Below are 278304 nucleotides of genomic sequence, written 5' to 3'. Positions count from 1 at the left end.
CAGAAGAGAAATGGTTTCTATTGACATAAACCCTGTGTGCAATTGTCTCGCCATCCCGCCCCACTGTGTTCTGTCATTTAATGTTGAGCCAGTTGTTGCTTTTTTTAATCCTCGAAGACTCTATGATGCTTATTTCCTGCTATTCCCTGGACTTCCTTGTTAGTTTTGTTTTGAAAAAGGCTTTGTTTCTGGACATAACACTTGAAATTTTGCATGAGGACCAGAGCCATTGGGAAGAATGGGGAAGACCACCACAGGAAGAGTTGGCCGAATAGGTGCAGTTCTAGCCTACATCTCTTTTGTAGAACTGTACAAGGCCACAGTTGTGTGTTGATGAGACTCAAACTCGGGGCCTGGCGCTCCAGGCAAGGGTGCTACCACTGAACAACACACCCAACCTCCAGCTGATTTTGATACACTCACTATTCTAAGAGCTTTAGGGGCTGGGGAAAGATGGGTTAGTGTCAGAAACGTACTTTGTACAACAAGCCTGACCACCTGGACTTGGAGCCCCAGAACTCATACAAAAAGCTACTGGCCATAGAAGCCGGATGCACTAGCCCAAGCTCTGTGACCCCAGTTTGTCTACAAGAAGGTGGGAGACAGAGATGGGAGTGTCTCCAGAAACCCACAGGCCAGCTAGCCTGGCATATGTGTGCAGTGCCTAAGGGAGCCTGTCTTAAGCAAAGCACATAAGGTAAGACCTGGCAAAGTTGTCTTGTGACCCCCCCACATGAACACATGCGGGCACACACATGCATGCACATTAAGAATACTATTAAATTATTCCATTGCCACCCAGTGTGTGGTCAGCACTAAATTTAGCTATCATAGGAAAAGAAGCACTATACTTTAGCATTGAATACAATATGAGTTTTCATTTATATCAAAGATTTCTTATATTTAAAATACTTTTTTTTCCTGGGAGTCACGGTGTGCCCTTGCTATTGTAACTAACAGTCCAGAGGCAGGAGGATCACAAGTTCAAGGTCAGAGTAACTGCATAGTAAGATCCTGTCAAAAAATAAATCACACACACACACACACACACACCGTGGTGGATATTTGCCTTCCCGTGTGGTATTTCCAACTGCTAAGAGAGCTGAAGCAGGGAGATTGCATGAATTTAAATGTGTGGCATAGCAAAATGTGGTCTCAAAATCGTTTCTTTTTTTTTTCTTTTAAGTCACAAAATGGTTGCAGCTACGAAAAAAAAATTAATTCACAAAGCATAAATATGATCATAGGAATAGAATTTGTTTTTCTGTTTAGTTTTTATTTACCCAGGGAATTTCAATTTGGTGACAACAGCTTGGCTTCTCTGCTAATTCATGATTGATGGGCAGTAATTGCTGTGTAGAATGGTGCTGTGTAGAATGGTGCTGTGTAGAATGTAGAATGGTGCTGTGTAGAATGGTGCTGTGTAGAATGTAGAATGATGCTGTGTAGAATGATGCTGTGTAGAATGATGCTGTGTAGAATGATGCTGTGTAGAATGGTGCTGTGTAGAATGTAGAATGGTGCTGTGTAGAATGATGCTGTGTAGAATGGTGCTGTGTAGAATGATGCTGTGTAGAATGATGCTGTGTAGAATGGTGCTGTGTAGAATGTAGAATGATGCTGTGTAGAATGGTGCTGTGTAGAATGATGCTGTGTAGAATGTAGAATGATGCTGTGTAGAATGATGCTGTGTAGAATGGTGCTGTGTAGAATGATGCTGTGTAGAATGATGCTGTGTAGAATGGTGCTGTGTAGAATGATGCTGTGTAGAATGATGCTGTGTAGAATGGTGCTGTGTAGAATGATGCTGTGTAGAACGGTGCTGTGTAGAATGATGCTGTGTAGAATGATGCTGTGTAGAATGGTGCTGTGTAGAATGATGCTGTGTAGAATGATGCTGTGTAGAATGGTGCTGTGTAGAATGGTGCTGTGTAGAATGTAGAATGATGCTGTGTAGAATGATGCTGTGTAGAATGATGCTGTGTAGAATGATGCTGTGTAGAATGGTGCTGTGTAGAATGGTGCTGTGTAGAATGATGCTGTGTAGAATGATGCTGTGTAGAATGATGCTGTGTAGAATGATGCTGTGTAGAATGATGCTGTGTAGAATGATGCTGTGTAGAATGATGCTGTGTAGAATGATGCTGTGTAGAATGATGCTGTGTAGAATGATGCTGTGTAGAATGATGCTGTGTAGAATGGTGCTGTGTAGAATGGTGCTGTGTAGAATGATGCTGTGTAGAATGATGCTGTGTAGAATGGTGCTGTGTAGAATGTAGAATGATGCTGTGTAGAATGGTGCTGTGTAGAATGATGCTGTGTAGAATGATGCTGTGTAGAATGATGCTGTGTAGAATGATGCTGTGTAGAATGATGCTGTGTAGAATGGTGCTGTGTAGAATGATGCTGTGTAGAATGTAGAATGATGCTGTGTAGAATGATGCTGTGTAGAATGATGCTGTGTAGAATGATGCTGTGTAGAATGGTGCTGTGTAGAATGATGCTGTGTAGAATGGTGCTGTGTAGAATGATGCTGTGTAGAATGATGCTGTGTAGAATGATGCTGTGTAGAATGATGCTGTGTAGAATGGTGCTGTGTAGAATGATGCTGTGTAGAATGATGCTGTGTAGAATGATGCTGTGTAGAATGGTGCTGTGTAGAATGATGCTGTGTAGAATGGTGCTGTGTAGAATGTAGAATGATGCTGTGTAGAATGATGCTGTGTAGAATGATGCTGTGTAGAATGGTGCTGTGTAGAATGGTGCTGTGTAGAATGGTGCTGTGTAGAATGGTGCTGTGTAGAATGATGCTGTGTAGAATGTAGAATGGTGCTGTGTAGAATGATGCTGTGTAGAATGATGCTGTGTAGAATGGTGCTGTGTAGAATGATGCTGTGTAGAATGATGCTGTGTAGAATGGTGCTGTGTAGAATGGTGCTGTGTAGAATGGTGCTGTGTAGAATGGTGCTGTGTAGAATGATGCTGTGTAGAATGTAGAATGGTGCTGTGTAGAATGATGCTGTGTAGAATGATGCTGTGTAGAATGGTGCTGTGTAGAATGGTGCTGTGTAGAATGTAGAATGATGCTGTGTAGAATGATGCTGTGTAGAATGATGCTGTGTAGAATGATGCTGTGTAGAATGATGCTGTGTAGAATGATGCTGTGTAGAATGATGCTGTGTAGAATGATGCTGTGTAGAATGATGCTGTGTAGAATGATGCTGTGTAGAATGGTGCTGTGTAGAATGATGCTGTGTAGAATGATGCTGTGTAGAATGGTGCTGTGTAGAATGGTGCTGTGTAGAATGTAGAATGATGCTGTGTAGAATGATGCTGTGTAGAATGGTGCTGTGTAGAATGATGCTGTGTAGAATGATGCTGTGTAGAATGGTGCTGTGTAGAATGATGCTGTGTAGAATGATGCTGTGTAGAATGATGCTGTGTAGAATGGTGCTGTGTAGAATGGTGCTGTGTAGAATGTAGAATGATGCTGTGTAGAATGGTGCTGTGTAGAATGTAGAATGATGCTGTGTAGAATGATGCTGTGTAGAATGATGCTGTGTAGAATGGTGCTGTGTAGAATGGTGCTGTGTAGAATGGTGCTGTGTAGAATGTAGAATGATGCTGTGTAGAATGGTGCTGTGTAGAATGATGCTGTGTAGAATGTAGAATGATGCTGTGTAGAATGATGCTGTGTAGAATGATGCTGTGTAGAATGATGCTGTGTAGAATGTAGAATGATGCTGTGTAGAATGATGCTGTGTAGAATGATGCTGTGTAGAATGGTGCTGTGTAGAATGTAGAATGATGCTGTGTAGAATGATGCTGTGTAGAATGATGCTGTGTAGAATGATGCTGTGTAGAATGGTGCTGTGTAGAATGTAGAATGATGCTGTGTAGAATGATGCTGTGTAGAATGGTGCTGTGTAGAATGATGCTGTGTAGAATGATGCTGTGTAGAATGGTGCTGTGTAGAATGTAGAATGATGCTGTGTAGAATGATGCTGTGTAGAATGGTGCTGTGTAGAATGATGCTGTGTAGAATGATGCTGTGTAGAATGATGCTGTGTAGAATGATGCTGTGTAGAATGATGCTGTGTAGAATGATGCTGTGTAGAATGATGCTGTGTAGAATGATGCTGTGTAGAATGATGCTGTGTAGAATGATGCTGTGTAGAATGGTGCTGTGTAGAATGGTGCTGTGTAGAATGTAGAATGATGCTGTGTAGAATGATGCTGTGTAGAATGATGCTGTGTAGAATGTAGAATGATGCTGTGTAGAATGATGCTGTGTAGAATGGTGCTGTGTAGAATGTAGAATGATGCTGTGTAGAATGATGCTGTGTAGAATGATGCTGTGTAGAATGATGCTGTGTAGAATGTAGAATGATGCTGTGTAGAATGATGCTGTGTAGAATGGTGCTGTGTAGAATGGTGCTGTGTAGAATGATGCTGTGTAGAATGGTGCTGTGTAGAATGATGCTGTGTAGAATGGTGCTGTGTAGAATGATGCTGTGTAGAATGATGCTGTGTAGAATGATGCTGTGTAGAATGATGCTGTGTAGAATGGTGCTGTGTAGAATGATGCTGTGTAGAATGATGCTGTGTAGAATGATGCTGTGTAGAATGATGCTGTGTAGAATGATGCTGTGTAGAATGGTGCTGTGTAGAATGGTGCTGTGTAGAATGATGCTGTGTAGAATGATGCTGTGTAGAATGATGCTGTGTAGAATGATGCTGTGTAGAATGATGCTGTGTAGAATGGTGCTGTGTAGAATGATGCTGTGTAGAATGATGCTGTGTAGAATGATGCTGTGTAGAATGGTGCTGTGTAGAATGGTGCTGTGTAGAATGATGCTGTGTAGAATGATGCTGTGTAGAATGGTGCTGTGTAGAATGATGCTGTGTAGAATGGTGCTGTGTAGAATGATGCTGTGTAGAATGGTGCTGTGTAGAATGGTGCTGTGTAGAATGGTGCTGTGTAGAATGGTGCTGTGTAGAATGATGCTGTGTAGAATGATGCTGTGTAGAATGATGCTGTGTAGAATGGTGCTGTGTAGAATGATGCTGTGTAGAATGGTGCTGTGTAGAATGGTGCTGTGTAGAATGATGCTGTGTAGAATGATGCTGTGTAGAATGATGCTGTGTAGAATGGTGCTGTGTAGAATGATGCTGTGTAGAATGTAGAATGATGCTGTGTAGAATGGTGCTGTGTAGAATGGTGCTGTGTAGAATGATGCTGTGTAGAATGATGCTGTGTAGAATGATGCTGTGTAGAATGGTGCTGTGTAGAATGATGCTGTGTAGAATGTAGAATGATGCTGTGTAGAATGGTGCTGTGTAGAATGGTGCTGTGTAGAATGATGCTGTGTAGAATGATGCTGTGTAGAATGATGCTGTGTAGAATGGTGCTGTGTAGAATGGTGCTGTGTAGAATGGTGCTGTGTAGAATGATGCTGTGTAGAATGATGCTGTGTAGAATGATGCTGTGTAGAATGGTGCTGTGTAGAATGGTGCTGTGTAGAATGATGCTGTGTAGAATGGTGCTGTGTAGAATGTAGAATGATGCTGTGTAGAATGATGCTGTGTAGAATGATGCTGTGTAGAATGGTGCTGTGTAGAATGGTGCTGTGTAGAATGATGCTGTGTAGAATGGTGCTGTGTAGAATGATGCTGTGTAGAATGGTGCTGTGTAGAATGTAGAATGATGCTGTGTAGAATGGTGCTGTGTAGAATGATGCTGTGTAGAATGATGCTGTGTAGAATGATGCTGTGTAGAATGGTGCTGTGTAGAATGGTGCTGTGTAGAATGATGCTGTGTAGAATGGTGCTGTGTAGAATGATGCTGTGTAGAATGGTGCTGTGTAGAATGTAGAATGATGCTGTGTAGAATGGTGCTGTGTAGAATGGTGCTGTGTAGAGTGGTGCTGTGTAGAATGATGCTGTGTAGAATGATGCTGTGTAGAATGGTGCTGTGTAGAATGGTGCTGTGTAGAATGGTGCTGTGTAGAATGGTGCTGTGTAGAATGTAGAATGGTGCTGTGTAGAATGATGCTGTGTAGAATGTAGAATGGTGCTGTGTAGAATGATGCTGTGTAGAATGATGCTGTGTAGAATGGTGCTGTGTAGAATGATGCTGTGTAGAATGATGCTGTGTAGAATGATGCTGTGTAGAATGATGCTGTGTAGAATGTAGAATGGTGCTGTGTAGAATGGTGCTGTGTAGAATGATGCTGTGTAGAATGGTGCTGTGGCTAAAGGCAGGGACTCTGAAATTAGAAGGCTTAAGCTCAAAACTTGACTCTGGCAGCACAAGGGTAGTGGTATGCCTGTAACCCTAGAAACTCTGGAGGTTGAGACTAGAGATCAAGCTAGCCTGGGCTAGATAGTAAAACCTTGCCTAACAACAAGCAAGCAAGCAAGAAAAAGGAGGGAGGAGGGAATGAAGGAGAGAGGACCAAGAAAAAGAAAAGACTGTTTGGTGTAAAAGGTTTTTCCAGCCATGGTGGCTGGCACAGCACTCAGGCAGAGGCAGTCTGTGAGTTCTAGGCCAGCCTGTTCTACATAGTGAGTTTCAAGACAGCCAGAACTACATAAAAAGACCCTGTCTTATAAAAACAAAACAAAGAAGTCTCATATAAATATATACTATTATCACAAAAAATATGAGACAGAGGAAGAAGAATCAGAAGTTCAAGGCAAACTGCAGGTATAGGAGACCTTGTCTCACACAAGCAAAAATCAGTTATACAAAAACAGCAACAAAATGATGCTGAAGAGTCCATTTGCATATAGATTCTCCAAACACTAATTCTGTGGTTTCCTTTTGGGATATTTTTTAATATAATTTTTTGTTACTTGAGTACTTGATATATGTACACAATGTATTTTGATCATATTCCCTCACTTTTTTGCCCTTCAACGCCTCCTGTCCCTGAGTGTGAACAACCGATCTACCAATGGGCATATCTCCAAAGAAAAACTACCCTCCCTCCCCAGCAGCCACCAACTATTAATAACTTCCCAGCTAGAAGCAGGGTCTTATGAGTACCTCTTCTACCCATGCTGGAATTTGACTGGCTTGATCTTATACAGGTCTTGTGGAGATAAGTACAGCGGCTGTGTGTCCAGAAGGACAATGGCCAAGTCATGTCCAGATATGACCAAGGTTAAGAGCAACCCAAATCTGTGGATATAATTAGAAATATTTAGAAGGTGATTTGACAAGCTAACCATTAAGCAAAGCAATAGTTTATAATAGTAATAATCCCCACTAAGGCCTGTAAACTTCTCAGCCAAGATTAACCGTACCAGGCATGAACTCCCTCCTGTAGAACAGGCCTCAGATCCAATTAAAAAATCGCTTCAATAGCCCCATAACAGTCATGCCACTATTGCACCAGTGGGCACATCTTGTCTGGCAAGTACGTGTTGTAGCAATTGGTCCAGCAATTGGTAAGAACACTGCTGTCTTACTCTGTGGTCTACACAGCGCCTTTCAGTGCTATGGACGCTAGCCTGTGGGGAGGAAGTCTCCCAACCAATCCCAGATTGAATTCTCTACGTCCTGCAACCAAAGTGCAGGGTGTCTTCAGCAAAAAGATCATACTATCTAGTTATGGTGGGCAATTAAGAGCAATGGCAGAGCTTGGTGAGTTGGCCCAGCAGGTAAAGGCACTTGCTACCAAGTTTAATCTGAGTTCAATGCCTGGGACACACATGGAAAGAGAGACAACACCCTCAAATTGTCCTCTGACCTCTACATGTGCCCTATGACATGTTCACACACACAATAAATAAATGATCAAGAGGATATCTTTAAAAAAAACAGCTCCTGGTAAAGAAAGTTAAGAGGGGGAAAAGAAGCAATAACAGTTGTCTGTTGTTTAGGGAGTTTCAAAAAGACTTCAAGACCAATAATTTACAGGGAAGAGTGTCAACACCCAGCACTGAGATTTTCCCTTATTAGCCCATGCCTTGAGAGAAGCATTGTCCACCCATGCAGGGTATTGTGTTCAAACTCCTATTTTTTATTTATATTTTGGACAGGGTTTCACTATGTAGCCTTGGCTGTCCTGGAATTCACTATGTAGGTCAGGCTGGACTCAAACTCACAGAGAGTTGGACCTGTGCCTCCCCAGAGCTGAGATTAAAGGCAAGCAAACCACTCCTAGCTTCATTATATTTCCTCTTCTCCCCCCACTCTCTTGCCTCCATCACCCCTTTAACTTTTAGATTCCAGTTTTCCCCTCCCTCCCCACTTCTTTCATATCGTGTGTATTTTACTACCCCTTACCCCCATTAAGGCCTGCTCCTCTCCCCTCTCTCATAGGCTGTCTGGCTTCCCGTCTTTCTCTGGTTTTGAGACATGGCCTCTTCTCTTAGCCCAGGCTGACCTCAAACTCAGCTCTCCTCAGCCTCTGCCTCCTAAGCACTGTGATTGCAGTCCTGCTACCACAGCTCTTTTGTTTGATTGTTTGTTGGCTCTGGTTGGCCTGGGAGTCTCCGTTCTCCTGCTTCCTCGGTCTCCCAGGTGCTGGGATTTGCAGCTGGGTGCTGCCGTGTCCACCCCTATTGATCCCTAAGATCCTATTTGGATCAATGAGATATTCTGTGAGGTTAGACTTAGGCCACATCCCTGATCTTGCAATGTTTACTACTCTCCTGTTTCCAGAATGAAAGGAGAGCTTTGAGAATTCAGAATGAAAGGCAGAGAATAGACTAGGAAGGGACTGGTTAGCTAAGTGCCAAAAAATACCTCTCACAGTTCATTCTGCGAATGAGTAGATGCATCACAGTTCCACGGTTAAAAGCGTTCCTAGCATCATCTCTACCTGAGCTGAAGGTGACTGGGAGTTTTAGACAAGAGTTAGAGGTGTGCATCGTCCCGAGTGCGGTGTAGAGTGCTCAACTATTATGTGCAAGACCCTGGATATGATCACAGAGGAGGTGCCGAGGGGCAGGGGGAAGAGAAGAAAGAGAATGAGATGAAAGGTAAAGAGGATGGGGAGGCAGGCATGGTGCACAGTGGCCCAGAGCAGCCTTAGCCGAAAGACGTGCTGCTCAGCACGCTTGCCATCCTCATCCCAGCCTTACCACCTGGCAAAAGCAGGAACTGCTGAGCTGTTGGGACCATTTGGAGTCCTGGCCTCCAGCTGCTCTTCCCTGCTAGAGATCTTTACTTTCCTTCTGATTTGAGTTACTGAAAGCTGTGTCAAAGTTGTTTACCAGCTCTGCTTCACGAGCACGTGTTGCCTTGGCCTTGAGGATCAGAGGATAAGGTTTTCACCTGTTTGCCCACCTGACTGTTGGGTATATAAGCCTCCAGTGTGCTATTGAATAAAGGGCTTCTTATCAGTGACTTAGAGGTCCGTGTTTCTGTCTGTCTGTTTCTGTGTGAGTCTTTGTGTCTTTCAACCTCCAGCCCCTTGCCCGAAGCTCGCGAACTGTATGGTAGCACATAGAGTGCAGATAGGCATTGTGCGCTGCACTGAGCCAGCTTCCCTGACCTCTCACCTCTTGGGTCTACGTTTCCAAGCTCTTGTCATAGTTACGGTTTTCATAGGAGCTCCCGTGTCCTCCTTTTCTCTACATCTAGTGGGCGGACAGTGCTGTCAATGCAAATCACAGCTCTCACTCCGAGAGGAAGCCAGTGATGAGTGACTGTGGCCCAGCAACATAGCTTCAGGTTGCCCCAAATAACATGTTTAATGTGGAAGTGGTTTCATGAAATCTTCATAGTTACAGAACACAGAAAATCATAGTTCAAGGTACTTTAGAAGTATGTTGACAGAAACATCATGTAGGCAGGCTGTAGGAAAGTGGAAAAGTCTCTGCTTTAGGTTTCAGATGATGTTCTTAGCTGGAGGGGGGCAATGACACATGGGAAAGGGGTAGGACACAAAACTGTAGTCAGCTAAGTTAGTACGTTCCAAAGGTTTTGCCTGATACACGGAGATGTAAGCCAGGGTACTGGGGAGCTGGCCCGGCATTATAATCATGAAGTTCTAATCGATTAGCCTTGCAAACTCTTTAATGTAGGAGTGACTATTTTCTGGGACTTAATTGCTATGTGGGACACTGTTACTGTAGGTTCAGGTGATTTCTCTGCTGGATTTTGCTACTACTTTACCTCCTCCTGCCCTGCCCCCACCCAGGTCCTTAGCTTTAGCCCCCACCAGTTCACTAAACACAAACTCTCTGTGGCTCAGTGTGTAAGGATACTTGTTGCCAAGTCTTAAGACCGAGTTCAATATCCAGGACTCAGATGATAAAAGAAGACAACCAATTCCCAAAAGTCGTCCTCTGACCTTCACACGCACACACACACACACAAATATAAAACCATTAAACCCTGCAGTGGTGGCATATACCTTTACTCTCAGCATTGGGGAGGCAGAGGCAGGTGGATCTCTGAGTTTGAAGCCAACCTGGTCTACAGAGTGAATCCCAGGACAGCCAGGGCTACACAGAGAAACCCTGTCTCAAAAAAAAAAAAATTAAATAAACTTTCTCAGGCTTAGGCTATACTATTCCTCCCCTTTGTTACATAAAAAGTCTAAAATTTCATGGTCCATTTCAAAGTTTTTTAGACTCCTTGGGTTATATCTCATACACCAAGTGCTGCATGCACCTGTAATCCCAGTACCAAGGAGGGAGAGGCAGGAAAATAGGAGTTTAAGGTCATCCTCTGCTATAGCATGATTCAGGACCAGCATGGACTCTAACAGAGGAGAGCCCACTTGCAACTTCTACTTCTTCATTCCTGGTCCTGGTTCTACCCTCCAGCTGCACAGAGCAAATCTTGGTCTTTCTTCTACACGACAGTCCTTGAAAGACTGGGACACTGTCTCCAATCTCCCAATCTTTTTCATTGCCTACATGCATATGCTAGCATGTTTAGCTGTTTATGATATGTTTTGTGTGTGTTACTTCTTTAAAAAAATAACATTTTCTTTTTCACTCTCGTTTATGCATGAGTGTGTGTTTGTGTGTGGGGGGGTGTTTGTGTGTGTCTGTGGGTGTGTTTGTGTGGGTGTGTGTGCATGAATATGGGTGCCCTCGGATGCCGGAAGAGAGCATGATGCCTCGAAGCTGGAATTACAGGCAGGTGTGAGCCACCAGAGGTGGGTGCTGGGAAATGAACTCCTGTCCCGTGGAAGAGTAGTTTGCAGTCTTACCTGCTGAGCCGTCTCCCCAGCCCTCTGCTTATATTCATCCACCGGTTCTGAAAACATTTGTGTGGACAAATGGAAAGGGAGAAACGGTGTTATCATAAGTACAATATTTCTCCAAAGCTGTCTTCGCATGCAGTCCTTGCAACTTTAACTTTGCTTCCTCTGCATGGTTGTATTGAATCTTTAATGGCCTACAGAATGCCAAACACAGTCTGCTTCTAGATCAATACTTTATAAAAGTTGTTTTGACAATAACGAGGGGGAAGCAGAGAAGGAAGGAGATGAAGAATTCTATCTGGCTGGGAGAGAATCAGTCATTCTCTTTGAAGGTGGAAAGATGGAGTGAGTGACCTCCTGTTGTTCCGTTAAGCCCCAAGAGTCTATCATTCAATATTTCTCTGATTAAAAAACCTTATAAATTATTAAGAGACTGTTTCAAACAATTGGCAAAGTGCTACACAGATGTTACCAGTAGCAATGTCTATTCATTTTAAATTAATAAATTAGTACTTGCTTCCCTCTCAATGGTAATAATGAAAGAGCTGACTAACCGATCCATTTTACATGTAACCTATCATCAAGTGCAGTGTAATGGGCTCAGGCCTGGACTGGAATTTATGTGAGGTGGAGTTGTTTCAGTAACCCTTTGTTGCATAACCAACCATCTGTTAAAAGATGGCTTAAAACAACAATGAATCCTTGAGAATGGTACCCACATCTATAACCCCAGAACTTGGGAGGTAGAGATAGGAGGATCAGGAGTTCAAGGCCATCCCCAGCACAATAGTGAGTTCAAAGCCAGCCTGAACTAAGCCATGCAAATTTGCTTTAAAAATAAACACTAACTTAGTACTTTGTTTTTTCCTGTGGATTGACTAGACAGTTCTGGTATCTAAATTTGGTTATTTCTGCACAATTTTGCTGAAGGGTCAGCTGAGCAGAAAGGGACATGGGGGCCCCATTCATGTATCTGGCAAACAAGGCTGTAGTAATGAGGAGAAAGCCGCGTTCCAGTCGCCTGGCTCCCGGCAGCTCTGCTAGCTTAACCCCCGAAATAACCACACAGAGATCTGTATTAATTAAATTGCTGCCTGGCCCATTAGCTCTAGCCTCTTATTGGCTAACTCTCACTTCTTGATTCAACCCATTTCTAATGATCTGTATGTCACCACGAGGCCGTGGCTTGCCGGGAAAGATTCAGCATGTCTGACCTGGCAGCTGGCTCCATGGCGGCTCTCTGACCCTGCTTTCTTCCTCCCAGAATTCTGTTCTGTCTACTCCACCCACCTAAGGGCTGCCCTATTAAAAGGCCAAGGCAGCTTCTTTATTCAACCAATGAAATCAACACAAATGCAGAAGGACCTCCTACACCAAAGGCTACTATCAGTTAGTTGGACAGTCTGAGCTCTCTTCTCTAAGACTTCTTGCTATGATCTGAATCATGGCCCCCTCTCTATTCAGATATTGAAGTCCTGACCTCTCAGGATCCCACACTGGCTTAGAAGTCACTATATAGCCTAGAATTGACACCAGCACTCTTGCCTTAGTCTTCCTGGTGCCTGAGGCTCTGTCCTGCAGAGCTTTGTGCTGGAAATCTGATTGCAGTGACTTGGTAACAAAGAGATGACTAATACTGAAGAAATGATAGATACACATACAGAAAAGGTGGGAGTGGGTGGGCTGAGCTGCTGTGATGGATAACACCTGGAAACTCAGAACATTTATTCTGCACAGCATGAGAAGAGAGGTTAGCTAGTCTCAGTAGGAGATCACTGTAGGGGAGTGGTCTCAGGTTGTGGACATCTGGGATGAGGAAGCTGCAGTTGCTGATTTTTGCACATACTGGTCCGTTGTACTTGGACCAGAGGAAGGCTTTGCTAGCCCCCTGAGCCTCACTGGGGGAACCTGCACCGTATTGGAGTCCCTGACATGGTTGTGCACATGTCAACAATACACGTTCACTCATTCACTCAGGATTTTATCTATCCCCGTAGCTGGGATTAGACATGTGCCCATTGGGCCACTTTATTATGTCCTGATAAATCCAGCAAATCTGAGTGTCTCTTGTCATCAATAGCATTATTTGTAAAATCAAGATGTAGCCATCCCATTTCACATTGGTACCCAAGATGCAGAATTCATAGAGATCTCAAAAACAAACAAACACACTAACCCTTGTCTGGAGAGATGGCCCAGTGATTAAGAATACTGGCCGCTTTTCTAGAGGACCCAAGTGATGTGAGATTCCCCTCTGTTTGCTGTGAATACCATTGGCTAATAAAGAAACTAGCTTGGCCTGATAAGACAGAGTAGAGCTAGGCGGGGGAAACTAAACTGAATGCTGGGAGAAAGAAGGTGGAGTTGAAGAGAATCAAGTAACCCCACCGGAGACCAACACGCCCCATGGAACTTTGCCCAGCAAGCTACAGCCACATGGCAATACACAGATTAATAGAGGTGGGTTAGTTTAGGATATGAGTTAGCCAGAAATATGCTTAAGTGATTGGCCGAACAGTAATTCAAATAATATAGTTTCTGAGTGATTATTTTGGGAGTCTGGGTGGCTGGGAAATGAACAAGTGGTCTCATACAATACCCAAATTTGGTTCCCAGCACTGATCTGGTGACTCCCAATTGTCCATATATCCCATATCATTTATGGGATCTAACATCTCCTGACATCCAAGGATGACACACATATACATACATACAGGCAAAGCATATATATACATTATATATATACATATATATACATAACATAAAAATTAATAAATCCTTTAAAAATAGAGGCTGAAGGCAGCACTATTTTTTGTGTCAGTTGAACCCAACATAAATGATGTCCCTTCTGTCATGGCTGCCTGCAACCCTCTCCTTCCCCCTGTTGTCTCAGGTTGAAGTTTCTACCTCAGTTAGCAGTCTCTTGTTGTTGCATTACTGTGAGGCATGTAGTTTTTTCAATTAATTAATTTGCTTTTTATTTCATTTTACATTCCAACCACAGTTCTCCCTCCTCCCGCCCCCCACCTACCCCTTATCCATTCCTCCCAAAGGGTAAGGGCTCTGATGGGGAGTCAATAAAGTGTGGCACAGTAAGTTGGGCCAAGCCCTTCCCTGCTGCACTAAGGCTGAGCACGGTATCCCACCATAGGGAATGGGCTCCAACAAGCTGGCTCATGCACCAGGGATGGATCTTGGTCCTACTGCCAGGAACCCCTCAGACAGTCCAAGATTTCACCACTGTCTTCCACATATGGAGATCCTAGTTCAGTCCCATGGAGGTTCCACAGCTGTCAGTCTAGAGTTCATAATTTTCCGTGAGCTTAGTGCAGCTGTCTCTGTAGACTTCTCTCCATCATGATCTTGACCTCCCTTGCTTATAGCCCTCCTCCCTTTCTTCGACTGGATCCCTGGAGCTTAGCCTGGTGCTCGGTTGTGGATCTCTGCATCTGGTTCCAGCAGTTATTGGATGAAGGCTCCCTTGGTCCGCTCTGTGCAGTGGCTGTCTGTTGAGACATGTAATTTAAGGACAACTTTTAACAAACCGCCTTTGACTTTGCCTGGAGATTAACCATTGCATTTGTATGAGTATATTGCTAGCTTAATTTTTAATGTTGTGGCCATCCGTATTATGCTAATGACAGAAGAACCCATACAGGTTAAAACGTGAATAACCAAAACAGAGTGTACTGCACAACTTGTAGTAAAAAATTTGGCATCGGAGGGCAAAAACAGTGACAACAAGAATGACTTTCAACTTGGGCATGGTAGCTAAAGCAGGAGAATCACCACAGTTAGAGGCCAAATAGTTTGAGCTGTAGATGAAGATTCTTGTCTTAAAAAAAAAAGCAGCAACAACAAGAAAAAGAACTCTGTAAACTTGGTCAAAAGCCCCAGGGTTCAGGAAGTCATAGGCCCTAGGGAGACTCTACTGTTGTTTTGCCAAATGGAATGCTGTCAAACTGCCTTCTAAGTATTTATGCTTATTACCCATAGATCAGTGCTGTTCTTAACTCAGCAGTTAGTGCAGAGACTCATAGCTAGTCAAAGTACTGAAATAAATGACTACAAATACCCACTTTAACAGACGTCTGTATCAGCTCTCCCTCCCACCACCAGCTTCAAGGCACAAGGACTGTCACAAAAAAGGTGGGAGGACCAAGAGCCAGAGGGGGACCGGAGTGCTGTGAAATGCTGTCTTCTCTACATGAGGTGGCCGTTGTACTCTTTGCAATTATTGTTACCAGCACAAGACCAAGGCAGCAAGCTCAGTGTTCCAGCCAGTGGGTGGCACTAATGAGACTCAGTAGGCTACAAATAAAAGAGGGGAGAGGTGTTGGGGGAGGTGTCAAAGGAGAATGGAGGGGAAGTTGGAGGTAGATATGATCAAGATACAATGTATACATCTATGAAATTAGCAAAGAATCAATAAATAAAAGAGTAAAAGTAAAGTCAGGCGTTGGTGGTGCAAGCCTTTAATCCCAGCACTTGGGAGGCAGAGACAGGAAGATCTCTCTGAGTTCAAGGCCAGCCTGGTCTACAGAGCAAATTCCAGAACATCCAGGGAGGTTATACAGGAAAAAACCCTGTCTCGAAAAACAAAACAAAAGATTAAAAATAGATTGAATCTCAAAAGTTCAAGATGAAAAAAGCAAGCCCTTCTGCTCAGTTCAGTCTCTCTTTTGGACAAGGAGAATCTCAGGTACTGGGATGACTGGCAGGAGCGACCACACCCAGTTTTATGCAGTGCTAGTGATGGAACCCAGGACTTCATGCCTTCAAAGCAAACCCTCTACCAGCTACATCTGCAGCCCCAAATTAAATATTCTCATCTGTTCCATGCCCCCAGTGCCCAGAGTGAAATAGCTGCTGCTCCATTACTGTGGGGCATGCCGTGTGAAGGGGCACACATTTATGTGTATCACCACGTTCATTCCCTGGTTAGTCGGTAACACTGAGCAAAATTAGGGCTCCCACTTGAGAAGTTTTCTTAGCTAACGAAAAGGGAAATGTTAGCCAGGTGTGGTGGTATAGACCTTTAATCCCAGTGGTAGGGAGGAAGAGACAGATAGATCTCTTTGAGTTTGAGGCCAGCCTGTTCTACACAGTGAGTTATAGGCCAGCCAAGGTTATTACATAGACATCTTGTCTTTAAAAAGAAATTTTAAAAAAGGGAATTTCTGACAGATGGATTGGTCTCTTACCGTACAGAGCTGAAACTAACAAATCCTACTGACAACCATGCTTTCCATGGTCTGCCACACAGCGCCTTTAATCACAGGAACAACAACAAAATGTTCTTCCTGGCTTCCGAAGACCTTAGGCTAGAAAAAGAAAAAGGTTAAAATAGTTTTCATGATTCGGGTGAACAGTTTAATGAAGAGGAAGAACATATAAAATAAGATTATATTTTGCCCCAAACCAAAACAGACTTTACCTGCATATTCAACAGACAGTGTGAATACAAATGCTAGCAAATTCCGTTGTCTGTAAACTGCTTTGTGGGGACAAAGGAAGTTAGGTTATGACACAGTCTTGTATAGCCCAGGCTGACCGGAAAACTCCTTAGGAGTCAAACAGACCTTGAACTCTTCATCCTCCCGCCTCCATCCCCAGTGCTAGGGTTATCAGAATGCATCATTACACCCAGCTTCTGTAAACTTCTTACCCCCAAATGAAGGCTTCCTACGTGCTTTGTGCCTTGTACTGTACGTCTCCCACATAACACTGTGTGATTTTTGAGACAGGGTTTTGCTCTGCAGCCCTTGGCTGGCCTTGAACTTGACTATAGACTTACCCCCCAGGGATGGGTTTACACATCTGTGCTTTCAGGTCCCGCTCAACAGTGTTCTTTAAAAAATTGTCACTGGGCAGGCAGAGACAGGCAGATCTCTGTAAGTTCGAGGCCAGCCTGGTCTACAGAGCAAGTTCCAGGATTGGGGAAACCCTGTCTTGGAAAAGAATAAAAGTTTAAAATTAATCCAATGTGTAGAGAGCACTTTAGAAGAGAACTTAATTTTATAAAATATAATTTCTAAAAATGTGTATCATAATCCTAATTAAAGCCCATTTAGTATCAAATACCTGTTTTCATATTTATGCTAAATTATGACATTATATAACTGCATTCTATTTTGATGTTCCAAAATGTCATTGTGGCGTTGGCCATTCAGCAATACCCTTTCTTAGGCTCTTTGTTCAGGTGCTGTGTCAGGGACTCAGGTTACAGCAATAAAAAGGCAGAGTTGTTATCTCTTCCAGGAAACTGTAGTCTTGGGAAGATAGCAGCTGAAAAAAACCAAAACAAAACAAAACAAAAAAAAAAACCCTGATAATTACACTAGACTGAACTAAATGCTGAGGCAGGGGAAATGACCTAGGAGCAAAGAAATAGGGCAGGAAGGCTTCCCCCAGCAGGCGACCCAGAGGACAAGGAGGAGTTAGTTTGGGAAGCTGGGGTGGGGGAAGGGAGGAAGGCAGCATCCTTTCAGCCCAAGGCCAACCAGAGAGAGCATAGCATCAGAAGGGAAGTTTTCCGTTACAGTTTTAGCATCACCAAGTGTTTGTGTTTGCTGTGCACAGCAGAAGTGGTGCAAATGAAATGGCAAGGCATAAAACATTAAATTTCAGCACAAGCAAAACAGCACAAGGATGGTCACGTTTGTTGCAGATTCAGATTTTCAGCTTTGTTGTTGCTTTGATACAAGGTTGTTGCAAGGAGAGGGCCCGCTTGTTCGTCCTGGCCACCGGGCTAGCTAAGCCCCTAAATAACCACACAGAAACTGTATTAATTAAATCACTGCTTGGCCCATTAGCTCTAACTTCTTATTGGCTAATTCTTACATCTTAATTTAATCCATTTCTATTAATCTGTATATCACTACGTGGCAGTGGCTTACCAGGTAAAATTCCCAGCATCTGTTTCTGTTGGATCCATGGCATCTTTCCCTGACTCTGCTTTCTTCCTCCCAGCATTCCCAATTAATTTTCCTTGCCTACCTAATTCTGCCCAATCAACAGGCCCAAAGCAGTTTCTTTATTAACCAATGAAAGCAACACAAAGACAGAGGGACCTCCTACACCACAAGGTCCCATTGAGTAGTTCAAGGGAAGATTCCTCTGCCTCAGCCTCCTCCCCAGTGTTGGGCTGGCTTTGTTTTGAGACAGGGTCTCACTATGTATCCCTGGCTAGCATGGACTCAAGGATCTGCCTGCCTCTTAGTGCCAGGAACAAAGGAATGTGATACTACACCTGTCTTGCTTTTTAGTGGTTAACCTACTAAGGCAGTGGTTCTCAACCTTCCGAATAATAATAATGATTATTATTAATTGTTTTTGGTTTTTTGAGACAGGGTTTCTCTGTAGTATTGGAGCCTGGAACTCACTCTGTAAACCAGAGATCTGCCTGTTTCTGCCTCCAAAGTTCTGGGATTAAAGGTGTGCACCACTACTACCCAACTCACAAAATTTGTTTTGTTGTTACTTCATAACTGTAACTTTGCTACTGTCATGAATCACTGTAAATATCTGTGTTTTACAATGGTCTTTGGTGACCCCTGTGAAAGGGTTGTTTGGCTCCCAAAGGAGTTGCAACCCACAAGTTGAGAACTGCTGTGCTAGGGCCTGGCACATGCTAAGCCAGCACCCTACCATGGAGCTATATCCTTAGTCCTCCTTTTTTCCATCTCCTTTAATTTGAAATAGGGTCTCCCCAATTGCTCTGTCTGGTCTTGAGCTGGCTCTGTAGCCCAAGCAGGGTTTGAACCTATGATCTTCCTTTCTCAGCTGCTCAGTACAGGGATTATAGGCCTGTACCACCAGGCTCAGATTTTGATCATGTTTTAAGCAACCCTGCTCAATGCATTTCAACTCTTTTTTTTTTTTAATTTTAAGAAGTGAAAAAAATTGGCTCTTGAGCACTTTCTCATTCATGTGAGTCACTGGTGCCTTGCATAACACCTCTGATCTTTATTATAGCTTTGCTTGCTTTTTATTTTTATTTTTTGTTTTTAAAATAATTTTATTTATTTATTTATGATGTTTTACATACCAATCCCAGATAACCTTCCCTACTCTCCTCTTGCTCCTCCTGTTGCCCCCCCCCACCTCCCTATTCACTCCTCAGAGAGGGTAATGCCTCCCCTGAGAAGTCAACTAAGTCTGTCCCATCACCTCCTCGAGGCAAGACTAAGCTTGATCCCCACCCTCTCCTGCCTAGACTGAGCATGGTATCTCTCCACAGAGAATGAGCTCCACACAGCCAGTTCATGCATTAGTTAGATCCTGGCCCCAATGTCAGTGGCCCCATATACTGCCCAAGTCACATCATAGTCACCTGTATTTAGGGAGCCTACTTTGGTCCTGTGCAGGTTCCCCAGTTGTCAGTTCAGGGTCAGGCAGCTCCCACTAACTCGGGTCTTCTGTTTTTGTGGAATTCCCCATCATGGTCTTGACTCTTATGTTTATATTATCGCTTCTCCCTCACGTCAATTGTATTCCCAGAGCTCAGCCCAGTGGTTGTTGTGGATCTCTGCATCTGCTTCCATCTGTTTCTGGAAGAGAGTTCTAGCTTCTCTTGGATTGTGGACTGTAGACTGGTTATCCTTTGCTTTATGTCTCGTATCCACTTACGAGTGAGTACATACTATATTTGTCTTTCTGGGTCTGGGTTACCTTACTCAGGATGTTTTTTTCTAGTTCCATTCATTTGCCTGCAAATTTCAAGATTTTTTTTTCTGCTGTGTAGTACTCCATTGTGTCAGTGCACCACATTTTCTTTATCCATTCTTCAATTGAGGGGCATCTAGGTTGTTTTCAGGTTCTGACTTTTACAAATAATGTTGGTATGAACATAGTTGGGCACATGTCTTTGTGGTGTGAGTGTGCATCCTTTGGGTATATACCCAAAAGTGGTATTGCTGAGTCTTGAGGTAGATTGATTTCTAATCTTCTGAGAAATCACCATACTGTTGATTGTTGTTCTTTTGAGTTATGTGAAGAATTGTGCTGGAAATTGCATTGAATCTGTAGACTGCTTTTTGGTAAGATTGCCGTTTTTACTATGTTAATTCTACCTACCCAAGAGCATGAGAGACTTCTCCATTTTCTGGTGTCTTCTTCAGTTTTGTTCTTCAAAGACTAAAAGTTCTGGTCATACTGTCTTTCACTTGTTTGGTTAGAGTTACCCAAGTTATTTTTGTTGTTTGTGCCTATTGTGAAGGGTGATGTTTCTCTGATTTCTTTCTCAGCCTGTTTATCATCTGTGTAAAGGAGGGATACTGATTTTTTAGTTAATCTTGTATCCTGCTACATTACTGAAGGTGTTTATGAGTTGTAGAAGTTCCTTGGTAGAGTTTTCGAGGTCACTTATATAAACTATCATATCAGTAGCAAATAGTAAGAGTTTGATTTCTTCTTTTCTGATTTGTATCCACTTGATCTCCTTTTGTTGCCTTATTGCTCTAGCTAAGACTTCGAGTACTACATTGAATAAATATGGAGAGAGTAAACAGCCTTGTCTTATTCCTGATCTTAGCGGAATTGCTTTGAGTTTCTCTCCATTTAATTTGATGTTGGCTGTTAGCTTGCTGTATATTGCATCTAATGAGATGATCATGTGTTTTTTTTTCTTTCAGTTTGTCTATATTGTGGAATACATTGACAAATTTTCATATGTTGAACCATTCCTGCATCTCTGGGATGAAGCCGACTTGATCATAGTGGATGATGTTTCTGATATGTTCTTGGATTTGGTTTGCCAGTATTTTATTGAATATTTTTGCATCAATGTTCATGAGGGCAATTAGTCTGTAATTCTCTTTCTTTGTTGCATCTTTGTGTGGTTTGGGTATCTGAGTAACTGTAGCTTTGTAAAAAAAAAAAGTTTGGCAATGCTCCTTCTGTTTCTATTGTGTGGAACAATTTGAGGAGTATTGGTAATAGCTCTACTTTGAAATTTTTGTAGAATTCTACGCTGAAACCCTCTGGTCCTGAGCTTTTTTTTTGGTTGGGAGGCTTTGGTGACTATCTCTATTTCCTTATGGGTTTGAAATCTATTTAATTTGTTTATCTTGTCTTGATTTAATTTTGGTATGTGGTACTTATCCAGAAAATTTTCCTCCTCCTTTAAATTTTCCAGTTTTGCAGAGTACAGATTTTTGAAGTATAATCTGATGATTCTCTGGATTTCCTCAGTGTCTGTTGTTATGTCCCCTTTTCATTTCTGATTTTGTTTGTTTTTATTGCACTATATATTTTTATTTGCTCCCCTTCCTTCCTCCCCTCGTCCCTTCTGCCCTCTACTGTGGCCCCCATGCTCAAGAGCACTTATCTTTTTCTCCCTCCTATTAGATCCATGTATGTCTTTCTTAGGGTCCTCTTTGTTTTCTAGGTTCTCTGTGGTTGTGGACTGTAGGCTGGTTTTTCTTTGCTTTATGTCTAAAAGCCACTTATGAGTGAGTACATATTATATTCATCTTTCTGGGTCTGGGTTAGCTCACTTAGGATGGTTTTTTTTTCTAGTTCCATTCATTTGCCTGCAAATTTCAAGGTCTTGTTTTTTTTTCTGCTGTGTAGTACTCCATTGTGTAAACGCACCACATTTTCTTTATCCATTATTCAATTGAGGAACATCTAGGTTGTTTCCAGGTTCTGGCTATTATGAATAATGCTGCTATGAACATAGTTGAACACATGTCCTTGCGGTATGATTGAGCATCCTTTGGGTATATACCCAAAAGTGGTATTGCTGAGTCTTGAGGTAGATTGATTTCTAATCTTCTGAGAAATCACTATACTGATTTCCACAGCAGCTATACTGGCTGCTCACCAGCAATGGAGAAACATTCTCCTTACTTCACATACTCTCCAGCATAAGCTGTCATCAGTGTTTATGATCTTAGTCATTTTGACAGGTGTAAAATAGAATCTTAGAGTTGTTTTGATTTGCATTTCTCTGATGGCTAAGGATGTTGAGCATTTCTTTAGGTTTCTCAGCCATTTGAGATTCATCTGTTAAAAGTTCTTGTTTAGGTCTGTACCCCATTTTTTATTGGATTATCTGTTCTTTTGATGTCAAGCTTCTTTTATATTTTGGAGACCAGTCCTCTGTACAATGTGGGGTTGGTGAAGATCTTTTCCCATTCTGTAGGCTGTCGTTTTGTCTTGCTGACCATATCCTTTGCTTTACAAAAGCTTCTCAGTTTCAGGAGGTCCCATTTATTAATTGTTGTTCTCAGTGTCTGTGTTACTGGGGTTATATTGAGGAAGTGGTCTCCTGTGCCAGTGTATTCAAATGTACTTCCCACTTTCTGTTTTGTGAGGTTCATTGTGGTTGGCTTTATGTTGAGGCCTTTGATCCATTTGGACTTGAGTTTTGTGCATGGTGATAGATATGGATCTATTAGCATTCTTCTACATGTTGATATCCAGTTATGCCAGCACCATTTGTTGAATATGCTTTCTTTTTTCCATTTTTTATTTTTAGCTTCTTTGTCAAAAATCAGGTGTTTGTAGGTGTGTGGTTTGATATCTGGGTCTTGATTTGATTCCATTGGTCCTCCTGTCTGTTTTTGTGTCGATACCAGGTTGTTTTCATTAGTAACTCCACAGAAGAGCTTGAAGTCAGGGATTGTGATGCCACCAGAAGTTCCTTTTTGTACAGGATTGCTTTGGCTATCCTGGGTTTTTGTTTTTCCACATAAAGTTGAGTGTTGTTCTTTTGAGTTGTGTGAAGAATTGTGCTGGAAATTGCATTGAATCTGTAGACTGCTTTTTGGTAAGATTGCCGTTTTTACTATGTTAATTCTACCTACCCAAGAGCATGAGAGACTTCTCCATTTTCTGGTGTCTTCTCCAATTTCTTTCTTCAGAGACTTAAAGTTCTTGTCATACAGGCCTTTCACTTGTTTGGTTATAGTTACCCAAGTTATTTTATGCTGTTTGCGGCTGTGAAGGGTGATGTTTCTCTGATTTCTTTCTCAGCCTGTTTATCATCTGTGTACAGGAGGGATACTGATTTGTTTGAGTTAATCTTGTATCCTGCTACATTACTGAAGGTGTTTATGAGTTGTAGGAGTTCCCTGGTAGAATTTTGGGGGTCACTTAGGTATACTATCATATCATCAGCAAATAGTGAGAGTTTGACTTTTTCCTTTCCAATTTTATCCCCTTGATCTCCTTTTTGTTGTCCTATTGTTCTAGCTAGAACCTCAAGTACTATATTGAATAGATATGGAGAGAGTGGACAGCCTTCTTTTGTTCCTGATTTCAGTGGGATCACTTTCAGTTTTTCTCCATTTAGATTGATGTTGACTGATAGCTTTCTGTATATTGTTTTTATTATGTTTAGGTATGTTTCTTGTATCCCTAATCTCTCCAAGACTTTTATTATGAAGGGGTGTTGAATTTTGTCAAAGGCTTTTTCAGCATCTAATGAGATGATCATGTGGGGTTTTTTTTGTTTTTGTTTTTTTTTTTTTTGAGACAGGGTTTCTCTGTGGTTTTGGAGCCTGTCCTGGAACTAGCTCTTGTAGACCAGGCTGGTCTCGAACTCACAGAGATCCGCCTGCCTCTGCCTCCCGAGTGCTGGGATTAAAGGCGTGCGCCACCACTGCCCGGCTTGTGGGTTTTTTTTTTCTTTCAGTTTGTCTATATGGTGGAATACATTGACAGATTTTCATATGTTGAACCACTCCTGCATCTCTGGGATGAAGCCGACTTGATCATGGTGGATGATGTTTCTGATGTGTTCTTGGATTTGGTTTGCCAATATTTTTGCATCAATGTTCATGAGGGGGATTGGTCTGTAATTCTTTTCCTTAGTAGTGTCTTTGTGTGGTTTGGGTATCGGGATAACTCTAGCCTCATAAAGAGAGTTTGGCAATGTTCCTTTTGTTTCTTTTGTGTGGAACACTTTGAGGAGTATTGGTATTAGTTCTTCTTTGAAAATCTTGTAGAATTCTGTGCTGAAACCGTCTGGTCCTGAGCTCTTTTGGTTGGGAGACCTTTGATAACTGTTTCTGTTTCCTTGGTGCTTACAGGTCTATTAAATTTGCTTATCTGGTCTTGATTTAATTTTGGTAAGTGATATTTATCCAGAAAAGTTTCCTGTTCCTTTAAAATTTCTAGTTTTGTGGAATACATGTTTTTGAAGTTTAATGTCATGATTCTCTGGGTTTCCTCGGGGTCTGTTGTTCTGTCCCCTTTTCATTTCTGATTTTGTTTTGTTTGCTTGTGGTTTTTGTTGTTGTTGTTGTTGAGGCAAGTTTCTCTGTAGTTTTGGAACCTATCCTGGAACTTACTTGGTAGAGATTTCCTCTTGATGGATTTTTCCTGTGATGAATATGAAATGCCCTTCTTTATCTCATTTGATTGATTTTAGTTTGAAATCTATTATATTAGATATTAGGATAGATACACCAGCTTCTTTCTTAGGTCCATTTGATTGGAAATTTTTCCCCATCCCTTTACTCTGAGGTAATGTCTGTTTTTGAGATTGAGTTGTGTTTCTTGTATGCAGCAGAAGGATGAATTCTGACTTTGTATCCAATATGTTAGACTGTTTCTTTTTATAAACGAAATTGAGCTCGTTTATGTTAAGGGATATCAATGACCAATGATTTCTAGTTCCTGTTATTTTTGTTTTTGTTGTTGATGGTGGCCTTGTATGCATTTCCCTTCTTTGGGATTTGCTGCTGTGAGATCATCTATTACCTGTATTTTTGTGGTTGGAGCTGACGTTCTTGGGTTGGAGTTTCCCTTCTAGTACTTTGTGTAGAGCTAGATGTTAAGATAGGTATTGTTTAAATACGGTTTTGTCAGGGATTATCTTGTTTTCTCCATCTATAATGATTGAAAGTTTTGCTGGGTATAGTAGTCTGGGCTAGCATCTGCAGTTTCTTAGTGTCTGCGGCACATCTGCCCAGGCCCTTCTGGCTTTCACTGATTCCATTGAGAAGTCGGGTGTAATTCTGATGGGTTTGCCTTTATATGTTACTTGGCCTTTTTTTCTTTGCAGCTCTTAATATTCTTCTTTATTCTATATGCTTAGTGTTTTGATTATTATGTCGCGAGGGAACTTTTTATTTTTTATTTGGTTCAGTCTATATTTAGTGTTCTGTAAGCTTCTTGTATGTTCATAGGCATGTTCTTCTTTAGGTTGGGAAAGTTTTCTCCTATGATTTTGTTGAATATATTTTCTTTGCCTTTGAGTTGGACTTCTTTTCCTTTTCCTTCTTCTATCCCTATTATTCTTATGCTTGGTCTTGTCATCATATTCCAGATTTCCTGGATATTTTGTGCTGTGGATTTGTTGGATTTAACATTTCCTTTGACCAGTGAACCTATTTCCTCTATCTTATCTTCAATGCCTGAGATTCTCTCTTCCATCTCTGTATTCTGTTGTTTATGCTTGCATTTGTGGTTCCTGATCGTTTACCCAAATTTTCCATTTGCAGAATTCCCTTGGTTTGCATTTTCTTTATTGTCTCTATTTCAGTTTTCAAGTTTTGAATCATTTCCTTCACCTGTTTGATTGCTTTTATTTTTATTTTTTATTTTTTTTGGTTTTCCTTAAGGGATTTGTTGATTTCTTCCAATTTTTGTTTGTCTTTTCCTCCACTTCTTTAAGGAACTTTCTCATTTTCTCTTTAAGGGCCTCACTCATCTTCATAAAGTTATTTTTAAGGTTGTTTTCTTCTACTTCATCTGTGTTGGGGTATTCAGTTCTTGGTGTTGTAGAACTCATTTCCGGTGGTGCCGTATTGTTCTTTATGTTGTTGAGTGTATTCTTACCTTATCGTCTACCCATCTCTTCCTCCAATTGGTATAGGCAGAGCCTATGCTTCAGGGAGTCCCTCTTCCTACAGTTGCTGTAGTTGGGGGCCATGGTTCCGTTGAACACTCTTTCAGGTGCAGGCAGAGCCTCCAGTAATCACTTCTTAAAGTGCCAGCGGTCCCAAGGCTCAGATGGTGGCTCTTCAAGGTGCAGATGGTGTCACAGCTCTGATGGTGGCTCCTTCAGGTGAGGTGGGACTGAGTTTCATGGTTGCTGCAGCTGCGGGATATCTGGTATCAAGAGTGGCAGTGGATGCTGGCTGGAGCACAGGTGCTCTTTCCCAGAGGAACTTCTTCCAATAGTTTCTGAAAACTGTCATTGTCGTCGCTCCCCGGAAGTCACTCAGGCCTCTCGAGAAAGATTTATCTGTTCCAAGGTTCATGACTTCAGAACTTCATGACTCTCCACCAAACCTCAGACTGCCTTTTTTGTTCATTTGTTTGTTTTTTGAGACAGGGCTTCTCTGTAGCCTTGGAGCTTATCCTGGAACTAGCTCTTGTAGCCCAGACTGGCCTTGAACTCAGAGATCCACTTGCCTCTGCCTCTCAAGTACTGGGATTAAAGGAGTGCACCATCATGCCCAGCATAGCTTTTTTGAATAAACTTTCCTTGCTACTTTGCAAAGAAAAATAGTGCAGTGGCTATTCATATCAAACACACACACACACACACACAAATGATTGTGCAACTATTGACATTCTGTGCTTTGTGTATCTATGCATACTTTCTTTCTTCCAAAACAGCTCAAAGTAGTCCTCTTCTACACTGACCAATGACCTAGCCACACCTAAGAAAAACAACATCCGGCCAGATGTGGCAGTGAGCCCCTGTAGTCCCAGACCCGGAGTCTGAGGCAAGAGGGTTGTGTGAGCCTGTAAATATCTAAGCCTGGGTAACAAAGCAAGACCCTGCCATGAGACAAAGAAAAAGAAGGAAAAAGGAGAAGGTGCAGGAGAGAAATTAAAGAAAATAAGTAGCAACTTGGTCACATTAATCAGAATTCTGTCAACACTCAGATTTCCCCAAGCGTCCTTCATGGCCGTTCTCCTCGCCCGTTGTATTTTAATTGCTTCTACACTCTCTGTAATGCACCTCTGCTGTGCCTAGAAAATGAGCATAATCTCTTTAGGCATGTTTCTTCTCCTTCAGATGAACATAGATTAACATCATCCTAGTTGGGTTTATGGACTGGGATCAGTGACTTCTGATTTGTGGTTGGCTCTGTGAGAAAACCATTTGGAAAAGCCCTTCGGGATAGACCGCCCAGCACAGCACCAGCTGGCACCTCTAGGGGGCTCCCTTAGACAGAGAAATCTGTGGGAGTAGCTACCAAGATCTTTCCAGGGTAATAGAGATTGAGAAGGTACTCTTTTCTTTTTCTTTTCCCCCATTGTGAATTTATTTGCTCCTAAAAATTTAAATACCACAAGATTTACTTCACTGAAAAATTTTGAAAACCAGAAAATTTATTTTCTATCTTAACTACTCACATTCTAAGTAAACTGCGTAACTATTCCTTTCAAGCTATTGTAGTTCATCTCAGCCTGGAGGCTGCCCCCTCTTCTTTTCTTTGTTTTTCTGAAGTTTATTATTATTATTATTTATGTGTATGTATGTGAGCCTGTATTAGCTTATGTGAACCATTTACAGTGCAGGAACCAGCAGAGGGCAGAGACAATGTCAGATATCATGCAACTGGAGTTACTGGCTATTGCTGCATGCGGGCAGGTCAGTATTGAGAACAGAACTCTGGCCCTAAGCAAGAATAATTAGCAGTTTTAACCACTGAACCATCTCTCCAGCCCCAGACCTTTGGCTTCAAAAGCACATGGGAATACTTGAGATTCCCTGGTGCTTTTTGGGGGGGAGGGGGTGTCAAATCAAAACATAAAAGTATAGTGAAGTCATCCATGTGCATTCAAACAGCACACAGTCCTTTTATATTACTGGTGACAGATTTGGAAGGGACACGTATGCGTATGCGTGCACACAAAGCAAGAACAGAAATACGTTCAGGAACCCATATGATCACACATAGATTATTCAATATCGTTGCTATGTGGTCTAATCTAAGAGAAGCTTTCTCTCCTGCTTCAGGGCATTCCCAACAGGAAAGAATAGTGTAATACTCAGGCATGGCCAGGTGGTGGTGCCACACACCTTTAATTCCAGCTCTCAGGCGTTAGAGGCAGGCAGGTCTCTGAGTTCAAGGTTTGCAGAGTGAGTTCCAGGACAGCCAGGCCTAAACAGAGAAGCCCTTGAACAATAAAAACAAAAAGAAACAAGGACTCAGGCCTAAAGCATCCCTGTCACGATCCTTCCTATTTTAGGATGCTCAGAAGCAAGGACTCAGGCCTAAAGCGTCCCTGTCACGATCCTTCCTGTTTTTTATTTATTTATTTATTTATTTTTAAAGATTTTATTTATTTATTGTGTATACAACATTCTTCCTCCCTGTATGCCTACAGGCCAGAAGAGGGCGCCAGATCTCATTACAGATGGTTGTGAGCCACCATGTGGTTGCTGGGAATTGAACTCGGGTCCTCTGGAAGAACAGTCAATGCTCTTAACCACTGAGCCATCTCTCCAGCCCGATCTTTCCTGTTTTAGGATGCTCAGAAGGATTCCATTTGAGATACCCAGACACTGCAGGTTCATTGGTAGGCACACTTCTTGCTTTATGACCGATACTCCTTATTTCTCCTCTTTCAGGCTGGAGATATCTTGTTTAGGGAACATCTCAGTCTTGCCTGCCTTTCTCCTTGCTCAGACCATACAGTCAAGACCATTTCTGTCTGGAGGAAATGACACCTCTGGTCTCCCATTAGATACTTTTGCTTCTGTCCTGGGCCTTCTGTAAATGGGAAGGGACCTGGGTACTAAAGTTTAAGGTCAAGTTGTAAAGGTCCTTTACTAACATTTCTGACCGTGAGCTCACTGAATTTGCAGAGGGATTTTTTCATAGGACATCCAAAAGAACTTTGCGGTCACAATTGGGGTAAACGTTTATATGACTGAAGCCTCCAAAACAAACTCAAATAAGACAAGAAAATGTACTTAGTCCTAGCCTAGCATGGTGGTACATGCCTTTAACCCAACATTGGGGAGGCAGAGGAAGGCAGAAGGTCTCTTGTCTGTTTGGAACCAGCCTGATCTATATAGTGAGTTCCAGGCCAGCCAGGGCTACACACTAAGACTCTGTCTCAAAGAACAAAAAGCTTAGTTCTGGAAAAGAATGAGGCCCCAAACTAAAATAAATCTGACCTCAAGAAGACTCATTTTTCTATCGTCAACATAGGTTAAACAATCTAGTTTGGGGATTTGTTTGTTTGTTTTCTGTTTTGGAGGCAGAATCATGCTATGTAGCTTGGGTTGTTCTCGAACTCACTGCCCCCCTTTCTGTGTCTTAGATGGGGTGTCTATGGCTGTGATAAAACACTGAGACCAAAAGTAACTTAGGAAGGAATGATTTTTCTCATCTCACAACTTTCAGGGCACTCAGCATCACCGAGGGAAGTCAGAGCAGAAATCTGGAAGCAGGAACTGAAGCAGAAGATATAGAGGAACACTCCTTACTCATTTCCTCAAGGCTTGTTCAGCCTGATTTCTTACACAACTCAGAACCACCTGTTCAGGGTTGGTGCCGGTAGCCCACAGGGAGCGGAGTCCTCCCACATCAATCATTAATCAAGAAAACGACCTACAGAACTTGTCCCTGTGTCAACTGTATGGAGCATTTTTTTCTCATTTAAGATTCCAGCTTTCCAGAGACATCTAGGTTTGTGTTAAATTGACAAAATGAGCCAGCATAGTCTGCTTCCCAAGTGCTGGGACTATAGGCATTGCCATTATGCCTAGCCTTATGGTCCCTCTTTAAAGAATCTTTTTATTGCTGGGCATGGTGGCTCATACCTTTAAGCCCCGCACTTGGTAGACAGAGGCAAGTGGATCTCTGTGAGTTCAAGGTCAGCCAGGACTACCAAGTGAAATACTATCTAAAAAAAAAAAGGCCTGGCAGTGGTGGCACAAGTCTTAATCCTAACACTCGGGAGGCAGAGGCAGACAAATCTCTGAGTTCAAGACCAGTCTGGTCTACACAGAAAAACCCTGTCTCAAAAAAACAAAACAAAAAAATAAATATTTTTTGTTGTTTGTCATTTTTCCTTTATTGTACTTAGATAAGTCGAGAGTAGAGAAGTAACATGGGATAGTTCTAAATGGGAAGCCTCAAAAAATGGGAAGGGAATAAGGGTAATGGGGGAATAAAAATTACCAAAATACCTTATATAAATATATGACATTATGGAGGAGTAATAAATAAATACTTTAAGCCGGACGGTGGTGGCGCACGCCTTTAATCCCAGCACTCGGGAGGCAGAGGCAGGCGGATCTCTGGGAGTTCGAGGCCAGCCTGGTCTACAAGAGCTAGTTCCAGGACAGGAACCAAAAGCTACAGAGAAACCCTGTCTCGAAAAATCAAAAAAAAAATAAATACTTTAAAAGAGAATTTATATGGAGGTGTTTACAAGTGGTTCAGGGATGAAAAGACATCCTTAATGGATAGAGGTTGCCAAAGAGAAACTCTGATGAATGGGGCTTTGGGAATCGGTTTCTATGGGGTGTAAGATAGTTTGCTGTGTTGGGTGGTTTCCCTCATGATTGTATCAGTTAAAACAATAATCATCATTTGCTAGGTGTTGGTCACTGTGCTTCAGAATCTCTGCTAAACTCTTTGTGCACATCTTATAAAAGCCTAATAATAAAGCACTATGCTGTTAGTATCATCCCAATTTTCAGACAGGAAAATCCAAGGCATCCAAGAAGGAAATAATACTAACTGGCTAAGCAGTAAGTGTAAGCAAACAATTTCCAAAACAAAAAACATGTGAGTAATAACAGAAACAGCTGGCTGCCTGGATAGTCACCCAAGTTCCTCTGCATCCATCCTCGGTCTACAGGCCACCCATGTTCAACAGATCTTTCTGTGAAGTAGGACATTCTGAAGGGCTGTCCCTCCTTGTCTTGACGTTTAGCAGTCTCTCTCTTTTGTGTCCTGCTTGTCCAATTAGAACAGCGTACTGTCAGCAGTCAAGGCAAGGGAATTTACTTGCCCAGCGATTTACTTTTGCCACAAAGAATATAAACTCCATGTGGAGTTTCTTTGATGCCCAGCATCTTCTCTAGTGCCTCCAGGAGAAGACATGTCTTTTTGTCATAAAAAAAGAAGAACCTAGGTTATTTAAACATCTTAAATGCCATATTCTGTAAATCTCTGAAGTGTTTGAAGATGACCTGTATATCTAAAATATATCTTTGTTTGACCTTGAAAACATACCTAATGTGACTACAAGTTCAATTATAGTAGATGACTAATTACTAGCCTGCATTTCGTTATTGCCCAAAGAGTTGATAATAATTTTCAAGGACTAGAGATTTGCATTACATTGTTAAATGAGCTGTATAGATACAATACTTTGAATGATATTAGAAATGTATATACAGTATGTTTTAACAAAATTAATCTCAAATTTGTATCAATATACAAAATGTGTATAGAGTATACCAAAGTTCAATTCAATGTAAAACATTTAAAACTAGTAACTGCTTTTTAAAAGCAGATTCAATAATCTACCTTTTTATCTTATCATAGCTATATCCTACCTTTTTTTCAGAGTAGATTTAATAATCTACCCTTTTATTCTATCATATCTTATATCACCTTTTGTATTTTCAAAACAAGAACTTTGAATCTAATTTTTTTATTCAACTTTTTTCCTGACTATTACCAATAGTAACTTGTTACCAATCTCCCTAAATAATGACAAATATACATAATCCATTTTGTGGAATGTGAGCATAGTTTACTAGGCTATTTCCTGCTGACTGGGTGATGTGGGAAGTCCTTCTATATATGTGTTGCTCTTATTGGCTAATGAATAAAGAATCTGGCTTGGCCTGTGATAGGGTAGAGTAGAGCTAGGTGTGGAAAACTAAACTGAATGCTGGGAGAAAGAAGATGGAGTCAAAGAGATGCCGTGTAGCCACCACTGGGAACAGATGAGCCAGAATGTTGCCAGTAAGCTACAGCCACGAGGTGATACACAGATTAATAGAAATGGGTTAAATTAAGATGTAAAATCTAGCCAATAATAAGCTAGAGCTAATAGACCAAGCATTGATTTAATTAATACAGTTTCTGTGTGGTTATTTTGAGTCTGGGCAGCTGGGAACAAACAAGTGGCCTCCAACAACAATTGGGGGCACTGATATTCTTATGGGGACCCAAAGAAAATTTAAGATTATGGTCAAATCCTTACTGGAGTATTCTGTGAGGCTGGATCATCTCAGCCAGCAGTCTTGAAGCTGTTCTGGATGTAGAGCTCAGAGGAAACTGCAACAGAGGTTCTCTAAAATGTTGGATCATCTGGGCCATCTGTTCCCAGTAGAGATTTTTTCAGGGGGTCTTCCTCAATCAAACCTATTTTTTTTAAAACCAAGAATGAATGCATAGACTTTAATTTCCTGTGGAAACAAAAGCAAAACCTATTCTCCAAAGTAACATATCTTTTGACTTAAATTTTGAAATCAAGGCATTTTTAAATATATAAATTTGCCCAGAGACTGACAAGGGGTTTTGTGTTTTTCTTTTCCATTTGAATCTGTGTCTGGAGTGTAGGAACACTGGTTATTAAACTCGAAACAGTGTAATCACTAGTTTAAGGTTAATTAAAGGGATCATTTATAGAGAAAAGAAGCAGAGCAAATTTTATTCTTTATGTGGAAAAAAACAGTATGATGTTTGTTTGTTTTTGTTTTTGTTTTTTCAGACAGGGTTTCTCTGTAGCTTTGGTGCCTATCCTGGAACTAGCTCTTATAGACAAGGCTGGCCTCGAACTCAGAGATCCGCCTGCCTCTGCTTCCTGAGTGCTGGGATTAAAAGTGTGTGCCACCACCACCCAACAACAGTATGAATTTTAAACTCAGTGAGTTTTCCTCAAATTTGTTCTTTTGTTCTTTCTATTGAGCACATTGGCTCACCCCATATTTTGTTCTGTAGGAAACAATCCATGCATCTGTTTAGAGCTTCAGTGTGACTAATATTTACAGCTTTACTTCAGAACCCTCAGCTCCTGCAGATGCCTGTTATTACTTTCTGTATTTTCATGCCCCCGAAGGCACCTAGTAGATGCCATGCAGCAAATTCAGTCATAAGGCTTCTTTTTTTTTTTTTTTTGATTTTTCGAGACAGGGTTTCTCTGTAGCTTTTGGTTCCTGTCCTGGAACTAGCTCTTGTAGACCAGGCTGGCCTCGAACTCCCAGAGATCCGCCTGCCTCTGCCTCCCGAGTGCTGGGATTAAAGGCGTGCGCCACCACCGCCCGGCAGTCATAAGGCTTCTTAACTCAGCTTACGTTGAGTTCCAGAAAGGAATGAAAACAGTTCTTGAAGACTGGTGAGGTGGCTCAGTGGGTAAAGGCTTGCTGACGAGTTGCATGACTTGAGTTCAATCCCAGGACCCACGTAATGGAATGAGAGAACTGAGGTTCACTCTTTGTCTTCTGACCTCCACATGTATCATAGCACACACACATACACACAGAGCGAGAGCGAGAGCGAGAGAGAGAGCGAGAGAGAGAGAGAGAGCGAGAGAGAGAGAGAGAGAGAGAGAGAGAGAGAGAGAGAGAGTAGATGTAATTAAAAGAATCACCTGGAACTGGCTGCTTTTCCAGAGGACCTAGGTTTGATTCCCACCACCCACATGGAAACTCCCAACCACCTCTAACTCTAGTCCCGAGGGGATCTGAAGCCCTCTTCTGGCCTCCGAGGGCACTGCAGCACTTCACTTCATGCACAGACTTACTTGCAAACAACAGCAACAACACACACACACATAAAATAAAGGGGAAAATGCTGGGGGGTGGTGGTGCACACCTTTAATCCCAGTATTCGAGAGGCAGAGGCAGATGAACCCCTGAGTTTAAAGCCAGTCTGATCTACAAAGTGAGTTAAGGACAGCAAGGGCCACAGAAACCCTGTCTTGAAAAGGAGAGGTGGGGTTTTCCCCCAGTAATCCGGCAGCTGAAGCGAGGCAAAGGATCTGATGTGGGGATCTGTCCACCTGGAAGCCAGGGCTGGATGGCTGTGGCTCTGGCCTCTTCTCTTTGTACTCCTGAAACAGAGTTTGCTTTTTCTTTCCGTCCGTCATTAGTGTCCAATGTTCACTACATGAGGCGTAATGAGTGGTTTAATCATCTAACAAGGTATGGGTTTGCATTAAGTCATCTCTTTGATTCTAGGGTTCATTTGCCATCATGGGAACATCCATGATTCATCCCGACGATTTTGACTCTAATACTGACACCAAAGGGTGTTTTATGATTTTATGAACAGTTTCTTTCCTAACTTCAACTATAAGGAGGTAATGAGACTTTAATTACGAGATCTCATTCTCTGAATTAGGAAGTGTTTCTCCGGGGCAAAGTGTGTGCTCAGCATGAGTAAAGCTGGGGGGTGGGGGATGTTACTCTGGAGCTCATAGTGGCCTGGAAGGTATTCCCCATGTAGATCAAGCTGGTCTTGAATTTGCAGTTTTCCTGCCTCACCTCCTGAGCAGGGGTTATAGGTATGTACCACTATCCCTCAGGGGTAAGAGGGTAGAACGAGAGCAAGAGCAATTCTTTTTTTTTTTTTTTTTTTTTGGACAGGGATCCTCTGTGTTGCTTTGGAGACTGTCCTGGAACTCGCTCTGTAGGCTGGTCTCAGATTTACAGATATTCACTTACCTTTGCCTCTGGAGTGTTAGGATTAAAGATGTGTACTGGCTGTTGGCGCAGGTTTCTGTCCTGCCCAGTGCCACAGCCGTTCAAGCCCAAAGAAACACACAGAGGCCTACATTAGTTATAAGGTGGTTTGGCCTATTAGCTCAGGCTTCTTATTAACTCTTACATCTTAACCCATAATTCTTGTCTGTGTTAGCTATGTGGCTTGGTACCTTTTATCAGTGAGGCATTTTTCATCTTGCATCCTTTGCATTTGGGTTATGACTACAGACTGAGCCTTTCCTTTTCCCAGAATTCTCCTATTCTGGTTGCCCCAACTATACTTCCTGCCTGGCTACTGAGCAATCAGCATTTTATTAAACCAATACAAATGACAGATTTTTTCAGGGTACAAGACCATTGTCCCACAGCAGCCTAGCTCTCCCTTTCTCTTGTTCCCGTACTCCACACCTTGAGTTTGGATCCCCATTCCTGTTCCGTGAGTTTTTCCCTTACAATAAAGAATAATCTTGGAATCTTTTGGAATTGGCTTGGGATTATTTGACTCGCAATCCCCCTCCCCCCCCACTCCCATCCCCGCTTTCCGCATTCAGGCTTCAGTTCCAGGCAAGCCTGAGCTACATAGCCAGATGCAATATCCAAAAGTTCTTGAAAAGAGACAATCACACTGAGCGTGGTTGTGGGGTATTCACCAGAGAAGATTGCCTAAACATGGGTTTAAGCCAATAGAAAGTCTTTATTAGCCAGCCAGCAACTACACTGGTTGTTCACGATCCCAGTGTAGCCATAAGCCTTTCTCAGGATGAGCTTTTAAGAACAAAAATCACATTCTGGGTTGACATACTTCAGTTTAATGAGAACAATTTGCCAGCCAGTCAAGCCTTAGAGGGGAGCTCCAAGCCAATTAGAGACTCTTTCTCAACAAACAAAGGAGATCACACACGTACATGCATACACACACACACACACACACACACGCTACACTGTGTAACCTTACAGGAAACTCCTGATTAAGAGTCAAGAGTCTTGATATTGAGTCCAGTTTGTTTTATTAACTACTTGAATGTCGTTGGGTAAACCTACTTGTTTTCAGTTTCCTCATCCCTCAGATCCAACAATCCCAAGAACCAACTGGCCTGGCAGAGGCTGATTCTTGCAAGCACCATTGCCTCCTGGTGCCTCCAGCAGTCTTGCTTTGAACTCCAAAACCTGCCTTGGAATCTTTAATCTTTATTAAAAGATAATTTTGCCATATCAACCAGGCATTTAGCAAAATGACCTCTTCCATTGCACAATTGCACAATCAAACTGAGAGAAGACAGTGCTGCTGACATACCCTGTGTCATGCACACCATAAAAAATTAGGAGTAGGCTGGATTTTAATTAGGATCACTAGGTTTCCTCAGACTCTCTGGAGGCAAGGCTTCCAGAACTGTCCTGACTGTGTGTGTAGCCTCTCATCCCTCTCTCCTCACCTCCTCCTCCTTCCTTACATTGCCTTTGCCCTAACCTTATTTATTTATTTATTATGTATACAGTGTTCTGTCTGTGTGTATGCCTGCAGGCCAGAAGAGGGCACCAGACCCCATTACAGATGGTTGTGAGCCACCATGTGGTTGCTGGGAATTGAACTCAGGACCTTTGGAAGAGCAGGCAATGCCCTTAACCACTGAGCCATCTCTCCAGCCCTGCCCTAACCTTAAGTGGCTCCACTTTCTCAACACTTCACAGTGCCCCACACCCACTCTTCCTAAAACACACTGTCTACCTTTCTCTTCCCTCTTTTGATCAGTGCCTGAGATGCTGTGATGGTGTACGCCTGTAGTCCAAGTACTGCTGAGGTCCAGGCAGGAGGAGCAGGAGTTCAAGGTCATACTTGGATACAAATGGAGTTTGAGTCTCAGAACAGACAGTGTTGTATGCTGTCTGTATGCACACGTACACACATACACAAAACAGCTTTCATCTCAAAAGTAGTAAGAGTTTTTCTAGAGCCAAATATAACTGATCATGCCTGGGAACACAAATTTAGGTTACCTCAAGTCCCATGTTCCAAGACAGTCACAGTCTAATGAAGTCTTTATAGTGACAGAAGAGAGAGAGTCATTTTAAACATATACCTGTTACATGTCTTTCTTTCTTTGGGCAGGGTGGGCACACGCCAAGGCACCCCTGTAGAGGAGGGAGTTGGGAGTTTTCTCTCCTCCCACCATGTGGGCTGTGAGCATTGATTGAATTAGATTGACAGACTTGGAGCAAACACTTTTCTCAGTTGAGCCTTCTCGCTGGCCCCAAGATACTTTAAAAAGTAGAGTGGTGAAGAAAAGAAGAAGAAAGGGAGGAAGAGGAGACACTGGCGGACGCTGTGGGTAGGCAGGTGACAGCAGAGCAGGGAAAGCTCCGCTGTAGACTTCAGATTTTAGCTTTGGATGGAGTAGGATTCTGCTCTTACATCTTGAGATTAGGGTGGCATGGCAGACATGAACGAACCAGGCTGGGAAAGTTTCGAGGCCTGCAGAGTGCCCTAGAGACCCAGCTGGGCCAGATCCTGAGGTTTTGTCTGAGCCTCTTATACCCCTGTGGATGCCCACTCCCCAAGCTGCTGCGAGTGAGTGGTTGCAGCTTGCTTGCTTTTCTTTTCTGTTTTGTTTTTATTTTGAATCTCTTGCTGCATGGACTGGGACTTAAACTCTTGATATTTTTAATTAACTTTTTGTTATTGTTTTCAAGATTCATTTTTATTTTTTTAGTGTGGGTGAGTGTCTGCATGTGTGTCTATGCACCATGAGCGTACTTGGAGCCCCCTGGAGGCTAGACTAAAGGTATCACATTCCCTTGGACTGAAGTTATAGACAATTGTGAGCTGGCCTTCCTTGGGTGCTGGGACTTGAAGCCAGGTCCTCTGGAAGAGCAGTCAGTGTGCTCTTAACTGCTGAGCCTTTGTATTTGTTTCTTGAGTGTTTTGTTTTACTATGTGCTTTGGTCGTCTCCACTCCCTCTCCTCCAACTCTTGCCAAATCTACCCCCATTCTCTACCCACCCAAACTTGTGTCTTCCTTCCCCATTAAGAACAATTCGTGTTGCCCAAATATTTGTAGATGTGTGGTCTTCCACTGGAGCGTGGTCAACTTATCAGAGGCCAGACTCTTAGAAAAACCTCTTTCTCCCTCTCCCAGTAGCTAACAATTGACAATACCTCCTTAACCAGGGTGGGACTGTGTGCCGGACACCCCTATTCATGCTGGGATTTGCTTTGACTACTGTAGGGACTACAGTAGTACTTTGACTACAGTAGTGTTACAGGGATACCCTGACTTACCAGGAAGCCAAGATATACTTAGAGCCACAATAGTACAACTCTGGAGGGGTAGAGTCACAAAAGGACAGCTCTGGAAGCTGGAGCCTCAATAGGACAGCTCAGCCCTGGAGGACAGGTGTCCTGATTATTGGGAAGCCAGGCTACCGGAAGCTGGCGTGTGGTGGGGGATGGTCTCTCAGCAGGATATAGGGATCCTGCTCTTCTGGATAGCCGCTACAGCTGAGTTCTGCTCTGTTCCCTTAAGGAAACACCCTAGCAGAGTTATCTGCTTCTTCTCCGGCCCAAGATGTTTCTTCTTTTGCTAACACTATTGTTACTTTTTCCTGCCTGGCCTGGCTCAGGCCCCTGCTAAGAAGCTTTGTAGCAAGGTTCTTCGGTTCTACTCAGCCTTGCTGAGGCCTCCTAGGGAGCATCTCAGCAAGATTTTCAGTTCAGTCCCCTAAGGGACGTCCTAACCAGATTCTCCTAGTCTGTGCCAGGGAATGAAAGTTGCCACCCAAGATTCTTTTGAGAAAGAGATTTATTTGGGAAAGAGGAGTCCAGGAGAGTGGCTGCCTCTGCCAGGGAGGGATTAATGGCAGCTCTTATCTGAAGGGGTGGAGAGGCTTATATAGGGCTTCTTAGGGGCGGAGTTTTCCCAGGGAGAAGGGGCATTGGTTAGTTTTTCCCTGCTCAGGGATTTGTCAGTTTAGCTGGTGGGGCAGAAATTGCTCTGACTTCATGGCCAAATTGTGTTTCTTTCACTGGTCCTCTTTAGCTTTTTTACTCTAAGTTTAGGAACAGGGCATGCTTCTTTTTGTTTGTTTGCTTGTTTTGTTTTTATGTTTGTTTGTTTGAGACAGGATTTCTCTTGTGTGAGAGCATGTTTCTTTCACTGGCTCTGATTTTAGGGACAAAGTGTGTTTCTTTGACACTAGTTTCAGAGTCAGGGCACATGTCTTTAGTCCTGGGTTCAGGGTTAAAGATGTTTCTCTTCCTGGCTCAGGCCTCAGGTACAGGGTGTTTCTTTCACTGGCTCTGGGTTCAGAGTCAGGGCGTTCGGTGCTTGGTTGGTTTCCTGCTCCAGTTGTCCCTATACCCTTGGGGCTCACACATGCTTCCTGCATGCGGTCACAGTCACTGGGCGTTCACATGTGCAGCTGCTCGTCTGAGTCCGGAAAACATCTCCCTATAGTCACCCACCACTCCGGCTCTTAAACTCTTCCTGCCCTTCCAAAACGATCCCTAAGCCTTGGAGGTCGGGTGTGTGTAGACTAGATGCTCCCTTTAGGGCTGAGCGCTCTGCAGTCTGGGTCTCTGTGTTAATCACCACCTATGGCAACTAGAAGCTTCTCAGAAAAGAATAGAGAGATGCCCCCAGGACAGCCGGGACTACACAGTGAAATGCTCATCTCAAAATAAAACAAAAGACACAAGCACATACAGGGGGAAATGTTAGAGGCACTTTAATTATCAAGATAAGAGAATCAACTTAAATTAAAAGAATTTGAGGGAGTCAGCCATTGCTTGGCTAGCTCAGTCGGTAGAGCATGGACTTCTTAATCCCAGGGTCATGGGTTCGAGTCCCACGTTGGGCACCAAGTGTTGAAATAACCAGGTTAGCTAAGGACAAAACAATTATATTTAGGCCGGGCGGTGGTGGCGCATGCCTTTAATCCCAGCACTCGGGAGTCAGAGAGAGAGAACTCTGAGTTTGAGGCCAGCCTGGTCTACAAGAGTGAGTTCCAGGACAGGCTCCAAAGCTACAGAGAAACCCTGTCTCAAAAAACCAAAAAAATAAAAAATAAAATAAAAAAATTTGAGGGGCTGGAGGATGTAGCTCAGCAGTAGAGTGCTTGTCTGACATCTGTAAGTCTTTAACTCAGTTTCCAGTGCTCAAGGGTAGAGAGATACAGGGTTTCTGCTGTTCAGTAGACACGTGAGGGTTCAAACCCGATGATCATCAGAGAAATGGATACTAAAACTGCAGCAAGAGTCAGGAGGTACCTCAGTAGGTAAAGGCACCCACTGCCAGCCCACACTGCCTGAGGTGGACTCTGGGACCCATATGGTGGAGGAGGAGTACCAACTCCTAGAAGCTGCCCTTTGTCCTCAGCGTCCACACTCTGTGGTATGTACACACACACACACACACACACACACACACACACACACACACACACATTTTCTCCTTCTTTATTTTTCAGTTATAGATGTCTTGCCTGTTTATGTCTGCTCACCACATGCACATAGTACCCAGAGGTCGGAAGAGAGCATTGAATCCCCTGGGATTGAAATTGTGAGCTGCCACGTGGATGCTGGGAATCAAACTGGGGTCCTCTATAAGAGCAGCCAGATTTTTAACCGAACCATCTCTTCAGCTGTAAAATGTAATGAAAAAATGCAAATTTCAACAAGAACAAAGCAATTATTTTTGAGACAGTGCCTCACATATCCCTAGCTGGCCTAAAATGCACTGTGTAGAACAGCTTGGCCTTGAACTCACATAGATCCATTTGCTTCCAGATCATCTTGTTTTTTACCTTCTAAATTCTGGGATAAAAGCATGTACTATCAGTTCCAGCTATAAAATAAATATATTTTTGAAGTCTCACAACTGGTGAAACAGGCCTGTAATCTCAGAATTAAGGAGGCTGAGGCAGGAAGCTTGTCCCAGGTTCCAGGACAGCCTGGGCTAAAGTAAAAACCTGTGCTATGGAAAATCCCTTTATACACTGTGAAAATTTGTTGCTGTGATTGACTGGCTTAATCAACAAGCTGCTCTGGAACACTTTTGTAGGCCAGGCTGGTCTTGTACTTGCAGTGATCTCCTGCCTCTGCCTCTGGAGTAACGAGATTACAGGTGCATGCTGTCCCATTTGGAGATGTATTGGTTTCCCAGAACAAAACAGGAGATTTGGAGCAGTTTTCTGAAGGAGCCCAGTTTACAGGGGCTTGTATCATAAGAAAAATTCCTGTCAACTCTCTAAGAAAACCTGCTCACTCACTCTCTCCCTGTGTCCCTCCCTTCCTTCCCCTCCCTCCCTTTTCCCTTCGCTCACCCTCTCTCTCTCTTCCCTTCTTTCCCTTGCTCCTTCTTTCCCTTTCCTTCCCCCCTTTCCTTTCTTCCCTCCCATTCTCCTTACTTATCTGAAACAGAGCTTTGCTATGTAGCCCAAGATGTCCTCAAACTCAAGATCCTTCTGCCCCAGCCTTCCAAATGCTGGGGTTCCAGCTGTTTCTACTTTTTTTTTTTTAGCTCTTCTCTATCTATAACTCCATTCCCTTCTGCTCAGCTCAGTGGGCTACTCATTCTATTTCATAGAACGAGATGCTGATTGTAAAATTGCAAACAAAAGAAAGCCATCTATACTTTTAAACTTGTAATGTTATCTTTAACACAAGAACAGAACCACAGCACCATTGCTAATATTATTGTTAAGGAGTGGAGAACATGGCTGACTTATGTTTGTGTTCAAGACAGCCGATCCAACCCAGCCCATTCACACAAAGTCTCTTTTAGCTTCCATCTCTTTTCCTGATTGAAGCTTTTTTTTTTTTTTGGCACTTCCTACATCCCTGTCTTCGATTTGCCCATGACTATTGCAGTCTTATCAGTGAAGGTCCTGCATCCCCAGATGCCACCTAAAACTTCTAGCTGTTAAGATTTAGATATGATGTGTTCCAAGGAATGTGTTGAGAAATGATTGGATCATGAGGACATCAGATTCATCGGTGGGTTATCCACGAATGGCTTTAAGGAGATGGGGACTCACCAGTGGAAGTCAATCACTACACATGTACCTTTGAAAAGTGCATTGTCCTATTGCCCTGAGATCTTTCCCATATCTCTGTACCCTGCCACCAGCGGGTGAGCAGCTCTGCTATAATGTGCTGCTTGCCCCCACCCCTGCAAGGTGCCCCCCACAGGCTCAGAAACAACGGAGCCAGCATGGACTGGCGTCTCTGAATAAATCCTAGCATCCTCTACGCTGTTTCCTTGGGCGTTTTGTAACAGCTACAGAGGTGACCACCACACAGTCAGTGTAAGTCAGGACAGATGACCACCCTAGCTGCGCTCCAAGCCAACAATGCTACTCTCTGAACTCTCACCATTTCTTGGGTACTTGGCATGTTTTGTTCAACATGGTAGCCGTTGGCATATAAGAAATATTTCAAGATTAGCTTATATATGGCTTAAGGGCAGAATGGTGTCTTTCATCATCTCTTATTTCAGACAATGTTAAACCAGTGTCAGGGACATAAAAGTCACCCAAGAGGTGTCATGAAAGAGCTCATTTGAGGAAAAATTAACTCTCACCTGTTGCAGTTTGTCAGCCGAGAAATTTCTACGCTAAATCACACAACCGACAGCCAGGAAGTGCACACATGCCTCTATTTCTACTTCTGCACTCCTCTGTTCTTGTGACTTCTGTTTACCTTTTTAAAATCTAATCTCTCACTCCTCCACTGTGTTTCTTAAACCATAGCTGATGCAAGAATGTTCAGAAGGTAAGAGAAAGGGTACAGCACATTTTCCCAGAGATAAGTGGTTACTTAGAGATTAGTTTTTAGCAGGGGTGAGTGGGATGTGTAACCTTTAGCTCATTTAATGTACTTTGACAGATATTCTTTTCAATTGAAACAATGTGGCAGAGCACCCAAAAGTTCTAGAACATACGTGCACATATATATACAGGCAAGGTTCTCAAAAGAGAAACTTGGCATGTTGAGATGTTTCACTGTGTAGCCCTGGCTGTTCTGGAACTCACTCTATTGACCAGGCTGGCCTCAAAAATTCACAGAGATCCGCCTGCCTCTCCCTCCTAGGTGCTGAAATTAAAGGCATGCACCACCACTATTCCACTGGCATGTTTAAAATTTCATAACTATAAACTGGGCGATGGTGATCTACCCTTTAATCCCAGCACTCAGGAGGTGGAGGCAGGCGGATCTCTGTGAGTTCGAGGCCAACCTGGTATACAAAGTAAGTTCCAGGACAGGTTCCAAAGCTACAGAGAAACCCTATCTCAAAAAAAAAATTAATAACTATCTGATATTTTAACTGATTTAGGAAATGGGTAACATTGGGCAAATGGTTGATTGTTCTACAAGGGGGTGAGAGAAGAAATGCTATTATTTATTTGTTTGTTTTAGTTAGTAAATGTTTAAGGCCAGGGGTGGTGGTGCACATATCTAATTCCAGTTTTCAGGAGGCAGAGGCAGGCTGAGACTTTCAGGGAAACCAGAGCTACACAGTGAGACCGACCCTGTCTCAAAAGAAGTTTAATATGAAATGTACGTGCCTCAACTTTATATTATAGTAAAAGCAGGTCCTAGGGGAGGGTGCAGATATAGACACCTTGCTGCACTGCCTCTTAACATGATATGGTACCAATATTATTCTGTTGTCTAGTAGCTATCTCTACATATTTACTTTTATCTCAAGGTTCATAAAGGGATCATATCCCTAAAGTATTCCTCGGACATGTCTGCCATTCCTTCATTCACAGGATGTGATAGCTTCCTATCCATACGTTCTTCAGCTAATGAGGATAGGCCTTGATCCTTGAAGCTAGGAACCGACAGGCAGCCTGGCTTTCCCACTCATCCAGGCTTGGAAACTTCCTCAAATCTTGAGAAAAAGCTTCCAAAGGTGTCTGCCATCAAGAAAAAAAAGTAGGGCCTGGAGAGATGGCTCAGTGGCTAAGATGGTGTTTCTATGTGACTAGGTTGTATTGCCTGCATGTACGCCTACATTACTTTCAGGCCTGGTGCCCATGGAGGCTAGAGGAGGGTGTTTGATCTCCTAGGACCTGAGTTCTAGACAGCTGTGAGTTGCCATGTAAGTGCTGGGTGTGAGACCAGGGTCCTTTGGGACAGCAATGGCACTTTTGATCACTGAGTCATCTCTCCAGCCCCACATCTTTTGTTCTTCCAAAGGACCCGGGTTACCCCAATAACCTATTAGGAAATCTTAGTTTAAAAAAATTTAAGGAGGGTGGTTTTGCTCTGTCTCCCAGGCTTGTCATGAATTCTCTACGTAGTCTGTGGTGGCTTTAAACTTTAGAAATTCTCTTGCCTCAACCTGATTAGTTCTGGGATAACATGTATGGACCACCATGCCAATCAAGCTTTATTCAAATTTATTATTATTTTTTTAATTTCTGTGTGTGTGTGTGTGTGTGCGCGCACGCGTGTGTGTTCACCTACGTGTGCATGTGTGGAAGCCAGAGGCTGATGTTGGTGCTGAGAATTATTCAAGCTCAGGTCCTCTTGTTTGTATATAGCAAGTACTTTACCCGCTGACCCCTCATCTCTCCAGCCCTCAGATTTATTTTTCTTTACCCTTTTTTCTCTTTTTCTTTCTTTTTGTTGTTTGTTTGTTTTCTGAGACAGGGTTTCTCTGTGTAACCATTCTGGCTGTCCTGGAACTCACAGAGATCCGCCTGCCTCTGCCTCTCAAAAGCTGGGATTAAAGGCGTGGCCACCATTACCCGGCTCACTCTCAGCTTTCTTTTTTTTTTTTTTTTTTTTTTTTTTTTTTTTGGTTTTTCGAGACAGGGTTTCTCTGTGGTTTTGGAGCCTGTCCTGGAACACTCTCAGCTTTCTAACAGATGGTTATCATTATACTGTTAATCAGAATTGCCACTTGGATTTTTGTTGGAAATTTTCTTCTTTTAAAATATTTATTATTTTATATATATGACTGTTTTACCTGCATGTATGTCTGTGCAGTGTCCAAAGATCCAAAGAGACCAGAAGACCACATCCCCTGAAACTAGAGTTACGGATGGATGGTTGTGAGTCACGGTGTGGGTAGCAGGGTTTTTACCCAGGTCCTCTGAAAGAGCAGCCAGTGCTCTTAACCTCTGAGCCATCTCCTCTGCCCCTTTGTTGGTAATGTCAAGGACTCCAGGGGAACTGAAAAATAGACTGTAGGTTCCACTGAACAGACGGCCTAACAGGATACTGCAAAGTAGCTTTAGAGACTGGCGTTGGCCTATGCGTATGAAGTTTAATGTCTCCCCACTTTCCACCCCAAGACACGTGTGTCATCATCACACATTGGCCAGTCTCATCCGGAGTCAGTGCCTCTCTCACCCAGTGCTTCATTGTGTCAGAGTACATGGTTATTGGTACTGGAGATTGGGTAACTGTTCTCTGTGGCATATGCAGCGTGTGTCCCGAGGACAAGACACTTGAGTTTCAACAGCTATCACTCTTATCTGTTGCATTTCGTAATACACCACATCTAGAAAACTAGAAGTTTGAGCCTCGGTCTCATGAAGCCAGACTGAGCTCGAACTCTCCAAGCAGCTGGAGTTGACTTTGAACTCCTGGTTTTTTTCCTGCCTCTACCTCCCGATCCTGGATTACACCAAACTCAGAGAACTTTCTGAAGTGTACTTCCTACTTCTTACTTGTGTGGTTTAGTAACATTCAAAATCTGTTTATTGAACGCCTGTCATTACCATGGTAGATAGAGCATGCAGCTCTTACAGGAGGGAGGGTACAGGTCATGTGTGCCAGAGTTTATTCTCTTCTTTCGCCCTTTTCTTGTTTACGTCATGCTACAGACCCCAGGCTAACTGGTCCTTGGACTTCCAGGTGGCTCTGTCTCCACTCCCATCTTGGAGGTAGTGGTGGTGGGGGTAAAGAATAAAGATACATACTGATGAATCATGGTTTTTATTTTGTTTTGAGACAGGGTCTCATTATGTTGCTCGGCTGTTGAAACTTATGCAGTAGACCAGGCTGGTCTTGAACTCACAGAGATCCGCCTACCTCTGCTTCTCTAGTGATGGGATTAAAGGTGTGTGGTATCATCACCCAGCTAATATGTGGTTCTTTTTTTTTTAAGGTTTGTATTTTATGTATGTATTTTATGCTTAGCCTGTATGTATGTCTGTGTGAGAATACAAAATGCTCTGGAACTGGAGTTACAGTTGTGAACTACCCTGTGGGTACTGGGAATTGAACCTGGGTCCTCTAGAAGAGCAGTCAGGCAGTCAGTGCTTTTAACCGCTGAGCCATCTCTCCAGCCCCTAATATGTAGTTCTTAAAAACAGCCCTTTTCTTGATTAGCATGGCCCAAAGGTTCATCCATGTTGGAGCATGTGATAGCATTTGATTCTTTTTCTTCCTGAATAATATCCCGCTGTATAAACATGACACATCTTGCTTATGTGCCCATCAGCTGGTCGACATGTTGAGTCTTTCCAACTTCTTGCTGTCATGCAAGACACAGTTCTGGACATTCTTATACTGGTCTTTCTGTGGCCTTGTTCCAGTTCCCTTGGGTGTAGAGCTGGCGAGTCTCATAGTAACACATATGTGTTCCACGAGTGTATAAGCTGCCTGTGTAGGCTAGGAGAAGGCACAGGCTCCCTGCCGCTGGAGTTTTAGATGGTTGTGACCTGCCACCAGGGAGCCATCTCCCCAGTCCGCACCATTTGTTTTCTAATCTGGACTTAATTCCTAACTAGCGCCAGGCTCCTTCAGCCTGAAGTCCTTCTTTTGTTATTTCTTGCAAGGTAACTTTGTCAGCCACAAATCATCTCAGTTGTGGATGATCTGGGAATGCCTGTACATTTGAGTTTTTCTGACTATCAAGTTCTTGGCTCATGTGCGTGCTCCTCTCGCTCCTGCCACTTGACTATGCCATCTGAGAGCTTTCGGGCCCTGTTGTTTCTGATGATGTTAGCTGCAACCTTTTCATGGCTCCCACAAGGTTGCTACTTTCAGGATTTTCTGTCTTAAGTATTCAGCTTATCCTGCTCAGTGTCTGTTGAAGATCTTGACCATTTGGGTTTATGTTCATAATCAGATCTGGATATTATCAGCAATTTCTTTTTTAATTTTTCACCTTGTTTCTTTTCATTACTTATCTTCCAGGACTCTCAATATATGTATGTTTGGGCGTTTTAATGGAAGGGACTTGCTTCCCTCTTTTACTCCAATGAAGATTTTTTAATTCTATGAGGAAAACAGATTCTCTTAATAGATGGATAAAAGCTTGTTGGAAAAAAAAACCCTCAAATCTATTAAGGTATAAGGACAGGGAAAATATCAGCAGAAATGATACCATTCTGAGATGACCACCTTTAACACTGTAGCCTTCATCTTTGTGCGCACTTTATGCATCTTATATATCTAATATACTTATTTTAGTGGATATTTACATATCCAAATGTTAAAATTTTGTTCACTGAATTTTTTCTTTTTTCATTTTCCCGTGTGTGTTATGCTGTGTGGGCACATGTGATTGTGATTAACACAGTGTGTGTGCATGTAGAGGTCAGAGGTTAATGTCAGGAACCATCCTCTGAACCTTGGTTAAATAGGTAGGGTCTCCTCCTGTAATCCCAGCACTTGGGAGGCAGAGACAGGCGGATCTCTGTGAGTTCGAGGCCAGCCTGGTCTACCAAGGGAGTTCCAGGACAGGCTCCAAAGCTACAGAGAAACCCTGTCTCGAAAAACAAAACAAAACAAAACAAAAAAAAAAAAAAAAAAAAAAGTTAAATAGGTAGGGTCTCTCACTCAAACCCAGACCCAGAGTCTCTGGACGTCTCTAGTCTGGCTTGCTCTGGGATCCCGTTATCCCTGTCTCCTGAGGCTGAAATTACAGGGGAAGGGTGCCGGTCCAGTCTGCTTTCTGTGGGTGCTGAGACTCTGGTAATGCTCAATCAGAGACATTTCCTCAGCCTCAAGAATTTTTCTTGGCTTTTTTGTTTTGTGAACAGGCTTTCTCTGTTTAGCCCTGCTGTACTGGAACTGGCTCTGTAGGCCAGGCTATCCTCATACTCAGAGATTCCTCTTTCCTCTGCCTCCTGAGTGGCGGGATTAAAGCCATGGGTCGCTTTGCTTGACTTATTTGATTATTTTTTAAATAATATTTATTTATTTATGTATTTACTTACTTACTTAGACACAGGGTTTCTCTGTGTAACAACCTTGTCTGTCCTGGAACTCACTATGTAGACCAGGCTGGCTTCAGACTCACAGAAACCCACCTGTCTCTGCCTCCCGAGTTCTGGAATTCCAGGAGTGCGCCATGTGTGCCCGTGTGTGAATATGTGTAGCTCGAGTTCTAATAGGTCTTAATACTAAAAGCCCAGAGTCAGATATAGGGTAAATACTGAGAGATTACAGAGACGAAGGAACAGAATCACAGCTACCTTACCACTCAACTTCCCAGCTGAAAAGAGAGTAATCTCCTCTCTCCTTCCACTTTATCACTTCCTCTCTCTGCTCAGCCATATCATTTCCTGTTTGTACAGACCTCCAGACCTCTATGGTTAGCTAGTGCCTAACTCTACCCTCTGATATGATCTACAGACAAGGTATCACCACAGGTATGTGCACAGGAGTGCAGGCATCCACAGAGGTCAGAGGGCATTGGATCCCCAAGAGCTGGAATTTCAGATGATATGAGCCACTTAACACCAGTACTGGGAAATAAACTCTGGAGTTCTGAAGGGCAGTACCTATGCTTCACAATGGAAGCATCTCCATGTAACATGAGGGCCTGCTTGTTGGGGTTTCTGTCCTGCCCAGTCCTTGTTCTGCCCAGTTCCCACAGTCATCTGAGTTTCTGTCCTCCCACCAGGTCCCACAGCCGTTTAGCCCCAAAGAAAATCACACAGAGTGTCTACATAAGTTATAAACTGATTGGCCCATTAGCTCAGGCTTCTTATTAACTCTTATAACTTATATTAGCCCATTATTCTAGTATATGTTAACCACATGACTCTGTACATTTTTTGGCAAGGCAGGTCACATCCTGCTTCTTCGGTGTAGACAAAACTAAGGAAAAAGCTTCCTTCTTCCCAAAATACTCCTGTTCTCATTGCTCTGCCTCTACTTCCTGTTTGGTTGTCCCGCCTATACTTCCTGCCTGGCTACTGGCCAATCAGCACTTATTTTAAACATAATTGACAGAATACAGAATTGTCCCGCACCATCTCCGCAGCCCCAAGCATAAGCATAGATTTAGGTTTGTAGGAAAGCTAAGCAGAATTCAGAGGTGTCCCATAGTTTCCTTCCCCCTCATGTATACAGCCTCCTCCCCATCAAAATCCCCCTCAAGAGTGGTACATTGCTTCAAATAATGAACTGTCCCATCATTGTCACCTAATGTGTTATTCACCTTAACTTCCCTTAGTGCTGGTATCTTAAGGACATTTTTTGTTTTGTGACCTATAGCTAATGCTTTACGTGGCAAACTTAAAATTGTTGGCCCTAGCAAGTCTTTCTTAGTCCAGAAGACATCTTTCCAGCTCTTTGGAGAAAGGGATTGAGGGAAGCCACCTTAGAGATGGCATCAGAGAGGACGAACTGGGTTTGCCGTGTGGCAGCTCTGTCATTTGTCCATGGGGTAGTCAGAAGGCCACACTCACCCTTGCGGAAGGTTCAGGAACTCTTGATATTTTCCTCATGCACGTAGATCTCTTCAACTTCCATTATGTCTATAAAGATGCCTACAGTATACTTTGCTATCTAAATTCAAGAACATTCATAGAGTTAAGGTGGTTGAGATTGATGATTCTTTGTGTGTGTGTGTGGGGGGGAGCATGTTTCTCTGTGTAACAGCCCTCTTGTCCTGAAACTCGCTCTGTAGACAAGGCTAGCTTTGAACTCAGAGATTCGCCTGCCTTTCCCTTCTGAGTGCTGGGATTAAAAGCCTGGCTAGATATTGATGATTCTCTGCCTTGTTTATTAAGGCATCTCTTAGGAGAAAACAAGTAACACACAGCTGCCAACGTGACTGAATCACCAGAGAAGGAAGGGAGGAAGTCACGTTTGACCTGTACTCCAGGCCCTAACGCCTTCAGTTGGCGGCATTAATTCTTTAAAAAGATTTATTTTTATTTTAAAAGCGAAATAATTTAATGACTTGATTTTTACTTTTATTCATTTCTTTGTTGATAGGGTCTCACTCTGTATCCCAGGCTAAGCTGAAATGAACTCTGTTGTCCACTTTGGACTTCTAGCTCAGCCTCCACAGTGTTGGCATTAGGGGTGTGAGCCGCCACACCCAGTTCACTAATTCATCCAATATATTTAGTGTGTGACACATAGGTATTGTGTTAGGTGCTTTCAGAAAACATAAATAAGATAGAACTGCAGCCCTCCAGGAGTTTTCAGAGACAATGGAGTGGATGTCTACATTCTGGTGTACTTGGCTGTCTCATTTTGCTTATTTGGAGATTGGTTCTCACTCTAGTCCAGGCTGGTCTGGAACTCATTGGGAAGTCCAGTCTGGCCTCAGATTTATGGCAGTCCTCCTGCTTCACGCTTCTGGGTGCTGGGATTAAAGGTGTGTGCCATCACACCTGAACCTTGCCCCACTTTTAATCAGTCTCTTTTCTGTATGCCTCAGAACCAGTGGTGACAGGCCGAGGATGCGATAGCCATCGACTTTTCATTTTGTATCATTTAGGGAGATGTGCTCCTCTGAAGAACTAAGATCTTTAATTTTTTGTTGCTGTTATTTTATTTTGTCTGGCTGGCAAGGAATTCTCTATAAACATCGGGATAGCCTTGAACCACCTGCCTCTACCTCCTGAGCACTGGGATTGAAGGCATGCATCAAATTGCCCTGTTAATGTTCACATCCTATTTCTTTTTTTGGCTTTTCTGTAAAACTTAGCACACTCTGGCAAAAGGACTCAGAGTCTCGGTGTAAGCCACAGCTCTCTTCCTTCACATCATCGCTGGGTGGTGGCGGCGCATGCCTTTAATCCCAGCACTCGGGAGGCAGAGACAGGCGGATCTTCGTGAGTTTGAGGCCAACCTGGTCTACAAGAGCTAGTTCCAGGAGAGGCTCCAAAGCTACAGAGAAACCCCATCTCGAAAAACAAAAAGAAAAAGAAAATTTAGTTGCATCTCTAATTAAAATGTCAACTAACTTTTATATTTGTGGTTTTTTAAAAATATTGTTGTTTGAGACAGTGTTCCTCTGTGTAGCTTTAGTGCCTGTCCTTGAACTCGTTCTGTAGACCAGGCTGGTCTCAAACTCACAGAGATCCACCTGCCTCTGCCTCCCAAGTGTTGGGATTAAAGGCATGTGCCACCACCACCCAGCTATTTGTACTTTTTTTTTCTTTTTCTTTTCTTTTCTTTTCTTTTTTTCTGGTGCTGGGGATTGAACCAAAATCCCAACCTCTGTACTTTTTTTTGTACTTGATTTTATTGTCTGTCTGCAAGTACGCCTTGTTGATATAAGCAGAGGAAACATGAAGGCTATTTTGATTTTCTCTTGTTCAGTTCCTTCAGGTCTTAGCAGGAGTGGGGTAATGTAGCTGAAACATTAACCCGAGTAAAGCTTATCCTTGCGCCTCTCCAGGATGTTTATTCTTACCTCTGCCAGCATTAATTCCCACCACCCTGCTTTCTAACTCAAATTCTGAATTAGCTCCCACAAACCCAAATACTATTTTATCCTGTTCTTTTAAACATCTTTCAAATACCAACTCCCCTTTTCTTAGAGGCAGGGTCTCACAGAGCACAGGCTAGTCTCAAAGTTGCGATGTTGCAGGGATAGCTTTGAATTTCTGATCTTCTACGTCTGTCTCAGTGCTGGGACGCTGCACGCACATTGTCACGACTGGGTGATTGATGCGGTGCTGGGGATCAAACCCAGGGCTCTTCGTACACCCAGCCATCAGGCTACTGACTGAGCTGCATCCCCAGCCCTTTCCCCATTCTTCTCTCACCCCATTCTTTCTATCCCACTTGGCTATTGCCTAAACTGGCTCTTCATCATCTTACCTGTATTACACATCACCCTCCTAATTAATCTGCCCACCTCCAGCTGCATCTCTGTCCAGTAAGGTCTTCTAAATCACGAGGCCCTCCTACTTAGCATCTGTCACTGGCTCCCCACTGTCTCTGAGAGTCTGAATCAGAATGTCTCAGACACACTGGCTCTTGGTGCTCCTCAATTAACTATGCTCCCCATAGTTAAGGATAGCCTGCTACCCCCGTTTTCATGGATCTGGCTCCTTTTTGTCTTAAGGGCTTGGATCTTGTTCTCCTTTTATTTTGAAAATTCCTTTCTTTCCCTGACTACTATCCTGCTACTTAGAAAGGTGGCCTCGGAATGCCTCCTTTCCAATTTTCCCTCCCATCTACTCCAGTCCACCTGATCCTACTACATCAGGAAGAACAGTGGCAGGGACATTGGCTGCCAAGGTCTCTGCGGAAGGCTTTGAAAACACAAACTTATTAAATATAATGACCCTATTAGGTAGGCACTGCCTTAAATTTCTTTTTATTGTAACATCTGTCCCACTGTTCTCAATGGCTTAGTTAGCTATGTTATCAATAGACAATCTCAATTAACTTCATGTCCCTAGCAACTGGCTACTTTCTGTAAATCCTTTTTGGAATGTGACGAAATTAGCAACATTTAACTTAGCCTTGTTCTCAGGATTAGGTGATGTGAGATTTTACAAGCCAGTTTTGGGAGACAGACACCTGGATCCCGGTCAGAGGCTTTGGAGTTTCTCTAGTCACCTTTGCACTAGATGATATCGCCACCCTCCTAGTTACTCAAGGAAATGACCTGTAGTTACCTCATGCCTACCTTTCTTCACATCTGCACCCCAGGGAAGTACTCTGAACTCTTTCATCTTTTATCCACAGCAACCACCCCAATCCAGAGAACTACCGTCTACACCACTTACTTACCCAAGAACTTTTTTGTTACTTTGTTTTTTCTGTTCCATCTCTGCTAGTTTTCTGAGATCATTCTCTATAAAAATGGGTACAAAATGTAAAAACCCTAGATGAAAACAAGAAACACACACAAATGAATAAAGAAGGCAGCAACGAAACCAGGCTGGGCATGGTGGCACAGGCTTTCAATAGCAGCTGAGGCAGATAGATTACTGAGAGGACAGCCAGGGCTATATTGTGAGAGCATGGCTCAACTCCTCACCTCCCTCCCCGCAAAAACCCAAACCTTCTTTCCTTTGCACTTATGAATAAGACCAAACCACAGGATTGGGCCTTTGCTCAATGTTTCAACCCCAGTGCCATCCCCCCCTCCAAGTGTGCTTCAACCTCCTGCTCCTCAAACAGGCAAAGTTGTTGGCTGGCATGACTAATTCTTCTTCCTTATTTAAGTCTTAATTCAGATCACCTCAGAAAAGTCACCCTTGCCTTTGCTTTGACAAAAGTTAAGTGTGGCCAGGCGGTGGTGGCGCATGCCTTTAATCCCAGCACTCGGGAGGCAGAGGCAGGCGGATCTCTGGGAGTTTGAGGCCAGCCTGGTCTACAAGAGCTAGTTCCGGGACGGGCACCAAAGCTACAGAGAAACCCTGTTTCGAAAAACAAAACAAAAAACAAAAAAACAAAAGTTAAGTGTGGTTACCAGGCGGTGGTGGCACATGCCTTTAATCTCAGCACTTGGGAGGCAGAGGCAGGCAGATCTCTGTGAGTTTGAGACCAGCCTGTTCTAGAAGAGCTAATTCCAGGACAGCTAGGACTGTTACATAGAGAAACCCTATCTCCAAGAAAGAAATAAAAAGAAGAGAAAAGTTGCAAAAAAAAAGTAGTTGATTAAATAATTGAATGTAGTTTATGTGCGCAAATTCTCTGTATTTTTAATGAAAACTCAGGAAACCTTTCCAATTATTTATGACATTATTTCACTTCTTTCCCTGACCACTCTGTATTTTAAGAAAATATTTATTTTATGTCTATTTGGTATAAAGCTATCAAATTCATTGGAACTGGAGTTATAGTTGTGAGCTGCCGTGTGGGTGCTAGGAATTGAACCCCAGGTCCTCTGGGAGAGCAGCCAGTGCTCTTAATCATGAAGTCATCTCTCCGCCCCAACTATCCTAACATTTAGTACTACCTGCAATTGTCTTATTATTTTTCTTCTCCCCTAGAAACACACACTTGAAATTGCAACAGCTGCATCAAAGGACCACAGTCTGTCCGCCTTTCTCTCCCTCTCTCTCTCTCTTTGTTTTTTTTTTGAGACAGGGTTTCTCTATGTAGCCTTGGCTATCCTGGAACTCACTCTGTTAGATCAGGCTGGCTACTTCTACTTTTTTTTTTTGAGACTGGGTTTCTTTACAGAGTGCTGGCTGTACTGGAACTCACTATGCAGACACCAGGCTGGCCTCCAACTCTCAGAGATCTGCCAGCCTCTGCATTCTAGATGCTGGGATCCAAAGGTGTGCACCACCACACCCAGAAGCATGTTACACAGCTCAGTTTTTTAAAAAAAATGAAATAACTGGAACACTGAAAAGGCAAGTATCTTCTCTGGTGTGTAAAATAGTCCCAACAGAAGTGAACTCATGAGTTCCTAATGTCCTAACTAGTGGGACAGGAGGACTCACAGGCAGCCTAGCCCTTCCAAATGCTATCAGCCAACTGTTGACAAAAGCATTAATCACGGTTGTCCCAGAGGAGCCCAGCTCTAAGGTGAGCAGAGCTGTCTGCTCTGGGCCAGCAGGGGAGCTCCTTGCTGGAAAGGTCCACAGAGCAGGCAATTCTTGTAAGGGTCAGACATCTTTTGTTCAGGGCATCTGACCCGGAGAGGAATGGTCAATAGGACTGAGTACTGACTGGACTGACTGATTAGTGAAGCCAGTTTATCTGACATTGTTTCACAGGCCAACAGGGACTCTTCAGTCTGTTTCTTTTAGCTTTGTTTTTCACCTGCCTTTATCCTAAATTCACCCACATCTTTGCTTTTGAGAAGTCCAAGGCATAAACTGCTTTATTTCTGTCCTACATCTATCCGTATCATTTTTTTTTTGTTATTTAGCCTCAAGGATGTTTTTTAAATTACGTGATTGTCTCATTACTTCAAGTGACTCATTTCTGTCTTTTGTAGTTTGTGTGTTACTGAAGGACAGACTCAGTCGAGTATAATTTAGACCACAAAGCGACTTATGAAATAGGATTCCGGCCACTGTTTCTTCTTCCTTAGCGGTCAGTTTCAAGAGCCCCGTTAGCGCAGGCAGCCCTCGTCCCATGCAGGCTGCCTTTTCGGACTCAGGAAGTTGAGTCGGTCCCCTCGCAGCCACACTGGAGGAGGGTTGCAAAAGAGCCCCAGACCAGGTGGCTGGAGAAGCGCCGCGGGTACCCAAGCGCCGGGGAGGGGGCGTGGCAGTGGGCGTTGCCCGGCACCGCAGGACCACCAATGGCCTCCAGGAGCTCGGGGCGATGCGCGTGACGCAGCCGCAGGCTGGGAGGTTGGGGCGGAGAACGGGGTGGGTGCCGGCTCTTTATCTTCCTCCGCAGCCCGGCTGGCGGCGTTGCGGACCCGCGTAGGGACGTCGTTCCGCAGCGACCCTCCCGCGGCTGACCTACCGCCCCGACCGCCGCAGCTGCCCTCGAGCCGCAGGTAACCCCAAGCTTCCGCTCCCCTCCTCCTTTGCTGTCCAGGTCCACCCTGAGCCCAAGAGGAAGGGGACTTCGGTGGCGGCGACGTTCCGGCTCTGCGGGCCTGGCCTGGGCCGGACTGTCCCGCCGCGACGCTGCCTGTCGCCGGGGGGAGGGCGGGAAAGTTACCCGTAGCCATCCGGATGACCGGCAGCCTTTTCAACATTAGTGATGGTTTCGATGTCTCCCGAATCATGTGGTGTCTCGCAAGCCAGTCAGTAATAAAGAAAGTTGAGAATTAGAAGTCATCGCATTCTTTGAAAAGCGACACCAAAAAATGAGCTCAGGAAGTCAGTTTTTTTCCTGATGTGGGCAGGGGAGATGTGTGTGAAGGGAAAGATGGCACTACCAGACATCAGACTGTGGGCCGGGGCGCCAAAACCTTTAGTCAAGCTCGTGTTCTGTTTTTAAGTAGCACGAGGGAGTTGTTAAGTTTGTCTTTGATCTTAAGTGTTAATAGGCATGTTGCTTAAGCGATGTATAAATTTAGGGATTATTTGTGAGAAATTACTATAAGCTCCCTGCTCTGCATTTTCTATAAAAGTTGTTGGTCACTGTAATATTTAAGTAGTTGCTACTCTTGCCCTTCAAACTACTTGTCTTCTTCGTTAATGCAGAATCCAACTTGAATGTTTTTTTCTCTTGTTTGCTTTCAAGTGGGAAATATAAATGATTTGTTAAAAGCCAGCTCAGGCTGTGGGAGTGGGGATTGCAAAGAGCTCTGATACTGGGAAGGATAAGCAGGGGCAGCGTAAACGTGGAGAAGCGCACGGCTTAGTGTGTCACGTGCTTGGAACTGGTCAGGGGTTTCACGTTCCCTTAGGACCCAGCCAAGGTGCTGAGTACCTGAGCTCCTGCCGCCTTCAAGCCTGGTGGGTTTTCCAGGCTCCAGCTTCCTTTCTTGTCCCAGGAAAGCTTCTTCTTATCTCTTGGAGCATTTCCCCCACCCCTTCTGCTCTTTTTTCCCTCTTTCTCCTTCTCCCACCACTAAACATTCCTCAAACCAAAGATCACTTCGCTGTGAGAGCCACTCATCAGTAGAAGCCTGCTAGCATTCTTTAAGTCTCCCTACCAGCGGTTAGTTAATCATGTTTGTAAGGAGACGCTTTGTTTTCTAGTGGATTTCATAAGGCTAGGCTATCTCTGTCTTCTCAGGGTAGGGTCTGCTCTGGTCGTGAATAGAACTAGAGTTGGAGGGCCAGAGAAGGAACCTTGAGAAAACATTAACCAGGGACAGTGACTCTTTCTTTCTTTTCTTTTTTTAATTTTTAATTTTTTTAAAAATTTTTTACTTATTTATTTTTTGTTGAAAAAATTTCCGCCTCCTCCCCGCTTCTCATTTCCCTCCCCCCTCCCACTCATTTCCCCCTCCCTCTCAAGCAGTGACTCTTTCTTATGGAAGTTCCAATTGTCAGTTGGGAGGCTTAAGTTTTTTATTTGTTTGTTTGCTTTGTTTTTTGTTTTCGAGACAGGGTTTCTCTGTAGCCACGGAGCTTGTCCTGGAACAGGCTGGCCTTGAACTCAAAGATTTGCCTGCCTCCGCCTGCCTGGTTTAAGGTCCCCCCCCCCCCACATTGGATAACTAGTTATATGTAATCATTTGTAAGTAAAACTCAGATGAGCCGGGCGGTGGTGATGCAGGCTGAGAAACCCTGTCTCGAGAAACCAAAATAACTAAACAAACTCAGATGTAAATAAAATTTGCCCAAGTTCTCCCGTTCTGTCTGGTTAATTGACCCAGCTCTGATAGTTACATGAAAAAGTTGTAGGGTAGGGCAAACCGTTTTTGAAGGGAAGAAGATGAAGACATTATGCTTTGGATTGTTAATTTCCCCCTTCCTTTTCTCCCTGTTTTCCTCCCTCCCTTCTTTCTATTGATAGGATCTTCTGTAGCCCAGGCTGGCCCTATTGCCCAGGCTGGCCTGATGCTGTGTAGGTGAGAATGATCTTAAACTCCTGGGTTCTCCTGCTTAAGTCTCCCAAATGCTAGGATTTTAGGTGTGTACCATTGTATCCGGGGTTGGATTATAAACTCTATCCTTAATGGTTTCTCTCTTCCCCTGGGTGATGGAGGAGTTATTCACCTGTAAGAGGTACCTAGTATTTATTTGTGATGCAGTTTTATAGGTTCTTTTGAAAGAGAACTGGAGGCAAGCTAAAGTTGGCATTTCTTTGGGCCATGAATCATTTGTTTCTCTAATTCCTTTTATTTACTTTCCTGTTGCAGGGCATTGCATAACTTCCTGTGCAGATTGGTTTCTTACTCTCTTGTCTAATCAGTGTGTTACATTTTATTGCTAGTGTGCAGCTGTGCGCACATATACGTACATACCCCTGTAGTGAGTACGGAGGCCAGAGGGCTACTTGCTGTAGTTAGTTTTCTTTTACCTTTATGTGGCTTCCAGGGATTCAGTTTGGGTTGCCAGGCAGCACACAGGCATTTTTATCCACTCAGCTATCCTGCTAGCCGCACTGGTCAACTTTGTCACCTAAAAGGAAGATAGTTCCACCACCCAAATACATCTTTGCAATGGGGTAGAAATGTTTGTGGTGACTCAGGCCTAGTACTTTGGGGCAGAGAGGCAGGCAGATTGGAGTTTGGTTAGCCAGGGCTACGTAGTGAGACCGTCTCTCAAAAACAAATAAATAAATAAACAAAACCCCAAACATGCAGAACACACCAACGATGAATAAGGAATGTAAATGTTGAGTGAACTGGTGGTACCCCTCCTTTGGCACCCAGCACCGTGGATGGTGCTTGTTTTCCTTCGCTGCTGGACCTTGTGAGAACCGTCCTATGTTCTGTTTTCAGTTCCTCAACACATTTTGTAACCTACTCCCATACATTTGCCTTAGTGGAACCAACTGTATACGTAGTTAGTAAAAAATTACTCACTGTTAGCACATCTCCACATTGTGAAATAGCAGTCACAAGTTCCACCCTCTTTTTTAAATAACCTTTAATATAGATATGTATTATACATACTTTTTTTCTCCTTCCTTCCTTCCTTCCTTCCTTCCTTCCTTCCTTCCTTCCTTCTTTATTTTTTTGGTTTTTCGAGACAGGGTTTTTCTGTGTAGCTTTGGGGCCTGTCCTGGAACTAGCTCTTGACCAGGCTGGCCTTGAACTCACAGAGATCCGCCCGCCTCTGCCTCCTGGGGATTAAAGGCACGCACCACCACCACCCGATTATGTGTATTATATATGTGTGTGTTTGTGTGTAAAACAAAACAAAACCTTGCTAAAAAAAAAGTCACATACCACCCTTCCTTTTGTGTTTGTACTCTACTTGAATTTACCCTGATCTTGACCCCAGAGAATCCCTCTGAATCCTCCCATCCCCCACCCTGACCCCACCCCCGACAGCATTCTTTGTTCCTTGTTCTCCTTTAATCTCTTTGCATTTTGTCTTTTTGTTGTTAACTTTTTAAATGTTTCATAATACTTAACCATCTATAAGATTGTTAGTATTTACTGCTTAGCATGTTAGATAAGAGCTATGTAAATAGAAGCCTGTATAGTTCCTAGGTGACCTGCCTGGGACGTGTCCTGAACTTGTGCTTAGCCTTAGCTGTTGGTGTGCACTGATGTGTCCCAGATCCCTGTCTTCAGTGCTGACTTGTGTGTTCAGCTGGCCTTTATAAAAGACCTTGGCTGGCCTACAGGCCCGTAATGTTATCTATTCTCTCTTTGCATAATACATAATGGCATAATTGCATAATGCCATTCCTAGCCTTTCTGAATTAGCATACTCACTTGGGGTCTGTGACCAGCCACCTTCTACCCATAGCCAGCCACACCTCAAAGACTTCTCTAGTCATTTGTAGGCTTATCTGATCTTTCTTATCTCTTCCTTCATTTATTTTACCAATAAACACGGGTCATGTGAGTCTTCAGGCCCCAGGGCTTTGTCTGTGAGCTCATTGTTGGCACTGCTGCTGAACCTGCTTTTCTTTAAAACATCCTTCTCTTTGGTTCTGAGTTTGTCTTCCTCAAGGTAAATAACAAATCCTTCTTTGAGAACATCTTTTTGCTTTTTGTGTTGGGGACTGAATGGAGGGCCTCCCATGTGCTAGACAGATGAACTACTGCCTTTGAAGTTCACTCTGAGATCCCAACCTTCCTTTTTAACAAGTGTGATTTGAGAGGGAGAAGAAAAGGGAAAACAGACTAGAAAGGGGTGCGTACTCAAAATCAGAGCACTCTGGAGGCAGAGGCAGAAGGATCTCTGCAAATTCTAGGCCAGCCAGGTCTATACAGTGAGATACGCCACTTCCCCGCCTTCCCCTCTCATCCCCACATATTTTGTGCATATAAAGCATAAGCATTAAAACAATAGCTGTTTCTTTTTTTTCTAGCATTGATAAGCATTGCACTGGGATACTTTCTTATGTTTTGAGGAATAAACTTTAATCTGGCATTTGGTTTTAATAATTTTTTATATGTATGGGTGTTTTGCCTATAGAGGCCAGAAGAAGGCATCAGATCCTCTGGAACTGAAGTTACAGATGGTTGTGAGCTACCGTGAGGGTGTTGGAAATTGAACCTTAAGTCTCAGCAAGAGTAGTAAGTGCTCCTAACTACTGAGGCGTCTGTCTCTCCAGCCTCGACACTTATTTTTCAATTTGTTTATTTTACTTTTTTTTTTTGGGGGGGGAATTGGAGGTTGAGACAGGGATTCTCTGTACCTTTGGAGCCTGTCCTGGCACTTGCTTAGTAAACCAGGCTGGCCTCAAAGTCACAGAGATCTGCTTGCCTCCCAAGTGTTGGGATTAAAAGTGTGTACCACTACTTCCCAGCTATTATTTTACTGTCCTTTATTTTTAATGTGTGTGTGTGTCTATGTGTGTGTGTATGAAATCTCCTCAAGTTCTTAAAAACATTGTACATATGTGTATGCATATCTTTCTTTGTGTGAGTATGCACACATGTGTAGGCAGGCTCCTTTGAAGGCCAGAAGGAAATGTTGCAGGAGTTTGGGAGCTGCCCACTCATTGTGGGTGCTGGGAACTGAACTTGGGTCTTCTGCAAGACCAGCAAGTGCTTTTAGCCATTGAGTCATTGCCCCAGCCCTAAGAGGTCTTGTTTTTATTTTAGTTTGTATTTTTAGACAGGGTCTCACTTTATAGCCCCGCCTGGCCTGGAACTCACTATGGAGGATTGGCAGAGGTTTGTCCCAAGTGCTGGGGTTAAAGGGATGCGTCACCACACCTGGCCTGCGTGTCTGTTTTGAGGCCCACATCGCCTTTTGTAAAACTCCTCTTTGCTATGCCAGTGCCTTTTTTATTTCTGATTTCTGCTTCCTTCAAAGAATCCTCAGCATTCACCCCCACTTACCACTGCTCTGATTATTTCTGTGGGATAATTTGATGCTCGGTGGTTTCCTCTCAGATTTCACATAGATGACTTTTAAATCTTTGTCATTAGCCCAGACCAAAGGGCTTCTAAGTTTCTCTTTTGCACATGTGCATGTGTGTATTTTTAGATTTAGATTTATTTATTCTGTTTTATGTGTGAGTGATTTGCCTGCATGAATGTGTGTGCATCATATGAGTTCTTCATGCCCACGAGTCAGAAGAGGACATTGGATCCCTGGAGCCAAAATTAGGGCCGTCGTGAGCCATCTTGTGGGTGCTCCACAGGAGTAGTCAGCCCTCTCGGCTGCCAAGCCATCTCCTCAGCCCCATACCTGGCTTTTGATATGAGTGCTAGGGATCTGAACTTGCTCAAGGAAGCACTTTACCCACAGGCTCCCAACCCTCAGTTTTATGTCTTTGATACATTTTGGGCTTAAATTTTGCCTAGATTGTGAGATGAGGGCCTGTCTTGAGTCGATTTCTCTTCACTTTGTCAGTCATCACTGAGAAAGGCGTGTGACCCCGTTACAGCATAGCAAGTGGCTGTGACTGACTCAGCTCTTTGCTCTACAGCTTTGGTTCATTTACCAGGGCGTAGGAGAGAGATGCTTGTTGGTTCCTGACCGCTTAGCCCCGAAATAGTCACACAAAAACTTTATTAATTAAAGCACTGCTTGGCCCATTAGCTCTAGCTTCTTATTGGCTAACTCTTACATATTAATTTAGCTCATTTCTATTAATCTGTGTATGGCCACGTGGCTGTGGCTTACCAGCTAAAGTTCTGGCTAAAGTTCTGGCGTCTGTCTCCGGCGGGGGCTACATGGCGCTCTCTGACTCCTCCCTTCTTTCTCCCAGCATTCAGTTTAGGTTTCTCTGCCTTCCTCTATTCTACCCTATCAGGCCAAACCAGTTTTCTTTATTCATTTATGGTAATCACAGCATTCAGAGGGGAATCCCACATCACCAGGGAAAAGACAAGTTTTCTGCTAACAGGATTCTCCTGTCATCGAGTGTCAGCACAGAGTGTAGTAATATGAGCGGTGGCGGGGCTGCGTCCCCAACACCCCAGCCGCCTGCTCGGCTAGCTTATGCCCCGAAATAATTACGCAGACACTGTATTCTTTTAATCACTGCTTGGCCCTTAGCTCTAGCCCTTACTGGCTAATTCTGATATCCCAATCAACCCATCTCTAACAATCTGTGAGCACCGGTCTTACCGGGAAGATTCTAGTTCAGAGCTTCATCGCGTGTGTCTGCCCAGGAGCCTGGAGCATGGCGTCTCTCCTGAGGCGTCTGCTCCCGAGAGGAGAGCTGTCGGGGGTCTGACCTCACTTCCTCTTCCTCCCAGCGTTCTGTTCTGTTTACTCCTCCCACCTATCTCCTAACCAATGAGAGCCAAGCAGTTTCTTTTAATTTAACCAATGACCTTCCTCCATCACAGAGGAGAGCTCGTGTTTGTTTGTTTTTCTTTTATTTGTGTTTATGCATGTGTTGTTATATGCAGTGTGTGTACTGGTGCCGCCAGAGATAGGTTGTCTGGTCTCCTGGAGCTGTAGTTGCAGGTGGTTGTGAGCTATCTGACAGGGGTTCTGGGAACCAAACAAAATGTGTCTCCTGGAAGAGCAATAGGAACCTTGACCTCTGAGACTTCTCTCTAGCCCTTCAAAGCTCTGTCAGTGACATCCTTTCTCTTGAAACCGTTATTTGACTACTAATCTAGCCTCTCTTTGAACTCTAGATGCTTGCATTTATTACTACTGACTTGGTAACCATACCCTAACTTCTGGTATCGTGTGTGACTGTTCCTAAGAGATGTAAAATGAACATCTGCTTCCAAACTGGACTAGCACCAGCAGCCTGAGGAATGACTCAATCGAGTTTGTCTAGAAGGTACACAGAATTTACTAGGGACTGTGGAAGGAGCTGTGGATAGCTAAAGATAGATGTGTCTCCCCTCCTCCATCCCCAGCCCCTGTTGGAAAGTCCGCAGCAGAGTTGGTGCAAACCTGGCTTGAGAGCAGAGCCCAGAGGTGACTGCAGGTTCACACACCATAGCTCTCAGACAACCGTGGTGTACGGCACTGGAGGTGACTGCAGACTCAGCCCTGTATAAAGCACAGACCAGTGTACTGTGGGAGTCACTTGTATGCGTGCTTCATCATAGCCCTTCTGCTGTCTGGGAAGACACTTCAGCCTTGGGGAGAGTGGCTTACAGAACTGTCACATGGTGGCTTGTGGAAGATGGGGTTCCCCTGGCCAGGAATCAGAGGACTCTCCTTATTACCTACCGTTGTCATCATCTGATGTTACTTTTGTTTTTGTTTTGAAGCAGGGTCTCTCTATATGACTATTCCGAAACTCAGATAGACCCGACTGCCCTCAAATTCACAAAGCTCCCCTGCTGATGTTAAAGGCTTAAGCCATCACGCCCGGCTCTCTTGCTGTTCTTAAGTTTTCACTGTTCAGCCAGTGCTTTGCTCAGCTGAATTGTTCATTGGGAATGGGGGCTTTGTCTAAAAAAGGCCTTTGAAACTAGCCAACCTGTGAGAGTGGCTAATTTCTGTCACTTTGTTGCAATATCTTATATTCAAAAAGTATTAAAGCTGATTAAAATAAAATCAGAGACAGACAACATATCATTTTTTACCTCTCTTAGGCATAGTAATCATATGAAATTCAACTAGCCAGATAATTTAGTTCAAAGCTTTTAATTTTTAAATGAAATTAAATCTTTTTGTGATACCATGGTTCGAATTCATGGTGTCACTCTTGTATGCTAGGCAAGTGCTGTACCCCTGAGCTTCATTCCCCACCTTTTCCAGATTTTTTTTTATTGATTTTTATTGAGCTCTACATTTTTCTCTGCTCCTGCCTCTCCCCTCTTCTTCAACCCTCCCCCAAGGTCCCCATGCTCCCAATTTACTCAGGAGATCTTGTCTTTTTCTACTTTCTACTTCCCATGTAGATTAGATCTATGTAAGTCTCTCTTAGTATCCTCATGGTTGTCTAAGTTCTCTGGGATTGTGGTTTGTAGGCTGGCTTTCTTTGCTTTTTGTTTCCCTTTTCTGATTTTTAACCAACACATGCACACCCATGATGTGCAGTGGTGTTGTGCTGTGTACTGATCTGTCAGGACAGGGGCTTGTCCACGAATCACTCCTTCACATGGGGAGCATTCAGCGTCTTTATTCCTGGTCCTTCTTTCCTAGGCAGCTCGATGGTGGGAGAAGAAAAGATGTCACTAAGAAACCGGCTGCTAAAATCTGGTGAAAATCCCGAGCAAGATGAAGCCCAGAGAAATCTCTTGGAAACCCGGAGAAATGGTGAGGTTTTTAATGTTTCTGAGGTAAATTAATGAACCAGAAAACAAGCTCACTGTTCCAGGGCATTTCTTGCAATTTTTTACTACAAATGTGTACTGGTGGTTTTATAGATCTGATAGTAAGTTCATATTAATTTAGTGATAACTGGAGAGGTGGTTCTGAACTCTAGTTCCAGGGACTCTGCTGCCCTTGTTTGGCTTCTGAGAGCCTTGTACACACAGGGCACACGACATACATGCAGACAAAATATCCTGGGTTTCCATTGCTGTGAGAAAACACCATGACCAAAAGGCAAGTTGGGGAGGAAGAAGTTTATTTGCTTATACTTCAGCATTGCTGTTCACCACTGAAGGAAGTCAGGGCTGGAACTCAAACAGGGCAGGATCCTGGAGGGCGGGCTCTGATGCAGAGGCCATGGAGGAGTGCTGCTTACTGCCTTGTTTTCCTTGGCTTGCTTAGCCTGTTTCTTATAGAACCCAGGACCAGCAGACCAGGGATGGCACCGCCCACCATGGGCTGGGCCCTCCCCAATTGATCACTAAATGAGAAAATACCTTATAGCTGGATCTCATGGAGGCATTTCCGCATCTGAGGCTCTTTCCTCTGATGACTCTAGCTTGTGTCAAGTTGACACACAAAACCATCCAGTACACATCTGTACACATAAAATAAAAGTAAATACATAAAAATTAATTCAACAAACATTTCTACTGTGTTTTAGATATAATTCATTTATTCAGCCAGCCTAGCCTACCAGTAATTATGGAAATGTCTTGATGGATCTTTGGTTATAGTAGTGATCAATACATGTTCAATACATGTGTTCTTATTTATGGAGCTTTGAGTTAAGTGAATGGTAGAACCCTCAAAATCATGAATAGTTGGGGGTGTAATTCACTGAGACCCTGGGTTTGTTCCCAGTACAACAACAACAACAATAAAACCCAAAAAGACAAAACAAACAAAACCCCCACATAACTGAATTACTATAAATAAGTATAATCTCAAAGTTGCTAATTTTTGTTTTGTTTTGGTTTGTTTTTCAAGACAGGGCTTCTCTGTACCTTTGGAGCCTGTCTTGGAACTCACAGAGGCCACCTGTCTCCGCCTCCGGCGTCCTAGGATTAAAGGCGTGCGCCACCACCGTCCAGTGACTAGTTATTCTTACAATAGAATGAACAAAGATCGAGTAAGGAGCAGGGTCTGAACTGAGGTCTAAAACCTAGGAGAGAGGGCGATTAGGGCATTTATTTGCTTAGTGCTTGGAGAGTACAATGCAGCTCTTGTCGAGGTCGAGGCGTGTGGTTAAGAATGGTAGCTGCAGCCGGGCGCAGGAACCAAAAGCTACGGAGAAACCCTGTCTCGAAAAAATCCAAAAAAAAAAGAATGGTAGCTGCAGAGAAGCCGCCCTCGTGATGTCATCTACCATCGGGTTGTTTATTTTTTGCAGTGACATTTGTTTAGTTTTGCTTTTGCAGGGATTTGAAACTCGAGACAGGTTTGGTTAACAAATAGGAGAGGGACTTCTGGAGAACAGGTTGTCTTTGGCATCCTCAGACTTCTTTTCATAAAGAGGCTCTCTCTCTATTTAGCCTTTTGTACTTTAATTGCAAGTATCGGCAGCCAGATCGCACCAGGACTGTGAATGAGGCTGTTTAGTTGGTGTAATGAGGTTTATTGACAGACCCAGCTATTTATTGCCTACATATTGCACTTGGTCGAGTCCTGGTGTGCTGCAAAGAGTGAAGCAGTCTTCTTCCCTCGTATTCATGGTTGTAGTCTGGGTGCTCTCCTCCGCCTGGATTCCCACCAATTAGGTTTCCATTTATTTTTTTCTAATGCTAATACTTCTTAGAGACAGAAAAGGTATGACTGAAACTGTCTGTCAGCATCATCACACACTATTATTTATTCTCTTTATATTTTGTTTTTTAAAAGCTGTTTTGTTTTGTCAAAGGGCTTTTCTAGGTAGTCTTGCTCCATCTCCCAAGTGCGGGGTTTAGAGACATTCGGCACCCTGCCCAGTTCTCGTGCAGGGCTTCCTGCTTGCTCGGCAAACATTCTCTTGAGCTAGATCCACAGCCATGAGTTGGAACCATTCTAGGTTTTAATACAGCTGTTGCAGAATTATGTTGTTTCGCTTAAATTAAGATGTGTGGCACCCTCCTTAGTGAAGGTAGTGCTGATGGAGAAGAAAGCGTTTCTTCACGTTAATGTTTGCGGAATGCAGATGAGTAAACTGTGACCTTTGAATTGCGATGGCTTGAAGGCCTTTCAGTGTGGTCAAATAGCCAGGCCAACCAGGGAGCTTGCTGCTTCACCTCACATGCATTGAGTTAAATTTAATTTTAATAGGATTCTTCGTGGTTCATATACAGGTTAAGATTTGAGGTACCACTTTTATTCATTTATTAGTTTTTCTTGAGACAGGGTCTCATGTAGGCCAAGCTGGGTTGTAACTTGTTATGTATTTGAAGTTGGCCTTGAACTTCTGCTCCTCCTGCTTCTACCTCCCAAGTGTTGGGATCGTGGGTGTGCACCATCATCTTGAGACACAGCTTTTAGTGTGCCACATTTCATCTGGGGTGTGAATGAGAATCTTCCTTGAATGAAGAAATGATCCAATACAGTAGCTTGAGCTCTGTGTCAGAATCTCCTACTGGGGCCCCAGGTGTGAAGTGTGAAAGAACTCGCTAGATGGTTCCCCGAGGTGTGGCGTGTGTGAGCCTGCGAGATGGTACCGATTGGGCTTTGCAGTCAGATACCACTGCTGTGAAGAACGGTGATGTCCTGACTTCATTAAACTTTACCACAGGCGTAGTGGCACTGCCTTTAATCCTAGCACTCAAGAGGCAGAAGCAGGTAGATTTCTGTGAAGCCATAGTGACCCCAAAGATAATAATGTCTTAAACAATAATGTTGGGGGACTGAGAAGGCTTAGTGTTTAAAAGTGCTCTCTGCTCTTGCATAAGACCTGTATTTAGTCCCAGCTCCATCCTAACCCCAGTTCTAGGGAATCTGACTCTTCTGACTTCCTCAGGCACATCTCAGTGCACAGACACACACATGCACAGTGCACATACACATGACACAGTGCACAGACATACATGTTCATAGAGCACAGATAAAACATTCATATACATAAAATAAATCTAAAATAAATAAAAAAATACTTGTATGTGTATGAGGCAGAGGCAGGGAAGCTAGCCAAGATTATACAGTGAGACCAGGTCTCAGCAAATACTCGGAGTAGAGAGGGTTGTAAAGGGAGAGGGTTGTACAGACCTAAGGTGGTGTGGGCTTCTCAAGAGTGTCTTATATCCTTATCTGTGATCTCGGTGGCCAGGGAGGTCCTTCAGAGAGTTTCTCAGGCACTTTTCCCTCCTCTTTTCCAGTAAATGAGATCACAGGGTTTCCTGAGGTGCCTTGGGTAGATTATCTGATAAGTAAACCACTGGTCATAAAGGCTGCTCAGGGAGTTCAGACCTGCTTTACCATGGAGAAGTTTACATTCTTTTTCTTGAGCTGCCGGAGAATTGCACATTTACATCTATGAAAGGATCTTCTGTTCCTCTTTGAGCAGCCTTTCGTGGGTTTTCAAGGCACAGTTTGTCTGTAGCTCTGGCTGTCCTGGAATTTTGTGCAGAGCTATAGATCTGCCTGCCTCTGTCTTCCAAGCACTGGGATTAAAGTCGTGTGTGACCACCCTGACTGAACATTCTTATTGGAACTGTCTCTTCAAGGGACATATTCTGTCAGCAACCTTTACAGATAATTTTAATTGTGCTGAAAGTTTTATTTTTAAGGTTTATTTTATTTTTATTTATTTGTGTGTGTGTGTGTGTGGGTATATGCATGTGTGAGTGCAATTGCCAACAGAGGTAGAGGCAGGAGAACCGAGAGTTCAAGCCTGATTTCATCTATGTAGCAAGTTTGAGGCTAGCCTCAAATAACCGAGGCTTTGTCTCAGAAAAGCAAAAGCAAACAAACAAACAAAAAACCAAAATCAAAAACCTGCAAAAAACAAAACCATAGACACAAAACCCATATGGACATGGTGATGGCTTTGAAATGACTCTTAATTTCATCTCTTCATGGCAAGGATGAAGGTGGTCTAAGAAAATGATTAGTAGAATGTTTTTGAAAAAAAAAATCACTCACCCAGGCGGCCCAGGTTCGACTCCTGGTGTGGGAACCAAAAAAAAAAAAATATCGGAAGGTTAAAAAATGTTTATGTACTGTGTATGAGCATTTTGCTTGCATGTATGAATGTGAACCACATGCGTGCTTGGTACCAGCAGAGGACAGAAGAGGTCATTGGATCTTCTAGAATTGGAGTTACAGATGGTTGTGAATCACCATGTAGGTGCTGGGAATTGAACCTGGGTCCTCTACAGAGTACTCTTAACCACTGAGCCAACTCTCCAGCAATAACGAGAAACTTAAAATCAGTCTGGGCTTCAGTTGGCAACAGAAACTTGCTAGTTAGTGCCTCTGCATTAGGTAATTCTGGACTTGCTGCAAGCAGACAAACCTGTAAAACAACTGTCACCGTGCAGCCCTCCATGGTCACCAGCAGGAGCACACTTGCTCAAGCTTAAGATTTTTGTGTATTCCTGGGCCACTGGGAGTGTTAGAAGACATGGTTTTAACTAGGCTTAGTTGTCTACTGATCACGTGACAATGTACAAGATGTCTATTTCTTTGAGTCAGCTTATCTATTTTGAACATAAAAATTGGTACAAACTTCTGCTTTTCTCCCTGTGTTTTAAAGGTTAAATTATTTATGTATGATAATTCTTTACAGGTTGTCAGTGGAGTAATTGATTAGGTGTGTGAGTAGATCTTGACAGTGTTAGCAGTGATTAGACCAAGGTAATTAGCATACCTGTCGCCTCATAATTAGACTCTGTATAAGCTCAGATGTATCCAATTGTAAGATAAAGATTTAGCGATCCAGAGGTCACAGTGACTGCATAGAAAAGGGCAGTGAGAAAGTGAAGGTTAGCCGTCTTTGCAGGACAGGCTATAGCGACAGTAAAATTGTACAAGATGGTTGGCTAAGAAGGTTGAATGGGTTGTTGGGAAGAGCTGATGGTTATTTTAAAGTAGTTCATCTTAAAGTCAGGATTTTATTAGTGTGATTTTGTTTTTTGTTACTCTAAACCAAATATACTTTTATATGACTTCCATTTTAACTTTGCTTTTGTATTTCAAGACAGGATTTCTCTGTGAGACAGTCCTCCAACTCACAGAGATCCGCCTGCCTCCCGAGTGCTGGGCTTAACCGCGAGCGCTACCATCACCTGGCTCCCTTTTCATTTTTAAAATTACTTTTCAAATTAACACACCAAGAGATGGTTTTCATTTCTTTTTTTTAATTATTTGTTATGTGTGTGTGATGTGTGAGTGTGGGTGCACACGTGCCATAGCAGGGGTGGAGGGCAGAGGACGGCTTGTGGGAGCTGGAGCTTTCTTACTGAAAGCAGATGGTTGCGCTGTCTTCCAGCGCTCTGGCTTTGAGACAGCATCTTACCCTAGACCCCAGGCTGGCCTTGAACTCTATCTAGGTGAACTTCCTTCCTGCTTCAGCCCCCCTCACCCCCAGTGGTGACAGCACAGCGTATGGCCTTTGCATGGGGTCAGGAGACAACTCTGGGAGTCGGTGCTCTCATTCTACGATGTGGGTCCTGGGCATCAAAACCTTCACCAGCTGAGGCACCTTATCATCCCCCAGCTCAGGTTTGTTGTTTTGTTTTCCGAGACAGGGTTTCTCTGGGTAGCCCTGGGTGTCCTAGAACTCATTCTGTAGACCAGGCTGACCTTGAACTCAGATTCACCTGCCACCACCTCTGGGTCCCCCCAGTGTGGATTTAACAATGTGTTTCCTATTAAGATGGCACTGGGCCCCAGCTCTCTGAGCCTGGAGTTGTTCTTCTTAGCTGCCAGAGCAGTCAGTCTCAGCAAGGCCGGTAGATGGGTTGAGAGCTGGCCCAGGCCTGCGGGTAGGCTGCAAGTTTCTTTTCACCAGGCTTCCTGGTTTACCTTCTGGATGAGGTGTGGCCAGCACCCAGCCACACTTCCTGTGTCTCTCTCTGCATTTGCCAGCTGTCTGCCACACATGAAGGATTTCTGAAACTCTTCCTTTTTAGAATAGAGTCTGTTTTTTTAAAAAGGTGTATTTATTCATGTACTGTGGGTATGAGTGCTCTGTCTTCATGCACACCAGAAGGAGGAGTCAGATCCCATTGTAGATGGTTGTGAGATGGCTGGGAATTGAACTCAGGACCTCTGGAAGAGCAGTCAAGTGCTCTTACCTGCTGAGCCCTCTCTCCAGCCCGGCCTGTTTTCTATCTTTTTGATACTTCACTACTGTGTCATAGAAGCAGATTCCAGCCTGCCCACTTAACTACAAGTTTTATTTTGTAACCTTTTTGTATGTTTGTTTTTGTTTTTTGAGACAGGGTTCTCTGAGGCCTGCCTCCCAAGTGCTGGGACTAAAGACTTGTGTCACCACTGCCTGGCCTTTAGTTTGTAACTTTTAATAAGCCTTATTAAACAAGTGTGCTGTCACCACCTATAATCCTAGAATCTGTGAGCTGTATGCAGGCAGATTTCGAGTTTAAGGCTAGCCTGGGCTATGTAAGATACTGTTTGAAAACAAATCAAAGTTTTACTTAGCTGGGCACTATGGCTTGTGTCAGTAGTGCAGACTGAGGCAGGAGGATTACTGTGAGTTTGAGGCCAGCCTGGGCTATGTAGTTAGTGAGTATCACCTTAGTCAGCACTGATTTACCATGCAACTGGTAACCTAGAAAACAAGTATATAATATCTGCCTTTTGGCAAAAAACATTAAATACAATATTGTAAAGTGATGAGATTTTGGCATTTAATCCATGTAACATGAGGGTCTGCTTGTTGGGGTTTCTGTTCTGCTTAGTTCCCACAACCATTAGGCCCCAAAGAAAAATCACAGAGTTCTACATTAGGTATAAACTGATTGGCCCATTAGCTCAGGCTTCTTATTAACTCTTATAACTTATATTAGCCCATTATTCTCGTACATGTTAGCCACATGGCTCAATACCTTTTTCAGCAGGGCCTGTCACATCCTGCTTCTGCGGTGGTCTGGGTAGGACTGGGAGGAATGGGCTTCCTTCTTCCCAGAATTCTCCTATTCTCCTTGCCCTACCTCTACTTACTGTCTAGTTGTCCCACTTATACTTCTTGCCTGGCTACTGGCCAATCACTGCTTATTTAAAACATAATTGACAGAATACAGAATTGTCCCGCACCGATCCAGGTTAAGTTCCCAGAAATCCAACAAGTCTTTATGTTATTTTCTTCTTTCTGGAAAAATCTTAGCATATACTTACCATGATTTTTCTTTATCATTTGAGACTCTATCTATCTATACATATATGTGTATATACATAAAATACCCACTAATAATATACATATAATAAAAATATACAATGTATACACATAAAGTATGTATATATTAAATATCTGATTTATTTTATTTGCATTGCTCAGAGGGTTCAAACTCAGGGCCTTAGCCCAAGCATTCTGCCACTGAACTATATACTTCCAGCTCCTTAGCTCAAATATTGACTCTGTTACAGTTCCTTATACACACACACACACACACACACACACTGTCCCGTGTTCCTGTAGGCCTTCTTACACACACATACACACACACACACACACACACACACACACACACACACACACACACACACAGCACCCCGTGATCCTGTAGGCCTGAGTATTATCTTCTGTTTGTGTACTTGCTCTAAGAGTCCGAAGGAAGAGTTTCGTGTGTACAAAGCAAGTTTGGAACTAATAAACGACGCAACAGCACGGTTGTCCTAGTTCTGACATGAGATGGAAGCACAGGACTGTTCAGGGAGCAGGTCTGTGAAGATCAGCAGGAAAGGTGTGGCTTAGGTTTTCAAACCACATTAAAGTAAGAGTTTTGATACCTCAAGGAATAGGATGTAAATTAAATTTTTTTTTAATGGTGTGTAAGTGTGTAACCTCAAGGTCAGGAAACTTTCAGGAGTCAGTTCTTTCCTTCTAGCACTTTGGTCCTTGAATTGAACTCTGGTCCTCAGGCTTGGTGGCAGGCAGGCACTTTACTTGTGATCTGTCTCACTGACCAAAAGAATTTTTACTAGACAGGTGCAACAACCAATTTAGCATAGCCTATGAATAGTCTTTAGATGGATCTGTTAAACGTAGTAGGTTTATCAGTGTTAGCTAACATTTATTCATGAAGAATAAATATTGCAAGTCTAATTTTTTCATTCTTCTTTGTCTTTTATTTTTGAGACAGTCTCATTGTATTTAAGACTGCCCTGGGTCTTGCACCTTTAATCCCAGTACCCAGGAGGCAGAGGCAGGTGGCAGAACTCTGAGTTCGAGGCCCACACAGTCTGCATAGGGAGTTTCAGGCCAGTCAGCAGTACACAGTGAAACATTGTCTAAATAAGTAAATTATTTTTATGACAGTGCTAATGTCTTTAGTTTCTCCAACCCCACCCTCGTCCCCTGCCTCTCCTTCCCTCCCCCTTCTCTCTTGGTTCTGTTATCTGGAATGTCTTAGGGTTGGCAACCAGGAGCTTCTCCTTCGTTCTTGAACTCTTTCTGCTGGAACTGTTGAAGACCTTGGCTGGTTCTGTGACCTTCCAGGGAGAAATTATAGTTATCTGTTGGCAGTCTGGGGACACATCTTGAGTTTGCTTTCAAATAAACACACTTTAAGGTTTTTGAGATAACAAAAGTTTAGGTTGTGAAATCCACTGAAGTGTTGCAAGTTTTCTGGGAGACTGTTCTGTCTTTGAAGTAGAGACAGACACCTTTCCTTTATGTCCAGAACCCTGCAGATGTGACCGTCCCACGGGTGTGACCGTATGGGTCCTTAGCTGTAACAGGCCTCGGTCTTGCCATTCTGTAAGGCACCAGACCCTGGGTGCTCTGTGAAAGGACCACAGTCTGTGTGGCAGCCAAGAATCCATGTGCCTGTCATGTATTCCTTAGCGTTCTAGTTTCATTTTATCTTTTGTTCCTGTGGTTTTGGAACAGCTTTGCAATGAATCCTTTTAAGATTTTTTTAAGAATTTTTAATTGTATTTATGTATGAACACGTGTGCACATGTGAGTGCAGATGCCCTGGAGAAAGGGACAGGCAGCTGTGAGCAGCCTGACAGGCTGGGAACTAGTGTGAGTCCTTTGCAAGCACTCTTAACCCCAGAGCCTTGAAGCCTCCAGTCCCAGTCTTAAAAACAAGTTTTTCATCCTTAACACTTTACTCAGTGTCTTCATAGTCCCTAGTGAAGATCTGTTCTGGAACCTGACTTGTGAACCCGTACCTGTGTCTGTAAGCATCTTAGCTGCTCGTGCGTCTTTCCAATGGGTACTGTCGTGTCGTGCACTGGAGTGTGTGCATTCTTCTTTATATTTGATTACTTTCAACCTCATGGTTTATTGCTGTTTGAGAGTCAACTTAAAATTCTGTTTTAAACATTCAGTTATTTTTATTTCTCTTAGGTCACATTACCATGAAACAGTTGATAGCGAAGAAGAGGCAGTTGGCAGCAGAAGCGGAGGTAGGTATCTTTTTTTTTTTTCAGAAGCAGAAATTGGGGCTTTAGGTAAAGGTAACAGTTTAAATATTCCTCATTTATTTTTTAGGTTTTATGTGTCTGTGGTCCTCACACTCTACTCCTTATTTTATTTTGTTTCTGTTATCGTGCTTGCGCGCACACATGCTGGGCACATATAGATGGATGTCAGATGTCTTGCCAGAGTCGGTTCTCTCAGTTCCCGTGTGGGTTCCCGGGATTGAACTCAGGTTGTCAGACTCGGCAGCGAGCATTTTACCAGCGGAACCGTCTCTCTGGCCCAGCCCCATTTCTGGTTTATTTTTTATCTTTGGAGACTCCTGTCTAATCCAGGCTGGTTTGGAACTATAGCTCCCCCTGCCTGCGTTTCCCGAGTGCTGGGATCACAAGTGCCTGCCACATCTTTCTACTTGTTGAAGACCTGTCTGCCTTTCTTATAAGGAAGTGAGATCTGTCACTCTCGTTGCTCATAAGAATGCACGTGGCCCTTCTCTCTGCTCGCTGCGAAGGCTGGTTAGGTGTGCCTGGGAGCGCTTTGTGAAGAGTCCTGGCATAGTTCCTACTACGTCTGCTTCTGTTAGGTGTTCTGTCGGGGATGGTGAAAAATCTAGTGTGGAGCCATTTTAAATGTGGATGGACTGTCCTATGAACCATATAGACTAGGCAGTGCCTTTAAATTTTCTAATAATATATAATTTAAATTTGACCCTGTTAAAATTTCCCCTTTCCCAGTGAGGTTACGATCAAAGTTCATTGACAAAATTGAAGATATGCTCAGTATCCAATGCCTGTTTTAGTTTTTAAGTTCCCTTTCATCTGATTTGTTTGAAATGCCGCACTTTCTTGGGTCTAGGATGGATGCTGCTGCTACTGGAAATATCAGGACAAGAATTTATTTGTTTCACATTCGTATTCTTCACACACACCCCCTAAGTGCGCTGTGATGTCCACTAAGCTGCTTTATAAAGTGGTGTTCAAAAAGTTGTTAAAGTACATCTTGTTTGTTCTATGTTTGTTGTGGGATGTATGGGGGTGTTACACACGCGTGGGGAGGTCAGAGGAGAGTTGTGACATCGGTTCCCTCCTCCCATCGTGTGGGTCCCAGGGACTGAAGTCAGGTTTTCAGGTGTGACAGCAGGAGCTGCATCTTTCTGGCTCAGACAGTGTCTTTTCTAACTAGTACTTCATTGCTCCAATATAAGGCCCTATTTAAAGACTTATTAGCCCAGGTGGGTGGCACATACATGCCTATAATCTATAATCCCAGCAACTGAGAGGCTGAGACAGGAGGATTGCTATGACTTCAAGGCCAGCCTGGGCTACATAGCAGACCTTGTCTCAAAAATGTGGAACTGGAGGGATAGGTCAGTGCTTAAGAGTGATTGTTCTTGCAGAGAGCCCAAGTTTGGTTTCCAGCACTTATATCAGGCAGCCTACAGCCACCACTATCTCCCAGCTCTAGGGAATCTGATTCCCTCTGCTGGTCTCCACAGGCACTGGCACATACATGATGCACATATGTACATGTTTGTACACACATACTTAAAACATAAAAATAAGTCTTTGAAAAGACCACCAGGTGCCATATTTCAACTGCGTAGACTTGAGGATGATTGATAAGTTGGCTGCATGGCTAAGTGGGCCCAATACAAGTTAGTGTCATAGGCTGGACCCTTAGATTTCCATAAGAGAGAAGAAAAGGTTGAAGTGGTAGGAACCTTTTCACACGGCTTCCTAAGTCCCCAGGGGAAAGATTGTGAAAGGGAGCATAGAGTGAGGGAGCAAGGGGGAGGGCAGGAAGAGCACAGAATCGGAAAGTTTCACAGATCCAAGGTAACTTTCTGGGCTTGGTTTTGTTAGTTTGGAACAAGCTCTTGTTATGTAGCCTGAGCTGGGCTTGAAATCAAAACAGTCCCCCTGCCTCAACCTCAGAGTGCTGAAATTCCTAGTCTGAGCTACCGTACCTGGCTTATAGCTTTAAAAAAATAGTGCTGCATTATCTGCTTTATTTATAGTGAATAAATTAAATTCTAGGACCTGTGAGATGCCGTAAGGAATAAGGGCTCTTGTCGCCCCAGCTGACAACCTGAATTCAGTCCTGGAACCCACTTGGTGGAAGGTGGGAGTTGACTCCCTCAGTTGTTCCCTGGCCTCCACGTTGTGCTGTGGTATTTGTATGCCCATCAGTAAATAAATAAGTATCGGTAAATAAAATAAAAACAGTATCAGTAAATAAATAAGTGTCAGATTCCCTGGTTTGGTCATTTGAAATCAGGATGAAGTAATGAATGAAATAAAAAAAAGAAGTAGCTGAGAGGAGGGTGGGCATTAATTTAACCCACAGTATTAATTATATGTATGGGACAAGCCTTGTTATGTGATCTACTTCCCTCTGTTAGGGGCACACCCCAGTCTTAACCCTGGTTTGAAGGTAGATATCCTATTGTGTCTCAGGTCTCTGATGGTTACTTATGCCCTGCTGGGGACAATGGAAGGGAACGTGTAGTGGGAAAGTCGGGCTTACATTGTATTCCTTCCTGTTTCTTACCCTCGGTGGGGAATTCTTTTCTACCTGTGTGCTTCACCCTTATGCCTTCACCCATCAAAATAATACACCACGGTCCTCAAATTCTAGCTCGTTCTGCTGACCACAGTTTTCCTACCCCCTTGCTTTGAATATGTCCTCCTCATCTTGTACTCCTAAGTTTTTAGTCTATGATTGATTGGTTGATTAATTAATGATTGATTGATTGATTGAGGTACTAGGAGGTAAACCTAGGTCCTACACATGCTAGGCAATCCCTCTCCTAACCCTGAGCATCATCGCTAGACCCATTTATTTGTTTGTTTAACAGAGATTTTTTTTTTGTTTGTTTGTTTTTCGAGACAGGGTTTCTCTGTGGCTTTGGAGCCTGTCCTGGAACTAGCTCTGTAGACCAGGCTGGTCTCGAACTCACAAGATATCTGCCTGCCTCTGCCTCCCGAGTGCTGGGATTAAAGGCGTGCGCCACCAGCTCCCGGCTAACAGAGATCTTGTTTAGAGACCTTGAACCCAACTCTGTGGCCCAGGCCTCAGCTGGCAACCTTCTGCCTCCTGTTTGTGATTACAGGTCTGTAGCAGGGTTCCCTACATTTATGTGTAGTGCTTTGTTCTAAATGAATCATTACAGCTAACTGATAAACTTGTGATTTGATTCAAATGCCCTTGAATTGGCAGTTGTTGACTGGGACGTAGTAGCTTACTTGGTAGAGTGCCTTCTAACACACACGGAGCCCTGGGTTTGATCCTCACACTTCTGCCCAAACTGTCCATTTTTTCTTTGTTCCTCTAGGCTTCCAGTCACTTTTTACTTGGCAATGCAGGCCTGGCTGTGTTCTTTGAAATCTCCTCTCTCGTTTTACTTAAATGCATAGATGTACAACTCTAGTCTGCCTTGGAGACTTTTGGGAAAGTCAGGTCATTGGTCTTTTTATTTTATCATTTGAAAAAAACTAGAAAGCTTCTACCCTTGAATGTTCAGCCTTTCAGGTAACGATGAAAGAGGGTCCACACGGACCAGAGCGGAAGATGTGTTGGGTTTAGTGTAGACGAACGGGGCTGGGCTGCTTCACCTGCTTGCGCGGCTCTGCCCTCGCACTGGCTTCTCTCCCTGTTGTACAGGGTGATGACAGCGTCTTAGTTAGACACCTTGGAGTCCTGCGTCAGGTGGTGTCCATGGTAAGGACCGCCCCAGTTTCAGAGGTGTTAAAGACCTCTGCTGAGGTGCTCTATTTTATTTTATTAGTTTGTGGGGGTTTGGGAATTATTTATTTATTTATTTATTTTGTGACAAGATTTAACCTTATAGCCCAGATTGGCTTTAAACGTGACAGTCCTCCTGCCTTGGCTTCCCAAGTGCTGGGACTGTAGGCACAGATCACTGTACCGCACTTACTGCTGTAGTCTATTTCGTGGTTAATGAAACCAAAACCTCAGAACAGTCAAAGGATAGTGACCCTGCTTGAGGAACACTTTCCATATGTTCTGTTTAATATCCCTGAAATCGGAATAGATATCCCCTCTTCTCCCTTCCTGTCACTCCCCCCATCCCTCCCCTCTGGAAGCTGTCTCATGTTACCCCGGCCGGACTCAAACCCACTGTGAGGTTGAGGATTGTGTTGAACTCTGATCTTCGTGTCACCATCTCTCAGTCGCTTGTATTCATGGCCAAGTCCGGAGAGGAAATGTTTTGATCTTAGTAGCACACAAAAATCAGCTTTAATCTAAATTAAAGACTTTCAAAACTGAGAAGCGATCTGGGATGATAGCATACACTGTGACGTGGAGGTAGGAGGGCGAGGAACCAAGCTTGAGGCCTGGGCATTTGAGACGCCACCCCAAAACAGTGCAAACAGCAGAGCGACCCCTTGAGAGAAGACGCTCTGACTTGTCTTCTGGTTGTATAGCTTACCTTTACTAGGAAAGTGCCCACAGTTTAAGATCTCACCCTATTGTTACATTGCCACACCACTCGGCTTTATGAGCAGGAGGAATCTGCTTTCTCCACACTTTTCTCTCATCATAGGGATGGTATAGGCTCATTGCAGAGAACCCCTAAGAGAAACATAAAGAAGTAATATCTATCAACTAAATGCCTGCCACCAGGAAATAACATTTCTGCTTATTTCCCTCCTGACAGTTTTTCCTTTCCCTGTCATGCACACAATTCCATGTAGATGGATTGTGCAGAGTTTGCATCTATCTATATAGGGAGGATATGCCTTTATATGCTCATATATGCTCATTGCTGTGCGTGTTAGTTTGCATATTGTCCTTAATATTTTGTGCTTGTGTATCATATGTGTATTATATGTGATCTTAAAGTGTTTTCATTACAGTTCTTTGTGTGGATGTCGTATTTGTTAACTATGAGGAATATATTTTTACTACTTTTCTAATCTTCCAGAATTTTCACAAAGACCAATGAAATGAAAGAGTTGATGGAGACCATGAGAGTAAAATCTGCTACCCTTTGGTAACTGGGTGTGGCAGCACACACCTGTAATCACTAGGCTGAAACATTTCAAGTTCTAGGCTACCACGTAGGGTTTCTGCTGCTGTGAAGAGATGCCATGGCCGTGGCAACTCTGATAAATGAAAGCATTTAACTGGGGCTGGCTTATAGCTCAGAGGCTTATTGTCATCGTGACCGGAAGCATGGTGTGCAGGCAGAAGTGGTGCTGGCACAGGAGCGAGAGTTCTACATCCGGATCAGCAGGCAGCAGGAAAAGAGAATGCAACCGGGCCTGGCTTGAGCTTCTGAAACCTCAAAGTTCACCCCCAGTGACACACTTTCTTCAACAAAGCCACACCTCCTAATAGTGCCATTTCCTGGGAGCCTATGGGGGCCATTTTTATTCAAATCACCACAGGTACATAGTAAAACTCTGTCTTTAATAATACTAAACAAACTAACAAAACATTTGAAAGATAAAGATGAATAGGTTGCTGGGCAGTGGTGGCACATACCTTTAATCCCAGCACTCGGGAGGCAGAGGCAAGTGGATGGCTCATTCTGTGAGGTTGAGGCCAGCCTCGTCTACAGAGTGAGTTCCAGGACAGGCTCCAAAGCTACAGAGATACTCTGTCTCAAAAGAACAAAAAAAGGACTAGTTATTTAAGTGGAAGATTAAGGTGGATAAATATGTTTCAGCTTAGTTTGGGCTGATTAAAACGAGATTAAGAATATTATGTAGACTAAATTTTGTGACAGCCCAGTGCTAATTTCGTACAGGGTCTCTATCTCAGGTAGGCCTTAAACTCACTTTGTAGCTAAGGATGACCTTGAATTTCTGAACTCTTGCCTGCACCTTGTAATGCTGGGAAGCCAGGCTTACAAAATCATGTCTGGTTTATGCTGTGCTGAGATGAGACCCCAGGCCTCCTGAGTTCCTGAACGTTAGGTAAGCGTTCTACCATCAGATCTGCATCCCCAGCTGCTCCCTGCCCCGTTTCAGGTTTTGAGGCAGAAGCTCAAACTGTTAGCTTAGGCTGGTCTCAAACTGGAAGGAAGCAAACTTCCTGCTGTGTTTTCCCAAGTACTAGGATTACTGCTCTGTGCCTCCATGTCCTGCTTGCAACACTTCGCGTAAATCTTTGCTTTCAAACAAAATGCTTTTGACTTAGCCTGACTAGGGCTTTCCTTCTTATTAGGTTACCCACCATTAGGGTACATGCTTACATTGACTTTTTATTTTTATTTTTTTAAATGTTTTTTTTGAGCTATATAGACTTTATTTTTTTAGACAGGGTGTCTATGTAGCTTTGGCTGTCTTGGAACTCTTTATGTAGACCAGGCTGGCCTCAGACTCACAGGGGTCCACCTGCCTCTGCCTCCCATACACATTTCTATTTTATGATTTTTTTTTTCCCCTCCCTAAAATTTTGTTGGTTTTTGTTTTGTTTTGTTGATGGTACCAATTATATATACAGAAAATAGTTCAGGTAATGTTTGGTAGAAAGCAATATAGTAATAATGAAATCTGAGGTTGTGTGGACGATATTTTCCCAACCAGCAGCTGACAAGTTCTGGGATTTGCACATACCACTTTACCCACCTCTTTTACTAACCCCTCCCGACTCCAGGCTGGAGCACAGGACCTTGCTCCAGCTAAGCAAGCATCTTATCACTGAGCTACGGCCCTAGCCCTTCAGTTGAGTTTTTTAAGCTTAGGTTTCCCATGTGTAAAATAAATATTATAATGTTCATTTGTTTTCAAGCCTGGAGATAATGTATAAAAGCTCCCAGAGATAGGTCATACGTACTCATCTAATGAACAGTAGTCACGTGGTTTTCAAGCCCCTTTCCTTCATAGCTTCTAGGGGAAAAGTCAGTGAGGTGTTTGGTTTTGTGTTTTAATAACCACTTTCTACATCCTTTATAACAAAGACTGAATTAATCCACCATGGCATGTGTAGGTTTGGTACTGGTTGGTTCCACAGTTGTTTGAAAATTGCAAAGACACTTTTATGAGTGCCGGATGCATGATGTATAAATAGAGGTGGTATTTGTCAAGACAGGGTGGCCCATGCCTGTAAGCTCAGTACTTGGGAGGCTGAGGCAGATCACCTCCAGTTTGATGTCAGTCTGGGCAAAAGATCAAAAAAACCAACCAACCGACCAAGATACTGAAAGTCATTGGGGAAGGCAAATGGAAAAAGAGAGAACTTTAGAAAAGGAGTTAGGTACAATGAAGGAAAAGGACAAGGAGCATCTTTCCAGGGCAGACCCTGGAGTCAGGAGTCAGGGGCACATTTGACCCAGATTCCTGCCCTGCCTGGGGATGCCTGCTTTGTCTAGAAGGGTTGGGTTTCTGATCGTGCTACAACCTCTGTGCCACAACCTGGGCCGAAAGGTTCCCTGGGCCGAGCCAGGCACTGAGTCAGAGCCACCAAACAATTCTTAGACTCCTAGGGGCCTTGTGGAGTCAGCATAATCCTTCTTAAAGCCATCTTTGAGGAAATTGTGAGTCCTGTGTCCTGTGGCGTTTGAGATGCTAAAAAACTGCCCTGATTGGTTTGCGCTGGGGCTGCTTCTCCCAGCCTGCTTGGAAGTTTTTCAGCCTTTGGAAGAATTATTTGATTCATCCACAGATGACTCTGTTTTCTCATTTCAGAACTCAGTCCGATGTAGCTTCAGCCTGGAGGCTTTCTATAGAAGCTGCTTTCTGAGGTGTGGCTGTGAGCGCGTTTGTAAATCTGTGCCTAAAATGTCTGTCCATTCCACCCGGGTACCTCTCTCGTTCCTGAGCGTGTGTGCTTTTATTATGTAGGTTCCCAACCACAGGATCTTTGTTCCCCATTCTTGGACTCTTCCGGGTGATCTAATTCAGCTGCTTGCTTAAAATAGAAGGTTCATATGAGCCCCAAAACACAGTGCATTTGTTTGCTGGGTTTCTGTTCGTTTGCCTTTCGTTGTTTGGAACAGCGTCTTATTCTGTAGCTCTGCGTGGCCTGGGTACATACAGAATGGCTAGCAATCCTCCTGCCACAGCCCCGAGTGCTGGGGTGGTTACTAGATTACCTAGACACCTTGCTTTTCTAGTCATTGTCCTCTCCCTCAGCATCTGTCCACCCCTTGAGGGCCACTGGCTGAGGGAAGTTAGTACGCACAGAGGCGAGTTTGAGAGGTCAAGTCAGTAGAAAAGCCCCAGCTAATGCCATGTCCCTTCAGTTACTCAGACTTCATTCGGACTAACTGTGCTCACATTTTGAATTCTAAATAACAGTTTTGTGTGCTAGGAGAACGTGAAAGGCAGGAGCAGCCGCTCCATTAGCTGTCCTCTCACAGAGGGAGTGGCGGTAGAGTCACCAGTGTCATCTCTGAGGATTTCTGAAGGGAGTTTAAGAAGCTTCCTGGTCTCCACAAAGGCAGTGTTCTTGAGTCCACTGGCAGCAGCTTCTGTTGACTATTTTTTGTTAATTTTTCTTATTATTTTTATTGAGCTATATATTTTTCTCCATTTCCTTTCCTTCCTCCCCTCTCTGACTTTTAATTCCTCAGAGAAAGACAGACATTAGAATATGAGCATTAGGCAGCGAATTATAATACAGTATATAAAGTGCTACATTTAAATGATTGTCTTGGGCTGGGCGGTGTGGCGCACTCTATTAAGTGCTCGGGAGGCAGAGGCAGGCGGATCTCTGAGTTTGAGGCCAGTCTGGCCTATAAGAGCTAGTTTCAGGACAGGTTCTAAAGCTATAGAGAAACCCTGTCTCGAAAAACCAATACATACATACGTACATACATACATAAATAAGAAGAAAAAGAAGAAAAGATTGTCTTGGATTCCTGAAGTGCCCACGTACAAATTTGAGTTCAGGGGGAATGAAAGGCAGGCGTTAATCCTGTTGGAATGCTCTGCACCCCTTCTGGGGAGTCAGAAAACTTGACGCTTTCTGCTTTACACCGGTTGTCACACCAATGCCTGTCCTCTCATGCTGCCCTGTTGTCCTTTCTCTGTGACACTGTTTCTCCTCGTTGTTAGACAAAAGCAAGGGCTCTGCATTCATCTGGCAAGCAGTGCATAAGGAGTAAGAGCTATGTCATACTGGGTGTGCCGGCACCTGCCTGGGATCTGTACTCGGCAGGTGAGAGCAGGAGGGTTGGTTGCCTTGAGTTAGGGGCTGTTCTGGGCTACAGCATGATTCTGTCTTAAACAAGAAAAAAAAGACTCATCAATTTTTGTTATTTTATAATGCATGTGTGTGTGTGTATGTGTGTGTGTGTGTGTGTGTGTGTGTGTAACACTCACGTGCCACGGTGCACATCTGAAGGTCAGGGCAGTTAGTGCTCTTTCTCTAGTCAAGGGAAACTCTCTAGCAACTGAACTTGGGTTGCCAGGCTCACACTGCGACAGTTTTCCAGCTGAACGGTCATGGTGCCTGCCCGCCTCTGCCCGCCCCTGCCCATTTCTGCCCACCTCTGCCCGCCTCTGCCCTAACTCAAGTTTAGCTGTAGCTGAAGGAAGGAAGACTTGACTAAGCAGTTTTTACTGACATTTGTATAACTTCTTTAACAACCCCTCCCCTATGCTTTTATTGTCTTACACTTGATACGTGGGTGTGTTGCCCTGGTGTCAGCGTGCGAAGAGTGCTGAAAGGGGTGGCTTGGAAGCCTTTCCCTTGTCTCAAGAACCTGGGCTTCTCTTCAGTGCTGAGTGAAATTGAGATTTGACTCCAAGCACAGGGAGGCCGTGGCCTTACACACATGGCTTGTCCCCTGCACCCTTCTGACTGTCCCTGACCTTAGCGCTTAGCACTTTCTGCTTCAACAATGAAAAACTCCATTCTAGAACTTACCAAGGGCATTGCACTGCTCACTCCACAAGGACAGGGTGCTGGGTTCGTGTGTTTATTATTGCCTCCCTAGTTAGTGCCTCAGAGTGCCCCAAATTTGTCCTAGTCCTGGGTGGGATCAAAAGATCCTGCCCCTGCCCTCTCAGTATATTTCTCCATTGGAAAAAAAAATTACTTTACTTTTTAAAATTTATTTTAGGGCCAGGTGTGGTGGCACATGACTTTAACCCAGAGCTTGAGGCAGAGCCGTACGTAGCATCTGTGAGAGTGTGGTGGCATATTCCCACTACCCTGCTGCCCTTTGTGCAATTGCGTGCATAGGCATGTCTAGGCTTTTGTTTTACTTGCTCACTCCTATTTGTTTCTTTATTATTATTTTGAAACAGGGTCTCACTAGAATATCCCAGGCTGTTCTAGAACTCTGTGTAGCTCAGCCTCATCTCAAAATTATACCATTCCTTTTGTGTCAATGTATTGTAACCTGAAAAAATGACATTTATATTCATAATATATAAATATTTTCAAAAACTGCAAGTATTTATCTTAAAATATTAAGGACAGGGCTGGAGAGATAGCTTAGAGGTTAAGAGCACTGACTGCTCTTCCAGAGGTCCTGAGTCCAATTCCCAGCAACCACATGGTGGCTCACAACCATCTGTAATGAGATCTGGTGCCCTCTTCTGGCCTGCAAGTATACATGCAAGCAGAACACTGTATGTAATAAATAAATCTTAAAAAAAATATTAAGGACATCTAGAGGCCCAAATAACAATTGTGTATAATTTTTATTTGTGTATATTTTAAAACAGAGACACCTCCTGCCTCTGCCTCCTGTGTGTCTGGATTACATGTGTGCACCATTTCACATGGTTCTACATATTTATTTTCATAAGATTTTGTATGTATAGATGTGTATATATAACATGCACACACACTCTTAACTTTTATGAATATGTATGGCAGTATTTAGCTATACAACACATACATATTCATGATGTTCTTTCTTGTTTTTATTTTTTGGTTTTTCAAGACAGGGTTTCTTTGTGTAGGCTTGGCTGTCCAGGAACTAGCTCTGTAGACCAGACTAGCCTTGAACTCACAGAGGGCTGCTTGCTTCTGCCTCCTGAGTGTTGGGATCAAAGGCATGTGCCACCATGACTTTATTCATGTTTTATGGTTAGCTAAATACATAGTTATGGAAATAGGAATAAATATTAAATAAACATAGCTATGATACAAAATGACATGCATTAAAATGTAAATTGTGAGGGTTGGAGAGATGGCTCAGTGGTTAAGAGCATTGTTGATCTTGCAGAGGACTGGGATTTGGTTCCTAGCACCAATATGGTAGCTTACAACCATCCATAACTCCAGCTCCTGGGGATCTGATGCCCTCTTCTGACCTCTGCAGACACTAGGCGTGTGCACGGTATTTATATACACATGCAGGCAAAACACATACAAGAAGATAAATGTTTTTAAAAAATGGTTTAGAATATTCGTTATGGGAACTTAGGGGCAAAGGGATTCATTTAGGAAAAAAGACTGCGGTAATTACATAATATAGACATAATGTATTGATTTTTGTTTTCTAAATAAAACTATTAAAAGAATGTTCTCATTTTTATCTGCTTGGTGTATGTGTTTGGGGGCAGGGTCTTAGTCCAGGTGGCCTCACACTTGCTCTGCCTCTGCCTCCCATTTCTCCCATTGTGCCCCTCTGATGTTAGTGTCCTTCCTAGATGCTCGTTTACCAGGTGGTCCTTCAGTATCCTTGGGGACGTAGGCATATCGCCAGGCATGGTGGCACGTGATGATCCCAGCACTTTGGAGGTGAGGGCTTGGAAGATCAAGGTTGTTTGTCTACATAGCAACTTTGAGGGAGGAAAAGAGAGTAGAAAGGCGACAGGTATATATTTTCTTTTTGGGGGGGGCGGGGTTTAAGGCAGGGTTTCTCTGTAGCTTTGGAGCCTGTCCTGGAACTAGTTCTTGTAGACCAGGCTGGCCTCAAGCTCACAGAGATCCTCCTGCCTCTGCCTCCTGAGTGCTGGGATTAAAGGCGTGCGCCACCACCGCCCAGCAGGTATATATTTTCAACAGGCTATATGTTATTACTGTGTTTTCATACATGTCTGAAACGACAAATCAACGATAGAAATTATTTCTTCTGCTTTGACTCCTGTGAGCTCACTTGTTTAGTATGGCTTTCCGTCGACCCACACTTTAAGGGATCCCCTCAGAGAAACGTCAGTGACCCACAAGCAAACGCTGACATTTTTATTTATTTGTTTAAAACTTTAGGAACTGAAGCCACTGTTTCTGAAGGAAGTTGGTTGTCACTTTGATGATTTTGTGACCAATCTTATTGAAAAGTCTGCATCTCTGGACAATGGTGGGTGTGCTCTTACAACCTTCTCCATTCTTGAAGAAATGAAAAACAACCACAGAGCCAAGTGAGTATGTGTGTTGTTGTTGTCTCCCAGAGTAGACATCTACTCCAGCCAGCTCCGTGGTCAGAATGTGGAGTGCAGTGGAAATGCCCCGGGTCACACCTTGTCCCCACTTTTTCTTTTATATTTTTTATCTTTTGAGTCAGCTTCTCACTATGTTGCCTTGGCTGGCCTGGATCCCTATGTGGATCAGGTTGGCCTCGAACTCACAGAGAGTTGCCTGCCTCTCTCTGCCTTCTGAGTGCTGGGGTTAAAGGTTTTTTTTTTCCCCTTCTTAATATAGGGTACCATTTATTTTATTTTATTTATTATCACAGCTTATTTTATTTATTTATTTATTTATTTTGGTTTTTTGAGACAAGGTTTCTCTGTGTAACTGCCCTGGCTGTCCTGGAACTCGCTTTGTAGACCAGGCTGGCCTTGATTGAATTCACAGATTATCTGTCTCTGCCCCCGAGTGCTGGGGTTAAGGGTGTGTGTCACCACTGCCTGGTTAACTTAATTTTTTTTTACATTCATCTATTTTGTTTGTTTGTATGTATGTGTGTATGTTTGTATATATGTATGTGTGTGGGGGGGCATGCAGTCCACAGTGGACATGTAGAGGTCAGAGGACAGTTTTTGATTGGCAGTTCTCTCCTTCCACCCTGTGGATCCCAGATTGAATTAAGGTTGTCAGGTTCGGTGACGAATGTCTTTACCTGCTGAGCTGTAGCACTGACCCAGTATGGGTTTTATAATGTGGATACAAAACCTTAAACCAAGCCCCTCGTGGTGAGGTAGATGCCACAGCTATCCGCATGTTACAGATTAGTGCAGCTATGTGAGATTCCACATCAGGGATCTACCCTGGAGTCTGCTCCAGAGTCCTTGATGTAACCACATCCTTCCCATGCCTGTTGTGTACTATTTGGTGTGTACTCGTAGGGAAGTACCGTGCAGTTAGTATGTGTTTAGAGGGAAGGCATCAACGGCTACTGTGTGCTACTTTGCCCTTGTGGGCTCCCTGCTAGTCTCTCCCGGAGAATGGTTGTGAGTGTAATAGCCAACGGCAGTGCCCTAATAAGATGGTATGTGAGGCACTAAATGTGTTTTATCTCCCAAAAGCAGCTGATATGATGAGGAAGCTAGCTGTTGGGGTTGTTGTAAGGTCTTTGACACTGAGAAGTGTCCCATAAACATCAGGTCAAGAGATGCTGCCAAGCCTGAATTCAATCCTTGGTTTAACCTGGTGAAAGGAGAGAACTGACTCCCTGCAAGTTGTCCTCTGGTCTCTGTACACATGTGTGGTCTACCCTGCCCCAAATAAGACACTAACTAAAATGTTAAAAGTAAACAAGCATCAGGCAGTGTGGAGGACACATCAATAGCAGTGTACCCCAATTAAGACATTAACTAAAATGTTCAAAGTAAACAAGCATCAGGCAGTGTGGAGGACGTCAATAGCAGTGTGCAGTGTGGAGGACGTCAATAGCAGTGTGCAGTGTGGAGGACATCAATAGCAGTGTGGAGGACGTCAATAGCAGTGTGCAGTGTGGAGGACATCAATAGCAGTGTGGAGGACGTCAATAGCAGTGTGCAGTGTGGAGGACATCAATAGCAGTGTGGAGGACGTCAATAGCAGTGTGGAGGACATCAATAGCAGTGTGCAGTGTGGAGGACATCAATAGCAGTGTGCAGTGTGGAGGACATCAATAGCAGTGTGGAGGACGTCAATAGCAGTGTGCAGTGTGGAGGACATCAATAGCAGTGTGCAGTGTGGAGGACATCAATAGCAGTGTGCAGTGTGGAGGACATCAATAGCAGTGTGGAGGACGTCAATAGCAGTGTGCAGTGTGGAGGACATCAATAGCAGTGTGCAGTGTGGAGGACATCAATAGCAGTGTGCAGTGTGGAGGACATCAATAGCAGTGTGCAGTGTGGAGGACATCAATAGCAGTGTGCAGTGTGGAGGACATCAATAGCAGTGTGGAGGACGTCAATAGCAGTGTGCAGTGTGGAGGACATCAATAGCAGTGTGCAGTGTGGAGGACATCAATAGCAGTGTGCAGTGTGGAGGACATCAATAGCAGTGTGGAGGACGTCAATAGCAGTGTGCAGTGTGGAGGACATCAATAGCAGTGTGCAGTGTGGAGGACATCAATAGCAGTGTGCAGTGTGGAGGACATCAATAGCAGTGTGGAGGACATCAATAGCAGTGTGCAGTGTGGAGGACATCAATAGCAGTGTGGAGGACATCAATAGCAGTGTGCAGTGTGGAGGACATCAATAGCAGTGTGGAGGACGTCAATAGCAGTGTGCAGTGTGGAGGACATCAATAGCAGTGTGCAGTGTGGAGGACATCAATAGCAGTGTGGAGGACATCAATAGCAGTGTGGAGGACATCAATAGCAGTGTGGAGGACATCAATAGCAGTGTGCAGTGTGGAGGACATCAATAGCAGTGTGGAGGACGTCAATAGCAGTGTGCAGTGTGGAGGACATCAATAGCAGTGTGCAGTGTGGAGGACATCAATAGCAGTGTGGAGGACGTCAATAGCAGTGTGGAGGACATCAATAGCAGTGTGCAGTGTGGAGGACATCAATAGCAGTGTGCAGTGTGGAGGACATCAACAGCAGTGTGCAGTGTGGAGGACATCAATAGCAGTGTGCAGTGTGGAGGACGTCAATAGCAGTGTGCAGTGTGGAGGACATCAATAGCAGTGTGGAGGACATCAATAGCAGTGTGCAGTGTGGAGGACATCAATAGCAGTGTGGAGGACGTCAATAGCAGTGTGGAGGACATCAATAGCAGTGTGCAGTGTGGAGGACATCAATAGCAGTGTGCAGTGTGGAGGACATCAATAGCAGTGTGGAGGACGTCAATAGCAGTGTGGAGGACATCAATAGCAGTGTGCAGTGTGGAGGACATCAATAGCAGTGTGCAGTGTGGAGGACATCAATAGCAGTGTGGAGGACATCAATAGCAGTGTGCAGTGTGGAGGACATCAATAGCAGTGTGCAGTGTGGAGGACATCAACAGCAGTGTGCAGTGTGGAGGACATCAATAGCAGTGTGCAGTGTGGAGGACATCAATAGCAGTGTGCAGTGTGGAGGACATCAATAGCAGTGTGCAGTGTGGAGGACATCAATAGCAGTGTGGAGGACATCAATAGCAGTGTGCAGTGTGGAGGACATCAATAGCAGTGTGCAGTGTGGAGGACATCAATAGCAGTGTGCAGTGTGGAGGACATCAATAGCAGTGTGCAGTGTGGAGGACATCAATAGCAGTGTGGAGGACATCAATAGCAGTGTGCAGTGTGGAGGACATCAATAGCAGTGTGGAGGACGTCAATAGCAGTGTGGAGGACATCAATAGCAGTGTGCAGTGTGGAGGACATCAATAGCAGTGTGCAGTGTGGAGGACATCAACAGCAGTGTGCAGTGTGGAGGACATCAATAGCAGTGTGCAGTGTGGAGGACATCAATAGCAGTGTGCAGTGTGGAGGACATCAATAGCAGTGTGCAGTGTGGAGGACATCAATAGCAGTGTGCAGTGTGGAGGACATCAATAGCAGTGTGGAGGACATCAATAGCAGTGTGCAGTGTGGAGGACATCAATAGCAGTGTGCAGTGTGGTGGTACATCACCTCCGGGTCTTTCAGGATGGGTGGTTCAGGGTCTGCCTTACCATGGGCTAGAAATGGAATCTCTGGTGCTTCAGTTAGACATCTGGCATAGCTCCTACTTAAATAAGTATACATGCACCCACTCCACAGCACTGCCAGGAGTAGTGAGATAATGTGCATAAAACCCTCAACATAAGCTGGGTGGTGGTGACGCACGCCTTTAATCCCAGCACTTGGGAGGCAGAGGCAGGCGGATCTCTGGGAGTTCGAGGCCAGCCTGGTCTACAAGAGCTAGTTCCGGGACAGGCACCAAAGCTACAGAGAAACCCTGTTTCGAAAAACAACAACAACAACAAAAAAACCCTCAACATAGTACTCGATTGGATGGGGAAAGGCAGGCAAGGAATGCTAGCCAGTACACTTGCTGGTAAGCACACTCTTGCTCCTGCGATTAAGCTTCTTATTGTTCTTCTACTATCTATGTTTTAATTTTTTTTCTTTTCCAGAGATCTAAGAGCACCTCCAGAACAAGGGAAGATCTTTATTTCAAGGCGGTCTCTGTTAGAGTGAGTTATTTTTGCTTTTGTTAATTATTAGTTTGATTTAGGAAGGAAAAACAGTCTTGATTTATAGACTTTCTGGTCTGTCTGTCTTTCTATCTAGTTTGTTTCAAGACCATATAAGTCATGAACGTTGATGTTTTTATGTTCCTTCTCGCCTATCTTCTAGTTCTCTTTCTGGCTTCTTTGGAAACGTTAGATATAAAAGCAGCTAACTATCTTTTGAGAGATTCTTTGAAATTGTGTTACACAGAATTGTTTATCAAGAGAGTTAGCAGAAGAGAATTTGGAGAGAATTTTGGATTTGCTGCTGTCTTAGGGTTTCTATTGCTGTGAAGAGACACCATGACCACAGCAACTCTTACAAGGTAAACACTTAGTTGGAGTGGCTTACAGTTTCAGAGTCCATTATCATCATGGCGCAGCATGGCAGTGTGCAGGCAGACAGTGCTGGAGAAGTAGCCTTGTTCTGCATCTTGACATGCAGGCAACAGGAAATGAACTGAGACACTCATTGTGGCTTGAGCATATATGAGACCTCACAACCCTCTGCCTCAGAGACACTGCCTCCAACAAGGCCACGCCCACTCCAATAAAACCACACCTCCTAATAGTGTCACTCCCATTGAGGGCCATTTTCTTTCAAACTACCACAACTGCTTTCTTAATGTGTGTGTGTGTTTTCCTTTGATTATTGATAGTTTTCTTTTTAAAAACCCATGATAATCTAGTCTCTTTAAAATTTCATGCAATGAATGCATTGTACTGTCTTAATTCATGAACCAAAGCAAAAGGTGCACTTTGGATGGGAGATGGCTGTTTCTTCTTTCCTGTTATTAGTCACTGATAAGTCCCCTACTTATTCACGTATTCATTGGGATATTGATGAAGTTTACCAGCATTAGGAGAGAGCATTTGGTTGGTGAAAATTACGTCAGGTGCTGTGATGTGCCTTCTTTTAAATATGAACCTTGTTTATGAAAACATACTTTATAAGCCAAATTGGGGTGTGGTTCCTAACCTTGATATGAAGGACAGAGTTTTCTAATATTCTGTTCATGTTGTCCTTTAAAGCAATTGGGCCGTGTTCTTTTTAAAATTTATAATCTGAGAAAAATGCAAGCTTTCCACAAAGAAGCAAGAGTCACTATTTAAACATTTTAACATAAGAGTTGCATTATTTAAAATTAATAAAATGAAGGGGGCTATAGTTCAGTGATAGAGTACTTACCTAGGCATGCATGAAACCCAGAGTTTAGGCCTCATTAATGAGAAGGGAGGAAAGGGAAAAACAAGGGAGAAGTGTTATCAGTATACTTGAATTTAGTGGGTGGTGGTAGTGCATGACAGGCGGATCTCTGTGAGTTCGAGGCCAGCCTGGTCTACAAGAGCTAGTTCCAGGACAGGCTCCAAAGCTAGAGTGAAACCCTGCCTTGAAAAACCATAAATAAACAAAGAGATAAATAAATAAATAAATTAGACTTGAACTTAAAAAATAGAAATGTGACCAAAGAAATGGCTTAGCTGGGCTTTTGTTAGAATTTGAAGAGCCATTATGCAGAGGCTTAAGAATATTTTAGATCCTTCAAAGTCATTTAGAAGCCGCACATACTTCCCATACAGAGCCAGTTGGATAGAGAAGATGCTGACTGAGGAAGAGTCACCCAGAGGGTTTTTCTGCTAAAAGGCAAACAGCCAGTCTGAAGGACTGCAGGCCAGCAAAAAGTAAACAGCGCTGGTTAAGGTTTAAGTTGGTGGGCGGTAGGTAGCTGGCTGCCATCGTCACAAAGGAACACAGATTTTGTAAAGTTTTAAAGCTGGCCTCTTGGCTCCAGAGACTTGGAATAGAGCCTGTGTCCCTCCTTTCTGGCTGCCCGCGTTTGCCCACACAGAAAACAGCTCCCGGTGGGTTTCCTAGACGGAGACTGCTGCTCTGGGGTAGCCATGCTGTGTTCCGTGAATCAGTATCCTATTTTGGAAAGAAAGTTTAAGAACCCGCTTTTTTTATCTTGATTGTATCACTTAATTTCTGTATATTTCAGGTTTATACTGTGCTCTTTTGAGTTTTTAAAGTGATTTCTCAAAGAGTAGATTGAACATCTTGTAAACTGCTTTAAAAAGTATCATTGTTGTGCGGTACTTTAAAATTAAATATAGATGATTAACTCATGATTTGCTTGACCTACATTTGCAGTGAACTGTTTGAAGTGGACCACATCAGAACGATCTACCACATGTTCATTGCTCTCCTCATCCTCTTCATCCTCAGCACGCTCGTGGTAGATTACATTGATGAAGGAAGGTAAGAAGGCAGGCGGGTGTCTGGCCAGCGGATGTGTGAAATGACTATTCTCATTTGCTTAAAATAATTCCAGGACAGCTGCATTAGTGATGAGTTTCTTCTCCTAAAACTAGAAGAAAAAGTTCGGTCACTCATCAATGTCATCATCAATTTTTTTTTCCTGAGGAAGTAGTCCAGCTAGACTCAGGTGTGCTATATGGCTGAAGGTGACCTTGAACTCTTGATCTTCCTCTCCCCCAACCCTCCAAGTGCTTGGAAGACAAGTCTATACTGCTGCTCCTGGTCAACCATGCTGTGATTCTCAACAGCCGAACTATACTCACGGCTCTTAAAATGCTTGCTTGCTCTCTTGTTCTCTCTCTCTCTCCTCTCTCTCTCTCTCTCTCCTCTCTCTCTCTCTCTCTCTCTCTCTCTCTCTCTCTCTCTCTCTCTCTCTCTCCTCTCTCTCCTCTCTCTCTCTCTCTCTCTCTCTCTCTCTCTCTCTCTCTCTCTCTCTCTCTCTCTCTCTCATGCATGGTTACAAAAGGCCATTTTTGTGCAAGTACATAGTGTTCCTTGATCTTACTTTCCCCATATGGTAGCTGCCCACCTCTTAGTCCCCTTTGTTTCCCAGTTTGCTTCTACTTTCCTATCATCTGCACATACACGATCTTTAGTGCCTAAAGTCTAGAACCCACAAATGATAGAAAACATGTAATATAAATAACTTTTTCTGAGGTTGACATAATTCCCTTAATAAGATTATGTCCAGTTGCACTTGTTTTCCTACAAATGATAAAACTTCATTCTTTAGATTGAAAAAAATTTCATTGTGTATACATACCACGTTTCCTTACGTGTCCTCCATTGATGGACACTTAGTTTGGTCAGTAACCTAGCTGTTGTGAGCAGAGCTGTAATAAAGACACGTGACATGTTGATACCCGTGACCTTGGTATGTGAATGTTGCAGTATTTATAAAAGTTGAAAGCTATGGGTGTATATGTGTGTGAGAGAGAGCATTTTAAGTTCTGTACGTTCATTGCGTATCAATCATTCACTCCTTTTTACTTTTCTCCCTCCACAGGCTGGTACTTGAGTTCAATCTCCTGGCCTACGCCTTTGGCAAACTGCCTACTGTTATTTGGACTTGGTGGTCCATGTTCCTGTCTACACTCTCAATCCCCTATTTCCTGTTCCAACATTGGGCCCATGGCTACAGCAAGAGTTCTCATCCACTGATCTATTCCCTTGTCCACGGCTTTTTCTTCTTAGTCTTTCAGCTCGGAATCCTAGGTTTTATCCCAACATATGTTGTGCTAGCGTATACACTGCCTCCAGCCTCCCGGTTCATTGTTATACTTGAGCAGGTAAGGATTTGAGTGGCACTCGGAATGAAGCTATGCCTACTTAACTAAGAACAACAATGATCCAGTACTGGTGCTCTTATTAACTGATGCAAGCACTGGATATGTGTTTATATGTATCTAATACCATTATCTGTGGAATTGAAGGGATTTTGAGTCAGGGGCTCTTGTATATCCAATTAACTTCTAATTTTCCTGCCATCTGCTCCCAAATCCTGGGATTGCAGGTATGCCGCCAATTCTTTAGAATTGAAGTGTTTACCTGGGTCATATCATTTTAAAGAATTTGTTCTACTTCAGTTATCTGGAGCTGAAATAAGTTATATGGAACTATTTTTGAAAAAAGTTTTGAAATATTTTTTTGTAAAAGTTTTTGGATGAAGTGCTGAACTCATCATGCCCTCATGTAGCTACTCTTGTTGAAATGAGACATACATTTTAATTTGTTTGTCCTACACTCCGGGGGTTTCTGTCTTGTGTTGACCAATGGAAAGGAACATTGTTTGAGCTTTTCCTTTGCAGTGCCAGGAGAGAGTCAGGCGGGACCTCCACCACTGAGCTACACTCAGCCCTTGAACAGACTTTTTCTTTGTGGTTTTTTCATGACAGGGTTTCTTTGTGAAACAGTCCTGGCTGTTCTGGAACTCACTCTGTAGACCAGGCTGGCCTTGAACTCACAGAAACCCATCTGCCTCTGCCTCTTCAAGTGCTATGTTTAAAGGCATGTGCCACCACTGCCCAGCCCTTGAACAGATTTTTAACTTCTCAATATTATATTTTTTAATAAACAAGACTTCTGTTAGATACAAAATAATTGAAGAGATTATATATCTTTCTCTGCAAGGTTTTTTTTTTTTTTCCCCTTTATAAAGGCTAACGAGTTGGTATGTGCAAATTTAAGTTTTGTGTGAATGTTACCCAGTGCAGTTTTGGACAGTGTTGGGATTGACTGCCCCTCTCCTTTGGCAGATCCGTTTGGTAATGAAGGCCCACTCGTTCGTCAGAGAGAATGTGCCGAGAGTACTCAATGCAGCCAAGGAGAAATCAAGTATGTAACTCTTCACCTAAAAGGACTATTGATGGGATATTTCATCTTTTTGCATGCTGGAATGACATTGTATTCTGTAGAGAGTATATTTTATTCTGTGCATGGGATCCATATTGATTTGGAAGACTCATTAGTTCCTGTTTTGTTCCTGTTTTGTTTTGTCCCTTTATCTACAATGCAAAAAATGTATCTTTAGACTCCTGTAAATGGAATGTTCATAGCCTCACTCCACCTGTGTCTGCTTACTTTGCAAATTGTGGCTTCCCTCTGTTTTTATCGTAGTCACAGTAATGGCTTAAAGAGATTGGCAGTACCGGGTTATAGCATGAATAACAAGTCATTTAATAGACCAGGAAGAAAAACAGGAGCCAGGAGGTCATGCTGTTCTTCTCAGTTCTTCTTCTCTTATTCCTTCTTGTTTTCTTCCTCCTCCTCTTGCTCCTGCTCCTCCTAACCCCCCACCCCACCTCCAACAGGGTTTCTCTGTGCAGTCCTGGCTGGCCTTAACTTACAGATGTTCATCTGCCTCTGACTCCCAAATGTGAGTGCTGGGATTAAAGGCGTGCACCACCACTGCCTGGCCAGCCCTGTTCTTGCTTTCTTTTTCGGTTCTTCTAGTTTGCTGGGAGAAGTCAAAGATCTTGTAATCCTTTTTTAGGCACAGTTCCAGTACCCACAGTCAACCAGTACCTGTACTTCCTGTTTGCTCCTACACTTATTTACCGTGACAGCTATCCGAGGTAACCTTGGGGGAGATGTGCGGGAGCCCAGGGGTGCTCCAAGTGAGGGGACAGCTTTGGAGGAGGGCAGTTCATACAGGGCTATAGAGAGTACTGAATGCCTTCAGTGGTCATTCTAGCGGCTGGTTCTAATTCTTGATAGAATTATGTAATTTTGTTATGGTTTTGGTGTTAAGTTTTTGGTGGTGGGGAGTTGGAGATCAAATTCAAGGCTTTGTGGCCTGCTAAGCTCACACTGTCCTGCTAAGCTATTCCATTATTCCATAAATGATTCTGTGTAGAAAAACATCGTTAGGTTATTTACATTGTAGATAAAGGACAGAATATAAATAGTTCATTGCTTATTACAGAGAACCTGGTTTTCTTCTTTTCAGGACTCCTACTGTAAGATGGGGTTACGTTGCTATGCAGTTTTTACAGGTAACTTTTTAAGGACTGCTTAACATGATGATTGGTACATTTTATTTTTTATGATTTTTATTTATTAAAAATGGGCCTTTTAAAAAAGTATATGCTTTATTTTATGGTCATTGTTGTTTTGTCTACATGTATATCTGTGTGAGGGTGTCAGAAATCCTGACACTGGAGTTACAGACAAGTGTGAGCTGCCATGTGGGTGCTGGGGATTGAACCTGGGTCCTGGAAGAGCAGCCAGTGCTTTTAACTGCTGAGCTATCTGTTCAGTCCCATAAATCTTTTTGAGATGGGATTTCTCTATTATGTAGCTCTGACTGTCCTGGAACACTCTGTATAGACTAGGCTGACCTCGAATTCACAGAGGTCTCCCGGCTTTTGCCTCCCAAGTGCTGGATTAAAGGCGTGGTCATTATGGCTGGCCCTTTTTTAAAAAAAATAAAATAAAATAAATAAAAATAAAAAATCTATTTAAAATGTTGAGCCAGGGGTGGTGACTCATGCATTTGACCTTAACACTTGGAGGAGGAGTTTTGAATTCTGTAATCAACCAGGACTTGACTATAGTGAAGTGTCTCCAAAACCTAAAGGTGGCAAAGTATGTCATAAGCAATTCAGGAATGTGCTCTGTTAAGGCTAAACCTTTCAAGCTACCCCAATGCAGGCAATGTGTGTACTTTGCCCATTAAAGGAGAGTATTTAAATTAAGGTAATTTTGTTTGGTTATTTTAGTAAGAACCTAGATAGATTTCCTTTTCCCTTTTCTGGGTAGTGTTGTATGCATGGGTGTTTGCTTTGAACCCCCCATTTCTTCCTCACTCATTTTGAGAACCATAAATCCCAGAAACTACCATTTTAAATTCTATTTAAGCCAAATACTCAGTTGTAAAATGAGTTATTTTATTGCAGACTTCATAAACAGGTTCTTCATAGTCTTCTAAAAATGCGATTTGGGTCAGGTGTGGTAACATGTGTCTATAAACTCAGTACTCAGGATGCTGAGGCAGAAGGATTGTTGAGTTTGAATCCAGCTTGAGCTACATAGCAAGATGTGATCTAAAAAGAAGTAATTTAGTAAATTATTAGGAAAAGTCATGGTGGAAATGAGGTTGAGTATCTCTCTGAAGGAGTGGGGCCATCCTCTATATACTGGGGTTTAAGGAAATATGTGTAAGCATTAGTTGTATGTGTATTTCCTTTGGAGGAAGACATGTCCTCCTTCTTTTTATGAAGCCGTCATTGTTTTCTTTGTGTGTTCCAGGTTTTTGGCTGCCTGTTTTATGTATACTACATCTTTGAGAGACTCTGCGCCCCATTGTTCCGGAATATTAAACAGGAGCCCTTCAGCGCTCGTGTTCTGGTCCTGTGTGTATTTAACTCCATCTTGCCAGGTAACCTGGGTGCTCTTTAATTTGTCCATCCATATATATAGTCAGGAAGACAGCAGGAAGCTGCCCTCTAGGTACCTTCAGTTCCCTGCTTTTTCCTGTGAACTTAGCTCCAATAAACCCTCCCACCACTTCTTCATCTGCTCCAGAAGTGAAAAGCCCTCCTGGTTTCACTTCTCACTTCAGTCTGCTTCCTCCAGCAGTGTTATGTCCACATTTATGTGTTTCCTCTTCTCTTTGGTTCTCTATAATCTCTACTCTCACCTGGCCACCAAATACCCAAACCTAAAGTTGCCAGTAACCTCTTGATAGGTGGTTTAGCTGTTTTCCAGACTGACCTCTAGGAGACACAGGTTGCACTGGCCACATTTTGAAGTCTCAGTTGGCTACTTTCTTATCTTTCTTCTTTTCATCATGCCTTGTCTCTTAGTTTCATTCGCTCCATGTGCTTTTTTCTGGTAACATGCAGGTTCCCACTGTGCCAGTGCTGAGGACTCAGCTGTAGACACACAAACTCTGTACTTCAGGGAGCTTGCGCTTCAGAGCTTCTTTGACTTAGCCTGGTCTCTGCTTACTACTGATGTCACCATCTCCCTTTCCTGTTTTTTAGATGTCCCTAGACAAGGATACGCACACACACACACACACACACACACACACACACACACACACACACAAACTTACCTCACTTGACTGCAAACTCCTTGAGATTAAGGATCATATTTTAAGATTATTTATGTATTTTTATTTTTTGCATGTTAGTGTTTGCCTGAATGTATGATTACCGTGTGCTTGCAGTAGCTTTGGAGACCAGAAGAGGGTATCGAATTCCCTGAGACTGGAGTCGCAGACGGTAGTGAGCTACCACGTGGGTGCAGGAACCTCTGGAAGAGCAGTCTCTGCTCTTAACCACTGAGATCTTTCCAGCCCCAAGGATCATATTTTACAGCCACTTTTAGTTTATCCTGTCTTGTCCAGCAAACACTGTATGAATCTTTTTTGAATGAAATAGGTGGGCATGCAATGAGTATTTCCCAGTACAGTGTGAAAGTACCATGTACATAGAACAGTCTGGGGGCTTTGTTTCTCGTGTTAGAGATGACTTTCAGCATTGGGCACTGGAAATATGCTGGAGAATAAAAAAAAAATACTGTCTGAAGAAAAGTGATGGGAAGGATTTTTGACAGAAGGACAGATAGAAAGACCTGGGATATCTTGGAATGTCAGAAGTCCTGTCATAGGTGGTGTTTGCACCCAGGGAGAGTTAAAAGGTCTTGGGTACCAAGTTCAGCTATATGTCCAGGCATTTCTTTAAAACAGGCTGGAATCACCTATTTTCTGTCAAAATAACATAGAAATAAATTATCATTTTTAAAAAGTAAAACAACAGAACCCCTAGCTTTCCAAAGTGTACTACTATATCACCTCTGGAGTGAGTGACCTGGATACCAGCAGGCTTTGTGGCAGCATCCCAGGTAAAAATACACTGTGTGTTGTTCATGGTGGCTGGCTGTAAGCGGTTCAGAAGACTTCAGATTGTCGCTCTTGTTTTCAGGGGTGCTGATGCTGTTCCTTACGTTTTTTGCCTTTTTGCACTGCTGGCTCAATGCCTTTGCTGAGATGTTACGCTTTGGTGACAGGATGTTTTATAAGGTATTATATACTTGCTCTCATCTTCTCATGTTATGTTTTCTCTCTAATATCTGTATTTAAAACAGGATTCCTCTGTGTAGCTGTGACTGTCCTGGAAGTCACTGTGTAGACCAGGCTGACCTTGAACTCATAGAGATTTGTCTGCCTCTGCCTCCTGAGTATTGGGATTAATGGCATGCACCACCATTCTTGGCATTTCTAATCAATTAGAAAAAGAAATTATTGGGATTGGGGGGTCAGGGCACACATGAACCACGAATGCATGTGTGTTTGGGGGATCGGGGCACACATGAACCACGAATGCATGTGTGTTTGGGGGGTCAGGGCACACATGAACCACGAATGCATGTGTGTTTGGGGGGTCAGGGCACACATGAACCACGAATGCATGTGTGTTTGGGGGGGTCAGGGCACACATGAACCACGAATGCATGTGTGTTTGGGTCGTGCTGTCAGGCTTGGCCTCCTGAGCTAGCCTGCCTGCTGTCACGTTCCATTTATTTCCATATTGCTAAGTCTTGAGCTTTGTTGACAGTATTACCAGCTTTTTGACACAAATTTCATGAGATAATTTTGTTCTCCTAGTCTCCCCAATGTTAAGTCTGAAATTCTGATACATGTATAGTTAGAGTAACCTACTGACACCTGTTCCCTTTGGATAGCAAGTGATTGCTGTTACATACTCATCAACTCAGCACTCAGGAGGCTGAAGCAGGAGGATTACCATGAATCCCAGGCCAGCCTGGGCTATAGTAGAGTAAAAGCTTGTCTTGGCCTTTCTTCTTCCCACCCCCACAAAGAACATATGGCCTCTGTTGGCTCCTGTGAGTATTGGTGATTGCGGTAGGAACTGTTTACCAGAGGGCGTTATGCCAGCTCCTCACTGGGCCTTTTAAATGGCTGCTGGGTTTTATGAAGTGGCCTCAGCAGGTTAGCCCATTTAAAACTGCTGAGTGGTTCCCAAGGGAAATAAATGGCTTCCTTCATTTCCAAAGATGTTATTTCTGCTTCAAATGGTATTCTTAGACTTCTAAAGCTGGCCATGTCACGTTTTATTGTTCTGACTTCATCTCCACCACTCCTTTCTCAAAGACAATAAATGTGGATGGCAGATTTTGGATGTCTGATTCTATTAATGTCTTACCTTCAAATTGGGAGCAAGAAATACAAAGGGACATTAGAAACCACCACCTCACTCCCTTCATAATTAAATGTTTCCTGGTCCCAGTCAGCCTGTTCACATGCGTGCTCAGTTCTCTTATGTTTAACAAGGTAGAGAGGAAGTTTACTGATGGCTGCGGAGGCAAACATTAGATATAAATGGTTGTGTGTTATGTATTCCATCATAACATACTTGATAATGAGACAAAATGCCCTCAGAGTCTTAAGCCATGTTTAGCTTTAACATACATTAGTATTGACTACTAACTGCTCAAATGCCTTTTGAGATTCTAGCATCAGTGTGTGGGCTTACACTTTTATCATAATGACGACCTTCAGGCAATACTCTTTGGAAATGGCCAGGGCATTAACTGTGTGTGTGACTTTATACCTTTCCTTTTCTCTCAGGACTGGTGGAACTCTACGTCATACTCCAACTACTACAGGACCTGGAATGTGGTGGTCCACGACTGGCTCTACTACTATGCATACAAGGACCTGCTCTGGGTAAACAGCAAGACCTAGTTGATTTTATGTAAGAAATGGGGATTCTGAGGGGCCTGGAGAGATGGCTCAGTGGTTGCTGTGAGTGCTTGCTGCTCTTGCAGGGAACAGAACCCACATTGGGCAACTTAAAACCACATGCAACTGCAGTTCCAGGGGATTGGATAACTTCCTCTGGCCTCTGCATGTATCTGCATGCATGTGGCCTATGCATATACACATAAAAATACAAGAAGTTAATCTTTATGAAAAAGTCCAGCATGGTGGCACACACCTCCCAGCACTTGGGAGACAGAAGCAGGTAGATCTCTGAGTTCAAGGCCAGGCTGGTCTGTTGACTGAGTTTTCTGTCCCACCTGGTCCTGTAGCCTTTCAGTCTCAAAGAAACACACAGAAGTCTACATTAATTATAAACTGATTGGCCTATTAGCTCAGGCTTCTTATTAACTCTTGTAACTTACATTAGCCCCTAATTCTTGTCTGTTAGCCACATGGCTTGGTACCTTTTATCAGGGAGGTGTTCTCATCTTTCTTCCTCTGTGATGACAGCATACTGAACCTTTCCTCTTCCCAGAATTCTCCTATTCTGGTCACCCTGCCTATACTTCCTGCCTGGCTACTGGCCAATCAGCATTTTATTAAAAACAATACAAGACCATTGCCCCGCAGCACTGGTCTACATCCTAAGGGCTACACAGTAAGACCCTCTCTCAAAACAAAGTGGAAAAGCTAGCCAAGCAAGCATGAAAGAATTGTGTTTAAATAGTGTTGCACAACTGGGAAATGATGTGTTTAATCGCCACTGAAGAAGGTGTTATAATTTCTTTTCCATTTTCTTAAAGTTTCCACAAAGAAAAACCTGTGTTCTGTGAATGTTACTGAGCATGGAAACGGTTATGTATATCACTAGGACAACATCATGCTTTTCTCTGAACTTCACTACCTGGCTACAGAGTTACAATTCTTAGAAATCTGTGTAGGAAGCCTGGAGGTAGTAGTGCATGCCTTTAATCCCAGCACTCCAGAGGTAGAGGCAGGCCGCAGGCGGATCTCTGTGAGTTCAAGGCCAGCCTGGTCTACTAGAGCTAGTTCCAGGACAGGCTCCAAAGCCAAAGAGAAACCCTGTCTCAAAAAACCAGAAAGAAAAGAAAAAGAAAAAAAAAAAAAGAAATCTGTGTAGGAACAGAAGTGATCCACCTACCAAGGACCTTTAGGAATCTCATTGTCCACAAATAATCTTCTAGCTAACCCCCCTCCCTCACCCCCAATGGCATTCTCTTACTCTTCACCTGCGCCCCCCTTCTCCCTTTGTAGACCAGCAGATATCCCCTCTCCTCAGCCCACCACACCCACTTTCACTTGGATTTGTTTGTTAAAAGTAGAGAGCTACTGTGAATTTTTATCGACTATTATATAAGCTGTGTTTTGGAGCATAATGTACTCAGTAACTAAGTATAGCTTGTACTTCTCGTTAACACTGGTGACTGAAGCAGTTCTCATTGTTAAGCAAGAGTGTGTCATCTGCCTCAGAGACTGCCGGCTAAGGAAACAGGCATGTGTCAGACTGAGTTCTCTCACTCATGTTGGGCTGAGGCAAGTCTTTTTTTTTTTTTTAAATCTTCGTTCTGGAAGGGGTGCTTGCCCAGTGTTTTATACGGCGTCCCTCTGACAGATGAAATTTGAACCTGGTATGGTCACGTGAGCACTTGGAAGGTGGAGGCAAAATGATCAAGAGTTCAAGACTAGCCTGCAGTACACGAACCTGGCTCAACAGTGTTTCTCGAGCTTTTCAGAATAGCATCACAACCTGGAGACCAGGCCCTCAACTCATGAGCCTTTAGGCAACACTTCATATCCAAACTAGAACATTGAGCATGTTTTTGTAATTATTTTTAATAGATTTGGATTAACCTAAGGTATAGGCTTAGAAAGTCAAATATAACTAAGTAGGTGCCTTTAGTGCGTGGTAATCATCTCTTATCGTTCATGCTTACTGTTTATTTTTGAAGTTACTAACTCTTGGATATTTTCTTTGTACCTTAGTTTTTCTCGAAGAGGTTCAAGTCTGCCGCCATGTTGGCTGTCTTCGCCTTGTCTGCGGTCGTGCATGAATACGCCCTTGCTGTCTGCTTGAGCTATTTCTACCCAGTGCTCTTTGTCCTCTTCATGTTCTTTGGAAGTGAGTGATGTGGCCTGCTCTGGGTACTGGCTGCTGCACTAACAGAGACAGCGAAACGGGAAGGAAACTATGACGTCACTTTAGAGAAGCTAGGTGGTCATACCATTTCAAGGCAGCCTGTTAGCCAGGGTCAGAACACTGATGGAGTAATTCAGTGCAGTTGTGTCTGCAGGTGTTTACACACTGGAGGGAGGGTGTGAAATAGGTGGCCTCTTGAGGACCAATCACAAACACTGTCACTGTGCACCTCCTGAAAACAGTTTCATGTTTGAGTGTCTGGAGAGGAATCCATAAGATTCCTGGCATGAGGCCAGCATTGGTGGTACACACCTTTAATCCCAGCACTTGGGAGGCAGAGACAAGCAGATCTTTGTGAGTTTGAGGCCAACTTGATCTACAGAACAAGATCCAGAACAGGCTCTAAAGCTATAGAGAAACTCTGTCTCAAAAAAAAAAAAAAAAAAAAACCCAAAAAACTCCATGAAATGTATTTTTCATGTGTTTTTAGTTGAGCATCATTTACTTGTAGAGTAAGTGAACAGGATGAAAGAAAGATGCCTATGAATGATTGGTACTCACTGCTGGCAGTCAGCCGCAGGTCTGTATCTGAGCCCTAATCCCTGGTGGACTGTTTTGATAACCGTATTTTCTCTTTCTAACTTCAGTGGCTTTTAATTTCATTGTCAACGACAGCCGGAAAAGGCCGATCTGGAACATTATGGTATGGGCTTCTCTTTTCCTGGGCCATGGAGTCATTCTGTGCTTCTATTCTCAAGAATGGTATGCCCGCCAGCACTGTCCTCTGAAGAATGTGAGTTGCTTGTCCAGCTTGGGTGTCACCCCTGATGTAAGGGGGATGGGGCTGAGGAGTGGTATTAGTTACTCCTGATGTAAGGGGGTGTGGTATTAGTCACCCCTGATGTAAGGGGGTGGTATTAGTTATCCCCTGATGTAAGGGGGTGGTATCAGTTATCCCCTGATGTAAGGGGGTGGTATTAGTTACCCCTGATGTAAGGGGATGGTATTAGTTATCCCCTGATGTAAGGGGGTGGTATTAGTTATCTCCTGATGTAAGGGGGTGGTATTAGTTACCCCTGATGTAAGGGGGTGGTATTAGTTATCCCCTGATGTAAGGGGGTGGTATTAGTTATCCCCTGATGTAAGGGGGTGGTATTAGTTACCCCTGATGTAAGGGGGTGGTATTAGTTATCCCCTGATGTAAGGGGGTGGTATTAGTTATCTCCTGATGTAAGGGGGTGGTATTAGTTACCCCTGATGTAAGGGGGTGTTATTAGTTATCCCCTGATGCAAGGGGGGGTGGTATTAGTTATCCCCTGATGTAAGGGGGGGTGGTATTAGTTATCCCCTGATGTAAGGGGGTGGTATTAGTTACCCTTGATGTAAGGGGGGGTGGTATTAGTTACTCTTGATGTAAGGGGGTGGTATTAGTTACCCCTGATGTAAGGGGGTGGTATTAGTTATCCCCTGATGTAAAGGGCACTTAATACAAAGGGTGTGTGGTAGTGGAGAGCATGAGGCTGAGTCGAAAGGAGGGAGGCAGAACATGAGCATCCATTACCTCCCAGTCTGACTGTTCCCTTGAACAGCTCATTCCTTTGCCTTTCCTCATTTAGCTCCCCGGTTCTTAATTTTCTTCTTTCTTTACCTCGCTGTGATTTTGTATCTCCAGACTTTTCCCAAGGACACATGCATCCTTCATCTGAAACAGGGATATTTTTTTATCTCTGTCCCTCCAAAAGTTATAAGCTCTTCTAAAGAATGTCAGACAACACTGATGTCTGGGACTGGATTTCCTTTGATTTTACCAATCTCTTCATTCTTTCCCCTGTGGTTAGTTCAGGTTTTGTTTTTTAGCCTATAGGTGACTAACTCCATTTGCACGTGGCTGAGATTCCCTCTTGATATGTCTTTCCTGGGTATTTCTCCCAGGAACCGTAACTGAGCACAGATACCCACACGGAGTTAAGAGTCTTCCGTGCACCTCTGTGTACGCTGTCTTCTGTCACACAGCCCTATTCCTCCTCCTCACTTCCTGTCCAGGCCTTTGCCCTGTCATGCTGTTCTTTATACTTTACTCTCAGGTCCCACAGGTCAGATTTTATTCCTCTGCTGAGATTCAGTTTGGATGCTGTACTTGCCATGGAAACTGTGAACTCTTGTTCCATCTTCCCTGTTTGGAACTTGTAAAGTACTTGATATTATTGAAGTGGATCACTAATTTAAGACCCCATGTTTTAGTCATATGCTCATGCTTTATTATCCTAATCCTACCTCTAGTTATAGATTTTAAACTGAATTTTGCTAAAATAAGGTATCAGGATGTTAAGAGACACGGTGCCTCCTTACCATATGATCCATGGTCTATGGAGTGGAGTGGACTCTTTACAGAAATTCTCAGTTGAATTAATTGGCGCCATTGATAGAAAACATCTCAACATCTTTTGAAACAGGGAGTTTCTCAACCCTTAAAGGGCAGTGAAGTGCGGGGGCAGTTTAAAGAGGTCAATGTGTAGCATCCAGCTGTTACCTGCCCCAGACCTCGTTCACATGAACTGTGGTCATACGTGGACCATTCTTCTGTTGCTTCTCCCATCTTAGCCCACATTTCTGGATTATGTCCGGCCGCGTTCCTGGACTTGTCGGTACGTGTTTTAGAAGCCTGGACTCTGCCTCCGTTCTTGCCAACGAGGAATGGATATTCTTCCTGATCCCCGGCCAGTCGTCGTCAGCGGTCACTGCATATGTCTTTCCACGTTGTTTGGACCGCTCCAGCCTCTCCTGATGACTGACCTGAAACTGGCCTTGAGTCACTTCGTGGTTTTTTTTGGTTTGTTTCCTTTTGGGGAGAAGGAGGACCAATAGCTGAGGTCATGTGGGGTTATGTCAGCTCAGGCTTTGGTAGTTTTATCTGTTTATTTCCTTGATTCTGTCCAACCAGAGACTAAACACATCTTGGCCATGAATTAGCCAAAAACACTTAGGAAGAAATCATTTCAGTGCCTCTGGCTTTGAAGGTTTTTTTTCTATCATGCACACTTTTAGGAGATCAGCTAGTTAACTGTGCAATTGGGAAGAAATAAATGTTATTTCTAATAGAAAGAGAGAAAATACCTATTTCCCAAAGATAATCTTGTAATGCTTTCTGCTCACATCTTTTGTTGCTTTTGGCTTTGCTTTGTCTCTGTGCTGGGAATAGAATCCAGGGCCTTGCCCAGGGCAGCACACTGAGCCACACCCCAGTCCCCATGTTGTATTTTTCTGAAAGTTCTGGTCTACTCTTTTTTTTTTTCTGTATAAACTTTGATTTTGTTTTTGAAAAAATTAGCAGTCTTTCACCTTCAATGCTGGTACAAATTTAAGGGTCCAAAGTATGAAGGGAAAATATATTTCCTTTCAAAACTTGAGAAGTCATTTTAAAACAGATTCAATGAGCTGGCCATGTGTTTTATTTATGCTTTCAGAAGTTCTGTAGGAGATTTTATTGATGTTGTTTTTTTTCTTTCTTTCTTTTTAGAGGTAAGGTCTTGCTATATAGCCCAGGTTAGTCTTGAACTTGCTATGTAGCCCAGGCTGGTCTTGAACTTACTCTGTAGCCTAGCTGACCTTGAATCCCTGTCCTCCTGCTCCCAAGTGCTAGGATCGAAGAAGATACCACCACACCTGAAGATTTTTCTTTTAACTGTTAAGTTGTTTAGAAGTATTCTTTTGGTACAGTTGCTTTCTTGTCTAATAACTAGGAACTTTCCTTGTTGTATAGACTAGTGAGTCCATAATGGAAGTATTAATCTCTCTATTAATACTAAATGTCTACTAAGGATCCAGAAGCTGGCTTCTGAAGCATCTGTCCCATCATTATACTTTAACAGTATATTTTTAGATTAAATAAATTGCTGTATGATCATTTGTAAGGACATGTACTCGTTATGTGACATTTCCACGTTCTGCAGTGCCCATTCCCGGTGTGGCGGAAGGACCCACTGTGCTTGTGTGCATGGGTATTGTGTGTGAGGACTGCACATTGGAAGGCGTGTCACAGAACTGCAGTTCAGTCTCCTGCCCAAAGAAATGAGCCTTATAAGGTGCTAGCACATGGATTGTTCATGGCACAGCCATTTGAGTCTTTGCTGGTATCCTGGCAACTCTCTGTACAGTTTTATGAAGTGTTTTCAGAGTGGTTTTAAAAATCATTTTGAGTCTCACAAAAAGATAATGGAGAGTTCCTTGATGATCACTCTTGATGTGGGCCACGTGTATGTCTCCTGCTTCTGCACCTGCTGTGTTCAGAGGCTGGCTCTGAATTCAGCTCTACCTTCAGCAGACTCAGTTTCTTTCTGTTCCCAAACGAGTGGTCAGTATTGTCCCAGAGTCATTACCCCCTGAATCATACGCTGTGAATGGAGCCTACTAAGTTCTGCCTGTGTCTTAAAGAGTGAAGTGAGCCAGTCACTCTCTCAATTTTTCTTTTTTCTTTTGTTTTGTTTTGTGTTTTGAGATAGGGTTTTTCTGTGTAACAGCTCTTGCTGTCCTGGAACTCACTCTGTAGACCAGGCTGGAATTGAACTCGCAGAGATCCACCTGCCTCTGTCTCCCAAGTGTTGGGATTAAAGGTGTGCACCACTACTGGATAAACTAAGTCTCTTCTATGTGTAATTGCATTTTGAATGTAATGAAAGAACAGAAATGGTCTGAAAGTTGCTCATAAACTAGTCTTCTGCAGCAGGGGGATGGGATTTCAGGGTGCCCCATTCTGGGAAGTGCTGTGTGCGCATTTTCAGAAAAGCGTGTTACTCTGTAGCAGTATTGAAGTTTGCAATTGTTGGACCAGTCAGGGTTGCTCTTCCCCCTCACCCACTCTTTTTGAGACAAGGTCTTTTTCTGCAGCCCAAGCTGTGATGGACCTCATATGCCCCTGCCTCAGCCTCCTCAGGTGCCGGAGTTTACAAGCATGTGCTGCCCCACCCAACAAGGCCTTTCCTTAGGGATGTGTTTCCTACCAAGATTTTAGGTGATCAGCATGTGTGTAGGACTGCAAACCACTTAGAACTGTAAGATTGTCTTAGACTTCAAAAGTCCAGACCCCTTGAGGAGGCGGGTGCTCTGAAAGAAGATTGGCTTGGCAGCCATGTGGCCACTTTGTTGGTTGCCTTAGCAGTACCCTTGTCTTCAGATTACTGTATGAACCCTTTAAAAAGAAAATAAAACCCAGATTTCTTGCTAATGGTGTGTTCCAAGCAGGTTCCTTTATTGTGCCAATGGGTGGAAACTGTTCTCAGTTCAGAATGAGACTGTCTACAAAATAAGGGATGTATTTATTTCCTCGAAGCTTGAATTAAATGACCATTAAGTGACCATACAAGAGAACCACTTTATGAGCAATTTTGACTTTGCATTTAGATGTCTGTTTTCGTCTTTTCCTACCTCTGTATTGGATGTTTTTATTCTCAATCCTAGATAGAGGGGGAGGGTTTAGGTTTTTTTTTTTTTAGGTGGTGGATTAATATATTAAAATTGCCTGGATAATGTTATTTGCCTCATGTTAAAATTTAAGTAAAACATCATGACCTTGCTTTTTGTTGTTTTGTTTTGCACATGGTTTCTCTACATAGCTATCCTGGAACTCAGGTATCTGCCTTCCCAGTGGTGGGATTAAAGGTGTGTGCTACCACACCTGGTTGGGGCTGCTCTTGTCAGTAGCTGCAATATTTGGCAGTGGAAAAAAATGTATGACTGTTTCTGTTATTTTTGGGGTAAAAGTTGGTGATGTTGTCAGGTTAAGAAAGTACAATGTAAGCTGGACAGTGGTGGCGCACGCCTTTAATCCCAGCACTCGGGAGGCAGAGGCAGGCGGATCTCTGTGAGTTTGAGGCCAGCCTGGTCTACAAGAGCTAGTTCCAGGACAGGCTCCAAAGCATATAACTGGGTGGTGTTAGTGCAGGCCTTTGATCGCAGTACTTCAGACACAGATGTATCTCTGAGTTTGAGTCCAGCCTGGTCTACAAAGTGAGTTCCAGGACAGCCAGAGCTGTTAGACAAAGAAATCCTGCTTGAAAAGCCAAAAAAAAAAAAAAAAAAAGTACAACCTAGAAATAATCTGTATTTGCAAACAGATTGTTATAAAACTAATTCATTTAGGATACATAACTTGTTTTGAAACTCTAAAATTATTGCCTAAAAATGAACTATTACAGGCTTCCTGGGCAAGTCATATATACTTGAAAATCACTCACTTGGTCTATATAACCTTAAAAGATGGTGTTTATTTATTTGTTGCCAAGAGAGCTCATTAAAAAAAAAGATCTGTTTTGCAAAGTATAAGAAATTTTGAGGCAAGTCCAATTTCATGTTTGTGGGAGGGGGTAAAGCTAAAGAGCAGTTCTCAACCTGTGGGTCATGACCGCTGGGTGGCAGAACAGCTCTTTCCCAGGGTCACCTACGACCATTGGAAAGCACAGATACTTAGGTTATGCTTCGTAACAGTAGCAAAATTACAGTTATGAAGTAGCAACAAAATAATTTATTGTTTTTTGTTTCGAGACAGGGTTTCTCTGTGTAGCCTTGACTGTCCTGGAACTTACTTTGTAGACCAAGTTAGCCTTGAACTCATAGAGATCCACCTGCCTCTGCCTCCTGAGTGCTGGGTTTAAAAGCATGAACCACCATGCAATGAGATTTTATGGTTGGGGTCACCACAACATGGTGAACTGTTTTAAAGGGTCACAGCATTAGAAAGGCTGAGAACCACTGAGCTGCAGTCATGTGGCTGTGGTAACAAAACTGATAGTGATGGTTTGAACCTGTGTGACATAGTTTTCAGACATTAGTTAGAGGTATCCCTGCTTGGAGGAATTCCCATTCATGAGTTCTTTCTCACCTTTCCTTAATAAACGTTATGTTTGCTCAAAAAAGAAAAGAAAAACTCAGCTCTAGAGAGGTAGGAGAAGAGGATCGGAATTCCAGGTTATTCCAGGCTACACAACCAGCTGAAGTTGAAGACCAGTGATCCTGTCTCAAGCCCCATCACACAAACAGACACAATGCATCTACTTAGGGTTGTTCCGTTGGTAGGGTGGTTTTCTCCTGTCCCAGATTGAGAGCCAGTCGGGAGGTGACTGAAGCATGGACTGTGGGTTCAGAGACCCAGGCACAGCAAAGTGACCCGGGACAGAGCTGTCTTCCTCCTCTGTATGATGGGAAAGATGGCTAGCTCATAGGATCGCTGCAGAGCGCCAGCCCCGGCAGGAAACTTGCCTTATAATCTTCGTGTGTGTGTGTGTGTGTGTGTGTGTGTGTGTGTGTGTGTGTGTGTGTGTGTGAGAGAGAGAGAGAGAGAGAGAGAGAGAGAGAGAGAGAGAGAGAGAGAGAGAGAGAGATTAAAGATAGCTTCTGGTTACATTATTTGCTTTTTTCTTTGAATTTTGATTACCTCTTCCTGCAGATCTTCAATGACTGGCATAATGAATTTGTTTAAAATGTATTGTTCACATTTCTCTGAAAATTCCTTAAATTTTGTGTTCATATCCAAAATGGCAAAATACTGCATATGTGAAGAATGTGGTAAATAAATATATTTAGAGAGACCCTTCGGTGTGTAGTATTTGCATGTGTAGAGAACCTGATTCCTTCTGCACTCTGGGAACCCTTGCATGCACATAACCTAAAAGAAGTAAAAGTAAATCTATAAAACCAAACATAAACTGGGCAGTGGTGGCGCATGCCTTTAATCCCAGCACTCGGGAGGCAGAGTCAGGCTGATCTCTGTAAGGTCAAGCCCAGCATGGCCTCCAGAGCTAGTTCCAGGACAGGCTCTAAAGATGCACAGAGAAACCCTGTCTCGAAAAGCAACAAAAAAACCTTTATGACATTCTTAGACTGGTAGCCATGATGCTTTAGAGCCTCCTCAGCACCACGGGTAGAAAAGGGTAAACTAGCAGGCCTGGGCCGTCACTCAGACAGAAGCAGGAGAATATTATCTTAAGGTGTGTTACTTCTGTGCCGGCTTGGTAATATTTGTCTACTGATGCAAAGGTGTTTGATTAAATAACATTCACCTGTGGTCAAATGGTGGGGAGGAGTCGGGTGGAGAGGGATTTTTAAGGAGGACGGAGCAGCATGAGGTTTTCTGGAGAGTACTGGGAGGCGAGGTGAGCTGCTGCTCTTCAGTCTCTCAAGAGCAGGACTCAACCTTTGAATCCTGAGTTCTTTAGAGGGACAGAGATTTAGATAAACTCCCTTTGTAGCTTTGAAAGAGTTGGTGCCCGAGGAAACAATTCCCTCAGGCTGCAGCGGCTCTCAGGACTAACCTCCCGCTGAGAGCTGAGAGCGGTGGAGTTGCAGTTGCTGACTGGACAGCTGCAGATTAAAAGGCAGGTGGTTCTCTGTGAGTTCAAGGACAGCCTGATTTTACAGAGTGAGTTCCAGGATAGGCTCCAAAGCTACACAGAGAAACCCTATCTCGGAAAACAGAAGAAAAAAAAGGAAAAAGAAAAGAAAAAAGGCAGCAACAGTTTAAAAAGAGGACAACAAATGGTTGCAGGTTCAAGACTAGCTTAGTTTACTATGAGTTCTAAGTTAGCCAGGGTAATTTAGCGAGAACTTTTGTCTCAAAAGGAGGTGAGGAGCCTGGCAGTGGTGGCGCACGCCTTTAATCCCAGCACTTGGGAAGGGAGGCAGGTGGATCTCTGTGAGTTTGAGGCCAGCCTGGTCTGCAAGAGCTAGTTGACAGCTCGAGCTGTTACCCAGAGAGACCCCTGTAAACAGCTAGCAAACATTATACCCTAGCTCTGTAGTCCAAATAGCTCCCATGCACTCATCATCTCATGTTTCAAGTGCCCTTCATCCTAGTTGCTGGCAGCTTTCTATGCCAACCGTAGCCGAAGGAGCAAAAAACTGGGCAGGGCTTTCTTACCTAGACTAAGGGAGGGAGCGATGTTATAGGTCACAGATAAATAAACGGGGCCTGATTTGCATTTTCAGTGGCATTGATTCTAGCGTTCTCTCTACTGTGGTCATTCCTTTTGGGGAGGTGAATAGAGCTGGGGGTTGAGACAGTTTCTGCAGCCCAGATCTCAGCCTCACAAGTGCTGAGATTCCTGAACTGTCAAACTGGACCTGGCGGCACTGGCTCTTGCCAGCCTCCACAGCAGTCTGTTCTTCACCGACTGCCCATCCTGTCCCTGCTGTTGCAGCACGAGTGTGCTCATCCAGAGAACGCTGACTGTTGGAGCGCGTCAGGATCAGCAGTTGACATCCGAATATTCTCCCAGCGAAGCCCCTATGGGAGCACCAGGCACACAGTCACTCTACTCACTCTCTACGGCCCAACTGTCCCCACCTATTTCTGTAGTGCGAGGGAGTGGGATGGGAGAAGTCGCTTCAGAAATTTAAGTGTGCATGGCTATCCATTGCCATGCAGAGAGGCAAGAAAGAAACACCATGGGGTGGGAGGAGGTGGGGGAACCAAGTTGTGGAAGTTTAGGGTCCATTTGAACTCAACCAAGTTTGCGCATCTAGTTTGTAAATTTACCGAGAGAAAGCTCTCGTGGGATCCATATTCAAGGTCGGCACGGCTGCTCACTGTTGCTTCTGGTAGGAGCCCGAGTGAGTAAGGTAATTATTCTAAGTTTTTAGGATGGGCACTGAAGCTAAGCTATCTCTCCCTGTAGGCGCATCAGGTGAGAGCGGAGTAATGATAAAGGACTAGAGTTAGAACTGGAGGTGGAGCTAAGTGCTGGAGCTCTTAGCACGCACAAGGCTCTGGCTTTGTTCCTGAGCTTTGTCACGCACACTCATACACATGCACGGACTTCACTACAGCCAACATCTAGACGATATGAGACGTTTCAATTTTAGAGCCCCAAGCTACCAATTCCCTTGAGAAGTGTTTAGTTAAGCCGTAATTAAATTTCCTAGATACTAAAAAGTATCACTTCTGGAAAGTTCCAAATTAATCCATGTGTGGCGGTGCATGCCTGTGACCCTAGTACTCCAGGTGGAGGCAGGAGGGTTTTCAACCCCGCCTATGCAGCCAACTCCTTTCATTAAAAAAAAAAAAGGGTGCTAATTTAAATCTCCATGTTTTAATAAAACTACATTAGATACAGATGCTAGTCCACTTTCCACTCACGGACTCCTGCAGGGAGATTTGCAGGCTAATATCTGAGCACCCAAGATGAATATGAAATCCCTGTCAACATGCTATAAAAATGAACTGGTAGGGCCTGGCGTAGTGGCGCACGCCTTTAATCCCAACAATTGGAAGGCAGAGGCAGGAGGATCTCTTTGAGTTTGAAGCCACCGGGGATATTTGTAAAAAATACGCAAAACAATAAAGCCGGTTACAAGGACGGAAACCACACCCACTACAGCCTTCTAAGGACAGGGCCACAGGGCAGTCTAAGGGAGCTCGGAGGCCAGCTGGGCCTGCGCTTGCGCAGTCCACAGCCGGAAGCGCGGCCACTAGAGACTGTCCCATTCCGAGACAGCAACCAGATTAAGTATTTGTTTTCCTTATTGTTACGACGCACGACTAAGATCACACAGAAACAGCTAGATAGTGTAGCGATTGTTCGATTTGTCTTTTCTTTTGACGGCGCCGCCGGAGGCAGCCCGGACCACAGGTTGCTAGGACACGGGGTCCTGCGTTGCCATGACGACGCAGAGCGTTCCAGGAAAGAGCCTACCGACCGAGGCCTGGCGGGAAACACAATTTGTGGGTACAGCTGCGGATGTCAGTGTCCACAGGTCTCTGCTGAAGGGACCGTGGGAGCCCTGCCTCACTCGAGCCCGTGGAGCTGGGCCGCGCTGGCCCGCTCGCCTGCCGTCTGTAGGGCAGCGGACCCTGACTTTTCGGGGCTAGGCCTTGACTCTGACCCATCCATACCCCTCTCTGTCACGTCGGGTCGTCGGAGAGAACAAAGAAGGGAAATCATGCTAGATGAATTCCGAATTCCAATCTGAGCATAAACCCGCAAGGGGTCTCTTTGTTCATTTTCCTTGTTTTGCCTACAGAACCACGGGGAGCCTAAAGTTCCCAGCACGATTTTGATTTGTTTCTGAACTAATTTTCTGGAAAAATAGTTTATTATGTCTCTCCAAAAAGCATCCGGAACTTCGCTGAACTCCCCGTCAACATCTGAGGTCAAACAGTCAAAACTTTCTCTAGTCAAGGAGGAGACCAAAGGTAAACTTGAGCGATGCTGTGGACAGAGCCATCATGGCTACTGGCAGAATTCGCAATCCATTCTCCCCTTCTCGTCAGACAACCTGGCTGTTACCAAATCAGAATTCTCTTTCATCTTCGTTTAAATACTAACAGCTGTCTGAAACAACGCCTGTTTGGCTCCTTGCTCTCTGACTTTAAGGGAACAATGTGGATAAGATAAACACAGCTTAATACTGTATGGCTATTTGTATAAGATTCAAGACTTTTTCTGAGAATTCTTAAAATTTTCATCCTTGATGCGGGGCTTTGTGGCTGATGCCTTTAATCCCAGCTCTGGGGAGGCAGAGGAAGGTGAATCTCTGTGAATTTGAGGCCAGCCTGCCCTACCGAGTGAGTTCCACAACAGTTAAGAGTTCCATAGTGAGATGAGACTTTATATGGTAAATGTGGACTTGTACTAGGATCCGGATCAAGTACAGACATCATTCATCCCTACTCTGAGACTGAAATTTCCACCAGTCTTCCTGTCACTTAGGGGGTTTTGTTTGCTTTGTTATTTATATTTAGCTACAGTTCCATCAAGCCTTTTACTATTTAGGAGGTACAGATGATTCAAGCCAGGGACTTAAATACACTAAGCAAGGACTCTGCCCTGAGCTGGCTCCCTATTCACTTTCTACGAACGGGAGTCTCGCTCAACTGTCCAGGCTGGCTGTATGCTCGCTCTGTAGCCCAGTCATCTTATTTGTGTCTCTCTTCATGGTCGCATACGCTGCTTCCTCTCCTTCTCCACCTTTCTGTGCACTGGATGCTCTTCTGCGCTTTAAGGAGTCTCTGTTGCGTGCCTGCCCGCTGGAAGCGCTCCTCCTGTTAGGAACACACATGGTAAGGCAGGTGGGGGAGCACCAACTCCCCAGGACACTCCACTTGAGAGTTTTTCTTTCCTCTTTCTTAGGACTTCCTGAGCTAAAGGAGAGAAAAGTCATGCTGGACCATCTCAAACCCCTTCCTCCTTCCCTTCCGAATGAATTCATCCCCGAGGAAGTCCTACTCTCTCTGAACTATGCAGCCAATGCTGGTCCATGTCCTGAAAACTTATTGCCTTCTAAGAAACTTAAAGCCCCAAAGGTGCGTATACACATGCCTAGAATGTTTGGGGTCATTATCTTTTTTTAAAAATTCACTTTATTAAGTGTTTGGTGAGCATACGTTATATATTTCAGATGCTCTTTTAAAATTCAGATTTATTTATTTTTAATTATTAGTTCATGTACGAGTAGGAGTAGTTGGTTCTCTCTTTCCACCATGGGTTCTGGGGAGAAACACAGGTCATCAGATTGCCAGCTCTTTCAGCTGCTGAGACGTCTTGCCAACTAGAAAATTTAGATCTTGCTGAACATGGTGGCTGGCACTGACAAATCCAACATCAGAGGCTGAAGCAGGAGGATTATCATGAGTTCCAGGTGAGACTGGGCTACCCAAATGAGATCCTGTCTCAAGAAACAAAACTAAAAGAACCAAACCAGAAACAACCAAAGTAAAAAAGCTTCAGAACTTTTGAGCAAATGTTTCCATTGTTTGATTATTTCTCTTAACCTACTTTATGTAAATTTACCAAGCATATTATTGATGCTCTCTTAATATTCTAATTTGCCTTTCGACATGTTCTTGAATCAAGAGTTCCGCTCCTCAGTAAAGCATCCAAATGCCCTTGATGTAGAGTTAAATTGGTAACGTTTCTTTGACTAGAGTGCCCTCTGCTGGACGTTTGTGTTTTTTCCCCCACAGGGTGCTCTTCCGCGCATTGTAGACCGTGTCTGGCAGCACCCTGTTCGAAGGAATAAATTAAAATATCTGATTGATCATCCTGTTTCCCTAACCGGAGCTGGAAGGTAAAGAAGGAAGAGAGTGGGATATATTAAGATAGATAGAATTATTTTTTCATTTGAATGGGAGTCTGGGGAGGGGGCGGAATGGATTGTGAAACTGCAGTATCGTTGGTAAGTGATAATTCTGAAAGGATATATGTATGGTTATTATCAGTACAGTAGCTATGAATTCTGGCCATACATTTTGTATTTATGTATTGTATGTAAGTGTGCATATTTGCCATGTCCCACGTGTAAGATCAGAGGACAGTTTGTAGGAATCGGTTCTCTCCTTCCACATCCGGGTCCTGCAGGTTAAACTCAGGCCGTCAGTTTTGGTATCAAGATCCGTTATCCACTGAGACTTCTTCCATGTCTGGTTCTTTCTTTTCTTTTTTCTTTTTGGCTTGCATTTGTGTATTTCTTCCTGCATTCACACTTAAACATCGAGTTGTGGTTTGAGATGCTCTGATCACCGTCCTCTCGTGTCTGCTTTTCTGTACTCCTAAATGCACCTAAAACTGAGCAACTCTATCCATCCCTTTTCACCCATGAGAAAAGTAATTTCAATAAGATCAAATATCCTACACACTTACGTGCGGATAAACTGCTGTATGATCATGGCATGTAAGCAAGGCATGCAGAGAGATTTTGATAAATGGAAAATACTTTCAGATGAATAAGGCACAATCTTCATGGAACACAATTTGACAGAGTATTTCTGGGAATGATATAAAACAATAAATGCTAGTCATATCTGCGTGTGGTGGTAAACTGGCACTTCCGAGCAGAAGTTCTTAAACTGTGGCCATCAAGTAGCAGCACCTCCAAATCTCACTGTCACCCCAGAACCCACGAATACAGATCTCAGTACCCCTATCCTCACTGTCACCCCAGAACTTGTGAATACAGATCTCAGCACCCCCATCCTCACTGTTACCCCATGAATACAGATCTCAGCACCCCCATCCTCACTGTCACCCCAGAACCCATGAATACAGATCTCAGTACCCCCATCCTCACTGTTACCCCAGAACCCATGAATACAGATCTCAGTACCCCCATCCTCACTGTCACCCCAGAACCCATGAATGCAGATCTCAGCACCCTCATCCTCACTGTCGTCCTAGAACCCAACCCCCATTCTCACTGTAACCTCAGAACCCATGAATACAGATCTCAGTACCCCCATTCTCACTGTAACCTCAGAACCCATGAATACAGATCTCAGCACCCCATCCTCACTGTCACCCCAGAACCCATGAATACAGATCTCAGTACCCCCATCCTCACTGTTACCCCAGAACCCATGAATGCAGATCTCAGCACCCCCATCCTCACTGTAACCCCAGAACTTGTGAATAGACCTCAGCAGCAGGAAACCTCAGAGGAAGGTTAGAGACAGGGAAATTACACAGATGTGAGCCCAGCCTAAGCATGGACCTGAAAGTATAAAAGGACGGTGACTGAGTGGGTCAGGAGATGGACCAGACAAGAACGGAAGCACAGAAGGACACAAGTCAAGAGATGTATGGGTGACTCAGTTGATGCCCATCAAGGAAACAGTCCCAGTCTCGTGACCTCCAGGAAGGAATCCTGTCAATAACCAGAAGGGGATTGTCTGAGGTCTCCCTTGCTGTGATAAAACACCCCAACCAAAAGCAACTCAGAGAGGAAAGGATTATTTCATCTTACAGCTCTCGGGTCACACTCCATCACTGAGGGAAGGCAGGGCAGGAACCTGGAGACAGGAGCGCAAGTAGAAGCCATGGTTGAATACTTGCTCCCTATGGCTTGTTCAGTTTGCTTGTCTTTTCTTATTTGTGTGTGTGTGTGTGTTGAGACAGGGTTTCTTTGGCTATCTTGGAACTCACTCTGTAGACCAGACCAGGCTGGCCTCGAACACGCAGAGATCTGCCTGCCTCTGCCTTCCCTCAATCATTATTCAAGAAGAAGCCCTGCTGGCAATCTGATGGAGCGCTTCCTCCATTGATGTTTCTCTTCCCAGATAACGCTGGCTTGTGTCAAGTTAATGAAAGCCAACAAAAGCCAGCCAGCACAGTTGTAGGCATGGCTCTCGCAGGCATCCACACCACACTTTCGTCAGCGTCCTGATTTGGTGCTGTGGCACCTGCACTGGACCTCCATGCGTGGACAATGGTGTGCTCAACTGCTAGGGACAAGGAGTAATTTTTCCAGCAGTGCCAAGTATTCAGAGCACAGCAATAAAATGCCAATGACAAAGTGTTTAGTTCTAAGAATCTTTTCTGATGGCCTCATCAGTCAGTGTTCAGCGCACAAAATAAGCCTTGGAATTTTAAGCAGGAAATGACTGAATGCAGACAATTGACTGCTATGAAAATGGTTGAGATCAGCAGGATGGCTCAGCAGGTAAAAGCACTTGCCCTGCAGCCCGGTAACCTGAGCCCATTCCCATGGGTTAAAGGAGACAACTGACTCCCCAAAATGGTCCTCCAACTGCCATGTGAGTGCTGTGGCATCTGTGTCTACACTTACACACCGACATCACACACGCTGACATCACCTCCCTACATCACCCCCCACATCGCACATCCTTGTCACATATTCCTGTGTCACACACACCTACACTACACACTACATCACACACCCCACATCACACACCCACACCACATACACGTCACACCCCCACACAACGCACCGCACATCACAAACACCCACATCACAGTCCCACATCATACACCTATATCGATAACATATCCACATCAAACATCCCCATCACACATCCATCACACACATTCCCACATCACAGTCCCACATCATACGCCTATATCACATATATCCACATCATACATCCCATCACACACCTATTACATACACTCCCACATCACATGTCCCTCCTCACAACATTCCACATCACCCCCACATCACACACACCCATGTCACACAGAGTCACATTACACAAACCCACATCCCCACCAATGATAAAGACATAAAATATTTTTTGAGATATGGTCTTATTGTATAGCCCTGGTTAACCTGGAACTTGGTATGTACACCAGGCTGGCCTTGAATTCATAGAGATCTGCCTGCTCTGCCTCCCAAGTGCCGGGATTAAAGGTGTGCCCACCACATCTAAGTAAGAATATAGTAGATGTAGAATTGTGCATAATTGTGTGACTATATAAAAAGGTAAGGAGGACATGAAACTTGGTGCTTTTATGAATATAGTGCCCACTGCTCCTTGACATGAATATGACATTCACGTGACCAGCTTCACAGAGACATCATACATACTTTCTGCTAGCAAAGGAAAACATTTTTTTTAATTAAGTTTCAATATGACTCTCTCTTTCTCTCTCTCTCTCTCTCTCTCTCTCTCTCTCTCTCTCTCTGTGTGTGTGTGTGTGTGTGTGTGTGTGTGTGTGTGTGTGTGTGTGTGTGTGTGTGTATGTGTGTATGACAGGGTCTCCCTGACTCTGTAGCTTTGGCTGGCCTAGAACTATGTAGCTCGGGCTGGCCTCTAGCAAAGATCCACCTGTCTGTTCTCTGAGAGCTGAGAGTAAAGCCTTTGCTACCACACCGGGCTCATTAGGATGTTTTCATGTGTATGTGCCATTAGATTTGTTCTAATTTGTCCCCTTCTATAGTGCCTTCCTCCATGCTTTGGGTGTTTTTCTGTCAAATCATTTTTTAAATGTGTGCAGTAGTATTTACTATTTTTCTGTTATGACCCCTGCACATGACATATTTTCAATGCAAATGACCCAGGTCACTACTATGACGTCATTTGCTTATTCTTTAATTATTTCACTTACTTATTTATTCCGTGTGTGTGCTCATACCATAGTCTGCATGTGAGGAGCAGAGGACAACTTCCCTGCATCAGATTTCCCCTGCGCTGTGAATTCTGGCACTCAAACTTGGCTTGTTTAGTAATTGCTCTTACCACTGAGTAATTTTGCTTTTCCTCGCTGATTTTTTAAAATATTTATTTATAATGTATACAATATTCTGTTTGTGTGTATGCCTGAAGGCCAGAAGAGGGCACCAGACCTCATTACAGATGGTCGTGAGCCACCATGTGGTTGCTGGGAATTGAACTCAGGAGCTTTGGAAGAGCAGCCAGTGCTCTTAACCTCTAAGCCATTTCTCAGCCCCAACCCTAGCTGATTTTTAAATTGTATTTTATTATACTTTATTAGTATTATATTGTGTGTTGGTGTGAGTGTGTACATGTGTGTGAAAGCTCACTTGTGGTTAAAGGACAATTTTTTTCCCCAGTTGATTCTCCTCTTCTACCTTTATTTGGGTTCCACTGGTAAAATTCATGACTTCAGGCTTGTGTGGCAAGTGTCTTTACCCCCAGAACCATCTTGCTAGCTCCCCAGAATCTCTTTTTGAGAGACCTTCTAACAGAGGAGGAAGGCACCTACTCGGAGGAAAATGAGAGTATTTGCACTTTGATGAAAAGGGAATGGAGAGAGACCTGGTCAGTAAAATGAACCAGCATCTTCTGCAGCAGCAACATGGAGAAGAGAGAATGGGCAGCGGGCACAAATCAGGCCAAAGTCTCCTTTAAAGATGATGGCAGGATGGAGACATGAAAATATTATACATTAAGTAACGACGCCTTAGGGAGCTGAGTCTGAGAGAAGTACACAGGACGTACCCTAGAGACCTGGGGTGCACATCAAGTAATAACAAGTTGGAGCAGAGATGTGCTGTTGGCAAGAAGTAAGGGGACTGCCCGCTCTAATGACATGAGGGCGGCTGCGGAATTACCGATGTTAGCAGCGGATTGGATATTGAGGGCAAAGGGCGGGAAGGGACTGGGTACTGATGCGATTTTGATGGCAGCCTCAGCACACAGAGGAAGGTGAAGCAGGCTGCAGGTTCGATGGCTTCGAAGGACACATTCTGTGGAGCATCTCTAGAGGAGCAGGAGGGCTCAGAACCAGGGGTGTCGCAAACACAAGGAGCAGTCACACCAGTGGGAAAAACTGCTAAGAGATTAACTTAATAAGGGGAAGTCTGCACTAGATTTCTGGGTCATGGTTTCAGAAGGGAGGGGACATCTCTTCTGCCAGGTAATATCAGGGAGTCTGATATTTATCAGAAAGACAGAGATGATATATTCTATCTAGATAAATCATGAGGACATAATAGCAATGCATGGTCAAGGAAGAAGTTTTAGGAGGGAAAAGTCTGTCTTCATCAGCTTGCACAAACTAGAGGCACCTGGGAAGATGGACTGTCAGTTGAGGAACTGCCTCTGTCAATTGGCCTGTGGGCTTGTCTGTGGGCGTTTTTCTTGGTGAGGGATCCTCGCGCTAGAAGCCTTGCCATCCCTGGGCAGTTGCTGCTGGGTTGTATAAGAAGGCAGGCCTAGAAAGCCACGCACACAGAGCCAGTCAGCACAGCTCTCCCTTTCCTGTGGTCCAGAACCTGTAAGCCAGACAAGCCTTTTCCTAGCCCAGGTTGGTTTGAGTCAGTATTTATCACAGCAGCACAAAGCAAACCAGGCCAGGGAGTGTCTTAGTGGGGCAGTGGAAGTTCCCTACACAGTTATCGCTGGTGGGATGAGACTGGGGGCTGTGGACCAAGATGGAGTCCTGCGCACACGTGGCAGGAATAACTATGGGAAAAAACTGATTCATCCGTGGTTGGAGGGGAGGAAAGAGTTGATGATGGGATCGAGAAGTTTGGTGAAGAGGAAGAATGTGGGCAGACTCTTCTTACACGGGTGGGCTGTGCTGGTCCAGGGGCCAGCAGGTTCATCCTTCAACCTTGGACGCTGGCCATGGAGGGGCCTCCATCCAATAAGCTGGTGCTGGATGCTAAACCTAAGGTCACCATCCAGGTGAGCGAACCCCACCTCTAGAAGCTGTGGACACTGTGGGAGTGTCCTACCCAAGCCAGGGCCTTTCTGCCTGCCTGGGTTGCTTCCTCCCCTCTGCTCCAGAGGCCATGGCCGCTGCCATTGTGATTTGAGCTGTTCTGCCCAGAGAACCCGGCCAAGGACTGCTCTATGTTAATTAGACAACCTCTATGGAAGCTTACAGGTTTCCAGACGCAACTGGGCCTGGCTGTGGGTTCTGACGTCTGTGATCTCTGAAGTGTCCATGACAGTGACGCTGAAAGTGGCTGCCGGGAAAGGCGAGGAGCGGGTCCTGTGTAGAGAGGGGGCTGCAGTTTCAGTTTCTCCAGTGGTGCAGGGCGTGGCTGCCATCACTGGAATCGGGAGAACTGTTTGCTCGGTAAACTCTCATCATCCTAAAGTAATGGATGGACTTGTCTTCTGAAACAGAGCTGCGTGGGGATCACAGGGATGCCTTCAATGGAAATCACACTTCCTTTCCCCACGTTTTTAAATAATTCTAAATAATAAAATCCAGATAAGCAGGGGAAGAAGGAGGTAGTGAGAGCAGTTTTGCTGACCAAAGTTCTATTTTACCCTCTAGTAGAAAGTGTGTAGCTGTATACACCCTTAGAAAAAGCCAATTCTAAAATGTATTTTCTTACTTTCAAGGGATATTTCTTTTCTGTATGATGTTAAATATGTAAAAGGCGAGGCCAAGGAGAAGAAACTTTGTCCCCCAAATTTAAACAAATCACTGCAGCCACAGGACAGTGCCATGGTGCCTCACAGTGTGAGTACTGGAGGGAGGATTTCCTCTCTCCGCTTGTTCATTTCTTCTCTAAAGCAGCCTCAGGTATAACAACAGCCTTCGGGGCTCCATCGGCACCCCAGTAACCCAGTTATTTCTATAAAACTGCATTTACTGGGAAAAGAGCAAAGACATTCTAGGCCATTTCCCAAGCCACAGCTAATGTTCTAATGCGTAAAGAGAAGTACGAAATCAGGGAAGAGTAGTTTCTCCACTGGAAACTTCACACCTAGAGTTGTAGATGATGGATGACCTCCTCCTCCTCCTGTTCCCCTCCTCCCCTCCTCCTATTCTCACCTCCCCCCTCCTGTTCTCCTCTTTCCCTCCTCCTCCCATTCTGCTCCTTCCTTCTTGCTTCTCTTTCTCCTCCTCCACGTTCTTTTCTTTTGAGATAGGGTCCCTCTATGTAGCCCTGGCTATGTAAACCAGGCTAGTCTCCAGTTCTGCCTCCCCAGTGCTAAGGGCATCCCTCATGTTCTTCCAGTGTGGGTCAGGCCACTTCTTAATCTTCCTATCCCTTTCATCATCCCCTGGCCATAGTGTTACGTTTCCTGGCTCTCTTCTCTTCAAACTGTGCATTCTGCATCTCTCTCTGCCACACTTGATCTTTTTCATCATAGACCTGCATGAGAATAATTACTAATAACCACATGACAGAGTCAAGTAGGCTGTCATGAAATCTCCTCCATCAAAGAAATTAGTCCATTACTTTTAAATTTAACCTCTTAGAACAAGAACAGTCTTTGCCAAAATATCACAAAAGTTCTCACAATATCACAGTTGCTGATATTGTTTCCACTCTGACGCCTCTTGATCTGATACTCCACAGTCCTCATAGCTCTTGGTATTGTGGTCTTCCAAGACCTCCTGGGATGGCCCATAAACTCCCCTTACAATGTTCAACTGGTTTGCTAATCTGATGTCTCCTACATTCCTCCAAAACAACATGGTCAAGTTTTATAGTAATAGCCCACTTCCTGGTTCTAGCTTCTGTCTTAGTAACTTTTTATTGCTCTGACAAAAATGCCATAGTGAAGGCAACCTATTAAAGAAAGTGTTCACTGGGCTTATGGTTTCGAGGGTTAGAGTCCCTGATGGTGGAGCAGAGGCATGGTGGCAGGAACAGCTGAGAGCTCACATTCTGATTCAAGAGCAGGAGGCAGAGAGAGGCCACATTGGCATAAGTCTTTTGAAACCTCAGAGCTGACCCCAGTGATATTCTTTCTCCAATTAGGGATGTACTTCCAAGTCCTTCCCAGTTAGTTCCACCAACTGGGAACGCCTGAGCCTTGTAAGGGATATCTCATTCAAACCACAGCAGCAAGAAAAACAAATTGCTAAAGGATTTATGAATATAGTTGTCCCTCTATACTTGAAGGTTATCCGTTCACCTATGCCACCAACCTCAAGTTCAAAATGCTTAGAAAACATTGTATCTGCGCTAAAAAAGTATAAATGCATTCTTGTCATTATTCTATAAAAAATTAGCATGGCAACAATTTACTTGTATTAGGTATTACAGTAACCCAGAGTCAACACAGCATAAATAAATGTATGTAGCTTCTATGAAAACACCAATTTGTTTTATGTAATGGACTTGAATATCTAGACCAGTGGTTCTCTACATCTGGGTTGCAACTCCTTTGACAAATCTCTATCTCCAAAAATATTATGATTTATAACACTAGCAAAATGGCAGTTATGAAATAGCAATGAAAATAATTTCATGCTTGGGTCATCATACATAAGGAACTGTATTGAAGAGTTGCAGTATTAGGAAAGTTGAGAATCACTGATCTAAATTTTGGTATCTTGAAGGATTCTAAAATTAGTCCTTCTCAAATACCAAGTAATGAGGCTGGGCGGTGGTAGCTCACGCCTCTAATCCCAGCAAGTGGGAGGCAGAGGCAGTCAGATCTCTGTGAGTTTGAGGCCAGCCTGGTCTACAGAGTGAGTTCCAAGACAGTCAGGACTGTTTCACAGAGAAACCCTGTCTTGAAACCCCCACCCCAAAAACCCCTGAGTAATGATTGTACCAAAAGAAAAATCTGTCCTCACATTCATGCTTAATTTTACAATATATGTCCAGCTTTTTCTTATGTTAATATAGTCATCCTTTTTCTTTATAAGCAGAAGACATTAGCAGACACTCTGATTCCTGAAGAATTTCATATCGTGTCAAATACAGGAGTTTCGGGTTTGGAGTGTTATGACGAGTGAGTACCGTGATGTTTTGTTTCGTATCTGACCTGCACTGTCTTCTCCTTTCCACACTTAAAGGAACCTAAGAAGAGCACACTCATTTTCCTAGTGTGGTGAGGAAACATTTGGGCGAGCTGCCTTGGCAGAATGTGAGAACGATTAAAACAAATACAAAACAAACAAAAACCTAGAGATGGCTCAAAGAGTTTTGGCCTCTCCCTCCCTCCTTCCTTTCCTCTCTCCCTCCCCCTTCTTCCCTTCCATCCTTCCTTCCTTCCTTCTGCCTTTTTTGTTTTTCTTCCTTTCTGTTTCTATCTCCTCCTCCTCTTCTTCCTGCTCCTGTTTGCTTTTAGAGCAGAGTAAACATAGATTTGTTAAGGTAAAACAAAAAAGAACTCCTGATAGGGGGACTCCAAGGGAGGAATACAAGAATTTTGGGTTTTCATGATTAAATAGTTCTATAGCTTTTCTTGTCATTTAATCTTAATATTTTAAAAAGTACAACTTTTGGAGCTGGAGAGATGGCTCAGCAGTTAAGAGCACTGACTGCTCTTCCAAAGAACCCGGGCTCAGTTCTCAGCACCCACGTGGCAGCTCACAACTGTCTGAAACTCCAAGATCTGACACCCTCACACAGACACACATGCAGGCAGACACCAATGCATATAAAATAAAATAAAAAAATTATTTTTGAAAATATGTAACAAATGTGAAATGGAGAAATGACTCACCACTCAAGATCCTTTGCTGCTCTTGGAAAACTCAGGTTTGAGCATCACATAGCAGCTCACAACTGCCTGTAACTCTACCTCCAGGGGATCTGACTCCCTCACAAAATACCAAAGCACATAAATAAAAATAAATAAATCATTAAAAAAATAAAAAATTAAATCTTTAACAAAATGGAACTTGGAGTTGTGTGTAGTAGTGAGTACCTATAATCCCAGCTCTTGGAAGCTGATGTAGGCAGATTGCAAATTCAAGGCCAGCTTGGGCTGTATAGAAAGACCCTTTCTCAAAACTCAAACCAACCAAACAGATAAAGCAGAACTTTCTTTCATATTATTCTTCTCCCATCTCTGACAGGGTTTTTCTGTATAGCAGAACTTCCTTCCAAATTCTTCTTCTTCTTCTTCTTCCTCTTCCTCTTCCTCTTTCCTCCTCCTCCTCCTCCTCTTCTTCTTCCTTTTTTTTTTTCAGAGATAGGGTTTCTCTGTGTAGTCCTACCTAGCTGTCCTGAAACTCACTTTGTAGACCAGGCTGGCCTCGAACTCACAGAGATCCTTCTGCCTCTGCCTCCCAAGTGCTGGGATTAAAGGTGTGCGCCACCACCACCACTGGTATTCCAAATTCTTAGCTGCGGAAGGGGTTGGAACAGTGACCACACAGACAGTGGAAGGTCCTCCTCTATGCCCATCTCTAGGGCGTGGTTCTGGACTGCACACGAGTCATTGCGCCACTTGCTGATTCCTATGTACGCATTTGAAAACGAGTTTTTTTTTTTTAATTTCTAAAATAACAGTTCACTATTGCAAAGTTGTTTTTCTTTTCTTTCTCCTTTTTTGGTACTGGAGTTGAACCTAGGACTTTGTTCCTGTGAGCAAGGGCTCTACTATCGAGCTACATCCCAAGCTCACCTGGCCATCTTTGAAAATGCCAAAAGGCACTTTTGTTGTAACTGTTGATTGCATTTGTGTGTGTGCTGGGGGGGGGGTGACACAGAGAAGAGAATAGCTCTTGGCAGCCAGTTCTCCCCTTCCACCATGTGGGTCCCAGGCACCGAACTCAGATTGTTGGGCTTGGTGGCACATGCCTTTACCTGTTGAGCCATCTCAAAGGCCTTAAAAATAGTCTCGTGTGGTTCAGGTAGGTCTCGAACTCTCTGTGAGGAGATGAGTTTATCCTATCTTCCTGCCTCTGCCTCCCAAGTGTTGAAAATACTGGCATGTCTTTTTTTTTCTTTTTTGTTTTGTTTTCTTTTTTTTTTAACGAATCAAGGAAATTTTTGTATTTCGATATATCAGGGAATGGAATTGAATATTCTTTTTTTTTTTTTTTTTGGTTTTTCGAGACAGGGTTTCTCTGTGGTTTTGGAGCCTGTCCTGGAACTAGCTCTTGTAGACCAGGCTGGTCTCGAATTCACAGAGATCCGCCTGCCTCTGCCTCCCAAGTGCTGGGATTAAAGGCGTGCGCCACCACCGCCTGGCCTGAATATTCTTTACTAACAATGTTCCACATACGACCAGTGTCATTATATCTCTGTGTGGATTTTTATGGATGATCTCGTATGCACACAAGGGACCTTTTTAAAATCACATCGAAGCTTTTAAATTCTATTCAGGTCTTTGGTTTGTCCTGTTGTAATTTCTTCCATTTCCACTCCTCGGACAACTTCCCAACAATTTCTCCAGAGAACACGGTTTAGTGGACAATGGCTCTTAGCAACCAAGGTGCCGGGTCTGTGGTGTGCTAACTGATGAACAGGCCAGATACTGTCTGCCCTCTTCTCCCGTCCTCCCTTCCCCTCCCCTCCTCTCCTCCTCCCTTCCCCTCCCTTCTCCTCCTCCCTTCCCCTCCCTTCTCCTCCCCTCCCCTTCCCTCCTCTCCTCTCTCTGTCCCAGGGCCTGTGTGCCACCACTGACTAGAATGTTTTCTTCAGCCCCGAATGTTTTCTTGAAGTAGCGTTTTCTCCTCTGTTGCAGCAAATACACCACCCTGCTGACAGACAGTGAGAACAGGCTGCTGCTCTTCCCATCCATGTGAGTACAGGGGGCTTTCTAAAGTGTCTCTCGGAACAAGTAACCACATGCATGTCTTCCTTTCCTTGGTATGTTATTAGACAAAAACATTCAAGTCATAGAGAGAGCCAAGGTAATAATTGCCTGTAAGAACATAATTCATTAGCTGTATTCCTGTGGCCATTGCATATTCAGATAGTAAGAATAGCATGGCACACACACAGTAATGTGTGCTTATGTTCTGTACACCAAGCACTGGCATCTCTGCTGCCTTTCTCTCTTGCACTTGAAGCCTAGTGTTTATGGCCCCTCCTTTTTTTCTGTGTTTCTGTCACATATAGTAACATATGGTGATATAGCACCTTTGGGGGTTAGAATTATTTTTCTTTTAAGAAAAAAAATTACAGTATTTTCATTGTTTTAAACCATGTTACTGGTAAATCACTAAATAAGTTCATCTGGGCTTACTCCTTTAAATTGCCTTTAGTATTCAGTATCTCATATATTTCCTGAGACATTTTGCTTTCCTCCGAGGATGGCCTGATGAGACGCTCTTCTCTAAGTGTGTCCTTTGCTATTTAGGAAACCCAATAGAAGAGTAGAAGTCATCCGGCTGGGTGATGTGATGGACACCATGCTGGAGCGGGCTGGAGTAGAAAGTGAGGAGTATGCAGGGCCAACCAAGGTAACTGCCGGTCATAATAGCCCTGTAGTTACCAGTGTGTGTGTGGGAGGCAGTGCTTGGTTTGGAATCTGATTAGCCATTTATTGGTGGGTGGTCCTGGGCAAATCATCTCATGTGCTTGTACCTCAATTTCCTAATCTATTGATTAGAAGTAATGATAGTACCTGCCTCATGGGGTTGATTGTGAGTGAGACAGAATGGCATGTTTAAGTGCTGAGAAAGGGCCTGGCTTAGAGTGAACAGCACACCAGCAACTGTTAGTATAGTTATGTGTTGTTTAATTGTGGGGATGTGTTCTGAGAGAGGCGTCATTAGGTGGTGTCGCTGTGCAAACATGTTTGTAGGGATTTACATAAACCTAGACCCACAAGCCTAACGGGGATAGACGCTATAACCCAACAGCAGTTGTGGCACAATGGTAAGGATCTTTGTATCAAGACAGAGAAGGTCAATAAAAATATCAGGTCATGGGGATTTTTCAGTTCCACCCTAACCTTATAGAACCTTAGTTATGACTGAAGTATTGTTATTTGGCATGTTACTATATTTCTGAAGACTCTGTGGAAGACTCTTATTATACTTGTTTTTATTTTTTTCCCTCTTTTTAAAAATATTTATTTATTTATTTATTATGTATACAGTATTCTCAGTATTCTGTCTGCATGTATGCCTGCAGGCCAGAAGAGGGTACTGGATCTCATTACAGATGGTTGTGAGCCACCATGTGGTTACTGGGAATTGAACTCAGGACCTTTGGAAGAGCAGGTAGTACTCTTAACCACTGACTGAGTCATCTCTCCAGCCCCGTATTTTATTTTATTTTTTTGAGACGGTTTCTCTGTAGTCTTGGAGCCTGTCCTGGATCTAGCTCTTGTAGACCAGGCTGGCCTCAAACTCACAGAGATCTGCCTGTCTCTGCCTCCTGAGTGCTGGGATTAAAGGCATGCACCACCAACGCCCAGCTCTTAGTTTTGTTTAATGGAATATTATGCATATATATGGAGTACGATGTGATAGTTCTTATACAGTGTGTAGCGATAGATAAGCACTGATTATCTGGTTTACCTCTGGCAGATGCACCAACTCCTACATGTGTTGAAAAAGGAACAGACCATTTACAACACAGTATTTCATGAACTAATCCGACAAGTCAGCGTGGATTGTATAGACAGAGGAGAGCTACTATCCAGAATCAGGTTAGAAATGTTAACGGAATGTTTCAGGTTCCCCATTTCAAAAATCTGAATTATAAATATTAGTGCATATTAATTATACAGGCTAATAGGAGCCATTGTACTACTGCCATAATGCATCTTTTTGAACGTGTTGAGGTGTGCTTGAGAAAGCTACAAAAATATCTCTATGAACTAACAGTAAAATCTTCATCTTGGCTAAGATCCAAAAGTCCAAGCTTTTGTTTTCTCACTATCCATTCCTAAACAAGTGGTGTTTGTTGAGTGCTTATTCTGTGTCAAGTACTGAGATGCTTGATAGGGCAGGGGAAAGAGTAAATTGATTATTAATTATTGGAAGTCTTATGTAGCTCAGACTGGCCTCGAACTTGTTATATAGCCTTATAGGTATGAATCACCATGCCTGTATGTGGTGAGATTTAAATGAGAATGCAGGGCTGGTGAGTGAAGACAGGGCCAGTGGGTAGAAGTGTTTGCCATGCATGCCTGATGACCTGAAATCCACAGCGGAAGGAGAGATCCAGCTTCGGAACATTGCCCCATGACCTCCACAAGTGCCATGTTGTCGGCACACCTGTGAGTGCACACAGCCCTATCTCAGAGTCACAATGACTCGATTAAAATTGAAATAGAAATAGGTGCTCTGTATACGTAATCATCAATGGTAAAAAGGTGATAAATACTATTGTTACTATGATTATCCTTCTTAGTACTTTGGTTCTTTCCAAAAAATTGAAAGAATACATTGGCCAAACAATATATCTGTATTTCATTCTCTGTGGAGCCAGGAAAGATGTAAGAGCTTCCTGAACATCTCTTTCTTTCTTTCTTTCTTTCTTTCTTTCTTTCTTTCTTTCTTTCTTTCTCTTTTTTTAATTCAGCATCTCACTATGTAGTCCTGGCAGGCTGTGTATTTGCTCTGTAGACCAGGCTGGCCTTGAACTCACAAAGATCTACCTTCTGGTGCCTTGGAGGGATTAAAGGCATGCACTGTCATACCAGTCTATCAGTTTCTTTTTAAAAAATTATCTTTTTACTATTTATTTATTTATTTATTTACTGCATCAACAATGGGGAATGTTCCCCTTCCTCTATAGCCTCTCAAACATAAGCTACCATTGCTGTTTTTGATCTTAGCCATTCTGATCGGTGTTAGATGGTATCTCAGAGTCATTTTGATTTGCATTTTCTGATCTTAGTCTTAGACCTTAGATGTTGAGCATTTCCTTAAGTGTCTTTTGGCCATTTGAGATTCTTCTGTTGAGAGTTCTCTGTTTAGATCTGTACCCTATTTTTTAATTGGATTATTTGGTAGTTTGATGTCTAGTTTTTTGACTTCTTTATATAATTTGGAGATCAGCTCTCTGTCAGATGTAGGGTTGGTGAAGATTTTCCCATTCTGTATGCTGTCATTTTGTCTTGTTGACTGTTGTCCTTTGCTTTACAGAAGCTTCTTAGTTTTAGAAGGTCCCATTGATTAATTGTTGCTCTCAGTGTCTGTGCTATTGGTGTTATATTTAGGAAGTGGTCTCCTGTGCCAAGGATACTCCCCATTCAAGGATACTCCCCACTTTTCTATAAGGTTCAGTAAAAATTATTATTATTTTGTGTTTGTATATTGTGTGTATGAGGGCACAAGAGGCCCTTCCCTGCTGAGCCACACCTCCAGTACGCATTTCCTCTTCCTGCTGTCTGACAGGTTTGAGGAGGTAGAAGCAAAATCATTAGAGCCTGGTTAGGATCAGGAAAGGAGTAAATAGAATACTGTGAGGAGTGTCAAATGGGAGAAACAACAGAACAGCAGCCCATGGGATCAAGCTCAGAATAAAGCCAAGGGCGATGAGATAAAAGAAGTACAGGACTAAGAGCAAAAGAAACAACTGTTTTGGGTGAAAGCATCTGAATAGTTTTTAAATAGTTGGTATCTTTTTACATTTAGTCAGTTTAAGGAAAGTGTCACCTATGAATTCAAGTATATGAAAATCTCACTGTATTCAAGGCACCCTGGTTATTAATATATAGATTATGACATTGTTCCTCTCTCAAGAGTTTATAATTTAGAAGAACTAAAACACATTCTATTTTTGTTTATATCGCAGATATTATTTATGTTCCTAGTAGCCATGTCTCCTGTTCTGTCTCATCATATTGACTTACTGTGTCTGCTGTGGGACAGGAGCTTGGGTTCCTTTTTTCTTTCTGTCCTTTTTCCCACATACAGTTCGTGTCTGCCTATTGGTCATTTATTCTCTTAACAGTACTTTCTTGCTTGCATTCCTCTTCCTTTCTCTCTTCTTTTCCTTTGTTTCTCCTGCAGAGAGAAATATGTGCAAATGCTTGACCAAATTGCTCGGCAGATGATTGATTTCTACAAAGACTTGGTAACTCAGCGGATGATGGACCAGCGCATCTTAGAAGAACTGTATAACTTCAAGAATGTGATTGAGGAGTTGACCAGGTAAAAACCTTAATGCTCCTCAACACAAAACAAAAGGCAGAGTCCTGTCTTTACCCATAGTAAAAGAGAATCATGGAGTGATGTGGAATTCCCTTCTGTATGCTGTGAATTCCATTGGTTAATAAAGATGTTTTGGGCCTGTGATAGGGCAGAATAGAGCTAGGCAGGGAAAACTAAATGGAATGCTGGAAGAAAGAAGGCAGAGTCAGGAGACCCCATGTAGCTGCCATAGGGGAAAGATGCGAGCTGTAAGGTAGAACCTTGCTGGTAGGCCACAAGCCTAGTGGTAAAATATAAATTAATGGAAATGGGTTAATTCTAGATGGAAGAGCTAGCTAGCAATATGCTTAAGTGATTGGCCAAGCAGTGATTTAAATAATATAGTTTCTGTCTGATTATTTCAGGAGTCTGGGCAGCCGAGAAATGAACAAGCAGCCCGAGAACAATGGAGAGGAGTGGTTAGAGGCAAAGGCTATTGTGCCTTCAGTGATTAACATGAAAACCAGGAGAGCTGGGTCCTAGGAGAGAGGCAGAAGGCTGGCTTACTCTTTTAAACTGAAAACTAAAATTCTGCCTGTATTTGATAGAGAAGAACCTGTTCCACATTATAGATACTTATTTTAATCATGTTTCCGGAACATATCCAGGATTGTAGATGTTAGTGTTCAAATCTCAAAGAAAATAAATATACTATAGTGTTGGCAGAGGGCACCAATTTGTTATTGAAGACTGTTGGTTCATTCCTGGCTGCTTAGACCTGAAACAATCATACAGAAACTATATTAATTAAAACACCACTTGGCCAATCACTTAAGCAGGTTGCTAGCTAGCTCTTATATTTTAAATTAACCCATTTCTATTATTTTATATTTTACCATGAGGCTTGTGGTTTACTGGCAAAGGTTCTGGCTGGTGCTTTGTGTCTGTCTCCTCCAGGGGCTACATGGCGTGTCTCTGATTCTGCCTACTCTTTCTATATATCTCTTTCAGCCTGGCTTTACTCTGTTAAGCCATTGGCCGAAAGCAGCTTCTTCATTAACCATTGGCAATAAAACATATTCACAGCATATGTCACCTCCCAAATCACCATAGCAATATGGTTTGGGGCTAACCTTGTATCAAGATGACCAATGGCAAGGATGAAGAGCACAGGCAAGGCAGACCAGAGTGGGTACAGCATCTGCTCCTGCTGTGTTCTAGAAGATGCACCTGTCACATGGTTTGCTTTTCCTGTCAGTCCACGTCCATTGCCAGACCTGACGAGAGTCCACCCAGGATGTACGCTGGAGGTTTCACCTTGGTTTGAGGGTAGAAAATGAAAGGAGGGGATGCACAGAGATTATATGCAAGTCTGGTTTCTAGGGTCGAAACTTTTTTGGAAGTTTTTGAGTTTGAAATTTTTTTCCTCCCCCTTCCCCCTTCAGGGAACTTTGTCTGGTTCGGGCCCATGACAACAAATTAACAAAGGAGGCAGAGAAGGCCCAGAAGGATTTGGCAGAAGCTATTTTGGAAGCAGAAAAAAATGCAAAGTGAGTTGCCAAAGCTTATAGTACTTGATAATGGAAAGAGATGTTTAATCATCTGACTTTCCTGGGACTGCACTGGGCCATATGTAAAATCCAGGCTGCACCATCGCCTGCTTCCTAGGGTGATTATGCAGGCTAAAGGTGACAGTTAACAGAGCCCTTCAGGTGCCATCCCTGGCTCGGTGTCAGTTAATGAAGCCCTATGGGCACATGTCATGTTTGTATCCTGCCTCTGGCTGCTCTGGAGGAGCCACATCTGTGTCTGTTCCCTGAAACACAGTGAAAGCAATGGTGTGGCAATGCAATATTCTGAACCTATTGTTTGCATTTGAAGAGACTGGAGCTCCTGCTGGACTTCACAGTCAGACTTCACTTAAGACTTAAGGCTGACAGCCCACTGTGTGCTCAGCGGTTAGCTTAACCTGCCTTTAAGAGAACATTATAACAATGAACTTCATGGGTTTTTGTTTTTTGTTGTTGTTGTTGTTTTGAGACAGGGTTTCTCTGTGTAGCTTTGGAGAGGTCCATCTGCCTCCATCTCCCAAGTACTGGGATTAAAGGCGTGCACCACCACCACCTGGCTCCAAGTAGTAAACTTTACAATTTAAGCTACTGCATAGTTACCATCTTAAATTATGTACTCTTTCATCCCCTGGCCCAGAACAATGCATGTGTGCTATAATGTTGCCTGGAAACAGCAAATACAAACATTGAAAGCAATCTTGTAAAACGAATGTCCATTATGGATATTAACTGATAAACAACAGTGTTCGTAGTACTGTTTGTTGTCGGGGTCACCCGGGTCAGCTGGAGTCAGAAACTTAATCCCTTGTAAAACTGTTAAAGATGTCTGTAAAATGTCCCTTTCCTTCCCATATGATGCTTTCTGTGCTGTTGAAAGCCTTTTGTTAGGGACACACACAGACACACAACAGACAAATAATACACACACACATACAGAGAGAGAGGGGGGGGGAGAAGAGAGACCCTTTGGGCAGGCACAGATTCAGGCTCATAGCACAGACAGAGAATGAAGAAACTGGTGACATGAAGTAGAGCTTTAAATCTTGATTTGCTCTTGGTTAAATGAAAACAAGGGGACATGTTTTATTTCTTTCCTTCATATGATGCTGATACATTATTGGTGATTCAGTTAATCACTAATGCATTCAATCAATGTAATTAATATTAATAAATTAAGTCTAAAGACAGCAGTGTGAATGTTCTTCTCATTCTTTCTTGTAAAACTTTCAACTCTTTAAATTTAAAAAAAGTGTGTGATATGGTGCATATGTATGTCTGTGATCACCTGGTATGCATCATGGAAGCCAGGGGCCGTGTACCTTCTTCCTCTATTGCTCTCCACCTTAAACACATTTTATTTTATCTGTGTGGTATTTTGTCTGCACATGTCATGTACCATGTTTGTGCTGTGTCTCTGGGGCCCAGCAGAAGGTGTCAGATACCCTAGAAGTGGAGTTACAGATGGTTGTGAGTGACTGTTTGGGCAGTGGGAACCAAATACAGGTCCTCTGCGAGAACAGCAAGAGTTCTTAGTGCCCGAGTCATCTTTCAGCCCCCATTTTTGCTCTTTTATAAATTAGGGTATTCATTATTTTTACAAAATTGTCGTCTGTCAAGCAGAAAGGAAACACATCATGTGCCCCAGGAATTTTCCTGTGTGTGCCCATCTAGTGACTTTCCTCTCAATTATTTTGAGCACATGGAAGAAGACTTAAAGTGGCAGTTCCTGACTCATGCCAAGAATACAATTCTGTGTCACTGCACTTTAAGTCTGTTAGCAAAGTTAACATTAATGAGGAAAATGCCATTTGCCCGTCTTAGTTAATGTCCTATTGCTGTGAAGAGACACCATGACCACAGCAGCTCTTATAAAGGAAAACATTTAATTGGGGCTGGCTTATGGTTCAGAGGTTAGTTCATTAGCATGGTAGGGAGCATGATGGCACACAGGCAGACGTGGTGCTGGAGAGGGAGCTGAGAGTTCTGCATCCACATTGGCAGGCAGAGGAAGAGAGAGACTGGGCCTATCATGAGCATCTGAAACCTCAAAGCCTATTCCCAGTGACACACTTACCCCAACAAAACCATACCTACAACAAGGCCATTCCATGCCACTGCCTGGTGATTAATCATTCAAATCTGTGAGTGTATCAGGGCCATTCAAAGGACCACAGTCACTTTGTGATTTCTGTGTTTATTCTTTTCATCACATTTATCATGTGTGTGTATGTGCACATGCACGTCCAGGCACACACCTGTGAAGGTGAGAGGACAGCTCACAAGGTCAGTTTTTGCCCTCCACCATGTTTAAGCCAGGGTCTCTCTTGTTTCTGCCACTGTGCTTGTATACTCCAGGTAACTATTGAACAAACTTCTGGTCAGTTTTCCCGTCTCTGCCTCCAGGCTCACTTTAGGAGTGCTGGGATTAGGTACATGCTACAGCATCTGACTTTTTATGTTGTTTCTGGGGATCTGAACTCAGGGAAGCATCGAACTTGCAAGGCAAGTGCTCCTACCCACCGAGCCACCTCTTGGGGCTTATTCTAACTTGCTCATTAGATACAATGGTATTTAGAAGGTCCATTGGGTGTATTATTTTTGTCATGACTACCATAATATTTGAAAATAAAATGTGAACTTTTTTATTTGACTCTAAAAGGTATTATCAATCTACCCAACAAGTATGCCTATTACCTTATGAAGAGGCTTGAAGGAACAGGTTGCTTATTTTCATATCAGAGATTTGTTAAATATCTAATAGATATTTCTTAACTTTCTTTCAGAATAGTAGAAGATTACCATGACTTATATACATTACAGAGAGGGAGGATGGAGAATGACATCAAAATGCTGATGTCAGAAAGAGACATTTGGAGCTCAGCCACATACGAATTGGCGCTAAAGGTTTGTTCATCTGGACTTACAACTCTGATATTGACTTACAATGCTCTGATATTGACTAACATTTTATTTGACAGTTTTCAATAATACATACAAAAGGGACAAGAAGAAAGAAGATATTTATTGATCAAATCATAGGTTTTGCGGGCACTGATGGAAAGTTTCTTTCCTCTGTTGAGTAACTGAAATTGAAATTTATGCCCTGGCAATGCTGAAGCACGCATGGGCAGCCTGTATATGGCAGTTCTGTTGAACTTGCTCATACTGGATTTCATGGTCTAAGTTGATAAGGACGACTGACGAGGTCTCTTTCTCAAGAGGGCACCGAAGCCATCATGTGGTTGCTGGGAATTGAACTCAGGACCTTTGGAAGAGCAGGCAGTGCTCTTAACCACTGAGCCATCTCTTTAGCCCTCTGCTAGGTAATTAGCTGTTGTGTAATTCAGGGCTGTTTTTTTCTTTAACTGGAACCTATAAACTATGACTATAAATTTTTTTTTGGTTTGGGCATATATTAACACTTTTAACTTTGATGTATGCTAATTTTTAGATATAATATACACTAATCCCTAGAGAAGGTAGTATGGCTAATGTGTACTAATTCTAATGTCTGTAAAAGGTAGCTCTTAGTTGTTCATCTCATGTAACCACATTAGGGTCCTTGGCTATCATGTCATGTGGGTTATTTTACCTTGGCAAATGAATGAGGGAACCCGTAGAACATGGTGGTAATGGTTTACAGTGAGAGCAAATCCCACAGGAGTCTACATTTTAAAGACCCATATATGCTGGCTCCCTGTTCTGACCCTAGGTAGATAATAACATTGAGTTCTGACCCATAGAAAATTTAAAAATCTGACCCAGCTGGATTGGTTCAAAATTCCACTGGTGGCAGGCCACCAGGCTTTCCTTGCAGACAGCTTGCATGACAAAGCTGTGCCAAAGTACTCATTAGTACCATGTAGTGGCTTGTCAGTTGCTTGGAGAACATACAGAAGGAATTCTATCAAAATGTTCAGGTATCCTAAACCTAGAGAGAAAGCTTACATACTGGGCAGTGGAATCAAAACTTTCTTACTTGGAAAAAAATAAGTCCAAGAAAGGATTACATTTTAAAATGTAAAAATCATGATATTACAAATGTACTAGAATCAATTATGAGTATAAATGAATATTTTATGATACATAGGGAGTTCCAGGACAGCCATGGATACATAGTTAGATCTGTCTCAAAAAACAAAAACAAATGAACAAACAAGCAGAAAAACTAGGCTTTGTAAAATCTGTATGTGTATGAGGGGTGTAAATGTGGACAAAGCCTGAAAAACTAGAAAGAAGAATAAAAGAGGGTAAACTAGGTGCTGAGGGAGGATGGGGGAAGGTAAAAGGACGTGTGGGATATGAAGGAGGAAAAAACTGGGTGTGGTGTTCTTTAATCCCAACACTTGGGAGGCAGAGGCAGGTGGATCTCTGAGTTCAAGGCCAACCTGCTAGGGAGTGAGTTCCAGCACAGGCCAAACTGTACGGAGAAACTCTGTCTCTAAAAACAAAACAAAAAACAAAAACAACAGAGAAAAACAGAGGAAAAGAGACTGGGGTGATAGGGAGGAGTGGGGTCAGAGGCTATGGATGGGGAGTAGGGAGATGAGGGGGAAGGAGAATCACAAACGCCTTGGTGCCAGACCCATAATACCACTTTTGGGCATATATCCAAAGGATGCTCAATTGTGCCACAAGGTCATGTGCTCAACTATGTTCATAGCAGCATTGTTTGTCATAGCCAGAACCTGGAAACAACCTAAATGTTCCTCAACCAAAGAATGGATAAGGAAAATGTGGTACATTTATACAATGGAGTACTACACAACAGAAAAAAATGACATCTTGAATTTTGCAGGCAAATGGATGGAGCTAGAAAACATCATTTTGAGTGAGGTAACCCAGACACGGAAAGACAATTATCACATGTACTCATTCATAGGTGTTTTTTAAACATGAAGCAAAGAAAACCAGCCTACAAACCACAATCCCAGAGAACTTAGACAACAATGAGGACACTAAGAGAGACTTACATAGACCTAATCTACATGGGAAGTAGAAAAAGACAAGATCTCCTGAGTAAATTGGGAGCATGGGGACCTTGGGGGAGGATTGAAGGGGGGAGGGAAGGGAGGGGAGCAGAGAAAAATGTAGAGCTCAATAAAAATAAATAAAAAACAAAACAAAAGTCTTGGTGCCGACATTCAACTTCCCGAGGCCTTTCCTCCTGCAAACTGCACATTTAAATTTCTTTTTCTCTTACTTGCTCATTTCGTCATAGACCTGCATAAGAGCAATTACTAATAACCACACGACAGAGTCAGTATTAGGCTGTCTTAAAATCTCCTCTATCAAATTATTTACTTCATTACTTTTAAATTTAGCCTCAGGCAGATTCTTTGGACAAGGGCAGAAAGAAGCCATAGTCTTTGCCAAAACATCACAAGAATATTCTCTACCCCAGTTCTAATATTGTTTCCCTTTAAAACCCCTGGAGCCGTGCCTCTAGTCCACATTTATCTCAGCACTACTGTCTTCCAAACTCCTACTACAATGGCCTAGTAAGCTCTGCTTATAGCATTCAACCTCTTTTCTAGTCAAAAGTTTCAAAGTTTTCCACATTCCTCTAAAAAGAATCACGCTGTCAGGTCTGTCATAGCAGTAATACACCTCCTGGTACCAACTTCTGACTTAGTTGCTTTTCTATTGCTATGACAAAACACCATGGCCACGCCAGCTTATGAAAGAAAGTGTTAGTTGTGTTTATGATTTTAGAGGGTGAGAGTCCATGATGGTGGAACAAAGGCATGGTGACAGGAACAGCTGAGAGCTCACATCCTGATCCAAAACAAGGAGGCAGAGAGAGGGTGGTGTGGGGCAATGGTCTGTGTTCTGTCAATTATATTTTAAATAAATGCTGATTGGCCAGTAACCAGGCAGGAAGTATAGGAAGGACAACCAGACAGGAAGTAGAGGTGGGTCAATGAGAACAGGAGAATTCTGGGAAGAAGGAAGTCCTAGTCTGTAGTCCCGACCCAGCCACAGTGCAAGCAAGATGTAACTGCCCTGCCAAATAAGGTACTGAGCCACGTGCCTAACATAGATAAGAATAATGGGCTAATAAGTTATAAGAGTTAATAAAAAGTCTGAGCTACTAGGCCAATCAATTTATAGCTAATGTAGACCTCCGTGTGATTTCTTTGGGAACCAGGCAGAACAGAAACCTCAGTCAACAAGAGGGTACACAGGGAATTGTGTCATTCTTTTGAAACTTCAAAATTTGCCCCCAATGACATACCTCCTTCAACAAGGCCACATCTCCGAATCCTTCACAAACAGTTCTGCCAATTGGGGACCAACTGCTCAAACATGAGACTGTAGGGCCATTCTCATTCAAACCACCACATCTGTCACACACAGGACGATGTCATATGTAGCAGCGACACTTTGACTTCCTCCTGTTGTTCCTTTCCCTTCTGTTACTGCTCTAGCTAAGGCTTCAACCACTGTACTGAATAAGGGTGATGACATTGAGCACTTTTGCCTTATTCCTGAATTTATGTTAAAATTGTGTGTGTGTGTGTAAACGGGACATTAATGGTAGATTCCAACGAAATACAAAGGATTAGGAAATACTTTGGATACTTTAAAAACTACAAAACATCTGGACACTGTGTGGGCTAGGGATGTAGCTCAGTTGGTAGAGTTCCTGCCTAGCACTCATGAGGTCCTGAATTTGATCCCCAGGACCCCATAAGCTGGGTATAGTGGTACAAGGATCAGGAGTTCAATGTCATCCTCAGCTACAAAGAGAGTTTGAGGCCAGCCTGGACTCCATGAGACCTTAAAAAACAAAGCAAATGAACTGGAAAAATAAATTCCTAAATATATACGATTTACCAAAAGTTAAATTAAGAATAAGATTAAAGCAGTACCAAAAGGATCTCTGTGGCCAAGTGTGATGGTACACTTCTCTAATCTCAGCACTCACTCAGGAGACAGAGGCAGGTGGATTTCTGAGAGTTTGAGGCCAACCTTGCATAGCAAGTTCTAAGTCAGCCAGGACAACATAGTGAGACCCTATCTCAAAAAAAAAAAAAAAAAACCAACCAAAAAAAAAAACAAACAAAAAAACCCCACAAAGATAAGCCCAAGAAAGGATGGATTCACTGCCAAGCTCCCAAACATTTAAGGAACAACTAACACCAACATTCTTCAAACTATTCTAATAATATGAAGGGAATGACACATCCCCAGACTCTCTCTACACTGCCCCTGTTACCCCAGGACAAAGGCTGGGTATGGACACAACAATAGAAAAACTTTAGACCAATTTTCTTGAAAACATAGACACATAAACTTTTATTAAAATTATATTCAAGAATAAAAAAACATAGACACGTAAATTTATATTAAAATTATATTCAAGAATACACTAGGATCAAAATCATGACTAAGTTGATTTCGTCCACAGTGATTCAAGATTGGTTTAAGATATACAAATCATATATATATATATCCTATAAATAGACAAAAATCACAGTTGTCTGATTAGATACAGAAAAGGCATTTAAAAAACTTCGACATCCCTTCATGATAAAAGTTATCAAGAGACTGAAATAAAAGGAACATATCTCAACATGATAATAGCTATATTCAACAAACCATATCAATCTTTATAAATGGGGAAAACAGAAATTATTTCCTTTAAAATCAGAAAAGAGGGTCTGGGACAATGGCTCAGTCAGCATAGTGCCTGTCATGCAAGCATAAGGACGAGGTCAGTTCCCAGAGTCCATGTGAAACATCCAGGGGTAGACACGTCTGTAAGCCCAGCCCAGGGTGGTGGCCGAGACAGACAGCATGCTAACCAGGTTCAGTGAGAGACCTGCATCAAAAGATAAGCTGCAGGGGCTAGTGAGATCGCTAACTGGGTGAAAGTACTTGGCACGTAAACCCAATGACCTGATTCAGCCCCTAGAGCCCACATAAAGGTGGAGAGGAGAACTCGTCATTCTCAGATCTGCTCGTGTGCACCATGACATGCATCCCCACTATCTTACACACTAACAATAATGTAAATGCATTTTGTAGAATGACCGAGGAAGATACCCAGGGTAGCCTATTTTTTAGGCACTAGGTCTCAAAATGGCACCCAGTTCCTGTCTCCCAACTCACAGAGAGAGACAGAATGAAATTCTTGTCCTCTACTGATCTGTCTGCCAGAAAAATCCCTGCCTCACCAAAACCTGCAGCAGTTTTTGAGGTTTGTGAAGACTGTGGGCTTGTCCTGTGGGTGGACCTGCTGGTCTGCACCAGGGCTACTGGCTTCACCTCTTGGCCGAGTTTTCTGTTTGGGTTGGGATGCAGGGAGAGCTGTGTTCAGATTGGCTCCTTTGCTTTCTTTTTAATTTTTATTCAGTGTGTGTGTGTGTGTGTGTGTGTGTGTGTGTGTGTGAGAGAGAGAGAGAGAGAGAGAGAGAGAGAGAGAGAGACAGAGAGACAGAGAGAGAGAGAGAGAGAGAGAGAGAGAGAGAGAGGAAGAAGAGGAGGAGGAGGAGGAGGAGGAGGAGGAGGAGGAGGAGGAGGAGGAGGAGGAGGAGGAGGAGGAGGATATAGCATATACATGCTGCTTTGCTTAAGTGGAGGTCAGAAGACAACTTTGGGCTTTGGTCCTCACCTTCCACTTTGTTTGAGAGAGGGTCTCTGTCTTTGTCTCACTCTTTCTCTCTCGCTCTGCCACTGTAAACACTAGGCTAGCTGGCCCGAGAGCTTCCAGAGACTTTCCTGTATCCAGCTCCCATCTTGCTGTAGATGTACGGGGCACACAGAAGTGCACACTGCTGCCTTTACCTGGGTTCTGGGTATTTGCACCCAGGTCCTCAGGTTTTATCTGTTGGGTCATCTCTCTAGGCAGCTTGGCTTCCTTTGTGGTCTTTCATCATTGTCTTTGTGAAATCCTGAAGCTGTCCTTTCTGTGAGGATTAATCTGTCTTTTCTTTATCTGGAGGGCAGTTTATGGTCTTCCGTCTTACCCGGAAGTCCTGAACTCTAATGTACTTCCAGTTCAGTAGTCCTTAGAAATGTGTAAATTTGTGATTCAGATTATTAAAGTAAGAAATTTTGATTGAAGTAATGACTGAATAAAAATCAACATGTGAAAACATTATAAGTAAATTACAGTGTTTAAAAATGTTTTAGATTCCTGATCATAGTACATCTTTTATAGGTAATTGAAAGAAATAGAGTCATACTGGCTAAAAAACTCTACCTCAATGAAAAAGGCTGGAATAAATATGCCAAGCATTTCATTATAATGCTGTCAACTAAGGTAAATCCTGTTACATAAGTCACGGGTAAAATGACTGTAAGTGTTATGTTTTGACGCCATAGGCTTTGCTTTGCCAAACCTGTAGATTCTTAAGTACAGTTCTATAGTTATGCTTTGTTGTGGGTAGAATGAAAATATAAGGGAAGGAATAAAGACTCTCAATTGCATTGTCTTCCATTGTAATCAAAGCAACACATCTAAGGCTAATGACACTCCAGAGTTTCATAGAGTTATTATTATTCGTGCTTAGAAGATAAAAGAAAAATAAGAGGTGGTGGTTGGTTGTGGTGGTGCATGCCTGGAACCTCAGAACTCGGAGTGTGGCAGGCTTGCTTTTGGGCCACCAACCAGCTCCTGAACATGACACAGAGACTTATTAATTATGAAAGCTCAGCCTTAACTTAGGCTTGTTCCACCAGCTCTTATAACTTAAATTAACCTGTTTCTCTTTATCTATGTTTTGCCTTGGGGCTTTTTTTTCAACCTTTCTTTCATTGTGTATTTCCTATTCTGTGTCTGTCTGTCCCTCTTTATCTCCCTTGTTCTCTTCTCCTGAATCTTCTCCTAGATTCCCTCTCCTACTTGTTCTCTCTGCCTGGCAGCCCCACCTATCACTCTGTTGCCTCCTATTGGACCTTATTAGACCTTAGGAAGGCAAGATGAAACAGCAACACATGTTTACATCATTAAACAAATGCAGCATAAACAAATGTAACACATCTTTACATAGTTAAAGTAATATTCCACAACACAGGAGGCTGAAACAGGAGGGCCATAAATGTGAGGTCAGCCTGGGCTACAAAGAGAGGAGGAAGAAGAGGAAAAGGGGGAGGAAGGAGACATTATTGATACATTCTTAGACAATTTTATGAGAAAATGTATTGATCACTGTGGTGGTTTGAAAGAAAATGACCCCCAAAAGCAATGGCATTATTAGGAGGTTTGGCCTTGTTGGAGGAAGTGTGTCACTGTTGGGGCAGGCTTTGAGGTTTCCTATGCTCAGGATACCAACCAATGAGTCAGTCAACTTCCTGTTGCTTGCAAGATGCAGCACTCTCAGCTCTAGAACCATGTCTTCCTGCATGTTCACCACCATGATGATAATGGGCTGTAAGCGAGATACCCCAATTAAATGTTTTGTTTATAAGAGCTGCTGTGGTCATGGTGTCTCTTCACAGCAATAAAAACCATAACTAAGACAATCCCCAAGAGAGAAAATAAACTAGCATTAGTGCGTTTTCATCAAGTCAAAGCATTTACACCAGTCATTAAGCTCCTCCCTTTTGAGCATAGCAAACATAGGTTTATTAGGGAAATGTGAGAAAGAACTACGGAGAGTAGGGGCTGCAAGGGAGGAACACCTTCCAGTCAAAATACTTATTTTTAAATTTATGTACATGTGTGTGTGCTTGTATGAGTTTATGTGTACCATGTGTGTGCAGTTGCCCTCAGGCCACAAGAGGGTATCAGCTTCCCTGGAACTGAAGTTATGAGTCACCAGATATGGGTGCTGGGAATAGAACCCCAGGCCAGCTCTCTGAAGATTAGTAAGCATTCTTAACAACCAAGCCATTTCTCCAGTTCCTGTCATCTAACTGTTAAAATAGTCCTCTGAGGTATATATTAGTGTCTTTATTTTATGGATAATAAAAATGAGCTTTAGACTAAATAATGCCACTTTCTAGAATTCACATTCAGTTCTGCCTGTTTTTCCCGTTTCTGTCCTTGCCAGTAAGTTATTTTGCCCCTGCAAAAACCCTGTGGGAAAACTAGGTTCTTGTTGCAAAGGGAAAATTCTTGTTACTAATAATATGTCCCACAGAAAACCCATTGCCATGGTGTTTCTGACAGTGTTCAAAAAGAGAACTATCTGGGCTGGAGAGATGGCTCAGTGGTTAAGAGCATTGCCTGCTCTTTCAAAGATCCTGAGTTCAATTCCTGGCAACCACATGTTGGCTCACAACCATCTGTAATGAGGTCTGGTGCCCTCTTCTGGCTTGCAGGCATACACACAGGCAAAATATTGTACACATAATAAGTAAATAAATATTTTTTTAAAAAAAGAGAACTATCTTTCCAACTACTTGACCCACTTCCTGTGAGTTCTTCTAGTGATTCAATGGTATATGTCAATCAATGTTTGTTATATGAATAAATGAACACCTTGATTCTGTGTATTTTAGGACACTGCAGACCTTGCAGTGCTGCAGAAGTTGACAGAAAAATGGAAAAGGTTAGTGAACAGATTTAAGCATGAGGTGGAACACACGGAGGAATCCACAAAGGAAAAATCCCAAACTGTGAAAGCTGGGATTCTCCAATGGCAGCAGTTCTTCAGTGCTAACATGTGGGTGTACAAGAATCTTGCTTTTTTGATTTTATTACATTATGTCTGGTAATGCAGCCAGCCCCATCATTAATTCCTCTAGCACCGAGTTTGCAGGGAGGTAAGAACATCTCTTCCTGGGCCTTGAACGCAGGTGCTTTCCAGTGCTGAACACATGTGCAGCCCTCCTGATCGCCCTTGGAGCATCTGGGAGTGAGTTTCTAGAAAGGTGCCCAAGAAGACTTGTGCTATACCATGAGTGCATTGACACAGAGGCACATTTTAAGTACCATTTCTATTTCAAATTTAATGTAGTGGTTTCAGTTTTTCAAAGCCCTTGAAGACTTCCCAATTAGTGGAGGTGAAAATTCTGAAAACCGACGTTGATACACCACGAGTGGCTTCGTGCAGCTCACTTGGCAGCGAGGGGAGCCCAGGTGTCTGCTCCCTTGTGCTAGCTCTCACCTGTAAGCCCTCATGAGGTGGAGGTAAAGATCATGGGTTCAAGGCCAGCCTGCTACATAGTGAGCCCCTGTTTTTATAAATATTCTTCAAGCCGTCACTTGCAGATCTTCATTGCTAAGTATACCTACTTTTCTGATTTCTAATTTAAAAACTGAACCTTTGGCTTTTCCTCATTTCTGACTCTTTTTCCATTACTAGCCAAGAGCTCCAGGATGCTTTTCCTGACACTGGCCTCTGGCGCTGTCTTTCTGCACACTGTTCTGCCCTCCCCTGTTTCTAGATCCGCTTGACAACCTCCAAGTCAGCTCCAATGACATTTTCCTCTTCTCCGTCTTCCTCCTGCCAGCACCTGTTGGGATTTTCAGCTCGCTTGCCTGTAATAAAATGGTCTTCAAGTTCCAAAAAGGGTTATTTTTTTGTTTAAAAAATCAAACAAATCAATAAAATATAAAAGAATAAAGATAAAACAGCTTTTTCCTTGTACATGTCAGAGAAATGAAAGGGCCCTTCTGGTAAGAAGTTGGGACTCCTGACCTGATGTTCTCATAATTGTTCATCTGTCAAGCTTCCTGTCCAGTAACTTATTGTTTGGCAGGAATTCTTAGGATGCCCTGGTCTCGGGTTCTCAAGATGAGAGCTTGCTCTTTAAAGAGATGCCCTGAAGGCTTTAAGCCCCATAACTTGACTAGTTAGAATCAGAGTTTATTATTTCTAATTGTTAATTTGAAGAGGACTTCCCAGAAAAGAAGGGCTGGGCCTGGAGGCTGTCCTGAAAGGTGGTGGAGTTAACAGGTAATGTTGCTGTTCACGTGTGGACTTCTGGGTTCCTTTGTGTGTGTCTTGTTCTGAGACCTCTCTCTTGTTCTTCTTCCAGTGGAAAAGAGATTGTAACCTCTGATAAGGGGAACCCTTTCGCTTCAATCCTTATCGACTTCAAGGAGTTTTATAGGGTAAGACTTCCTCAAAATAGTCTGCCATTCTACTGGCTGGTGGCAAGTGTGATGGCTCGCACCTGCAGCTGAGCCACATTTTATCCTTTAGAAAGGCACGTCAAGGTTTATGAATGACACTCACACACAAAGAAAAAACCAACCTAGCTAGGCTGTGCGGTGAGAGAGGCTGAGTCGCAGTTGAATTCCTCCCAGTGTAAGTATCATTTCTGCTCTCCTCATATTGAGCTTTCGTGTAAAGGACAAGCTGCACTTTTAAAATTAATTACATTTTTATCAGTCATGGGAAAATATATATAACATAAATACCGTTTTAGCCACTGAAGTGTATAGGTTAATGCCATGGAGTGCATGCGCACTGCTACATGGTCGAACTTTCCAACGAAATTGCTACTCATGAAACAATAAATCCAGGGCTTGCTTTCCCTCAGCCCCTGACAAGCATTATTCTACTCTCTGTGAATTGACGGTTCTAGTATTGATCTCTCTGTGAATGCCTTATTTCCCTCAGTATTGCCATCAAGGTTCAGACATGTTTCAGAATCAACTCCTTTTTAAGGTCAGGCTGTATTTTACTGTGTATGTGCCATACATGTTACATTTTACACATTATTAGAATGTTTTTTCTAAAAAGTTTTAAGTTTGAAAAATAAATTGTACTAAGTCACCATTATGAGGCCAGAGATATGGCTCAGTGGTGTGGCTCAGTCCTATCCCACTGAGCCAAATGTGCAGGCTCGACTACTATTATGCTATTGTGCTATAGTAGTGGGACAAAGAAAAATGTATAATGTCATTGAGTTAAGAGGGAATATTAAATTCATGACCTAATGAAATCTCATACAAAGCTCAAGAATTGATTTTTGTGTATGCTTTTGAGACTAGGTTTCCAATAACCCATTCTGATCCTGAGCTCATGATGTAGCCGAGACCAGACTGGAGTTCCTTCCCACCCCCTTGCCTCTCAGGGCTGGGACTACAGGTGTGCACTGACCACTGTGCCCAGTCACTTCCTCTTCTTCTGGAATGACTTGATCATAATAATCTTCAGACCAAGGATGTTTGCCTTTCTACATAGAGTGTATTTACTTTAGTGATTTCTCTTTTTTGGTAGTTTTGACACATATGGATAAAATTAAAAAATACTTAATTAGAGATAATAATTCTTATTTAGTTTATTAAGTACTTGTCAGGCTGAAAATGCAATTCATACATTATTGTATTCTTTCTGACAGCTCATGATAGAGGTTTTATGATTCCCATCTCACACTTTCCCAAATCAAAGCTTAGGAAGATAATTAACTGAGTTTTCTGTCGGTAGCAAATGGCAGAATAAGAATTTGAGCCTGAGTATCTTTAACCCCAGAATCTTACAAGAAGAAATGTGCAGACAATGACAATAGCAGATGACTTCTCAGAATCTTTAAGAATCACGGGGATGGAGGCCGGGCGCAGACTTGGAATAATAGTGTGCTCTTCTCCCCTCTGCTTCCCTTCCTAGCTGATGAGTGACGAGAAAGAAAAATTTTCAGGGGATTCTCTGTTGGCCAAATACGACTCTCTCAAGGTCATCAGGCGCTTACAGGAGAACTGGACAGACATTGGGTTTGCGATATTTAGTCGCCATAAGAACATGGATGGGGTGTTTCCCCCAGAGCATGAGTACATGGAGGAAATGATAAAAAACATTAGCATGCTCTACAAAGAGTACGAAATAAGAATAAATGGTGACAACGGTAAGCAAACAAGCAAAATGGGATTTCTTGGCATCGTAAAGAATCTTAACAGTAATTACAGTGTTGAATATCATTAAAACCCAAAGAGTTCATTAGAAATGAATATCTTAGAAAAAGACAAGATCTCCTGAGTAAATTGGGGGCGTGGGGATTATGGGAGAGAGTAGAAGGGGATGGGGTAAGAAGGGAAGGGAGCAGAGAAAAATAAAGCCCAATAAAAACAATTAATAAAAACAAAAAAATAAATCTTTAAAATATATACAAAAATTAAAATCTAAGAAATAAGTACAAACCATCCCAGTTTTAAAAATCAAGCAGAAAGGGCACTGAGAAATAGCTCAGATGTTAAGAGCACTGACTGTTCTTCCAGAGGTCCTGAGTTCAATTCCCAGTAATCTATCTATCTATCTATCTATCTATCTATCTATCTATCTATCTACCTATCTACCTATCTACCTATCATATCTACCTATCTATCTTCCTTCTTGTAACTAGTGCCTGTTAGATGGCATGCTCTCAAGAAATATGATTAACTTTTAACCCTTAATTAAGCTAAAAGTAGTAGATGAAAGGTGTTGTGGAATATTTGTTTAACTATGTAAAGTTATGTTACATTAGTTTATGTTGTAGAATATTACTTTAACTATGTAAAGATGTATTGCTGTTTCACCTAACCTGCCTAAGGCACCTGATTGGTCTAATAAAAAGCTGAATGGCCAATAACTAGACAGTAGAGGGATAGGTATAGTTGGTAGGGAGAGATAATAAGTAGGAGGAAGAATCTAGGCTCAGCAGAGAACAAGGGAGAAAGAGAGGGAGACTCCTGGGGCCAGTCTGGCAGCTGCCAGCCACCCAGACACCAAGGAAGCAGGAAAGTAGGACATATAGAATGAAAGAAAGGGAAAAAGCCCAAGGCAAAACAGAGACGAAGATAAACAGGTTAAATTAAGTTATAAGAGCCAGTGGGACAAGCATAATATAGAGCTGGGCATTCATAACTAATAGTAAGTTTGAATCATGATTTGGGGGCTGGCAGTCCGAGAAAGCCTGCTACAGAAAGAAACTCCAAAAGTAGGGTATATCCACACTCGTTGGAATAGATATTTTATAGAAGGTGGTGATGAATCTTTTCCCTCAAGAGAATGTAGAGGCTGAGGAGAGAGCTCAGCATGGAAAGTGCTTGCTGCATTGCAGGAACATCTGAGTTCACATCCCCAGTACCTGTGTTAAAAAGCTGGTGATGCGTGCTTTTAATCCCGGTGCCAGGCACTGGCTCTTACCTCTACCTCAGTCCGAAATGGTGATCCTGCCTCCAGGAATCTCGAATGAGACTGAGCTGAGAGCTGTCTCCTCCCATCTTATATTCCTCTCTAATTCTGGGATTAAAGGCGTGCACCACCACTGCCCGGCCTCTATAGCTAACTAGTGTGGCTACTGGGATTAAAGGTGTGTGCCACTACTGCCTGGCTTATATGGCTGGCCAGTGTGGCTGTTTCACACTCTGATCTTCAGGCAAGCTTTATTCATTAAAATATAAATGAAATATCACTACAGGGTTTTCTCTTCATGTTTTAAAAATGAAATGAGACAGAGAAGGTATTTTTCTGTGACCTCACTGTGAAATAGTCAACTGTGTTAACAGTGGGATCCAGGCTCTATCCTTCAGGCCTTTAGAGTATAGTGGTTGCCATGACTAGAAACTGTGGATTTCATGAAGACCCAGTCAAAGACCAAGAAATACCTGCAGACCCACATCTACTCCCCTGTCATTGACTGTCTCGGGAAGAAGCTGCTCATCATCACTCCTCTCTTCAGAGAGTGACAGAAAACTGTAGCTGGTATTTCTGGATTTAATGCATTTGGTTTTCCACAGAGAAAGCAAGGAAATTAGAACACAAGCTCACCAAAGAAGCACCCACTGGGTACAGAGGCACTTACTGCAGCGTTTACTTGCTGTTTAGTTAGAAATCTATGGGTTCTAGTAGGCTGGAGCATGGCAAACAGGGCTCTCGTCAGCCTTGCCCTTCTCCCCCATCCCTTCAGCCTTGATAAAAAAAAAAAAACACTGGGCCACATTCCTAAAGCTAGCCACCAAGGTTTATTCCCTTATTTGATTACGTCCTCCTCCCGAAGCTGACTACCAAGATCCAGCTGTCAAACTATTGAAGTCCAGCAATCAAAAGCTCCCTTTCAGCTGCCCTGATTAACACGCCCAATCAAAACAAACCAACTCATCCTAACAGTGTTTCGCATTTAACCTTTATAAACTGTCATTTGCCCATGGGCCACATCTCTCTTCTCTTCTCTTCTTGTCTCCCCCAGGGACAAATACCCTTCCCCTCCCCCATGTTCCCTTTCCCCTCTCCCTGGTCCTCTGTCTCCTGTCTTTGTCTCTTATTCCCTGTCCTCACTCCCTCTGGGGCAACCACATATCCTCTGTGCTGAGAACTTGGTTTTGGAATCTTTTGTGCCAATTCCGGTTCTTTCAGGGATGAGTCTTTCAAGGGCATCTGTCCTTGCCTAGATTTTTATAATCTAGTATTGAAACAGTGATATTACAAACAATTTGTTAATGTTTCCTTCCCTCACTTTTCTAGGTATCTCCAAAGTTCTTCCAAACGTGATTGTTTCTCTGGACATGTGTTTTTTCAAGTTAGAAAACCTCCTAGAAGTTTCTGCTATGCCTCCTGAAGAGTGGGCTGAAATTGATGAGAAAATCAATGAAATAAAGTTTCAGTTGGACACACTGTTAAACATTATTGGTACCGTTCCACAGTACCTGGACACGGATTCTGGCGTGTAAGTTCCCAGGCTCTTCTTTTTGGGGTGGATGTGTCTAAAGCTCTAATCTAATAATTCAATAGTCTCAGTGTATTTATAGATTTTAAAACCTTATTTTTTATTTTTCTAAAAAAGAAGCTTTGTATGTTATGGTGAAATAAGATTTCTGTTACTGCCATTGTAAAACTTTAAGACAATCCTAAAGCCATTTTTGACAATTCTGAATTCTCTCAGGCTCTGTGCCATAGTGCTTCCCCTCCTCCCCTGGGAACCAAGGACCTAACAGCTACACTCGCACGTACTCAGTTCCTGAACAATTACCCATATACGTATGTTTTGGTTCGGTCCCCTGGGAAACGGGGTCAAAATGACCTCTTACCTCATCTGATCTGGCAACAGCTCTCCAGTCAATTATTGATAATAGCCTTTTCAAATAAGCCAATCAGAATAGTCAAAGAACAACCCCCCTTGCTTCTGTGGCCCCTTTAAAAGTAAACTGTATGCGCTATTCGAGGTCTCTCGGCTTCCCGAATGCTGAGGGACCCTGTCATGACAGAATTAATAAAATCCTCATGCTTTTGCATCGGCTGTGGTGTGTGAGATGGTCTCTGGGGTTGACTCCTTCTTGGTGTTTGGACGCTAGAGTCCAACACCATGAAATACAGGTGGCTGGGCTCTTTCTTCAGAAAAGAGACTTATTTTTACTTACGGTTTCACAAATTGAAAGTCTAAATAGCATGGTGCTGGCTCTGTCAAGGGCTCATGACAAATGACATCATGGCGGGAATGCAGGTAGGAGGGAGGGAATCACATGGCAAGTCAGAGGGATCTAGTTCATTCTTTTCCAACAATTCCTTCTTGTAGGAACTACCCAGAATCTCATGGAGTACCCCGGTGACCTAATTACCAGTTAGTAGGCCATACCCTTAAAAGTTTCATGACCACACAAAAAGCCTAGCTTTCAAAAACATGAACCCCTGGAAGAAAAAAAAAACACAGTCAAACTATATAACCCACCTAGCCTATACCCCTTCCCCCTCCTATGGCCCTAATCCGCCACTAATATGCTTTCTTTCTGCTTTTCCCATTATAAACAGTTCATATGAAAGGAAGGCTGTCTGCAAAATAATCACTGTTAAATGTAGGCCCATATCAAAATGCACTTTAGGAGGAGGCATTAATAGTATTATGTGGCATTGATTAGCATTAGTTACATTTGGGAAGGAAAAAAGAAAGAAAGAAAAGGAACTCCCCTCAGGGTAAGACCAGTAGCTAGTATTGGAGAGAGAAAAAAAAGGGAGAGAAAGGAAACTTGGAGGAGTTGAGGAGGGCCATGAGGCCATGTTGGATGAGAATTGGTTGACTAGAGAGATAAGGGAGTACAATGAGGTAAGGATATTCCCAGCTCTAGGAAGTCTGAGAAACAGGGATACCACAGACTGGGCAGCTGGTGTTCTCTGGGAGAGGGCAATAAAAAAGAATAATAAAGGGTGTCTTCTTAATCAGTCTCCTGCTGCTGTGAAGAGACTGACCCCAACAACTCTTATAAAAGGAAGCATTTAATTGGGGCTGGCTTGCCGTTTCAGAGGTTTAGTCCATTGTCAGTTTGGCTTGGTGCTGGAGCATTTGAGAGCTACATATAGATCTGCAGGCAGGGATAGAGACATCAGGCTTGTCATGGGCCTTTGAAACCTCAGCTCCCTCCTCCAGTGACACACTTCCTCCAACAAGGCCACACCTCCTAATCCTTTCACTCTCTGGTGACTAAGAGTTCAGATAAATGAGCCTGTGGGACCCATTCTTATGCAAACCGCAAACCACAAACCACGTGGGGGTGGGCAGGAAGGGCCCAGCTCAAGAACAGTGGAAGGCGGAGTTGGCTAGCTTTACTGATACTGGGTATAACTAAAGAGGGGGTGACTGTGATGGAGCGGAGAGAGTTGGGTGGGAGTAGACACTATAAAGGCAGTCTGGCCTTTTGGAGGTCTGCTGGGCTCACTTTCCTGTCTGAGCCTCTTGGTCTTCCTTCCCAGGCCCCCGGAAGCCTGCCATACCTCTGAACACTTCTCACCTGAGCTCTTCCTTCGGGAGATAAGATTATTGTGTAGTCTGGTCAGTGAGTGGCTTCTCAGATGTCCTGAAGGACACCTCTGGGATGTCTTTTAGGACCTGTTGCAAGTGCCCTGTGCGACCATTCTGTCCTCAGACTCCTGTGTTGAAGTTGCCCTGCAGGATCGACTCTGGCCAAGTTCCCACCTTGCCGATTACCAACTCAAAGAAAGACCTTTCTTTACCTAGTAGTGTCTGTTGCGTTTCCAGAGAGGGCAGTTCACAGAGGGTCCCAGGCTTCTTCAGGTGTCCTGTGTGCAACCTCTCTCTGAAGTCTCTCTCCTCTGTTCTCCAGAGTACCCATGGCTGGCAGCGCTTGCAGAGTTTCTGAGCTGATATTGAACCATCTCTCCCTCGTCTGGGTTAGCACTGCTCACTGACAGCCAGTCCCTCCAGGACAGATTCTCGTATTTCTCTCCTGCTTTGTAAAGTTCTCGACTTCATCTTGCTCTTAAATCTAGCAATGCGCAGACATGGGCTACTCCGTCTAGTAACGACCACATACCTTTTTCCGGTGTGCTTCCTGCACGGTCTGGCGACCCCCGGCCTGCATAGCTGAATCTCAAAGTCTCCACTATTCTTTAAGAAATGATTTGATTTTAACTTTATATGTATGGGTGTTTTGCCCTCATGTGTGTCTGTGTACTTGGTACCTACAGAGGTCAGAAAAGTGGATCAGCCCCCAGGAACTGGAGTTGCAGATGGTTGTGAGCCATCATGTGGGTTCTGGGAATTGAACCTGGGTCCCCTGGGAGAGCAGCAAGTAACAGTGGAGCCATCTCTCCAGCCCCAGGTTCTATTGTCTTTTAATGTTACTGTATGGAGAACTAGCTTTTGATACAGTGATCACTTAGGGACACATTCAAACCACATCTGAGCTACAGCCATATCCCAATTCTTTGTTTCCAAGTCAACACTGTGCCCCTCCTCTCATTTCTGAATGCGGTCATTGGACCTCACCTCAGCTTTTCTTGGCAATTCTAGATAAATACTTATTGTGTTGGTTAATTTTCTGTCAGGTGACACAAACTGGAGTCTTTTTGAAAGAGGGACCCTCAATTGAGAAAATGCCTCCATAAGATTGGCCTGTAGCAAGTCTGCATAATGCATTTTCTTGATTAATGATTGACATGGCCCAAGGAAACAAGCCAGTGGCCTCTGCTTCAGTTTCTGCCTCCAGAGCTGAAATAAACTTTTCTCCCCAAGTTGCTTTTGGTCATGATGTTTTATTACAGCAATAGAAAGCTTTAACTTTTCAAAGAACTTCCTTTCATTTTAATTGATTTTCTCCAAAGTCTTTCTGTGCTCTAGGGTATTGATTTTTATTACAATTATGATTTCCTTCATCCTACTTTTTATTTTATTATTTTTAGTGCTTCACCACTTCCTCCATCCATAGTGTGGCACACATTGACCACTCATTCTGTCTGTCACTTAGGGAACCCTCTCAGCCCTTCCCATGGTCTTAAGGTGAACCATTAGGTCATGGAATTGAGACCCTTGTTTAATATTTGAAGCTATCAATCCCCATCTAAGGATGTCTGAGTTACACTATGGTCTCCTTACTTGCATTAACCTCTAAAAAGTACCTGATGATTAATCTTGAGTTAATATTTGCTGACCCATTTTCATTTAAATTTCACATGTTTGAGTTTCCCAGTCCCTTCCATTTGTTGACTGTAACTTCATTCAGTTACGTGACTTTGGCTTTTGAATGAATTGAGGTTTGCTTTGTGAAGCAGTGTCTTCATCCTGGAGACTTCTGGCATTTTCACTTTGATGTCTCTGTTAACGAATCTCTGTGATTATTCTGCTTGGAAATTGTTGAACTTTCTGCTAATTATTATTTTTCCATAAACTTATGTCGTTTTCAGCGTTGTTTTTTGAAATTTTTTTCTTTCTTATCATTTCTGGAAGTTTTCAATAGTTTAGTTTTTCAAAGTTAACTTATTGTTTTCATTGGGGAGTAGGCTGTGCTGACTCTGCACAGTCATGCCAGAAGCCAATCGCTGAGAGGATTTTTAAAGTTAATTAGCATTGCACAAGAAGGTCCTCCTAGCGCAGGAGTGAACAGCATGTGTGTTTACAGTGGAGACAGAATTGTGCAGGTAGACTGTACAATGTCCCTAGGGCATCATGCTAGTTGACATCTGTCTAGTAGTTAGGATGGCTATCTCAACCTAACCAACCTATCAGGAGCTCAAGGCTTTGAGTCACTTTTGCCTAAGTTCTTAAATCTTCTCGATACTCACACTTACCATGTCCCTCTTTCATCTTACTGACGGTGACTTGTATATTCGACTCACGTTTTTTGTGTTTATTTTGCCTGTTTTTTTTCCCTACAGGACACTCCAAGGACATATATTTGACATGATTCAACAATGGCTTTTGAAGATAAACAATGAAATCACCAATGGTAACATTGAACTTCTTCGACATGTATGTATTTGTATGACTTTGCAGGGTTCGATTGTGCTTTGGTTGGGGGATTTTCTTTAAGGAAAAACAGGGCCCCGCTGAAGTAGACAGTTGGAAGTGCAAACTGGAAGCTTATATAATAATTATTCAAATTATTCAATGGAGAATTTAAAAAATTATCAGAGTGGGCATCCCATGGTAGGACTCAATATTTGTCTTGTGACACAAGGAAGAACATTCTAGCACTGTTAGACTCTCATGACATTGCTATAGCAACCCTCGTCAAAAAGTGCTCCATTTACTGTTAGGAGTTTAGATCCATGGAGTCATGTATTTATTTCCTTTGTATTCTAGAATTCACCCTTTGTCATAGGAGCACTTGGAAATGCCCTTATGTGCTCCTTTGTTAACACTGAAATATTGTCGTGTAGTTAGTCCACAGAGGAGATGGGAGAGACTGGCAATGCCTTCGGGGAGTGGGGGAGTTTGTCTTTCTGTCCATCAGCTGTGCTTTCTATTCCGTTTCCCCACCGCCAGTTTTGGCTGTTGTCCCTTTGCCCCTGTGTTCCATTTGCTCTGTGCTATTTGCCTGTCTGCATCATTTGTCTGTAAACTTTTTCTTTTCTTTTATCTCCTTTCTTCCTTCCTTCCTTCCTTCCTTCCTTCCTTCCTTCCTTCCTTCCTTCCTTCCTTCCTTCTTTTCTTCTTTCTTACCCATGTATGTGGTGTGTGCCTGTCTGTATTGTGTATGCATGTTTGCAAGTATCTATATGAGCATTTGTGTAGAGGTCACAGGTGGTTGGTCAATGTCTTCCTTAGTCTCTGTTTGCTGAGGAGCACTCTCTCACAGAACCAGGGCCTCAAGGATTTGGTCACTAACTCAGCTAGTCTAACTAGCCAGCTTGCCCTGGGGATCCTGTTTCTTCTGAGCACTGGGGCACAGCAGGTCTCTGTGCCTACCCAGGTTCTACCAGGATTTCTTCTGAGCACTGGGGCACAGCAGGTCTCTGTGCCTACCCAGGTTCTACCAGGATTTTGAACTCTGGTCTTCAGACTTGTGCAGCAAGTGCTTTATTCTGTAATTCTCTTAGCAAGAAAAATTGAAGAAAAAGTTATTTCTAACTTGTTACTAATTTGCACATTTGAACTATTAAAATGCTTTCTGTTATAAAACATATACAAAAGTCAAAAGAGATTTTTTAAAAACTCAATATTTTAAAATAATATTGAAATGGTTCAAAACACTGATGAAATCAGGGGTTTCTCCAGCCCTGCTTCTTAAGCGTTTGTAACTGCAGGTGGAGTTCACCATAAAGCCTCTGGGGGTCGCTCCAGAGTTTAGCTTACTTTGATGCCTTTTGGCAGACACCACAGCTCACAGGCACAGATCTGAAGTGATGCTCATCATTAGCTGTATTTGTTACATGATGGCGCTCATTTCTGAGTCTGTGGATTATGCAGTGGATTCCTTTCCACCTGCCACCATGTCCATTTGTTCTTCATGCAAACAGTAGCCAGAGTAGGCTTTCTGCAGTTTATGAACGCTTCTCAGTTCGTTGAATCATTTTCTATTTGTAAGACTCTATAACAGATTAGAAAGTCACTTTCAGGCTGTTGTGTAAAGAAGTAACTCAGAGGGGTGTGGTAGTCCCAGCACTTGGAAAGCTCAGACAGGAAGATGATCATCATGAGTTCAAAACCAACCTGTGCTACACAGTGGGTTCCAGGAAAGCCTGGGCTACAAAATAAGACCTTGTCTTCACACACACACACACACACACACACACACACACACACACACGCATGCACACACACACGTGCACACACACACACACACACACGTGCACACGCACACACACACACACGTTCCAGGAAAGCCTGGGCTACAAAGTAAGACCTTCTCTTAATACACACACATAACACATACATGTAAATAAGTAAGGCTGATCTATTGCTCTATGATCCTTTCCACCAACCAATTCACACTGAGATGGAGCTGCTAACAGCTGTGGATTAACAAAATAACTTCTCTTTAGCATATTTCATTTACTTGTTATTACACTACACTACACACACACACACACACACACACAATTTTGTTTTTCCGTGCTGGGAACTAAACCGAGAACTTGCATGTGCACCAAGCTCTCACTTATATTCTGAAGGGGCAAATTAAGTATTATTTAAAAAATGAGGTAATTAACTATTATTATTTTTGAATTGGGGTCTTGTTACATAGCACAGGCTGGCCTTTAGTTCTTTGTGTAGCCCAGACTTGCCTCTAGCTCCTGATCCTACTTCTATAGTCTTCAGACTGTTACCATTTCAGGCCTGTCCCACCCCATCCTGCTTCCTTCCTTCTCTCCCTTCCTCATTCCCTCCCTCCCTTCCTTTTACTTTTAAACATCAGCTAAGTCCCCAAGTAGCTGCTTGCCCTTGAAGAGACAAGTGTACCTGGAACAAGTTGGTTCTGTAGTTGGACTTTTTTTTTCACTTTGGGGGTCTGCCACCCAGTTCCCAAATAAATGCAGAGGCTTATTCTTATTTATGAATGTCAAGCCTTAGCTGGGCTTGTTTCTAACAATATTTTCTAACTTAAATTATCTGGTTTCTCGTTAACTACATTTTGCCTCTACACTTTTTACCTTTCTTCATTTTTTTTCTTCCCTTCATACTCCATGGTTGGTAGTGTGGCTGGGTGACTGGCCCCTGGCATCTCCCTCTCCTTCTCCTTTCCTCCCTCCCCTTTCCTCTTTCAGAGCCTGGATTTCAACTCCTATTTATTTTCTCTGCCTGCCAACCCTGTCTATCACTCTCCTGTCCTGCTATTGGCCATTCAACTCTTTATTACACCAATCAGGTGTCTTAGACAGGCAAATTAACACAGCTTCACAGAGTTAAGTAAATGCAATGCACTTTACATCATTAAACAAATAGTCCACAGGATACACAAATGTAACACATCTTAAACTAATATTCCACAACATGATTCATAAAAGAGAAACACTCTTCAGTGACCTCTGCCTTTAGAGCTCTGAATCAGTATTACAGCCAATCTGTTTCAGTATAACAATGATAATATTCATTTTCTATTTGTTAAAAATCATGGAAATAAATGATAATCTTTTGATTTTCTATCTTAATTTTAAATTCACTATGATTACTTGCATGACCTTGATTCTGCCATTTAATGTCTATCATATAACTTGGAAATGAAGATAATAGTATCTATTTATGTTGATTTCCAAGGAAGGTTCAAGATAGATTGATGTTTTAGGTAAGCAAAAATGAATTATTTCCATGGCAGTATAACCCAGGCGATTGGCATGTGACAGAACTGTTAGAAATGGTGGGAGCAGATGGAATGGGTAAGAGAGGGAGCAGTCTCTTAACTCTTCCTCAGGCGAGATCAGCCCTTGTCCTGATGCATTGTGTGCGAAATACACATTAACCAACACTGCTTTAGGTCATTCACAACCTTTTCCCTCTTATTGAGAGGAAGGCATCATGTTTTATGTACTTAATTTTTTTTTTTTTTGAGACAAGGTTTCTCAGAGTATCTCCGGCTGTCCTAGAACTCACTCTCTACACCAGGCTGACCTCAAACTCACAGGAATCTGCTTGCCTCTGTCTCTATAAGTGATGTATTTGCTTTTTATCCATTCAACAAGCATGGAGTACCTACTTACTCCCTGCTAAAGACTTTAAGGTATTAAGGGATAAACACAATGGTTTATGCCTGAAAGAGACATCCAGGTCAACTGAGAAGATAGAAGTATAAGTGAATAATAGTAGAGATATTTAGAAAGTACTATAGCATCTTGGGAAAGGGGACAACCTAAAGTCAGTGGAAACTAAAATCTTAGGAGCTGGGGAGATGGCTCAGTGGCAAAGAGAGCTTGCATCTTTTGCAGAGGATCAGAGTTGAATTCCCAGCACCTATATTGGTCAGCTCATAATGGCCTATAACTCCAAATGGGGGGGGGGCGTGTCCAAAGATGGCTTCTGGCCTCCAAGGGAACCTCACACCTTTGTGCACACGCATGTATATACACACATGCACACACACAAATAAAAATAAAATAAATCTTTAAAAAAGAAAGTAGAGTCCAGATAGATGCTATGTAAGCCCAGAGAAAACTGGGAACTTGGTAAACAGAGCAAGAAGCAGGTATCTGAGGAGTATGTTACCTTGGCTGTGTACCTTAGAAAGTTCCTTGTTTCCTATTTTTGAGACTCAGCCTCCACCAGGACTATGTGATACAGAGGTTCTCAGACTTTGTTCATAATGCACTTTGTGTAAACAGAGAATCTGCTTTGTTTTCCTGGCTGCCCAGATCCAAATAATCACAAAGAAACTATATTAATTACAACACTACTTGGCTTATTAGCTCAGGCTTCTTATTAACTAATTCTTGCATCTTAAATTAACCCATTTCTATTAATCTGTGTGTCAGCACGAGGTTGTGGCTTACTGGTAAGCATCTGGTGTCTGTCTCCTTTGGAGGCTACATAGCATCTCTCTGACTCTGCCTATTCTCTCTCTACATCTCTAGCAGCCCGGCTTTATTCTGCTCTAACATAGGCCAAAGCAGCTTTATTCATTAACCCATAAAAGCAATACATACAGAAGGACATCCCACATCATCTCCCCTTTCTGTCTAAATAAAAGGAAGGTTTTAACTTTAACATAACAAAACAAGTATCAAACAAGAATTACAGTTACAATATTTCTTTGTGAGTCTAAAGTTTCATGTCTAATTTATCTTTTATAACAACTAAGGAAAACTATAACTATCAGTCTTCAACTCTTCAAAAACTCCAGAAGGATATAATACTACCTAAGTAAATGGGAAGTGCATTGTGAGCAACTTCCAAAACTCTGGAATTGACAGAGACATTTTGCTGCTTAGACATTCACCCAAAGTTCTTCTGTAATATTAGGGCATCCATATTCGGCCTACAGGCCCATAGTGTCCAACAGACTTTTCCATGAAACAGGAAATTTGAAGGTTGTTTTTTTGTTTTTGTTTTTGTTTTTTTTTTTTGCCTGTTTCTTTATTCTGTGTCCTGCAGAATGTCTTGCAGTTTCTTCTGTGAAGCAGGAACTATGAAGGAATCCCATCTTTTGGAAAGATCAGCAGTCACTTTTCTGTGGGTCCTGTGTGTCCAGTTCATATAGCATACCATAAAGTAGTCCAGGCAAGAACAGTTTCTTGCCCAAATGGCTAGCCTTGTCACATTGAAGGCAAATTCCATAAGGAGTTTATTCAATGCCTGTCAACCTCTCTGAAGTAATTGGTGCTTCCAGAAGCAGACATGTCTCACTGTCAAGAAAAGTCAAAGTTCTTAAAATATTTTAAGTCCCATATATTGTAGGTCTTTGAAGTGTTGAAGATTATCTACCTAACTGAAATATATCTTTGTATATTTAGAAAACCTAACTAACATCATTACAAGTTTGATTATTACAGATGACTATCTATTAATCTGAATTTCTTAACTATACATTACATTTTAAATGAGCTGCACAAACACAATACCTTAAATAAGAGCAGAAATACATATACACAGCAAGCCGACAGCTAACATCAAATTAAATGGAGAGAAACTCAAAGCCATCCCACTAAACTCAGGAACACGACAGGCTGTCCACTCTCACCATACCTCTTCAATATAGTGCTTGAAGTTCTAGCAATAGCAATAAGACAACATAAGGGGATCAAGGGGATTCGAACTGGAAAGGAAGAAGTGAAACTTTCGTTATTTGCAGATGATATAATAGTGTACATAAGCGACCCCCAAAACTCCACCAAAGAACTTTTACAGCTGATAAACACCTTTAGTAATGTGGCAGGATACAAGATCAACTCCAAAAAATCAGTCGCCCTCTTATACACAAAGGATATGGAAGCAGAGAGGGAAATCAGAGAAGCTTCACCTTTCACGATAGCCACAAACAACATAAAATATCTTGGGGTAACTCTAACCAAGGAAGTGAAAGATCTATTTGACAAGAACTTTAAGGCATTGAAGAAAGAAATTGAGTATAGAAAATGGAAGGACCTCCCTTGCTCTTGGATTGGGAGGATCAACATAGTAAAAATGGCAATTCTACCAAAGGCAATTTATAGATTCAATGCAATCCCCATCAAGGTCCCATCAAAATTCTTCACAGATCTTGAGAGGACAATAATCAACTTTATATGGAAAAACAAAAAACCCAGGATAGCCAAAACAATCCTATACAATAAAGGATTGTCTGGAGGCATTACCATCCCTGACTTCAAACTCTATTACAGAGCTACAGTGATGAAAACAGTGTGGTACTGGCATAAAAACAGAGAAGTCGACCAATGGAATTGTATAGAAGACCCAAATTTTAACCCACAAACCTATGAACACCTCATTTTTGATAAAGGAGCCAAAAGTATACAATGGAAGAAAGAAAGCATCTTCAACAAATGGTGCTGGCATAACTGGATGTCAACCTGTAGAAGAATGAAAATAGACCCATATCTATCACCATGCACAAAACTCAAGTCCAATGGATTAAAGACCTCACTATCAGTCAGAACACATTGAACCTAATAGAAGAGAAAGTAGGAAGTACCCTACAACAGATGGGCACAGGAGATCGCTTCCTATGTGTAACCCCAACAGCACAGACATTAAGGGCAACATTGAATAAATGGGACCTACTAAAACTGAGAAGCTTCTGTAAAGCAAAGGACACTGTCACCAAGACAAAAAGGCAACCTACTGACTGGGAGAAGATCTTCACCAACCCCGCAACAGACAAAGGTCTGATCTCCAATATATATAGAGAACTCAGGAAACTAGACTTTAAAATGCTAATCAACCCAATTAAAAAATGGGGCACTGAACTGAACAGAGAATTCTCAGCAGAGGAAGTTCAAATGGCCAAAAGACACTTAAGGTCATGCTTAACCTCCTTAGTGATCAGGGAAATGCAAATCAAAACAACTTTGAGATATCATCTTACACCTGTCAGAATGGCTAAAATCAAAAACACCAATGATAGCCTTTGCTGGAGAGGCTGTGGAGGAAGGGGTACCCTCATCCATTGCTGGTGGGAATGCAATCTTGTGCAACCACTTTGGAAATCAGTGTTTCGGTTTCTCAGGAAATTCGGGATCAACCTACCCCTGGACCCAGCAATACCACTCCTGGAAATATACCCAAGAGATGCCCTATCATATGACAAGAGCATTTGTTTAACCATGTTCATAGCAGTATTATTTGTAATAGCCAGAACCTGGAAACAACCTAGATGCCCTTCAATGGAAGAATGGATGAAGAAAGTGTGGAATATCTACACATTAGAGTACTATGCTGCGGTAAAAAAAAATGACTTCTCGAATTTTGCATGCAAATGGATGGAAATAGAAAACACTATTCTGAGTGAGGTAACCCAGACCCAAAAAGATGAATATGGGATGTACTCACTCATAATTGGTTTCTAGCCATAAATAAGGGTCACGGAGTCTACAATTGGTGATCCTAAAGAAGCTAAGTAAGAATGTGAACCAAAGGAAAAACATATAGTTACCCTCTTGGCTATGGGAAGTAGACAAAATTGCCGGGGAGAAAATTGGGATCTTGGGGGTGGGGTGGGATGGGGGTAAGGGGAAATGGGGAGAGAAAAGGGAGAAGGGGAGGATGGAGGGAACTTGGGGAAAAAGGAGGATTGGGATAAAGGAAGGTTGGATAGGGGAGCACAATTCTTAGTTAAGGGAGCCATCTTAGGGTTGGCAAGAGACTTGAACCTAGAGTGGCTCCCAGGAGCCCAAGCCGAGGTCCCCAGTTAGTTCCTTGGGCAGCTGAGGATAGGGAACCTGAAATGACCCTAGCCTATAGCAATACTGACGAATATCTTGCATATCATCATAGAACCTTCATCTGGTGATGGATGGAGATAGAGACAGAGACCCACACTGGAGCACTGGACTGAGCTCCCAAGGTCCCAATGAGGAGCAGAAGGAGGGAGAACATGAGCAAAGAAGTTGGGACCATGAGGGGTGCACCCACCCACTGAGACAGTGGAGCTGATCTATTGGGAGCTCACCAAGGCCAGCTGGACTGTGACTGAAAAAGCATGGGTTAAAATTGGACTCTCTGAACATGGCGAACAATGAGGGCTGATGAGAAGCCAAGGACAATGGCACAGGGTTTTGATCCTACACAATGTGCTGGCTTTGTGGGAGCCTAGCCAGGTTGGATGTTCACCTTCCTAGATATGGACAGAGGGGGGAGGACCTAGGACTTACCACAGGGCAGGGAACCCTGACTGCTCTTTGGACTGGAGAGGGAGGGGGAGAGGAGTGGGGGGAGGGGGAGAAGGGTAGGAGGAGGGGGAGGGAAGTGGGAGGCTGGGAGGAGGTGGAAACTTGTTTTTTTTTTCTCTTCCTTTTCTCAATAAAAAAAAAGAAAAAAACAAAACAAAAAAAGAAATACATATACAAAATGTAACAAAATCAACCTTAAATTTATATCAATAGGAAAAGAACCATACCAATGCAAAATATTCATCTCTATATCATACCCCCCTTTAAATGAAAACAAACATTTATAGTTAATCATTTTGGGAATTTTGGCATATTTTTTCTCCAAACTATTTCCTGCTGTTTGTTGGGAAAAATTATTTTTAGGGTTCACAGAGACCTTTTGGGGGAACTTGTTACATCAAACCACCTTAGCCTGGAAGGAATCCACAGGTTCCCATCCTCTGTGGAAACAAAAGCAGAATCTCTTTTCCAAAGCAATATATCCTTAGACTCAAATTTTGAAGTCAAGATACCTTTAAGATATGTATGTTGGTTTAGCTTAGCAGCCTGTACAATGAAATATTCTCTGTACTTAGCTCATTCATAGTCAAAAAATTTCAAAGAAAATACAATAATATATATATAATTCAGACTCTCTGTGTATATTCTATCTTTATGTGCCTTATTTTTAACTCTATTACTTTTTAATATTTAATTATCTTACCCCTTTAATCTATGGCTTTCTGTACTCTTCTCTTTCATAAGCCCATGTACATTTATACAACACTGTGACCCATTTAGAGGTCTTTTTCCATCTGAATCTGTCTTTATTGCATATCTATAATCATTTTTTGACCAGGAGCACTTTTTTTAAAAAAAAAATGTTAAATAGGCATGGCTAGGACCAACTCTGGGTCCTGCCTGTTGGCTCTATCCTGTCCACCATGGTAGAGGTATGTTCACTTCTGCAAGGCATTCTTACAGCACCAGCTCCAGATCCAGAGATGCAGCAGGTCTATATCACTATTAAGCAACTAGTAGCTTGCAGCTCACAAACCCCATTTAAGAGCAGGGCCTCCTGAAAGAGCCAGAATTTGTGCTCCATCATGAACCATGAAGCTGTTTCTTAAAGAAGTCATACAGTTTTTGCGCTAATGTTGAGTCAGGAAGCCTTCTCTTAAAGCAGCCATGCCTCTGTTTACTATCAGCAAACAGAGTCTATCTGAAAAAAATGACTACCAAGAAACTGCAATTGACTCCCATTTTCTTTCTTTCTTTTGTTTCTTTGATTTTTTTTGTTTGTTTGTTTGTTTTTGCTTTTGAGACAGGGTTTCTCTGTGTAGCTTTAGTACCTGTCCTGAAACTAGCTCTTGTAGGCCAGGCTGGCCTCAAACTCACAGAGATCTATCTGCCTCTGCCTCCTGAGTGCTGGGATTAAAGGCATGTGCCACCACTGTCTGGCTCTGTCTCTCTCTCTCTTTTTTCTTAAGCTTTTTTAGGTCTTATGTGGATCCATTCCCCAGATGGTGGGGCCTTGTAAGTGGAGATGGCTCATTTGTTTCTCAGCTGCCCAGACCCAAATAATCACTCAGAAACTCTATTAATTACAACACTGCTTGGCCTATTAGCTCAGGATTCTTATTAACTAACTCTTATATCTTAAATTAACCCATTTCTATTAATCTGTGTTTAGGCACAAGGCTGTGGCTTTCTGGTAAGGATCTGGTGTCTGTCTCCTTTGGCAGCTACATGGCATCTCTCTGACTCTGCCTACTCTCTCTCTTTATCTCTTTCAGCCAGGCTATATTCTGCCTTGTCATAGGCCACAGCAGCTTTATTCATAACCAATGAAAGCAACACATGTAGAAGGACATCACACATCATCTTTACAACTCAGTATTGCCAAATTCGGAAGCCAAAAGAAACACCTGACAATTAAGAATACTAAGTAGGTAGATTTACACACTTTTTTAAACACTTGCTGTCCTAACAAGTAATATTTTAGAAAAAATAGTATGCATATTTCGTAAGCAAAATACCTTTCATTTTAAACGATTCATTCTAGCTGGGTGGTAGTAGTGCATGCCTTTAATCCCAGCACTTGGAAAGCAGAGGCAGGTTAATGTCTGTGAGTTCAAGGTCATCCTGTTCTATATCGAGAGTTCCAAGATGACCAGGGCTACATAGTGAAACCCTGTCTCAACCCCCACAAAAGGTTTATTTTGTTTTATATCTCTGTCTCTCTCTATCTCTCTGCATAGGTTTGTGGATGCTGGTAGAGTCATAGGAGATTGTCAGTCACCTGACATGGGTGCTAGGAACTGAATTTAGATTCTCTGTGTGAACAGCACATACTCTTAACTGTTGTGCCATCTTCCTTGTCCCCTTTGTTTTTGTTTGATTAAAATGATTCCCTAACATGATGCATGTGCTTGACCCAGAGGGGGCATCACTGCTGGGGGCTCTGCGATCTCCACAGCTAACAAAGTAAAGATCTGCAGGAAGCAAGAAGACAGTCGGGTTCAATAAAGCTAAGTAGCCAGTATTGGTTCAAACCTCAGGAATCTAATCCTGACTGATTTGTTTTAGGCATATTTCAACACAGCACAAGCTGATGAAAACTTTTCTGGTGATAATTAACTTGGTCCTGTGTACCAATAAAATATACATAAATCTCTTTAAAGAACAAAGTAAGCTAAATAAAAGTTGGATGTGACTATCAAAACTCTTTGTAAAGTGTTGTGGCACCCTCCATAAAGATAGGTTCTATAGATGGACTGAAATAAACAAGCTTATGATGAGGGTCTGGGAAAGGGTCCAGTGTGGTATCTGGTCACACAAATAGTGCAAAGATCATCAGGCTAGAATGCATGTCTGTTCCCAGCTTTCTGGGTGGATAGCAGGTCTTGAATTCCTCCCATTTCAGGAACAGCCCTGTGTACTAACATTCTTGGTTCCCCTAGTGCTTATGTGTGAGCACAAGGACCTCTGACTTTCCACACAACCATCAACAACAAACTTTGAAAAGAAACAATGATATCAAAAGTGATATATGTGTCTGATGAGGAAAATGGGCTGCCAAGTTCATGCTACATATAGCAGATATTCCAACCACTATTTCCATCCATTATACATCCTGTGGGTTGCCGAGTTCATGCTACATATAGCAGACATCCTGAGCATTAGTCCCATCCATTAAAGATCCTGTGGGGGTCCTTGTGAGGTATTTGTAGCGCACTAGAGTGCTTTGGGCACTTTGGCAACTTGAACTTTAGTGACAACATCCTTGGCCAAGCAGAAGAAGCAAAAACCAATTTAACACAAGATGTTGTCTGAGGTTTTTCTGTCCTGCCTAGTTCCTGCAATCCTTAAGTCCCAAAGAAATCACACAGAAGTCTATATTAGATATAAACTGGCCCACTAGCTCAGGCTTCTTATTACTCTTACAACTTATATTAGCCCATTATACTTGTCTTTGTTAGCCATGTGGCTTGGTACCTTTGTCAGTGAGGAAGTCACATCTTGCTTGTTCTGTGGCTGGATCAGGACAGCTGACCAAGCTTGCCTCTTTCCAAGAATTCTCCTGTTCTCATTCCCCTCCTCTACTTCCTGTCTGGTTGTCCCACCTATACTACCTGACTGGTTACTGACCAATCGGCATTTTATTAAAATACAATTGACAGGCTACAGACCATTGTCCCACACCACTTCCTCTTTTTTTTTTTAAAAAAAACTCTGAATCTAATATCCTTTGTTTGGCTTTTCTCCTGACCATTAGCCATAACAACTTGTAACCAACATTCTAAACAAAGGAAAATATCCATAGTCCATTTTTGGGAAATGTGGGCATAGTTTTCTAGGCTACTTCCTACTGGTTGGGGCACTGATAATCTTATGGGGACCTAAAAAAATTTAGAATTATGATTAAGTCTTGACCGGATTATCCTGTGAGGCTTGATAATCTCAGGCAGCATCTCGAATCTGTTCTGGATGTAGAACTCAGACATCTGGGCCATCTGTTCCTACTGGAGATTTCTCAGGTGGTCTTCCTTGCTCAAACTTGATTTTTTTTAACTCAGAATAAATCCATAGCTTCTCATTTTCTGTGGAAACACAAGCAAAACCTCTTTTCCAAATTAACATATCTTTTTTAAAATATTTATTTATTTATTATGTATATAGTATTCTGTTTGTATGCTTGCTGACCAGAAGATCTCGTTACAGATGGCTGTGAGTCACCATGTGGTTGCTGGGTATTGAACTCAGGACCTCTAAAGAGCAGTCCGTGCTCTTAACCTCTGAGCCATCTCTCCAGCTCCCAGTAACATATCTTTTGACTTCAATTTTGAAGTCAAGGTATTCTTAAAATACCTATCTTGGATTAATTAAGCAGCATTTATAAGCAAATATCTTTTAACAGCTGTTGCTCCTTCCTCAGCATTCAAACATTTCAAAGACAGCATAACATATAGTATCCAGACTTTCCGTGTATTTTTTATATTTACGTGGCTTTATTTTAACCTCTATTTCTTTTATTTTTTACTTTTACTTTTTGAGACAGGTTCTCTGTGTATCTTTGGCTATCCTGGAACTCCCTCTATAGACCAGGCTGTCCTTGAACTCAGAGATTCACCTACCTCTGCCTCCCAAGTGCTGGGATTAAAGGTGTATGCCACCATACCTTGAATTCACAGAGGTCTGTCTACCTCTGCCTCCCAAGTGTTGGGATTAAAGGTGTATGCCACCACACCCAACTACTCTCTTGTTTTCTTTTTTCTTTTAAGGACTTTATCCTTTTTTTAAAAAAAAAGCCTATATATACTTTTAAACATACTGTAAACCATTTAGAGGTTTTCTTTGTCTTTGAATCTATCTTTACTATATCTCTCTCTTTTTCTGACCATGTGAGTCTTTAATTTGCTAAGAAATACAGAGAGGATTAAAACCATGGCTTTGACGGCTGGATCCAGCCCAATCCTTAGCTTTCTGAGATTCTAGCTTCATGGCAGAGGTACTGGCTGGAGCCATGTTTATTGCACAACTCTATGGTGTTTCAAGTTCCCTGCCAGCAAACAAGCTGCAGCAGTGTGCTTATAAAACACACTCAAATGCTCTGTAGCTGAACCTTTTGCCTGAAAGAGTCAGAGTTTGCCCTGGCAAGACAGCCAAGAAAGCAGGCATTTTAAAATGGCACAGCTTTTTTGTGCTACAGCTGAAAACCAAAAAACATTCAGTCAGCTTTTCATCAAAATCATTTAAGTGTTTTGTGGCAGAACCTCTTAAAAGAGCTACAAGGCTTTGCAGCTAAAGCTGAGTCAGAAAGCATCTCTTAAATGGGACACATTTGCCTCTAGGAAACAAAGCCCACTTAAAAAATGCTGCTATTAAGAAGCCACGTTTAACTCTATTCTTTTCTGTCTAAAATTACTTCCCAAGCTTTCTCAGGCTTTATGTGGATGCAGTTGCCCCATGTTGGGTGACATTTGTTGTCTGAGTTTTTTGTTTTGTTTTTCCCCTGTCTTTCCCAGTTCCTGCAATCATTAAGTCTCAAAGAAACCACACAGAGGTCTACATTAGTTATAAACTGATTGGCCCACTAGCTCAGGCTTCTTATTACACTTACAACTTATATTAGCCCATTATACTTGTCTTTGTTAGCCATGTGGCTTGGTACCTTTTTTGGCGAGGTAGTCACATCTTGCTTGTTCTGTGGATGGATCAGGACAGCTGACCAAGCTTGCCTCTTCCAAGAATTCTCCTGTTCTCATTTCCCTCCTCTACTTCCTGTCTGGTTGTCCCACCTATACTACCTGCCTGACTACTGATCATTAAAATACAATTGACAGGCTACAGACCATTGTCCCACAGCAACAAGATAGTGAAAAAATAAGATTACAGTAGCTAAGTAATTATGATTTGCTGAAAAGTGGACATAGGTAAGACCATTCTTCATTTTTTGTCTTCTTTTCATGTGTATGTGAGTGTATATGTGTGTTTCATGCATATGTGTGTTCAGGTGAATGTGAGTATATGTGTGAAGTCCTGAGATTGATGCCAAATATCTTCCTCAGTGACTCTTCTACCTTATTATTGAGGCAAGGTCTCTCAACAAAATTTAGAGCAGATCTATATGGCTAGTCTTGCTAGCCCACTTGCTCTGGGGAATCCCCTGTCTCTGTTTTCCAGATATGGGGTTACAGGCTTGGAGGCATGCCCATCCAGCATTTATTTGAAGTGCTGTAAAGGCTGAGTCATCTTCCCTAGCCCTTCTTGTTTATTAACTTTAATGTTTAAATTAAATGTGATGTAGCTTTTGTGTTTTAAAATGGCTATTTGGATTGTAATTATTTTAACAGATGGATGAATTGCATATAGCTATGATCCAGTGGATGGTAAATTTGCTGACCGTAATGCTTCCTGACTTTTCTGACCAAGACACTCTCCCAAAGCTGGAGGAAGAGGACCTAGAGACCAAAGAGGAACATGAAGTAGGAGTTGCAGAATTGGAGTTAAATGCAGTTTCACTGGCCAAGCGTTTGGCACGCTACTCCGCCTACTTATACAGGTGACACCTGCTGTTTTCTGCATTGCTGTCTACTTGAAGGTTAATGCATGGCAGGTAAACAAACAGTGCAGGAACAAGAGGTGGATGTTAAGGCCTTGAAGGAAATACTAGACTGAGGCAGGAGGGTTGTGAGTCAAGGCTAGGCTGGCTATGTAATGAAATCCTGTCTCAGAAAAAGAAGGAAATTCTAGTCCAGGTTTCCATCTTGCTTCAACACTGTGCCCAGTGGCAGTGAAGGATTCTTTTGGAAACAGTACTGGAAAAGGGAGGATAGGAAGTGTGCTATGCAGACCCAAGTGTCAGTTTTTAAAAGGGACTGGCTTACATGCATAAATGAGACATATCTTTCACCTTATGTCCTGGGAAACATTTAAGACGCTTGTAGTCTTGGGGCTTGGAAGATGCCTTAGTGGGCAAAGTGCTTGCCATGTAAGCATGAGAACCTGGGGCCTATCACCAGCACCCACATAAAAGACAAGCATTATCTGTCCATAGTGCTGGGCCTGGGAGAAGGGGAGATAGACAGATTCCCGAAACCTGCTGGTCAGTCTAGTCTAGCAAAACAGTAAGCTCCAAGTTTAGCAAGACTCTCTCTTCCTCTCTGTTCCCCCTCTTTCCCTCCCCCTTCACACACACACACACACACACACACACACACACACACACACACCATATATATAGAGAAAACAGAATAAAACAAGATATTTCCAATTCCATGAAAAATTGAATACATAACTTTTGTGTTTCACTAAATACTAATCAATTATCTTTTATAAAACTGAAAAGCAAAAACAAACAAAATGGCAAAAACCTGAGCTGGGTGTGACGGCTCATGCCTTTAATCCCAGTACTTAGGAGGCAGAGCCAGGCAGATCTTTGGTCTAATAGTGAGCTCTAGGACAGCTAGGGCTGTTGGACCCTGAAGTCCAATCACCGAGGAGGAGTTGCCCCAAGAGACCACTCTTACACCACAGTTGAAGTAAGTGCATGAGGATTTTTATTTACTGCCGTGACAGGGCCCTTCAGCCTTGAGAGGAGAAGGACCCTGAATAGCTGTAACAGGCTATTTTTATAGAAATAGAAGGGGAAATAAAGGGGGTCCGGGAACCTGGGGATTATTTTTCAACTATTATGATTGGCTTATTCAAAGGGCTACTGAACTGAGCCAGGGTGGGAGAGTGGTTGCCAGATCAGGCGGGGTAAGGGGAAACATCTGTGGGTCATTGTGACCCTATTTCAGGGACTGAGTCAACACATCAGGAACTGAGTCAACATCTAAGGGTTATCTTGCCCCAATTCCAATAACTGAGTTCTATCTGGAGAACATCCACAAGGACACAGGAAGATGGAATACCCCAACATTCCAGTACATGCATGTGTAGTTGTTAGGTTTCCAGGGGAGGGGGAAGCACTAAGTCTGAGAGGCCTCAGGAATGGCCTTAGAGTTGTTCAGGGCTACATGGAGAGACCTTGTCTCACAAAATCAAAGACCAAACCATTCAACCAAACAACAACAACAAAAAAAAACAAAGACAACAACAACAAAATGTGGATTTAGTGGTGCACACCTTTAATCCCAGCATTTACGACACAGAAGCAGGAGAATCAAGAGTCCAAGGCCAGCCTAATTATATAGTTAAGTCTAAGATTAGTTTGGGCTACCTGAGGTACTGTTTAAAAAAAAAGATTTAGAAGATTCAAATCAAGTAAAGATGGGACATGAAAATCATAACCTGTGGATTAAATTGAGAGCTGCCTGTGTTTACTTGTAGTTTTGGAAGTAACTCATACAATTGGAGCACTGTCAAATTGAATCTGTTCTTTATTTCAATTCAAGTCACAAATGTTCAAAGGTGAGGCATGAAGGGCAGGAAGGTGATAAAGGGGAGAAATTTAGCATTTGTCCTGGTGAAGCAGTACTGTATTACTACATGAAGCTATCATGGTTGGCAGTGTCAGGATTGTAAGCACTGAAAAGACCAGTGATGAGTCAGCCATGCTGGGAATGTTCGTCAGTATCTCATTACTGTAATGGAATACCTGAGATAATTAATTTATAAAGAGGAAGGTTTTATCTTGGTCTACAGTTTGAAATGCCCCAGTCCGTGACTTCTTGGCCCCAATGCTTTGGGCCTGAGGCCAGACAGCACATCATTGTCACTGCAGGAGTCCATGAGAGAACAGCTTCCTCATCTCATAGCAAGGAAGCAAAAGGGGAAAAGAAAGGGCTAACACAGTCCACTCCAGGGCACACTTCCAATGGACCCACCTCCTGCAGCTTCACTTCCTCCCCATAGTGCCATCTTGGAAGGAGGAGACCAAGTCCAAATGATTGGAGTGAGCTTACATGAGCTCACTCTCTTTGCTATTCTCCATCTCTGTCTCTCTCCAGTTCCTGCATAAGCATGGTGAGAGCGATGGTTCTGACTAAAGCTGCTCACTTACAGAAGAATCCTGCTAAGGACCTTCAGGAGCTGGATAAGATGAGGGTAAGGGTTTTTATCTTGCTCCTTTTAGAAAAAGATTTATTTATCATATATATAGTGTTCTTCATGCATGCATGTCTGCATTCCAGAAGAGGGTGCCAGGGTCATCATGTAGTTGCTGGGAATTGAACTCAGGACCAAGGATGTGATCTTCAAAGACAGAAACCCCACTTCTCCAACCACGTCCCACCTTCTGTTAGTCCATTCTTCAAAAATTCTCAATGGACTAACCTATCCATGAGGTTGGTACCCTCTTGTATACCTCTCAATGGACTACCAGGTGTGGGCCAAACAGTCAACTTAGGAGCCGTTTAAGGGGATGTGTCCTACCCAAACAACACAAGTATTTTACTGTATGGATATAATATATATATAGTATCTATTATCTCTTGATGGACACCTGAATTATTTCCAACTTTTGATTATTATAGGTAAAACTTCAATGTACTGTCTTTGAACAGACACTGGCTTTCTTCTCTTGGAATAGAATTTGTATGTTTCTAAGGTGACCAAGTCATTTTATACTACTGCCATTTGTTTCACATCCTCACTGACAGTTGATATAGTCCATGTTTTACTTATGTATTTTATGTATATGGGTGTTTTATCTGCATGTACATATGCATACCAGAAGAGGGCATTGGATCCAATGGGACTACAGTTACAGATGCTATATGATATGCATGTCTGTATATGTGTTCTCATGTGTGTGGACACATGTGTTTGTGTGTGTAGAGTCCAGAAGTGGACATCTGGTGTCTTTCTTGAGCACTCTTCCACTTATTAAGACAGATTCTTTCATTGAACCTAGACCTCACTGATTCAATAAATATTTGATTGATACCAATATATACACAATACTTAAAAAACTTTGGTATACGGTATGGAGAGGTGGCTCAGAGGTTAAGGTCGCTGGTTGCTCTTCCAGAGGTCCTAAGTTCGATTCCCAGCACAACCACATGGTGGCTCACAACCACTTGTAATGAGATATGGTGCCCTCTTCTGGCATACAGACAGAATACTGTGCATATGATAATTAAATCTTAAAAAAAATAAAATAAAAATAAAAAAAGTTTGGTGTAGAACTAAAATCCATCAATGTGTTTGCTATTTCAATTTGTTGTGTGACTGGCTTTTCCTAAGGAGACACAACACAAACATGTCTACTAACTCCAGATAGGGAGCCCATGGCAGACCAAAGTAACGATTGTACCAGTGTCTAATGTGGTGAATCAGTGAGTTATATTGGGATTACTTATAGGAATACAAATGAGAGGTTACTTACAGGAAAAAAAACACTCAGAGACAGCTGTATCACCAAAGCCCACTCCAGCATGGGTGACAGCACACAAGCTGGGAACCTGGGGCACACTGTACAACTCACAGACAGGTCAACAGGCTGGAGAGTGTCCCTTCAGCTGTGTCAGCTGATGGGAGCCCTTCTCAGGCAGCTCATTTGGTCTCTGCTACTGGGTTTGTCTGATAGTAACCCTCAACAGTCTTTACTACTTGTATCCTCTTGGGGAAGGAGGGAGGCCTAATGAATCTGGTCGGTTTCAGGGACTTCCTGAAGCTATTTTGAGTTGTTTATTTCAAATGTTAAGAGGGCTTCCCTGCAAGATGGATCATTTCAATCTCAGAAGTAACTCTCACCCAACACTACTGTTATTAGCAAACAATCATGTTGATATGATCAATTGCATAAAACTTATTAGGACAGATCATTTAAATGTTAGTAAACCCAGGAATCCTTCTGCATACTTTATCCTTTTCCAACCCAAATCACAAACCCTGTTAGTGAGAGATAATGTGATGGAGGCCTGTGTTTGTAGTAAGATCCTCTGTGCAAGTCTTTGAATTAACTGAACAAAAAGGAACTGCAGTTAGAGGAATTGTGCTTCGCAGGTCAGTGGGAGTCAAGGAGTGAACTAGTATAGTTCATTTTCTCCCCACAGTAATTACGCTGTGTCTCTTCCCAGAGAGAATGCTACGACTGGATCAGCACCTGTTCGCACCTCCTGTCTGACATCAAAGGCAGGAAAATACGATTACTGACATACGAGGAAGCAGAGCAGCTGCTTGGGGAAGAGGTATTTACCACATGATGGCATTAGTTCGTTGGTAAGGAAAGGGGTGGAACAGTCATTAGTAAGGTCATACTCAGGTTCTTCCTGCATCTCAGAGGGTAAGCTGCAGCATCTTTCTGCAATTGCTGTTCTGCATCCTCAGTGTAGGCTTCACCAGAAGAGCATTTGCTTGTGATCGGGAGCATCAGCAGCTCTTCTCCCTTCTGAGGAAGAGACTCCTCTATGTAGACAGCATTTAAAATACATTTAAGATTTGTTTTTATGTCCCCCTCTGTTCCGTGTGTGTGTGTGTGTGTGTGTGTGGTGCACCTATGGAGCCTGGACGAGGGCTTTGGATCTGCTGGAACTGGAGTTGTATACAGGTGTGCGCTGCCTGGTATGGATGCTGAAAACTGAACCTGGTTCTCTGCATGAGCAGTAAGCCCTCTTAGCTGTTGAGCCATTTTTTGTTTTGTTTTGCTTTTATTTTCGTTTTTAAAGGACAGGGTCTGTCTATATAGCTCTTGCTGTCCTTAAAGTCAGTATGTGGTCCAGCCTGGCCTGAAAGTCACAGATCTGCCAGTCTTGTGCACTGTCATGCCCAGCTTGAATCTACATCTTAAGGGAAGATGACTTTCAGATGGGAATTCTTAAATCTTCCTCCGACCATCTGCTTCTATGCTCACCCTCCTTGCAGCCACCAGGGTTACGTCTTCTTCTGAGTGTTTAGTCTATGGAATATCCTCTCTCCTTTGTATCTTCAACATCTTCCCAGCAGTTCCATCTGCCAATCTGAAAATATTTTATAAATGCGACCATTCCTTCCGTATTATAAAGTATATCCTTTGATTCTTGCCTCATTTCTCTCTCTCCTTCAATCATAATCACTTTTTGTAATGGTGCTGATCTCTGCCAGGACCTAACGAATGCTGTGCAACCTGTGAGCCGCATCCTGGCCCATGGTGGGTTCTGTTAAAATTCTAAATCTGCTGTGAGTCACTGGGGGCTTTATTGCCTGTTCTAGAACCTTCAGTCCCCATTTAACCCGGTTTCCCTTCAGCATTTGTCTCGTAACTGTTCATTCCTTTGATGAACTTTCCTTACAAGATAGACGTTCCTGGGTTTTATCCTTGTGTTAGTTTCGACTTCTGCCTGTATGTGATGCGTTGAGACTCTGGCCTTAGGATGTGCTCACTCCCCTTTCTACATGGTATTGTATTCATCCAGTTTCTTGTGTGTGTTTGAGATGGGCTCACTTGTAGCACAGATTGGTTTGAACTGTTTGAGATAGGTTGGCCTTTGCCTTGAACTTGTGACAATCTTCCTTCATTGGCTCATAAATGCTGAGATTACAGGTGTGAGCCATCAGATCTGGCTAATCCTGTGGTTTTTAACTACCCCCTGCTCACCAATGATCCCAGATCAATGCAAATAATTATTTAACGGCAATCGCATAGTCTTCCAGTCTCTGACTAAAGAGCATTTACCTTCAATTAGTTCTGAAGAAGCTTCTGTTGCTATGACAGCCATACCTCACAAGTATGATCTGATAGCATACATATTAATGTCCCTGGGTCTGAGAAGGAAGGAGACATTTCTATGTAAACATTTGTAGGACTTTCAGTATTACCTTGAAAAATGCATCTTCAACAAAACCTTTTCTGTGTTGCCCACATCTTGTTCAAAATTATTTAAAGTGTATTTCTGGATTTTCTATTATTTTTCTTTGATCTATCTATTCATGAATTATTACCACAAAATTCTACTTTCTAAGATTTATTTCATTTCCAAAATTGTGTGTGTGTGTGTGTGTGCGTGTGTGTGTGTGTGTGTGTGTGTGTGTGTATGTGTGTGTGTGTGTGTGTGTGTGTGTGTGTGTGTGTGTGTGAGTGCAGGAGCCAGTGGAGTCTAAAAGAGGCGTTGGTTCCCTGGAGCTGGGGTTGCGGGCAGTTGTGAGCATGGGTGGTGCAAACCGGTTCTCAGAGAGAGCAGTAGTGTTTCGTCTGAAGATCTCCTGAATAAACTGGGAGCATAGGGGCCTTGGGAGGGTTGAAGTGGGGAGGGGAGAGGCAGGGAGGGGAGCAGGGGAAAATGTAGAGCTCAATAAATATTGATAAAAAAAGAAATAGCGTTTGGTGTTAACTTCTGAGTCATCTTTCCAGCCCTACACCACAGTGTTCTATTACATATGTTTTAGTATCCAATAGGACGAAGCCTTCTTCACTTATTTTTTCAGCATTTCTCTATAATCTAGCTCTAGAAAAAACGATATTTAAAAAACTAGGATAGTGTTAAATTTATATATTAACTCAGAAAGGCAACTTTATAATGTTGAATTGTCCTTTCCAAGAACATGGGGTATAATGTGTACCTTTATGCTTGTAAATGTTAATAATTTTCTCATCTTGCATATAAGTTTATATCTGAATGTTTTATTTTGCTATTTTATATATTATAAACTTTTTATTTTAGTCTTATATATGGTGTGAATTTACTAAATTATATCAGCTTCTCATCAGTTGGTCCTTTTTGTTATCTATATATTAATAATGTTATCTACAAAAATAGTTTTATATTTTTCTATCAATTTTGATAATTTCTAAAGGCATTTTAATGGTTAAATTGTGTTGAATTCTTCTTATTCAATGTTAAATAATAGAGATAGCTAGCAGCCTTTTTTTGAAGATGAGTTTTTTTTGTGTGTATACATATGTTATGTACATGTGTATATGTATATATGTGTGTATAGTCATGCAGGAAGCTTTGAAAGCCAGAGGAGGGCAATGGAGCCTCTGGAGCTGGAGTTACAGACAACAGTGAGCTGCCTGATCGGGTCCTGGGAACTGAATTTGAGTCCTCTAGAACAGCAGCAAGTGTTCTAAACCCCTGAGCTTTCTCTCCAGCCCCGTTGTTCTTGTTTCTGATTTTAGCAGGAATGCTTTTAATGATTTGCCGTTAAAAACTATGTTGGAGGGTGGGTCTGGTGGTTCTTGCTTTTAATACCAGGACTCAGGAGCCAAGTGAATCTCTCTAAGTTCTACAGTGAGTCCTGAGCCAGTCAGAACTGTATTGTGAGATATTGTCTCAAAAACAAAACAAAACAAAACAAAAGTTAGAAATACACACACACACACACACACACAGGAAAATGGAAACACCAGTAAAAATTAAAAGCAGTAGACTGACCCACCATTTAATATCTTTATTGTTCCCTCAGAAATTTCAGCCCTTCTGTATGGAGATATTTCTTCTTCTGTTTTAACCTTTAAAATTCTTTTTTAAAGAAAAAAAACTGAGGATCTATCTACTGGTGGCAAACCAAGTTTTTGCTTGTCTGAAATATCTTTGTTTCAACTTCATTCTTCAAATTTTTATCTGTGCATACAATCAACTCTATAACGGCTTTCTTTTCCCTCCATGAGACTGTCACAAAGCTAATGATGGAGAATGCAGCTGCCAGTTTGAAGATAACCCATCTTTATACTCTGGCTACTTTTAAGACCTTCTTTTTGCCTTTGGCATTCTGCACCCTCACTCTGATGTATGGTTCACTTACATGAGTTTTTGTCGGGATTTGAATAGGCCCCTTTAAGGCATGGGACACCATTACCCCTTTTCTCTTGGGGTTTTCCTGGTGGCCCTCAGACTTCTCAGGCTACTTTGGGATCCTTCTTCTTCTCTACAGTTTTATGTAACTAGTTTCTGTCTTAAGTTCTTGCACTGCTCCACAAGTTTATGTGGAAATGTGATTTATTTTTCTTGCTTTAACTACATGCACACAACTATTAAATATTTAGTCCAAATTGTTCTCTCTAGACTCCAGATCCATAGATTTCCACTTGGCTCTCTCAGTAGTGCCTTGAATGCACACAGCCGTCAAGGATCCTGTTTCACTTCCCAAACCTGCCTCCTCAGCCTTGTCCATTACCTCCGTGAATGGCACTACCATGTTAGTGGCATGAGCCATTAGCCACACACCACTGAAGATATGCCTTTCCCCTAACCGTTTGCTTCCTCATTCAGTGTCTCCTGGATCACCCTTCTCTCTATGGCTACAGACTCTGTATTCATTCTCTCCTTGGATTTTTCTCTTTTCCTTTTTTCTGATCTATTTTGATATTTTGAGAATGATTGTTTTAAAATGAAAATAGGATTAATAATTTTTGCCATCTTGTGGATGTTTTGTCATCTTTCTGATATAATGAAGTCTCCTGACATGACAGTTAAGTCCTGGATTACAGTTGTGTGTCTTTGGTCCATTTGTCTCAAAGGTTCTGTCTTATGAAACCACTTTTCTTCTTGGAGCTAATAGTGCACACTTAAGTGCTTCTGTGCCTTCCTCTATCCCCTTTTCATACTACAAGGAAAAGCTGCCTCCTCCTTAACCAGCCTTCTACCCCCCTGTCCTCTACATGGTGTAGATTGGATGACCTGTTCCATGCTTTATCCATGAGACTGTACTGTCTGCAAAATGGTAAGCTTTGTGAGGACAGGAATCATTCTTACCACCATTTGTGTTTTTTTTTTTATTTTAAAAGATTTTACTTTTTATCTTATTATGTGTAGGTTTGTGCACATGAGTGCAGGTACCTGGAGGACCAGCAGATCTCCCTGGAGCTGTAGCTCCTTCTGGTGATGAACTACCTGACATGGTGCCAGGAGTAGTATGTGTTGCCAGCCACTGAGCCATCTCTTTACCCCCTCCACTCCTTTGTGTTCTTATTGATAGCAGAATACTCAATTGTGGGATCAGTGCTCATTTACTATGAAACTGCTAATATATATCTATATCTATATCTATCTGAATTACAATTATAATACTGTTACATTGCACAGGAAGCTACAAAAATTTATCTTGACCCAGACAAACCTTTTATTGGTGATGATGATGATGATGAAATTGAGATTAAGGAGCCTAAAATTCAAGAAAAGGAGGAAGAAGTAGAAGTAACAAAACAGGTAAGATTATTTGCTGGGCATAGTAATGGGTGCCTATAATTTCAGCTGCCTGGGAAGCTGATACAGGAGATCACTTGAGCCTAGGAGTTCAAGACCTGGCAACACAGTGAGACCTTGTCTCAAAACAAAACAAAGTCAAACAGACAAGCGGCCAGGAAGCCAAGCGGAAATGATGTATGATTCTTCAGCATGGTTCCCCCCCCCCCTTTATCAGACACAGAAGGTGGAAGCGGGTTTCCTGGAGTGATCGAGTTAACCTCCCTCCTTCCCCATCCAGATGCAGCCACACCTCCAGTGATACTGATCCTGGTGACTTTCTTTTTCCTAAATCCCAGTGTTCCCATTAGCTTCATTCATTGCCTCTCACTGGTATTCAAGCCGCCCACCTCACTCCCTGCTGCTTTTATCTCCCTGCATCGCTAGGTCTCCCTTTGCCTCTGCTTCAGCTTCCCTGCTGCCCTTTCCTTCTTCCCCATCTCTAACTCTTCTCATTGCTCGGACTCTTTCTACTCCTGCTGAGAAATCTGTGGCAGTAAAAACCCAGCTGGACATTTACAGTAGTGATAATACAATGACATTACTAGTAACTGAGTGTAGATTATGAGTTCTAAGTTGTGCATGTTGCCCAGGATAACAACTTAGGGTATACATTGTCTCATTTTACAGACAGGAAACTTAAGTTCTGAAATGTTGACAAATTTACCTAAAATCATATAGTTTCTCATGGCAGAATCAGCACTCCAACACAGACGATTGTGGCAGAAGAGCCCTCACCAATGCCTGGACTGATCGCTACTGTCTCTGATTTAGAGCCCGTGCTTGCCTGATGGGCTCCACATACCTTGGTGTATGCCTCTGCACATGGTTTAAGTGTTGTCATAGGGCCTTGTAAGATGGTGGTCAACCTGAGCTCGATCCCCAGAACCCACATAAAGGTGGAGGGAAAGGACTGACTCCGTGAAGTTGTTCTTCCTTCACGCATGCATGCTCCCATACATGAATAATAATAAGCAAAGATTTTAGAAAAAATGTTGCTTTGACCCTGAACTCTATTGTAGGTCTTTAGTCACAATAAAGCAAAACTACAGAACAAAATTATGTATAGCGCCCAGCCCTCTGTCTTCAAGCATTTTCTGTTTCATTTTTTGACAAAGTGCTTGGTATATGAAAGACCATATGATTTTCCTTTTCCATTTATTTACAGAGAATATTAAAGTTATCACCATCTGTGAATTTACTTCAGGCCCTTTCTTCTCTATTTCATAAGTATTGGTTCAATTGTCAAATATATGTTTTTCTGTGATCAGGGCCCCTTTGTGTGAACATACAGCCCTTCGAATACATCTTTATGCTAACAGTCATGATATACCATGACTGTTCATCTTATTATCTGCCTTTGCCTTTCCTGCTGTGCTAAGTTTCTGTGTTAGTCAGGGGTTCTATATCAGGGGTTCTATAGGAACAGAGCTTATAAAATGTGTGTGTGTGTTTATATATATGCTTTTTTATAAAGATGGAAAAATAGGAGTCATATATATTCTATGGTTAAGAGTTAGGATTAGGGATATATCCTATTTTTCCATCTTGACTTTATAAAAAAAAAACCTTATCATTCTCTTCTCTGTGTCTCCATAGAAAGTTCATTCTAGGGCATGGTAGACTTGGGTCAGCCCTTAATGGGCTTCTATTTCGCTGCAGAACACATTACTCAGGAGTCTATGGTGGGCTCATCCCATCAGCCTCCTGAAATTTGCTGCTACACTTTATGTGTATGCTCATATATATATGAGACTTATTAGAATGCCTGATTGTCTGTGTTCCAACAATGGCCATCTACCAGTGGGAGATCCAAGAGTTCAGTAGTAGTCCAGCCATGTCTCAACTGGTCTTCAGTATTCCCTGGAATCCTGAAGAAGGAGGCTCTAATACTGGCCAAGGAATGGACTTGCTAGCAAGAGCAAGAACAAACAGGCAAAGAGAGAAACGTGCTTCTTCCATGTCCTTTATATAGGCTACCTGAGAAGGTGTGGCCCAGATTAGAGCAGGCTCTGAAGGCTTGAGAATAGGAGAGCAGGTTGTGGCCTTTTCGTGTTCCATGTGGTGGTGTGAGTGAGGGAAGGATACCTACCCTCCTCCCCTCGCCACCTGTAGTAGGTGGGGAACCTGACCCAGCCCCTCACCAGCTGCTGAGCTCAGGAGAACAGGCCCTGCACCTTGCCTAGATAGCATGGTAGAGATAACCCTGTAGATAGGGTGTGGGTGAGCCAGCCCTGAGGGGTGAGAGGGGTGTAGCTGGTACCTCCTCCCCTTCACCCCAGCCACCTCCAGTTGGCCAAGGAGCTGACCCTCCCTTTTATTAGCTACAACACTTGTCTGGGCAGCACAGTAGAGTTGACCCTGTTTATGGGGGGCAGGGGTGTGGGGTGCTGCGGGTGAACTGCCCCCGAACATGAGCATGAGATATCTGGTCCGGCCGCTCATCTGCCATATGGCGGCATGGACAGAGGAGAGATGCCCTGCTCTCTGCCCCTCTGTGCCTGAGGCAGGTGGGAGAGCTGCTCCTGCCGGTCACCAGCTGCAGCTCTTGGGAGAACAGGCCCTGTATCTACCTGGGCAGCACAGCCCCTATTGCCAGGGTACCAGTGAACCATCTGGAGAACGTACATGAGTGCAGGAGATCTGGCCCTGCCCTCATCTGCCATGTGGTGGTATGAGAAAGGGAGAGATGCCTCACCAGACCCTGCCTCCTGTGGTGGGTAGGAGAGATGGCCGAGCGGTCATAAGAGTGGGAGAACTGCCCCGCCCCCTCACCACCTGCAGCACTCAAGAGGCCCAGTGAGGATCCATCAATACTGTAGCAAAAACCACAGGCCTTGAACCAGACCAATGACTCTTTGCAATGAACATTTGCAAGTAAAGATGTATAAATAAAAGGGTTTACTGTGTGACTCAGTATCACACTACAGCTTCTGTCATGAGATTTTTCCCTTTTTTTTTCTTTTCTTTTTTCTTCTTTTCTCTTAAATTTTATTCTATTTTGGGAGTGTGTTTCAAGGGCAGAGGGCAGATATGAAGGGACAGGGAAATGAATGGGATCGAGATGCATGATATAAAAGACACAAAAAAATAAATAAAAAACGTTAAAAAAAAACCCTGGGTCTTCCTAATTCAAATGATTTAACCAACAAAATCCCATCACAGATGTATTGGGTATTAGCTGATTCCAGATGGGGTCAAGTTGACAACCAAGAATAGCCGTCACAGTTCTCAAGGGCTGGATGCAGCTCTTTGTTTTGATCATAACCATGTTCTCCTGTCCCCACCCCCATCCCCACTTTGCCTATGTCTGGAGCAGGCCTTCAAACATTGTCTATGCGATGGAGACAAATGGAACCCTAAGGTTGAGACAGGTCTCTGGGTGACACATGTCAGCTGGCTAACAAGTCCTTGGTTTTCCCATGCTCTAGGAACCTTCAGTTTCTACAGAAAATGAACAAACCATCCGATACATTGGGAGAGATGAAAATATTCATTGCAAACCTCTGTTTGAAGAGGATATATTTTCATCCTGGGTATGTAACTAAAACTCAGCTAGGAAATCTTAAAAGCTTTCTCAAAATCTTTGAAAACATTATGGGTCTAACTTTTAGTGCCTTTATTTCCTCTCAGGTGGCTCCGGCTTAGTATATTTTGCAGAGTTTTTTTTTTCTTCTTCTAGCACAAGCTTTAGAAGACTCTTATTTTTCCATATTGACTTTACAAAAACAAAACAAAACAACAACAACAAAAAAAAAACAACCCCACTCATTCCCTTCTCTGTGTCTCCATAGAAAACTCATTCTAGGACCGCGGTAGACTGAGGTCAGCTCTTGATGGGCTCCTATGGCACTGCAGAACACATTGCTTTTGGAGTCTATGGGGGGATCATCCCATCAGTCTCCTGAAATTTGCTGCTACACTTTATGTACATGTCCATGTGTGTATTTTTCTGGGTTGGGAGAGAGGAATCAACGTATGTTATCAAATTTCTCAACCCTCAAATCAGGAGTCTTTCAGTTGTTAGGAGGTGTGAGTCATACGCCTAGGTGGCTGTACCCGGGACCGAGGAGCTATGTCAGCCTGGTGGAGGATGGTACTGAGAGCATGTAGGTGGAGGTCAGGCCTAGAGTAGAGGGGATTCACAGTGAGTTTATCCAAGGACCTTTTAGGCAATAAACCCCACCAATGGTGAAAGAACTCAGAGAAGTCGTTGTAGGGCACAGTCGGGGCAAGGAGTACATGGGGGATTATAAGCACATTTTCCTGAGTGGAGTCCTGTAAGAAGTTTTTGAAATAATTCTTGGCATCTGTTATCACCACTGAGGCAGATTTAAGAAGTGGCAGCACAAACAGAACACAGAGATATAAGGCAAGTTCTTTAAAAAGAAAATGCAGAACCGCCAGTCCCAGGCAAAGCTGTTCTTCCTTGAACTTGTTTCCCTGAAGTAAAAACCCTGCTGTTCCATCCAGAGGAGATGTTGGGATCCAGCTTTGGAGATGGGCAGGAAGCAGAGGGGAGCTAGAAGTCTGTAGCTTGTGGGCATAGCAGAAAACCAGTTAGAATGGACCTCACGGCTCTGGGATGCTACCTGTCTCAGTCAGCTTTCATCCCTGTGACACAATGTCTGAGAAGGCCAACTGAAAGGAAGAAAGATTTGATTGGCTCCTGGGTTCAGCCCATTGTCACTCAGCTTCAATGTGCCAGTGCTGTGGTGGTGTGACACACACACACACACACACACACACACACACACACACACAGAGAGAGAGAGAGAGAGAGAGAGAGAGAGAGAGAGAGAGAGAGAGAGAGAGAGAGATCGAGCGCGCAGGTGGGAGAGAGGAAAGAAAAGGAGGATGGGGAAGAGAAAAAGATGCTTAAGTATACCCTGTAAGGCAGGCCACCAGTGAGCCTGGCCCCTAAATCTCCATCTGTCCTATACTTCATCACCTGGGAATGAGGCCTTTAGTGTATGCCCTTTGAGGGGACGTTTCAGACCCACTGAGCAGCACTACCTGATTCTCCTCCCTGGGAAAGGTTACTCTTGCTTCCAGGGATGGCTCAGTTCCATCAATTCCGAGAGTCTTTAGCAGCATCCGGGCCCCTCACCGTGTCACAATCATTCCAGCATCTCATTACAGAGCAATCAGCTCAGACTCTGAGGTTGCAATTATGGGGAAGAGATGGACGCTTTAAATTCAGCAGGCACTACCAGACAGCTACACTGTCTTAATGCATGTGCTCAGCTGTAGGAATAGGGCTGCCTGGAGCACAGCGACTCTAGCCAGCAAGCAGCACACTAGAAGCAGGCTGCCAAATGGTCATCTTAAATTCTTGGGTCCCGACTGCCCATAGAGCTACAAGCATATCATGAGTTTTGCTGGATCGTATGAGTACCCTTAGAAAGGCAAATTGGAGACAGACTTGGGCTCAGCAATATTCTCAACCCAAGATTAGAATTCTCCCCTTGTCCATTATTTGGGCTCAAGGACTGGTATAAATTTTCATATTGTAATACTATATACCCTAGGAATAAATATTAAGAGCAGTGAGTTGCAGGGTGGTGGTGGTACACACTTTTAATCCTAGCACTTGGGAGGTAGAGGTAGGCAGATCTCTGTGAGTTCAAGGCCAGCCTGGTCTACACTGGGGTTCCAGGACAGCTAGGGCTTCACTGAGAAATCCTGTCTCCAAAAACAGACAAACAAAAAAACAAAACAAAACAAAACAAAAGAAAAGAGAGAGACTAATTTGTAGATTTATAACAATGATAGGAAAGGGCCCTTAAAGTACCTGGCTCCAGAAAGGTATGTCCTAAACAGACAGGGCACAAAGTCTGGCAGGGAGTTGGGTGCAGGAAGCTGCATCCACAGGAGGCAGGTCTGGACCCGTACCTTTTCAGAGGCCCTTCAGTCCTAAAGTTCAGTCCAAATCCCCTTTGGAAAGCTGGGAAGAGTGAGCCCAAATGCTGAAGGTAGAAGGTCTCAGACAGAGACCAGCCTAAAGGTACAGTGTACGGGCACAGGCAAGAAGAGTCCAATGCACCTTTATGAGCCATGCGTCCATGTTTATCTCTGTCATACACTCGGGTGGAAGAGCAAAAGGAAGCACGGATACGATGTGCTCCAGGCAGTGGCCTGCTTTGCTGCTTCTAAATCAGTATTCAAACCCTAAGCCTACATATTCTCTGCCCAGCACTATTTATACTTTTAAACAATTATGTCATCCCTAAGGAATGACAATGATATATGTGAAGTGAAATTATTAGCAGCAAATTATTAATAACTGTGAGTTACTTTCTTTAATTTGATTCATTAGAGAAACATGTTTACTTAAAGCATTTCCACATTTCCTTTTATTACTGTTTCTCCTACCTTTTTCTACACTAATGTCTATCACATCTGCATGCAGTATGAATAATTTAGAATTTGCTGTGCTATTTGGTTGCAGACAATGTCTGGTCTTTTGGATGTTATGCTTATGAATAATCATCTACTAGATAAATATGAGCAATAGAAAAGAATATTCTAGATAGTTCTTGAAAACAGACTATTAACTATTGGGACTCTCAGTTCAGTCACTCAGATATTTTCTTTGTCAGCGAGAACCAACTAGCAAAGGTGTATTGGAGCCGAAGTACCTTGAAGTAATGACTGTAATTGAGCACATGCAGGAGAAGCTTATGTAAGTATGAGGTACCATGACGGTAAGAGGATGAAGACTGTAGGCCAGGAGCTTGGCTGACAATCCACATGTCCTAGCTTTCCTTTGTCCTGCTGGTTTTGGTCGGATGAGCAACTGAAAATCTTTGTCTAGAGGCAGTGAACTCCGCCGCTGTGGAAAGAACGCCCCTTCTTTTTTTTTTTAATTTATTTATTTATTAAGGATTTCTGCCTCCTCCCTGCCACCGCCCCCCCTCCCCCTCCCCCGATCAAGTCCTCCTCCCTCATCTGCTCGAAGAGCAATCAGGGTTCCCTGACCTGTGGGAAGTCCAAGGACCGCCCACCTCTATCCAGGTCTAGTAAGGTGAGCATCCAAACTGCCTAGGCTCCCCTAAGCCAGTACGTGCAGTAGGATCAAAAACCCACTGCCATTGTTCTTGAGTTCTCAGTATTCCTCATTGTCCGCTATGTTCAGCTAGTCCGGATTTATCCCATGCTTTTTCAGACCCAGGCCAGCTGGCCTTGGTGAGTTCTCGATAGAACATCCCCATTGTCTCAGTGTGTGGGTGCACCCCTCGCGGTCCTGAGTTCCTTGCTCGTGCTCCCTCTCCTTCTGCTCCTGATTTGGACCTTGAGATTTCTGTCCGGTGCTCCAATGTAGGTCTCTGTCTTTGTATCCTTTCATCGCCTGATGAAGGTTAATATTCAGGAGGATGCTTATGTATTTGTCTTTGGATTCACCTTCTTATTTAGCTTCTCTAGGAACATGAATTATAAGCTCAATGTCCTTTATTTATGGCTAGAAACCAAATATGAGTGAGTACATCCCATGTTCCTCTTTTTGGGTCTGGCTTACCTCACTCAGGATAGTGTTTTCTATTTCCATCCATTTGTATGCAAAATTCAAGAAGTCCTTGTTTTTTACTGCTGAGTAATACTCTAATATGTATATATTCCATACTTTCTTCATCCATTCTTCCATTGAAGGGCATCTAGGTTGTTTCCAGGTTCTGGCTATTACAAACAATGCTGCTATGAACATAGTTGAGCATATACTTTTGTTGTATGATAAGGCCTCTCTTGGGTATATTCCCAAGAGTGGTATTGCTGGATCCAGGGGTAGGTTGATCCTGAATTTCCTGAGAAACCTCCACATTGCTTTCCAGAGTGGTTGCACAAGTTTGCATTCCCACCAGCAATGGGTGAGTGTACCCCTTTCTCCACAACCTCTCCAGCAAAGGCTATCATTGGTGTTTTTTATTTTAGCCATTCTGACAGGTGTAAAATGGTATCTTAAAGTTGTCTTGATTTGCATTTCCCTGATCGCTAAGGAAGTTGAGCATGACCTTAAGTGTCTTTTGGCCATTTGAACTTCTTCTGTTGAGAATTCTCTGTTCAGCTCAGTGCCCCATTTTATAATTGGGTCGATTAGCCTTTTACGGTCTAGTTTCTTGAGTTCTTTATATATTTTGGAGATCAGACCTTTGTCTGTTGCGGGATTGGTGAAGATCTTCTCCCAGTCAGTGGGTTGCCTTTTTGTCTTAGTGACAGTGTCCTTTGCTTTACAGAAGCTTCTCAGTCTCAGGAGGTCCCATTTATTCAATGATGCCCTTAGTGTCTGTGCTGCTGGGGTTATACGTAGGAAGTGGTCTCCTGTGCCCATGTGCTGTAGAGTACTTCCCTCTTTCTCTTCTATCAGGTTAGAAAGCCCCTTAAGCCACCATGAGGATGGGAGCTGGTGCGGAGATTTGCAATGTGTACATTTGTCAGGAAAGGAACAAGTAGTGATCCAAGTCGGTGGATTTTTAGGAGAAGACTTAAGGAAAAGAATGGAAGTGGGAGAAAGCATTGTGCTTGAGAAAGAAGGTTATACCACCCAGGGTTGGAAGGACAACAGCTAACATGGCTGATGATTGTGTGCTTGTGTCTATGTCTGTGTGGGTTCAGGGACTGAACTCAGGTAGTCAGGCTTGGCAGCAGTACTTTTACTCACTGAGCCCTCTCCCCAGTCCTAAATGTACTCTTGTAAGTATAAAGCACAATGTCAAACTGGTTTTCTTGATTGTAAATTCTATTTTTAGAGGTGTTAGAAAAGAGGGGACATTATCGGGTTTTGCTGAGTTCTATCAATAATGTGAAACTAAAATGAACTACTGATGAAGATTCTCTGGCTATTAATGGGGAATTCAAATATAGCAAAGTCAGATCTCACTAAGAAATGAGAACTACATTGTATTTTTTTTTGACAGGGTTTCTCTGGATAACAGCCCTGGCTGGTCCAGGAATTTGCTTTGTAGACCAGGGTGCTCTTGAGATCCACTGAGATCCATCTGCCTCTGCCTTCCAAGTGCTAGGATTAAAGGCATGTGTCACCACCATCCAGTGCTATGTTGTATTCTTAAGTGACAGTGTAACTTTAGCTGTCACCTGGGGTAACCCTAGGCCCTTGATTCTCCATTCACCACCAATGTCCCCGTTTCTCTTGATTTCATCTTCTCCCACGGCAGTTTTCACACGAGTTTCTGTGTAAAGGAAGGATATATTTTCACCCTTCTCCGTTCTGTTGTGTTTCCCTGGACTTCGTCCTCATCAGACAGATTGACAGCAGAGCCAGAGAGGCAGAGGAGAAGTTTGACGAGGTGAATGAGAAGCTTCATCACACTCTCTTAAAAAACAGAGATCTGGAGAATCAATTAGAAGAAATGGCCAAGAAAGTTAGAAAGGACTCACGTGTAAGAATAGAAAGCCACAAGGAGAGAGAAGAGGAGGAGGAGGAAGAGGAAGAGGAATCTGAACAAAAAGAGGGGAGCCAAGAAGGAGAGGAACACAGACAAGGGAAAAAATCCCCAAAGCATGCAAAGAAAGGTGAGACGGCCTTCTGCATTTTCTGAAGAAGACTTGACTGCACCACAGCATTCTAGAAGAGCATGAGCTCTCTCTATTTATTCATTTATCATGGGAAAGTTCCACACACACAAACACAATACACGTGTGTGCATCCCACCATGTGTGCATGTGCACACAACATACACACAAACACAATACACGTGTGTGCATCCCACCATGTGTGCATGTGCACACGACATACACACAAACACAATACACGTGTGTGCATCCCACCATGTGTGCATGTGCACACGACATACACACAAACACAATACACGTGTGTGCATCCCACCATGTGGGCATGTGCACACAACATACACACAAAATACTAAAGTTTTAAAAAATAAATGGAGCGTGACAGAGGGTGACACCTGGTATCAGCCTTTGGCTTCCACACATGCACAGGTGAGTGCTCCCTACGCATGTACCCACAAACATTGTACACCACTCACACATGCATGCTTGCACACTACACATATACATATACTGCACAAACATGTATATACCACTCACATACAAAGAAATAGCAATAGAGTTTTATAAATATACTTATGAGAAAACATCTGTAAAATCTGACCATTCCTTTAAAGCTTGCATTTGCTTCTAATAATTTCATTCTGAAGAAATTATTTGGACATTGTGGTGTGTACCTGTGTCCCAGATACTCAGGAGGCTGAGGCTAGAACATTGCTTTGATCTCATGAATTTGACACCAGTCTGGGCAAAAGCAAGACACCATCTTAAAAATAAGTAACTATGACAGGCAAGATGGCTCAGTGTCTAAAACCACTTAGGCACAATACTAATGACTCAATTTCAGTCCCTAGAACTCATGATAAGCTAGAGAGAGAGAGAGAGAGAGAGAGAGAGAGAGAGAGAGAGAGAGAGACACAGAGAGAGAAGACTGTACAAAACTGTCTTCTCACTCCCACAAGTACACCATAGCACGTACCCCCCCCCCCCCAGTACAGCCTGCAAACAAAGGCGGAGATGACACCCAACCTCTCCAGCTGAATCCTTAAGACAGCCTCTGTCACCTTCCCTTTAATGGCCATTCTAGGGAGAGCAGGTTCGATGACCAGAGGCCTCCTTGTCCCCATCCCCAAGGTACATCTCATATGGTGTGTGGGGGAGGCTGGAGAGCAAGGGCAGGAGACGGCAGAGGGATGTGGGAGTGAACAGAGGAGAATACAAAACTCACTCTGTTTGAATGTTCCCTTCTTCGCTACTTGCCTGTAGAATCCTTTATCCCAGGACCTAGAAATCAAGGAGTTAGCTGGCAACACATAAATATTAGGAAACTTTCTGAATCTCAATAACCAGTTTAGGGTGACTAGTTGGATTGGACTTACCCAGGTCAAATTGAATTAAAAACCAGCTTTTAGAGTTAAGAGCCTTTAGTGCATATAAGACACCAGTCACTAACAATATTCTGGTTTTGTCTTTTTAGAAGCACAGTCCAAGGACTATCCCTCTAGGCCTGGAAGCCGAACTAAACCTAAGTCCAAACCCAAATAGCTTCCTTAAGAGCCTAGGAGTCACAGTGACCATGCCCCTGAGCATGCGGAGATACTGCTGAGCTGTGGAGTTGGCAACACAGCTCACACGAACAGACTCCCTAGCAACAGCCATTAGAAAAGCCATGCTATCCAAGCCAAGAAGCCATAAGGATTCATATGTGAGTTTACTTGCCAGATTAAAAACAGTCTATGCAAAAGTGTGCAGGCCTCTTCAGTTGCTTTCCCGAGAGTTCTGTGAAAAGTGTTCGTCTCTATGAAGAAAATGCTGCAGCAACTCAGCTCAGGTGGAAGGAAGCAGGAAGTGTTTGACTCAGCAGAGAGGGTCCTGCTCAGCCACTTAGATTGCAGCCACAGAATTGAGTTTCCTGATTTCAGGCACCCTATGATCTCTCTGGTCCTAACAATCCTCTAGCTAGGTGGGGGGAGAGGCTCTTAATCCTGTTTCTCAGAAAATGAGACTGAGCCTCAGGAAGGTTATCAGCCTTCCTGATTCCACAGATCTGGATGGTGTCAGAATCCGTGCCTGACTGCCCAGCCATGGCTTCCATGGCTTCCATGGCTTCCATGGCTTTCTGTGTTGCTGGAGGCTCCCCAGAGTCTCTGTGTTCTTTCTTTGACAACCTCATCCATTTGTACTTTCTATGTCCCCGAGTCTATACAGGCACGGAAGATGGTCTTTCCTGTTAACGCACACTGTGAATGACAAATGGATACTGAGGCTGTCGCTCTGTGGGGCTCCTTACTACACGGCCTCTGGCCTGCTTGGGTTTGTGTATCTCTCGGGCTTGGTCATCGCTGGGAAGATGTCTGTATTGTTTTGTTCCATATGACTGCTGTCCCTTTGTCTTTCTCTCCTAGACTTTCAGACTTTTGTCTGATTGTTCATCCTCAGAAACCCACTGACTCCAGAGTCCCCAATCTGGCCACCAGAAGAGTATGAGGGATGGGATCAACATTGCTTAGGAGTTATGCATGCCTACTGTAAAGGGTCAATTATACCTTGTGCTTATAAGAAAGAATACATGAAATTCTTCAGACAGTTGGGTGTGTTCATGGCCCAACTGATGGCCAAAGCCAAAGCTGTTGCTTATAGCTTCCACCTGCTAGCCCAGAGCCCTGCTTTCCTTCTTCTGACGACACCAGCAAATCTGGGGCTTTTCAGTTCTGCATAATTCTAGATTAATTTTTATTAATTTTCTATTCCATAGGAATGAATGGACATTCCCATACAAATTAGTAGATCCTATCTTTGAACACAAGAACCTTGTCCTAACCAGGAAGTGATGGGGCACACCTTTAATCCCAGCACTTGGGAGGCAGAAGCAGGTGGATTTCAGTGAGTTTGAGGCCATCCTGGTCTAGAGAATGAGTTCCAGAATAGGCGATCAGACCCAAAAGCTACAGAGAAACCCTGTCTCGAATAAACCAAAAACAAAACAAAATAAATATCCCCAAAACAGCAGCAACAAGGCCCTTAGAATGTCAAATCATATCAACCCCATCAGGTATATCTCCTGCCACCCTGATTATAATGGGATCTTTTGTATCCAGAACTTTATGAGTTGGTTATAAGTCACAGAAGTCTACTTTTGCAGGATAATTTATTGATAGGATTTGGGGGAGCTCAAGTAATCGAAATCTTTAGAGACTGGTGACCACAGCACCGTTGGGAGATCTCTGGTGTAATCATTGTTTTACCCTCACCCCAGAAGTTATATACACAGACATATACGCAGGCCAGACTGATCTGGGTAATCTCTTGGTGCAGACTTTCTTCTTGGGAAACTCTAGATGTATCAAGTTGACAGCTAAATGTTTTGTGGGAAGTTTTGCAGCCTTTCAGACCTTGCTGTACTTTCTTGGGTCTCTCACGCATTGTAGAGGGAAGAACTCTTTGTTGTTCATCCCTGGCGTCAGGCTGTTGAGGCCCCTTGTGTAAAGGCAGACAGTCAGATGGGCAGACACAGCCAGGCTGACCTCATCTCTAGTAGAGAAGAAACTGATTGGCTGCCTTATGTCTATGACAAATGATTGAGAAAAATGTCTTAACAGAAAGAAAGGTTTTGTTTTGTTTTTTGGCTCATGGTTTCAATCCAGGGCTGGCTGGTCTCCTTGAGCTTGAGGTGAGGTAGAATACCATGGTGGTGGAAGCATATGGTAGAAACTATTCATATCAAGGTGAATAGGTGCTGGGAGTAACTGGAAGGGGCCAGGGATAAAATATACCTCTCAAAGGCATGACCTCACTTACCCACTTCCTCCAGCTAGGCTTAGCCTTCCATAGCTCACTACTTCCTAGAGGAAAAATGGAAGTTGGTTTATGTTGCCTGTCATGGAAGGCAACAGAGAAACAAGATTTAAGCTGTAAAAACTGTACTTTATTCAGTGATCAAGCAATCTGAGATGACAGCAGATTGAAACCTCAGACCCATCTTCAATCTTATCTCTAACAGATTATACAGGGAGAAGAGGAGATGGTGGGTGGGGGACAGAGGCTGTCAGCCAATCATACTAGACTCAGTCTCACCCCTCTGGTCAGGAGGTCAGTGACATTTTTGAGACTCATGGTAGATGTCTGTGCTCCTCTTGCTGTCATTCCTTGTATTTCCCCTTCATTCTGTAGATGTTCGGGCTCCCACGCTTCTTGAAACTCCAGGTTAGTGTGTTGGTGTCAAGAGTGTTCTCCAGGAGCACCTGGGCTGTGGAGGGGTGGTTAACTGAACGGACCGTTAGCAGGTACATATGCTACCCGTGCTATGCATGTCCAGATTCCTTTCTACAGTACAGGGTACAGTGTGTCTTTATAATGCAAAGTATGAAAGTGCCCATAGCTGTCCTTTCTGTGCCCTACCATTCCCTACTGTCAGTAGTGACTCTGATATCCACAAGATCTGTATCACACAAAGGATAGCATCCTGACACATGCCCCTGGCTGATTATCAGCATAACTTCTTACCAGTAAGGGAATTCTCCAATACATAGTTGTATACATTGAAGTACACTGTACATGACAGTTAGGTCTTGATATAAAAATGTCTGAAGTATGCCTGTGTCTGAAACAAGTGTCACAAACAGAATACAAGTAGGAGCTAAAGTTGGAAGGCATTAGGGTTAGGTAACCATACATAAGAACCATTTCTCTATAACCTCTATAACCTCTGGTCACCTAAGACCATCAGAAAACAGTTATTGACATTATAATTCACAACAGCAAAATGGTTATGAAGTATAACAAAAATAATTTTATGGCTGGGGGTCACCACTACATGAGGAACTATATTAAAGGGCTGTAGCATTAGGAAGGTTGAGAACCACTGCGCTAGGCCTTAGTTACTTTTTGAAACGTTGGCACAAGTGACTATTTTTGTTGTTGGCTTTGAGACAGGGTATTACTATGTAGATATGATGAATAGCTCTGTTTTCCAACTTGAAATAACCTAGAATAATCCAAGAAAAATTAATGAGGAATTATCTTCATTAGATTGTTTTGTGGGCATGACTGTAAGGGACTGTTTTAAGGGAATCTGTCGGGAGCCGTGCAGCCTAGTCTCGGATCAGCGTAGGACTGCCTGTTCAATGGGTTTCTGTGGAGCAAGGTATGTGTGGAAATGGACTCATACCTGACAAGGACCAGCAGTCTACGAGACAGCATAGGAATTCGCAAAATTCATGCAGCTTGCAGGCTCTTTTCTCTCTCATTATGCTGGTGATTCTTTGGGTGGTTTTAGTTTTACTTTTTCTCAGTCACACATACAATAGCTGTAATTTTCCCTGAAAATTCTCTTCTTTCTCAGATAAGTTCCCCTAAGATTCAAAAGAGGACTAATGCTTTTCAAATCTCTTATCTGGAATTTCTAACCACAACTCCCAATCCTGGAACTTTTCTGACTCAACAGAAATAGTTAATTACGTAAGAGAAAGCAACACTTGGAACATTAGCCATGCCTCACAGTTCTGGAAGCAGAGTAAGGCATGCATATACAGAACAGGGAAAAGACCTTGGAAATACACATAGTGCCACCTGTTGAGAGTAAGTTCCCTGGACACCAAGCATAGAATCAATGGGAAGAATACAATGCAAAATGTGGGGTGATAGATCCATCTTTACCACACACAGGAAGAAGTACGGTGTAGTGAGAAAGGGAAAGAGTGCTTGCCAAAGTCTGCCTTTTACAGGGAGAGTCATCAGACCCTCTTGGAGAAAAAGGAGCTGCATAAAGATATATCTTGCAGACATGAAAGAGTTGTCTGGTTTGAATATTGTTGCCCTTAAAGCATTGCACCTATGTCTATTACCTTTTAACTTTGTAACCGCAAGTAGCTGCCAGCTGGCATAAGTGCTGGGAGAGCGGGATGTGTCTGGCTCCATATTTAGTTAAGCCTGGAAAACGCTGAACTCTGTCTAGAATAAGGTTATGCAGGGTGGGAAGGTGTATTTGGTGAAGCATAAAGGGGAACAATGGGGGCTTTCATAATGCGCATGATTTTGTGATATGTTTCTTAAAAGTAGAAGCCAATAATAAAGCTGTTCATGTAACCCAGGTAATAAAACTCTGTTTAAGTATAAACAAAGAAGGCCTGAGCTATTCTGGACCACTTGAGAGCAATCCACCTGGTGGTCAGAAGTTTTCCTTGTGCCGATGTCCCTTCCCCACTTCAGGTCCTGAACCCAAGCAGAGGCTGGACCCTGGCATTAATCAGTGTAGGAAGACCCAGCCCGCAGCAGGTGACACCATTCCCTAGGAGGGAACCCTGAACTGGAGGAGTGGATAAACGGAGCTGAACTCAAGCAACTAAGCATCCTGTACTCATTTCTTTCTGCACGTGAGTGGGATATGACCAGTTGCTTCAGGTTCCTGCCTGCATCTCCACCTATGACTAGGAGCTGCTTCAGGTTCCTGCCTTAATTTCCCTACTGATGGACTGTAACCTGGACTCCTGAGCTAAAAGAAACCATTTCTCCTTGAAGTTTCTGTTGTTGGAATATTTATCATAAATACAAATTAAACTAGAAGAGAGTTGGGACTGAGGAAATAGGGCTGTTGCCATGACAGACCTGACCAAGGAGCTTTTATGCCTTTGGACTATTTTCTGGGAGAGTTTGGAATTACAGGCTTGACAGATTAAGTGATAGCAGCAGGGCTTCACAGGCTGAGTGGGAGTTCTGAGGGTGCCCGAAGGGGGAAGAACTGCACTGGAGCACAGCTCAGCACTCGGTGTGATGAGCACATTGACAGGGGCTCACAGAAAGGGCTGTGGGGTCTGCAGAGAGTCTGTGACAGGACAGGTAAGGCGCAGGGGAAGATATCTGAACTAGGTCTTCAGAGATCAAACCTGAACCACACAGACAGTCGAAAGTCTACGTCTCCTTCCTGTAATTACGACGACGAGCTAGGTGCCTTCTCAGCCACTGCCATCTCACTGTGCTCTCATCCACGTGGCCGTCTTGTGACACACACGAAATGCCTTCTATTTGGCCACCAAACAAGGGCAGGAAGGACTGAATGCCTCACTCGGGGATTTGGTTTTCTATGGCAGATTCACATTGCATTTTGCCCATTCACTCCTATAACATAGGAGAGTCCTTCTTTTTGGGGTTTAGTGGTTCAACAGGTCTGGAAGAACTTGGGTAGTTGATGCTCCCTTGTGTTCTGTTGCTGGGGGAAGACAGGAGGTTTAGCATGTCAAACGGTAAAGGCAGAACCACAGTGGATGGCTTCTCTGTGGACAGTGACTGCAGAGTGTGCAGGTATCGAAGCTGAGCAGCAGCTGGGGTGCCCGACAGAATCTCGGCCGCCATCCTCAGGGATTCCGAAGCAGCCCTTTCCCCTTCTGCAGCAATCATCTACAGAACATATACGGAGAAAAGCAACGTGATCGTGCCTCTTTATTTCATCAGGGTTTTAAGTGCTTGCCATTGAGTGTGACCCAGAAAGCAAGTACCACACATCTCCGTGGCAGGCACTGTTAAACTGGGGCACTAGACTCAGTCTCTCTCTGACGGATTGTGACGAGAGGGAACAGATTAAACTAGCAATCAAAATTGAAGGTGGATTTTGTTACAGGTCATGACAAGGATACATGAAGTGTAAGGTATTGTTAATGTGTGGGAGGCTTGAAAACTTAGGAGGATCTTGCTTGTTGTACGGAGGACAAGTTGGTCTGAGTTCTGGTGACAGACATGGAATTATAACACGGTCACAAAAGAATGGGTAAGCATTTCAGAAGAGAAAGCTCTTGGACCCTGTCTCACAGATGCCACTAAACGTTAGGCACTGGTAACTGGCTCAGAGACCCAGATGCCATTGTGCCCCAAAAGGCCTCCTTCCTCTTTCCCCCCTCCCTCTCTTGGAGTCTTTTGTTATTGATTCTTCTATGTGATTAGAGTCTTTTTCTTCATGCACTCAGTTAGTTTAAAGAAATCTGCCTCTTTTCATCCCTCCATTATCCTAGGGGTGACGGGGCCTCGGCCATCCAGGGACAATCCCACCACAAGAGAGGAAGGATGGCAAGGGGAGATTTTAAGGAGAGAGGGTGGAAGGAAAGGAGGGGAACATGTTAGCAGGAAATTTGGGGGGAGGTTGAGATACTGCAAGATCAGTGCTGTATACACTCTGTCAACAGTGCTGGGGTACGGCCAGATTCTGCTCAGTTCCCAGACCAATGTGGGAGAGTGCGGGGAGACATTCTCCACCAACAGGCCTTCGCTGGGTCTGCTCTTCATCTGAAGATGCTCTTCAGAGGCAGGGGTGGGAGGATGGAGTGCTCAGGAATGGCTCACCCGCACTTTGGCCTGTCTTTGAGCCTCAGCTTCCACAGCCAGAGAGTGCTGAAGACCAGCCGGCAGCCTCACATCCTTACTGAAAAAGAAGACAGCATAGGTGTGCGCCCTGACCATGCACCAGGGCATTCTCACAGACTTTCCTACTGTTGTTCCACGAATAGCAACTTTTTTTTTTAATTTAAAGACATAGTTTATGTGTATTAGTATTTTGCCTACATGTATGTCTGTGCACCACCTGCATGCCTATCACTCATGGAGGCCAGAGAGGGCAACTGGAGGTATAGACAGTTGTGATCTGACTGGTGGGGGCTGAGAATCGAACCCAGGTCCTCTGGAAGAGCAGACAATTCTCAAAACCACCAAGCCGTCTCTCCAGCCCTGAATAGTAAATTCTAGATGAGAAGATAGAGCTGTCCCTAGAGTTGTGACATGGAAGATAAGCAGGGAAGAACACATTCGGGGTCTGTGCCAAGTACAGGTACGGCCACTGCGGAGGCTGCATGAGGCCATGACACCCGAGCTACACAGGACATAGTTTCTACTCACAATTTGTCGTCATCTTTCTCACTTAAGATTTCATGTAAATTCAAATAATGAAAAACAACCTGGAAGAGCTGTACAATTAAAAACAAAAGCCAGAAAAATTCATCTAAGTTTATCAAAGAAAATTGATTTTGAGGAGACAGAATGAACTAATAAGAACAATTCTAATATAGTGCGTAAAAGACACAGAAGTAAAATTTCATTATAGCACTTTCCATCACAGTCCCAAAGTGGCTGGGGGAGGAATGTAAAAACAAAATTCTGTATGATCGTAAAGTGGAATATTATTTGAGCCTAACAGAGAATGGAGTTGAAAAGTTATGTCGAATGAAAGGCAGCAGATGAAAGTCTCTAGGCTGTCACTCCATTTCTGTGAGCTATCCAGAAACAGGCATGGCTACCGAAGCAGAACTGGGGGCTAAGGTGAGGGGGTTAGAGAGTTCTGGCTTGTGGGTTTGGGGGGGTGATGGATATGTGAAGTTCGGACTAAAACCACTAAGCTAATTCCAAAACATGATTAAATGTTGTTTTATGTGAAAAGACCCCAGTGTGTAATTAGAAACTACAATACAGCTCTCCTAGAGGTCATAGCAATTTCATCTTGGCAATAAGATGTCAGGTCAGTTTTCTCTAGTATTAATGTGGCTGCAGAGTTTGAAATGATTTTTCAAATACTGTTCTTTTGGGTTATTTTCCTACCTACATTTCAGTTCTTTCCACTTTGATGCCCCAAATACAGGTCACTGAATCCAAGGCAACCTGTGGAGGGAAGAGTTGAGACGCCAGTGAGACCTGCTCCCCAGGTGGAAATCATAGCCTGTCCCCACTGTGCTCAGAACAGGTGCTTTCACAGGGCTCTGCTTCCAATGTCACTGCGTCTGAGACAGTTATTTAACTTGCACAGTGCTATTGAATAATCACTGGATCTAAAGACGATGTAGGAACCTGAATAAGGGCTCTCAAAGACGTTCATGTCACTAGGGCCCATGACTGCCACCCAAGAGAACTGTAGGATGTGACTAGATCAAAGGTCCTTGAAGGATATAATCACAAGTGTCTTCATCTGAGAGAGGTGTTGTGATGAAGGGATGGGGCGGGGCTGGTGCTCTGTGATGTCGGGAGGCAGGGGCAGAGGAGGAACGCAGGTAGATCTAGATGCCGAGAGAGGCAAAGTATTGGATTCTGTCTCAACCTCCAGAAGGAAATTGCCTGGTGATGCCTGGACTTAAGCCCACTTAAGCTGATTCTGTACTCTGGTCTTCAGGACCACGAAAGAGTTCAGGAAGCTGTGCTGTTTTGAGCCACTGGGTTTGGGAACAATTGTCATATGCGCAGATAGGGAACTAGTACATCTTTTTTTTCCAGTTTGTTTTAAAATTCACTCCTTAAATAACCAGCGTGTCTGGGCTCAGAGAGCCTGCCAAATGGCTAACATTTCTAGGGTACTTTCTCTTTCGCAGTGCTGGTGGTATTAGGATCCCCCTGCTTCTTAGTCCTTTCTGCCCCTCGTGACTGAAGTTGGAAATGTAGCTAAGAAAAAATGAACTGGGTTCTGAAATGGGTGAGGGGCAGGGTTTGCAGCCCTTCGTATTGGGTCATGTTCGTTTCAAATTTAGCTTCCGACCGTTTCTTAGTGGGAATCTCAGTACACTGCAAACCCTAAGAGGACCAACTAATTAGAGGAAGCAGGTGTGCATAAGAAATGTGAAGAAATACATCGTAGATGAGCTGGCATCGTAAGGAACAAACAAGGTTTGTCCCGGGGGAGAAGGCAGGAATTCCAGGCAGAGCAAAGAGCTGAGAGGAAGCCGGAGGAGTGTGAGCTGCAGGATGGGCGAACGCTACGCAGGTGGGGTGCTGGACTGTGGAGAAAGTGTGGGGGGAGTGAGGCCACAACAGTTGGGCCAGTTCTCGATTCATCCCACTGTGGCAAGTCCGTGGAATTCATAATCTGTGGAGACAGGTATATACATGCCTAAATTACAACTCGCTGCAACAAAACGGAGCTTGGATCTCAGCACCTGGCCTTTCTCCTTCAGAGGAGAGAGAGGAACAAAGAGACTGAAGGGAACAGTGGGGGACATGCAGAGTGGCTCAGATGTCGATGGCGGAGCTCCTGCGCATATCACCCATCTTTACCTCTTTTTACCTCTTTCGGCTTCTCTGTATTTTCCAGCTCCTTCACTTTCCCTCAAGATAGGAATACTAGTTATTAGCGACACTCTGGACAAGACAGACATCTGGACACTGCGTGTTTTTTCCAGGTTCTATAAAGCAGTCATTTCAGTGTCTTTGGTTCTCCTGGTTCCTTCATTTCACATCTTTCTTCCTACAACCTCCCAATCCAATTTTGTTGTCTCCATGACTTCAACACTGAGCTGGGTCCCTGGTGGTAATTGTCACCTGACTGGCCAGCTGCCTGCAGCCCTGCTTTGTTCCCTGTCTTAATCTCTTTCTCTCTGTATTGGTGTTTTTCCATGGGTGTCAGATCCCCTGGAACTGGAGTTACAGACAGTTGTTAGCTGTCATGTGGGTGCAGGAACTTGAACCTGGGTCCTCTGGAAGAGCAGTCAGTGCTCTTAACCACTGAGTCATCTCTCTGGCCTGTCTTAATACCTCTTGCCACCATGTCATGGTAATAGAGGCATCTACCCTGGCTGTGGATGAGACTGTAGAGCTGGCTGCCTGTGGACTCAGTAAGACTGCTTATAAGGGACTTTCCTTTTTCGTTTTGGTATGTGGTGTGTGTGTGTGCGTGCGCGCGCGCGCGCGCATGCCCATGTTTATAAATAAGACAGCCCTAGGTCAACACTGAGTGTCTTTCTCTATTGTTCTCCACTTTATTTCCTGAGATAGGGTCTCTCATTGAACTGGAAACACATTAATTGGCTGGACTAGTTGGCTAGAGAACCACACCCCCACCCTGGCTCTGCCTTCTTGAGCCGGGCCACATTGCTACGCCCACTCTTTGCATGGCTTCTGGGGATCTAGATTCAGGACCTCATGCTTGCACAGCAAGCTCTTTACCCACTGAGCCATCTCTCCACTGGCAGCTTTTACTTTATTTTTTTTTCCATTTTTGATTTTTCGAGACAGGGTTTCTCTGTAGCTTTAGAACCTGTCCTGGAACTAGCTCTTGTAGACCAGGCTGGCCTCGAACACACAGAGATCCACCTGCCTCTGCCTCCCAAGTGCTGGGATTAAAAGTGTGTGCCTTTAACCACCGTCTGGTGGCAGTTTTTACTTTTATTCCCCCCTCTGTATGAACAAATTGGCAATGAATCATGAAAGGGTGTGTGATATCTGGACTCGGAAAGTATTCCTTGAATTTACTATTTACCTTTGAGCACACTATGCTTATCTCCCCAGGTAGACTCAGCATCTGGGAACCATGCCTGCTCATCTTGGTACATCGTCATCAACCATCCTGTCCATCCCCACCAGTCCTACCCTTCCTGCCTATGGCTGCTTCCAATACCCCGGTACTATGCTGGAATTTCACTTGTGCTTAAGGTCACTGGGGCATGACCTTGGGGAAGGGACGGAAGCGAATCTGTACCTAGACTGATGATGTCATTGACTGCTCAGGACATCTTCTATGGCCAAATGCCTTGCACGTGGCAAACTCAGCAAATGACCATTAAACTCATCTTGGTACCTTTACATCTTGGGCAATGCTCTTCCTCTCCAGGAGAATTTCGGTGAGGGTCCGATGTGCCAAGAGGCGCTTCATGGTGGTTTGCACCAGGAACTGGATGGCTTTGGGCACATGAGCGAGACTGCTCAGGAGAAGGGAGGCGTTTTCCATGCGGTAGTAGCAGACAGCGTCTAGCTCCATTATGAACATGTCTTTGGTTACCACCTAAGCAGAAGAAAGTTGTAATGCAGGCCAGATTCCTGGACTCCTTCCTGTGTGGGAGACAGGAACTAAGTGCATTTAAAATGCCCTTACCAGGAGTAAGACTATCGTAGGGAAAAACAAAAGCGTAGTGGGAGAATTGACTCTTTATTCAAAATGACATTTTTTTAATGCATGAAGGTTTATCAAGTACACTAAAGAGTCAGGCCTAATGATGTTTGCCTCTGGGAGGAAGAAGAAGAGGGAGGAGGAAGAGGAGCGGGGAGAGCATGAACACAATCTAGGCTCAGAAGAAATACATGAAAGAACTCATAATTTAAAGAAATCTTGTTAGAGATCCCTTTATAAAAGAAGAAACCAAGGATAAATTTCTCATATGAAAACATTCAGTTGATTTTATGTCAAGGCCTTCCTAGACTGATGCCCAATGGGTTTCCTGGAAGGGAGCCATGTTCTAGGACAGAAAGACTCCCACATACACTTATTGGGGTGACGTTAGAGGACAAGCTGGGGATTCCCATCAAAAGCCCCATCTGCTCTGTGGTTTTTATGTCAACCTGACACTCGCTAAGGTCATCTGGGAAGAAGGAATCTTAATGGAGAAAATGCCTCCATAGGACTGGCCTGTGGGCAAGCCTGTGGTTCATTTTCTTGAGAGATGATTGGTGTGGGAGGGCTCAGCCCATTGTGGGAAGGTGGTCCTGCGGTGTGTAAGAAAAGAGAACAGACTGGGAGCAGCAAGCCAGTGAGCAGCATTCCTCCATGGCTCCTGCTCTAGTTCCTGCTCCCAGGCTCCTGGGCTGACTACCTTTCCCTGAGGTGACTACACACTTTGATAATGATGCTTCCGATTCTGATGTAGTCCGCATCTCTGCTTACCTTTCTGACCTTTGATCATAGTTACTCTGCCTAGGGATTGAGTTGGACGGTCGACCATGGACATGTCACGAGAAAAGCAAGCATACTGTGCAGCTCACCTCATGGAAAGGTATCTCCAAGGTTTGGAGACGGAGGTCAACCTTGTGGTAGGTGTCCAGGCATGGCAAATAAAAGAACAGGCCTACAAGAAGGCATGAGGAAAGTAACAGGTGAACGGCAAGTGTGAAGACTGCTGGGGACGGTCTTTTTGGCGCTAGGCTGCTTTGCTCCTCTTAGCCCTCATTACCCAGAGATCACTGGGCAGCTCACTAGAACTAAATATTGTCGTATAATTCATTATTCGACTGTGACACTTTTGAAAGTAAAAGCAGGGTACATTATTAAAGCTAAGCTCAACATATCAGGTATAAACAGACTATTTCAGAAAACTAGACCACTTGGTCACTCGGGCATCACAGGGACCCTTCCGGATCTCTGGCACACTGTCTCTCCTCTAGACTCAAGCTCTGTGAGTTGACCTAATGTTCATGAATATTAACCTTAGTGGAGCCTTGTAGGTGCTGTGTACTATTGTTTTACTATGACTGTACTAGCGCTTCAGCGTGGATCTGACAACTTCTGTGCTATTTCTGAAAATGTGAACCCCAGGATCTCAGAATAGCAATATCATGCCAGCAGCTTTGTGGTGGTGGGTTAGCGCTCATTACCCCAGACAGTTATACAGATTCAATACACAGTATCTGTAGATTGGATAACTGAAAGTTTCCTAAGCCCCTTGGATGATTTGGGACTGTGGTGGTTTGGATTGGATAAGAATGGCCCCCATAGGCTAATATATTCAAATGCTTAGTCACCAGGGAGTGGCACTTTTTGAAATGATTAGAAGGATTAGGAGGTGTGGCCTTGTTGGAGTATGTCGCTGGGGGTGGACCTTGAGGTTTCAAAAGTCCATGCCAGACCTGGGTGCGCTATCTCTCTCTCTCTCTCTCTCTCTCTCTCTCTCTCTCTCTCTCTCTCTCTCTCTCATCAGAATATAGCTCTCAGCTACTGCTCCAGCATCTGCTGCATGCTGCCACTCTCCCCAGCACGATGATAATGAACCAAGCCCCTGACTAAATGCTTTCTTTTATAAGGGTTGCGTGGTCATGGTGTCTCTTCACAGCAATAGAACAGTGACTAAGACAGGCACCCTTCTTTGTGGAAACTGGTAGCAGCGCTCAGTGCTCAGGGTGTATGGGCGAACAGCTGCCCCAACGGAGAAGGTTCCTGAAAACCAGGGCCATACAAAGATGGCGTGCCCTGGAGCACTGGAGTCTGGGTCTGTTTTCTGTGGACTGAGAATCCTGAAACTCTATTCATGTCTCCTGGATGGCTCTCCATTTTTAACTTGTTCTTGCAGGCGCTGTTGAGAGCACAGACTCGCTCAGAATATGTGTAGTAGGACTTCGTTCTTTCTTATGCCCTCTCGGCTGTCTCGGATCTCCAAATCTAAACTTCTCAGACTACCCATACTTCTTGCGATATGCCCCCCTGCCAGGTTGGACCTCCTCTGGATTTTCAGGTCCTAGAGATCAGAGACCACCTTATTCCTCTAGTCCCTGCTAGTCAGAGCTCAGTCTAAAACAATGGAAGGGTTCAATATATGTCTCTTTTACCAGCTAAAGACATATTTGTTACTAGATGCTGAATTTTGCTTGACTTCCAAGATCTAATCTGCCTCAGTCCCCAATTCAGAACCAGCTCAGATTTTCTCTGAGAAGTCACTGGATTCTGACTTACACACACACCGTACTCGGAACAAGCATTAGCCACAGGTCTGTAGTTGCCTTGCTGCTCCAATTAGACTAGCCCTGGTGTGGGGCTCGCTGCATGTGCCCTCTCTTGGTCACCTGTTACCTATTAGCAATGCTTCTCAGAGAATTTCATGACAATCTGCCCTATAATGAACAGACTGGAAATACAGATCTCATGACTCAAATAACTTCATGTAATCTAAGATATGGATCATGACTATGTATAAACTAAAAAAATCAACAAATCCTGGGGTGGGATAAGAATTTAAAAACCATGGAGGGTAATTCTTACCAGGGCCTTTAGCTCTTCCAGGGAGCAGATGTCCCAGTCGGAATATAATTACCCTTTCATACTCTTGTACAACCTAAAGGGAAAAGCAGTACACTTTGAAATACTTTATTTTTTAAAAAAAGATTCAAAAGACCCTTTGCATAGGAGTGATTTTAGGTTACAGAAATCTTTGTTAGTCAGGTGTGGTGTCACACGGCAGAGGCAGAAGCAGGTGGATCTCTGTGAGTTTGAGGCCAGCCTGATCTACATAGTGAGTTCCAAGACAGCCTGGAATATATAATGAGACCCTGTCTCAAATAATTCTTTTGTTTTGAGAACTAAGAACAATGCTGGGCATGGTAGTTCATACCTAATATCTCATCACTAGGGGGATGCAGGGCAGGAGGATCACCTGTATGGTCTACATAGCATGTTCCAGGACAACCAATGTTACACAGACCTTGTCTCAGTAGGCAGGTAGGAGCTAGAGAGACTGCCCAGTAGGTAAAGCATTTTCTGTACAACTATAGTAAGGACCTGAGTTTGAAAGAGTCATTTATTTGTTATACATACAGTGTCCTGTCTACATGTATGTCTGAAGGCCAGAAGAGGGTACCAGACATTATTTATTTATTTATTAAAGATTTCTGTCTCTTCCCCGCCACCACCTCCCATTTTCCTCCCCCTCCCCCAATGAAGTCCCCCTCCCTCGTCAGTCCAAAGAGCAATCAGGGTTCCCTGCCCTGTGGGAAGTCCAAGGACCACCCACCTCCATCCAGGTCTAGTAAGGTGAGCATCTAAACTGCCTAGGCTCCCACAAAGCCAGTACGTGCAGTAGGATCAAAAACCCATTGCCATTGTTCTTGAGTTCTCAGTAGTCCTCATTGTCCGCTATGTTCAGCGAGTCCAGTTTTATCCCAGGCTTTTTCAGACCCAGGCCAGCTGGCCTTGGTGAGTTCCCGATAGAACATCCCCATTGTCTCAGTGTGTGGGTGCACCCCTCGCGGTCCTGAGTTCCTTGCTCGTGCTCCCTCTCCTTCTGCTCCTGATTTGGACCTTGAGATTTCTGTCCGGTGCTTTAATGTGGGTCTCTGTCTCTGTCTCCTTTCATCGCCTAATGAAGGTTAATATTCAGGACGATGCCTATATGTTTTTCTTTGGGTTTTCCTTCTTATTTAGCTTCTCTAGGATCACTAATGATAGGCTCAATGTCCTTTATTTATGGCTAGAAACCAAATATGAGTGAGTACATCCCATGTTCCTCTTTTTGGGTCTGGCTTACCTCACTCAGGATAGTGTTTTCTATTTCCATCCATTTGCATGCAAAATTCAAGAAGTCCTTGTTTTTTACTGCTGAGTAGTACTCTAATATGTATATATTCCATACTTTCTTCATCCATTCTTCCATTGAAGGGCATCTAGGTTGTTTCCAGGTTCTGGCTATTACAAACAATGCTGCTATGAACATAGTAGAGCATATACTTTTGTTGTATGATAAGGCCTCTCTTGGGTATATTCCCAAGAGTGGTATTGCTGGATCCAGGGGTAGGTTGATCCCGAATTTCCTGAGAAACCGCCATACTGCTTTCCAAAGTGGTTGCACAAGTTTGCATTCCCACCAGCAATAGATGAGTGTACCCCTTTCTCCACAACCTCTCCAGCAAAGGCTATCATTGGTGTTTTTTATTTTAGCCATTCTGACAGGTGTAAGATGGTATCTTAAAGTTGTCTTGATTTGCATTTCCTTGATCGCTAAGGAAGTTGAGCATGACCTTAAGTGTCTTTTGGCCATTTGAACTTCTTCTGTTGAGAGTTCTCTGTTCAGCTCAGTGCCCCATTTTATAATTGGGTTGATTAGCCTTTTACGGTCTAGTTTCTTGAGTTCTTTACATATTTGGAGATCAGACCTTTTTCAGTTGCGGGATTGGTGAAGATCTTCTCCCAGTCAGTGGGTTGCCTTTTTGTCTTAGTGACAGTGTCCTTTGCTTTACAGAAGCTTCTCAGTCTCAGGAGGTCCCATTTATTCAATGAGGCCCTTAATGTCGGCAACAGACATTATTGCAGATGGTTGTGAGTCACCGTGTGGTTGCTGGGAATTGAATTCAGGACCTCAGGAAAAGCAGACAGTGCTCTTAACTGCTGAGCCATCTCTCCAGCTCAGGATCTGAGTTTGAATCCCTAGAACCCAAGTAGAGCTGGACATGGTAATGCCTGTCTGTAACCCAAGTGTTCCTACAGTGAGACTGCAGGCAGAGACAGAAAAAGCTGAGAAGCCTGTTGGCCAGCGAGCCTGATGTAGACAACAAGAGACCTGTCGTAAACAACGTGGAAGGTGAGAACGCCTGAGGGTGTCCTCTGCCCTCCACCTGTACACTGAGGCATGTGTGTCCCCCCCCTTCACACACACACTCACACACCTTGGGATGGCACACAGGGAAGTGGTCTTTAGCCTTAGAGGAAAAGGAGAGGCAATTGGGTTAAGTGAAATGAACCAGGAAAAGTCAAATACTGCACAGTTTTGTTTTTACATGGAAGTTATCAGAACCTGGGGATGGGGAAACAGGAGCTGTCGAGCAAGGGGTAAAGGTTCCACTATGGGGGATGCATGCATCCTGGGATCTATTGTAGGGTAGAGTGACTACAGTTACTCTGTTGTATTTGGTTTTCTTTTTTTTTTTGTTTGTTTGTCTGGTTTTTTTGTTTGTTTGTTTTTTCGAGACAGGGTTTCTCTGTGGCTTTGGAGCCTGTCCTGGAACTAGCTCTGTAGACCAGGCTGGTCTCGAACTCACAAAGATCCGCCTGCCTCTGCCTCCCGAGTGCTGGGATTAAAGGCGTGCGCCACCACCACCCGGCGACTCTGCTGTATTTGTATAGTATAATACTATATTTGAAATTTACTAGGAGAATCAACTGGTCTGAAGTGTTTTGCCACACAAAAATCTTAACTGAAAGGGATGCCCATGTTAGTGTGATTGTGGTAATATTTTCAAATATATATGCATATCAAAACATCACACTGTGACTGGGATATATGTTAGTGGTAGAGTACTTTCCTGGCATACCTTCAGGTCTGGGTTTGATTCCTAACGACTATCAAATCTTCAGAAATTCTTCCAAAATACAGAACACTGAGGAAAATCGCAATATATTATCTGCGGCTAGTATGACTATGCTCCATGAAAGCAAATAACAGACACCACAAAAAATTACACAACCATCTCTCTTATAACTATAGATGCAAAAACCCAAACAAATGACCAGTAGCCTAAATCCAGTAACATTTAAAAAGATTTTATATTACAACCAAGTGGTGTGTGTGTGTGTGTGTGTGTGTGTGTGTGTGTGTGAACAAGTGTGGATGTGGAGGCCAGAGGGCAATGGGAAGCCTTAGCTGTTGTTATCAATCTCATCTGCCTTGTTTTTTGAGTCTCTCATTAGTCTGGAGCTCATAGAGCTAGGCTGGTCAGCTGTCGAGCCCCAGGGACTGACCTGTCTTCATCTTATGTGCTGGCAGTTTCACATCAACCTGACATAAGCCAGAGTTGTTGGACAAGAGGGAGCGTCAGCTGAGAAAATGGCCTTACCAGACTGTCCTGTGCACAAGCCTGTGGTACATTTTCTTGATTGATGACTGATAGGAGAGGGTGCAGCTCACTGTGGGCAGTGCCATCCCTTGATTGGTGGTCCTGGGTGCTATAAGAAAGCAGGCTGAGCAAGCCATGAGGAGCAAGCAGCACCCTCCATGGCCTCTGAATCAGCTCCTGCCTCCTGGATCCTGACTGACTTCCAAGACGAACTGTGATATGGAAGCCTAAGTGAGAGTAAGTCTTTTCCTCCCCAAGTTGCTTTTGGTCATGGTGTTTCATCACAATAGAAAACTCAACTAAGACACCTTCCTGGTGCTAGGTACAATTACAAGAGTGCACTACAAGGCCTGGTTTTTGTTTGTTTGTCTGTTTGTTGCTATTTCAAGACAGGGTTCATTTGTGTAGCCCTGGCTGTCTTGAAACTTGCTCTGTAGACCAGGCTGGCCTTGAACTCACAGAGATCCACCTGCCTCTGCCTCCCAAGTGCTGAGATAAAAGGCATGCCCCATCACTGCCCCATGTTTATCTGTTTGTTTGTTTTCTATGTGGGTTCTGTGACTCAATATCAAGTCTTCAGCAAGCACCTTACCAACTGATCTATCACCGCAGCCCCCAAGTTGAATTTTTAACATCCTAGAATGAACAAGCATAATACATTCTATCAGTACAGAATGGACTAAATACCACACGAAAATTTAAATAGATCCAAAATAATTGTGGGCTACAATTCAGTGCAGTCTAGTGGGAAGAGTGGGAGGAGGGGCTGGAAAAGCACAGCGGTGAGGACTAGAACAAACACCAGCACTAATTGCATCTGTGCGTCCAGCCTCAGCCTCACTTCCTTGGCAGCTTTGGGTTCCCTTTCAAGTGGGCGGTGGCTGTCTGAGAGCTGCATCACACACTGTCTAGCGTTCTTTCTGTCCAGGTCTCCCACTTCTGAACCAACTGTCAAACTGTCATCAAAGGTGTCCCCTCCCTAGTTATTTATTTATTTACTGAGACAGCTCTGGCTGTCCTGAAACTCACTCTATAGATCAGGCTGGCCTGGGACCCACAGAGACCTGCCTGCCTTCCCCTGCCTATTCTTGTTCTCTCTCTAAATGCCTCGAGCTTCTAATTCACCTCAGCAAGTGCTTTCTGAGCTACCTCGGTCTTCATTTAATTCTGAGATTAGTGTAAATAAAACACTGGGAACCAAAGAAATTGTCTCTCCTGATCTGTAGAAGTTGCCTGAGTTGTTTCTTTGTGGGGTCACAGTGCATGATACATTCTGGGATGCTCTTTAATCACTGAGCATGGATGAACTAGATATAGCTTCTGAAGGATCTCTCAGGCTAACAGGGATACATACATATATTATATTATATTATATTATATAATTTATAATCTATTATATATATTACACATAATCTCTATCTAAATGTGTCACCCTTACACACACACACACACACACACACACACTCGCACACTCGATTTGCTGACATATTATCCTAGTCACGACAGAAGAAGATCGGGAGAATGAAGGAAGCTTCAGAGTTACACTGAGCCAGGTTTTGAAGGAAGCAGCTCTCTTCTGGAAGGTAGGAGGGCATCAACCACTGAGAGTGGCCTAGTTGGCCTATGAGAGACAACAGAAGACCTCTTGGGTCATGTCAACACTCACCTTTATGCAGAACCAGATGGAGAAAGGGAAAGTTAGGATGATGAAGAACAGGGAGGCGAGGACAAGCAGCCACTCACAGGCCCCGAACCCAGAGGGCTTGACACCTAGGAAAACAATGATATCAATCATCACCATATTTACTGAGCAGTATTTATCAGTCTAGTGCTAGCACTGGAGTCGGAACAGTTTGGAGATATGTCTGGAGAAACTGGTATGAGCCAGATATCAGAATGATCAGAGTTCCCAGGGCTGGGGTACTGTCTGTGTGATGGATTGTGTGGGCTGTGAAAGGTGGGATAAACTTCTGGACAGGCAGGGGATCTCGAGGGTCAGGAGGCTGGCGGGGGCAGTTGGTTCCATCATTTCATGTCCATTGATGACCTTTAAGCAGAGCACAGAACCTCTTTAAAGCCCAATTCCCTCATAATACAATGGGATGTCGATTAATTCCAATCCCACAAGAGCCAGCTCCTGAGCTATAGCCGACCTGCCTGGCATACACATAAAGATGCCTGCTCATGCTCGACATGTCTCAGGTTTCGCTGAAGTGTCTAGAAGTTCCTGGTACTGCCTGCCTTTGTGTCTGAAATTCTCCCATTAGAGTCCCTTTACTGGAGTAGGGTGTTTCTTAGTCCTTGGAAACCACCTATTTGGCATATCAGTCTGTGTCTGTTCACAGGTTTTATGGAACTGGGGCTCTGACTCTCCAGAGAACGGCTGGCTTTTAAGGCTTTCAGTGGCAGTTAAGGTGTCCCACTGTCTGGAATGGGAACCTGTTTCTCTGCCTTTCTAGCATTACCCGGACCATCATGTAAGCCAACCCACTACACCCTCTCCTATTGATTCTGTTCTTCTAGAAAGTTCTGCCCAATACTACCAAGTTGTTTAATTTCTCTAAGCATTTTCCCTCATCTGTGATGGCATGAAACTAAATAATTCAAAAACAAAACGCCCAGCGTGCACCTGTCACATAGAAAGGACTCCATAAACAGGACACCCTCCCTCGCCCCCTTCCCTTCTGTGGTCTAGCACAAACTAACTTGCATTTTTATAGCATTGAAGCCAACAACTTCTAAGGACCAAAGGGTTATCAGGCAAAAAGTACATGCATGGTCCATTTACACTGTAGCTCAACTGCATGAGGCTTCCATAAATAGTTGCTTTCTATGATCCAGCATATATCACACTGCTGGTAACTAGAAACATTAAATCTCCACATGCCAGCAGACGGCAATGTAACCTGCTGTTTCTTAATTTCGTCAAACATCCGCTATTCTTTGAGTATAATTTTTTTTTCTTAAATTTGCTATGGAAAGGACTAGAGTAGATAGATACATTTCTCCCTAAGAGTTGTGGCACCCACGGAGGTGAAAAGGACCCCTTTCTTTGCATTCTCTCCCGTGATATGGTGGTGTTCTCTTTTAGCTGACATTGTGCAAGGTGCATTGGAGGACTTACTTTATTCTCACATCTACCCTATGAACATACATTGTGGCCACATGGCTGACAGAGAACGCTTTTTCTGCGGTTACACCGCTGGCAAGGGGCTAGGCTGAAATTTAAACTCAGGTTTGGTTCTTTGGGCTCTGCTGCCTGGGCAGAGTGGGGGAGGCTGGGTAAGGATGAGAAGAGCCACACGGTTGTTGCTCAGAGCCTCCACATTGTGTCCACAGGTCCTTCCATGACCACAAATGTCACCACCGTGGTTCCTTTGCATGTTGACTGGGCCAGCCCTGAATCACTCTCTCTTTCAACTCCCATCCATTGGGCAAAAGGGACAAACTATTTGGCTGATATTGCTATTTGTACTTCGACTAATGCGCTTTGGTCTCTGCCACTGAGTAACCGCCTTAACTCACGCCTTTCTTTTTGCAGACACTGGAATCTTGGACGCAGTCTGACTTTGCCACAGTGGGGTAACTCACTCCACTTGTCTGATCTCTCTCTCTCTCTCTCCACACCTTCCTCTGGTCGGACCTGCCCTCCATACCTTCCTCTGGTCGCTCGCTCTCCAGCAGCGCCACCACTTCGGTGCCCTCCTCACCGGAGCCCCGAACCTCGTCCACGTCCACTACGGTGGCGGCGGCGGCGGCGGGGACTCGGGGTTCTCCCCGGGTCCCGGTCCGCCCGGAGCTCCGCCGCTCTGACCCAGCATCCGGGCGCGTGCGGCCTCCGCTGCCCCTCCCGGCCTTCGCCCTCTTGTCCTCCCTAGAAGAGGATCTGCCACCTCGCCCGTGGGCCTCTCTGGAAGAGCTCCGCGCCCTGCTGTCCATTCTCAGCGTGGAGGGCGGGCGCGGCCCCGGAGCCAGGTGCTGGCAGAGGGGCAGCCTCAGCTTTCTGAGCTGCTAGGGAGCAACCCCAGGACCCTAAGTAGAACCGTGGGGTCGGGAGGGAGGGGCGAGGGGCGGGGCCGGGGTGGCCATCGTCCTCTCCCCCCCCCTCACCCCCCAACTAAACCCAACAACTGTTCCTTAGGTCTGGACAGAGCTCGCTGATCCGCAAGACAGGGTGGGATGCTCTCAGAGGACCTGGGTGGGAGAACCCTGGTGCCACCGCACCAGGCAGCTTCGAGGATCAGGTCCGCGAACTAGAAAGGGAAGGTAGTTCTGCTTTGCTGGTTAACAGTGGTGTGAAATAGGACACGGGGTACTAGGGGGGTCTGCTTTAATTTCTGTTTACAAAGGTTTTCTTTTCTCTCCTAGGTCCTGTTCCTATGCTTTCTTGAAGGCAGGAGTTCGGGGGTTTCAAAGTTTAGTGGCCAAACAGCTTCTAGTAGCAAACCAGGAGTTGTCTTACCTTTTTCTGGGGAACTTGACAGGGCTATAGATGTCTTTGTATTCCATTGTTTCTCTCTGAAACGGAAGTGTGTATAAATAACTTTTAAAGCAAACTTCATAATTCTACTCTAGTAGAATTAGCCCATGTTGATAGAAATGTTCATTTATTTAGTATTTGATATTGATTTCACACATGCCTTTTTTCCTCTTAAAAACTTTTATTTAGAAAATTTTAGTAGCTGCACTTTAATCCCAGCACTTAGGAGGCAGAGGCGGGTGACTCTTCAAGTTCGAGGTCAGCCTGGTCTACTGAGTGAGTTCCAGGACAGCCAGGGTTGTACAAAGAAACTCTGTCTCAAAAAACCAAAATAAACAAATAAAAAACTCCAGTAATGAGAACTTGAAATAAATTAACCTTGAAAACTATTGGGTTTTTTCATGTGTTTCAGATAGCCACGGGAATACAATAAATATTTAGTAACGAAGTAACTTGAAATTAAACTAAACCCTGACCCTAATTTTTTGAAATATTTCAAAAATTATTTTATGTACAGATGTTTTGATTGCATGTATGTCTGTGTACCCTGGGTATGCCTGACACCTGTAGAGGCCAGAAAAGGGCAATAGATCCCCTGGAACAGAAGTTATAGACAACTCTGCACTGCCATGTGGATGCCAGGAATCGAACCTGGGTCCTCTGGGACAACAGCCATGCACTTAACTGCTTAACACCTATCCAACCCTTGACAATGATTCTTGTGAGCTGTAAGAGAGGGCAAATATTTCAAAACTCTGGCTCATTGAATACTTCCTGCCTAGAACAGCACAGTGAGAAAAATTCTGAAGTTGCCTTTGATTCACAGAGAAAAGCACTATGAATTTCTTGTCCACTTTGAAAGCAATATAAGCACCTATTTTCTAGTTGGCTGGGGTGACGAATGGGTGAAAGTATCTGGGGAAAAAAGGCATGATGGTCCCTGATAAAACGGCCAACTTAGCATTCTGGAGGTGGAGGAGTTGGGGAGGCAGAGCAGAGTCAGCAGTGAGCACTGTTGGCCAGCCTCCTCTATGATTACACCGATGCTGGTCTTTTCCTTCAGATTCCTTCTTAATTGAAAATGCTGCTCATGCCTTTGTTGACACTAGTCTACATAGTCATAAGACTTGAATACTTTACTCCTTCTTTGGTGAGACTGACGTCTATAGAAATGGGGCAGCTAGAAGGAGGAGGAACTCATTGTTGACTTGAGTGCAAATTGAAAGAGCTGGAAAGATTGTAAGGTGTTATACTTACTCCCATTTAGTGCCTTCAAAGAAAAGAAGGGGTGGACATATATCCAACCAGATTATTTTATGGAACATAAACAGAATTTATTGTCATCAGATAAAAGTTCAAATACCGTTTGGGACCTGGCAGCTACGAAGATGTGTTAAATTTGACTTTTTCAATTTTCAGAAGTCAGATTGACCAACTCTGGGAGAACAGCAGTGTCCAGGGTAGTGATCCAAGGCTTTGGGATGGGGATGGTGTAGATTTAGGAAATATTTCTGGTGGAAGATGACCAGCTGATATTCTGTATCTATATGTAAAGTGATATAAGTACCTGGCAGTCTCTTGAGGTTATGGAACTTAACAAAGGACAAGAGGAGATTTATTAAACTGAGCAATTTTATTTTATTTATTTTTAGTTTTTTGAGACAGGGTTTCTCTGTGTAGCCCTGGCTGTCCTGGAACGCATGCTATACACCAGGCTGACTTCGAACCCAGACAGCCTCCTGCCTCTGCCTCCTGAGTGCTGAGATTTAAAGGCAGGCACCACCAGTACTCTCTGGCAGACCCACCTCCTAGAGCAGGGATCGTTACATCACTGCTGAAATCAGCTTCCTCCTTTTGATTCGGTGCAGCTGGGTTAGAGCCTGAGGCTCTACATCTTTAACGTGTCCCTCGGTCAGCAAAAGACAGGATTCTTTATACTGAGTGGTGAACAGTGGAAGAAAAGGCAGAAAAAAAATCTAATGTGGACTGTTTATTCAAGGAGTTGGCTGAGAAGGAGACGCAAGAGAGGGATGTAGGTCAAGGGAAGTTTCCCCCCCTCCTCAGCTTGCTCTCCCTCTCTATGTAAGATAAAAATCATAGCATAATTTTATGTTATAGGAGTCTATAAAGAGATGGAAGCAGAATTGTTCAAGGATAGCCAAAGAGCAAAATCGTGGTCCAACAGATGCTATGGGGATAGAATAAAGGGGAAGGGACCACACACACACACACACACACACACACACACACACACACACGCCTGAAGGAAAGACATGGGGAGGTTAATGCAGAGGCCTGGACTGGGGCTGAGGAGGTTTATATACGAAAACTTACATTTTTAATGGGGTTAGAACACAGTCATTCTCAAGTAGTGGTGAAATGGTAGATTAAGATGTCTAAGCTGAAAAAAAAAAGATGTCTAAGCTGGAGTCAAAGGTTTGGAGTCATTTCTAGGGCAACAGACTTGAATTTGTATCAAACGGCCCAAACTGGGCCTTAATGTTAAAAAAGACTAGGGGTGGAGGGGGGGCAGGAATAATGTATTGATTCCTTCCTGACCTTCCAAATCACCACACCTTCACCATGCTCTTAAAAAGCTCTGCTAAGGCTGAGACTGTAGCTCCCAGTGCTGTGCTTGCCCAGCGGGTCAGCTGCCAACACTGTCAAAAAGCTTCCCTATCTTTTCCTGACTTTCCCAAGGCAAGAATGCTTGTAGGAGCAGCTGCAATTGAAATTTACTGCCAGCTTGGAAGCGGTGCTGGGAGACCAGGTGAGGCAGTTATTAGCAGACAGCAGGTAGGCTATGGTCTTCATAACAGACAGAGGGGAGCAAGTGGAGGCCCGACGTGCACATTTCTCTGGTTCTCTGGTGATAGATGAACTCCTCAAACAACTCAATTACACTCGTGTGTGTGTGTGTGTGTGTGTGTGTGTGTGTGTGTGTGTGTGTGTAGCAACAAAAACTGGCAAAACACAGGCTCTATGTTTCGACAGCAAAGACTTCCCACATCCCACAAAGACAAGACTTATTACCCTATTTTGAGCACCAACTCCAGGTTCCAGATCCACAGCCTTAAAATTAATTCCTTCAAGATTGAAACACTCCAGCCTGAAGGGAAGCTCTTCAGACAGGAAGGTAAACAACCCATATAGCTTCCAGGAAGTCCCCGAAACTGACCAGATTCGTCAGGATCCTCCCCCCCTCCAGGGTATCAATAAAGGTTGAAAATCCCTCTCTGATCTTACTAAGCCAAGCTGCAAAGAAGACCCTGAAACCAGAGCAGCTTCCTGGAAGAAGCAGAAACCAGCAAAGCTGCCTGCGAAAGGTTTAGACCAACTGAGTCCCTTGGAAAGGACACTCTCACTTGTTGAGCAGCCTACAGATTGTGCGGTGTGTTCCAGGCTCCCAGCTTTTGCGAGCTGTCACTCATGTTGGGATAGGCTTTGGTTACGCAGCCGTCCTTAGAGTCGCTCCTGCCTCTCTAAGTGACCCCTCATCCACATTTCTGTACAAAACCCCAATAGAACTCTTTGGTTCACCAAGCTGGTCTTTGGTGGTATTTGTACTTTGGTCTGTCGTGGGCTTCCTATCTGGGGTGAGTAGATGTGTGTGCTACATCTCCCCAAGAAAAGTTTTGTTATTCAGCCATGGCAAACATTCATCTCAGGTTTCCTCAAAGATCTCAGGAGCTCTTATGGATATTATAGGGAAGAGAAAATACCCAAACTTTTCAGTGACCACCATTTGCCAGCTCCAAAACTGATCATTTTATTCATTGTGTGCCGTCACTATCTTAAGGTCATGTGGCTTAGGCGATAAATGGCATCTTGGTCCAGGTTCACCTTTCATAGGCATAGTGGGACTGAATTTATCGTCTAGTTATGAGTCTTAGTTGCCAGGTAAATTGTTGGAATAGCAATTTTAGCAGTGGGTAGAGTTCCTACAACGGCATTTTCAGTCACGGAGTAAGGTACTTTTGTGATAGGGAACAAAGTGTTGTGGGAAAAGGTACATTGAAAGCAGTATCCCTGGAGCTCTGCAGAGGCATCGTCATAAAGGAAAGACCCCAGTGAGGTGGTCCCTATGCTGTTCCCAGCTATAGCTCTTACCAATGAAGCAACTGCAGCCTGCCCATGCTGTCTTCCAGCTCTTCCGTCCAGTAACCTTTTAAAAATTCAATCACATTTTGGTTTTGCTACCTGTTATGATTAGTTTGTCAGCTCAACACGTAGAGAATCAACGAAAGAGTGTCTAGATCAGGTTGGCCTGTGGAAATGCCTGTAGGAGACTCAGTGTTCCTGTAGGAGACATTCTCACTTTGGCTAATTGAGCTGGCATGCCCCATCCTGAATGTGAATGCCACCAACCTCTGGGCTTGAGCCCTGGACCATGTGAGAATAAAGAAACTTAGTTGATCACTAGACCTGCATGTGTTTAATTCTCTCTACACTCTTGACTGCAGATGTTACTGTTGGGAGCTTTTAGGGGCTGTGGACCCCCGGACCCTGAGTTCCCTGTGAGCTGCTTGTTTTCCCTGTGCTTGCAGCTGCTCTGAGCAAAACTACTTGCTTCCCTCTGCTCTGAGCAGGCCGCAGCTCCTCTGAGCATGAGACCTTGATGGCAGGCTGGGGGGGTCTGCCACTGAAAGACCCTGAGAGCTGGGGCGTGGCCAGAGCCCTATATAAACTTCCCCTGAGCACAATAAATTTGGCACTCTTGTCTCTGTCTCTCTGTTCGTGTGTCTTTGTATGTTTTGAAGTCCCCGGCATAGTTCCCGGCTAGCGTACTGACCTGTAGTGGCACAGGCACTATAGGCATAGTACCATATAGCATGTAGTACAGCAAGATCAGGAACTATGGATCCCTGAGAAATCACCCATAATTATATAGAAAAGAGGCATGCTTGACACTCTTGTCTCAAGGATATCCCCGTGGCCCATTCTGTCTGTCTGTCTCTGTCTCTGTGTGTATGTTTTTAAATTTTCAGCCTAGTTCCCATAGAGTGTAGCCAGTAGAGCACAGGAATGGAACCAGTGGAGTTTTACAAATGGAGGCCCTCAGGGAGATTGCCCTCTGGAATGGTGAGAGTGGATTAAAGATGGGTATGTGTGTTATGTGTGTTTGAGCAAGTCTTTAAAGAGAGAGAGTGTAGACAGATTATAAGTCACAAAAGGATGGTGTGTTACTGGGTTGTCTTTTCTGTTCTTGACTGAAGAAAGACATTTGATTCTGGGAACTGCAGAGAAAGGTATCTTGACTCTGGGATGTGGATATAAGGATTTGTTGCTTGGAAAAGAGGTTCTGCTTTTGTCTCCACAGAGGGTGAGAACCTGTGGATTTATTCCAGGCTAACGTGGTTTGATTCACCGAAACCCTCTGAAGTGTCGCTGTGAGTACCCCAAACGATACTTCACCCAACTAACTGCAGGAAGTAGTACCCTAAATGATTGTTTGCTGAAGACCGTTGGTCTGAAGAGCAGAGGGAGCCCTGGCCCCTTCCTTGGTTCCAGAGTGGCGAGCCTTCTTTCCAGAGTCCCGCTCGGCTCCCTGCACTAGTCTGGACCCAGAGCAAGCAAGGCTCAGGCCAGAAGGTGGCTGGAGCAGAGCTTTTCAAGGAGGCAGTGGTCTCTGGCTCTGTACACCCAAGATGCAGTGCAGGTGGCAGGACCTGAGGGACCCGTGCAGCTACTACCTAGGAGAAGGTTCCCGAGTGAGCTTGCTGTTCCAGCACCCAGTCTCCCCCAAGACAACTGGAAGTAATTCTAGAAGACAATGTCCCCTCTCCCAACAAAGTTTGTCCTCAGGGTTAGGGACATCACTTAGGGGTTGGTGGGGGGAAAATTATATAAGCTCAGGGATCTCTTTGGAAAAAAATGGGAGAAATTGGATGGGATAATAGATTAGTGTGAACTAATAATAATAATAGTGAGTAATGGAGTGAATACTTGTGAGCTATTATTTATATTGGTGTATATTCTTGTATATTGATACAAACTTAAATTATACATTGTTTACATTTTGAGGTCATTGTCCTCATTTGTTTCACGGTTGTTTAAAGATTGTTTAATATTCTAATATGAAGTCCTAGTCTTTAAGTTATATAGGTATTAAGAATTATAGGTCAATAGTCATTCATGTTTGTCATACTTATAGTTATGCTAATCATGTTCTTTAGATACAAAGATTGTATTCTGCATAGATAGGTAATCTTCAGAGAGCTGGAGAATATGGCACTTAACTTAGGATTCTGTTGACGTGAGACATGATTGCTCCTGGCAGCACCCGTCTATTCCCAGGAGAGTGTTGAGCACCAAAGACACGCCACTTGGAGCTTGTTTTCTTCTTGGCAAAACTGGCCTTTGGGCAAGGAACTGCCCATGCATCGACCACTGACAAAATGCACGATGTCTGGACAGGGCAAGCAGGATACAAGAAAAAAAGACTGTCAAATCTTGCCAAGACAGGGTAAGATGGTTTTGAAAATTTTCCTGCCTCTGAAAATGGTCTGTCAGTTACTCTAGGCCTTAGCCAAAGTTGGTTGCTCCAATGTTGCAAATAAGACTTTGGGTGATTGCCTAGGTAGCCAGTTGTCTCTGTCATTTGTTGCACATTTTTGGAGTTGCTTGATTGCTCTTCCTGATTACTCAAGTAGTATTATTTCCCTTCTTGGGTCTTTGATGGGGTTGAAGACTAGATAGTTGTTGTTACTTTCCTCTTGTGACTTGGCCAAGTTATTTATTATACAAGATGTAAACCCCTTAGAATAGGATAATTATTGAAACATTTATCACATGTTTCTTGCTTGATATTGTTTATGCTGTTGTAATTCTAATTTTTATACCTGATATTTGTTCTTATTGTATATAATTTTGTATTAGGCTTAGAACTTTATTTAAACAAAAGGGGGGGGTTGCTGCAGGAATTCCTACAGCCAGCAGCCTTTAAGTTACCCACCCACTTGGGCATGGCCTCTTATACTATAAATGCCGATGTAAAGCACACATCTGGCCTCTCTTCGAGCTGTGGGATTCGGTTGCTGTTCCCCGTTCGAGCAGAGGACTGTAATCTGTGAGTGTGCCCCTAAATAAATAACCATCTATTATACTCTGAGCTAGTGTGGGATTTCTTTTAAGCGTCCATCTTCATTCATTGATCATTTTAGGAGTCATTCAGTGAGTTATTTTCTGAATCTTTTATGAAAACATTTTAGTTTCATTCTTAATGTTGATTAGCCAAGGTAAAGGTGGGTAGATTTTGCTTGAATGGCAGTCTAATTTCCATTGACTTATAGCTGTAAGCAGTCTAATTTCCATTTTCTTACAGCTGTTTCTACCTAAAATCTCGATTCTTTTTCTCCTAGGCTTTGTCTAAGAAGAGATATTTTTGTTATTCTGAGGACTTGATGGGCCCTTAAAATATGAAGATATGGCCGGGTGGTGGTGGCGCACGCCTTTAATCCCAGCACTCGGGAGGCAGAGGCAGGAGGATCTCTGTGTGTTCGAGGCCAGCCTGGTCTACAAGAGCTAGTTCCAGGACAGGAACCAAAAAGCTATAGAGAAACCCAGTCTCGAAAATCAAAAAAAAAATTAATAAAATGAAGATATGTTCCTTCTAAGACTCGTCTGGAAATGTTGCAATATTTATATCCATTTTTTTCTTTAGGTTTTTTTGAGACAGGGTTTCTCTGCGTAACGGCCCTGGCTGTCCTGGAACTATCTCCAGTAGACCAGGCTGACCTCGAACTCACAGAGATCCGCCTGCCCCTGCCTCCTGAGTGCTGGGATTAAAGGTATGCATCATTACTGCCCAGTTAGGGTCCATTTTTCATCTCAGAATTTTCTGTTAATTTACTAATCAGCAACTCCTCTACTGTCAACCAAATATATAAATCTTTCCTACTTTGTTTTTAAGAGATTCTTTAATATTCCTCATTCATTGATGGCACATTTTGTTCTCTTGGAATAATCACTTAGGAACTTCGGGCAGAAGGTGTGTGTGTATACTTCCCTATCACACTCCTTCTATACAACCAAGCCGGTCTCCAACTGGGATTTTTCTTCTCTCCATCGCCCAAGTGCTAGGTGTGCATCACTTCACCCAGCTTCTGGTCTCTTAATTTGAATTCTTTGACTCTTTTAGTTTGTCCATTTACGGTTGCATATTGTTATGGGAAAGGTATTCATACCCTACGTTGCTAGTTTTTTGGGTTTGTTTTTTGTTGCTTTGGTTTCTGGTTTTTCCAGACAGGGTTTCTCTAATTAACAGTCCTGGCTGTCCTGGAACTAGCTCTGTAGACCAGGCTGGCCTCGAACTCACAGAGATTCACCTGTGTCTGCCTGTGCTGGGATTAAAGGTAAGCACCACCAACCACTACGCCGGGCTACTTGCTAGGGTTTTTATTTTTTTTTGAGTCCGTCAATTTGGCTTATTCTACAAATCTAACAAATCTATCTTCTTTAGCCTCCCAGTTCTCTTATTTCCATTGCACCGGGAACGTCCTTCATTCCAAAGGCCCGCCCACTCATCCTTTTCCGTCTTCTAGGAGTCAAGGTCGCATCCAGCTCAGCAGCGATTTTCAAGCCAGAACCAGACTCGCTCTTACTTAATCTCTTACTTAATTTTCCGTCAAATACTCGCAGACCTAAGGACCAAGCACATCTTCAGGTTTGATGAGGCGGGATGGAGGGCCACCTGTCTCGGCTTAGCCAAATCAACCACTGCAGCGGTTCCTGCCTCCCGCAGGTGCCCGCTGGCAGGACGACCCCGCCGCGCACGGGGCTGGGGCGGTGCAGCGGCCACACCTGCGTCTTCCCACGGCTTCATAGGAGGTGGGCGGGCAGCACCACCCCGCAGGGTGAGAGAGGCCACGGCCACACCCGCACGCCGGTCTGCGCTAACCGTCACACCGGCCGCGCCCTCTCGCGTGGAACGCGGCGCTCGGGGGGTCCGACGGCCTGTGGTGCGCAGGCGCGCGACACCCTGGCGGGCTCTGCTCCTCCGCGGCCCTCCCGGAGCAGCCCGGACTTGGGCAGCGCGCAACGGCAGCGCGGGTGCGGGCGAGCGGCAGACAGGTAGTGGCGGGCCGCAGAGGGATGAGGGATGCGCTACCGCCGCCCTCCGCACGCCTTCCCGTCTCGGGTCACGGGAAGGCGGAGGGGGCAGGCAGGAGGACCAGCTGGGGAGGTGCGGGACGGCGGCCGCTCGAGTAGAGCCACGTGAAAGGGGATGGCCTGCGGCTGGCTCCTGCATCTTCCGCTCGCTCCTGCATCGCTGCCTAATACTCTTGGTTCCCAAAGAGTGGCGAGAGATTCCAGCCCATACTGAGTTGCAGTGGGAAATGGCACTCCTTAGCGAGCTTGAGACGTCCTTGAGCAAGCACTGTAATCAACCTGGCCCAGCTGCGACTTCACGCCAGCCATTGGCAATCAAATGATTGGGAAGGCGTCTTCCTCCATAAAAGCTGGGCTTTGGGGTTTGTAGAGAGTGTGGCAGAAGGGTTCATGAAAACTCTTAACGGTACTGCCTCAGTCTTATGATCTATAAATTTTACAACTGATTTTTTAAAAAATATATTTTCAGGCTGGTTGTTAAAGGGCCTTTTTGTTTGTTTGTTTTTCTGCCATGGGTTTGACCACTTTCTCTCAAAAGCTTTTATTTTTCCTCCTTAAATGCTCTAGCACAATGTCTGAACAAGAGCGTATTCAGGACTGTCTGAGGAAAGAGATAAGGTCACTCCTTATTTCTACTAAAGATGGTCTGACCCCACAACAGTTGGAGAAGGAGTACCTTTTGATGGTTGGAAACCATCTACCACTCCGAATCCTTGGATATCGGTCCACTATGGAGCTGGTGTTGGATATGCCTGATGTGGTTTGTGTCTGCCCCTGTGGGGATGGTACCGTAATACTGAAAGGTACGTTTAAGATTTTGGAAGGTCTATAAGCTTTGTAATTAAAAGATATTATTCAGTATAGAGTTGTTCTAACTGTACAGTTAATCCTATATTTCAGGGTGGCGGATGTCAAAGGATGGTGGTCTTTAGCATGTTTGAGGTTATGGGCAAAGAGAAGAGCAAAACACCACCCCACCCCCAAATTTCCATGCTCCAGAAAAATGAATAGTCACAAAACTATATTTGAACCAGATCACTGGTTTTGAAATTCCTAAAACTCAGTTTAAATTTTATGAAGCACAAAAATGTCATTGTAGGCAAGTTTGGTCTTCATTAATAGTCTCAACTTCCAGGTGTCAACAGTAATCAGACAGTAGGCTCTTTGCGTCTTCTGGTAGAGGAGTTAGGAAACTGTTGGTCAGAATGAGAAAATGGTGGAGCCAGGAGCCTGGTGTTATGCTGCCTACATAGACGGCTCCTTGGAGAGAGAAAACTGCCTGCACAATTGCAGTTACAAAGAAGTGGAGTGTGGCTTTTACCTGAAAGTGACTTTTCCCCCCTTGTCTCCTTAGCCATTCCAGATGAATCCACCAAAGGAATAGCAAGTTTAGTTGCAAAGCAGAGGAGAAGCCATAAGGTCCGAAACTCCATACAGAAGGGAAGAACCAGCGTTTGCTCTGGCCGGGTGCCTTACCGGGGAAGGGTGCCGCCTATACTCCCAGCCTTTGTGAAGAGTGAGTTGAAAGACCTTCTGGCGTTTTCTCCTGTGCTCCTTTCTGACTTTGAGAAAGCGTTTGCCAGGCGCTTTGGACGATCGTTTCAGTATATGCAGTACGGATTCCTCTCCATGTTTGAAGTGCTCAGTGCTGCTTCGGATGTCATTTCTGTAGAGCAGACCAGAGCTGGCTCCTTGCTGACACTAAAAAAGAGTGCACCAGGGGAAAAGCAGAGAGGCTGGCCAGCAGGTAAGCTCGGCGGGGTGGCGTTAACCTTGGGTCATGCCCATGCACTTTCAAAAATATGGTCACTTGAGAAAGACCCGCACAAGTCAGCAGCAGTTGACACCTCAGTGTGATGGGGAACACCTCAGAAGGTTCCACCCCAGGATGAAGAGCTACAGGCAGTTAACAGCTGCAGAGAGAGAATCAGTCTTATCCAGAGACAAGCCATATGATGGGTTCCCTTTTTGCTTTTTTTTTTTTTTTTTTTTTTTTTTTTTTTTTGAGACAGGGTTTCTCTGTAGCAGCTCTGTCTGACCTGGAACTTGCTCTGCAGACCAGGCTGGCTTCTGCCTCACAGAGACCCACACGCCTCTGCCTCCGGAGTGCTGGGATTAGAGATGTGTGCCACCACTGCCCAGTTTATGATGGATTTTTCTAATCCCAAGCAGTCAGTCCTAAATATATCTATATGTGAGCAATACCAAGTGAACTCAGCAGGCTGTGTTCATATACATACGTGTGTGGGGCGAGGCGGGGAGATTAGAGGGGAGAAGGAAAGTGGAAATGATATACAGTATTTATTTATCTATAAAATTATAAAAAATGAAATTAGAAAAATTGTGGGGCTAGAGAGATGGCTCAGCAGATAAGAGTGCTGGCTGCTCTTCCAGAGGTCCAACATTCAGCACTGTGCACTTACAGTTGTCTAACTTGGGGTACAGACCATCTCACCCCCCTTTCTGGCCTCTGTGGGCATCAGCCATGCATGTGTCACTCAGACATACTTGCAGGCCAAATACCCATACACATGAAATGTTTCTTAGAAATGATTGTTCTGTGGATGAGTACATGTTAGAGCAATCCTGACATGTATAGAAAAGGAATTGAAGGGTTAAACTTCATGAGTTAAAGTTAAAATCGGTGTTTCACTTGCAAGTTGAATAATGGTTGGCAGATTAGCTCATCTGCATAAGCCTTGATCTCCAGATCTCCAAAGTACATGTAATACATGGGATTCAGAGTTTTGTACTGAGGACCTTCCATGAGACAAGGTCTGTAGAGAGCCTGCTGTTTAATAAGTTTATACTACGCGGTAGGTGAGGCTCAAGGGTGATGTGATCACTCTAGACCTTAGAACATACACTGCTCAGGGAAGGGAGCCTAGTGCAGAGAATTTCATGCCTGTTTCACTGACCCTTTCCCCAATGTCTGCATTTAGATCAAAGTAAGTGAGTCATGAGACTCAGGAATTTACAAAGCAGTGTTTAAACTGGTGGGTGATAGACTGTCTTGGAACTGTGTTGGGGGTGTGTGCTAGCTCACTCTGCCTGTCCTGGAACTCTTGGGGGTGTGTGCTAGCTCACTCTGCCTGTCCTGGAACTCTTGGGGGTATGTGCTAGCTCACTCTGCCTGTCCTGGAACTCTTGGGCAGGGGTGTGCTAGCTCGCTCTGCCTGTCCTGGAACTGTTGGGGGTGTGTGCTAGCTCGTTCTGCCTGTCCTGGAACTGTTGGGGGTATGTGCTAGCTCGCTCTGCCTGTCCTGGAACTCTTGGGGGTATGTGCTAGCTCGCTCTGCCTGTCCTGGAACTCTTGGGGGTATGTGCTAGCTCGCTCTGCCTGTCCTGGAACTCTTGGGCAGGGGTGTGCTAGCTCGCTCTGCCTGTCCTGGAACTCTTGGGCAGGGGTGTGCTAGCTTGCTCTGCCTGTCCTGGAACTGTGTTGGGGGTGTGTGCTAGCTCTGCCTGTCCTGGAACTCTTGGGGGTATGCATGTCAACCTTATCAGTGTAATTCAGGGGCTCAGATTTAGGAAAACTCAGCTGTGCCATTAAACTTAACAAGGGTTGGGTGTTTAACTTGGTGGTAGAGCACTTACCTAGCATGTACAAGACCCTGGGTTTGTTCTTCAGCACTGGAAGGAAACAGACAAAAAAGTATGTAAAGCAGTTTGCACACATTTCCTGAAGTAGATCTTCCTTCCTGGTGACTGGCTTGTTCATGTTTTCCATCCATGGCTCATCTCCATGATATCAGATATCTCAGGAGTAACTGGTGTATTTGGTAAACTTGATATTGGGGTAAAGAATGGACTAAGCTGTGATGCTTTTCAGGGATACATGCTGTGCTACAGAATACACTCCCCGATATTTATGAGAATTTAAATTGTAGGAATCCCATAACCTTACAGCGTTTTCACCTCCCAACCACCATGAGAAGCATAGTTCTATGCAAACTTCTTAGTTGGATACTGTTAGCTCTTTGAAATGAAGTACAGTTTGTTTGTTTATTTTTAAAAGATTTTATTATGTATAGTGTTCTGCCTGCACGTATGTCTGCAGGCCAGAAGAGGTCTCATTATGGATGGTTGTGAGCCACCATGTGGTTGTTGGGAATTGAACTCAGGATCTCTTGAAGAGCAGCCAGTGCTCTTAACCTCTGAGCCATCTCTCCAGCCCGAAATACAGTTTTAAAGGGTTTTTTTTCCTATAAAATGCTACTTCTCAGTCATATTCAGGAGACCTAACATGGAGTTTTAGAGAGTAGCAATCTTTTCAGGAACATAGTTTCTTAGTATTTTTTTTTAAATCAATCACTTATATAGTAAGTTTTATTGGCTGTATACATTTTTTTCCCTTAATTTTTCTTCTAAGTTGAGGCTGTTAGCTCACAGTCTTTTTCTCTAAAAATCTCTGGGAAATTGCTAGTCACTGTTTTTTCTTTTCTTCATAAAAGGTAAAATTTTTACTCAGCCGTTTAGAATGAAGCAACAGGGGTCATATTATTCTACTGGATTCCCAGTAACGAAGACTCGCTTTTCCCAACGCACTTCAAATATGGAATCACTAAAGCCAGTATTGAGCATGGAGAAGATGCCCACACTCAACACAGTGGAGACTTCAAGGCTGAACCACACTGAAAAATTAAACCAGGTAAGGTGCTGGAGGTCAGGGATAGAATTATACCAAAAATATGCTTTTGAGCTCAGTGTGTTCACTTAGACCTGACGGGAAAGTTGACTAACCTGGAGCTGGAGAAGTCGCGCCGTCATCGACAGCTCCTGTGGAGGACCCAGGTTCAGTCCCAGCACGTGGTGACTCATAACATCTGTAACTCCAGCTGCAGGGGACCTGACGTCCCCTCCTGGCCTCTGCAGACACCAGGCCACATATGTACATGCAAGCATTTACCTATACACATAAAATAATAAAGACAGAAGGTTGACGCTAGCCATTCATTGATTGTAGGTGTCACTAACCCCTCCCATTTATCTCTCCTGTTTTATTCCCTACATTGTTTCTGGGAGGTTTGGGCAGACACCTCCATGTCTGCACTTCTGTTTAGTATTATGTCATTTGATTTTTATCCTGAAGAATATATCTAATAATCATGTTATTTGTCTTATGCACATAGTTGCCTTTTGTACATTATCTTTGAAGTGTCAGGGTCACTTGCTCATTTTACAAGATTGAGTTGTCATTTTATTAAAATGGAAGAATTTTTTTTCCAAGACAGGCTTTCTCTGTGTAGCTCTGACTGTCCTGGAACTCACTCTGTAGACCAGGCTAGCCTTGAACTCAGAGAGATCCACCCGCCTCTATCTCCCAAGTGCTGGGATGAAAGGTGTATTCACCACTATAGCCTGGTGAATGGATAGAAGAATTTATATGTACTTTCTCCTGGTTTATGGTTTAACTTGTTAAATTTTTAGATTTTATTTATTTAATTTTTGGGCATCAAAGGGTGTGGTGTATTTCACAAGTAGAAGAAAGCACTGGTTTTCATTTGTATAAAATATTTGCAGCATAATAGAGCTAATTGAGAGATTTATTAACTGTTACAGTCACAGCAGGTTTCCTCATTACCAGTTTTCAAGGGATACAACTTAAACTAGTACTGTATTTCTCTGCATGGTTGAAATTAATGTTCCAGTCTTCCATGCAGCAGTATTTTGCCTGTTGAACTGGCCTGCATGGATTTGCTGTAACCTAAGCTGATGGAAGCCAACACTTTGTCTTCTTAGCTCAGATGAAGCCTTCCATGTTCACATGTGGGGCCCTTCCTCAGCACACCGCAGACCCTGCAGACAATGCCAAGAGCCGAGGCTTCTATAAAAACCGTCTGCCTCCAGCACCATAAAGGGGAGAGCGCCGGTGTCTGTTTCCATGAAGGTGATGTGGCTGTGGGCTGGGTTATCACCAGCTTAGAGTCCTCTCAGGCCACCTCCTCCCCGCCAGGAGCTTGAGATGTAGAGAGGCTGAAGGTCTTGTTCCAGTGACTCCAGGCTTTGTCTCACAGTTCCAGTTCATCATGGCAGGGCACCCCAGAAACAGGGGCTAGAGTGAACTGGTCCTCTCACAACCACAGTCAAGACCAGAGAGCAATGGATTAATAATTAACATTGGTGCCCAGTTTGCCAGCTCTGTTTTATACTGTCTAGGCTGTTCTGCCTGGGGAACGGCTCCACTCATAGTTAAGGTTTATCTTCTAATTTATATTAACACAGTCAAGACAGTCTCTTAAAGATGTTCCAAGAGGTTATAGGTTTATTTATTTTATTCTGTGTATATGAATGTTTTGCCTATATGCCTGTATGTATGTGTACCATGTGCATGCCTGGTGGCCAGGAAGGCCAGAAGAGGCTATCAGGTTCCCTGGAACTAGAGTTAGAGATGGTTGTGAGCCAGCAGGTAGATGCTGGGAATTGAACCTGGGTCTTCTGCAAGGCTGGTGTCTTAGCCACTGGACCGTCTCTCCAGCTTCACTCTTGCTTCTCTTAATCTTGCCTTCTGTAGATGGAAGCCTTTGATTCTTGGCAATCTAATTTTTTGTTTCATGTGGTTCTTGTTTACTAATCTTTACTGGATATAAAATGACAAATTCTAAATTTTTTCTCGAATTCTTGAGATTTAGATTATATATTTCAGTCTATTACCAATTTCAAATTAATCTTTGTATAATATGCCAGTTCTGAAGTTTCCTGAATAAGGATTGCCAGTTATCAGTGGGACCAGGATTTATCCCTGGTGCATGAACTGGCTGTTTGGAGCCCATTCCCTATGGAGGGATACCTTCCTTGCTCAGTCGTGATATGGGGGGAGGGGCTTGGTCCTGCCTCAACTTGATATGCCAGACTTTGTAGACTCCCCATGGGAGGCCTTACCCTTTCTGAGGAATGGATAGGAGGTTGGGTGTGGGGTGGGGTAGGAGGAGCGGAGGGAGGGGGAACTGTGGTTGGTATATAGAATGAAAAAAAAACACTTTTAAATAAGAAGTGTTAAAAAAGGCTCGCCAGTTATGGTAGTGCGGTTTGTTGGACCTGCATGCTCCCCACACTGAATACCTCGTTACCCGGTGCTCCTTGATCACTATCGTTTTATAGTAGCTTAAAATTATAAAATTGAGTCCTACAAATTTCTTGTTTACAATTGTTTGGTTATTCTACATTTTACATTTCATGTATATTTAGTTGTATAGAAATCTGATTAATTTTTGTCAAAAGTAAGTCTTATGATTTTGATTAGAATTGCATTGGATATTATAGGTGAGTTTGAGGAAAAATAATGTTAAATCTCAGAATTCAAGAAAATAGCATTCCTCATTATTTTTATTTTTAAATTCTCTCAGTGTCTAATAACTTTCAGTATATATGGCTTGTATACATTTTATTAAGCTTACTTCTTATGCCTTTCATATTTTTATTGTGTTAAAGATGATATTTTCATGTTAATTATTGCTTATATATTTTTATGAGAATGGGTATTTTTGCCTGTGGCATATGCCTGAGCACAGTGTATACAGCTTGTGCCTTCAGACCCCAGAAGAGGAGGGTGTCACGTCACCTGAAACTGGAGTCACAGACAGTTGTGAGAGGTCATGTGCCATGTGGGTGCTGGGAAAGAAGCTAGTGCCATTTTGTTTTTTTGAGACACTTTCTTTGTGTAGCCCTGGCTGTACTGGAACTTTCTGTGTAGACCAGGCTGGCCTTGAACTCAAGAGATCCATCTGCCTCTGTTTCCCAAGTGCTGGGAATAAAGGTGTGCACCACCACTGCCAGTGCGTGTAACCACTGAAGCCGTCTCTCCTGCCCCAGTTTTGCTTCAGTATATCTGCCTTTCTCATCACCCTTAGGCTGGGCTCTCTAATATGAAAAGAAATGGTGGGAGTGGAGATGCTTGCTCTGTTCCTGACTTGTGTGCGAGCGTGCGTGCGTGTGCGCGTGTTTGCGCGCATGTTGGTGGACATCTTTCTCAATCACTGTCTATTTCTCAAATATTTGCCCGCCCTCCTCTTCACCTACATCTTGATGAGAGGCCAGGCTTCCAAATTCCCAGAGCACTAAAACTGTTAGGCAGCAATTCTTAGCCACTGCCCACATCATAGCCCTTCTGTCCTACCGTTTCTTTCTTCCTTCGCTTATATTACATAAAGGAGCTTCCCCCACTGGTCTCTAGACAAGGCCATTAATTCCACTTGTGCCCTGACTCAACACTCCTTCCTACCTTTCAGGACCTTTCTAACAGCCCATGCCTTCCAGTCATTAGGCAGTCACTAAGTATGTAATAAATACTAAGTAACTTCAGAAAATGAATGGCAAGTATCCTTGTACCAGGTTAACTGCTGACTATAGAATTTTTGTAGATAATGCTGTTTATCCTGGAATATTCCTCAGTGCCTAGTTTCACACAAATCCCATTTGTATATTTATATAATATAAAATGTCTCAATGATACTTAAAATTTTAACTATGTGTATGCGCTGTCTGTATATGAGTATGTTCATGTGAATGCAGGTGCCCACGGAGGTCAAAGTCTGGGAACCGAACTCAGGCTCTCTACAAGAGAGTAAGTGGTCTTAAACATTGAGCCATCTCTGTGGCCGTCAGTGCCACTTTTTAAGAACAGGATTGGACTCATTTGATTGAAAAACATTTCCTTTTATAGATTGCTTACATTTGTCTTTGACTTTTTAGTGATTTGACTTTTTCTTTTATTCATAGTTGGAGAACACATTCAAATCAGTTATTGCCCAAGTTGGACCTGGGGGGACTATTGATCCAGACTTAAAACATAAGATAAAATTTGTAAGTATTTTCCATTTCCGGGAAACGAAAATAATTTTTAAATAAGAAAAAGCAATAAAATTGGACTTAAAATTTTAATGTGAAATTGTTTAGAAAATGGTCCTTCTACTCCCTTTTCATCCATTGCCCAACAAACAGTTCCAGATCTGTCTAATCCAATGTCCTTTCCTGCATATGTAGCATTATTACAAATATTATTACAATATCTCTTATGTTTGTGTTCCATGTTTCACTTAGGAAGACCTGTGAGGGATTAAAGTCTGAGTTGTTTTGGACCTTGGCTATTTAAAATTTTCTGCAGTTGAAGTCCCTTGAACAGTTATGTAGTGTATAGGCTGCCATCAAAGACACCAGGCATTTGATTTGTTGAAGATAAAAGCTGCTGCACTACTATTAAAATTTGAATTGGTAGACCCTTGGGACGATAGCTTTACTTTCAGCCACATTTAATATAAATTATAAATTTACATTAGCTACCTTTTTATGTTCTTATACTGATGTACACTTCCATATGAGTGGCCTGTTTCATAGTCTTGCATTATTAATTTTTGGAAACTCATTTGTTGTTAGGGATTGAGACAGAGGGTGTAGTCTTTCTTGAGGATTTTGGTCCTGGACTGTGTAAGCAAAATGTCTTTATAGCTCCTACTGCCTTACATTACCTCCCTTCACTTACTGTGACTTTGGTGTGGGACATAGGTCAATCCAATAAGCTCAGGCACCTTCTCATTGCTTTTGAAACTTGGACAGTGTCTAACAATTGTTTGTTCAAGGATGTTCATGATTAATACAGCACCAAAAAAATTAGAGGAAAAGTGTTGTAGGGAGCTGTGGGTTGCATTCTGCCACCCAGCTCCTGCCACTGGCTAGCTTTACCCAAAATAACAACACACAAATTGTATTCTTTTAAACACTGCTTGGCCCATTAGCTCTAGCCCTTACTGGCTAATTCTGATATCCCGATCAACCCATCTCTAATAAACTGTGTAGCACCAGTCTTACCGGGAAAGATTCAGCATGTCTGACCTGGCAGCTTGCTTCATCGTGTGTGTCTGCCTCAGAGAGCAGAGCTATCACGTCTGCCCGGGAGAGGGGAGCATGGTGTCTCTGAGCTCACTTCCTCTTCCTCCCAGCATTCTGTTCTGTTTACTCCTCCCACCTATGTTTTAACCTATGAGGGCCAGCCAAGCAGTTTCTTTATTTTTTAACCAATGACCTTCCTCCATCAGAGAAGTATTTGTTGATTAAGGATTCATTTAAACTAAGGATCATGATGTGGCTCCTAAAGAGTTAATGCCTGCCGCCATTGGTTCCCAAGGCAGTGTGCCCTGTACATGCTGCTGTGCTTCTGCCACGGTTGCTGTGTCCTTTCTTGTGAAATGATGGGTAATGGGGCACATATGTGTGCCCGTCTGAAAGGATGTTTCCTGAAATACAGCAGAAATTGTCTCTTCGTCACAAGATTTTAAAGAGGTATTTACTTTATATCTTCTTTGATTTGTGAATTAAAATTTTATATAAAATACATCTAGAAGGTTTAAGAAGGCACAATGTTCTTTATACTGTATTGAGATTGAAGCAAGTGCATTTCTGGGGACTTGTCCTAAAATTATGCAAATGTGCAAAATGAAATATTTATGATAGTATGTTTTTTTAAATTAAAACCAATCTTAGTATTTTGTCCTAATATTTCAATTTTATCTGTGTTTTTTTTTCTGTTGATTAGGTTGTATCTAAGTTTCCACAAGGTTTGTTTATTTCTAAACTGCTTGGAGAATATGAGGTAACTGATTTCTTCTTACTAGCCTACTCTCTGTATTGCTTAATTTTCTTATGATAGACTAATTTGCTGTTGCTCCTGGATCCTCTAAATCTGTGCTTTTAACACTTATATCTTGTTTTGTGTCTTAGTTGCTTTTTAAATCATTATGATAGTTAAGATATGGCCAGTAACAAATATTTAGTTATGAATAGGAAGACTATTTTTACTACTTACTGTTATAACACCATTGAAATATAATGATTAGCAAATATTTTTGGTTTTTTTGAGACAGGGTTTCTCTGTAGCTTTGGAGCCTGTCTGGAGCTTGCTCTGTAGACCAGGCTGGGCTCGAACTCACAGAGCTCTTCCTATCTTTGCCTTCTAAGTGCTGGGATTAAAGAGGAGTGCACCACCGTGCGACTTAATAACATGTTTTTAAAAGTGTGACAGTACCACGAAGAGATGTGTAAAAGCAGAACACTCCATATACAGTCTTGATTTTATACTCAGTAATATCAAGAATGAAGGCACTATAAAGACATTTCTGATAATCAAGAAATAGAGAAATGTGAATAGACCTGTATTGTAAGAAAAGGTAAATGTAATACTTAAGACTAAATGAAATGATGCCAGATTAGAACTGAGGAACAGAGGATAAAGTGAACATGTAAGTGCACCTAAAAGGCTGCTCTCTTCTACCAATTAGAACATACTGCTATTTAAAGTTTAAAACATGAAGATGATGTAATACATATGAAAACTGTAGCTTACATCAGTGGGCCGGGGTTCTGGAAAGGAAGGGGTGTGGGAGTAGAACTATGTCAGCTTCTTTATCGCTGATCATTGGGAGCAATACCAAAAGCACTAGAATAAAATACATCTGACGTATCAATGAATTGACTCAACTAACTATGAAGTGCACCTAAGCTGTGTTTAATATAATAACAATATGAAATTACCTTTATAGTAACTGAAAAAGCAAGATGCATAACTTATATAATCTTAAATCAAAGCGCAATTAAGTTTTGACAATTTCTGGAAAGTTAGACAAAGGTAATAATAGTTATTTGTAGGGAAATGGTTGCTAGGTGACTGAAGCATTTGGGGGTGAGCAGAGACTCGTTTGCCACTCGTTTTAATGAATTTTTCATTTGTGAGGATTTTCACCATAAATTTCTTCTTTAAAATTGTTTATTCTTTCACAATTTCATGTGTACATAAGTATATATAAAACTTTGATCACCCACATCATTTGTTTTATCCTCTTCCCCCCTCCTGAAACTTATTTTTGCTGAAAATTTGCGGACTTTTTGAATATACTATGAACAATTACTAATTGGGGGGGCTGAAGAGATAGCCCAGAGGACCTGAGTTCAGTTTCCAGCACCCATGTCAGGTGACTCATAACTGTCTATAACACCTCTGGCTTCTCAGGGTGCTGGTGCTTGTATCCACATGCAGACACAATTTTAAAAAATTAAGTCTAAAAAAGCAGCTACTTATTGATATTTTTAATCCTCCCACCCTAGTCTTACGCTATGTTTTCACAGTAATGCACACAATTCTTTGAGAAACCATTAGAGACCGGTAAACATAAAAGGTAAAGAAGTTTCAATAGGTAACCTGAAGAAATAGATACTAATTCTAATTTGCCGCTACCCTGGCCCACACCACCCTGGCCCACCCATTTGTCCTTTGGTTTGCTGATAGCTTTATGTTGGTTCAGGAGATGGAAACATGTGTGTTGTGTTCTCACATGCATACCCATGCCTGTGGTACCTAGAGTGCCTTGAGTTTCTTCAGGAGCTGTCTGCTTGGTATTTGGGGAGGGATCTATCTCTGGGACCTGGAGTGCAGTGGTTAGGTTAGATTGGCTGCCCATGAAACAGGCTTGTATGCGTGAGTTCACTGAACCCCGAGTATCGAGGTCCAGAGTCCTCATGCTTTTCTGTTTGTTTTCCGACAGCTCATTTTTAAAGAGCAGCTTTCACCGAAACAGTTAGGGTTCTTAAACGTGACCGAACTTGTTGGCGCTCTGAGTGACATTCTCCGCGTCGAGTTCAGTGAAGAAAAGCAAGACTTGCTGGTGTTTGATGCTGACCTGAAGCCCGTCCCTCCTGGTGAGTTAAACTGGTATAATACAAACCTCCTTTTTAACTGTGCTTTTGAAGACAAGGAAGAGTAAAGCATTGAGTCATCATTAGAATCACGTGACCCAAAACACCTCATGCTAGTTTGACTAGGGACCTTCTTAGTGATATTATAGTCAAGTTAACCTGTATTGTTTAAAAAAATCAAATTTTTACAATTTAACTTATTAATTTTTGAGTGTTTTGAGATAGGTTTTTTACTATGTAGCCCAGGCTGGCCTGGAGCTCACTGTGTAACCCCTACTGGTCTTAAACACATGGAAATCTCTGTCTCAGGCTCCTGAGTGCTGAGATTACAAGCATGAGCCACCATGTCCAGCAATTTCTTTTTTTTTTTTTAATTGATATTTTGTGTTTTAACAAATAAAGCTTACCTGAAGATCAGAGTGCAGAGCTAAGCCACTAGAGGCCAGGGAGTGGTGGCACACATCTTTAATCCCAGGACTCAGGAGACAGAGGCAGACAGATCTCTTGTTAGTTCAAAGCCGCCCTGGGCTACACAAAATTGACCCAGTTTTAAAAGAAACATAGCTCACACAATGGTGATCCCAGCACTTGGGGTCCCATGCCTTTAATCCCAGCAGTAGGGAAGTGGAGACAGGAGTGATATGGCTGGGTGGAGAGAGGAGCTCGTTGCAGTCTGAGGAGGCAGGCGGAGGACAGGATCACCCCTTCGATCTGAGCATCAGTAGAGGTAAAAGGTCTCTGTAGTGACTGGCCGCACTGCTTCTCTGATCCTTCAACTTTCACTGCCTAATATCTGACTCCAGGTTTTATTTATTTATTTATTAAGGCTACTTAGAATTTTTGCTACACTTCTTACACAAAGACAGTCAGAATCTAGGAAATATGTGTGAGAAACCCTACGTGTATATTTTTACAGTAAATAAACTCCAAACCAATTTTTCCAAAAATGTCCTATTTTCTATTTCTGTATTTACTATAGGAACCCACATTGGACCTAGGGCATTGTCTTTTATGTGGTCATGTGGATAGAACCCATGGGTCCTTCCTCAGTTCCCTCAGTGGTGACATCTGCATTGGTGACAATATGGTCCTTTTATAAAACATATGTGGGGAGGTGCATGTGTGAGTGCCTAGGAAGCTGGAGTACAGCCTCAGGAGCTGCCCACATTTTATTTGTTTATTTACTTTTGAAATAGGATTACTAGTTGGCCAGGAAGACCCAGGTATCCCCCTGACCCTGTTCTCCAGCACTGGGATTACAGGCAGGCATATCCTATGTCTGACTTTTTTTTTTTATGTGGATTCTGGGGGGTCAGCTGATATCCTTATGTTGGCAAGGCTTCACCGACAGTTTTTTTTAAATCTTTTTCCGGTCTATTTTATAATAAGTTTTTATTGGTGATTATGATGTACAACTACCTTTCCATATTCTCTGTCACTGACTTACTGTCAAGGCAAGAGCGGCAGTCTTGCACCTTTAAGGAGATCTTGTTCTGGTCATTGTGCTCACAGGTGTCGCAGCTGGGTAGGATTACTGAACGCTTGTCTCCCTTGGCATCTTAAAACCCCAGTGCTGGGGCAGGGCAGCCAGAGGATGAACCAGAACAATACAGGCTGCAGAGTTAGAAGTCCTTGCTGCGGAAGCCGCACACTCTGAATCCAGGACTTGGAAGAACTAAGCGAGAGCTGATCTGACGTCATAGAATTTTTTTTTAACCACGAAAGCTCTTTTAAACCAAATAACAGAGATAGTTAGTGCTTGTAGCTTCAGTGAGTGTATTTCTATATTTAATTATGACAATTTTTGTATATAATACATTATATAAATATTGTCTTTGCTTTTTATGTTTAATATATTGTTTTCCATATTAATATTTTTTCATTTTTACCTTTGCACAATTCTTAGATTTATTTCATTTAACCTGTGTCCTGTTGGTGGACATTTAGATTGTTTCCATTTTTACCATTATAAAGGCATTAGGACTAGTATTTTTAGCTTTTTATTATTTATTTTGCTGTTCAGGTATGAAACTAGGCCCTCCTTCATTCCAGGCAAGCATCTCACCGCTGGCTGACATCCTCAGCGCTGTGATTAATCTTTTTGTGCCTACATTTTAATGTGCTTGTGAGTTTTTCTTCAGGAGCCACTGTAGTCATAGCTCTAAGGAGTCCTGTAATGTGCCAGCCCAGGTACCCGCGTGTGCACAGTCACGGGTGTGTTGTGTGCAGAGGCAGGTGGATCTGTTGAGTTCAAGGCCAGCTGGTCTACAGAGTGAGTTCCAGGACAGCAAGGACTATACAGAGAAACCCTGTCTCAAGAAAAAAAAAAGTATGTATATTGTATGTCAACTGCTCACTGCTTAGTTAGGAGAAATTGGAAACCAGAATGCTGAGAAAGTTGCTCGCCAAGGTTTAAGAAGTTGTACCAGCTCCTGCTTTCCCAGTGTGAGAATGTTAGGGTTTGTTTTTGCTCTACAACAGCTTCCCTTGTGTCTCCATCTGAGAGGTCAGTGATTCCCCAGCGCCTGGCACATGGGGGCCGCTTAGTGGCAGTGACTCAGGAGTGACAGGTCTGCGGCCCCCTGGCTCTTTCAGGCGGAGCCCTTTCATCAGTCAGAAATTTGTGTTTAGTTCAACCAGACAAGAAAACAGAAGGCAATGCGTGGCTCTCCAGCCCCTCTAGAAACCCTCTGTTGACTGCAGCAGTTAGGAAGACTACGTGGGACTGCCCCTTGAAGAACCACAAGGAACCAGAACAGAAACTTTACAAGAAGCCTAACCTTGTGGTAAAGCCTTTACAGCTGGTGAGTGGGGTTCAAGGACTTGATATAGTAGTCAGAATAACTGAGTGAATGTTTAAATCAGAATGCTCTTTAGGGGAAAATAGCCCTAAGAATCGTGTTCCTTGGAAGAGGCCAGTTCTTCAGTCCAGCACCTCCTTATGAAGTGTTTCCTCTGGTTTTCAGGCTTTCATTTCCCACACAGCTGATTTTAAGATTTTCAAATGGTTGGTATCAAGTTCTCTTTTGATGGCTCTGTTGGTTTCTCTACTGCTGAGCCTCAGGCTGGAGGCTTGTAGTCCTCAGGGCTTTATAGAGTGTGGGAGCCTGCCTCAGCTGTGGCCACAGATGCCTTTATGCCCATTCTCACTTCCTTGATTCATTTAATTTTCTCCTCTGTTACAACCTTACACACTTCTGTTTGTATTTTATCTCCTGTTTCAGATCTGATGTTATGAAGGAATGAATTCTTTGTTCCTCACTGTAGATGGCTCTTCAGGGGAACGAGCAGTTCTAGAGCCTGCTGTGTTGTCTTCAGGACGATAGGAAGGCCTAGAGGAGATAGCATGTTTTAGAATGAACGTGATTGCAGAGCTTCTGATAGGAGAGCTAGTCTGAGTCTGACCCATCCCTTAAAGATAGCCTGCCTAAGCCTACCAGTAATCAAAGGTTGGGAACTCACCTTACCCAGCCTGAATATTTGAGATGTCACATTGCCCATTTTGTTGAAGACATTTGCTTAACACTCTGACCTTGTTGTGTGTGACCTTGTGCTGTAGTGTGTAGCTGTGAGCTCCATCTAAAGCATCCTGGATCATAGTCCTGGCTCGACCCAAGAATCTGGATTTTTATAACTTCAAGATGATTGTGATAAAAAGTGACTCATGAAATAGTTTGAGAGACACTGTCATGAAATTGGAAATGTCCCTTACTAAATAGTTTTAGAGACACTATCATAAGATTTGAAATGCCCCTTACAGGCTTTCTATAACTTCTTTCTCTCCCTGCCTCCCCTTTAGCAAGTAGAAACAAACAAATCCCAGTTCAGCTTGTCAATCGCAAACCATGACATCCCACCAGATGCCGTGCGTGCAAAGAAACTCTGCAGACTTCCGCCACTGGACACCAGCACCCTGGTGGGGGTCTTTGTGGAGTACATAATCTCTCCAAGTCAGTTCTACATCCGCATCTACAGCAGGGACTCGTCGGAGCTCCTTGAGGACATGATGATCGAAATGCGGTAGGGAGCCTCGCTTTCCATCTCGTTAACAGTAATGGTCGGGCATTTTGCTCTCAGGACTCCTAAAGTAACAAAAACCTTCTGCTTTCTGATGCTTTTATCATACAGATACTTAAACTGAGAAAATTAAAACATTAGTTTAAGAAAAATCCATGTGTGGTACTAAAATATCATTTTTTTGAAAAATAACTATTTTCCAATCTAAGCATGTACAATAGCCCTTCATATCCATATACAGTGTATATTCCAAATCCCTCTGTGAATGCTAAAACTGATTATACCAAACTCTCTTCATACTGTATGTGTACACTGTTTTTTCATATGCACACTTATCTTTGCTAAAATTAACTTATAAATTAGATACAGTAAGAGTCACAAAACTAGCAGTACAATACAACAGTTAGGACATCTCCTGTGGTAGCAGCTAGACTGAGCTGGCATGTGGCTCAAGGGCACTCCTGAAGGGGTGGCTTGGACCCTGGGCTGCAGAGGGAAGATGGTGAAGATTACACTGTGCTACTCAACTCAGTACAGCACACAGCTTTGAGTTTAGGAATTACTGATTTCTTGAATTTTCCATTTAATAGTTTTGGACTGTGGTTGATCTTAGGTAACCGAAACCATGGCATGTGGAAAGTATGAAGGATGGAGGAACTTGAAGTCCTCCACCCTTATAAATACATAACTAATAAATGTCTTAACAGCCCCTTTGGAAAGTTGTGTTTTGATAATGCCTAAATTTTACAAATATTTCATAAAATTAGTTGCAATTTAGAATTTGAAGTTTTCCTGTCTTTCAGATGTTTCTTATTTTAGAATCGGTCTGCTTTAGCTCTCTGAAAAATCCAGGACAAACTGTTTAATTGCGGGTCCCAGTACCAAACCAAAATACAGGGCCCTTTAGAAATCATTAAGAATTTCAAGATAGTAATTGTGGAGCCTTTAAACAAACATGAAAGTAGGACTCCTCTAAACATGAAAGTAGCCCTGGATGAATTGTACCTATGTATAATTTTATAACATTATGTTTTGGCTCTTTACTGATTTATGCAGCTCATCCAAGTGTAGATGTGTCATTCCACAATATTGGAAAGAGAGAAAATCACACTTATCATATAAAATAGTACTAAGCTGAGATCTACCTATTGGCAAGGGAGTTGTGGGAGTTGAACGAATTTGTGAAACAGATTTTACTACTTTATTTTCTTTACTACTAGTGCCGATGCGATCAGAGCAGCATTGGCTGTCAGTCTGTTGCCTGTGGTGGGGCATGCAGCACTTAGACGTCCTGACTCTTGCTGGAAGGCTTTCCCGTTGACAGTCTACAGTCTTAGTTGTTTTCCTTGGAGAGAAGTTTGGGAAGATGCGTTTCAAATACTCACCTCTGAATTGTAGTGTTGGTGATATGGGTGTGGGGTCACTAAGAGAGTCACCAGTCTGACCATGAACACTTGTAACAAAAGAGGCTTTATTCGGATGCTGGTGCCAGATACTCAAGGCTTGTAGTAATAAGGGCGGCAGAGGGGCTGCGTCCCCAATACCCCAGCTGCCTGCCCGGCTAGCTTTACCCGAAATGATTACACGGACACTGTATTCTTTCAAACACTGCTTTGGCCCTTTAGCTCTGGCCCTTACTGGCTAATTCTGATATCCCAATCAACCCATCTCTAACAATCTGTGAGCACCGGTCTTACCGGGAAGATTCTAGTTCAGAGCTTCATCGCGTGTGTCTGCGCGGGAGCGGGGCATGGCATCTCTGCTGAGGCATCTGCTCCCGAGAAGGGAGCTGTCGAGTCTGACCTCACTTCCTCTTCCTCCCAGCGTTCTGTTCTGTTTACTCCTCCCACCTATCTCCTAACCAATGAGATGGGCCAAAGCAGTTTCTTTTAATTTAACCAATGACCTTCCTCCATCATTTCCCCTTTTTCGGTTTAAACAAAAAAAAAAAAAGGAAGGCTTTAACATAGCAAAATTACATATAACGAAACAGTTATCAAGTAAAAGTTACAATAATCTTTATCATAACTAAGGAAAACTATAACTATAACTAACTATTCTTAACTCCATCAAAGACTCCAGAAAGATACAATAAGCAAACAAGAAAAAAGCAACTTTTAAAACTCTAGAAATGACAGAGACATCTCGCTGCCTGGACAGTCACCCAAAGTTCCTCTGTACCATTGGGGCATCCATCTTCAGCCTTCAGGCCCATGGTATCCAGAGACATTTCCATAAAGCAGGAAAATTCAAAGTCAGTTCAGTCACTATCTGTTGTGTCCTGCAGAATGTCTCGCAGACTCTTTCATGAATCAGGAACCCCGAAAGATCATCTCACCTTTAGGCAAGTTCAGTAGTCCTCTCTCTGCGGGTTCTCTGTGTCCAGTTTATACAATAGTCCAGGCAAGAGCAGTTTCTTGCCCAAATGGCTATCAAACTCCATAAGGATCCTCTTCGATGCCCATCTTCCTCTTGAAGTAGATTGGTGCTGCCAGGAGCAGAGTGTCTCATTGTCATGAAAAGTCCTCAGTGATTAAAACATTTAATGTCCTATTCTGTAATCTTTGAAAGACATGAAGAATGTCTATCTAAAATATATCTCTATATATCTAGAAAATCTAACATGACTACAAGCTTGACTATTACTGATGATTATCCACTAATCTATATTTCTTAATTATACATTACATTTTTAAATGAACTACACAATCACAATATCTTAATCAATAGCAGAAATATGCATATACATATAACAAAATTGACCTTAAAATCCATACTAATGCAAATTATTCATACCTATATCATTTCCCCCTTTAAATGTAAAAGAACATTTATAAACCATATTTTGGGAACATGGGCGCAGTTTTTTCTCTCCAAACTGCTTCCTGCTGAATGGGGGCGTCGTTAATTAGGTCTTTCATGGTATAACCTGTGTGCTAGTTTCATCTCAGTTGGCAGTTGAGCGAAGCAATTTTCTGAAGATGTTCACAGCAACCCTTCAGGAGGACGTGGTCCATCATACCAAATCGGGATAAATGCAATCCACAAGGTCTGATCCTCTGTGAAAACAAAAGCAGAATCTCTTTTCCAAAGTATCATATCCTTAGATCCAAATTTTGAAATCATTCCCTCATGATATCCGTTCTGGTTCCACTTGGCAGCCCATATAATGAAATGTCTCTCTGTACTTAGCTCCTTCACAGTCAAAAATTTTAAAGAAAACACAATGTACATAATCCAGACTCTCTGTGAATTTTTCATTTTTACATGGCTTATATTTATATCTATAACTATCTGTACTCTGTCTCTTTAAAGACTTTACTTTTACTTTTTTCTTTTTAAACCATTAACTTTATTCTCTATATTCTTTTTCTTCTCTCTCCCAAGCCTATGTACATTCATCCAACAGTGTGACTCATTTAGTGGTCTGAATATGTCCTATTGTGAATCTGCAATTTTTTACTATCCAGGAGCACTTTTGATTTGCGCCTTTAAATCACTAGGCACTTAAGAATCTAAGCTGTGACATTCCTAGGTTAACTTTTTGCTTTTTGAGCGCATATCTTTGACCTGGAATAACCCTGTAGACCAGGCTGTCTTTGAACTCTCAGAGATCCGCCCGTCTCTGCCTCCCAGGCATTGGGATTAAAGGTGTTTGCTACTACTTGAACTCACAGAGATCTGTTTGTCTCTGCCTTTTAGGCACTGGGATTAAAGGCGTGTGCTGCCACACCTTGAAGTCACAGAGATTTACTTTAAGAATTTTAACTTTTAGTCTGCATATATTTTTAACACACAGTAAACCATTTAGAAATTTTCATTGTCTTTGAATCTCTCTTTACTGTATATCTCTCTTTTTCTGACCACATGAGTCCTTAATTTAGCAAGCAATATCAGTAGAATTAAAGCCATGGCTTTGCCAGCTAGATCCAGTCCATTCCTTAGCTTTCCAGCCTCATGGCTGAGGTACTGGCTGTAGCCATGTTTACGGCCACACCTCTATGGCATTTCAAGGTCCCTGCCAGCCAGCAAGCTACAACAGACAACACTCAAGTCCTCTCTCGGTAGCCGGCCCTCCTGCCTCAAACAGTCAGAGTTTGCCCTGGCAGGATGGCCCAGAAAGCCGGCATTTTAAAACAACACAGGTTTGTTCCTGCTGCTGAGTCAGGAAAATTTCAAAATGGAGGACGTACCATTTTGTGCTAGCTCTGGGGCTACCAGGTAGGAGCGGCACTCAGCACTTTAATTCTGAGACTGAGCGTGCAACACAGAAATTCTTTTCATCCAAGTAACATCCAAATCTGACACGCAGAGCACTGCACAGTCTAAAAACACGTCTCTGTATGGCGGCAGGAATCCGCCATGCTCTTCTGCCTGCCTAAGCCTGATTCTGCCTTCTGCCCAGGAGCAGGCGGGGAGCTCTGAGTCATCGTCATGGTCTCAGAGCACTCTCCTTCCGATCCCAAGCGGGAACACAAACATAAAGCCAGAGTTTGCACTGGCGGCACAGCCCCAGGAAGCCACGCTTTGAAATGACACAGCGTTTTTTCTGCTGCTGTTGCTGAATCAGGAAATCTCTCTACAGCATGCCACCAACAAACAGCAAAAATCTGTGTTAAACTCTCTCTCCCTTATTTTTAAGCCTTCTCAGGTTTGTTAAGTGGGTTTAGTCCATCACGTGGGCGCCATTTGTAGTAATAGGGGCGACGGCGGGGCTGCGTCCCCAATACCCCAGCCACCTGCCCGGCTAGCTTTACCCGAAATAATTACACGGACACTGTATTCTTTTAAACACTGCTTTGGCCCTTTAGCTCTGGCCCTTACTGGCTAATTCTGATATCCCAATCAACCCATCTCTAACAATCTGTGAGCACCGGTCTTACCGGGAAGATTCTAGTTCAGAGCTTCATCGCGTGTGTCTGCGCGGGAGCGGGGCATGGCATCTCTGCTGAGGCATCTGCTCCCGAGAAGGGAGCTGTCGAGTCTGACCTCACTTCCTCTTCCTCCCAGCGTTCTGTTCTGTTTACTCCTCCCACCTATCTCCTAACCAATGAGATGGGCCAAAGCAGTTTCTTTTAATTTAACCAATGACCTTCCTCCATCATTTCCCCTTTTTCGGTTTAAACAAAAAAAAAAAAGGAAGGCTTTAACATAGCAAAATTACATATAACGAAACAGTTATCAAGTAAAAGTTACAATAATCTTTATCATAACTAAGGAAAACTATAACTATAACTAACTATTCTTAACTCCATCAAAGACTCCAGAAAGATACAATAAGCAAACAAGAAAAAAGCAACTTTTAAAACTCTAGAAATGACAGAGACATCTCGCTGCCTGGACAGTCACCCAAAGTTCCTCTGTACCATTGGGGCATCCATCTTCAGCCTTCAGGCCCATGGTATCCAGAGACATTTCCATAAAGCAGGAAAATTCAAAGTCAGTTCAGTCACTATCTGTTGTGTCCTGCAGAATGTCTCGCAGACTCTTTCATGAATCAGGAACCCCGAAAGATCATCTCACCTTTAGGCAAGTTCAGTAGTCCTCTCTCTGCGGGTTCTCTGTGTCCAGTTTATACAATAGTCCAGGCAAGAGCAGTTTCTTGCCCAAATGGCTATCAAACTCCATAAGGATCCTCTTCGATGCCCATCTTCCTCTTGAAGTAGATTGGTGCTGCCAGGAGCAGAGTGTCTCATTGTCATGAAAAGTCCTCAGTGATTAAAACATTTAATGTCCTATTCTGTAATCTTTGAAAGACATGAAGAATGTCTATCTAAAATATATCTCTATATATCTAGAAAATCTAACATGACTACAAGCTTGACTATTACTGATGATTATCCACTAATCTATATTTCTTAATTATACATTACATTTTTAAATGAACTACACAATCACAATATCTTAATCAATAGCAGAAATATGCATATACATATAACAAAATTGACCTTAAAATCCATACTAATGCAAATTATTCATACCTATATCATTTCCCCCTTTAAATGTAAAAGAACATTTATAAACCATATTTTGGGAACATGGGCGCAGTTTTTTCTCTCCAAACTGCTTCCTGCTGAATGGGGGCGTCGTTAATTAGGTCTTTCATGGTATAACCTGTGTGCTAGTTTCATCTCAGTTGGCAGTTGAGCGAAGCAATTTTCTGAAGATGTTCACAGCAACCCTTCAGGAGGACGTGGTCCATCATACCAAATCGGGATAAATGCAATCCACAAGGTCTGATCCTCTGTGAAAACAAAAGCAGAATCTCTTTTCCAAAGTATCATATCCTTAGATCCAAATTTTGAAATCATTCCCTCATGATATCCGTTCTGGTTCCACTTGGCAGCCCATATAATGAAATGTCTCTCTGTACTTAGCTCCTTCACAGTCAAAAATTTTAAAGAAAACACAATGTACATAATCCAGACTCTCTGTGAATTTTTCATTTTTACATGGCTTATATTTATATCTATAACTATCTGTACTCTGTCTCTTTAAAGACTTTACTTTTACTTTTTTCTTTTTAAACCATTAACTTTATTCTCTATATTCTTTTTCTTCTCTCTCCCAAGCCTATGTACATTCATCCAACAGTGTGACTCATTTAGTGGTCTGAATATGTCCTATTGTGAATCTGCAATTTTTTACTATCCAGGAGCACTTTTGATTTGCGCCTTTAAATCACTAGGCACTTAAGAATCTAAGCTGTGACATTCCTAGGTTAACTTTTTGCTTTTTGAGCGCATATCTTTGACCTGGAATAACCCTGTAGACCAGGCTGTCTTTGAACTCTCAGAGATCCGCCCGTCTCTGCCTCCCAGGCATTGGGATTAAAGGTGTTTGCTACTACTTGAACTCACAGAGATCTGTTTGTCTCTGCCTTTTAGGCACTGGGATTAAAGGCGTGTGCTGCCACACCTTGAAGTCACAGAGATTTACTTTAAGAATTTTAACTTTTAGTCTGCATATATTTTTAACACACAGTAAACCATTTAGAAATTTTCATTGTCTTTGAATCTCTCTTTACTGTATATCTCTCTTTTTCTGACCACATGAGTCCTTAATTTAGCAAGCAATATCAGTAGAATTAAAGCCATGGCTTTGCCAGCTAGATCCAGTCCATTCCTTAGCTTTCCAGCCTCATGGCTGAGGTACTGGCTGTAGCCATGTTTACGGCCACACCTCTATGGCATTTCAAGGTCCCTGCCAGCCAGCAAGCTACAACAGACAACACTCAAGTCCTCTCTCGGTAGCCGGCCCTCCTGCCTCAAACAGTCAGAGTTTGCCCTGGCAGGATGGCCCAGAAAGCCGGCATTTTAAAACAACACAGGTTTGTTCCTGCTGCTGAGTCAGGAAAATTTCAAAATGGAGGACGTACCATTTTGTGCTAGCTCTGGGGCTACCAGGTAGGAGCGGCACTCAGCACTTTAATTCTGAGACTGAGCGTGCAACACAGAAATTCTTTTCATCCAAGTAACATCCAAATCTGACACGCAGAGCACTGCACAGTCTAAAAACACGTCTCTGTATGGCGGCAGGAATCCGCCATGCTCTTCTGCCTGCCTAAGCCTGATTCTGCCTTCTGCCCAGGAGCAGGCGGGGAGCTCTGAGTCATCGTCATGGTCTCAGAGCACTCTCCTTCCGATCCCAAGCGGGAACACAAACATAAAGCCAGAGTTTGCACTGGCGGCACAGCCCCAGGAAGCCACGCTTTGAAATGACACAGCGTTTTTTCTGCTGCTGTTGCCGAATCAGGAAATCTCTCTACAGCATGCCACCAACAAACAGCAAAAATCTGTGTTAAACTCTCTCTCCCTTATTTTTAAGCCTTCTCAGGTTTGTTAAGTGGGTTTAGTCCATCACGTGGGCGCCATTTGTAGTAATAGGGGCGACGGCGGGGCTGCGTCCCCAATACCCCAGCCACCTGCCCGGCTAGCTTTACCCGAAATAATTACACGGACACTGTATTCTTTTAAACACTGCTTTGGCCCTTTAGCTCTGGCCCTTACTGGCTAATTCTGATATCCCAATCAACCCATCTCTAACAATCTGTGAGCACCGGTCTTACCGGGAAGATTCTAGTTCAGAGCTTCATCGCGTGTGTCTGCGCGGGAGCGAGGCATGGCATCTCTGCTGAGGCATCTGCTCCTGAGAAGGGAGCTGTCGAGTCTGACCTCACTTCCTCTTCCTCCCAGCGTTCTGTTCTGTTTACTCCTCCCACCTATCTCCTAACCAATGAGATGGGCCAAAGCAGTTTCTTTTAATTTAACCAATGACCTTCCTCCATCAAAGGCTGCAGGACAGCACAACAGCCTCTTGTTAAACAAGGTACACAGTTTGTATTTACAGAAGCATTCCATGTTTTTCTTTCCTTTTTTAACCTTATTATATGTTTATATGATACCTAAGTTACCTGACGTAAGTCCAATAAAATCCCCTAGAAATATTATCCTGGCTCGAATGATAGTTTGGTAAAGCACTTGCTTTGTGAACACAGAGACCGGGATTTTATCTTCAACACATGTGAAAATGCCAAGCATGGTGGCAAAGACCTGTAACCCTAGCCTGGGGAAAGCAGAGACAAGAGAATCCCTGGGCCTCTCTGTTTAGCTAGTCTACCAGTGTTGGTGAGCTCTAGGCTAATAAGAGACTTGGTCTCAGAGTAGGCCCATCAGAGACATTGTCGCAGAGGAGGTGGCCGCATTCCTGACAATTACCCCTAAGGTTGCCTTTCGGGCCTCCACATTGCATCTGTCCAGGAACACTGTAGACCAGGCTGGCCTCGAACTCACAGATCTGCCTGCCTCTGCCTCCAAAGTGCTGGGATTAACGAATACAATACTAATGCCCAGGTAATGTTTGTTTTTTGATATGGGTTCTGGAGCAGTTTACCAGCCTAGCCTGGCTGCTGCTGTTACATTGTAACTGTTGAGTGTCTGGTTCTGGAGGCCCTTGTACTGCTGGAAAGCCGCAGTTCTGTCTGGGAAAGCTTCATAGTTGATATTTCAACAAGGCCTCAAAAGCAACGTTTTGCCAGTTGAGATTGTCAGCTTTCGACAACCTCTGCAGATGTGTCTGTGAGACCTGGGGTTTTAGGACCTTAAAGAATGGGTAAACAACAGTCTAATGCTGTAAACAACCTTACTTCAGTTTCAGTGTGCTTTATACACTAATGTAAGTAACAAAGCAATGGTCTAAGGAAGGGTGTTTGTGTTCAAAAACATGTAAATAAATGCCAGTGAGCACATGCTATCAACATAGCAGCCTATTCCTAGAACATTCTCAGGACAGAGCAGTTTAAACAGTGCCTGGCACGTACCATAGATGATGTCTGGGAAAGCACACATGCGAGGCAGAGGCCATATCCAGTCAGGTACAAGGAGGACGGCACTCAGCATGTTCTTCCCAGATTGGGTTCTGTGGCTGTGGTCTGATACCCATCAAGAATAAGCATGTCTTATAAATGGAGTGTAAATGTTTAACACAGGAGGCATGAAATCATAAGAACATTCCAGGAAACAAATACACCTGAGGTGAAGGCCCTCTGCCTTTTCCTGGAGTGTCTCTCAGTTCCCCAAGGCCTTGTTCACTGTACGTCATTCTCCTGACTGTCCAACAGAGATGGGCACGGATGTGTCCTGGCACTAAGTCAACATTAATGAAGGATTAAGTGATGTGCTTTGGGAAGAAATTAGGGAGGTGGAGCTAGCACTGGTGATGCTGGGACAGCACTGCTGTCTCCATCTCCAGCAAGGAAATTGAAATGATCTTGTAAGCAAGGGAGTCAAGATTTCAACCTAGGTTTCTGTTTAAACACTCCAAAGGACCCAAAATTTTAAGGTGACAAAAAGCCTATTAACGATACTGGCAAGGAGAGAATAGGAGAGAATCGTGGAGAGGAGTATCCAAAAGCATGAAAGAAGATAAGCTACAGAGAGAGACTCTTGCATTTGGGGAAAAGTCATTGATTTTTGTTCTTCAAGACAGGGTTTCTCCATGTAGCCCTGGATGTCCTAGAACTTGTTCTGTAGACTAGGCTGGCTTCGAATTTAGGGATTCTGTCTCTACCTTCCAACGCTGGAATTAAAGGTGTACACCATCACCACCTGTTCCATCAATGCTTTTTAAAAAGGATATTTCTAATTGAAATAGAATTACATCTCTTTCCTTCCCTTTTTTCCCTCCAGTCTCTCCCTAGAACCCCTCCCACCCACCTACTCTCCACCTTCAAGTTGATAGCCTCCTCTTCTTGGATGACTGTTGTGACATGCATGTGTACGTGTGTATGCATGTGTAACACAAATACATGCAAACACAACTTGTCTATATGTATGTTGTTATAGGGCTGACCACTCTATTTGATAACCAACACTGGCTCATTTCCTAGGAGAGACCAATTCTCCCTGCAGTCATTGGTTGCCTGTATCTTTGTTTAGTGCTGAGACCCCACGGACTTTCCCCCCTTCCACATGAATATGTCCATTGATTCTGTCATTGCTCTGGTCTTCTTTGTGCGGCCTTTTCTAGGTGAGACTGTTTCACAGCGCAGTTCCCGGTTTTCTGGTTCTTAACAGACTTTCTGTCACCCCTTCCCGAAAGGAACCATAAATGCAGGAAAGTATCCATTTCAGGAAGTTGGGTTACATTCTATTTAGGGAATGTAAGGTAACAAGATAAGTGTGTAATTTTCATACTTAATTGAGTTTGTTGAAAGAAAGGATTTTGATAAAGGAATTGATATTAACGAATCAGAGAAAATAAATTTTTTGCTTTGGTTTTTGCTAAGACTTTCTTGTTCTTCATACACCAGTAAAAAATTTTTCTTTCACTCCATAGTTTTTCTGTATTATGAATTCCCCAGGCGCTGTTACTCTAATCAGCTGGTTTCCGATCGGTACATCATGCCAGAATATTTTATCCAACCAGGACATCTCTGTTGTGTAAGGATTTCTGAGGACAAGTGGTGGTACCGGGTTATTATCCACCGAATCATCGGAAAAAAGGATGTTGAAGTGTTCTACCCAGACTTTGGAAATATTGGAACTGTTCAGAAGTCCGCTCTGCGGTTCCTCAAGTGAGTTGAATTCAGAAAGAATGCTGGAAAAATGAAATTATGAATCATGGAACTTTGAAGCTGGGATTTTTTTCTTTCTCTTGCCATCTTCCGTCCATTCTTTACATCTTATTGCAGAACATACTTGGCAAATGATCATTTAATATATTTTTTAAAGATTTATCTTTATTATTTTTAAGTGTGTGTATATGTATGATCACGTACCCCAGGGGCCAAAGCTGTAGGATTCTGTGGTGCTGGAGTAACAGGTAGTTGAGAGCTGCCTGACATGGGAGCTGGGATCCTCCGCAGAAGGAGCACACATTGTTAATCACTGAGCCGCTGATTACTTATTTTATGGATGAACTATACTCACTCTTCTTTCACTTGATTATGAATTTTAATAAACCGTGAGAATAAATTTTGGTCTCGTAGTAAGACAGTAATTTAGGGTCATGCTAAGAGGCATACTTACATGCCAAGGGGTTGGGCAGTCCTACTGGGTGCTTTCATTTACATGGTTCTCTTAAAAAGTACTGTTTTGTGATTTGTTTCAAAAATAACTTCTAAGGTATGAGGCATTAATTTAAAGTGTTGTGAGTTAATTGGAATGATATGAATAACAAGACAAGTGGATCAGAGACTCATTAAAAACTTTGTACATACATGATTACATGATACATACATGATAGTCGTACGTTTAACTTTCTGCAGATGCTGCTACACGAAGCTGCCTGCTCAGGCAATCCCTTGCTCTTTGGCTTGGGTGAGACCTGCAGAGGTACGTTCACTTGTTTCTCATTGATCAGCAAGGATCTAAGTTCTTACTTTGTACCAGTAACAATTCTGAGTTCTCAGGACACAAAATAGCATGTGAAGTGATTGTGTGTTGTATGAGCGATAGACGTGTGGGCAGCAGCTTTGCCATGTTGTACCTGTCATTTGCTGTGGTGGAAGAGAACAAACGGAAGTGAGCCCATTTTGTTCCAACTAGTCAAAGGGTGAAAAGAGGAGACGTTGCAGGCAGAGGGAGAGTAGTGCAAGCGTTATCCCCAACTCTGGAACTCTTGCCGGGTGCCTGAGTTATTTGTGCACAAAGAGCAGTCGTTAACTACCAGATGCTGTGCACTGTGCACTGTGCACTTTGATCTGACCTGCAGCACAGGTTTCTTTACACCAGCGCCCCACAAGTGAGCACTGTGCTGTGCTGTGGTGCCGTCACACAACAGTGTTTACTGAGCAGTAGGAATTTTTGATCTGCTACAAAAAGAAGCTTTTCTGTAGGTAACTGTTTTAGGGTCTCTTCCTGTGCTGGTCACTGTGGTCCATCAACATCACAGCTGGGTAGAGTTATTGACTGCCTTCCTCCATTGGCAGCTCACATAGCACCTTGAGGTGTAGATGAAAGTGTCCTCAGCCAGGGAGGAGACTTTTGGGTCAGATCCAGCTGTAACCTTCTGAGTCCTGACCAAGATGTGTGGTTTCTTCAGCTTCAGAAGCAGTCAAGGGCAACAGCAAAGTCTATATTTCTTGGAATCTCTTGGACTCTCTGACCAGCAACTCAAAAGAGGTTTCTCATGCCTCATACTGGCGTTTTTATTAGGTAGTCTATGGCTCTTACAGAAGACAGTATCATCCCAAGTGGCATAAGTTCATTTAAACTATCTAGAGGTGTGTGTGTATGTGTATTATATATAGTTTCAGGTAAGTATAGAATGATTCCCTGTCATTATTTCAAACATCCTCAGTGTTACTTACCCCCTTCCCCCTCTTTTGTTCTGTCCCCCCTCCCCAATTTGGAATGTGTTCGTTTAAAATGTTGATTTTATTGGTGTGAATAGTTCATAATAGCCTCTTGGTGTTTTGTTTGCTGTTCTTCTGTGTAATGCGTCGCAGGCCCAGTTGTTTCCTGAGGGCCAGGGATATGCCACCATTCTTGATCCCTCTTGTCTTTTCTAGGTCAACATTTGTAGTGGTGTGAATGTTAAATTGTGAATGTTATTTATTGTATATTTTCTCATTCTGTTATCTTCTAAATGATAAGGTAGTGTCCACTGTGCTTAGTTTGTTTCAAAGAACCAACTGTAGTAATAAGGGCGGTGGGGCTGCGTCCCCAAACACCCCAGCCGCCTGCCCTGCCCGGCTAGCTTTGCCCGAAATAATTACACAGACACTGTATTCATTTAAACACTGCTTTGGCCCATTCCTATCTAGCCTCTTCTAGGCTAATTCTCACATATTAATTTAGCCCATTTCTAATCATCTGTGTAGCGCCCCTAGGTGCGCTTACCGGGAAGATTCTAGCCTAAGTCCATCCTGGGTCGGAGCTTCATAGCGTGCGTCTGCCTGGGAGCTGGGCAGCATGGCGTCTCTCTCTAGCGTCTGCTCTGGAGAGGAGAGCTGTGGAGTCTGAGCTCACTTCCTCTTCCTCCTGGCATTCTGTTCTGTTTACTCCACCCACCTAAGGGTGGGCCTATCCAATGGGCCTAGCAGTTTCTTTATTGCTTAGCCAATGAAATCAACAGATTGATATATGACACTCCCACATCAACCAACTTTTGCCTTTTTGATTCTCTGTTAAGAACATGTTTCTATTTTGTTTATTTTTGTCTTATCTTCATTGTTTTCTCAACTTTGAGTTATTCTTTTGGTATAGGACCTTAAGTTATCAATATCTAGCCTTTCTTTAGATAATTGCCGGGTGGTGGTGGCGCACGCCTTTAATCCCAGCACTTGGGAGGCAGAGGCAGGCGGATCTCTGTGAGTTCGAGACCAGCCTGGTCTACAAGACAGGCTCCAAAACCACATAGAAACCCTGCCTCTAAAAACCAAAAAATAAAATAAAATAAAATAAAAAATTGTAAGTTTTGAGGCATTGGTTTTATTGCTCATTAAAGTATTTTATAACTTATATTTTGCTTCTATGTTTGAGTCATGGATTATTTAGAGATTTGTTTATAAATACTGTTTATCTGATTACTTGTAACTAATTTCCAGTCTAAACAGCTGATCAGATATGATCATGTGGCAGTGCCAACCCTTTGGAAAATGAGTAGGTTTCTTTATGAGCCAGAGCAGGGTCAGATGCCCTTGAATGTGTAGACTGTAGCTGTGGAATAGTCCATAGTTGCGCTTTAGTCGCCTTGGTTGTATGATACTTTCAGTTTTCTTGTGCTTTTGAAAACTGTCATGGAAAGGAAGCCTGGCTTTAGCACTGATGCGCTTGCTTTGTTCTGTCATTTAGTCACTGCTAAGTCCACATTAGTGTGTTATATTCCTGGGAATCGAATATTATTATGAAATTAACCTCTTCTATGAACGCACTTTCACGTCAAGTCCTTTTTGTGCGATATTCCTGTAGCTCTGTGACTTTCCATTACTTAATATTTTTTTCTGATGTAGCCATTATTTTTCTTCTGAGCATTCTATTTTAGGTATGTTTTTCATGAATTACATATAGTTATGTTTTTTAAATCCAGGATAATGTGTTCACCTTTTTAGCTGGACATTTAATTAATTTAATAATATAATAAATATCAAATTTATTTATTTATTTTGTTTTTTCAAGACAGGGTTTCTCTGTAGCTTTGGAGCCTGTCCTAGAACTAGCTCTTGTAGACCAGGCTGGCCTCGAACTCACAGAGATCCACCTGCCTCTGCCTCCTGAGTGCTGGGATAAAAGGCATACGCCACCACCGCCTGGCTAATTATATTTATTATGACAATATCTAAGTTCAAACTTCATTATTGTGTTTACTTTATAGCTTGCCTGTTCTTTCTTTTTTAATTTAGCATTACCGATTTAGAAGATTAAAAAGTATTTTTACTTTATTACTTTAAAAAATCACTAACATTTAAAAATGTTTATAATCAATCCTATAAATGAACTTAAAGACAAAAATCACATGATCATCTCAATAGATAGAGACAAGGCCTTTGACACAATCCAACATGAGAACATGCAGAAAGTCCTGGAGTGGGAGTAGGGGACATGTCTCACATATGACCGTCCCTCAGGTGTTTCTACAGTGTGGATACCTCATTGTGGTGGAACTGAACACCATGGGAATAAATGATAATTCAAGTGGCTTTCTTTTTTCTTGTTTAGTCATATGTTGGACGTAGTTACGTGAAACTTGACCTTTATACTAGACATGTTAGTTTTACTTCCCATGTTGGATGGATCTTATAAGAAAAATGAAGTATCTGTGATAAAAGATAATGACTCTAAAGGGTATTATTAGAGGAAATTCAAAGTGGGAATAAATTGCCATAAATAAGAATTTAAAATTAACTTTCTAATGTACTATATGCTAATTATAATAAACTTTTAAGACAGGCATAAAGTGTGCTTCCTCTTGGAGTTCACTTTCCTGGCTGATGGAACAACCTTAGAGTTCTGTTACCATTGATAGTGTTAACTTTGTCATAGACACTATGAATTGTAATCTTTCTTTTTAAATTCCATGCTTATGGATGTTTTGCTTGAATGTATATATGCACAATAAATACATACAGTTCACACAGAGACCAGAAGGAGGCGACAGAATCCCCAGAACTGGAGTTCCAGATGGTTTTAACCTCCACGTGGGTGCTGGGAAATGAACCAGGGTCCTCTGCAGGAGTAGCAAATGCTGTCAACCACTGAGCCATCTCTCTAGCCCCTGGATTAGTATCTTAGTATAGATGAAGTAGTTTGTTCTTGTGATAGTACGTTTTGATAATAGTGTGAGCCTGTATTACTGTGCTAAAGTTATTGCTTAGAAAATTAATTTTCACTGCTATAAACTACTAGAACTTTTTAAAACAAAGCCAGAAATCAATTCATCTTTGTCCTCATTGGGCTAGCTTAGTTTGCCGCATAGTTCATGACTGACAGCTTCATCTGTGTGTGCCTATTTATGTCCGTGTGCCCTGGCAAGGCATTGAGCATTAATGTATTTATTGTATTAATCAAAATACATACAAACTCTTGAATTATTATATTTTTGAAATAAAAAATAATAAACAAGTAAATAAAAATGAGCATCTTTGGGATGGAGCCCCAATTCTGTGCCTGTGCCCCTTATCTTGTAGATCCTTGCTTCCTCTCCTTGATAAAGTCACACCATTTACATGCCCTCTTCCTTTCTCCCTTCCTCTCCTTTTCCTCTCCTCCTCTCTTTCTCTCTCCCTCTCCTTTCTTTCACTCCATGTGGGAACCATAGCAAGGAGGCTGTTTACTAGCCAGGAAATACCTTTTCAAAACTAAGTTTAGAATCTTAGCCTGTAGATTAATGACAAACTAATTTTCACATTTTTTTCCTGGTATTTTGTTAGCTCTCTCCAAACTGACTAAAATGTACATAGTGAAGAATTACATTTGGGAGCTGCTTAAGATACTCATTTCTCTGACATTACCTCAAATGACCTTTATATTTAATGGAACACAGCATAAAGAATATGACACTCCACCATTGTAGTATCTGTAAATATTTTTAACATGCCCTCATATATCAAGCTTTTATTAACAATTTTATGAATATAGTAACTTTATAAAATCTAACATTCATAGTATATGTTAAAGTATTTTGTGTAAGTGCCTTATAAACTGCTTTAAAAATACAAAAACTTTCAAGTAATTTATTTAATGTGTGTAACATGATAAATCGTATTGTTCCAACATGTTCTCTTACACAAAAATGCATTTTTGTGCTATATAGTTTAATGGAAATTAGCAGTGATAAAAGGGATACTCGGAATCCAGACTCTGTAAGTTGTCTGATGTATGATATGCAGTTACAATAAATAGTTTTATTGAAGGAATGCAAGAAAAATTAAACACTGAAATTAATTAACTCAAAGATGTTTGTCTTGTTAGAGTTTTTGTTTTCAGAAAAATTGTTTTTATTTAAAAAATAATTTAAAAATTGGTTAAAAGATTCTAACAGTGTCTGTTTGAATCTGTTACGTGTTTAACTCACCTAGTCCCAATCTGCCTGAGAACGACTTTCTTCCACTTGAGCTGCACTGCTTGGATTTTCTCTGCTGAGGGTCATGTAGTGGCAGATTTAGCAATGTCAACAGAACCCATCATTATTTTGTCCTGTTTTTGGTGCAGATTCTGGAGATGGAATGCGGGCCTCACACTTGCTAAGCACAGGCTGTACCGCCTGTCTCATCCCCACCTCCACCCGCTCTGCTCCAGGTTGGCGTCACTGAAGAGGCTGTCGCTAGCTTCTGTCTTCTTAGCTTTGGAGAAGTCCCTTGTCGGTCTGGTGGCTTTTCCTGTGGAAATCCTTAACCATTGTTTTGTCCTCTTTGTCTTTAGCTGTTTTAAAGATTTTCCATTTGCCCTTACTCCAGCTTCAGGGTAGGTTTGTATAGAGAGCGATACATTTACTCTTGTGTGTGAGTTTGTTATTTATGCTGCTTTGACTTAACGCTTTACAAGTCTATGGCTTAGTAGTTTTCATTAGACCCTGTGAATTTGAAGTTGTTCTTTGATTATTGCCTGTGACCCATATTCATAATTTTATTCTCTGTCTCTCTCTCTTTCTGGAACAAAAATTAAAAGTGTTAAAGGTAAGTCCTCAGACCTTTTAGCTGTCTTCTCTGTTTTTATGCCCATGTCTTTCCGCAGTAGACGTTTGTTTCTAAGTTATCTCTGCTGCACTATTTCCTCTTTCTTACCCCTGTCTCATCTACTCCTGAGTTAACCCACGACACACAGGCTGTCCTCTGACATCAGTGTATGGCAGGCATATACACAGACACACCGACACACACTCAAATGAAAATGTAAAAATGCTATCTAAAATAAAGCCTAAACAAACAATAAACTATATATGCAAACAAGTAGAAACCACACAAAAGAAGCTCCCAAAACCTTAAAACATTTTTATTCCTAAAATAAAACTAACCTTATGCTTAAAGCAGTATTAACAACAAAATTAGTTTGACACTTTTGTAGAGATCAACAAACCACAAAGACTGGTACAGGTAAGCCAGCAAGTTGTCTCCATGGGTAGAGGCACGTGCATGGACCTGACCACCCCAGGTGACTGGGGAACTGTCTTGCCCTCACCCCTGCTTCTACACACAAACATCTACATACAAACAGACACACACACAGACACACACTTTTTGAAAACTCGATACAATTGAACTGATTAGTAAAAATTAACAAAACCTAAAAAACCTTCGTGGGTTAACTCAGTAGCAGGGAATCAACCTCCGGGTCGTCAGGCTTGTGGGCAGTGGTTTCACCTGTGGCTCCATCGCAGACATTGTCGCTGTGTTTGTACTTTGCCTGTGTACCGCTGTTGTCTTGGAAATTGTGTGTGAGGAGGGTTGGGTGGTGCCTATCTCCAGAGAGGTTTATATTTGCATCCTCCAAGTGCCCAGAATGCCTGCTACTCTGTGCTGTGCTGACGGAAATGAACAACTTGAAGACTGCTAGACTACGCTGGGGGTGTGAAAATGGAGTCACAAAACCACGGGAAGCTTAGTATCTGCTTTGTTTCCCGTGCCAGGGAGTGTATCCCACAGACATTAGCTTAAGGAGGGAAGTTCTCTGGACCCTGGCTTTGATCCCTGTCCCTGTAGTTCAGGTTTGCTCAGATGAGCAGGTGCTCTGATGGCAGAAGTAGATCTCACTTTCCCTTCCATTTTGGCATGATAATTTGTTGCTATCTTATAAGATCTTTGGTCTTTTGTGATTACTAAAATAATATTTTACCCAGAATGTAAAATTTTTTTCCTCTGAGAGGGTTAGCCTAAGAATCTTTAACTGACTTTAAAAAAAAAAATGAGAGATGCTCAGTGGATAATTATTTAAATTTTTCCAAACCTTTTCACTATTTTCTTTTTAAATTAGCATGTGGTATATAAAATAAGGTTTTTAATTATGACATTCTAATGGACACATATAATGTATTTTGATCATATTTGCCCATTACTTTGTTTCTATTATGAGATTTTCTTGTATTTATATAATTTATTTATGTTCTTCTCCATGTTATCTTCTGTAGCTCTATAATTCCTTTTACTCCTATACCCACTCCTGAATTCCATACGCTAGAGAAACATGGAATGTTTGGTGAGGTTGTCCTAATTCACTTAGTATGATGACTTCTGCGTCCACCCATTTCCCTGCAAACTAAATAATTCAATCCCTCTTGATTCTGAATAAAACTATTGCGTGCGCACAGCATGTTGCTTTACCCCTTCACCTTCCTTCATCAGCAGGCCCTGCTGTAACGGCCCACGGTGCACACAAGTGTGCAGTGAACAGACACGGATTCTGGGTGTGCACCTAGGAGCAGTGAGGTTGGGTCATACAGAATTCTTCTTTTTACCTTCTGAGGAGTCTCTGTACTGGTTTCCATGGTGACTGGACTAGCAACACCCCCAGCAGCAGTTACAAGGGCCCCCTTTTTTCTGTGCCTTCTCCAGCATTTACTATGGTTTTCTGGTGGTAGCTGTGTTGACTGAGGTGAGGTGGAATCTCTGTGTGGTTTTGATTTGCATTTCCTTGATGGTTGGTCTTTTTATTTGTGATAAATAGTTCTGAAAATGAGAGTTCTTCACCAGATGATTTTTTTAGTTATGTTTATTTAACCATTTTTTCCTTTTAATTTCTCTCACCCTAAAATTATACCTATTTTATGTGTTCTAATTTTTTTAGGATTTTGTTTTTTTCACTTAAAACTCTAGTTCATTAGCAATTCATTTGTTTATGATTGCTGTAACTCATGTAAATCTACCACATAAATATATCTCCGTTGTATTTTAGGAACACTGGACATCCAGAGCTGTTTTGCACTTCCAGAAGCTGTGTGGTTTGAAGCCATTAGTAGGGGTGGTAGATGAATATATAGACGGAATCCTTCACATTTTTCTTTGTGATACATCCTCAAATGAAGACATCTACTTTCATCATGTCTTGAGGACAGAGGGCTATGCTATCGTGTGCCGAGAAAATGCCCCATCCAAGGTAGAGCACATACTGTTTAAATGCCACACTTTAGGACATAAAACAGTGTATTATGGGCAACTTAGTAATTTACTCTTCAGTCTTAGAGATGTCCTTTAGATTCCTGACTTCTTACTGCAGGGCACCCTCCTCGTTTTCAGGTGACTGTTGACAACAGGCTGTCACCATCAAGAAATAACTCATATTTTTCTAATTGTTCTTTAATCCCCCAGTGAAAACTATTTTTATTTAGAATAAACTATTTAATCCCCCCAGTCTGAAGTAGTTAATGTTTTCCCGGAGAAGAACAACATTCTCTTATATTGAAATTACCTGCAGTTCTGTCACGTAATTTCTTACCTGCTGCTTTTGTAACTAGAGGAGTGGCCTTGGAAGTTGTCACATATGTTAGAAAATGTGCTTCCGTGCCATGGCGCGTGCTGGCCTGTTCCCTGTGTGTAGCTTACTATACAACTAAATGCTTTGTCCTAGGGCTTCCGAGACTTAAACCCATTAGCACTCTACACTAACTCCAGCGGAGTGGCCGGTGACACGGTCCCAGCAGAGCTGGGGTGTCCTTCTCATGAAGACAGGGAGCAATCCAAGGTGAGTGCCCTGCCCAGCCGGCCACATAAAAACTTTTGCAAATGTGATTCTGAGGAACTATAGTCGTGCCCTCATTTTGTAGATGTATGTGATGATGCTTCCCAGACAGAAGACCTGGGAATCTTGCACAATGGTAGTGACTGACCTTGTCTCTTTCCCAGTTTAACAGTTTGCATTAGTTCTGTTTCCTCTTCAACAGTTCCTCTTACGCACCAAATTCTCTTGCTCCCTTTGTGTGGCTGTGGTTCTCCTACACTGATGCCAAAACTATTCTTATATATTTCTTATATATTGTTACATATGATATATTCTATATATTATATATATGAATAATTGGTTTTTTGAGACAGGGTTTCTCTGTATAACAGCTGTGTCTGCCCTGGAACTCACTCTGTAGACCAGGCTGGCCTTGAACTCAGAAATCTGCCCACCTCTGCCTCCTGAGTGCTGGGATTAAAGTCGAGCATCACCACTTTCCAGCTCTTAAAAATATTTTTATTGCATTTATTTATTGTGTGTATGTGTGTAGGCCCATCTGTGCCTCGATGCACATTGGAAATCAGAAGAAAACTTGTGGAAGTTGGTTCATTCTTTCTACCATGTGGTTCACAACCCAGGCTTAGTAACAAGTGCTTTTACCCCTGCGCATCTTGAAGACACCAGTACCTGTCTTACTGCTCCTGCACTACTCAGGGTATTCTGAGTCTTCTTATTTCATACTCTATAAAAACCACAGTGAAGACAACATTATAATATCTTTTCCATTAATATGTTACTCCAGCCCAAATAAGAATGGAAACAGTTCTTGAAGTAGCAGTGTATCACAGACACCATTGTAAGGACCCCGCAGGTGGCTTAATCACCAGAACAGTCTCAGTTGGTGCTGTGATCCATTGAGGGTGGAGTGGGCTGAAGCCCGTAGGAAGAATTTAATGCTTGAACAAAGTCACAGACATGTCCCCTGAATCTGACATTCTGTGACAGCAGATACTGGGCTAAGAATATTTGATATCTTTAAGGGTCTCACACCTTGCTCTCACAAGGTCTTTGTATGAAATTAAATAAAAAAAATCCTTTAATGGGTATATTTATGTATTTTAGAGATGGCAAAGTCTTTTAAGTATTGATTATTGAAAAGGTTCAAAGACAAGGCCACCTTGATGACTATGATTGTAGCTTGTCACGAAAAATACATAAGAACTATAATGCCACACTCAGGAGCCTGAACAAGGAGACCACAGTTTTGAGACTGCCTAGGCAACATAACAAGAATTTGTCTGAAACAAGCAACAAAAATGTCACTCTAGCTGGGCAGTGGTGGTGGCGCTTTGAGCCCAGCACTCGGGAGGCAGAGGCAGGCGGATCTCTGTGAGTTCGAGACCAGCCTGGTCTACAAGAGCTAGTTCCAGGACAGGAACCAAAGCTACAGAGAAACCCTGTCTCGAAAATCCAAGAAAAAAAAAGTGACTCTCCTGCTGCATTTCAAAAGAAGTAGAAAAAAAAATAGCTTTCTGGTTAATGTTAGGGTTGTCTGGCCTGGGGCTGGAGAGACGGCTCACTGGTTAAGACTACTGTGGTTCTTGCAGAGGACCTGGGTTTGGTTTCCAGCTCACACATGAGAGCTCAGAACTGCCTGTGACTTTAGGTCCAGAGAGCCAGTCCCCTGGATTTGGTTTCCAGCTCCCACAGGAGAGCTCAGAACTGCCTGTGACTTGAGGTCCAGAGAGCCAGTCCCCTGGATTTGGTTTCCAGCTCCCACAGGAGAGCTCAGAACTGCCTGTGACTTGAGGTCCAGAGAGCCAGTCCCCTGGGTTTGGTTTCCAGCTCACACATGAGAGCTCAGAACTGCCTGTGACTTGAGGTCCAGAGAGCCAGTCCCCTGGGTTTGGTTTCCAGCTCCCACAGGAGAGCTCAGAACTGCCTGTGACTTGAGGTCCAGAGAGCCAGTCCCCTGGGTTTGGTTTCCAGCTCACACATGAGAGCTCAGAACTGCCTGTGACTTGAGGTCCAGAGAGCCAGTCCCCTGGGTTTGGTTTCCAGCTCCCACAGGAGAGCTCAGAACTGCCTGTGACTTGAGGTCCAGAGAGCCAGTCCCCTGGGTTTGGTTTCCAGCTCCCACAGGAGAGCTCAGAACTGCCTGTGACTTGAGGTCCAGAGAGCCAGTCCCCTGGGTTTGGTTTCCAGCTCCCACAGGAGAGCTCAGAACTGCCTGTGACTTGAGGTCCAGAGAGCCAGTCCCCTGGATTTGGTTTCCAGCTCCCACAGGAGAGCTCAGAACTGCCTGTGACTTGAGGTCCAGAGAGCCAGTCCCCTGGGTTTGGTTTCCAGCTCCCACAGGAGAGCTCAGAACTGCCTGTGACTTGAGGTCCAGAGAGCCAGTCCCCTGGGTTTGGTTTCCAGCTCCCACAGGAGAGCTCAGAACTGCCTGTGACTTGAGGTCCAGAGAGCCAGTCCCTCTTCTGGCTCCGCAGTGAAAGGTGCGGCACCAATGTGGTGATGCACAGTCAAACATTCATACACATAAAATAAAAATCATTACATTTTTTAAAATGACACACTTACCTAATGAATGTTTTGCCTACATGTAAGTGGTGCATGCAGTGCCCATGGAGATCAAAAAGAGAACATTGGAGTCCCTGGAACTGGAGCCACCATGTAGATGTTGGGAACCAAACTTGGGTCCTCTGCAAGAATAGCAAGTGCTTCTAACCACTGATCCATCTCTCCAGCTCCTGGAAAATTGTTTTTAATTAATTTGCTTTGTTTGGCCTATAACAACCCTGAATATTTCTTAATTGTTATTACTGCATTGGAAGAATTATAGTTTGTTATTCTTGAATAATGAATTTAATTAATTGCTTAACATTTTTTAGAATATGTATCTGTTGGTATCTTCAAATAATTATAGTTTGGTTCTATAAATGAAACACCATCTTTTGTGCAAAAGAGAAAATGTAAACTCTGCTGATTTAGTTTGTTTTGATGCAGCAAAGCTTCTGTGGGCTACCTACTACACACCTACAGCACACCTACAGCACACCTACTGCACACTGCACACCCACTGCACACTGCACACCCACAGCACACCTACATACACACCCACTGCACACCTACATACACACCCACTGCACACCTACTGCACACCTACTGCACACCTACATACACCCCCACTGCACACCTGCATGCACACTGCACACCCACAGCACACCTACATCACACCTACATACACACCCACTGCACACCTGCATGCACACTGCACACCCACAGCACACCTACATCACACCTACATCACACCTACATACACCCCCACAGCACACCTACATACACCCCCACAGCACACCTACATACACCCCCACAGCACACCTACATACACACCCACTGCACACCTACTGCACACCTACATACACCCCCACAGCACACCTGCATGCACACTGCACACCCACAGCACACCTACATCACACCTACATACACACCCACTGCACACCTGCATGCACACTGCACACCCACAGCACACCTACATCACACCTACATACACACCCACTGCACACCTGCATGCACACTGCACACCTACATCACACCTACATACACACCCACTGCAACCTGCATGCACACTGCACACCCACATCACACCTACATACATACCCACTGCACACCTGCATGCACACTGCACACCCACATCACACCTACATACACACCCACTGCACACCTGCATGCACACTGCACACCCACATCACACCTACATACACACCCACTGCACACCTGCATGCACATTCACTGCAGACCCACTGCACACCCATGTAGCATGAATTCTAATTGGTCTTAATAATAAAAACCCGGAGTCAGATACAGGGATTAATGCTGAAATATCAGAGAATCAGAGCAACCAGCCACTAGAGAGTTCTTAACTCAGACCAAAGGGATGACCCTGTCTCTATGCTGCCTCAGGCTGCTGCTGTTTCTTCAAGACCTCAGACTGAATCCTCAGGCTGCATCTGAGTTACTGTCTCCTCCCGCCTTATATTCCTCTCTCTACCCAGCCATATCACTCCTGTCTCCACCTCTCTAGTGCTGGATCACCTTTGTGTGAGCTCTGTTTCTCTTTTAGACAGATCCTCAATCTCATTGTAGCCCAGGGTGGCCTTGAGCTTACAGAGATCCAGAGTGCTGGAATTAAAGGTGTATGCCAGCAATGCCTGGCTTGTATGGCTAGCTAGTGGCTAGCTATGCACTCTGATCACAAACAAAATATCACTACACATGCACACCCACTGTACACTCAGACTCTTGCTTATCCCTAGTGGTTTTAGGTGTCCCAACAGTTCATCTCCATCGCGTCTTCTGGGAATCCTCCTGTAATGTGTGACACATCTCTGTGGTGGCTGCACAGGAGGAGCGCATGGTGATTACATGATTGTGTGTCCTCACAGTTTTAGTTCTTTAGGTCTGGGACTTTGGGTTTTTTGTAATACAGCCTGTCACGTAGACACTTGACCACCTATGCCTTTCAGTGTAGTTTCCTGATAGTTGCCCAGGGCAATGGGTAAAATTAAAAAAAAAATAATAGAGGAACACTTATGTGCATCTATGAACTATTATGTAAAATTTCCACCAAAATTTATAGAAATGCAGACTTTTAGAAACAGCATTAATGAAAAAGTGATTTCTCTTTTATATCTATTAGCAAGATATTAATAATGAAAAGTCTCTAAGTCACCTTAAATCTGAGGATTCTAAACTCAGTTCATTGAAAACACGTAAGAGCTGTGAAGAAGACCCACAGTGGTCCATGCTGCAGCCCACGGATGCAAAGGAAGAAAATGAGGTAAGACAAGGGATGGCTTTTAAATTCACTAATTCATAAATGACGACAACTGGAAATGAGTCCGCCTGTGAGGACCACTCTGACACTGAATTACATGTGATCTCCTTAGTCACCAAGACCACAGTATGGGACATAACCCCGTCAGGGCAGAGGAAAGCTCGGGCTGGGCTGGGCGGTAGGTTACTGCCCACGATCTAGTCAAGCATGGCAGTGTTTGAAACCTTGAGAAGTAATATTAGGAAAGCTCTTCATGGAATATGTTTGCAGTTTTGGGAGAACACAGTTTTTAACCAAGTGTTTATATGCACATAGCCTGGAGTCCTTCATGACACCTACATTTTTCTATTTTTAAAGTATTAAAGTATTAATTTTAAAGTAATTAAAGTAATTTCTTTGAGCTGTTTTGAGATTTACCTTTAATTTTATTAAATAGTCATATTTATTTCCTGATTTTCCAGCTTTAAGTGTCTTTAGATTTCTTGATATGAAAATGGGGGTTGAGTCCTTTTTCATCCCTTCACCCCACCACGCATACACTTAGTTTTCATTCCCTTCCCCATCTGTCTTACTCCAGTATATCAAACTGGTGTTGACCTCCCAGTGTTTACGAATGGAAATGCTATTTCTGCTGAGCCAAAGAGTATGCTAGGACATGGCCTATTGTGTATTCTTTCTTCTCCCCTAACTCCTCCCAGATCCTCCCCCACCTCCCTACCCAGGTAACTTCATGCTCTTTTTTGCTCTTAAAAGAAAATAGAGTTCAGTTTGTGTTGCCTGGGGTGTGTTGCTGTTTCAGTGAAGAAAGCTGACTTTCCCTTGCCATCAGCTGTCACCTGAGGCTAGGCTTCTTGGGTACAGGTGGGACTTTGTGCCCACTTTCCCTCCCTTGTGATGGGTTTTTGTCTGGTTTGAATGTGTGTGGGTCTTACGCATGCTGTTTTGTATTTTATGTTGATATTTCATTCTTTTTAAATTACCTGCAGTAACGCAGACTTTATTCCGGTATGCTTTCCGGTCCGTTTTGATGTATTCAGCACAACATTCAGAATTCAGAATAGCTGCAGCACCTGTGCTTCTGTTTCCTCCGTCTTCTCACGGTCCTGACCGTAGCAACTGCCATTTGTTCTGTTACTCTTAATTGGTCCTTTGAGAACTAGCATTTAGTAGTTTCTCAGTGACACTTTTCATTTAGTGTGCTACCTGTGAGTACTCTACGTGCATCCAAGCTGTTGACAGCTGAGAGCCTTTGAGTGCCGAGTGCTATTCTCCTGTATTGACTATACTCCACTCAGTATCCACTCTGACCAAGGTTCATCTGAATTGTTTCAGTTCCAAGTATTTACGAATAGAACTACTACAAACATTCAAAACAAGTTTTGTGATGACAAAGAACATGTCCAGAAGCAGGACTGGTGGGTTTGTGGCAGCGTTCAGCAAACTGCTCTCCAGAGAGGCCGTGCCATTTTGTGTTCCCAGCAGCAGTGTATGCGTGCTGGTTGTTTCAAGTCCTCGCCAGTGATTTTTGTTTTAGCTATTCTGATAAGCATATAGTAATATCACAGAATGCTTTTAGTTTTTATTTCCCTCCTGACTAACAACATTGTCATGTGTGTGCTTGATAACATGTCTGTTAATCTTTTGCCCATTTCTTTACTCCATTGTTTGTTTTCTTACCGTTTTGGGAGACTTTATTTTTTATATCTTCTAGGTGCTTGACTTTTCACTAGATTCTCTCATTTGTAGCTTGTCTTTTTCATTCTTGTAACAGTGTTTCATATGACAAAAGTTTTAATTTTTAGAAGTCCAATATGGCAACTTTTTCTATTAATTTTGAGTTAATTAGCACAGGTGTGAGGATGAGAAACATTTTGTTATACCTGGGCACACAGTTGTTTGAGCGTCATGTTGAGAAAGCCATCCTATTTCTACTGAATTGCCTTTTACTAATAAAAGTCAGTCGGTTTGTATGAGTCAGGGAATCCTCTGTGTTCTGCCCCAGTAGTCTGTTCTCTCGGTATCACACTCTCTTGGTTACCTTGCTTGAGTTTGTAGAACCTCTTTAAATCTAGTGTGGGTCCTGGGCGGTAGCTCAACCATTAAGAGCACTTGCTCTTGCAGAGGACCCAGGTTCAATTCCCAGCATCTGGTGGTGCACAGCATTCGGGACCTCTGGTGCCAGGGATTTGACAGCCTCCCTTGACCTTCACAGGCATGAGTGTGGTGAACATAGTGCATGTAGGCTGCTCTCACATGCAGGGTGAGAGAGAATTGGGGAGTATGAATCCTCATATTTGATCATTTTTAAGTATTAATATTCTTTTAAACTTTAGAATCAGTTTATCTGCGTCTTAATCTTGTCTATTGTCATTCTGTGTTCAAGTTTGCTTATTTTGTAATTATTTTGCCTTCTCCATTTGGTTTTCTGGTTGCTCAGGTGGAGGTTTAGCTGTTGATTTGAGACCTTTGCCCTAAGATAAGTTTAGCCATGCCACACAAATTTGAATGTTATTTTCAGTTAGTATATTTTTAAATTTCTTTTGAAATATAATACTTGATCTATGGGATTATTTAGAATTGTTTAATATATAGGCATTTTGAGATTTTCTTGTTATTTTCTGTGTAATGTATCATGATCTGAGAGCATACTTTGTATAATTTCAGGTCTTGACATTTGTTAAGATTCGTTTTGTTAGCACAAGTTGAGTCTCTACTGGCTAATTTGAAAAGAATGTATATTTTCCTGTTTGTAGTGGAAAGTTCTGTAGATGCCAGTTAGACCCCGGGTGGTTCTGGTCAGCTCATCTGCAGCACTGTGTCTTATTAGTCAGTATTGATCACTGTGGATGCCAGTTAGACCCCGGGTGGTATTCTAATGTTCTCCTTTTTATTTGCCGTGATACCATTTTTTGTGTTTGTGCATAGTGGAATAAATATTGTGTATGGTGGAATAAATAAAAATTTAGATATTAAAAAAATGTAGTTTGGGTCTGGGGAGATGCTCAGTGGGTAAGAGTGCTGGTTGTTCTTTTAGAGGAGCTGAGCTTGTTTCCCAGTACCCACATGGTATCTCACAACCAGCCATGACACCAGTTCCAGGGTGTTTGATGCCCTCTTCTGGCCTCTGGACACGCATATGTACATGCAGGCAAAACACTTCTAAGCATAACCTTTTTAAGCAGTTGAGTACTTTGCATCAGGAGATGCTTTGAGAGCATCTGGAAGACTTCACTTTGGAAAAAAAGACCCAACCTCTGAGTTTGGGGTTCCCAGTGTTTAGCCATCCAGGTATTCAATGGCTCTGGCCACTGCTCCACTGTTGACAGATTTGGACATCAGATTCTAACATCATTCACATGGAATACAAAATGTAAGAGTCAGAGTCATGGGGACTTTCACTGATGTCAGAGGAAAGTGGGCAGTGTGGCAGAGTCCCCGTGGGAAGTGGGCAGTGTGGCAGAGTCCCCGTGGGAAGTGGGCAGTGTGGCAGAGTCCCCGTGGGAAGTGGGCAGTGTGGCAGAGTCCCCGTGGGAAGTGGGCAGTGTGGCAGAGTCCCCGTGAGAAGCTCCCCAAAGTGCAGTGCATTAATCTGAGTGTAGCCAAGGTCACTGCGGAACCCTCAGGAAGTTAGAGGTGGCAGGAACATGGAATATCAGCAGAGAAAAACTATAGGCGCCAAATCAACGTGCCAACAAGCTACCACATGGGGTCCAGCTAGTCAGGGAGTGGGATTTGGTTATCAAAGCCTGTTCCCACCACCTTGTACCCTGCACACTGGACATGGAGCTACCAAAGTCACTGTTTTCCCCACTGGGTTTTGGTGCAGTCCTTTCTTGGTATTTTTCTATTCCTTATTTGGAGTAGTACTTACTTCTTTATAAAGTGTATAATTGTTTTGTTTGGTTTTTGATTTTGAGACAGGATCTCACTGTATCCCTCTGGCTGGCCTGAGACTCACTGAGATCTACCTGCTTCTGATCCCCTAACTTAAAAAAAAGTTAACAGGGTTCACAGCTAAGAGTTTGCTTTGATTTTTTTGAAAGGAGACTTTTGAGCATCACTAGAATGGTTAAGGCTTTGAAGGCCATTGAATGTAGACAAGATGTGTTTTTGCAAAGTATAGAAATACAACTTAGGGAATTTGGATCTGAAATGTCCCCCAAAGGCTATGAGCTAAAGGTTTGGTAACTCACGTATGGTGGTGTGGTGTGGTGTGGTGTGGTGTGGTGTGGTGTGGCGTGGTGTGGCGTGGTGTGGTGTGGCGTGGTGTGGCGTGGTGTGGCGTGGTGTGGCGTGGCGTGGCGTGGTAGTAGAAACCTCAGGAGGTGGGCTCTTTGCTTTCCTTCTCTTCTGTTTCCTTCCACCATGAGTGAACAGCCCCCTCTGTCACATGCACTCGCTGTCGTGAGCATCTGCTTTCCTCGGTCCACATCTATAAAGGCAGATGACCTGGTGACCATGGACCGAAACTCTGAAACAATGGGTCAGAATAAACTTTTCTTTTAAATTGTTTTTCTTGGCAGTTTTCTCTGGATGAAGGAAAGCTGACACATATAAAAGCCTTCATTTCTCCATTTTAATCCATGTTGAGTTTCACTTTTCAAAAATCCTTTCAGAAGATGCTCTGGTCTCCAGCACACGTTTTTATCCCCTTTCCCTCTCACCCTGAAGTTTTAGTCTTTACTTTAAAACTCCTGAACTGTTATGTTTATATATTTGGTTGTGTCTGTTTTTCTCACTATACACTCAGAAGTCTGTGATTAGTTAGAATCCCGTAATCAGTTATGAAGTATGCTTTCCTACACCCGGAATGTAGGTGGGTCTTCTCTTCGTGCCTCTTTACCATGTACACCCGGAATGTAGGTGGGTCTTCTCTTCGTGCCTCTTTACCATGCACATGTTCTTGTGTATTTAAACTTCTGTCTTAACTGGGAGCCAGAAAAAAACATGCGCTTAAGTGTTAAAATGTGTTTATGTGGGGAAATATAAAAAATAGTATTTGTCTTCTGATAATTCCAGGATGAGATTCCTACTGGAATGCCATGCCTGGAGTCAGTGACCATAGGTGACGACATTTGGGATGAGAACTGGCTCCCTCTACAGGCCTCCCATCTCTTCACTTCAAGTCTTGGGAAGAAACAGTATCAGTCACATGGAGAAATGTCACAAAAGGTTAGATTTGGGGGGGAGGGGAGGACAGCAAATCACTGTTGACAAAGGAAATTTAAATCCAGTAGACAGGCTTCTAGAAAGTCTCACATGCAGGGATTCCGAAGGATTTGGCTCAAGAGAACACGCGGGTTGTTTTGAAGTAGGTAACAGTAGGTGCTCAGGAAGCCCAGCGAGGAGGGTGGCACAGGTTGTATGGAATCCATGAAACCCGTGTTGAAGATTTAGTACTGATGTCAAGGGAAGAAGTCACACTGACAGATCTCAACCGTACACTCCTCTGTCATTTAAAACATGTCACTTCCTTGCCGTCACCTTGAGGTCTTGTTCCGCTGTATCTTGGTTTATTGTTGCATTTTCTTCTCTATAGGACTGGTATTTTTCTGCATCTAAAGATAAATGGAATGACTCGTGGCAGTCCAGAGGCCTTGCAAATGACATGAAAGGAGGAACCCAAACACCAGAAGGCCCCATTGCTCAAGACAAAAGTACTGGCACAACCAGAATTCAAAAGGTAAATCTAACTAGCATTATTGTGACCAGTGCATAATCAATCACTTTCATTCTTAGAAACTGTGGCTAATGCATGCCCTTCTACCTTCTGCATCAGTTAATAAAGACGGGCACCCATAGACATCCCATAGCCCATCTGGTGAAACAGGTCTTTGGGCGAGGCTTTCCTCTTGGATGGTGATAGAGTAGTGGTTCTCCGTCTCCCTAACGCTTGCAGCCCTTTAATACAGTTCTCATGGTGTGGTGGCCCCAACCATGAAATTATTTCATTGCTATTTCATAAATGTAATTTTGCTCCAGCTATGAATCATAATGTGAATATCTGTTTTCCGATGGTCTTAGGCAACCCCTGTGAATGGGTCTTTTGACCCCCAAAGGGGTCTTGACCCACAGGTTGAGAACCACTGCTCCAGGCTGTGTCAGTTGACAAAGCTGACTGGGACAGTGTGAGCTCACATTCATTCTTGCTCCACGTTCCCCTTTGGCTTTTACTCCTGAGACCTTTAGCAACGCCAGCTGAAAGTCTGGTCAGTTTGCTGTCCACCTGGGTGAGGCTCGGACTCCTTTCTGTCTTCTAGCCTGCCAGCTGCGCATCTCTGCGGGTTTATATCAACTCTCGCTTGATGATTTGCAACTTTGTGGGCTTGGCAGATTGAGAGTTGTGAGCAGAATGTTCGATTGTTCTCCTATCCCTTTCTCTGGGGTGTGTCTACCAAGGTCTGGATGCTTTGACTCAGGCTCTTGTTCTTAAGACAGCAACTTCTGTTTGGACCACAACCCTGTCCCTGACTGGAAAATGCGTTAGTTAAAAAGGTTGTGGTGTCTATGGAACCCACTTCATTTTCTTTCTTTTTTTTTTAAAGATTTATTTATTATGTATACAACATTCTGCCTCCATGTATGCCCGCACGCCAGAGGAGGATGCCAGATCTCATTACAGATGGTTGTGAGCCACCATGTGGTTGCTGGGAATTGAACTCAGGACCTCTGGAAGAACAGCCGCTGCTCTTAACCATTGAACCATCTCTCCCTCCCACTTCATTTTCTGACAGTTCCCTGACTGCTTGTTCCCTAGGACTTTGAAATATAAAATCCAATTTGTCCAATGTTTACAATGCAGTGAGATTGAAGCTACCATGATTAGAGGTGGAAGTCTCACTAACATGTTTATAGTTTATACCTTCACACCAAGAAACCAGGACTTGTAAACCAGCTATATCTGAATCTCCTGGGACTTTGAGTAACCATACTCTGGGCTGTTTCAATTAATGACAGTCAATTTCCCCATCTGTAAGGAATTGTGAACTTCATAGTAATTCAGAGTTCTGGCCTACAGTCTAATGTCTGGGTTTGGCTCTTAACTCTGATCCTTCTCACTAGTAAAGATAACACTGCTCACAGGGCTTAAGAGCTTACCATGTACAGCCGCTGTTGTGAGCATTTTATGCACCTCCCTGGTCATCTAATTTTTCTTAAGAAGTACTGTTAGCACCATTTTAAATGAGGAAATAGAGACATAGATTAAGTTGCCTAAGGTTTATACTAAGTAGCTGTTTTAGTCCATGAAATACCACGGCTAAGGTAGCTTTTATAAGAAAGCATTTAACTGGGGGCTTGCTTACAGTTTCAGAGGATTGGTACACTATTGTCACGGCAGGGAGCAGAGCAGCACACAAGTAGGCACTGGAAAAGTGGCAGAGAGGGTCACATCCTCATTTGCAGGCAGAGACACACATACTAGGTCTGGCATGGGCTTTTGAAACTTCAGAGTTCAATCCCAGTGACTCAGCTCATCCAACAAGCCTACATCCAACGATGCCATACCTACTAATTCTTCCCCGACAGCTCACCAGCTGGGGACCAAGTGTGTGTGTGTGTGTGTGTGTGTGTGTGTCTGTGTCTGTGTGTCTGTGTGTCTGTGTGTCTGTCTGTCTGTCTGTCTTTCTTTCTGTCTTTCTTTCTGTCTGTCTGCATAAGCCTCTGGGGCCTGCCTTATTCGAGCCACCACAGTAGTGAAGCTATTCTACAAGGCTGTGTTTGGCATATAGTAAGCACACATTAATTTTATAAAATAGTAACTATTACAGTAGCAATGGCAATGTTATTAATAAGCCTAATATGGGCTGTGAGCTATATCTGGGGAAGGTCTTAATTTTAATTTGTTTTTAAAGAAATTGTAAAAGATTGTGCATTAAAATTTGTGCATTAAAGACAGGCAGCTCTGAAGTGTTTCTGAAGTAGGAGATAAGAACTCAGGCCTGTAACTCAGACTTCCTAGAGAGGCCATTTACAAAACTCGACAAGGAAACTCGGGACTGTAGTCTCTAACACTGGAGGGTATTCACTGAGAATAAATGTCAGTAATGTGTTAGAAGAATGCGCAGTCACTCTTGTGAGAAAAGTAGGTGCAGGAGTGACTCCTGCGTCAGCATCAGTTTAGAGCTGCTTGCACGAGCAGGAGCAGTGCTCTGCTGCTGTGAGGTGCGTGTGTTGGTTTCCTTCAAAGTACGCGGCAGTCCCTGGTATGGCAGTGTTGAGATGTTGGGGCTTAGTGTGGTGTAATTAGGTCACTGGGGACACTACTCTCATATTGTAGGTGTAATATATATATATATATATATATATATATATATATATATATATATATATATATATGTTATACAAATATACACAATATATACATTTTATACGTTATATATTACACTACAGTTTGATCAACTTTATCTTACTGCTTTATCGTATTGTCCTCTAGTTTGTTAATGGAGGGAGGTCTTACACTCGGGTACACTGGAAGAAAAGCTACTCTAATAGAAGGAACCACAGCGCATACACAGTTGACCCAGGGTTTCAGAAAACAGTAAACTCAGCGTGAAGTCAAAACATGTTGTTCTTTTCTCTTCTAAAACTGCCACTGCAGGTTGAATCAGGACCTTGGAAGTCCACCTGCCCGGAACCCTGCAACTTCCTGCTCTGAGACATGCACGTTGCAGGTTCTGGAAAAAGGTCCAAACTGTACACAAGAAAGTATCCAGGTGTGCTTCCTTGGTATCAGATAGACAGGCCCACGTTCCTTTCATAGGCTTAGCTGCTGAATTTGGTGCACGTTATTTTACCTGGTTTCAGCTACAGTTGATCATTATGGCCTATTTCTTTTTGAGTCATGATTGTTCTTTGAAATTTGTGATATCCTTCTTTTTCCTCCTGAAAATCTAGCATAATTTCTAGGCTGGACATCATTTTCATGTCTCCTAGGTGGATAATTAATAAATATGTAGTAAGTCTGTCTGATGTCTGAGAAACCGCAGGCTGTTTTCCATAGTGGCTGCACCTTTCTGCATGTTTACCAGCAATTTGAGTGCTTTAGTTTGCCTGTGTTCACATTAGCCATGTTGATGTCTTCAGCATCATGGAAGGTTATGGTCTTGACTCATCATACACTGTATGCATTTCAATACTGGACACAGGGAGGGCCTGACTCCACTGTGTGGCAGCACTCAGTACCAATTTGTTCATAGAAATATCAGTAAAAGTTTCTTAAATTTAGTTTCAATATTCATTAAAAATATAGAAGAGCTTGCTTTTTTCCAGAGTTTTACTTTCTAACTGTGATCTAAATAATAAAAAGGTTTGCTTCTTGAACTGACAATCACTTTTCATGCATTTGCTTGTTTCTATTTTGCAGCAAGCAGATTCACAGGGCCCTTTAGACTCTTCCACACTGACCAAACTGGAAGAGTTCTACATCTCTCTTATCAAGTCACAGCAGTCGGTAGAAGGGAGCCAGTCTGAACCTGTCAGCATTCAGACTCAACCCAAGCACAGTCTGCTGTCCTCCACAGTGCCCAGCTCAGCTCCTGCAGGGCTCGACTCTCCAGGAACCCACTCTGGCTCTGGTAGGTTTGCATATCCTGCGCATGCTCAGCTGTCAAGTAGAAAGTTTGCTGTGCTGCTAAAACCTCCATCTCTTTGAGAGCGTACCTTGAAAGATGACTGTACCAGCAGTTACTCCAAGTTCTCATCTTAGTTTGGAGCTCAGTTCTCTTTAACTTTGCCGCTTTCTTCCTTGCTTACACTTTTTGGAGGAACTTTATATAATTGTAAAGTTTCAGGGACATGGTTCTTTGAGTTTTGGCAAGTATGTTCAATCCTGTTTCCTTTAGCCTGTCCCTAAGAGCCTATGCCTTTGCAGCCAGTCCCTGCCTCAGCAATGCCCGTCACTGTGCCGTCTCTAGACCTACACAGTGTGGAGTTTGCATGACTGGCTTCTTTCCTTTGTTACAGAGTTTTGCTTCTGTTGGCTATTTATTTGGAAGTGATTTTTCTAGGGCCTCTGTTCACTGCATGCATAGCTTTTTAAACTACCAAAATGTGTTCCAAAGTGCACGTATCATTCACATGCCTCCCAGCGAGCTATGGAATTCGCAATTGCTCCACATCCTAGCCCCAGATGCTATTGAATTTTTTTTTAAGTTTGCCAAGCTAGTGAAGTGCATAAGGCTGTTGTAACCAATTTGGATCATTCTGCTTCCCATACTAGCCATCTTTTCTGTGCTTATGTTATTACATCTTTAAATGGATATATTTATACTAATAAAATCTCAGTATGCATTTCTCATCCTATCCTGTTATATATTTTGCTTTTCATATTATGTACCCATAATCAATTTTTTCTTATTTTTATATAAAGTTTTTATAAATTAAAAAATAAGAAAGCACTTTATTTACTGACATATTCGTCTTTTCTGGTGCCCTGTATTTCAAGGGTTAAATGAGGGTTCTACAGTGGCTGAGTAGTAGTTTGTATGCCATTCACCAGGCTCTTGTCTCTGGTACCCCGAATATACACATTTCATTGCTGCGGGCTTATGATCATGCTGTAGTATGAAAACAGTTGTAGAGCTGGCAGGTTTAAATGCTGAGGGTAGTTTCCCGGGAGTCCTTACAGACTCGTTCTGCAGCTCGTTGATGGTTCGTTATTCTCACTTTTGCTCTCTGTGGGTAGCGTCTGTCCTGTGCCCCAACTGTCCCAATGTGAATTTGATCTCAGATACTGTTCTTCATCTCATTTTTGTTTGGAGTCTTTATTTTCCAGCTATTTCCCATCATGTTTACATTTTTCTTTCTTCTTAACTATACTGAGTGTCCCAGAATCTGTTTCAATGCATTTGTCTTGTGATTCTTTCTGAAGCTTATCACCTGTGTCCTGTTAGTATCTGTTATTTTCTCCTGATTCCAAGTCAAAATTTGCTTCTTTGGATCTTGTCTAGACTACTTCCTTCTGTCTTTGTTAGGGACTGGGGTGGTGGTGACTTCTCAACCTTGGTCCCACAGAAGAAGCCGCTGTTCAGTGTTTTAGTTTCCTGCTTCCCGCTCAACACTGCAGCTCTCTGGAATCACGCGTCCTTCCTTTCATATTTGTCTTTCTCTCTAGTGGGCATTGACAAAACACACCACAAGTACCAGGGATGATGTGTTGTGTTTGTGCTCAGCACACAGTGATTGGAGGGCTGGATTGTGCTTGCCTTTCTCTGAGGCTACTGAAATGTGTTTGGAGAGAGCAGCGCTAGTCTTTCAATTGTTTGTAGAAAGCATAACAGCAGCTTGCGCAGGATGTCAAACTGACTTCATTGCTGAACAGACTCCTGAATTTTTTAAGCAGGGTTTTAAAGACACTCTTCCTTGCTCTGTGGCCCATGCTGAACTGATTGCCACGTAATTCAGACTGGTCTGGAATTTACTAACCTCCTTATTCTCCCTAGTGCTGAGATTAACAGGTACCTGCCCAGCATGCCCCCACAAAAGCAGAAGTGGCCCGCAGCTCCCACAGCAATACCCTAAAAGGGGATTGGATCTCATGGGACCATGGTTGTATGACATGGTTGTATGAGCTGCCATGTGGGAGTTAATAACTGCCCTTAGGTCCTCTGGAAGAGCAGCCAGTGCTCCAGCCTCTCCGTCCACACGCTGAGTGAATCCAGGGGCGTGCGGTGCACTCCCCCCTGCTGCCGCACACCGCTTCACTGCAGCCCTCACTCCTGTGCACGGCACTGTGCACGCCAATGCATCGTGCAATAGGACCTGGCCAACAAACTTTACTGAAACACCTTGACACAGAATTGAGATAAGGTTGTTAGGAATTGCAGTGTTTTTATTGCGCCGAGTTTTCTGCTCTTACAGAAACATAATGGTTTACCAAAAGAAGTGAGGGCTAGGAGTTGGCTGTAGCTCAGTTAATAGTGCGCTTGCCTAGCGTGCACAAAGCCCTGGGTTCAAGCTCAGGCACTCCAGAAAACTGCACCAACCCATAATCTCAGCACGCAGGAGACAAGGGCAGGAGGATCAGGAGTTCTCCAGAGTGAATTCCGGAGGCTAGAAGGTATGATGTGATAACCTGTATCCAAACAAAAAAGCAAATACAACATAATGGTTTAATTATAGAAAATAAAGGCTTTCATTTACTCTGTTCCCATTGTTACCTCATTAAGTATAGTTCTTTGGATTGGATTGCATTAGAATGTTTGAGTAACTGACAAGTTTTATTTTTAAAAAATCAAATGAATTTTGCCTTTAGGATTAGGGTAAGGGTAGGGTAAGGGTAGGGATTTCCAACAATTTCTGAAATGGTCTCAAACATTCCTGACATTTTGTAATACATTGAAGATGTTGTATGTCCTTGTAGTATCAAATACTCAACCCTTTGTGTAACAGGTAAGTACATCATCATATTAACATTCATATCTAATTTTGTCTTTAATAATCAGTAAAATTATGTGTATACCAAAGATATTTTACAAATCAACTTATTATCAGTAAACGTTTGATTTATATGCCTATTTTATGTAGTAGGGCCCTGTAAAACACTCAGGCAAAAGGAGGTCTGCAGTGAAAAGAGTTAGCACGGTCTAGCGCGTCCCTTTAAGATGTGTAGCCTCTCCATCATGGGTTATTAACACCCTGGGTGGAGCGGTAAAGCTCCAGTGCTCACGTGGTTATTCTAATGACAAAAGGTGCTTGTTACTAAGTTGCCATTTACAGCTTTGCGCTGACTCTGTCATAGACTTGGAATCTCTGCTTGGTCCAGAGAATGCCTGTAGAGTATCGTTCTCTTTTGTGCTGGGAAAAAAAAATAAGGGAGCTCTGGGCTTCTCCCAGGGATTTGAGCTTCATCCATTCATTCCTGAGAGGAAATCTTTGTTTCCTCACTCACGTCCCTTCCTCTCTTGCCCTCAGCCTGGTGTTTATTTTATGCTAATGTAGGATTTCCTTCCTTCTTGTAGTTGGTTGTTTCTGACAGGTGACTGCTGTCAGGAAAGGCTGTAACACGGTTAGTGAAGAACTGCGCTGGGAGATGCAGTGAGTTGGAGAACTTCTTGAAGTTCTTTTGAAGGATTCTTTTGTTTTTTCTCTTTTAGTGGAAAGCTCTCCAGGGAGCCTAAAGAATGAAGATATTTCTAGTAGCCATGCTGACACGGTGGCCAAGGACAAGAGTCAAGGAGCCATAGACCAGCTCTCTTTCATTTTGTCCCCCCAGCACCAGCTCTCTCAGAAGCTCTACCTCCCTCGAAGTACAGCCACGGCTGTCTTGGGAGCTGCTGCGCGGTTAGCCACCTCCCGGAGCCTCCTGCACTGGTACCCCAGTGTGAAAGGATGGAAGCCCGAGGGACAAGAGGCGGAGAAAGATGAAGTGAAGTAGCATGTTCGCTGGGTCTTTCTGTGTGACCACAGGCTAGCTTTTTTTTTTTTTTTTTTTTGCTAATTGGTCGTATAGATACTTTGTGTTAATTTTATTTTTGTTCATGGTTTTACTTCATTTCGAATGGTTTAGTTCACCTTTGTTTTAATGAAGTAATTTAGAGGAGTTTGTGTAGATGTTTCTGAGTTTTTCTTGTATATATCATGACTGATAAATGAAAATTGAAAAACTAATCTTTTGTGGCCTGTATTTAACCAGACAACAGTATCTTCACATCCCTATCACACAATAGCCAACTGTCCAGGCAGGGATTCTCCCGCCGTAAACCTGGCAGCAACATCCAGACTCTAAATCCAGACCAGCGTGGCTGAAGCTACCACCTTCTCCTGCTTGTTACATTTGCATAAACTCTCAGTTGCTGGTTAAGTTTAGGAAGTTCC

At 43.1% G+C, this 278304-nt stretch overlaps 4 protein-coding genes across 6 annotated transcripts; 3 read left to right on the top strand and 1 right to left on the bottom strand.

Annotated features, from left to right (window-relative positions):
- Window positions 1-55309: 55309 nt before the first annotated feature.
- On the top strand, window positions 55310-108589 carry Soat1 (sterol O-acyltransferase 1). Its single transcript, XM_075988317.1, has 16 exons — window positions 55310-55463; window positions 64069-64182; window positions 73739-73797; window positions 85952-86103; window positions 90214-90273; window positions 92462-92569; window positions 93636-93918; window positions 94885-94963; window positions 95622-95703; window positions 96078-96123; window positions 97379-97508; window positions 99061-99158; window positions 100728-100826; window positions 102867-103002; window positions 103668-103813; window positions 105622-108589. Exons 2-16 carry the CDS (start codon window positions 64077-64079, stop codon window positions 105676-105678), a joined length of 1641 nt encoding a protein of 546 aa, XP_075844432.1. The 5' UTR covers window positions 55310-55463; window positions 64069-64076; the 3' UTR covers window positions 105679-108589.
- A 5516-nt stretch (window positions 108590-114105) lies between these two features.
- Window positions 114106-189538, top strand: Axdnd1 (axonemal dynein light chain domain containing 1). The gene is made up of 24 exons (XM_075989549.1): window positions 114106-114202; window positions 115140-115312; window positions 115973-116076; window positions 122564-122684; window positions 124833-124918; window positions 127607-127663; window positions 128225-128327; window positions 129402-129523; window positions 131838-131978; window positions 133403-133507; window positions 136312-136432; window positions 142698-142799; window positions 144983-145146; window positions 146465-146540; window positions 148042-148276; window positions 150874-151075; window positions 155512-155605; window positions 170229-170437; window positions 172830-172926; window positions 174903-175013; window positions 179826-179948; window positions 183416-183520; window positions 186587-186669; window positions 189241-189538. The coding sequence occupies exons 1-24, from the start codon at window positions 114106-114108 to the stop codon at window positions 189536-189538; spliced, it is 3129 nt and encodes a 1042-aa protein (XP_075845664.1).
- Window positions 189539-196619: 7081 nt separating this feature from the next.
- On the bottom strand, window positions 196620-212705 carry Nphs2 (NPHS2 stomatin family member, podocin). Of its 2 annotated transcripts, XM_075987446.1 has the most exons (8): window positions 212423-212705; window positions 210433-210536; window positions 205204-205276; window positions 203217-203299; window positions 202039-202242; window positions 199084-199139; window positions 197835-197913; window positions 196620-196898 (listed from the first exon to the last, which is right to left on the bottom strand). In XM_075987446.1, exons 1-8 carry the CDS (start codon window positions 212703-212705, stop codon window positions 196620-196622), a joined length of 1161 nt encoding a protein of 386 aa, XP_075843561.1. The 2 variants fall into 2 exon arrangements, with proteins under 2 accessions (XP_075843561.1, XP_075843562.1); XM_075987447.1 differs by lacking the exon at window positions 202039-202242.
- A 9403-nt stretch (window positions 212706-222108) lies between these two features.
- Window positions 222109-278088, top strand: Tdrd5 (tudor domain containing 5). Of its 2 annotated transcripts, none has more exons than XM_075988316.1 (18): window positions 222109-222318; window positions 222925-223160; window positions 223712-224104; window positions 226812-227008; window positions 231076-231159; window positions 232886-232942; window positions 234888-235041; window positions 237634-237842; window positions 238838-239058; window positions 249917-250129; window positions 250823-250889; window positions 258885-259085; window positions 259557-259670; window positions 264352-264492; window positions 269509-269661; window positions 270029-270172; window positions 273854-274064; window positions 277584-278088. In XM_075988316.1, exons 2-18 carry the CDS (start codon window positions 222929-222931, stop codon window positions 277862-277864), a joined length of 3072 nt encoding a protein of 1023 aa, XP_075844431.1. In that variant the 5' UTR covers window positions 222109-222318; window positions 222925-222928; the 3' UTR covers window positions 277865-278088. The 2 variants fall into 2 exon arrangements, with proteins under 2 accessions (XP_075844431.1, XP_075844430.1); XM_075988315.1 differs by having other exon boundaries at window positions 222185-222318; window positions 237670-237842.
- The last annotated feature ends 216 nt before the right edge of the window (window positions 278089-278304 follow it).

Source organism: Microtus pennsylvanicus, chromosome 10 (assembly GCF_037038515.1).
Source record: "Microtus pennsylvanicus isolate mMicPen1 chromosome 10, mMicPen1.hap1, whole genome shotgun sequence".
In the NCBI taxonomy this organism is placed as follows: domain Eukaryota; kingdom Metazoa; phylum Chordata; class Mammalia; order Rodentia; family Cricetidae; genus Microtus; species Microtus pennsylvanicus.
The sequence above is the reverse complement of the archived record's forward strand: the minus strand, read 5'-3'. Positions and strand labels throughout refer to the sequence as shown.

What these genes read in the sequence shown, in the direction of transcription:
- Axdnd1 (XM_075989549.1), top strand. Translation starts at nt 114,106, where the DNA reads ATGTCTCTCCAAAAAGCATCCGGAACTTCGCTGAACTCCCCGTCAACA. An exon ending in AGTCAAGGAGGAGACCAAAG is followed by an intron (nt 114,203 to 115,139) that starts GTAAACTTGAGC and finishes CCTCTTTCTTAG; the next exon opens with GACTTCCTGAGCTAAAGGAG. An exon ending in AGCAGCTGCTTGGGGAAGAG is followed by an intron (nt 175,014 to 179,825) that starts GTATTTACCACA and finishes TACATTGCACAG; the next exon opens with GAAGCTACAAAAATTTATCT.
- Nphs2 (XM_075987446.1), bottom strand. Translation starts at nt 212,705, where the DNA reads ATGGACAGCAGGGCGCGGAGCTCTTCCAGAGAGGCCCACGGGCGAGGT. An exon ending in TGGAAGAGCTAAAGGCCCTG is followed by an intron (nt 203,300 to 205,203) that starts GTAAGAATTACC and finishes GCCTTCTTGTAG; the next exon opens with GCCTGTTCTTTTATTTGCCA. An exon ending in AAAGTGGAAAGAACTGAAAT is followed by an intron (nt 197,914 to 199,083) that starts GTAGGTAGGAAA and finishes CTTCTTTTTCAG; the next exon opens with TAAGGATGTGAGGCTGCCGG.
- Tdrd5 (XM_075988316.1), top strand. Translation starts at nt 222,929, where the DNA reads ATGTCTGAACAAGAGCGTATTCAGGACTGTCTGAGGAAAGAGATAAGG. An exon ending in GCAGAGAGGCTGGCCAGCAG is followed by an intron (nt 224,105 to 226,811) that starts GTAAGCTCGGCG and finishes TCTTCATAAAAG; the next exon opens with GTAAAATTTTTACTCAGCCG. An exon ending in GACATGATGATCGAAATGCG is followed by an intron (nt 239,059 to 249,916) that starts GTAGGGAGCCTC and finishes TGAATTCCCCAG; the next exon opens with GCGCTGTTACTCTAATCAGC.
- Soat1 (XM_075988317.1), top strand. Translation starts at nt 64,077, where the DNA reads ATGGTGGGAGAAGAAAAGATGTCACTAAGAAACCGGCTGCTAAAATCT. An exon ending in AAAAACAACCACAGAGCCAA is followed by an intron (nt 86,104 to 90,213) that starts GTGAGTATGTGT and finishes TTTCTTTTCCAG; the next exon opens with AGATCTAAGAGCACCTCCAG. An exon ending in AGCACTGTCCTCTGAAGAAT is followed by an intron (nt 103,814 to 105,621) that starts GTGAGTTGCTTG and finishes CTCCCATCTTAG; the next exon opens with CCCACATTTCTGGATTATGT.